General features: G+C 34.9%; 43 protein-coding genes and 1 long non-coding RNA gene across 94 annotated transcripts; 22 read left to right on the top strand and 22 right to left on the bottom strand.

Annotated features, from left to right (window-relative positions):
* Positions 1-1,554: 1,554 nt before the first annotated feature.
* LOC108225383 (FT-interacting protein 1) lies at positions 1,555-4,956 on the top strand. The gene is made up of 2 exons (XM_017400230.2): positions 1,555-1,873; positions 2,139-4,956. Exon 2 carries the CDS (start codon positions 2,204-2,206, stop codon positions 4,571-4,573), a length of 2,370 nt encoding a protein of 789 aa, XP_017255719.1. The 5' UTR covers positions 1,555-1,873; positions 2,139-2,203; the 3' UTR covers positions 4,574-4,956.
* Positions 4,957-9,970: 5,014 nt separating this feature from the next.
* LOC108226797 (large ribosomal subunit protein eL6z) lies at positions 9,971-11,901 on the bottom strand. Its single transcript, XM_017401791.2, has 4 exons — positions 11,517-11,901; positions 11,287-11,393; positions 10,410-10,591; positions 9,971-10,332 (listed from the first exon to the last, which is right to left on the bottom strand). The coding sequence occupies exons 1-4, from the start codon at positions 11,753-11,755 to the stop codon at positions 10,177-10,179; spliced, it is 684 nt and encodes a 227-aa protein (XP_017257280.1). The 5' UTR covers positions 11,756-11,901; the 3' UTR covers positions 9,971-10,176.
* A 3,683-nt stretch (positions 11,902-15,584) lies between these two features.
* On the bottom strand, positions 15,585-18,582 carry LOC108226623 (bZIP transcription factor TGA10). Its single transcript, XM_017401612.2, has 7 exons — positions 18,494-18,582; positions 18,316-18,375; positions 18,084-18,164; positions 17,885-17,957; positions 17,461-17,732; positions 16,579-16,818; positions 15,585-15,979 (listed from the first exon to the last, which is right to left on the bottom strand). The coding sequence occupies exons 3-7, from the start codon at positions 18,132-18,134 to the stop codon at positions 15,830-15,832; spliced, it is 786 nt and encodes a 261-aa protein (XP_017257101.2). The 5' UTR covers positions 18,135-18,164; positions 18,316-18,375; positions 18,494-18,582; the 3' UTR covers positions 15,585-15,829.
* A 122-nt stretch (positions 18,583-18,704) lies between these two features.
* LOC135147302 (bZIP transcription factor TGA10-like) lies at positions 18,705-20,923 on the bottom strand. Its single transcript, XM_064080268.1, has 4 exons — positions 20,348-20,923; positions 20,102-20,211; positions 19,163-19,257; positions 18,705-18,985 (listed from the first exon to the last, which is right to left on the bottom strand). Exons 1-4 carry the CDS (start codon positions 20,563-20,565, stop codon positions 18,827-18,829), a joined length of 582 nt encoding a protein of 193 aa, XP_063936338.1. The 5' UTR covers positions 20,566-20,923; the 3' UTR covers positions 18,705-18,826.
* Positions 20,924-25,518: 4,595 nt separating this feature from the next.
* LOC108227666 (FT-interacting protein 3) lies at positions 25,519-28,894 on the bottom strand. The gene is made up of 2 exons (XM_017402941.2): positions 28,723-28,894; positions 25,519-28,196 (listed from the first exon to the last, which is right to left on the bottom strand). Exon 2 carries the CDS (start codon positions 28,039-28,041, stop codon positions 25,711-25,713), a length of 2,331 nt encoding a protein of 776 aa, XP_017258430.1. The 5' UTR covers positions 28,042-28,196; positions 28,723-28,894; the 3' UTR covers positions 25,519-25,710.
* A 2,188-nt stretch (positions 28,895-31,082) lies between these two features.
* LOC108225572 (FT-interacting protein 3) lies at positions 31,083-40,663 on the bottom strand. Of its 10 annotated transcripts, none has more exons than XM_017400467.2 (19): positions 40,387-40,663; positions 39,972-40,127; positions 39,224-39,356; positions 39,068-39,139; positions 38,912-38,977; positions 38,761-38,832; positions 38,609-38,680; positions 37,985-38,056; positions 37,823-37,888; positions 37,671-37,736; positions 37,270-37,586; positions 36,906-37,174; positions 36,549-36,814; positions 36,194-36,341; positions 35,779-35,918; positions 35,540-35,696; positions 34,291-35,154; positions 33,962-34,064; positions 33,722-33,827 (listed from the first exon to the last, which is right to left on the bottom strand). In XM_017400467.2, the coding sequence occupies exons 2-17, from the start codon at positions 40,060-40,062 to the stop codon at positions 34,963-34,965; spliced, it is 2,199 nt and encodes a 732-aa protein (XP_017255956.1). In that variant the 5' UTR covers positions 40,063-40,127; positions 40,387-40,663; the 3' UTR covers positions 33,722-33,827; positions 33,962-34,064; positions 34,291-34,962. The 10 variants fall into 10 exon arrangements, with proteins under 10 accessions (XP_017259131.1, XP_017259130.1, XP_017259135.1 ...); XM_017400469.2 differs by having other exon boundaries at positions 36,906-37,153; XM_017403642.2 differs by lacking the exons at positions 35,540-35,696; positions 35,779-35,918; positions 36,194-36,341; ... (11 more) ...; positions 39,972-40,127; positions 40,387-40,663 and having other exon boundaries at positions 31,083-33,867; positions 34,291-34,512.
* A 1,230-nt stretch (positions 40,664-41,893) lies between these two features.
* Positions 41,894-46,204, bottom strand: LOC108228126 (squamosa promoter-binding-like protein 9). Of its 2 annotated transcripts, XM_017403614.2 has the most exons (4): positions 46,096-46,204; positions 45,705-46,028; positions 42,813-42,946; positions 41,894-42,686 (listed from the first exon to the last, which is right to left on the bottom strand). In XM_017403614.2, exons 2-4 carry the CDS (start codon positions 45,980-45,982, stop codon positions 42,094-42,096), a joined length of 1,005 nt encoding a protein of 334 aa, XP_017259103.1. In that variant the 5' UTR covers positions 45,983-46,028; positions 46,096-46,204; the 3' UTR covers positions 41,894-42,093. The 2 variants fall into 2 exon arrangements, with proteins under 2 accessions (XP_017259103.1, XP_017259102.1); XM_017403613.2 differs by having other exon boundaries at positions 45,705-46,201.
* Positions 46,205-56,165: 9,961 nt separating this feature from the next.
* Positions 56,166-57,671, bottom strand: LOC108225004 (uncharacterized). The gene is made up of 3 exons (XM_017399795.2): positions 57,459-57,671; positions 56,893-56,929; positions 56,166-56,776 (listed from the first exon to the last, which is right to left on the bottom strand). Exon 3 carries the CDS (start codon positions 56,726-56,728, stop codon positions 56,318-56,320), a length of 411 nt encoding a protein of 136 aa, XP_017255284.1. The 5' UTR covers positions 56,729-56,776; positions 56,893-56,929; positions 57,459-57,671; the 3' UTR covers positions 56,166-56,317.
* Positions 57,672-60,619: 2,948 nt separating this feature from the next.
* Positions 60,620-62,029, bottom strand: LOC108226381 (uncharacterized). Its single transcript, XM_017401322.2, has 5 exons — positions 61,877-62,029; positions 61,689-61,728; positions 61,327-61,381; positions 61,146-61,215; positions 60,620-61,044 (listed from the first exon to the last, which is right to left on the bottom strand). Exons 2-5 carry the CDS (start codon positions 61,705-61,707, stop codon positions 60,751-60,753), a joined length of 438 nt encoding a protein of 145 aa, XP_017256811.1. The 5' UTR covers positions 61,708-61,728; positions 61,877-62,029; the 3' UTR covers positions 60,620-60,750.
* Positions 62,030-63,667: 1,638 nt separating this feature from the next.
* Positions 63,668-66,015, bottom strand: LOC108225284 (myb family transcription factor PHL5). Its single transcript, XM_017400117.2, has 7 exons — positions 65,100-66,015; positions 64,838-65,015; positions 64,665-64,741; positions 64,525-64,564; positions 64,339-64,393; positions 64,138-64,207; positions 63,668-64,002 (listed from the first exon to the last, which is right to left on the bottom strand). Exons 1-7 carry the CDS (start codon positions 65,667-65,669, stop codon positions 63,814-63,816), a joined length of 1,179 nt encoding a protein of 392 aa, XP_017255606.1. The 5' UTR covers positions 65,670-66,015; the 3' UTR covers positions 63,668-63,813.
* Positions 66,016-75,301: 9,286 nt separating this feature from the next.
* LOC108226511 (uncharacterized) lies at positions 75,302-76,255 on the top strand. Its single transcript, XM_017401474.2, has one exon. It carries the CDS (start codon positions 75,445-75,447, stop codon positions 76,036-76,038), a length of 594 nt encoding a protein of 197 aa, XP_017256963.1. The 5' UTR covers positions 75,302-75,444; the 3' UTR covers positions 76,039-76,255.
* Positions 76,256-78,056: 1,801 nt separating this feature from the next.
* Positions 78,057-79,420, bottom strand: LOC108224659 (uncharacterized). Its single transcript, XM_017399344.2, has one exon. The coding sequence runs from the start codon at positions 79,188-79,190 to the stop codon at positions 78,228-78,230; it is 963 nt and encodes a 320-aa protein (XP_017254833.1). The 5' UTR covers positions 79,191-79,420; the 3' UTR covers positions 78,057-78,227.
* A 1,464-nt stretch (positions 79,421-80,884) lies between these two features.
* Positions 80,885-84,368, top strand: LOC108225363 (non-structural maintenance of chromosomes element 4 homolog A). Its single transcript, XM_017400208.2, has 7 exons — positions 80,885-81,207; positions 81,302-81,382; positions 81,575-81,800; positions 81,892-81,982; positions 82,740-82,953; positions 83,060-83,151; positions 83,874-84,368. The coding sequence occupies exons 1-7, from the start codon at positions 81,063-81,065 to the stop codon at positions 84,126-84,128; spliced, it is 1,104 nt and encodes a 367-aa protein (XP_017255697.1). The 5' UTR covers positions 80,885-81,062; the 3' UTR covers positions 84,129-84,368.
* Positions 84,369-85,232: 864 nt separating this feature from the next.
* Positions 85,233-89,992, bottom strand: LOC108224380 (enoyl-[acyl-carrier-protein] reductase [NADH], chloroplastic-like). Its single transcript, XM_017398969.1, has 13 exons — positions 89,788-89,992; positions 88,744-89,049; positions 88,320-88,429; positions 88,173-88,228; positions 87,999-88,083; positions 87,868-87,915; positions 87,041-87,115; positions 86,862-86,973; positions 86,647-86,698; positions 86,499-86,550; positions 86,344-86,401; positions 85,854-85,952; positions 85,233-85,656 (listed from the first exon to the last, which is right to left on the bottom strand). The coding sequence occupies exons 2-13, from the start codon at positions 89,018-89,020 to the stop codon at positions 85,499-85,501; spliced, it is 1,182 nt and encodes a 393-aa protein (XP_017254458.1). The 5' UTR covers positions 89,021-89,049; positions 89,788-89,992; the 3' UTR covers positions 85,233-85,498.
* A 446-nt stretch (positions 89,993-90,438) lies between these two features.
* On the bottom strand, positions 90,439-91,189 carry LOC108227087 (11 kDa late embryogenesis abundant protein-like). Its single transcript, XM_017402082.2, has 2 exons — positions 90,982-91,189; positions 90,439-90,874 (listed from the first exon to the last, which is right to left on the bottom strand). Exons 1-2 carry the CDS (start codon positions 91,087-91,089, stop codon positions 90,695-90,697), a joined length of 288 nt encoding a protein of 95 aa, XP_017257571.1. The 5' UTR covers positions 91,090-91,189; the 3' UTR covers positions 90,439-90,694.
* Positions 91,190-91,362: 173 nt separating this feature from the next.
* LOC108226908 (18 kDa seed maturation protein-like) lies at positions 91,363-93,770 on the bottom strand. Its single transcript, XM_017401903.2, has 2 exons — positions 93,604-93,770; positions 91,363-92,009 (listed from the first exon to the last, which is right to left on the bottom strand). Exons 1-2 carry the CDS (start codon positions 93,712-93,714, stop codon positions 91,497-91,499), a joined length of 624 nt encoding a protein of 207 aa, XP_017257392.1. The 5' UTR covers positions 93,715-93,770; the 3' UTR covers positions 91,363-91,496.
* Positions 93,771-99,443: 5,673 nt separating this feature from the next.
* On the top strand, positions 99,444-103,432 carry LOC108227781 (delta(12)-fatty-acid desaturase FAD2). Of its 2 annotated transcripts, XM_064079043.1 has the most exons (3): positions 99,495-99,602; positions 101,689-101,824; positions 102,100-103,432. In XM_064079043.1, the coding sequence occupies exon 3, from the start codon at positions 102,111-102,113 to the stop codon at positions 103,260-103,262; it is 1,152 nt and encodes a 383-aa protein (XP_063935113.1). In that variant the 5' UTR covers positions 99,495-99,602; positions 101,689-101,824; positions 102,100-102,110; the 3' UTR covers positions 103,263-103,432. The 2 variants fall into 2 exon arrangements, with proteins under 2 accessions (XP_017258611.1, XP_063935113.1); XM_017403122.2 differs by lacking the exon at positions 101,689-101,824 and having other exon boundaries at positions 99,444-99,602.
* Positions 103,433-104,166: 734 nt separating this feature from the next.
* LOC108226925 (probable protein phosphatase 2C 25) lies at positions 104,167-106,899 on the top strand. The gene is made up of 4 exons (XM_017401918.2): positions 104,167-104,983; positions 105,440-105,804; positions 106,140-106,376; positions 106,468-106,899. The coding sequence occupies exons 1-4, from the start codon at positions 104,590-104,592 to the stop codon at positions 106,726-106,728; spliced, it is 1,257 nt and encodes a 418-aa protein (XP_017257407.1). The 5' UTR covers positions 104,167-104,589; the 3' UTR covers positions 106,729-106,899.
* A 251-nt stretch (positions 106,900-107,150) lies between these two features.
* On the bottom strand, positions 107,151-109,283 carry LOC108225140 (actin). 2 transcript variants are annotated; one of them, XM_064078975.1, is made up of 5 exons: positions 109,161-109,283; positions 108,780-108,851; positions 108,286-108,675; positions 107,583-108,196; positions 107,151-107,453 (listed from the first exon to the last, which is right to left on the bottom strand). In XM_064078975.1, exons 2-5 carry the CDS (start codon positions 108,841-108,843, stop codon positions 107,388-107,390), a joined length of 1,134 nt encoding a protein of 377 aa, XP_063935045.1. In that variant the 5' UTR covers positions 108,844-108,851; positions 109,161-109,283; the 3' UTR covers positions 107,151-107,387. The 2 variants fall into 2 exon arrangements, with proteins under 2 accessions (XP_063935045.1, XP_063935044.1); XM_064078974.1 differs by having other exon boundaries at positions 108,780-108,856; positions 109,161-109,266.
* Positions 109,284-109,994: 711 nt separating this feature from the next.
* Positions 109,995-114,100, top strand: LOC108224652 (nudix hydrolase 23, chloroplastic). The gene is made up of 7 exons (XM_017399336.2): positions 109,995-110,390; positions 111,028-111,159; positions 111,313-111,389; positions 111,814-111,949; positions 112,030-112,170; positions 112,289-112,347; positions 113,860-114,100. The coding sequence occupies exons 1-7, from the start codon at positions 110,100-110,102 to the stop codon at positions 113,918-113,920; spliced, it is 897 nt and encodes a 298-aa protein (XP_017254825.1). The 5' UTR covers positions 109,995-110,099; the 3' UTR covers positions 113,921-114,100.
* Positions 114,101-122,513: 8,413 nt separating this feature from the next.
* LOC108226492 (homeobox-leucine zipper protein HOX11) lies at positions 122,514-124,075 on the top strand. Its single transcript, XM_017401457.2, has 4 exons — positions 122,514-122,993; positions 123,096-123,358; positions 123,439-123,518; positions 123,622-124,075. The coding sequence occupies exons 1-4, from the start codon at positions 122,720-122,722 to the stop codon at positions 123,896-123,898; spliced, it is 894 nt and encodes a 297-aa protein (XP_017256946.1). The 5' UTR covers positions 122,514-122,719; the 3' UTR covers positions 123,899-124,075.
* Positions 124,076-127,455: 3,380 nt separating this feature from the next.
* LOC108225002 (protein trichome birefringence) lies at positions 127,456-130,485 on the bottom strand. 2 transcript variants are annotated; one of them, XM_017399793.2, is made up of 5 exons: positions 129,418-130,485; positions 128,966-129,158; positions 128,656-128,849; positions 128,370-128,528; positions 127,456-128,104 (listed from the first exon to the last, which is right to left on the bottom strand). In XM_017399793.2, exons 1-5 carry the CDS (start codon positions 130,299-130,301, stop codon positions 127,753-127,755), a joined length of 1,782 nt encoding a protein of 593 aa, XP_017255282.1. In that variant the 5' UTR covers positions 130,302-130,485; the 3' UTR covers positions 127,456-127,752. The 2 variants fall into 2 exon arrangements, with proteins under 2 accessions (XP_017255282.1, XP_017255281.1); XM_017399792.2 differs by having other exon boundaries at positions 127,552-128,104; positions 128,966-129,161; positions 129,418-130,442.
* A 1,689-nt stretch (positions 130,486-132,174) lies between these two features.
* LOC108225109 (thioredoxin-like 3-1, chloroplastic) lies at positions 132,175-134,248 on the top strand. 2 transcript variants are annotated; one of them, XM_017399924.2, is made up of 5 exons: positions 132,183-132,587; positions 132,734-132,808; positions 133,629-133,695; positions 133,801-133,818; positions 133,915-134,248. In XM_017399924.2, exons 1-5 carry the CDS (start codon positions 132,283-132,285, stop codon positions 134,011-134,013), a joined length of 564 nt encoding a protein of 187 aa, XP_017255413.1. In that variant the 5' UTR covers positions 132,183-132,282; the 3' UTR covers positions 134,014-134,248. The 2 variants fall into 2 exon arrangements, with proteins under 2 accessions (XP_017255414.1, XP_017255413.1); XM_017399925.2 differs by lacking the exon at positions 133,801-133,818 and having other exon boundaries at positions 132,175-132,587.
* Positions 134,249-138,129: 3,881 nt separating this feature from the next.
* LOC108226379 (uncharacterized) lies at positions 138,130-140,964 on the bottom strand. Of its 12 annotated transcripts, none has more exons than XR_010284147.1 (5): positions 140,582-140,964; positions 140,340-140,444; positions 140,015-140,239; positions 139,278-139,716; positions 138,130-138,629 (listed from the first exon to the last, which is right to left on the bottom strand). XR_010284147.1 is itself a non-coding variant. In XM_064078966.1 (4 exons), exons 1-4 carry the CDS (start codon positions 140,301-140,303, stop codon positions 138,618-138,620), a joined length of 411 nt encoding a protein of 136 aa, XP_063935036.1. In that variant the 5' UTR covers positions 140,304-140,559; the 3' UTR covers positions 138,130-138,617. The 12 variants fall into 12 exon arrangements, 1 of the variants encoding a protein (XP_063935036.1); XR_010284138.1 differs by having other exon boundaries at positions 139,278-139,493; positions 139,671-139,732; positions 140,015-140,444; positions 140,582-140,963; XR_010284139.1 differs by lacking the exon at positions 140,340-140,444 and having other exon boundaries at positions 139,278-139,493; positions 139,671-139,732; positions 140,015-140,339; positions 140,582-140,963.
* Positions 140,965-141,866: 902 nt separating this feature from the next.
* Positions 141,867-142,715, top strand: LOC108226378 (uncharacterized). Its single transcript, XM_064080233.1, has one exon. The coding sequence runs from the start codon at positions 141,867-141,869 to the stop codon at positions 142,713-142,715; it is 849 nt and encodes a 282-aa protein (XP_063936303.1).
* A 2,462-nt stretch (positions 142,716-145,177) lies between these two features.
* On the bottom strand, positions 145,178-151,880 carry LOC108203579 (uncharacterized). Of its 2 annotated transcripts, none has more exons than XR_010284760.1 (12): positions 151,719-151,880; positions 151,529-151,624; positions 150,089-150,485; positions 149,899-149,994; positions 148,459-148,855; positions 148,269-148,364; positions 146,961-147,224; positions 146,503-146,715; positions 146,331-146,415; positions 146,140-146,245; positions 145,455-145,613; positions 145,178-145,255 (listed from the first exon to the last, which is right to left on the bottom strand). It is a non-coding gene; the product is annotated as an uncharacterized LOC108203579 (long non-coding RNA). The 2 variants fall into 2 exon arrangements; XR_010284759.1 differs by having other exon boundaries at positions 146,140-146,234.
* A 5,900-nt stretch (positions 151,881-157,780) lies between these two features.
* Positions 157,781-162,837, top strand: LOC108224800 (E3 ubiquitin-protein ligase SINAT2). 6 transcript variants are annotated; one of them, XM_017399522.2, is made up of 4 exons: positions 157,781-157,944; positions 159,191-159,500; positions 160,857-161,243; positions 162,211-162,837. In XM_017399522.2, exons 2-4 carry the CDS (start codon positions 159,285-159,287, stop codon positions 162,529-162,531), a joined length of 924 nt encoding a protein of 307 aa, XP_017255011.1. In that variant the 5' UTR covers positions 157,781-157,944; positions 159,191-159,284; the 3' UTR covers positions 162,532-162,837. The 6 variants fall into 6 exon arrangements, with proteins under 6 accessions (XP_017255011.1, XP_017255014.1, XP_017255012.1 ...); XM_017399525.2 differs by lacking the exon at positions 157,781-157,944 and adding an exon at positions 157,968-157,986; XM_017399523.2 differs by lacking the exon at positions 157,781-157,944 and adding an exon at positions 157,972-158,109.
* Positions 162,838-163,988: 1,151 nt separating this feature from the next.
* On the top strand, positions 163,989-166,848 carry LOC108226697 (probable protein kinase At2g41970). Its single transcript, XM_017401693.2, has 8 exons — positions 163,989-164,135; positions 164,411-164,630; positions 164,801-165,057; positions 165,151-165,277; positions 165,355-165,628; positions 165,918-166,050; positions 166,145-166,231; positions 166,449-166,848. Exons 2-8 carry the CDS (start codon positions 164,531-164,533, stop codon positions 166,572-166,574), a joined length of 1,104 nt encoding a protein of 367 aa, XP_017257182.1. The 5' UTR covers positions 163,989-164,135; positions 164,411-164,530; the 3' UTR covers positions 166,575-166,848.
* Positions 166,849-167,768: 920 nt separating this feature from the next.
* On the top strand, positions 167,769-175,448 carry LOC108225071 (F-box protein At3g58530). The gene is made up of 13 exons (XM_017399881.2): positions 167,769-168,054; positions 168,152-168,211; positions 168,728-168,811; positions 169,037-169,167; positions 169,258-169,333; positions 170,016-170,086; positions 170,465-170,551; positions 173,566-173,638; positions 173,729-173,796; positions 173,878-173,946; positions 174,408-174,513; positions 174,780-174,882; positions 175,001-175,448. The coding sequence occupies exons 1-12, from the start codon at positions 167,863-167,865 to the stop codon at positions 174,843-174,845; spliced, it is 1,083 nt and encodes a 360-aa protein (XP_017255370.1). The 5' UTR covers positions 167,769-167,862; the 3' UTR covers positions 174,846-174,882; positions 175,001-175,448.
* A 1,293-nt stretch (positions 175,449-176,741) lies between these two features.
* LOC108227916 (carbon catabolite repressor protein 4 homolog 1) lies at positions 176,742-185,135 on the bottom strand. Its single transcript, XM_017403309.2, has 12 exons — positions 184,515-185,135; positions 180,481-181,201; positions 180,109-180,195; positions 179,947-180,030; positions 179,778-179,864; positions 179,613-179,699; positions 178,889-178,942; positions 178,721-178,812; positions 178,492-178,606; positions 178,200-178,347; positions 177,800-177,958; positions 176,742-177,145 (listed from the first exon to the last, which is right to left on the bottom strand). Exons 1-11 carry the CDS (start codon positions 184,670-184,672, stop codon positions 177,813-177,815), a joined length of 1,779 nt encoding a protein of 592 aa, XP_017258798.1. The 5' UTR covers positions 184,673-185,135; the 3' UTR covers positions 176,742-177,145; positions 177,800-177,812.
* A 1,278-nt stretch (positions 185,136-186,413) lies between these two features.
* Positions 186,414-187,887, bottom strand: LOC108225031 (large ribosomal subunit protein eL21z/eL21y). Its single transcript, XM_017399831.2, has 2 exons — positions 187,556-187,887; positions 186,414-186,828 (listed from the first exon to the last, which is right to left on the bottom strand). Exons 1-2 carry the CDS (start codon positions 187,790-187,792, stop codon positions 186,571-186,573), a joined length of 495 nt encoding a protein of 164 aa, XP_017255320.1. The 5' UTR covers positions 187,793-187,887; the 3' UTR covers positions 186,414-186,570.
* An 802-nt stretch (positions 187,888-188,689) lies between these two features.
* On the top strand, positions 188,690-190,123 carry LOC108226377 (uncharacterized). The gene has a single exon (XM_017401320.1). The coding sequence runs from the start codon at positions 188,690-188,692 to the stop codon at positions 190,121-190,123; it is 1,434 nt and encodes a 477-aa protein (XP_017256809.1).
* Positions 190,124-190,934: 811 nt separating this feature from the next.
* Positions 190,935-191,710, top strand: LOC108192954 (dirigent protein 21-like). Its single transcript, XM_017359503.2, has one exon. The coding sequence runs from the start codon at positions 191,086-191,088 to the stop codon at positions 191,650-191,652; it is 567 nt and encodes a 188-aa protein (XP_017214992.1). The 5' UTR covers positions 190,935-191,085; the 3' UTR covers positions 191,653-191,710.
* An 895-nt stretch (positions 191,711-192,605) lies between these two features.
* LOC108192955 (uncharacterized) lies at positions 192,606-200,118 on the top strand. 4 transcript variants are annotated; one of them, XR_010284456.1, is made up of 8 exons: positions 192,606-192,938; positions 193,135-193,185; positions 194,421-194,472; positions 194,552-194,610; positions 194,761-194,806; positions 195,669-195,829; positions 198,852-198,884; positions 199,896-200,118. XR_010284456.1 is itself a non-coding variant. In XM_017359505.2 (7 exons), the coding sequence occupies exons 1-6, from the start codon at positions 192,813-192,815 to the stop codon at positions 195,809-195,811; spliced, it is 477 nt and encodes a 158-aa protein (XP_017214994.1). In that variant the 5' UTR covers positions 192,606-192,812; the 3' UTR covers positions 195,812-195,829; positions 199,896-200,118. The 4 variants fall into 4 exon arrangements, 2 of the variants coding, with proteins under 2 accessions (XP_017214994.1, XP_063935471.1); XR_001801078.2 differs by lacking the exon at positions 199,896-200,118 and adding an exon at positions 198,990-199,408 and having other exon boundaries at positions 192,607-192,938; XM_017359505.2 differs by lacking the exon at positions 198,852-198,884.
* A 3,961-nt stretch (positions 200,119-204,079) lies between these two features.
* On the bottom strand, positions 204,080-204,784 carry LOC108226671 (zinc finger protein GIS). Its single transcript, XM_017401664.2, has one exon. It carries the CDS (start codon positions 204,782-204,784, stop codon positions 204,080-204,082), a length of 705 nt encoding a protein of 234 aa, XP_017257153.1.
* Positions 204,785-207,366: 2,582 nt separating this feature from the next.
* LOC108226376 (uncharacterized) lies at positions 207,367-208,371 on the top strand. Its single transcript, XM_017401319.2, has one exon. The coding sequence runs from the start codon at positions 207,367-207,369 to the stop codon at positions 208,369-208,371; it is 1,005 nt and encodes a 334-aa protein (XP_017256808.2).
* Positions 208,372-213,594: 5,223 nt separating this feature from the next.
* LOC108227409 (kinesin-like protein KIN-7K, chloroplastic) lies at positions 213,595-228,666 on the top strand. Of its 3 annotated transcripts, XM_064079512.1 has the most exons (25): positions 213,596-213,789; positions 213,828-213,906; positions 213,994-214,245; positions 214,525-214,622; positions 215,390-215,479; positions 216,430-216,482; positions 216,720-216,785; positions 216,871-216,924; positions 217,631-217,690; positions 218,524-218,602; positions 219,372-219,439; positions 220,739-220,801; positions 221,014-221,118; positions 221,720-221,824; positions 221,993-222,100; positions 222,187-222,333; positions 223,273-223,455; positions 223,571-223,729; positions 224,661-224,882; positions 225,948-226,088; positions 226,169-226,294; positions 226,380-226,442; positions 226,824-226,871; positions 226,956-227,159; positions 227,815-228,666. In XM_064079512.1, the coding sequence occupies exons 3-25, from the start codon at positions 214,007-214,009 to the stop codon at positions 228,382-228,384; spliced, it is 3,051 nt and encodes a 1,016-aa protein (XP_063935582.1). In that variant the 5' UTR covers positions 213,596-213,789; positions 213,828-213,906; positions 213,994-214,006; the 3' UTR covers positions 228,385-228,666. The 3 variants fall into 3 exon arrangements, with proteins under 3 accessions (XP_063935583.1, XP_063935582.1, XP_017258020.1); XM_017402531.2 differs by having other exon boundaries at positions 213,596-213,906; XM_064079513.1 differs by lacking the exon at positions 215,390-215,479 and having other exon boundaries at positions 213,595-213,906.
* Positions 228,667-229,045: 379 nt separating this feature from the next.
* On the bottom strand, positions 229,046-230,779 carry LOC108224311 (uncharacterized). Its single transcript, XM_017398862.2, has 2 exons — positions 230,092-230,779; positions 229,046-229,395 (listed from the first exon to the last, which is right to left on the bottom strand). The coding sequence occupies exon 1, from the start codon at positions 230,690-230,692 to the stop codon at positions 230,111-230,113; it is 582 nt and encodes a 193-aa protein (XP_017254351.1). The 5' UTR covers positions 230,693-230,779; the 3' UTR covers positions 229,046-229,395; positions 230,092-230,110.
* Positions 230,780-230,851: 72 nt separating this feature from the next.
* LOC108224310 (uncharacterized) lies at positions 230,852-235,368 on the top strand. Its single transcript, XM_017398861.2, has 8 exons — positions 230,852-231,239; positions 231,391-231,681; positions 231,978-232,210; positions 232,385-232,493; positions 232,586-232,954; positions 233,072-233,203; positions 233,316-233,444; positions 233,524-235,368. Exons 1-8 carry the CDS (start codon positions 231,171-231,173, stop codon positions 235,078-235,080), a joined length of 2,889 nt encoding a protein of 962 aa, XP_017254350.1. The 5' UTR covers positions 230,852-231,170; the 3' UTR covers positions 235,081-235,368.
* Positions 235,369-235,994: 626 nt separating this feature from the next.
* On the top strand, positions 235,995-247,390 carry LOC108227935 (uncharacterized). Of its 5 annotated transcripts, XM_017403336.2 has the most exons (11): positions 235,996-237,192; positions 237,279-237,389; positions 242,204-242,248; positions 242,332-242,437; positions 243,156-243,431; positions 243,515-243,747; positions 244,012-244,120; positions 244,267-244,629; positions 244,735-244,866; positions 245,409-245,537; positions 245,611-247,390. In XM_017403336.2, the coding sequence occupies exons 4-11, from the start codon at positions 242,360-242,362 to the stop codon at positions 247,063-247,065; spliced, it is 2,775 nt and encodes a 924-aa protein (XP_017258825.1). In that variant the 5' UTR covers positions 235,996-237,192; positions 237,279-237,389; positions 242,204-242,248; positions 242,332-242,359; the 3' UTR covers positions 247,066-247,390. The 5 variants fall into 5 exon arrangements, with proteins under 5 accessions (XP_063935450.1, XP_063935449.1, XP_017258824.1 ...); XM_064079380.1 differs by lacking the exons at positions 242,204-242,248; positions 242,332-242,437 and having other exon boundaries at positions 235,995-236,838; positions 237,069-237,192; XM_064079379.1 differs by lacking the exons at positions 242,204-242,248; positions 242,332-242,437 and having other exon boundaries at positions 235,995-236,897; positions 237,069-237,192.
* Positions 247,391-248,213: 823 nt separating this feature from the next.
* On the top strand, positions 248,214-257,881 carry LOC108227949 (uncharacterized). 9 transcript variants are annotated; one of them, XM_064079680.1, is made up of 13 exons: positions 248,214-248,856; positions 249,032-249,156; positions 249,397-249,454; positions 249,541-249,825; positions 249,956-250,060; positions 252,785-252,910; positions 253,582-254,049; positions 254,133-254,368; positions 254,636-254,744; positions 254,879-255,247; positions 255,353-255,484; positions 255,950-256,078; positions 256,161-257,881. In XM_064079680.1, exons 6-13 carry the CDS (start codon positions 252,833-252,835, stop codon positions 257,664-257,666), a joined length of 3,027 nt encoding a protein of 1,008 aa, XP_063935750.1. In that variant the 5' UTR covers positions 248,214-248,856; positions 249,032-249,156; positions 249,397-249,454; positions 249,541-249,825; positions 249,956-250,060; positions 252,785-252,832; the 3' UTR covers positions 257,667-257,881. The 9 variants fall into 9 exon arrangements, with proteins under 9 accessions (XP_063935750.1, XP_063935752.1, XP_063935751.1 ...); XM_064079682.1 differs by lacking the exon at positions 249,397-249,454 and having other exon boundaries at positions 249,586-249,667; XM_064079681.1 differs by lacking the exon at positions 249,397-249,454 and having other exon boundaries at positions 249,586-249,825.
* Positions 257,882-260,104: 2,223 nt separating this feature from the next.
* Positions 260,105-260,596, top strand: LOC108226375 (AT-hook motif nuclear-localized protein 27). Its single transcript, XM_017401317.1, has one exon. It carries the CDS (start codon positions 260,105-260,107, stop codon positions 260,594-260,596), a length of 492 nt encoding a protein of 163 aa, XP_017256806.1.
* A 624-nt stretch (positions 260,597-261,220) lies between these two features.
* On the top strand, positions 261,221-266,165 carry LOC108228181 (protein WHAT'S THIS FACTOR 9, mitochondrial). Of its 3 annotated transcripts, none has more exons than XM_064079794.1 (3): positions 261,221-262,779; positions 265,441-265,689; positions 265,917-266,165. In XM_064079794.1, exon 1 carries the CDS (start codon positions 261,428-261,430, stop codon positions 262,718-262,720), a length of 1,293 nt encoding a protein of 430 aa, XP_063935864.1. In that variant the 5' UTR covers positions 261,221-261,427; the 3' UTR covers positions 262,721-262,779; positions 265,441-265,689; positions 265,917-266,165. The 3 variants fall into 3 exon arrangements, with proteins under 3 accessions (XP_063935864.1, XP_017259184.1, XP_017259185.1); XM_017403695.2 differs by having other exon boundaries at positions 265,909-266,165; XM_017403696.2 differs by having other exon boundaries at positions 265,441-265,825; positions 265,909-266,165.
* LOC108226374 (exopolygalacturonase-like) lies at positions 264,952-266,626 on the bottom strand. Its single transcript, XM_017401316.2, has 4 exons — positions 266,489-266,626; positions 265,924-266,220; positions 265,278-265,790; positions 264,952-265,200 (listed from the first exon to the last, which is right to left on the bottom strand). Exons 1-4 carry the CDS (start codon positions 266,624-266,626, stop codon positions 264,952-264,954), a joined length of 1,197 nt encoding a protein of 398 aa, XP_017256805.2.
* Positions 266,627-266,861: the final 235 nt, after the last annotated feature.

Genomic DNA, 266,861 nt, shown 5'->3' with positions numbered 1-266,861 from the left:
TATACACACACACAAAATTAATAATAATTATTGTATTAAAAAATTTATAATCTATCATCATAATATCATATAATAACCTCCTTAACGTTATAAAGTTGTATGATACTCCCTCCGTCCCTATTTATCTGTCCACTTTGGAAGTAAAAATTTGTCCCTATTTATCTGTCCATTTATACTTTCAAAACTAATTTAATGATAGTTTTTCAAATATATCTCCATAATTTCAATTTTCAAGACTTGACTTATTTAAAACTTGGTTGAATTCATGTTTTCAAGACATAAAGTAGGGGTATTCCACCATTTTCAAGATATTAATTAGGGGTATTTAATGAAAAAGTTTATACAATCAAGTTTTCTTTGGTATGTGTTTTTTTTTCAAAATGGACAGATAAAAAGGGACGGAGGGAGTAGAAAGGATTTGGGTTGACGATATAATTAATGAAATGAAATACTGCCTAAGATTTAATTTGATGAAATGAAATAATTTGTTTTACCACACGCCGCTGTCTTGCCATTTTGGCAAGGGATATTTTAAGTTTAAGAGAGGAGAGGATATTACTTGGCACTGAAAATCCTTATGTTGTATTTGGTTATTCCGGAAGGAATGGAATGAAAAATGAACTATATCATGGGCAATTGTTAACAAATTTCATTCCTTCCTCCATTCTCTCCTACCCCCAATTTTTTCTTAAATCTCATCATAGCAATTTTGCTCTCACTTACATTTATTCCAAAACTTTCCTCCTACAGTTCATTCCATTCCATTTCATTTTCCCCAACCAAACACGAACATTATTCTCTTACTACATTTGTTGCAGCCGCCCATGTTTCATCCCTTCTTCTCCACAATCATCACTTGTGCACTCACAGATTATATTGCAAGGAGTCTCCCTCGTGTGAATACCACTGTATCATACCAAACATTTTCACTTGTATTTCCTAGTCTCGACTCACTTGTAGACCAAATCCGACCCATGAAAAGAATGATCATTTGTAAATGTATTAATCATGCAAAAGCTTCACTCATGTTTTTATCATCAGCCTCTTTATTCATTGCTCCACAATTATTATGTGATCTAGTGTTTGTGATTTAAGAACAGGATATTCGATGCATTACTAGGCGAGATGTTTGGATAAAATAACCATCTACAGTAACAACAGGGGAACAAATTACACTAGCAGCTTAAACAAGAAGATGAAGAAAAATATTCAGGAACAATGGCATATCTTTATCAAAGTAAGTGGAGCTTTAAAGGCAAGCCAAAGCTAAGTACAGCTACCAAATTCTCGCCTCTCTTTATTTAGATATATTATCACTTGCTTGGATTCCCTGATTCATCACTAAAACTAAGTTACTCATTGCCACTAAAACCGCAGATTTGAACTACTACGACTACTACTCCACGGTGATAACCAGAAAAGATGACAGAATCTTTAAAGGCAAAACAAGCCATGCAGAATATCACATCCGAGTCCAAAACAACAACTTGTCATCTTAATGGAGGCATCAAACATCTTTTTTCCTATAAACATATGCATACTTTTGACTTACATAGAGCACAAAGATGAATTTTATACTAACGCGTTTGAAGAAAGCAGATACCTTTATACTTCTCCAACAGCACACTATTAGGTTGATTGCCGATTTGCTATAATGCAGCACACAATCTAGTATGCCCTGGACTAGCAAAAAAAAAAAAAGCATTGCTCACAGCAAGAAATACTGCATAATACATTAGTCAACTTCTCGAAGATTTGATCACTTGAGGCAATTCAAGATAGTAGAAAACAGTGCTAAAAGTCTAAGGCTCAGTTCCATGAAATGAACATAAAGCGCAGCAACTAGTCATCAGAAGCTTCTTTATTTCAAAAGGTATAACTGAAACTCTTGATTTCATACTTCCTAAAAAGAGAATTTTCATATATTCTCGTAACTTCCAAAAATTGTTATCCATATCATTCAGCCCCTATAATAGTTTCGAACCTGTTCTCAACTAGATTGGATACATCTTATGTTTGTCTCATCATTTTTACCATCTTAAAAGTCTTGCTCAAGTTATAAAGTATGTTTCTTTGGAGTTTCACCTCCATGCTACTGCATTAGTCTCTGTCGTCTGTTTATTAGAGTTCTCCTCTAGGAGCAGCAGGTACTATATAGTTGATAACACAATTACAGCTTCATCTCAATCCTGTAATTGATAAAATGGGCTCACAAGCAAATCCGAACCAAGATGACTACAAGGTCAAGGACACGAAACCTAAGCTAGGGGAACAATGGCCACATGGAGGGGTGCGTGGTGGAGGAGGTTGGATAAGCAGCGAGAGAATCACAAGCACTTATGATCTCGTCGAGCAGATGTACTATGTTTATGTCCGTGTTGTAAAAGCTAGAGATCTTCCTCCTAATCAAGTCACGGGGAGCTCGGACCCGTATGTTGAGGTGAAGCTAGGAAACTACAAAGGAAAAACTCAACATTTGGAAAAGAGAGCCAACCCTGAGTGGAAACAAGTATTTGCATTCTCAAGAGACAAGATTCAAGCTTCAGTGGTTGAAGTTTTTGTGAGAGACAAAGAGATGGTGGCTAGAGATGATTATCTAGGAAGAGTTGTGTTTAATATGCATGAAGTGCCTACAAGGGTTCCTCCAGACAGCCCCTTGGCACCTCAGTGGTATAGACTAGAGGATCGTCGAGGTGAGAGCAAGATAAGAGGGGAAATCATGCTAGCCGTTTGGATGGGAACGCAAGCTGATGAAGCCTTCCCAGACGCATGGCATTCGGATGCTGCTACAGCTCGAGGAGATGGCGTTTTTAGCGCTCGCTCAAAGGTGTATGTTTCTCCCAAACTCTGGTATCTGAGAGTCAATGTAATTGAAGCTCATGATGTAGAATCAGCAGACAAAAGCCAACTCCCTCAGGTATTTGTCAAGGCTCAAGTTGGGAATCAGATACTCAAGACCAGCATGTGTCCAACAAAAACAACCAATCCTTTCTGGAATGAGGACTTGATCTTCGTGGCCGCGGAGCCTTTTGAAGAAAAATTGGTGCTCACAGTTGAAAACAAGACACCTTCAAGAGAGGAAACTGTGGGAAGGATACAATTGGCGCTCAACGTTTTTGAGAAAAGATTAGATCACCGGCCTATTCACTCTCGCTGGTTTAACTTGGAGAAGTTTGGTTTCGGAGCCCTGGAAGGTGACAGGAGAATGGAACTCAAATTTTCAACCAGAATTCACCTCAGAGTATGTCTTGAAGGTGCATATCATGTACTGGATGAATCATCCATGTACATCAGCGATCAAAGGCCTACTGATCGCCAACTATGGAAGCAGCCTATAGGTATCCTTGAGGTGGGTATTTTAAGTGCACAGGGACTTCTTCCAATGAAGACAGTGGACGGCAGAGGAGCCACGGATGCTTACTGTGTGGCAAAGTATGGTCAGAAATGGGTAAGAACCAGAACTATAGTCAATAGCTCTGCTCCGAAATGGAACGAACAGTACACATGGGAGGTTTACGACCCATGCACTGTCATCACTCTAGGTGCATTTGACAATTGCCACTTGGGAGGAAATGACAGTGGCCCCGGAAAGGACTCGAGAATCGGAAAGGTAAGAATCCGATTATCCACCCTTGACACTGACCGGATATATGCACATTCTTACCCCCTTTTAGTCCTTCAACCATCCGGGGTGAAGAAGATGGGGGAACTGCAATTAGCCTTTCGGTTCACTTGCTTGTCTATGGCAAATATGATGTATCTTTATTGGCATCCTTTGTTGCCAAAAATGCATTACCTGCATCCTTTTACTGTGAGCCAGTTGGATTTCTTAAGATTTCAGGCAATGAACATTGTAGCCGCCAGGCTTGGTCGATCTGAGCCTCCACTCCGGAAAGAAGTTGTAGAATACATGCTTGATATAGATTCTCACATGTGGAGCATGAGAAGAAGCAAGGCCAACTTCTTCAGGATTGTTTCACTGTTTTCTGGAGCAATATCTATGAGCAAATGGGTGAGAGAAGTTTGTCACTGGAAAAACCCCATCACTTCGATTCTAGTCCATGTCCTGTTTTTCATACTAATTTGCTTCCCAGAGCTGATCCTTCCGACAATATTTCTTTACATGTTTCTCATCGGAATATGGAACTTCTGGTTGAGGCCAAGACATCCACCCCATATGGATATTAAACTTTCTTGGGCAGAAGCAGTTCATCCAGATGAACTGGATGAAGAGTTTGACACTTTCCCCACATCCAAGGCTCAAGATGTGACGAGGATGCGATACGACAGACTACGCAGCGTGGCAGGGAGAATACAGACAGTGATAGGCGACATGGCAACGCAGGGTGAAAGGTTTCAGGCTCTGCTGAGCTGGAGGGATCCAAGAGCGACGTGCCTCTTCATACTTTTCTGCCTGATTGCTGCCGTTGTTCTTTATGTCACTCCTTTCAGAATAGTCATTTTAGGGGCAGGCTTGTTTCTGCTGAGACACCCCAGACTGAGGAGTAAACAGCCTTCAATTCCCAGCAATTTCTTCAGGAGATTGCCAGCTCGAGCGGACAGCATGCTTTGACAATAAAATGATGCCAGAGGATCTTATACTCTTCATGCCAGCTTAAAATTAAGACCCAGTGTGCTAACTGTTTTACATGCATGTATTAGAATCTGTTTTGGAAGATATTCTTGGAATCTTATATTTGTTCCCTCTTGGAGGAAAAACACTTTGATATGTTTGGTTTAAGTTTGTCTCAGAAAATGGTATTTTCAGCAGTTCAATTTTGAAATTGAAATGTAAACAACAGGAATGGACATTCCAAAAAAAACAAAGTGTAAAGAATTGATCGGGACACAAGGAATATATCAATTTAAAATTTATATTATATTATTTATTAACAGGCAGTCGACCTATAGAATAGAACAGGAATCTTGAGGCTATATTCAAACAATGGTCTGAAGGAACAGACTTGTAAGTTGTAACATAACTCAATGCATTTGTCTCAAGAATCCCCTAGGAGGATTTTTTGGGTGTTTATTCGGATTCATTGCTCAACTTATCCGAGGAAAGGGAAGTCCTCGAGTGATCAGCTTTGATTCATCTTAAGACCTCAATGACAAGCAGAAGAAATGACGACATTCACCGGTACAGTTACAGTATAAATTGCCTTCATATCCTAGCTTACTCTCAATGTCAATACTAATGGCTGCTGCAGGCTTCACGTCATCACGCAATTTAATTTGACCCTCGAGACTGACGGACCTCAACTTAATTGGGGGTTAAAAAAGAATAAGAAGGTTCAGTGAGACAGATGAAAGACAAGCAAATCAGCTCATATCTTAGAAGAAATCGCTTGGAAAAGTCTTGCATAACACTTCAGGTGACTGCAACAACCACATGCTTGTAGTGTGCATGACCCCTGTATTCTGCCTAAAGGGTTTTTATGATAATATAAAAGGAAATAAGGGCCAAGGGGTCCTCGCCTCGCTCAAGAGCATGTCCAACGGCGTTGACTATAATCGTTGGCTAAATTGAACCAGTAAGACATTATGTAAAATTTGCCGAACTTGTAAAATATTGTACTTCAATGGTATTCGCTATATTGGTTGGCTATAATTTTAAAATAAAATGTTATTAATATTTTAGTTTGTTAAAATAGAATATATCAGTTTAATATGGTAATAAATGATGTGCAATCATATAACAGATTTCTTACAGACATGTAGAGGTTCGACAAATATAACCATCTACGGGAGGTTGGCTAAAATTATAAACAATAGGTTCACGTGGTTGGAGTATGATTTTTTCAACACGTTAGCTAAATTTTTTATATTTACTTATGAATCTTTTTTCGGTTTACACCCATTATCTCAAGTTTTAGATCGAACTAATCCATTGACACAAATAGTTCATGGGAGAAAATTGAGTTATTTGGGCCCTGGAGGATTGACAGGGCGAACTGCTAGTTTTCGAATACGAGATATCCATCCTAGTCATTATGGGCGTATTTGCCCAATTGACACGTCTGAAGGAATAAATGTCGGACTTATTGGATCTTTAGCAATTCATGCGAAGATTGGTCGTGGAGGATCTCTAGAGAGTCCATTTTATGAGATTTCTCAGAGATCAAAAGAGGCACGGATGCTTTATTTATCACCAGGTAAAGATGAATACTATATGGTAGCGGCGGGAAATTGTTGGGCCTCCAGCCCAAGAAGGCAAAGCCCACAAAGAAGGAAGGTTCTAGAACTAATAGGATATTATATATAGGAGTCTTAGATCTCATAATGAGGGGGTTGGAAATTGAGAGAAAAGAACCTTCCTTGTAATATCTCAACATTTGGCGCTAGAAGGAGGGGATCTCGCCTTTCCAACCACAAATTTGATCTCCATGAGCATGGCTACCACCGGAAACAAGGACGAGCAACACGACTCGGCGCCGAAAAAGGCTCCGAGAGATGTGCCGCCTGTTCCCGAGAAGCAACCACCACCGGCTCATTACTTTTCTTCAATATCATCTCCTACTGCAGATTGAATCGTCAATCAAACTCAGAAAATCTCAATCGCCACCAGCGACTCTCTCTCCTGATGATCTCTGAATCAGCCTCACTCAGCTCAAATCGCTCTCTCCATTCTCCAACTCACTAAAGCTCCGCATATGGAAACTCAGTTGAACGACGAGCACGCAAAGCTCCGCCAAGTATCCGTCGATCTCCTGTTTCTCGCCGCCGATGTTACCGGAATTCCTTCTCCGGCATCCAAGTCATCTTCATTCTTCTACAAAACTAGCGTGATTTGGCATAACATACGAGTTCCTATAAGAAATTTGCGTACTCTGATTCCTTGGGAAGAAGGAAGAAAAGAATGTGTCCAAGTTTGGTAAAGTCCCCATAAGAAAAGCTAGATCTGAAAGATGAATTGATATGAAGTGACGGCAGAACCGTTGAACCGTCACGGTAGAACCGTTGAACTGAAAACATAACAGAGCTCGTGAAGTTCGCCAGCTTGCCAGCTCGCCAGATGCGCCAGCATCAGCGTCTTTTAATCCAACTTCTAGAACTTTCCTAAAGCTTCAAGAGGTTTAACAATCTGTCTTCAATTTGGTGAAAACGCCGACAAAGTGATATGTGAACCCATATCAAAAGCACAATATCGAGACAACCCTCGTATTTCAGAGCTTTCGGCCTTCATACTAGAACGACAGTTAAAAGCTCTGATGGAAACGCCCCAAGGGAAGAAGGTGTTGTCCTGCGACGCTCAGCTCCATTTAGAGAGGTTGAGGGCCGCTAGGATGGCTAAAAATCAAACAAAATCAAACCATAGTTGCTGATCTGTGCGCCACCATGTTTGTTGATGTGCGTGCCACCACAATGGATGATATACGCACCACCATGGTGGATGATATATGCGCCTCCAAGTAAGAGATCTGACGCCGTCAAGTTTGATAGAGACTCCATAAGAAAAGCTAGATCTGAAAGAGGGACATACATGAAGTGAAGGCTGCTTGAAGTGAAACCACGGTAGAAGCAGTACTTCAATACTCTCAGGCTGCAAAAGAAATATTAAATTGATGATATGATGAATAAGATAAGGAGCTGCAATTGAGTTTGAGCAGAGAGATGATGTTCTCAGATCTGATCGGAAAAGGAGGCGCTGAACTATTGAACCAATGAAGTATTGAATTCATCCGAAATAAGTACCAGACTCAAAGAAGCAGTTCATCAACGTCCTCAAATTTTGCTCATGAAGCGTCCTTAAAAGTCAGAGCCTAAAATGTTGTTAAATCCAGCTTGAGAAGCGTCCCGTCTGTGAAGCATGCTACCTGTGAAGCGTGCTACCTGTGAAGCGTCTCTCTGTGAAGCGTCCCCGCTTGTGAAGCATCCTAAAATCCAGCTCCTAGAATTTTCTTAAAGTAAGTGCTGAGCTGTGGAATCAGTGAAGTGGTGAAGTCCTTTGAAAAAAAAAGAAAAAAAGTACCAAATACAACCTTCAAGAAGTTCAACAATCTGACTCCACACTCCATCGGCTCCTGAAGCATACAGAAACTGAATTCCATCTGGATCCAAAGGAAACAAACATATATCCCGATGGGACTACAAAAATCACGAATTCATAATTCGGCTCTTTGCTCCACAAACTCTTTGATCGTCCAATTTTTGAAACATTATTAATTGCTCTTCGAGCGTCCAACTTTTGAAGCATTATTAATTGCTCTTTGAGCGTCCAATTTTTGAAACATTATCAATTGCTCTTTGAGCGTCCAAATTTTTAAAGCGCTCCTCTGTGAGACGCCATGCCTGTGAGGCGTCTCGATTGTGAGGCGTCCCGCTTGTAAGGCATCCTGCTTGCGAAGCGTCCTTAAATACAACTCTCGAAGCATTACTAATTGCTCTTTGAGCGTCCAATTTTTGAAGCATCATTAATGGCTCTTTGAGCGTCCAATTACAATTCTTCAACACAAATTACAATTCTTCAATACAAATTACGAATTACGATTCTTCAATACAACTTACAATTCTTCAATACAAATTACAAATTACAATTCTTCAATACAAATTACAAATTACGATTCTTCAATACAACTTACAATTCTTCAATACAAATTACAAATTACAAATTACAAATTCTTAAATGTCACGTTTTTGACGTATCCTTCAATACAAATTACAACTCTTGAAGCGTCCAACTCTTGGACTCTAAGAGCTCTCTTAGATGATGATATTACAGTGGATAAACACTTCACCAAGTCACACTGTGGAGACCTCAATAGAAATCAAGAAAAAATAAATTCCAGAAAGAGTTATCTTCGCCGCCGCTTCAGTTCGAGGCTTCATCACATCTTTAGACTCTTTGTGAAGATGACATGAGTACTCTTCTCCATCATGGCGATGACATTTCCAATCTCTGTCAGCAACAGCTAAAACGTTACTCTTTTTATATTGGAATGCATATCTAAAGATCTGCATACATCTAAAATGGTTCAATGATCAGCCTCATCGCTTCAGCGGCTCTAGTTCATTATTGCAACAGCTTCCTTGACGTCAAATGGCCTCTTCGCTTCAGCGCCTCTGCCTCCTTCAACGGCTCCTCAAACGTCCGAAGCCCTAGTCGTCAATGACTTCCAAGGTTATGAAGCTCCTTGCCTCATAGGAGGATTCCTATTGGTTGCGACTTTTAAAGCTACCAATCTACTTCCAACTCTCAAGTTCTCGAAAGCTTGCAACGTGTCACCGGGTGGCTCTGACTTCCTAGTTGTTCAGATCTCCCGTGAAATTTATCTAAACAATTATTAAGCAGAGTTTCAGGAAAATGGTTCAACAGCTCCACACGGGCCTTAGGTATCACGCCCCAAGGCTTCATCTGCCCAAAGACATCGCCTCCAAAGATAAGCCCGACAATCCACATCTAAAGATCTGGTACTATGTTGGAGGGGGACTAATGTTGGGCCTCCAGCCCAAGAAGGCAAAGCCCACAAAGAAGGAAGGTTCTGGAACTAATAGGATATTATATATAGGAGTCTTAGATCTCATAACGAGGGGGTTGGAAATTGAGAGAAAAGAACCTTCCTTGTAATATCTCAACAGAAATCCTTTGGCTTTGGAGATGCTCTAAGTAACTTAAAATGGTACACAGGTTAAAACTTATTAACCCCGACCACACCCTCCCCCCTAAACGCCCGTCCTCTCCTTTTTTGCCCCGCGGTTTCTTTACATTGTTTTTACATCTCATTTCTTTACATTTTTTTATTCCTCATTTTTTTACAGTTTTTTCATTACTACACATTTATTTTAAACATTTAAATTCAAATTTTTTGAAATAGTTTTAGATTATAAAAAAGAATTATATAAAATAGTTTGATAACTTGTTTTTAAAATTATTTTTATCCTAAATAAAAATTTATTCAGAAGAACAAAATACTAAAATATTTTGTAAAACTGAGCCTTCAAGCCTCCATCCCACTCAGGGAGTAACTACTAGACGGAACACACAGCCCATTGGCCATTGCAATAAAATAGAGCAATATCATCCAACATTCTTACAGGTATCTTGGTAGCCAACAACTCAAAAAAGCAGAACCTCAATTTAAATTTCATTAGAGAGCAAATACTTGATGAGAACAATAGGCATACACTTAGAAGACGTGAATACAGTATTCACGTCCCTCCTAAAAGTTGGAACAGTTAGAAGACAAGTTCATTGGGTTTCATTCCTGACATAAGTGAAAACCTCGCACTCAGGTAGGTCTTCAAATCAGGGACGCACTCAATGGACTTCAACAAAATAGCATCCACCGCTTGCTGATCGTCCTTCTTTCCTTGTGGAAGGGACTTCTTATCCTACAAATTACAAAGAGGATAATATAATAAGTAACATCATAAGAAATTTAGTAATCGGGCAAATATGTTAGACTTACATCTTTCTCAGCTTCAAAAAACTCTCCCTCCCCTTTCTTCTTCTTCTTTTCCACCTCCTTGGCGAAGTATTTGTCATCAAACTTTTCAACATTAACGCCATCTATGTTGACTTTAGTTGAAGTAGCAATCACATATGCCTGATTCACACGCCTCAGAGGGACACCATTTATTTTAAAAGGACCTTTTGCAAGAGAATAAATACATGTAAACTGCTATAATAAATTTACAAATCAATAAATGATGTAAGATAGTTCTAGGAAATAAACCCAATAATACCACAGAGATCTACAACCTATATTCACGAGTTCTAGAAAATAAACATAAAAAGGGTATTTGGTTGATGGTTAATGAGACCGCTTAACGGGAATCGCAATCTCAAACGGTCAAACCCATGTGTTGGTGTTTGGATTAGCCAATTCATAGTATGGAATGGGAACCCCATACCCACTTGGTGGGTAAATCAAACCTACCACACCCCTTGGGATACCCTTCATTCCCATTCTCAATTCCCATTCTCATCTACTATCCAAACACCCCCAGAGTATGAACAAAACATGCGCGATGGAAGGTGAGGACTTAGTGAATCTTGTTGCACAAATAAATTCACAAATCAAATGGGCTGTATAAATTTACAATGAAGTCGAATTTAGGATGATAAAATCAGTAGTAGTAATGCAATCACATGAGCATGGATGACTGATATGTCAGTTTGTGTTATTACAAAGTTGATATTGAAGAGATTGCAAAACGCGTCCTGATTGAAAGAGCTAAGGATTATACAAATACATAAACAAAGCGATTTCATAAAACCCAAAAATATAGCAATGTAGAAAGATTGAATTTTAAAAAGGCATAAAAATGGGGAGATAGTGATACCGGTAACGAGAAGAAGGCCGGAAGGCAGCTGCTTAAGAAATACAACTCTCTTGCCCTTGAACCTCCCAGTCAATATAATCAACACAGTCCTGGGTGTAATACTCGCCCTAGAAACACGATCACAATTACAATGACAATGATAATGACATTTACAAACAACACACAATTCAATTATATACTACTTGTACTACACTACACTCCTAGAAGAAATCAAAGAAGAAAATGGGGACCTGAGCTTGGTGGGCCTGGGCTTGCGCTTATTAAACAAGGGCTTCTTGACATCATCAGCTGGGTAGAACTTGGGCGGCTTGACAGCCGGAGGCTCTGATTTGGGCTGAACGTCATGTCTGGGGAAAACGCCGCCGTTTTTGGCCTTAATGGCCCAGAGACCACGCTTGTGGTACATTTGTGACCTGGAGTACTTTCCAACGCCGCGAATCAAATCTGGGTTACGGCTAGTTTTGGCCATCTTCACTCACTCGCTCTCCTCTTTGTCGATCTGTATACGTAAAAACCCTAATTCCGCCGCTTCTTTATTCCTTTTTGTGGGCTGGGCTTCTCTTTTCACCTACGATTCCCAATTCGCTCTGGACCACCGCAATTCCAACGTCAGTTCGACTAAAATTTTAATAAATTATACTCCCCTCTGTCCCTTTTTGTCGTCAAAAATAAATTCTTACGATATTCACCTGCATGGTATATTTGATGTCAATTTTACGGATCATCCTCTTAATATTTGTTATATTTGGCCAAACTCTTCGTAATAGCTATATTAGGCCAATCTCTATAAATTTGTATCAACATTTCATATTTTCTATTTTCATTTTAAATAATATACTCTATTTATAACTATGTAAAATATAAATAGACTTAAATTTAGAAAAATCATTCAAGTTTGCTTGTTTGTACACAGCAACCTGTGAACAAATAAACTTGATAAGATTACCATCCAAGTACTGAAATTATACAATACAGCCATTTGCAAAGATAATTATTCGGGTTTGTTAGAGAGTGATTCACACTCTCTGGATTTTGGAGGTGAATGTTGCAAATGCAAGCTCGAAATAATGCTGAACAATACACCCATCAAGGTTTGTAGCTGAGTCATTTCAGCTTCAACGTTTACAAACACAAAGCACACACTCGTGATTTCCTCACATCTCTTTTCATTGTACAATGTCGGAGGCTCTGGGGTTATCATTTATGTTTGAAATACAGCCATTTTATTATCAAAATCGGTAATGCTTTCAAGAATAATTCTAATATAGTATTCAGCTTTTCAAAAACAAATTTCAGAAGTATATATTATATTAAAAGTGCAGAAATTCAAAAATATATATTATATTAAAAATTCAGAATATATTGTAATTTTAACATATCTAATATATTAATAAATTTATTTATACATCATGTGAATTATTAAAATTAAAATTATAATTTCAGAAAATATTTGTAACTTGACGAGGGTTCAAATAAATTTATAATTTGTAATTATTATATTTGCTTAAAAATTGTCACTAATAAATAGTCAAGTAATCATAAAGAGAGTATGGATCTTAAAATAATTTTATGATGCTTTTTTGAGATTAAAACAAATTGATTAATTATTTATTATTAAACAACTAATTATAAAGCTGATCTGTACGAACACGAGTACATGTTTATGCTTTTGTGTTTCTTCTGATTACAGCCCACTGCTTTATTCAATTTCTGAATATTATATTATCAAGTTCATTCAGGTGATACATTTTCATTCAACCGCAAGTGGAGCACAAACATTACCGGTTTGGTCCAAATCCTCGTCCAGTGATCAATATATACATAAACATAAACTATGATGATTGAACCGTACTTTTCTGAATTATAGTGCTTAATGTGTATTTTGTGTCAAACTTCAATGGTAACAGAAAATTTAAGCCATATAAATAATATAATATTTTTAGAATAATGCCAATAAATAGGTATTTCATAAAACAAAATATCTTACAAATTTAACAAAATTTATATAATATTTTACATGTCCAATTCAGCCAATAATTTTTTTCAAAAACCGTCCAAGATGCTTAGCTGTTACAGCAGAATATAACTGCTATATATCACAAATATCAAACGACAAGTATTTCTTGTTTGGTTCAACCCAAGCCATATTCGCATAGGTGCTCTTGTATGATAATATCGTAGTGTAAGTGATAATATATTTTTTTTGTCCACGTATACATAGCTGTATTTTTATTTTTATTTTGACAAATATACATAGCTGTATTAGAATATATTTTATTGCAAAGACTTTTTATTAAAAAAGACATGTAAAATATTTTTATATATTTTGTTAATAAATCTTTAATACCTGAATATAGAAATCCTCGTATTGATATCTAAAAGCACCTTAAATAAGACAAATAAAATCACAAATAATATGAAGTTTATAAAATAAACTAGAACATACAAAATAATCTAATAGCAAGAAATAATATTATAAAGTATATAGTACAAGTCTATCATAATGTATAATAAAAATAAGACTCAATTTGATATCAAATTATCTCAATTCATTTAACTGAACAAAATTACTATGGTTTTCGATGAACTAAACGCCCAAAACTCTTATTCGCTGAACTGAATTTTTTAAGGGGAAAAATCTCAAATTGGTCACTGAAGTGAGCGTGTAGTATCAAAAATTTTATCAAACTTAACGGGGTCTCACTCGTACCACTCTAGTAATGGATAATGACAAGAACGTTAGTTTGACTAGTTGACCTGACGGAAAGCTGACGTGGCAAACAGAGCAGCTGACCGAATGGCTGAGTGGCGTTACGTGGCTTGTGACTCAGATTGCAACAGTCACAGGAAATAAAAGATAACAAAGAAACAAATAACATAAACTATTTAAACAATAAAACAAGTCACAAAGGCGAATTGTTGGTAGCAGAAGTAGACAAATTCTCAGCAACTTCCATAGAATCTATTTCTCCGATTGTAATGGTGGACAAAGATGCCTGCCTCCAGTCCTGAAGATGAAACGCCATCCATAGAGAAAACTTTACCTCATGTAACTAGTGATGGCAAAAATATTGGCGCTCTGAAAAAAATATTGCTGAAAAACAAGTCAAACACAAGTGCTAATTCCGTCCCTGAGGTAACCGAAGGTGATGCAAAAGAGATGACTAAGAAGCTATCTGCAGCTGCACCTTGTATAATCCATCTACTGATCCAATTTTTGGTTTAGTTGCAATATATTTTGGTACTGAATATTTTAGAATTACAAAACAACATAATAATTTTATTAAGATAAAAAATATCATTTTAAAATAAAAATATCATTTAAAAAATTTATATAAAATAGTGAGAAAGATAAAAAAAATGTGTACCATGATAGGATCTAATAATATTTTATTTTTTTATTTGACATCATCATTTTTTATGGAAAATTATTAATTTTAAAATTTTATTTCTCTAAAAAAAATATGTAACAAAAATTCCAATTCACAAAATTTGGTCACAAATAATTAATTTTATTATTTAGACAAAATATTTAAAATTGTGCGTCAAATAAAAAAAAGTAGTTACTTAATAAATTTGAAAAGTGAATAAATAATATCAAAACTTTGTTTCAAATATATAATCAGAATATTTTATTATTACTAATGAAATATAAATTTTATAAAAAAATATATGAAATTTATGATTTTTTCAGTTTTTTAGAGTAATAAACTGGCAGTCTCCTGTTACCTATCCGGAAAAATCTCCTTCGATAACTATTGAAATTGCGGCAGATAACAGTAAACAATCCATTGCACCATCAATTCATGTTTGGTTTTTATTAGTTTAATTTATTTTATTTTTATCTTCCTTTTTTTCCCGTCACCACAATCTAAGTCACAAGCCACTCCGTCTGTGTGTTAGCCACGTCATCTTTCCATCCGGTGTGTTAGCCACGTCATCTTTCCATCCGGTCAATCAGTCAAACTAACGGACATATCATTATCCGCTATTAAAGTGGTACGAATGAGACCCCGTTAAATTTGATATAACTTTTGATACTACAGGCTCGTGACCAATTTGAGATTTTTCCCATTTTTTAAATCCACCGAATGCTCAGCCCTAAACTGATTACTCCCTCCTAATAATCCTCAGTTATGAAGTCATATTATTATTTTTCTATCGTCTTTCTGGTCCGACCCAACATGCACGTATATAAGCAACAGCAAATGATTATATGCATACAAGCAAATAGCAATAGCCAATCCAGATGATTATCTACTTAATATGTTCTCTACTAGAAATCACAATACACAATATCACTCTCAAACTTAGCGACTTTGTTCATACATAGAAATTCATGCTTAACCACTTGCGATCTAGGTAGGTTCATGTACATAACCCATAAATCTTATACTACTACATCACAACACAACATGTAGCCAACGATGATTAAACAAGCTGCTGCTAACATAGGAGAGACAACACAACAGAAAACAACACAACATACAGCCAACGATGATTAAACAAGCTGCTAATGCAGGAGATGGCACTATCTTCTTCATTAATCATGACGAGGGCGAGCCACCCAAAGGGAACTGAGGGTGCGGAGACGATGGAAATATTCCGCAATTGCCAATACACTCTTTGCTGATTGACGAGTCGTCAGGAGTTGATGCAAGCGATGAAATGTCTGGTGCCTCAAACTATCCGCCTGCAGCCAGTAATTCACCAAATTAATTTACAACTAATTTACGTTGCTTTGAATTCATAATTACAAAAACCCAGTTAGCGACTGATATTTATAAGTGGTAAACTGATCGATCACAAGTAGGAATCAGGAAGTTTGAGCAGACTCAAAAACTTTCTAGGAATCAGGAAGTTTAAGCAGAGAATCAAAAACTGTCTGAAACTAACTGCATTTTTGGAAACTCATGCATCCAGTAAACTGTGTCTGAAATTTGTAGAGTGTTTTCTGTTTGAGGTCAAAAGGGCAAGTTACAAATAGGTGCTGCCTCGAGTTCCAACAGTTTGTACGTTTTTAGTCAAACGGTTACAGCAATCACATCATTCAAATATGGGCAGAATAATATACTTAAAATTATTTGTGGGCCAAAAAATTATCAGCTAAATGTTTGTGACTTGTATATCCAAACGTACGTGCATATATATAATATTAAAAAGATGACCATTTGCTATAATTCTTCCCTCTCCCTGAAGGTATATATGTATATAAACATTAGACAAGGACAAGGATGTGTGTGTAGTTGGTGCAAGCGGGAATGTTAGAAATGAAGAGAGATATGTACGTACCTGTCTCACGAAACCTTCAAGAGTGGAGAGCTTTGCCATGGCCACACTCATCTGTTCCATGTAGTTTGCCATATTTGCAGGAGAAGTGAGAGAATCAGAAACAATCACATTCGATAGGGATTGATTCAGAGAATCAAGACCTTGTGACAGTGCTTCCTCAGCCTCCAGTGTGGATTGCTGTAATCCATATAAAGCCATCAGCTGTTGTTCCGACAAGGGCTCAATTTGGCTTGGAATCATCTGCAGCATCACATTCCCAGATTACATATATTACTCTCAGATTAAAAAAAAGAAGAAGATATATCATGTTTAAATCAAAAGGAAAAACAAGTTGAATTTTTTTTTTTTTTGCAACTTTCTTGTTCACCAACTAAATAAAGCTATCATGTCTTCAAATTGTAAATTTAATTCGAATAAAAACACGTCATATATTCTCCATACACCATGTTCACCAACTAAATGCATTAATCACATATATAATCGACTATTTCTAGTAGTGTCGATATGTTTCCCTACCTCTCAAGAAACTAGATTATGCGCTGAATATATTAATTTGGTTAAACATTTAAATCGAAAGAAAAGAGAAAATTATAATTACTTGTTAACGATTAATTACAAAAACATACTACCATTAATTCAGGAATGATTTATAATCTCACTATCCTTTATACATTTTATAAATATGATAACTTTACCGGAGAGCGAATGAATGGGTCCACAAATCATCCTTAAAATGGTGGTAGTGAGTTTTTGTAGTGAATAAGGATGTATGCCAAGATTTATTCTTAGCGATAAAATAGATAGATAGGCCAAGATGCACATATACATGCACGTGTTTAGTGTGTATGTATATATGTATATGCATATAAATGGAGAGATTACCTTAATGATTTCAGAGGGGCGGAAGCCACCAATCCACATAAAGCAACGCTCAGCAGGAGTTTTCCAAGTACCAGAGAGAAGATGAAAAACATCAGTTTTTGCAAGCATGCTTTTGAGATTAATGACCTCATTAAAATGAGACAAGCAATTCTCAACAAAAAGCCTCAGCTCATCCTCTCCTATATGCTGTTGCACTGCTGCTCGCAACTCGCACATCATCCGCTGGTGTTCCTCAAGCCATCTCGCGTACTCCACATCAAATATCACTGCATCTAAGACTATTCTCATAATTACTTTAATCTAAATATATTATTTAAAGATAGCAATTCATATATTTTTTACACTGATTTATAGCTATATGTTTGTAGTGTGTTTATATATAAATTTACTCAAAAGTTATAAATCAAATTGATTAAGTGACCACCTGAATTGAGGTTTCCCATTCCAACAGGAAGTCCATGTTCTGCTGCAAGAGAACTTCCAGCAGTTGCATATCCCTGATATCATTATTTAATTGATAAATACACAAAACCAAGTATTGTCCCATAAATAGAAAAGTAAAGAGCTTACTACTAGCTAGTACTAAGTATTAACAATAACTGCATGAAGGAAAATCAACTGACTTGAGCTCTAGCTGTTTTTTGTATCTGCTGCTCCAATTGAGTAAGCTTCATCCTGCTGTTCTCTAGCTGCTGAATATAAGCCTGTCGAGTATTTTTTTTTAAAAAAAACTTGTTAGTAATTAAATATAGTAATGAGCTTGTCCAAAATAGTAATGTAAATTCATAGCTGATAGATAGGTCTTCAACTTAAAGTGAATAATTACTTGCATATAAATCTAAGTATTTAACTAACCTTTTTCCTAAGCCTGCTTTTCCTAGCTGCTTCTCGATTCTGAGCAAGTCTCCTTAGTGTCTGCTCACCAAAGTACCAATCAAACAACTCTTTCATCCATTCAAAAATCATAATCCATAATATTCAAAAAAATTCTAATTTAAAGGTTGTATTAAAAATTAATTGAAGCAGGGATCACCTTAGCATCAGGTGTTTTAGGCCGGTCATTCTCTGGATTGGCACCCCCCCGGCTTGAGTTTCCCTCACGCTGCAACAATTAACCGAAAAAAATATCAATAGCGATAAAAAGATATAAAAATTGCTAAATATATAGTTAAGCTATGTGTCTGTGTATATAAAAGATAGTAAATTATATATGTTACACATAAGCTTTATATTTTCTGCGGACGTATGTGGTGTACATGTCTGTGGGTGTTTTGAATGTGCCTGTTGTATGCGATCAGTACGTCTAGTATATATACACACTCTTACCTTGACACCTTTAGGTGGTTGAGGGTCAGCAGAAGGGACATTAACAACTAGTATATATACACACTCTTACCTTGACACCTTTAGGTGGTTGAGGGTCAGCAGAAGGGACATTAACAACAGTAGCTTTTTGCTCAGAGGTCTCAGATAATGGTCTCTTAGACCCAACAATTGCTGGGTTAACCAAGCTTATCGCACTTACCTGCAAAAGATATATATATATATAAATCCATTATTGAATGTAATCTTGCTTTGATCATTACTTTTTACAAACTTTGGCATTTAAATAAAAAAGTGATGGAGCATTGGAACATATATCGTAACAGTTAGTTAGTTGCTGACATATATATATAAAAGGAGCTTGATTAATCTATGATACCTTTGTTGATGATGAAGGTTCCACATGCATAGGCTGAGATGGGAATATGTTGAGTGTTGGAGGCCTCACCCCGATATTAGCTGCTGCTGCTGCTGCTGCATATAAAACCACATCAGTTAACCAATACAACTATTTTAGAATCTTTTGAGAATTATATGATTAGGTGTAGACTTTTTCAAAGTGATCAAGTGTAGGTGTAAATTTGGGGCATGCATCTGTATCTCTTTTGTTAAAAAAAAAATTAAGAGAAAGAGGGAAAGTTAGAAAAACAAAGACAAGAGCCTCCAAAACAATAGATACATACACATATGCTCCGTATATTGTATATAGATATGTGTGTGAAAGTGCTAGCATTTAATTTATGCAGGGACTTATTTTAAATAGGTACACCGGTTTAGGCATTTAGACTTCATTCAAGTGGTTAACCGGAAGAATAATCTGCCAAATAATCAGATGAATATTAACAAAACAAACTGATTAATTTTTTCTATTGTTGTCACATTAATTGAAAAGATAGTTTTTTCCTGCGATTTTCCCCTGAAAAGTGCATACTGGTTAGATTTTCACAAAACGTAGGTGCTCAATCTGCCTAAGCGCCTAGGTTGCTTTTAGATCATAGCGGTTGCAGAGAAGCCATAAAAAGTCCAGGAAAAATACATGAGTGATTACAGTTTGTTGGCTAGGTTTGCTGGCAAGGCCTCAAAAAAATTCTCAGTTTTTTGTGTTGGTCAAAAAAAAGTGTGGTCTAACAAAGTACACAAATAGCTCTCTTATGCTTTTTAAAACAGCGCTGTCCCGAGAAAATAAAACAATATCAAATCAAAATCCCACAACACTACTTGAGTTCGAAATGATTTAATTAGGGACTAGGAAATGATTTGATTGTGTGTGTGGTGGGGGTTTGAATAATCATAATTAAGAAAAAAACCCCAAACTCACTGTTCTGTTCTTGGAGTGAGACAGATGAGTTAGGGTTTTGTCCATCAAGGTAAAGAAAGAGTGCTTGATCGAATTCACCAAGATCATATGGTCCTGCTCCATCTTTATCCCTGCTTAGGCACACCGAAACATAAAAGTTGAAATTAAATATTAAAAAAAGACAAAGAAACTTAAATATATGGGCCATAGTTATAAAGACAGCTAAATAGATAATAGATAAATAGACAGGGCACTAATTAAAGTTACATGAAACTGGATGAAGGATTAAGGGTTGAGGATGATGAGTTAGGTTGAATCATGACACCGGAAGGGATCTGATGATGAAACTGATGACGATCTGAAACTTGGTTTTTGCTTGAACTAGACATGAAAGGAGAAGCTTCATTAGATGCAGAAAGAAGCTTGCTTTCTTGCTCCGAAGTAGCTATATTGGACTGAAGAAGGCTTCTTGGCAAAGTACCCATTCTTTTAGAGGAGAAATGAGAGTAACAAGTAATATGACAGATTGTAGAGATAAGTACAGGGGTTATATATATGTGGGTGTATATATACTAATGGCTCTGAAACGGATGCATGCTAGCAGGCAGCAGTTCACATATATTTTGATATCTATCTACAATCTACACAAATAACAATAATAACTCATATTTGAAATTGAGTACTACCATGCAGCATTAGTTAATTATAAATGGATAGATGAATCTAGACAGAGTCGGTTGCAGAACTGAACAAAGATTTTAGGTGAGAGGATAGAAATAAAAAGAAAGAGAAGAGGAGAGTATTGAATGCTAAAGAAGCAAAAGACAATTTTTCAGAAAGAAAGTTTTCTTTCTTTTCATTTTCAAATTTTTCTCTCCACTATTCGCTACCGGACGAGTTTTTCAATACCAAAATTTCAAGAATTGCGGTGCCCTCTTTAAATTTACCTTCTATTCTTTTTTTCTGGCCTTATCTCTTTTTCAATCTAAAAATAGACTGTAATCCGCAAAAACAACTCAAGACCGGGAAGTATTACTGCCCAACGTAAGTCTACGGAAATTGCACTGCGGCTGCCTTGTTCTGGGTCTTTGCTTTTGAATGACAAAAATGCCCATAGATATAATTCTTAATTCTTAGCCAAGCCCGTGGAATAAATAAACATATATGTATCTACAAATATATTTTAGAAAATGTTTATGGATTCACTATGGTATTATTGTACAATTGGTTTTTCCGACCGGCACCGTCACATTATTTGCTTTTATCTGTGGTAACATCGTAATTTGGTTTTTCACATATAATATCCTTATGTTAAGTAAAACGTTATATAATTGCTTTCAAACGTTGAACCATATTGTATATTTGAAATCTTTTAACTTAAGATAGACTCTTCAATCAAAATGTGGGAGATATTAATGGTCAAAGTTCGGTCGGGACTTTGAATATATATCACTCATTTATCTATTTCATACTTCCCCTGTCCCAACCCTTTCTTTACATTTTCCAATCTGAGATATCTCATCCAATTCTTTACATCTCAAAACTTACCAAATATAGGAAACTTCTATAATATAAAAATCAACTACTCTTATTATTTTTCTCCACTATACTTTATACATTAAATATCAACCGGTCCCACCAATACCTTCACTTTTCTAACTTTTTCATACTAAATTACTTATTTTCTTAACCTCTATACCCAATCCAAATGTAAACATTTGGGACGGAGTATGTTTTTCTCCACTAACTCACTTTATAGATTAAATATCAACCGGTCCCACCACTATCTTCACGTTTCTAATTTTTTCATATTAAGTTACATATTTTCTTAACCTTCATGCTCAACCCAAATGTAAACATTTAAGTGGGAGGGAGTATACTTTTTCACAAAGATTACAAATATAATTTTTTTATAATCCAAAATCATTTTCATTACGTTTTACTTAACAAAACGGTATTAAGGGTACTATATGTGAATATCAAATATACAAGGTTACCCATATAGAAGCAATAAAAGCCAATTATAAAATGGTACTATAGAGAATATCCCAAATATTTAATATATAATTGAACTGCGTAATCTTTTTGCAATAAAGATATTCCAGAGGGTCGAGGATCTGTGTGTTAGGGAAGTAAGCAATTAGGTTTATGACCAAACCTATTTAGACATTAGTGAGCTCTAATTCATAAAAGAAATCGACCATTCAAGTATACCAAATTGAAATTGTGTTGGAATGACGAGCAACATATTGGTTCGACTAAAGATCTTTTGAAAAAATTGAACAAAGAAAAAAGGGGAATGTACACTTGCTTGAAACAAAGGCGGTCCAATATCACTTCACTAACTTAATATTTTACAAGTACACTTTTAAATAAAGATTATTTAAATATCACATTTCATTATTATAAATATTTCATTCTTAAGTCTCTTGGTACATTTTTCTTTACATCAGAGCTCTACATTATATATATCAAATACTATTACATTTTATTCATTTATATAAAGTGTGAGCAAGCTTTATGTTATAACTATTTATTTTTGTTTAAATGCTTCCACGATTTGACACGTAGGTTGTTAATCGCAACTACGTGGCACTTCTATAAGAATCGAATTCTTGGATGTTCAGTTTCATAATATTGACACGTATAGTGGTGATGTGGGCTAGTTGAAAGATATATCTACTTTGGTGATATATATCTTCATATCTATCCGTTATCGACAATCGAGTAGTAAATTTAACTAAAGTTACAAGTTACAAAATTTATTGTTGATAATATTAAATTTTCCTTGGATTTACAATTTTACTTAAACTTTATTAACAATCCCAAATATTCTGATTAAACTCTTTTCATCATTATTAGCTTATATCACGTGCGATACACGAGTGACTTTATAATTTTAACATTTGCAATTTAATAATATAGTACATATTTCAATATTTATATTTCATTTCGTTTTAGAGGTGACTTTTAAAATAGATCTAAGTAAGTAGGTTTATAGATGTTTTTGGATATATATAATTCTAATAAGCGCGTTAAAAATGTTTTTAATAGTCAGGCTCGCTAAAATAGATTTTAATATAAATAGGCCCAAGAGATGTGTTTAAATTATAATGTTCAAATGTGATTTTATTAGAATATCTTGTTTACCCAATATGTCCAAATATTTCCTCGTTCAGGCAACGGAAGGTCAGAATATACAAAAATACTACACATTAGAATTGAAAGTCATTATGTCCATGGTATTACTTACTGAGTTAAAATAAGGCACCACAACACCTTGATCACTACTCCTCTCCAACAAATAGATTTGATATTTAATAGGCCCAATAAAATGTATATGACTATTTAATTAAGATCTGTATTCAATCCTGATATAATAATATCTTTTTGTATTTTTATAAATTTTGGGTACTCAATTAAAATTTGAAGTTGTCCTTGTAATGTACATGGGTACTTAACTGGGATTTTAATTTATCCTGGGATCTAGGTATACAGCCACATAAAAAAACAGTCGAACTTTTGGTTAAGAATTAAAAAAAGCACTCTCATGGTATTTATGTGCAACTTAAAACAAAAACATTTTAAAGTTAGGATAACATCCGCAATAATTCGATGTTAATAGAACATAATTAAAACACGAAAGAAAGTGAGAAATACAAACAAGCAACACGATAATCCCTGAATGCTAAGTGCACACAAAAACTTAAGCAAAAAGACAAAATATGAAAGTAACTAGTACTCCCTCCGTCTCTAAATACTTTTCCTGTTTTGACCGGACACGTTTGCCAACACACATTTTTAATCGTTAATATCTTTAATTTCGTATTAGTATTAAATATAAAAATTTCACTGTATTAAAGTACTCGTAAATACGAATCCAACAAGATCACTCATGACTATATTTAGTCTTATAGATTAGACGTAAATTAATAATTTGTCTCATGTTATGAACAGTCCCAACATTTGAAACAGGAAAAGTTTAACGAGACGGAGGGAGTAATACAAGAACGGAGTCGTACTATGAATTCGATTACACAGCCTATAAGGTTCACGGACTCTGGGAGGCCCAAAGAAGGCCCAAGCACTGGAAGCCCATGATATTTGATACCGTTGTCATCACAATTTATGTAATAGTGAATGAGGTAGAGAATTTAGGCTAGAACTAACATTGGGAATTATATATATGAAAATTGTATGAAGTAGTATTAATTTGGGTTTATATTTCGTTTGTAGCAAACTTATCGGTGGTTAAATTCAGCCTTATGTTGTGTCTATTGTGAGTGGTGTGGAATCTACAACAAAATATCCGACTTGTGCATTATTATTTTAAACCCTATAGGCATCGCAATTATTTCAATCACAATCTACTACAAAATCCTCTACCAAATAAGAATTCTACTCACATTAGGATTCTTCATTTACTTACGAATTTGATATAAAAATGGTGGCGTTATCAATGGGTTTTAGAAGATTCCGAGAAATGATCAACTCTAGAATAGATCCTTAACCTTAAAAAATCCTCGCACAAACTTTTCACACACATATATAGGCTAACATTCACATACAAACTACTTTTATTGTGAGAATAACTTCACATAGAGACCAGCTGGCAGCCGAATGCCAAATGGATATCATAAAAATTAAACGAGCTAGTGTGATTAACAATAATATTTAAAAAAAATATCAATAAATTATCAAGTTACCCAATCATACATTAACATATTTTAATCAAAACACGTAAGATCAAATATATTAAAGTGACACAATTCACGAATTTTACACATGTACAAAATATCATTTAAACGCTCTCAATTGAAAACAAGATGCGAATAAACTTGAATATAAAGCATTCTTCGAAAAGGTCGAAGATTCTGTGTAGCTCACTACTTTTCATCCTGTAATTTAATAACTTCAACTCTAGATTCCAAAATTTATAAGTAAATCTTGCCGTTCTCTCTCCGAAACTAATCGCAGTATGATTAATAGTAACGGTTGAATGTGCTGAATTTTAATAAAACAGATAGATTCCAACTCAGTAAGTGTGTTGTTCTAGCCAAGTATATATGGAAACGAAATTCATTTGCGAGAGCAAGTACTTAGAACTTTGAGATGCTACAAATATTTGAACATAATCTACGTGAAAACTACTCTACAAGTAGCAGCTTACCTTTCGAAAACCAATATCAAAAAAGTCATTTTCAAAACTCATCTGTTCGAGCATCAACCAACTCCTCATTTGTTCGAGCATCAACCAGTCAACAACAATTCATGTTCCATTTCTTCTGCGAAATGTGCTCATGGAATCGAAGATTCAAATCACATTTCAACGGTTACAGAAAAAGAAACATGTGACATTAAAATAGGACATCTGCAGTTTCAAGTTTCAACAAAACATAATAATCTAATTGACTGCTGAGATAAAGAAAACAGACCAATTAAAAAACAAAAAAACTCCAATAACAAACCAAAATGATGTGCTTGATGCAGAGTTGGGCTTTTAAACTGAATTCTTAAGAAACACATATAATGAATCTTAAACCAACAACTACTAGTTTCACAGCACTATCTTACACAACATAGAGAACAGAATAGCTAGAATACCAAACGAAGCCACAGTTACTGGCTGCTCATAGCATACAGTCGGTCCTTGCTGGCAATCTCCGGAAGAAATTGAGGGGGACAGAAGGAAGCTTGTGACGGAACCTGGGATGCCTTAGCACATAGAATCCTGCAATAAGGGCCACAACTTGGAAAGGAGTGACATAGAGAACAATTGCCGCAACCAAGCAGAAAATTACAAAAAGTGCAGTAGCTCTGGGATCTCTCCAGCTTAACAAAGACTGCAGCCTCTCCCCTTGAGTTGCCAAGTCACCGACCACAGTCTGTATTCTTCCAGCAATACTTCTCAACCGATCATATCTCATCCTAACAATGTCAGCAGGGCGTGAAGTTGGAAAGGTATCAAATTCCTCATCCAGTTCATCAGGATGTGCATTATCAGCACAAGAGAGGCGAGTGTCCATGTGAGGAGGATGTCTTGGCCTCCATCTGTAGTACCAAACTCCAATTAAGAAGAGGTAGAGGAAAATGGTTGGTAGTATTAGTTCTGGATATAATACCAAAATCAAGAATAAAATGTGTATCAGAACAGTGGTTATGGGATTCTTCCAGTTGCAAATCTGATCAAACCATTTGCCAACAGCAATCAGTCCACCGAAAACTCCCATAATTCTAAAGAAGTTAGCTTTACTTCTTCTCATACTCCACATGTGAGATCCAACATCAAGCATATACTCCACTACCTCTTTTCTAAGAGGTGGCTCAGCACGACTAAGCCTCATGGAGACAATCTGAGTGGCCTGGTGCCTCAAACTATCGAGCTGACTCACAGTTAATGGATTGACATAATGCATCTTGGGCAATAGTGGTTGCGAGTACATGTTCATCATATTTAGCAAAGAAGAGCATGTAAACCTCACAGCCAAATGAATTTCACCCATTTTCTTTACACCAGTTGGATGCAAAACCAAAAGCGGATATGAATGTGTGTAAACCCTGTCTGTTTCAAGAGTAGAAAGGCGAATTCTGACCTTTCCAATCCGCGAATCCCTTGCTCCACCAGCCTTATCCCCGCCATGAAGATGACAATTATCAAACACTCCAACAGTTATAACGGTACAAGGATCAAAAACTTCCCAGGTATACTGTTCATTCCACTTGGGGGCAGCACTATCTATGATCGTCCGTGTTCGGACCCACTTCTGCCCGTACTTGGCAACACAGTAAGCATCTGTTGTTGCCCTTCCATCTTTTGTCTTCATCGGTGATAAACCCTGAGCATTCAGGATACCCACCTCAAGAACCCCAATGCTGGACTTCCACAACTGCTTTGCAGTCGGTCTAAGATCACTACTGTAATGTGTGGATTCATCCAATACATGATAACCGCCTTCCAGACAGATTCTCATATGAATCCGACTTGAGAATTTAATCTCCTTCTTCTTATCTCCCTCAGTAATAATGACATGCTTCTCAAGTGTGTACCACTTAGTATGCAAGGGTTTATGGTCTAACCTCCTGTCCACGTACTGCAAGGGAATAGCACACCGTCCTAGAACCTCATCCTTGTTTGGAGCAACTCTGTCTTCCACGCTCAAAATTAAGGGCTCTTCAAATGGTTCTGCAGCCACAAACATCAAGTCTTCATTCCACATTGGATTGATCGATTTGCTCATAGAACTTCTTGTTCTTAGAGTTTGAATTCCTAGTTGAGCCTTGACAAAAACATCCGGAAACCTCGTCTTATCGGTGGGAATCAAATCCTGTGCTTCAATCACATTGACCCTTAGATACCAAAGCTTGGGTGAGAGATACACCTTTGAGCGAATGCTTGAAAGACTGTCAGCACCACTAACAGTTGCTGCATCTGAATGCCATGCTTCGGGAAATGCTTCGTCGGCTTGGGTACCCCACCACACGGCCAACATGAGCTCTCCCTTAAGTTTATTCCCATTCCTATCTTCCAGCCTATACCACTGTGCAGCGAGAGGACTATCAGGTGGAACCCGTTTGGGAACCTCATTGAGGTCAAACAGAACCCTACCCATGAAATCATCCTTCAACACATCCTTGTCTTTCACAGTTACTTCCAGTACAGAGGCCTGAATTCGATCCTTGGAGAAGGCAAAGATCTGCAACCACTCCGGATTTGATTTTTTCTCAAAATGGCGTGTGGTGCCCTTGTAGTTTCCCAGCTTAACCTCCACGTACGGGTCACAGCTACCAGTAAGATCCTTGGCAGGCAAATCTTTAGCTTTTACAACTCTAACATATAGGTACTGCATTTGCTCCACAAGGTCATACGTACTTGTGAGCTTATCACCAGTAGCCTTCCCACCACCAAGGTGGGGTTTGGTCTCCTTGAGCGAGAAGTCTTCATGGGGAGGTCTCTGCATCATTTCACTTGCTTAATCTTCCAAATGTTTAAAACCGCAAAGAGTGAGACAACAGTCCAAGTGGCAGCACTGGTAAAGAAAGCAGCTTTGCTCCAGAAATTAATATTTCCCAATAACTCAACCCCAAATGTAAGCTCCCTTTACGTTGAAGTCGCTACCTAAACACACGAAACTCGAAAAGAATTACCTACTAAACAAAGAAGCAAGAAAACCTCAAACCAAATACAAAAAACCCAGATCTCATTTAGATACAACACGAAAATAGCAAAATAAACCAGGACCACACGAATCGATTACTTCCCCTTTTTGAAACCATTGGATCTGTATACTTGAACATCTATGCCAAAAACTCAGCATTGTACATCCAAAATGTCTAAGCGAGATGAGAGCTTTAACAAGAACACTTAAACACAACACTTGACATAATTGATTTTTTTTTAATTTTTTTTAATTTTGTGCCTAGTGCTTTAATTAAGAATTACAACAGCAACAGAAAAAAGCAAGTAAATATGTAGGCGGAGCAAAATCAAACACATAAGTCTCGCTATAAAAATAAACATATGAATCTATGAAGATGTAAATCAGAATGCACTAGCAAGATTCAAAACAGAACAGAATAAAGCTCTTTAAACACACACACACACACACAGAGAGAGAGAGAGAGAGAGAGAGGAGTGTATATACCTCAAGAGCATAGTGGAGAATCCATTGAGAGTGATGAGATGGAAGCAGAGATTACAGATTCTGATAGAAAACTAAACCTAGAGAGAGTTTTAGAGAGAGAGAGAGATGTAGAAATGAGAGAGAAAGAGATGCAAGAGCGCACCGAACCTTTGTCTATCTACAAGACAAAACACACTCTCTATTATTATTTTATTACTCTTGTTTTTTCACAGGTGTACAGATAGAGATGGCATTTCTACCCGACCCGATGGATACCCGACTCGTTCCGATCCGATTGGGTCTACCCGAACCCGATTTTTTTGGATTTGGATCCGGATCTGGATCTTATTTTTGGACCCGAAAAAATTTGGATCTGGATCTGGATCTCAGGTATTCCGACCCGAGACCCGACCCGAAACCCGATTTAAACCCGATCCGAACCCGAAACCCGATAAAAACCCGATACAAAATATTTTATATATATATATATATATATATGTTGAATGTAAAGTATATATATTGAAATATTATGAATTATTAGGTATGAATATTAACATTTCACTTAATTTTATATTTGCAATATAGAATTTATATTTATTTCATCAATATTTTATTTTACTTAATTATTGTGCATTAAAAAATCTATATACAATAAAAATAATAAAATATAAATGATAGGTTGAATGATTGTATACAATTGAGTTAACATGTTTCACGTGTTTATTGTAATAAATGAAGCCTGTAATTCCCTTTTTTATATTTCTAAAGTTAAAAAAAATAATCCATAATCACATTTTTTATAGATATATAATTTTTAATTTGTATTTCATTTTTTTTTAAAATACCCGAATTAGACCCGAACCCGAACCGAAACCCGAAAAAACCCGACGGATCGGATCTGGATCTTCATTTTTCGGACCCGGACCCGAATCCGACCCGACCCGAAATATAATGGATCGGGTCTGGATCTCAAGAAACCCGACCCGATCCGACCCGTTGCCATACCTATGTACAGATATTCTTTTGCTTTTCCTCTGGGCCCCACTTCTTTTTTTCTTTATTACTTAAACGGCTATACAGGAAATCTCAATTTTTTCGCAATCGAGCAAATATTGGTAACTCGTAATTTATCAAAATTAAAAGGTTAATAAATCATTTCAAATATAATTATAAAATTATTATTTATGGAGGTTCTGCTGTAGATATCCAACTAAATTTTATTATAGACTTTGAAAATCTAAAGATAGATTTTTATACTCAACTAGATTTGCCATAAATATACATGATTATGAGAAATTTCACAAAATCTAGGAAACTATCGTCTTTGCCCAGTTTTACATGGACTTTATGTTGAAATGAAAATCTTTGTTTTTCCGAACGAAAAGAAAAAGTTCACTAATCTAATATATGAAGTAATGCACCCTTGTAGTATTTAGTTACAGGTGATAATATTTTTCCTGGGGCATAAAATATGAAGAGCAGAATTCATGTCCAATTTAAATCTCTATGATCTCAATCTGTAGGTTTTAATCTCTAATTTGAAACACGGGAATATTCTTTAATACTCACATGGCAACTCAAATTAGAGTGTAAATGTGATGATTTAACAGGGAATGTCTGTCTGTGTTGGATCTAGGTTGTTTGTATACTCTTTAACAAATCTAAACTCTTGCTAAAATATTTTTTGTGTAATAAAATTCTAATAGAAAAGTCGTAGTATTATATATTTACAAAAGAATATCCCACCTACCATTATTTCTTTAATTTACCATCATTTATTATTTTATTTTAGGAATAGGAGTTTGCTTCCGCAGGCCACAGCAATGTGCGAAGCTGCTGCATACTGATAAAGTGATTTCTCCGGGAGCAGCATGAAACTAGCATGCTCCCAGGGAAAAAGAAGCTGAAAAAATTAGCATGCAATTCGCTATCAATAACTCAAACACCCTTGTCTCGAATCCTCGACCGACCACTTCAAGAACTTCCGTTGATCCTCGACCTCCTGCCCTCAACTCTTGCACCACTGGACTACAATCCTGGCATATACCCTCCAACAATTCAACCTACCAGATGTTCAACACTCCTTAACAACCAGTAGCAACTAATAACAACCAACCACTGCATTACGCAGAAGAATAGAAGATGATAGTCTCACAAACAACACAAACTCTATTCCGAAGCTGGTCACAGCTTTCACTGCAATTGCCTCCCAACCGGGGCAATAAAATAACAGGATGAGAACTAAAGTACAATGTTGGATGGAATCACCAATTTTACAGGCATATTTCTTAAACAAAATGATCCAATAAATATTAACTGATTGTACAACTAATTATACCAACAGTATAATTCCCGGACATGCAATATTTAATTCACATATGTATAAGAACCAACTAGTTATATATTATCAACGATAACGATGTCCAAAAGAGATTAACAAGAAAATACAAATCTACAAGGAAATTTAACATGTGCATACTCCTGTCATACATTTTCAACAAATAAACATGCAAGAGAAGTTATTAAACCACAAATCAGCAACTTCTAGCTTCATAAGAGATATACACCTTATACAACGAAACCACTCAATGCTTGGTGGAAGACGAATTTAAGTTTCTCATATCTTCTTGGGGACCAAAAGAGCACAACCGATGCAACAAAATCGAAGGCAATAGCAAAATAGGGTAATTGTGCTTATAACATGCAGTCCGTTCTTGCTGGCAATCTTCTAAAGAAATTGATCGGTACAGAAGGCAGTTTGTAACGAAACCTTGGATGTCTTAAAACATAAAATCCTGTAAGAAGGGCCACAACCTGGAAAGGAGTAACATAGAGAACAATAGCAGCAACCAAACAAAAGATTACAAACAGTGCTGTAGCTCTAGGATCTCTCCAGCTTAGCAAAGATTGCAGCCTCTCCCCCTGAGTCGCCAAGTCACCAACCACAGTCTGGATCCTCCCAGCAATGCTTCTCAAACGATCATATCTCATCCTAACAATATCGGCAGGACGTGAAGTAGGAAAAGTATCAAATTCCTCATCCAGTTCATCAGGATGTGCATTATCAGCACAAGAGAGGCGGGTGTCCATGTGAGGAGGATGTCTTGGCCTCCATCTGTAGTACCAAACTCCAATCAAGAAGAGGTAGAGGAAAATGGTTGGTAGTATTAGTTCTGGATATAGTACCAGTATCAAGAACAAGATGTGTATCAGAACAGTTGTAATAGGGTTCTTCCAGTGGCAAATCTGATCAAACCATTTGCCAACAGCAATCAGTCCCCCGAAAACTGCCATAATTCTAAAGAAATTGGCTTTACTTCTTCTCATACTCCACATGTGAGATCCAACATCAAGCATATACTCCACCACCTCTTTTCTCAGAGGTGGCTCAGCACGACTAAGCCTCATGGACACAATCTGAGTGGCCTGGTGCCTCAAGCTATCAAGCTGACTAACAGTGAGTGGATTAACGTAATGCATCTTGGGCAACAATGGTTGCGAGTACATATTCATCATGTTCAGCAAAGAGGAGCATGTAAATCTCACAGCCAGATGAATTTCGCCCATTTTCTTAACACCAGTTGGATGCAAAACCAAAAGCGGATACGAATGTGTGTAAACCCTATCTGTTTCAAGAGTAGAGAGGCGAATCCTGACCTTTCCAATCCGTGAATCCCTTGCTCCAGTAGCTTTATCCCCGCCATGAAGATGACAGTTATCAAACACTCCAATAGTTACAACAGTGCACGGATCAAAAACTTCCCAGGTATATTGTTCATTCCACTTGGGGGCAGCACTATCTATAATTGTCCGTGTTCGAACCCACTTCTGCCCATACTTGGCAACACAGTAAGCGTCTGTTGTCGCCCTTCCATCTTTTGTCTTCATCAGTAACAAACCCTGAGCATTCAAAATTCCCACCTCTAGAACCCCGATGCTAGACTTCCACAACTGTTTCGCAGTCGGTCTCAGATCACTGCTGTAATGTGTGGATTCATCTAACACATGATAACCGCCTTCCAGACAGATTCTCATATGAATTCGACTTGAGAATTTAACCTCCTTCTTTTTATCTCCCTCGGTAATAATGACATGCTTCTCAAGTGTGTACCACTTAGTATGCAGGGGTTTATGATCCAATCTCCTGTCCACGTACTGCAAGGGAATAGCACACCGACCCAAAACTTCATCTTTGTTTGGGGCGACTCTGTCTTCTACACTCAAAATTAAGGGCTCTTCAAATGGTTCTGCAGCCACAAACATCAAGTCCTCATTCCACATTGGATTAATTGATTTGCTCATAGAGCTTCTTGTTCTTAAAGCTTGATTTCCTAGTTGAGCCTTAACAAAAACATCTGGAAACCTCGTCTTATCGGTGGGAATCAAATCCTGAGCTTCAATCACATTGACCCTGAGATACCAAAGCTTGGGTGAGAGATACACCTTCGAACGAATGCTCGAAAGGCTGTCCGCACCACCAACAGTTGCCGCATCGGAATGCCATGCTTCTGGAAACGCTTCATCAGCTTGGGTACCCCACCAAACAGCCAACATGAGCTCTCCCTTAAGTTTGTTCCCGTTCCTATCTTCCAGTCTATACCACTGTGCAGCCAGAGGACTATCAGGAGGAACTCTCTTCGGGACCTCGTTGAGGTCAAACAAAACCCTGCCCATGAAATCATCCTTCACAACGTCCTTGTCTTTCACAGTGGCTTCCAGCACAGAAGCCTGAATCCGATCCTTGGAAAAGGCAAAGATCTGCAACCATTCAGGATTTGATTTCTTCTCAAAATGACGAGTTGTACCCTTATAGTTTCCTAGCTTAACTTCAACATACGGGTCACAACTACCCGTAAGATCCTTGGCAGGTAAATCTCTTGCCTTAACAACCCTGACATAAAGGTACTGCATTTGCTCGACAAGGTCATATGTACTTGTGAGCTTATCACCAGTGGCCTTTCCACCACCAAGGTGTGGTTTGGTCTCCTTGAGGGAGAAGTCTTCATGTTGAGGTCTTTGCATCATCTCTCTGTTTGATTATTTCAACAATTCTAAAACACAAATTGCAGAGATTGAAAAGTAAATCAAAACAGTAGTTCCACCAGCAGGTTCCTTACAAATCCAAACTGGTCAAGAAAAAAACCAAACTTTATCAAAACCAGCTACCTAGCATAAAGAAATGTACAATAATTTAGGGGGGAAATGAAGTACAGAAATAAAATTTAAGAAAAAGAGGGTGTTGGTGTAGTAAATAAAAAACCTTCAGATCTGAGGGACACTGAGCACAGTATATTGCTTGAATCAACAAACTACAGTGTATGTGTAAAGCAAGAATGGTGAAAATGTCAGTTCCACTTTTATCCCTGAATTTAAAGACACAAGCACAAGAAGACAGTACAGTGCATTTTAAACAGAGGAGGAGGAAGTAAAGCTAATTAATTAATAAATACTCAGTATGCAATGCTAGAAACCCTAAATTTGTGAATGAAATGAAAAGGCTTATATAATGCAGTAAGATTCATACACAGAACGAGAGTATTTGACATAAATTCACTTAAAGAGAGAGAAATAGAGTAAAGATGAACATACCAGAGAGAAAAGTAGAGGATGATTGAAGGGGGAGGTGATAAGGATGAAGAAGAAAGGGATTGTAACAAATGTAGTTGTGCTTTTTGCTTTTTAGGATCTAAGAGAGAGAGGGAAAAAGACTGAAAATGACGGGCGTATGCGAGGATTCCAGAGAGAGAGAGGGAGAGATATATAATGATGAAAATCTGTATTATAATTTAGAATACACCCGCCGCACCATTACAACCGGAACCTTGTGTATTACATCCAGAACCGGACCCTTGTCTTTGGCTCCAACGGGGAAACCGGGTCAACACGTGCGACACCACTTTGGTGAGACCCTCCCACGTGCTTCTCTCTACAGTTACAAATAAAAACAGACGGATAGTGATTATATCTATTTATCCACACGACAAGAGAGTGCAAAAATTTTATTCATTCATCCAGGTTGCAATTATAATTGTGGAGGCATATTTAGGTTTGGTATTGCATGAGCAATGAGTTTTTTATACAACCTTTTTTACGAGTCCATGACAGACCATCTGAAACATTCTACACTTTCAACAACATGAGCTCTAGAGCTGCTGTACAAGATGTTTGTGTTGTATGTATGATTAAGCAGAGTTTTCTTCTAGTAATGATCGACGACTAGCTATTACAAAATTGGGCCACCAACGAGGTTGCAGACTTTGTTCAGATTGACAGATAGCTCAGTGTTGGGGAGGCAAAGAAGCGCGAGTTGCTTGAGCGGAATGACCTGTCCAGAGGATCAGCTTCAGTGCCATCAGCTGCTGCAGTATGGCCTCTTACTACGCGATGCTCTTGTAGTATGCACATCAGACCTTCCTGAATCTCGGTCATTGGGGGGCGGAACTCCTTCTGAGCCTAATTCATTTATTCCACTCATATTAGCTAGCACAGACATATATGAAAACCTAATCTTTTTAAAACACAGATTCAAGATGTGCGCTCAAAAGTATATGTCAGGAATATAAAGAAATTAAATCAACTTTGGTAATTTTATGCTTTTGTGTTTTATCTTTTTTCTTATAATCACTACAGCCCCCTTCAAAAATGTTTCTACATACAAAAGGAAGAACTAAACTTTTGATACAGGCAATAGCGTGCATGAGCCAGTGAAAAATATCAAGGAATAAGAAAGTTTTTGGACAAGATATTTTATTTATACGCTAGAATTATGGCTTCACTTGAAGATGAACCTAGATTATACTTTCCACTGAAGGTTTAATTGTATTAAATGTAGAGATACCTGAATGCAAAGCGAGATGATGTCAGCAAAACGAGACAGTGCCTTAGCTGGAATAGTCCTTCTAATGGCCGGGTCAACCATCTCTTCCAAAGATTCATTGTCATGCAGCTGCGATGAAGCCCAGCTCACCAGTGATTGCTCTCCTCTTGGTTTTGAACTGCTTGAATACAAAAACATTACGAGGATACATGACAAAAACGAAGGACAAGGGTTCACAAAGAATTAGAATGTGTCTGAACCTGTCGAAGGGCCTCCTTCCAGTGAAAAGCTCTAGAAGCAATACTCCAAAAGCGTATACGTCGCCCTTCATGTTACCAATGCCAGATTGGATGTGTTCTGGTGCAATGTAACCAGTATCACCAATAGCCATCTCGGAAGCCTGATTCATTACCAAGCAATAGCGTCAGATATTGTTTACTAATTTGAAACACTATTAGCTAGCATAACTATGTTCCTATATTGTCACTGCCTATTCACATGCTTCCAATTGACTGGAGTTTCTGAAAGTAGGACGAGGAAATTAAACTGGTATCATGCATGCACTTATCTGTTTATTTTGCCCTTCAAAATTAGAATGTTTTTTGAAATAATTTATCAGCCAAAATATAAAATTCTTTATAACTGCAAAAAAAAGATGATATTCAAGTAGCATACCTTAATTTTGATCTTGTTGCTTGTTAGGGGCTTTAAAACAGCTAGTCCAGTATCACAGATATGGGGCATAAGATCCTCATCAAGTAAAATATTAGCAGCCTTTAAGTTGCTGTGGGCAATTGGAGGCATGCATGTCGAATGCAAATAGCTGGAAACATGATATAAAAATGAGGAAATCAAGAACTGAAACAGGAAGTTTGTCATTTAATCAGAGAGAAAACAGTATGAGCATATAGAGATAGTCATAAATTATGATTTCCTTCATTTGCAGCATTCTCAGTGCATTCCTTTTTCAAAATATCAATTTGGACACTTAGACATTTAACTAGTTTAATCAAGATGAAAGATTACTTACTTCAAAGCACGAGCTACTCCAAGAGCAACTCGAAGACGAAGGCCCCAAGACAGAGGCATGTAGGAGTCACAATGCAAAGCATCATCCAAAGACAAATTTCTGACATGCTCATATACAAGAATATGTTGTTTATGCTCTACACAGTAGCCGACAAGTTTTACAATGTTTGGGTGCCTTAAACGGGCTACATTCCATATCACATCAAGAAATTTTTCTTCCTCATGCAGGGCCAGTGCTACTGTATTGATATTCTTCACAGCAAAAATCTTGCAGAAGATGGAAAGTTAAACAACTTCTGTAATTTGTTAGAGAATATAATTTTTAGTAACATAAAAGGTTTAGTTTAGAAATAAGTACTTGTCCACCGGGAAACTCTGCTTTGTATACAGAACCCAAAGATCCTTCTCCAAGAAGGTTAGCTTCACTGAAGGAGTCAGTTGCTGCTTGCAGCTCAGCCACACTATAGATCTTTGTACCTACTGGGACTCTGCTCTTCCTAGAGAAACTTCTTCGAGATGTTCTTACAGTTCTGGCTCGCAGAGGTGGTAGGTACTTTAGATCAATCAGAGGTGGAGAACTAATAGCTGATAGTTCTGAGCTTTCCTCTGGAGCAGTGGAAGAGAACTCTTAAAACAGCATAAATAATTACTCAGATTAGTAATATGCTGCTGGAGCCCTTTAAAACACGAAAAACGACATGAAGAAGAAATATCAATTTCACCTCTGGCTGTACTGACTGGAAGAGACTGCCACGAGCCAGGACTGCTCTCCAGGCGTCTCAGGCTTCTTCCCCTTTGCTGAATGCGGGCCACAGCAAAAAAAGCTGCACATGCTGCCAAAAGAGTAACTCCACAAACTATAGAAGCTATTCCACCAGGACCGAATCCTTTCTTTTTGTGCTTGTGTTCATGATGAGATGGATGACTCTCAACAGCACTCGACTCTGTAGATGGTGGACTAGTGATATTGGGTGTGGTGTCCAAGGGAAAAAACCAGGGTGGATAATTTTCTCCTCTGTGGAATCTGTTTCCCCCAATCCTATAAATTCGATGAAACATACAAATCATTGACAAGTACACTTGTAAAAGAAATAAAAAAAAAACTAGGGATCCTGCTTCTTACCATAGGTTCTCAATGTTTTCAAACGTCTCTGGAATGACACCGCTAAAGTGGTTATCTTGGATATCCCTGGTGACATATATGGTGAGTTCACAGAACAGAATTATGAAACTAATTCAATAATAGGTGTGAAAACTTTCGTAGATAAAGCATACAGATCCGAGAGCGGGAGGTTAGACAGAAAGATAACAGATCCAGTAAATCCATTGCTTTCTAAGAACCTGCAGACCAGCCACAGCAATTTGTAAACCTCTAAAACAGTAAAAGACTGCCATTATAATTTGTAATATGAATTGATTAAAATGAGGACAACTCACAGTCTTGTTAGATTTTTCAAATCTCCAAATGAACTGGGTAGATCTCCGGTGAAATTATTGTATGACAAATCCCTGTGACATGAGATTGAAAATTATAAAATGATCACCAACAATATAATTTGAATACATGTCATTATGATGTTCCAGCAAAGACAGCAATGTTTTCACTTTCCACTACAGTTACAGCCTACAATATACATAGTTCTTATATTCCCCTTGTACAAAATCTTGGGATCCATATGGCTTTATCTTTTTTTTATATAAATAGTTAAGTAAATATAAAAAGATTTTTGATCGTTCTATAGCCCTTTACACATATTCCATAATTAACATAAGGATCAATGATTCAAACTACATTCGTCTATCTGGTATATTAAAATAAGAATAATCACCAGTAGATAATAAGGACTGGAAATATTTCCAATTTTTGAAGAAGCAATAGAAGTACTTGGTATACATATGTATTTTATGTCATTTATATATACAATTCTTCTACAGGTGGGAGTAGTTCGGCAGCAACTGAGCTGCCATTAAATTGTCATGCAAACTATATGTTGCATATTTAGACTAGTATATTAGGAGTACTTTTCGAATGAAAATTATAAGAGGGTGAAGAAATCCTACATTTCTTTGAGGTTTGTGAGTCCTGTGAAAACGTTTCCAACTGGTCCAGATAATGAGTTGTGGCTTAGGTTCCTGTCGAAAAATATAAGCTTGAGTTTACCATATTCTATCCGAGTGAGCCAATTTAAGCCATTTTCAGACAATAAACTTACAGATGCCGAAGATGCTTCATGTTTGTCAAGGAGTACGGCATGTTCTGGCTGAAATTGTTGTCGGCCAAGTTTCTGAAATATAGTAGGAGAGGAAACTTATAATGCTGAAGGAATGTAAATGCATAACATGATCATTAAGGAGATGTCTTACAAATGTGTGACATTAGCAGGTAAGTTGTACGGAATTTCACCCTGAATGTAATTTGAGCTGATATCCCTGATACAAATATCATATAAACCGGAAAAACTATGTCTTCAATATCAGCGCTTCAATTTTATTCAAGTTATGTTTTCCAGAACAACTTACAGCTGCTTCAAGTTACGGAGATCGGAGAGTTGGAACCCTAGGTTACCACCAAGCTGAAGCCCAGGAATTATACTGCACGTCAGTGATAATAAGTAATTTCTTTATGATTTATTAAAGTTAACAGAGCAGAACATAAATGAGGATGTGTGTCATTACAGGTGAATAACTGATGAGCCATTGCAGGTAACTCCTGTCCATGATTCTGCACATGGATCCCCACCATCTGTCTTCCATCCCTTGAGCTGTGACGGAATATTCAGGGTTCTGTACAGGTCTTGAAGAGCTTTGGCTACATAAATTAAGCCAGAAAACCATTAAGTCTTACTGAATGCTGGTAATCTTTTGGTCTAGCACTTCTAAACCCAAAACTGCAGAATGCAATGACAAATGAAGTTTTTATCTACTTGACACCGTATAACCACCCCTAACCTCAAATTTGGGCAATCCGTACTAGATCAAGAACATGAACATTGATGTATTATCAAGCCAAATTTTAATGTTCACTTTCAAAACGATGAAATCAGACATGATACAGATTTCATGATTACTCGTAATATAAAAATCAGTGTAAAATTGAATTAGCCTATTCTAAATTCCTTTAACAATCGTTATTCATCATTAATCCTAATTAATCATTGCAATTTTGGCCTACTTATCATATGATAACTATGATCAACAAAAGAGTATTCATTTACCCACAATCTCAACAAAGTGAATTAAGAACTACGCTCGTAAAATGAGTATCACCAAACATAAAACGACAACAATTTGGCGTAACATTCAGAACCACCACGTTTACTTCCACCGAAATCCCCATAATCATTATTAATCAACCAAGACAGCATAGCATATAATATCAAAGAGAGATTCATTGTAAAACGTAAAGAAACATAAAAAAACGTACAATCGAGAACATCAGTCTCAGCCGAAGCTTGCAAACCTAGGGCAAAGAAGACGAGAAGAGTAAAATACAGCAACAAACTCCTGGCAGACATATTTTTTCGCAACAGGATCGATCAATCAAGTGCTTAAACTATATCATGCGATGACGCAGTCTCGGCTGTAGCGAAATCAGGCAAAGTGAAAACAGAGAAAAGAATCAATGCAATGACAATGTATAAACCGTAAAAGAGTACAAGTAGTAGAGGATAGTAAAAGTAGAAAGCAAGAAAAGGATTAATACAGAGGAGGCGTCAATCTTGAAGAAAAAGGAAGCAAATACAGTATAAAATCAGAGAAACTTGTTAACTAGAGATACATATGCATATAGTAGTACAAACAAGATAGAAACAAAGAGATATACAAGAATGTGTACGTACAGGCAGAGTGTGTTGGTCAAGAAACATCTGAAGGTGCGACAACTAGCTAGGCCCTAGGGGTTTTCAGAGAGAGAGAGAGAGGGATTGAGAGGGAGAGAGAGAGAGAGAGAGAGAGAGAGAGAGAGAGAGAGAGAGAGAGAGAGATGGCGGAGAATGAACGGGGTGAGTGTTTGTCTTATTTGCCACGTAGGCGTAAACGGTTATGTAGTTGCAAAGCGTGTGAGCGTGGAAAGAATCTGCACCCCCGTCCGACGCGGACTGTGGAATTGGAATCACTTCTCTTCCAAAGTTAAAGTAGTGTAAAAAAGGCAAGAAAATTTATATGACTTTTTATTAAACTATTTTTTTAAGTCAAAAAAAAATTAAATCAATCGGCTAGCACTGGAAATTAATTTGTATAAGATATATTATAAATGATCAACTAATATTTACGATATGATATTTTTTATATAATCAAAAATGCTCGAATACTCCTTTTTTCCACAAGATTGAGATTAAAGGAGCAAGAGAACCGAGACGTCATTGGCTACAATATGATACTCCCTCCGTCTCCCAGAATAGTATATATTGGGGGACGGGGACGCGGTACGGACTTTAATACTCCTAAAAAGTGTGGTTGTCCAATTTATTTTTAAAATTTTCTTTTTCTGAATTAAAGTTTGGATGTTAAATTTTTATTCATAAAAAAAATCTCAAAAATAAGTTACGAAACTATATTTTATAAGAGCATTGAAATGCGTGTCGAACAGTAAAAAAAAACATATAGAATTAAATGGGATCGAGGGAGTATACTTTTATTTAAGATGGGCTTTCGCCTCGTCCAGCCCTGTTGGACCCCAGTTTAATCTCGGTTCCGTTTAAACAGAGGAAAACAAAAAATTATAAAAATTTCGAGGATCGGGGATTAGTGTCTCCCGTCCCGATCTCTAACCCTGACTATATATATAAAAATAATAATATATTATGCTAAATAAATTATTAAAAATAGATATCATTTTTATAATAATGTTAAAATTAATTAACAAGTGAATCATTAAAGTCATAATATATATAAAACAAGTGCCTCTAAATATGAGTTCAAGCACTAAAAATACTATTTAGAGAGTTTTACACATTATTGGTAAAATGTTTATTATGACTCTAATGATTTAAGTGATAGCCCGTTAAAATCGGTGAATAAAATAATACATGATCTTCACTTCAGCGATATTTTGATATTTAACCCTTTGTTTATATTAAAAAGTAAAATTTCTAAATATTGGCGAGATTCCCCGTTTTCATTCAGGACAAGGATTGAGGAAGAAGGAAATCTCGTTCAAGATTTGGGACGGGTTCGGGGATCGGGACGAGAGTAACACTCCCGATCATCCCTGACTTTTATCGAGAGTTGAAATGAAAAACAATTTGCAAAAATATAAAGATTATAATTATGCAATCTAAACTCGACTCCTCATGAGATTGATGATTAATAATCTGTGGAAACAACTTAATTCTGACAATGTGCTCCTCAGAAACAAGTAGTGACCACTGCATACTTCACATTAATACAGCTTATCCATTTCAGTTAAACAACATAGAATGAACGCAGATAATTCGGGTTCATTGTTCATGAAACAAGATAAAGGAACAGTTGCTTGCAGTTCATAGTTTAACAAACACAACATATATAGATGAGGAGCCATAACCAGATGAGATGATGGGTGTACTCTACAGTGACCAGTGCATATGCTGCACAGAGTCGTCGTATCCCATTGGGTGCTGAATGTCCATGCATTGTTTTCCACTCTGCTGGGTCATCTGCAGATCACCAGTGAACTGACTGGTACCGGGATTTGGAATTTGACCAAGACCGAGCTCAGGATGCATGTCATAGGAAACGCTTCCAGATTCGTCGTTGCCCTTGAAACCCCAAGAGTTGCTGGAGAACTGACTCATATTTAGACCATGAGTCGCTGCTGGTTGAACCACATGTGAACCATAAGTATCCATTTGGTAATTTGTTCCGAGACTCAAAGATCGGTTTATTGAGCCGCGGGAATTGTTTGACAGAAGAGAGAGAGCACAGCTGGAGTCTGAAGAGACTCCATCAAAACATCCTCCAGGTGGAATAGCATGACCGGGGTAGGTGATGTTCTTATTCGAACGTTGAAGCTCAGGAGAAGGGTTTTCTGGGTTGTTTCGCCATGGGATTGGTGGAAAATTTCCAGAACCAGGGTCCTGACTGCCGGATTCAACCTTCCCGGCGTGCCTTGGATATGCAGAGAAGTCCATAAGAAAACTTCCACCACCAGTGTCATTTCCTGTGATGTTTAGTGTCAAACATAAGAACTTTGTTGGCAGTAGATTTTAAGCAAAACAAACAAAATCTGACAAAAATTAACAACAATACAAGAAAATCTGCCATGAATAATTCAAGAATGTCTCACCAAAGATGGATGAACTTCCATATCGTGCAGACAACAGGGATGTCACTTGTGGTTTCCTCCGACGCTCATTGTGGCCAGCCAGACGTCTACGACAGCTACGTTTTTCTTGGTCGAATTCAGGCAAATGATGGAACCTAGGAAAATAGTGCCCAAAATAAGTTAATTTCCGGCAGAAATGATGACCATCGCAAATCATCATACCATCAAAGTGGCACAAAGTCACCACAGTAAGGTACAGGAAAGAAATTTATTGATGTTAGAATCCCGGAGTTTATTGGCACCCAGGAACTGAAGTGTTATCTTTTCTAACTACACATAGCTGGTAGCACAAGGTCACAGGCTTCCTATGTTATTACCTGGTACAAGTGATATCAGCAGAGCTACAAAGTCATGCGCTATTCAAATCCAACAAAGAACAACTTGCAATGCCTTACATTATACAAATTCTAGTACCTCCAGTAAATAAAAGTGCTGCTACAGGCAAGTTGACCAAGCCCAGCCGACAACCAACTATAAACATTTCTATATTTTCTCGTGTAAGTAATAATTAAACATCCATCAACTAGTAATTAAGGCATTGAAAATCTTAAATGCAAAGCATGTTTCCAGAGCTTTCTTCTTCTTCTTCTTCTTCTTCTTCTTCTTCTTCTTACATCTATTGCATGGTTGCAGCTGCATATCCGCATTTCAAGCAAGTCAGGTTTCTGAGTGAATAGCTTCATTCTTCACTGAACCAAATTTCAATCTCACATACAGCCAACTCTCTGTGTACCACAAAGAAGAAATCTGAGAGCTTCATGTCATACCCTGCCAGCTTAATAGTGGACAAGCACTAGCTAAGTGAAGGCACTAAAAAACCCTAGGGTTCTGGACACCCAAACTATCAATAATCTCCCAGGACCAACAGAAGTGTGCACAGCGTTTTTGTATAGGAACATTTGCGAGAAAAACAGATTTGTCATTTGTCCAAGACACTTTAAAATATGGTGTAAACAATGTAGAGATTTCTAGAAGGCACTTCAACGTTGGAGAGACAATCAGAGTACTTGTGACTTGAAATTTTCATGCCTGCTGACATTACAAAGTCCTACAATCACCCACAATAATTCAAGCATTCCTCTGAGGATAAGGAAAAGGTAATGAATGGGGGAAGGATTTCACTGTGTCATGGGGTGGTTTGCAGGATTCAAACAGGTATTGGTAACCAAAGAAAGTGAGCAATGATAGCAGAACAAGGTTAGCTCTAGTGCTCTACCATGGTCAACGATTTTGAAGGGTCATTTGAGATTGTGAAGATAATCATAGTAAAGAAGACAAAGACCAGTAGCAGCAACAGAAACTTGAAAGAATACTATCGGATAAGTAAAGTCTTCTTATTTACAACTAATTAATACTTCCCACCCAACTGATGAGGGTTATTACAAGATGTTTTTTTCCTCCTTGAAGACATCAAGGCATGGCAAACAAATGAGAAGAGCTCCCAAGCAAAAAATTTATGGGCAATCCCCTATGAAAGAAAGTAGAAGAAGCAGGTCACTAATTTTATCTCTTGGACTGGGATCTTTGGTAAGAACTCGATTCTCCCTCATGACGGCTAGTTTATCTAAATGAGATGACAATCAAATAAACAAAAAGGGGAGTGGAAACCATGTGTACTTGAGACAATGTAAGCAAAACAATATGATGCATATAATGCATCAAAAGTCAAAACCTTCACTTTAGGATTTGAACCTCTATTATCGCATGACAGCATGAGGTATCAAACAAAATGTTAAGAGTTGTCATCTATCCTTATCCTTATTTAGTGGTATATAGTATTATCTCACTAATTCCATTACATTATAGATAGTCAGATTATAAACCTAGAATATATAATTAAAAGACATGTAAGCTGATGGCATCCACAACACCACATATAGCTATCTTCGAATACTAAAAATGAAACACAAATAATTTAACGAGAAAATCTATCAAAAGAGAGTAAAACTATGAATGTAACACAAGAATGAATAAGCCCTTTACTTTGCCAGCTCCCACCTTAAGAGCATATCCAACCCAACAAATAGTGTGACACCAAATTCGGTGTCAAATGTTCGTTCAATGTAATTTTAACACTATTTTAGAGTTTTCAAAATACCAAGTACGCTCATATGTTTCTTAACAAAACAAATTTGTTCCATTTATATCATATTATATAACAACAAAAACTTTTGAAAAGTTCATATTGAATATATCTAGTTATAGACAGAAGATTATTTTTGGTGTAATAAACAGTGCAAGTGCGTTAGAGTAGTTTTTGTGAATGGTGTAATTTTTAAACCAAAATTTGCATATTTCTCACAGGCATTGCAACTTAGCATTCAATAAAAGTTTCCAACACGAAATTGAATAACACATCAATTTAATGAAAAAATCTCTAGCTTGAGAGTAAAGGCAGAAATCGACTAATTCATGTAATACAAGAATGGAGTTGCTCCCTGCACAATATAAATACAATCACCTCAATACCCTATTGATGCAAAACTGTAATGGGTGCACAAGCATCTACAGTGGCGCATACTTCCCACCCAAAGTTAATCAGTGGAAACAACACTAAAAAGGCATATAATTAAAATATTGTAATCTTGATCTAAATGGTAGTTAGAAACTTATAGTATTTGTTAAACTGAAAACCCACCTCAAAATACAAATCTAGTAGTAACAGTTATCAACCAAAAGAGGATAGATTGCATTTATAAATAAAAAGCACTAAACAAAGCATTAAACAATAAATAGAAAATGAGTGCACGAGGCTTTTTAACATATAAAAAGACCTAGCAAGTGTACGACAGATAGATTAAACATTTAAAAAAAAAAAGAAAAAAGAAGGGCATAAAGAAGATGAAGAATGACCTGCTGCACTGCTGGCAGAATCTCTGGTGAAGACCAGAAACAAGCACCTTGGGTGATTTGGAGTGCTTGGCACAGACTTTGTGCCTGGAATAGTAGCTCTTGGCATCACTCAGATCTACATTACACCCTTCAACTTGGCACCTCGAGACCTGGGCAGCTCCTGCTCCAGCACCGCCGCCGCCTCTGCCTTTCTTGGCCGGAGAGCCGCCGGCAGAAGAAGACCCATCACCCACATCATCAAAATAGATTTCAAAGCCATTGGGAGATGCAGAAGCCATGGAAGCCTGGAGTGGCTAGCTACTACTATGTTGTTGTTATAAGTTGCTGAAGAAGAAAAAAATAGTATCAAATCATGTTAAGACTGATTCAGAGAAGCAGAGGAGTGACTTACTGTTACTGACACTACTATGCTATGTATAATACAGTACTAGTATCTGTCTGCACACACTTTTAGTGTTTGGGTCGTAGCCCTCCCCACCTCAACTATTATTTTATTGGACTCTACTGTTATTATCATATGAAAAGTTAAAGTTTCATTGATATGCTTATTCCCCCTCTCTCTCGGTGCATAATTGTATACAGAAAATTTGTACATAATGATATGGCAAGTGATGTGGTGGATTTTAATTGAGATGGTTGGTGTAAATGCAGGAGGGTCATCCAATTAAAATCTGTCACATGTTATTATGTACATGTTTTTTAACCCAATTATGTGCACCAAACATTTTTCATGTATTTTTATGAGCTTACCTCCACGGTTTTTAATTATTAGTCTTTTTAATAATTTTTACAATAAAAGGAGAAAAGAAGTTTCTTATCTTCTTAAGAATCGCTAACTCTTTTTCTAAATTCTATTTTATAAATACACACTTTATATTTAGATTTAACCGCTCATTTACTTGCCGGTCTGGTCTTTGAATATGATCCTTATTTTGCAGATAATAATGACTTACCGTTTAATATGATTTAGAGGGGTGTATTCGATTGGGATTTTAATAGATTGTTTTTAGTTTATGGATTTTAATAAATTGTGTCTGATTTTGATTTCGTGCGGATTCTTGATAAAATGTCATAGAGTTGATAGGATTTAAGCACAATGCTTCAAAATCCCATTGATTTTGATGGGATTTCAAAAAACTTAAAATACATTGAAAAATGCCACAAAATCCATCATTTTATAAAATGCAAAAAAATCCATCAGCATTTGAATATCATTAGATTTTAATGGATTTTAAACAATCCAAATTGAATACTATCGCATTTTATTGCATAATTTAAAATCTCAATTGAATACCACCAGATTTTGTAGCATAATTTGAAATCCCAATTGAATACCTCAAGATTTTGATAGATTTCAAACAATCTTAATCGAATACTCTCGGATTTCATGAATGCAAAAAAAATGCTTTAAAATCTCAATCCAATAAACCCCTCTTAATGTGATTTAGGGATCAATTGTTGAATACTTATTTATGGTGGACTTCAATTTTTTAATGATCAGTTAATTTGAATTTCTAAATGAATTTTGTTATATTTTTAATTTATTTGAACGACTAGCTTATAGCATGATTCACTTTTAAATATATTCTTTTATTAAATAAATGATTTTAGTATGTATTTTATTTCAAAAAAAAATTAATTTGATTGTTAAAATTTTAAATTCATCATATAAATTTATAACCAAAACTTAAATCATATAATGGAATTTTTTTTAAAATATTGTATTAAAATTTTCTCGTCAAATTGAGTTGAAACTTAACGACTTATTCAAACAACAACATATACATATATTATGTTACGTTGGTCGCTGGCCAGAACCATGGTTACAGAATCCTAAATTTCAAATGATTTTTTAAGATCTAAATCTAAATATATATTTTTTCATGTGTGTTCAATAATAATTTAAAAATATAATATATAGATATTAACATTTTTTTATGTGAAATTCTGCTGCAGAACCCTAAATAATACTAGAAATATGGTAAGGTTCTGCGAGTTCTATCTTTAAAACATGACCCTATGTTATTATATTTATAATAAAAAATGGCATGCTAGATAATTAATATTATTTTAAAAAGTAAATTTTAGCTACCTGATATTTAAAAACAAATTATAATTTTTGTCATCCATGTACTTACATCAGGTTGATTTTATTTATTTTAATTTTTAATAATATTAATAATATAATACATATTTTAAATATTCAATTAGGAAATACAAATGTTAATTTTTTAATAAATGGACTCCTTAACATTCATTTTAAAATATGTATTCTTAAATGTCATAATTTTCAATATTTCAAATCTATAAAATAATTAAATCTAAGTAAATAAAATAAGTTAAGAAATTAAATATATTAGTGTTATTAAATTAAGGGAAAGTTAATCCATGATTGAGCGGAGAAAATTAGCATGTGCTTACTTTTATGAAATTCAAATAAACCCATTTGCGTATTTTGACTTATTAATGACTTATTACGAGTTTCTTAAAATATTATGAAAAAATAAATCATCGCAAGAAATATCTCAAACTAACTTATGACTTAAATCAGTTTATATTTTATTTCTAACTCTAAACCGACCTATAATTTATTACATAAATAGATATTTATTAAAATAAAATAAAAAATAAATTAAAATTTTGAATTTTATATCCAGTCAAGCTCTATGTTAAATCTCCAAAATTTCTTGTTCCATTTACATGCTCAACACTCTCTTAGTTTCTTCTCCAAATCGGCCATATATCTAACAATTATTTATTATTATACTATATACTATGAGTTGGCTTGAAACTTTTAATTAATTGGGATTAAATTTTTTATTAGGTATATAAATTTTGAAACTGGGAAGATTATAGGAAATAAATTGGAGAAGAAAGTTATAAGAAGATTTAACGAGATTTTGTCTTTAATATTTTAGTTATATCTTTAGTTCTATAAATCGCGCTTATAAGATCTTACAACTCACACAAAAACTAAGAATTTAAACTTTTTTTCTGGTAATTTCCGGACAAAAATGTCTCCTTTGTTTCCAATTTCGTTTTTAGTTTTGTAGCTGAAAAGAAGCGGAGAACTTTTTTTGATGTTCGACGCTCCGGTGCGTAGTAGTATTGATTTGTTGGATGCAGCTGTTGAGTAGTACTACTCCTACTAGCTGGTAAGATTGTGTGTCACATCAGTTAGATCTCTAATTTTCTTCGGCTGCCACCTCCAATCCTCCACTCATTTTATTATAGCATAATACAGGAGCAGGAGTGTGTGTTTAATGTCACGGGTTGGCTTTTGAGGAACTAGCCGGTTCAAAAATCAGCATGTTTCACCGAACTTATGACTTAATATTTACGGCTTTTGTGTGCATGGCACATGTTAAACACTCAAAAACATGAATTTGGAGAGTTTTGAATTTTGATTGGCTTACACTCATCATTGATGGATCCTCCAGACAAACCCTAATATTTAATATTCTGATAAAACTTAATATTTAATATTCTGATAAGTTGAGAGTTTAAAATATTTATTTGACTAATTTTAATTTATTGATGACTTATGAGTTATTAAAAATATAATAATAATAATAAAAGTAATTTATGAGTACCTTAGGCCAACTCCAACCATACATCCAAATTTGGATCACCAAATGATTCAAATTTAGGGCGGGATCCAAATTCTATTCCAACCATGTGATCCAAATATAGATCCAAATTTGTCCATCTTTATAATATTCATATACTTTGATTTTAAATATTTTAAAAAATAATTAACTAATTTCATCATTAATTATAATAATATAATTAACAAATAGACAAATATAAGATATTATTAAATAATTTGAAAAAGTTAAAACGGTACATAAAAATAAATTTAAAATATTAAAATATTACATTAAAATATTAATTCTCAGAATTAGTATATTTTTCCCACAAATGCTCAATTAGTGCATTTCGAAGTTCAAGATGAACAATATTTGTCTTTGATTTTTCTGCAGCGATTGATAAATTGTTGAAATTTTATGTATTTTGAAATTTTATTTATTTTGAAATTTTAATATGTAATTAATCTTTGTTTTATTTATATTCTAATCTTAATTAATCTATCATTAATAACATTAACAAAATCATCAAATAATAAAAGTAATAATATTTTAATGTTAAAAAGATTTGGATCAATGAATAGTATTGATCCAAATTTGGACAAGTGAATATCCAAATTTGAATCATTTTTTAGTCAACAGTTGGAGTGGTTTGGGGCTGCCCCAAATTTGGATTTTTGAATCACGGCTGGAGATGCCCTTATACCTTATTAGTAATTTTATAAGAAAAAGTTTCAAAATATTAAGTCCCATAAAAAAATGCCTCAGATCAACTTTCGACTATAAATTAGCTTCTGACTTTAAGCCGACGTCTGACTTATTTGTATGGTGATTTTCTATTTTAATAAAATCGGTTTATCCAAAAAAATACAGATACTCCCTCCGTCCCTAAATACTTTTCCCATTTGTACTTATCACGTTTGCCAATACACAGTTTTGATCATTAATATCTTTAATTTTATATTTGTATTAAATATAAAACCTTCACCGTATTAAAGTACACATAAATATGAATCCAACAAGATCACTCATGACTATATTTTATCTTATAGATTAGACGTAAATTAGTAATTTATCTCATGTTATGAACAGTGCCGACATTACAAACGGGAAACGTTTTTTGGGAGGGAGGGATTATTTATCTAACTTAACATTGGATACAGAACAGGCTCTGTATCAGCTTCGTATGCATCGTCATTATTGTTTACAGTGCTATGGTTTGTCAGGTATCTCCTACTATAACTGTCATGTCAGTCACACGTTTTTACTTCTTTTTTTGAAATTTTACCTCTCGGTTAAATTAAGAAAACTTTGTTTTGGATTATATATCCCAGCAAGTTTTTTATATTACACTAAAGATTATATAAAGTATAGTCTTATATTATATTTTGGGAAATTCTCAATGGTACACTCTTGGTTTTGGTTTTTCCAAATGGTAAGCAAAATAGTTTTGGCTTCCGGTTGGTACACTTAGACTATTGTACCATTCTATATCATACTCCTTCCGTCACGTCCCGTTAAGCAAACGTTTACTAATCCTGTAAACAGTATAAACATGATACTAAATTCAAAAAAGTCAACAAAAGACATAAAAAATAATCCAAAACATCCATCCACACCCCCTCTACGCAACCCCCTTCAAACCTTGCCTCACACACTCCTTCCACAATCGTTCAAGATCTTCTAGCTGTGCCGGAATCACACCCATCGCCGATACATCCCTATCCGCTGCCATCCACGTCTACCAAGTTCCGTAGCCATTGTAGCGTCCCCTCGCAAACCCCACTCTCCTCCTTTGCTTGATTTTGAGACAAGCCCGACGGCTTCACTATTAACGGCCCCAGCCAAAACAAATCCGCCATACGACCCATTTTTCCGTCACAACGATCCCGACCTTTCACCTACAAATCAATCCCCCATCAACCCCCGTTGCTACTCTGTAACAACCCTCTCCGTCTCTACCTTCCTCTGTCATTAGCGGCGCCGCCGCACCGATTCATCCATAACCACATAGCGACAGCCACAACACACAAACATATATACATACGATTCTCTATGAATCAAGTTTGAACTGAATAATAAGAAATTGTAACCCTAGTTTTAGATGTCTCTTTCCCAACATTGATAACCGTTGCTGTTGTCAAAAAAATAGATATATGTGTATTTTTATTATTATTATTATTTTATTTTATGATTAGTAAACGTTTGCTTAACAGGACTTGACGGGATGAGTATGGTATAAAATAGTATAATAGTTTAAATGTACCAACCGGAAGCCAAAACTATTTTGCGTACCATTTGGAAAAGCCAAAACCAAAAGTGTACCATTGAGAATTTCTCTTATATTTTTTCAAAAAAAATATATTCCAAATAAAAAATTTTCGTTTAAATATTGTTTTCAAAAAATTAAATTAAAATACATTTAAACTGTGAAAATAAACAATATGTGACTGGGAGTAATAAAATTACTTTACTGGTATATTATGCACTTCTCTAAGAACTAGGAGTTCCAAATTCTAGTTTACATTAATTTTTTCTAACACCATTTACAATACCTATGACCATTTTCGTATTTGGTAAAAATATGTTGAAATGGGTCATGAATAGTGTTTTATAATGGTTTAATTTGTCCGATTACTAAGAAAAATGGTATTCATAAGATACCTGGGACGAACATTTTAAAGAAATGGCAGGATATTATCTTTTATGAAAAATCCTTCACTCCGCGAAATTTATCTTATAAGATATTCATATATATTTTTTCAATGATAAATTTGTAAATATGTATTTAGTTTTTTTCACGAAAAGTACCCTTGTTATTATTGTATTTCTTTTGGCTCTAGACAACAGGTCCATCAATCTATTTTTATAATATTAATTAAAAATATTAAATTACTCATTTTATTTTAGCGTATTAAAAACAAAATATATTTTTATTATTTACTAATAATTTAACACCCTTATCGATGTTCAATTTATAATATTTTTTAAAATAATGAATTAGCAGGAGAAATGTGAAGATATAGCAAATCAAGTTTAAAATTCAAACATTTAAATTTTGATGCAAAATGAAATTGTAACAAAAAAGTTCAGCTGAACCAGTGCTTAATAAATACGTACCACGACCGTAACTAAAGAATTGAATTCATACGAGCAGAGTCAGAAGCGATAAGTGATTAACTCAACAAGTTTAAATAAAAGATGCCAAACTATTCAGCAGAATCGGTTCAGTTGATTAAAAAAAGGACGGGCTATTACGTAAAAAAAACACAGTGAGAGCCCACGAGAGCGTGCATGCTCAACTCATCACCGGATTCCACTTATATCCAATAACCAAACATGCTTGTTCCTTCCTTCTACTCTCTTGCTTGTTTTGTTCGGAACAAACTCCAGATAAAAATGCATAATTTTTGTACTTGCCAAAAAGAATTGCAAACAAATAAGAATATGAGAAATACTACCACTCATTATCCATGCTTTTGTTAGAAAATGATAATTTCAAGACTCATTTTATATGGGTTCTTGATGTAATTACCTTAATCTAATTGTTGGAGGTTGTTCTTGTAATGAGGACTTAAACTTTCATGTTTGGATCTAAGACATTTTCTTAGTGTAATCCATAAATAAATTGAGTTGAAGTTAGTAGCTTAAAAGTGGTAAAATATGTTATGTGGGTTAGTCCCACATTGATATTGGAAAGTGAGGTTGGTGGCTTTATATAGTACATGTGCAAGTGTAGTGTTCAACTACTAAGGCATGTGGGTGTGCAAGGTTGTAGTGAGCGCCTCGCGCGCACACACGCGCCGCCGCCACCGCCCCGCCACGCCTCGGGTCGGGTCGGGTCGTGTCGTGTCGTGTCGAAAGGCGAATGTCTCGGCGTCTCATATTATTTTAATATGAATGTACGTGAGTCTGAGTGGTGAATGTACTGATATATATTCAATTAAAATAAAATGATTTAAGTCAGAATATTTATTGTAATTAATGTCATATCTTCAGTTACGTTTTATTTTGTATTATATACAGAATCAAAACGTTTTGTGAGATATATGGATGACAAAAAGATAAAAACCCTAGTTGCTACTCTTCTCTATTTTCTCTCTGCAAAAATACATACAGAACAGATTGCATAGGTTTTCTGGGCGAACTGAGGTCAGGTCGCTGTTGATCAATTGCGTGTCTGTGAACGAGTTGATCTGAGCTGTTTTATCCTGGAGGCGATATTGCTGCAACCCAACACAGCGTAAGTGGGGCAATTATCGTTTCAAGAACAGTCTAGGCTTTTCAAGGGTTAGGCGACTCAGCTGTTATTCTGATTTTGATCAGTATTTGATAAAGCTTCGCAAGCTAGATGATTTCTGTCTTTTCTTGTCGATTTAAGGTACGGATTATATTTCTGTTTTGCCTTCGTGTATTGTTTCGTTATTTGGTACCTTGCCTGTTCTTGTTAATTTCTGATATATAACTGCCTCGTTATTGCGCTAATAGTTTAATATTTCCAACAGCTTTTGCATTAACTTCAAAAGCTCAAGCTAAGCAAGTAGTACTCCTATCCAGTATCCACCCATAAAAAAAAACAAACCCAAAGGAATGATTGAGATATCTTTCAACCCCTTCTATGTTACATTTTCGGCAATTTTATACACGTTACTAAAGCCTCACATCAAAATTTAAGAAATTTCATTTTCTTATAATCGAGTCCAATTTAATCAACGCGGACTCTAACAATTTTTAACTGGCATCTTTAAATTTGTTATTTTTTCTGTTTGGTTTCATGCACACAAGTAATCGCCATTTAAACTCCTTATGTATATGGAAAAATGAAAAGCATTGTCGGTCTTATCTCATTTTTAAGTACTTATTTCTAAAATGAAGTAAATATTTATGAAGTTTTTATTATGTAATAAATGTGAATCACTTTTTTAATATTTATTTTCAAATAGAAGTATATAAATATAATTTTTTTACCAAAATTTTATTTTATCGAAATAAGTGCTTAATTTCAAAAAAAACTCTTTAACCAAACGGTAAAAAACAAATTGACATGTCTCCATGCCACATGTATCTATTCATATTGACATTATAGAAGGCATATTAGAAAAAATATTTTAGTTGATGGAATACTATCTGTGAGTTGAGGGGTGATAGCATCAACTCTATTCTAGTTTAGGCAAAATGCATTATTTTATAAAACCACTTAAAACGGATAAAAAACCTGGATACAGTTTGAATAAACAAATTACATGTTCGCCAGCTACAACTCAAGTATGACCTGCGAATCTTCAATGCTTAGAATACAAACAAATGTTTTTTAAGTTTTGCCACACCACGCCTGTCCCAGGGCCATGTTTTTTGTGCTTCTTACGGTTTTTACTAGTACATTTTCGATGTTTTTCCGAATGGAATAAATCCAAATTTTCGATGTCTCCCTCGTAAATCAAACAAACAGTGATGTATGTATATGAGATGTCAGATGAGTATCTGCATATTTAGCTGAATAAACACCGAGCCGGTCATAGTTAGTTTTGGGATCCCCTTTATAGATAAATCAAACCCGAACATGTTAAAACTCAGTTAAAAGCTTGTCACTTAAGAACTCCGTAGCTAAGCAGTTGCTTCCCAAAAACAAAACGTAGTAGTTTATAAGCAATATTTTCGAACAAAATACGCCGGCCTAAATAGTAGTCGGTAGAAAGACTAATTTTTATAAATCCGAACAGCAAATGAGTTGATATATCAGGTATGGTGCCTTGATATATTTTTCTCATACCTATTTGTCCGCAAGTTATAAATCATTCAAGATGCACAGCTATTAGTTATAGTGTTACAGATACTTGCATCTATACATTGAACTCTATCATATATATGTAATCTGCCAAAAGAGAGCTATAAACTTGCCCCCTTAATCTCCTAGAACTGATATATTGAATTTCAACAAGAAACTTACAGCAGAACAAACAGTTTTTGATTCATTTATAAGTGCGTGTTCATAAAAGACACTGATGGCTTATATGTATACATATAATAAAATGAATCAAAAAAAACTTTTGTTCGAGGGCCTAACATTTGTATTAGCATATTGTCTCAGTTTGGTTGAGATGTGTCTTTGCATAAATTGTTTCTGCAATGTGTAATTCAGTGACTATACAACCGATCTTAAGCCATCTTCACTATTGACTACATTACCCCTGTTTCCATGGTTGCCTAACTTTCAGTATTGGTTGCAGATATTAGGAATGTATATTAGCACTCTTGAGGTCACACTTTAGACTCTAAATTTACCCAAGTATATAACTAATTCTTCCAGAGATTACTTGCACCTTCACTACTAGATTAAATGTTTCAGTATGTGCAATAGCAAAAATAACTCGGGCAAATATCCTCCCACTCCATGTCCTGAAATATGGTCTTCATTTTCTACTTTTTCTACACAACAGTTTCTGGCTTCAAACAAATTGACAACACACTAGAGAAAATTCTTGCACCTCAAAACAATTTAAATTAAGTGTCTAAAAATATTATATATAAAACATGTTTAACAATTTTTAGTAATAAAAGGAATTAAGCAAAACTTGAAATCCATCTTCTGTCTTTATGGAAGGCTAGTGCTTTCAGATGGTCTATAACGCATTTCATAGGAAGGTAAATGCACTTGGTCTATCTTTGTAAGCTTTCACTATTTCACATAAATTTTACTCGCATCATAGAATCCCCTACCCAGCCAAGTACTAGATGCTAGCTGTCCTTGTTACATCTTCTAAAATATTCAAAGTATAAATTAGGAATACAAGAGAGCCAAATGAAGGAGGTGCAACTTATGCTACTACAAAAAAACATGATGTTCAAATGAAAGCTCAAACAAAAGAGTGAGAAATGCTGGGTAATCCAAATTGCATAACTGAATCATCTTTTTAAACAAAACTGATAGCAGTTGCACATTGGCAACAATTAAAAACATATGAGAAAGGGAACATAATATTTTGAAAACGACAAAAGCCTTTGTTTACCAAATGACTAACCCAGACTTTATCTGCACTCGACACCTACTTCAGCAGCCCTCTGTGGTTTGTTTTTCCGCCTGCTACCATTTTGCCTGAACCCTACAGGCTTTACAGGATCATTACCGCTGATTTTAATATCAACACCACTTTCGGCTTCCACCGTTCCATTATTTCCATTGATCTCTGAAGCTCTACCTCTCTTTCTACCACTCTCCAAGCCAGTTTGTGTGTTAGTATTCTTGTCAGAGAGAACTCCATTCACGTTCTCACCATCATCAAAATTCTCAGCCTCTTCTTTATCCCGAGTTTCACTCTTCACTATCTTCAGTGGCCTTCCCCTTCTCTTAGCCGGTATCTTTTCTTCCTCACCACTACCATGATCGTCACGAGTTGCTACCATAGTCTGTTTCTTAGCTTTCCCTCTGTTTCTGCCCATAGTACAACAACGAAAAGAGAAAGAACAAAACCACCAAACCAAACTGATCTGCAACAAATAACATACATATAAACGAGGTCCCTAGCCCAATGTTCCATTAATAAATTTACATAAGAATCAAGAAATGAAGCAAAAGCAATGTGAATAAAATTAATTTACCATACCAATAGCAATTGTGTAATACCGCGAATGAAGCAAAAACTGCATGAAACAATTCACTTGGCCTATCAAACACTCTAGAAAGAACGAACAACGACTAATGACAAGTCTCCATATAGTAGATGCAAAATCAAATCTTTATAAAAGGAGGAGCAAGAACCTTACTTTTCAAAGAGGGATATCCCAAACAATTTGTCAATACTAATCAGTATAGAGCACAAAATCAAATCTTTAAATTACTACACTAATCCACAACACTGAAATAATTAAATCATATAACAGTTCATTCAATTCAATCAAATCTACACACCAATAACCATAAACATAGAAAACCAAAATCAAGCATTAGCATCAAACATTCAAACTATCCCCTTTAAGAACAAGCAAACAAAATAAACACATAACAAAAATTAAATCCACACCCACAAAATACCCACCAGCCAATCATAAATTCAAAGGACCAGACTAAACAAAAAGAATCAAGAAAACATAAATCTAGATTTGATTTTTATCATGAAAATGGATAAATAAGATAAGGGGTTGCATTAAAAATGAAAAAAGATTGACATACCCAATGAAGCTAGTCAAACAGGCACCATAGAAACACACTAGTTCAAGTAGAGTGTGTGTATGTGTGTAAGTAAGAGGAGTGAATAGAAGTGTTAAGTGAAAGAGCAGAGACAGAACTGAAACTATGAAGTGGTGAAAAGAAAAAGGATCCAACACTTGAGTTGTATCCAATCTATTTATTTCATGTTTGATATGGATGGATGTGTGTTTGCTGGGGATAATTACACTCTATATGATATCATTAATTATTATTAGTATATTTATTAATGTGCTTAAATTAAGGTGGATGAGAAAAATGTTACACCTATGTTTAAAAATGCAAAAATTACAGCAGGTCCACTTTACCAATTGCAGAAACGTGAAATTCACTATTTTCGGTTTTGACGCGGTTCAATTCATTGTTTCAATCCCAGATTAATTTTATTTTTGTCAGGCAATTCCAAATTACACTTTTATTTTAATATACATTCCTTCATTTTAAATGAGATTAATTTACTGATTTTTACCCATGTTTCAAACATATTGATCACATTTCTTCAAAAATATTATATTATTCACATAAATTATAGTTCAGCCGTATATTTTTAAAATTTTACTTATTATTAATAAATTATAATTCATATAACTATTTGTTCAAAATTAATCAACTCTTTTAATTTGAGACGCGATGAAAATCTTTTAAATAAATATTTTTTAAATTAATAAAAACTCCTTATTCTAAGTCGGGGTAGGTATTAAATCTAACACCTCCTGTTATGATAATTAATTATATTTTAGAAAAATTTATTATTAAGTATCGATCTCACTTTCATATAAAATAATATATTTATCATCTATATTATTTATACTTTGTGAATATGAGAAATAATTCTCAGTACCTATATTTTTTTCCTTACCGGATAATTTCCTTACCATACTATCATTTGAGTTATTTTTTTAATTTATTTGTGATATTTTCAAATCATATTTATAACAAAATTTCATGCATTCAAAAAATATGTTATTTTGATTTTAAAATTGGTACTGTACATAAATGTTGTCATATGATTTAAAAAAGTTTTTATAGTTCTTTTTGTTGAATTTTCTCTTGCACAGTAACCTCCACAAATTAATAATTTTTTTCGATTTTAATATATCATTCTGAGAGGTGATTAATTAGAGATTTATCATTAACCTGTGTTTTATGATATGAAATGGAGCAATTTTATATAATATTTTGTACATATTAATCTATATATGAATAATTTATATAAATTAAGAGGAAGATTATAATTAGTATATAAGTCATTATAAAGTTGATAGAGAATTGCTAAAATTTACAGAAATTAATTATTTTAAGTAGGAGTAGAAGATGATAGTGAGCGCTACTTCATAACCTGTCCAGGATACCAGATTGGATTTTCTCATCTCGAATATATATTCGTTCGAACTATTTTTTGATTATAACGGTCCAAATTTAGTCTGAAGTCATCTTTTTATTTTAATAATTTGACCAAAATTTTGATCCAAATCCTTTTAACTATTTTATATTATATTAAACTTCATAAATTCATTAAATTAGAAAAACATTAAATTTAAATAATTTTTTTTTTAATATTTTACTTAATTAACTAAAATAAAAATTATGAAGATTCAATATTACTCCGAATTAATATATTATTCCTACAAATGCTAAATTACTGCATCTTATGAGATAGTGTAGTATGGGTTTTAGTTTTCGATATCATCTAAGAAATTATTGAAATCGAGCATTTTATGTTTTCAAAGTTTTGTTTATATTATATTTTTGTGTAAGTTGTATTTGTAGTTAAGTTCCATCAAGTGTAATCTTTATTCTATATTAATATATTATAAATTTGAATTTAATATTTTTCGAGAGTTTAACCTTATTATATTCCACAATTAATATATATATATATATATAATTATATAAATAAGTAAAAAGATATTAAATATAATTAATAAGTATTTAGTAATTATATTAACACATAATTAATTAATTAATTAATCAAACAAAAAAATAAAAAGAGTTAATTTTTATTATTAAAAAGATCTAGGAGGGCGAACAGTGGCTGCCTGAATTTTGACGACAAAATTCACAGACCTAAATTTGGACTTTCTAAAAAAATTATGCCAAAACCACCCCAAATTCGGACGAATATGCCCTCAGAGTTATTTCCATATGTACTTGTAACTTAAGTTTTTGTTGTTGTCGGTACTCCATATGGACAGCGGTGAAACACCCGACACTGCACACACACGTGTGTATATACTGAAAAACAACTTAACATGCTGACAAAATTAAAAATGTCTGTTTGATAAAATAATAAGATCTTAATTCCATTTGAGATGCTAGTATAGTTAATAGTATGGAATTGTGGATAGACATGTATTAAGGTTGAAGTAAGCCCATGTTATTGGGCAACAATAATGCGTGACATATTACAATCTAGAACTTATAAGAGCATCTCCAATGGGGGTGCCAAGAGAGGTGCTAAAATGTCATGTGGCATGACATGGCATAACAATCTTTTTGGCTACCCATTGGAGTGATAGGGGTGCCAAGCAAAGTTGCCAATTTTTGGCACCCTTTGGCACCCTCCCAAAATGGGAAAAATTCATTTATTGTCATGAAAGCCTATAATATTCTATCTAATTTTAGATAAACAAAATTATAGTATTTTTGACAACTTCAAGTGCCAACCATTGGAGTGAATATTGATAAGAGGGGTGCCAAAAATAACTTAAAAGAAAGAGAAAATAAAATATTGATATTTTTGATGAATAAGCATGTTTAGCAACTTTGGTTGGCACCTCACATTGGAGATGCTCTAATGTTCTACTAATATTAGTACATTTTAACGTATCTTCTAAAAACTTGCAAACTTTGAACAAGTGATGGTATTAGATCAGCTTTGCATGATTGTCGTCATGTACAATTTGTTCTCTCTGACTCTATTACACAAATATTTGGAGCTATGTGTAATCCTCAACCTTTGTTATCAATGGTGATTCACTGCGACAGGAATGATTCTGGTCACAAACTTGGCATTAAGCCTACTAGATAAGAACGCTGATGGATTCCAGGGGCAGGAGGAGTATTGGAGTAAGCCGATGATTTGTATGGCTGAATCGTCTAGTTCTTTAAATTAAATAGCCAGATGATTCCGCGCTAAAATTTTAACGCAACAAGCAAAAATATGCATGTATGCTCAATTCCGAAAGGAAGCTGCAGATTTTCATTACTTTACATTAAAATATCAATCATGAACGATATGCTTATAGCACAATAGCTAAAACCAGCAGGAAATCATGATCCAACTAGTTAAAATCAGCAAGAAATATAAGCTCCAAGTGTTCATCTTCTCCACTTTGTTATTAATGGCTTCCAATGTCCTCATTTCACCTTCAAGCATGTCAATCCTTCGTGTAAGCCCAGGAATGATGATCCTCGCGCGTGTACAAAGAGGGGCATCTACCCACCGAAAATAGTCACATTCAAAATCAGGGCAATGAGCAAATCTACGACCACCATTTGTATCAGTCCACGACGTGTGAACAACAGCGTACTTGTTACAGTTGCAATGCTAAGCCATTTGAACAAGAAAGATAGATATTAGGGTTGATACATAAGAGCTGCTGGTAAGGGGCCTAATCTTTATCGAAACTACACATGCTCAATATCTACCTGTAATTGTGCCTGGAGACGCCTGTCGGTGTCTAGCAGCATATGATGGGCTTCTTCCAAGCACTTACAACTGCATTATGGATATTTACCTAGGCAAGTTAATCGAATACACTTCCAAAGAACAATCATATCATGTTAATTTGGTTCCTACTCTTATCAAGTAAAACATCGAAAGCTTTACCTCTCAGTTGCAAACTGTTCTACATCACTCTCGCCAGTCTGTTTATCAGGTTTTCCTAAAGCAGGATGCCGACATGCATTAGAAACACATTAACCAACCTTCGAGTACTACAAAATTTAAATTCAGCGCCCTCTTTCACCTATAAGCAAAAGCAGACCTCAACTTGGGTACTCCTATTGTTTTTAGTTGAATTTAAGTCAAGCTATGCTATAATGAGTGTTCATGAAAGATCAATTAGATAAAGTAACATACACAAAATACGAACAGCTTTGCTGAAATCAAATGTGTTATTAATTAGATCGTTTTCTGATGATAAGATAAGAAATTTTTAAAAAAAGGGATACTGTGTAGTATAAGTTTACCTTCTGCAGAGTCCAGCATGGGGATTGCAATCTAATGTTCCTGTAAAATATAGCAACAATAATAACATCAGTCATTTAAAATGTGGAGGTGACAAAGATCATATAAGGCTAAAACGACTCATTTCTCTGAATAAGGTTCGAGTATAAGTGGAGAACAAAGACCACAAACTAACTATGAATCTACCTACCATCTCAGGTTGAAAAATGAAGAAGCGGATTTAAAGTGTACTATCTGTTAGGCATAAATCCTCCCTACTTGATTATGTAAAATTGATGATTGTCAAAAACCTCAAATCACCCAAATAAAGAATTAAATTTACAATAAAGAATAGTAGCCAATCTGATCAGGTTAAACAAATATATGGTGTAGAATACTAGGACCACAAGCATAGGAAAAACCGATGATAAATTGACTGGTCCTGTTAGGCAAGAATCCCAAAGTTTCCTATTGTCCTTTAATAAAGTTGAATCATAACACCATATTTTAAATAATATTGTTCGTCTCTTTTAATTTTAGTCTGGGTCGTCTGATCATTTTATTTGTTATGATAAAGCAGATCAAGCAAATTATACTCAGCTTGAAAAAATGTTTGAACTATGGAGTAGTAAAATACCAGCCTGAAAAGATGAACCGTTTCCATCCTATCCAAGGTATGCAGACTTATTGAGTGCTAAGCAAAATTGAGTACACTACAAGGAGGGCTTCTCTTCTAGAAAACATTATTGCTTTGGTTCCTGCTCTGACTTATTCATTCTGTGCCAGTAAAATCTACAAAAATAGGTTTTGAAGGATAAGAAAAAGCAGAAAAAATGATCATCTTGCCAACTTGACTTTAAGCCTAGAGACATTATATTTTTTAGGTGAACCAAACTAAAACTAAGTATCTTTCATTAATATTAGAATCATATCTGAATCAAGTCTTAACGTCTAAAGTTCATTTTCAACCCTGAACTGTTCTTGAAACCTCAATCAGATATAATATTTGAATAGTAATATATTGAGGTGATTGCTTCTGTCCTTTTATAAATCTGAATCTCAATACCAATATTTTACTTGACTTTGTTTGACAGCTTTACTTATTGTTTTTAGTTTGTGTCCTTCAATCATTTTCTCCATACCAAGAGATTTTATGATAAAACAGAAGCTACACTCCATTAAGTAAATTATAAAATAGATCATATTTATAATATAATGTTTATTTAGGGGCTGATCCTCTCATATACCTCCAACCAAAGAGTGCAAACATTCTAATCAATGTTACAGAAATAGATAGATAGAAGACAGGTAGAATATATCCAAGAGAGGCAAGCCCTCGAAGACCTCCTCGTGGTGGGGTTATCGCCAGAAGAATATGATTTTACACTCAAAAAAGAGTAGAACCACTCCCGTACATCATACACGCGACAAAATGAATACAAACATGTGCATTTCTATTGCTCTGTGGTGGCAGAGTTTGCGTGGAGTTGAGGGTGGGAACAGACCTCCCTTCTAGAATTCGATAATTCTACATTCGGTCAGGAGTTGGTTCTTGGTGCAGATACATGAAATTCTATTTTTTCTGATTGTTCTTATTCCAAGTTTTTTTACTCTCATTTCCCCTAAAAAGTTATTATAATGCACTTATTCATCGCCCTGATATCAATATCTTTCTCCCCACTATATGCACACACATACATTTCAGAACATTATCTGTAACAAGACAAAGTCAGGTCCGCAGGATCCTATTGTTCAAATCATTTTGAACTTTCTTTTGCCATGTTTATATTACAAATTTCTATCGTCTGATACAGCACTACTCCTCTAGTCCTTGTTCTTCCATGTTTTTGAAGAAAATAAAAGGTTAAATGAGCATTTCTTCAACTAGTTTAGTTTCAAGTCCAAAGACAATATTTGTAGACCTCACATCAGCATCTAACAATTTTTGAAGATTTTAATGTGTAGGAATGGACTTATTTTTTTGCTAAATACTTTAACTCTATTTTTACAGAAGACAAAGTAAATATATTTGTTTTAAACTATAAAGAAGTTTTTTCTCCAATCCGAATTCAAATTAACAGAAATGAGCTCATTTTTTCAGAATACCAGTAAACTTAAAATGCAGCATGAAGCAAAATTATTGTGTGTTTAATCAATCTCCACGGGGCACTGCAGATTTCCATCAATTTTCGTAATCAATGGCTCGTCACGTGGTGATGTTTCAGTTGATGACTTCTGAGATTCAATAACACCTGTGGTTTTTTGTTGTTGCAGATCAAACATTTCTTTCAGCTGTTTACCTTGTTCTTCTATTCTCAATTGCAGATGTCTTTGGATCTATTTGACAACAAAAATGCATATTCATATCAGCCAAGTCTTTATTCGACAGAGATGGGAAGTTACTTGCAATATTCCATTTAATATTTATCCTTAATAGAATTTTACTCAGAAGTGCTTTCGTTAAATTTCTACCTCTAATTGCTCATGAAGACGCTTTTGAACATCTAGTTGCATTTGTAGCGCTTCCTTCAAATACATGCCACTGCATTGCAAATAGTGATTGATGTAAAAATTGACTGAAATGAAATCAATTGCGAACCACAGAGCTCTTAAACTCAAATTCAGAGGAAAATTTCCTATTTGACAATTAAGTAAAGAATCAAAAGCTTTTACGTCTTAGTTCCTATCTGTTCTGTGTCACTCATGCCTGTCTGTTTCTCAGATTTTCCTGCAACAAATAAACAAAATTAATCTGTGGAGCTTGACCACCTAAAGTTCGTCTTACCTCTCGTGTGCTGTTAAACTGTTCATCGTAGATATTTTCAAGATGCTAGAAATAAACTAAGTCGTTAAGATCACCTTCTGCAGAATCTGGCATATACTTAGCAATTCGATATTTCTGCAAAAGAACATTAGTCATGGTCACCGAAATATATCAGACATGGACATAGGTGACCTAAAACATGGCTTAACAACAAAGTTATAAAGATAGTTAGAACCTGCAGATGACTTTTTACATGATAGATGGTTAATACATCAGACTCCATCAACCTTAGTATTGCCTTTGGTGTTGCCTCTGATAATATATATATATAAACAAGCAGCCAATAAGCATCATACCTTTTTCCATAAATTGATTAAAATGACTCTGTTAGCTTAAAAAAATTCATACTTTCAGATCCACCAAGACGATTTACGCACTCAACAAACCGATCATGGAGATCTTGACTCCACCTTATGCGCGTTTTACATGATATTGTAGCTGAACCAGAAGGAACCACAGCATTACCATTAGCTCCTGTAGATTGCCCCATATTTGTAAGTTGATATCCATATGAATTGTTTGAGAGCTGTAAAATGATCGGTAACCTTAATCTTAGTTATTCAGATAAGAAAGAACCAGTAATAAGCACATACAACAAAAAAGTACTTACAGAAATACTACTATCTCCGTCACAAGTAAGAGATGCTTGCCTCTTATCTGGAGGATCATAGTTATCTTCAAACAACTTCCGCTTAAGCTGCATAATCCGGTCTCTCTCCGAATAAGATTTCTCAGAAACAGTATTGTGATATTGATCATCAGGGCAAGAGACTGGTTTTGCAGTTGACTCAGAAGATGCAAAGCCTGTCTTGACTTGCTCTACTGATGATTGATCGACATACAAATTTTCACCAACAGATTGCTGAAAACGGGGTATTTGATCATCAAAATTCTTTGGAATTTCAGGGCCTAAATCAGGATTATTATCTTGATAATCATAATAAGGCAACCCCATGTATCTTTCAGTAGCAAAGAAGGCAGAACCTGGAGAACCAATATGACTAATTATGGTGCTTGCTACATTAGCATGATCATCTATATTCTGTGACCCTCCTACGAAAATTCCAGTCTGAACACCATTCAGTTGCGAAAAATGTTTTGCATGATCGAAATGAAAACCATCTACCAGCCCGTGATTTTGTTGGATCCTTTCCTGAAAACAAACCTTCTGGAACTTCATTTTCCAAAAGATCAAATGAGTTGCTATCGGTTATCTGCTCCCTCGGCTAACAATAGCCTAGCTGAACAAACATTTATAGAATTTCTTCGATATTTACTTGACCACAATCTACGAAAACACAATCAGCACAGAAAATTGAAGATGCAGATAAGAAGGATAAAACTGCAGAGCACTGTTGGACAATAGTGACTAGTGCATTCTTGATTCTTTGTGATATATAATAGCACAATATGCTACAGAACTCAATATATAATACCCAAGAATATGTCAATATTTTGCACTGCAGAGAGGCATTCATTTGATTCCTTTGTATGGATATGAATGAACAGCTCAGCTTTTGACAATTACATAGCCTGATAACCCAGTGTAAAAACAAATTTGTCCATGATAATTACTATTGCTTAATTTAAATATTCATTTGCATTATAATAGTGCATGACCAACCAAATGGTGCCACCAGGATCTCCAATGAGAACAGAACTTGAATAATAAAGAAACCAGAAGAATTTAATAACAAAAAAGGAATATGGGCAGCTATAATGGGATTCCTAGTGTTCTGCTTTTCTTGTCTTTTTTCTTTTTGATTCCTAATTTGTTCTTTTCTTTTTTCTTATAATTCTTCTGTTGTGTTTAACATTAGTTTTTTTTCAGAATATGAGCCGGATTATATTGAGTAAAATAAAGTGGCATATATTCACAAATCCAACCCATTTAGAACTATTCTCATTAATTGATTGGAGGAACCATAGGGGGCCTAGATTACAAACAACTCCGATTGAACTTCAAAAATCAAAATCAATAGGATTTTGTGATAAAATTTTAGTAGGAAGTTTAATCTAAGTCCTCACAGACTTTCAAAAGTTAATATTATATATATTTGTCCGACTATTTCAAAATGCCGGTTCTGATTGATTGGTGATGCGGTGAAAGTCATTTCTATTTGATCACTGGAATTTTAGTTTCTGTGCCTTCAAAATATATTTCAAAGTTTCTTTGTTACGATTCCAAAACGTGGAAAAAGAACCCAAATGGTAGCAGCCATAGTTGACATATACCAGTACATACAATTTGCGGATCATGTGAGCAAACATGTAAAATTCTACTCCTGTGCTAATTAAAAATGAATCATCAAAGGAAATGTACCTATGTTGGCGCCCTCGACATCATCCCATATAGTGAGCGAGAGAGACATTTGGCTTCAGTGACAAACAATGATGAGTTCAAAAAACCAATATCACGGAAATGGGGAAATCAGTAGACGATCAAGGACAAATATAATATGCTTTACTTAATCTAAAACTTTTCTAGTCTAAGAAATAGCACGTATTTTGTATGGAAATACGTATTGAGTTCAGAAGAGTGATCACAGTTATTCTGTTAACAAGTATAGAATAATTATTTTGTATATGTTTTCCTAATTTTTAATGTTAATTAAAAAAGTGTTCTAACAACTATTTCCGCTGATAAAATTTGTTCTTGGTGCTTAAAATTGTGATACCCGCATAGTCACATGTACACGTGTGTTGGAAAACGGGTGTGGATCATGCTTACAGGTACATGTGATCTCATCTGATATTCCTCCTTTCTGTTGAACTTGTCTTCGGATGCTCACAACTGCTATTTCTTAGATACCTAAAAATATCAAAAAAATATATTAGTAGTTGAATTATTGGGATAAATGATAAAAGAACAACTATGGGGTGATAAAAATATGAAATAGTTGCAAAATTTAGTTATCATCGTCGTACGCGGAGAAAAGAGTATCGGCTAGACCACTCCAATACAACTGGCGACATGGTTGCTCATCGCGTGCAATATTTTAGAATGTGTGTAGGTATGAATGGGATTGGTGATGATAATAATAATAATAATGCAATGTGGACGTAGCTGGACAATCTGCCCCTTGAGACCTTCCAAAGAACATATTAGTTTAATTTTTAAAGGTCGTGCCTATGAAGATATCGAAATGAAGTGATTTTCTGATATCTTAGGATGTAAGTAATGAGAATGAGGAGGATGCTGAATCTTCCGGAACTTGGCTGCTCAAACATTCTTCTGGGACTAAAAAGCTTATGCGCTACATGTTAAAACTGGGACTGGGATTCTGGTTTTCGGGTTCAGTCATATCCAATAATCCATATACTGGGACAATTAAAGGTGAAGTATATATGATCAGAGTAAAAAATATTGTTGTGTGTACAAGGTATATATAGTTGGTACAGGATAACATTTACAAGCTGATACAAAACTAATCTATTCCTGCATATCAGGTAGTTCAGTTATTTGATACTTATCGTAGTTAACTTGGGTAAGTTACTGGATACACTAGGTTGAGTTCTGTTACTGGAGATGCTTAGCTGTTAGGATCTGTTACGCCCCCGCAAGATGGAGGAGCCGTCGGCAACTCCCAGCTTGGAACGGATATGGAGAAAACTTTGACGAGATAGAGGTTTGGTTAGCACATCAGCCCACTGATCCTTGGTGTGAACATGACAAACCTTGAGCATGCCAGCATCTACCATTTCTCGAACAAAATGAAAATCTAAGGATATGTGTTTCATTCTAGAGTGGAAAACTGGGTTAGAGCTGAGATATTGCGCCCCCGTGTTATCACAGTAGATTATTGGCGTCGAAGAAACAGGGAGTTGAAGTTCATGTAACAGATTCTTGATCCAAGACACTTCAGCAGCTGTATTTGCTACAGCCTTATATTCCGCTTCTGATGAAGAGCGTGAAACAGACTTCGGTTTAGAACATCTCCAAGAAATAGGATTAGATCCTAAGTAAATAATGTATCAGTGGTAGAGCATCCAGTGTCACGGTCACCACCCCAATCTGAATCACTAAATGCAGATATATCAAATCTTGAATTTTTTTGCAAGAATAAGCCATGATAGATTGTCCCTTTGAGATACCGTAAGACCCGTTTGAGAGCAGTCCAGTGTTGCTCAGATGGAGCATGCATATACTGGGATAACTTATTAACAGCGTAACTTATGTCTGGACGGGAGATACACAAATATTGAAGTGCGCCAACAAGTTGCCGATAAGGTGTGGGATTAATTTTCCGACTGCCATCATTGAGACTGAGGGAAGTTGTCGAACACATAGGTGTAGTAGTGTCTTTCGCACCATCCATCTTGTATTTTGAGAGAAGATCAGAAACGTGTTTCGCTTGAGACAAGAAAAGACCAGATGTGGTATGAATGACCTCCACGCCAAGAAAATGATTTAAGTCGCCAAGATCTTTGAGGGCGAAAGTTTTGTCGAGCTCCTCGACAAATTCATTAAGAAGTGATGAACAATTCCCTGTAAGCACTATGTCATCGACGTAAACCAAGAATATCAGAATCTTGCCAGCTTTATTGTAAATGAAAAGTGAGGTATCTGCAAGAGAATTTTTGAAGCCAAAGTGAATTAAGAACTTCTTGAGTGCTCTGTACCAGTCACGTGGTGCTTGCCGCAAGCCATAAATGGTCTTGCGTAGCCGACAAATGTAATCTGGATGAGAAGGGTGAGTGAAGCCAGGTGGTTGAAGCATGTAAACTTCTTCTTCTAGAGTACCATTTAGAAAGGCGTTGTTAATATCCAACTGTCTCAATGGCCACCCTCGGGTCAGTGCAAGGCTTAAGACTATCCGAATTGTAACTGGCTTTGTAACTGGACTAAAAGTCTCTGAAAAATCAACACCAGGACGTTGTTGAAATCCTTTTGCAACAAGGCGAGCTTTATATTTATTGATGGAACCGTCAGGGTTCCGTTTGACACGAAAAATCCACCTGCAAGATATGACATGTTGAGATGTTCTAGGAACCAAGTCCCAAGTACCATTCCGAAGAAGAGCATCAAATTCTGACGCCATTGCATTGCGCCATTTAGGATCCTTAAGGGCTTGAGTGGCAGAAGAAGGTTCAATGGACGGTGGCATCGGATGGGTGGTGGTGTGGTTAACCAAAGAGCTGTTGTAGTACTTCGGATTGCGACGTCGTTGTCGAGGAGGGAGTGAAGTGAGAGACGGGGTTCCATTGTTGTGGGTGGTGGAGGTGTTTAAAGGTGATGAGGTGGGTGTCTGAGCATGGTCAATGTGATTTTGGTCATTATCGGGCACAGGTGAAGGGTGCGGGCGAGTAGTATCCGGGGAGAGAGGGGGTGATGAAGTATCTGACTGGTTGGTAGTGGTGTGAGTGGGCAAAGAGGGAGGATAAGGGGTGGAGGGACTAAACATATGTGGATATAAGTTATAATCAGAATTGAATGTGGAATTACAGGGCATACCTGGCCTTGAATCTGCACTTACGGACGGTTGAGGGGGAGATGTCTTTGAAGCCTTGAACGGGAACTGATCCTCTATAAAACGCACATGTCTAGAAATATATATACGATTTGTAGACACATCTAGACACTTATATGCTGACTGTGAACTGGAGTAACCCAGGAAAACACAAGGAATGGAGGATGAATTTAATTTGGCTGTAGTATAAGGCTTAATCCATGGATAGCAGAGGCATCCGAAAACTTTGAGCCTGTGATAATTTGCCTTATCTTTGAATAGGAGTTCATAAGGTGTATCAAGGTTCAAAATTTTGGACGGCAGCCTGTTAATTAAATATATAGCAGTAGCAAATGCATAAGACCAGTACTTTAAGGGAAGTGACGCATGATGTAGTAAAGTGAGACCTGTTTCAACAATGTGGCCATGCCTACGTTCGGCCAGACCATTATGTTCAGGAGTGTGGGGCGGGGTTGTGAAATGAGATATTCCAAATGACAAAAATAGTGATTTTAAAGCAACGTACTCACCACCATTGTCAGAGTACACAGAAACAATTGGGAGTTGAAAGAACTTTTCTACAATTGTTTTAAATTGCCCAAAAACATGCTTCACATCGGATTTTTGTTTAAGTGGATAAAACCAAATATAACGAGTAAAGTGATCCACAAAAATGACATAGTATCGAAAGCCATCAACAGAGGTAGTCGTTGGACCCCAAACATCATAGTATAGTAATTCCAAAGGTTTTGAACTTTTCATAGATGAACAACCAAAAGGCAATTTGTGACTCTTATTACATGAGCAGGAATTACAATTAAAATGAAAATTTGCTGGAAAATTCTGAACTAATTTGTTGGAATTCAGAGCAAACTGAAGAACTTTAATAGCTGGATGTCCTAACCGATGATGCCATGACTCGATTTTTGAATGCTGCTGAGTAAGATTTATTTGTGCTAGTGTGCTAGGATGTGGTGCGTAGTATAGATCATTTTTGTTCTCCCCTCGAAGTAGAACCGTCCCCGTAGTGAGATCCTTGACCAGAAACTGAAAAGGAAAGAATTCCACGGAAACTTGGTTATTTTGACAAAATTTAGCAACAGAGATCAGTTTCTGATTTAAAGATGGAACACAAAGGACATTAGATAATGTAAAGGCTTTCCCAGAGGAGGGCAATTCTGATGTGCCAGTGTGTGTAATATGCAAACCTGTGCCATTTCCAAGCAGTATTTCCTCAGGTCCGCCATAGTCAGAGTAAGTGGTAAATGCGCTGGGATCATTTGTGACGTGATGAGAGGCTCCAGTGTCGAACATCCACTGTTGAGGCTGTGCATTGGTAATTGAGGTGACATTCGCTGTTGGTGTTGATCCTGGACCGGTTGTAGTCATTGCAGGTGGAGTGATGTCATTGTCTTTCAGAAATCGTGCTAATTGTCGACACACCTTTGTGGTATGACCGGGTCTTTGACAGAATTGGCAATAGTTGTTGGATCGCGGACCCCTGTTTTGGGGCTGATTTGGCCACTGAGCACGTGTAGGAGTAGAGTTTAGCATCTGTGAAGGATACCGACCAAATGTTGAGTTTTGAAAAGTGCCACGACCTTTGTTATGTGACTGTCCCATGTTGCGGTATGTCTGAGTTGGCTTGTGCGTGTAGTTTGCTGTGGCAACTACAGGCTCCGGTGTCTTTGACTTGAGTGCACGCTCATGATCTATTAGTTGTTCATGTAGTTCGTCGAAAGTCATCGGAGAGTCTCGCACCTTTATTGCAGCCCGAATATCCTTATATTCATCTCCAAGACCTGCCAGGGTGAGAAGAATTAAATCATCTTCGCATACAGGATGACCTACAATGGCCAAATCATCGGCTGTGCTTCGAATGTCTTCAAGATATTCACCCATTGAACGCGTGTTGCAGGGGTTATTCATAAGACGACTTTTAAGAGACATAATACGAGAGCGAGATCTATTTGCATAGAGAGTCACCAACCGATTCCACATATCTGTTGCCGAAGTGGCAGTTGAGATAAGAGGTTGAATGTTTTCATGACAACTTCCTAACATAGCACTGAGAATGATTTTGTCTTGCCTATTCCAAATGACGAAAGCTGGATTTGGCTTTGAATCTTTTAGTTGATCAGGGATGATGATGTTTCCATCAATATAACTGAGTAATCCCAAACCAGTGAGAGTTGAATAAACTTGTGTTTTCCAAACTGGAAAGTTTGATTGTGTAAGTTTCGTAGGAAAATGCGTTGGTGCATTAACCTGAATGATTTCTGTTTCAGAGGTGATGGTAAGTTTAGATGGAGACATGATTCAAGACGATTAAGGATCGATTGCCGTGAAGCAGAAGACAGGCTCTGATACCATAAAAGATCTACGAGTTTGGTGAAGTTTATGATGTATTAAATGATAATATTGTTGTGTGTACAAGGTATATATAGTTGGTACAGGATAACATTTACAAGCTGATACAAAACTAATCTATTCCTGCATATCAGGTAGTTCAGTTATTTGATACTTATCGTAGTTAACTTGGGTAAGTTACTGGATACACTAGGTTGAGTTCTGTTACTGGAGATGCTTAGCTGTTAGGATCTGTTACAGAGTTGTAGGCATAGTATCAGACCTTCACTTATCTCGCGCTTGGCTGAATTAACTTGACATATATGCAAATGCAATGAAGTACCGTATAATCAGGACACATTTAAAAGGTTTTACTTTGATCCGTTCCTCAATCCTGTGTTATCCTGACTCAATTAAAAGTGTCCAACATGAATACGTTCCCGCGTGCCGGACTCGGCAATATTTTGAAAATATTATATATTTTTGGCCTAAAATAAATGTCGGAGTGTGTAATACCCATGTCCGAGTGTCGGGGTAACATAACCCTTGTTCCATTCTGCAATCGACTGATTTCTACAAAAAAATAATAAAAAAATGTACTAACTAGTTAAGCATCATCTTGCATTAACTGCGACATGATTTGATGAAATTTTGTGGGGTTTGTGAGGATGTCATCCTAGTTTCCTTCACGGTACCTTAATGTGTTTATGCCTATGTCACCGAAAATTGAGTGATTACGCAGCTTCCTTTTCTAAGTAATAATATTAAGTGAGCGTACAAGTTCATTATTCATGTTTGAGTCTCAGACTCGGCAAGTTATGTATGCTGCATCTCGCATTACTTAATGCAGATGAGCCTGTGAATCTTGAATCTGACAGATTCTCAGGGAATTCACATCTTGTTTTGTCATCACTTTCCTAAACCTACAGATATCCGTCTCATCTATCATAAGCATGTACGCACCCATTGTTTACAGTTGGCGACAATCGAGCATTATGTCTTTCATAATTCCAACTAAGATCATTATTTATTTCTGTGACATTCTTTCTTGCCGTTACATTACACATTAAAAGACAACGCATTTACCATGAACAGGCTTCGCTTAAAAAAATAAAATAAAAATTGGAAGGTGAACACAGTGTGTTATTGCTATATGTCAGATCTTCGAATAAAAATACAAATTTCGTCTGTAATTGGTAAAGTTTGTTGCGAAATTTAGAAAATGTATTGAGTGTGGAGTCTGATTGCGTACTACATCTAAATTAGCTCGTTACTCAAGTGTGTTCAAGACTCCAATCTAGTACTAGGCAACTGCAATAAGCTTCATTCTTTTTTCTCTACACATAAAGAGCTAGAGAAGCAGCCCAAGTAGCCTAGAAATTCAAAATTTTCGAAAACCTAGAAAAGCTGAAATGTTTACATAGGACTTTTGGTGATGGTGACAAATGATTAGAGGGAATATGAAAAAGAAAAGTGTGATGAATATATTCCTAATCTTTTACTATCTCATCTTCAATGTATCTTTTCATACCAACTAGAATTTCACTATATTAATTTTCACTCATCGTTAATCACTCACATTATCTTGATTTCGTGCACTCGATGTTCACATAAGCAAGATATACAGAGTAAGTCCTTTTAATGCGGAACTCTCGATTCTCATTATTGTTGGAACTTAAAATTACTTGTTAATAAACATTATGATTGTCCCGTAAAAAAATACGTGTCAAAAAATCCATGTACGATTCTCAATTCTCACCACGGCCAGAACTTAAAACTACTCGTGTCCAATTAAACATGTGCGACGGCCACGGCAAACGGGCAAAGGGAAAGAAAACAGCAACCATGCGAGTCCAAGAAGAAGAAAACAAATAAGATAATGACCTGAAAATCATGAAGTGGATTAAAAATGGGGGAATGACAAGTGATGTCATTGACACATTGATGTTTTCTAGGCAAAAAAGAAAATGTGGGGTTTTATGTCTTTGAATTATTAACGTGTCATCTTAAATAAATATCATTGGGGTTATCATCTGGGCGAGGAATCGGCCATGTTTAACTCTTGTAAATGGGCAGATGAGATTGGATTCTAATAGTAAGTAAGTAATAAATCCCCCGTGAGATTTGGGCAGCAGTCGCCTACGAAGCAACATTAGTTTTCTGCCTCAGTCTGTCATGGACCACATTGTCTCCACCAACGCTTTTTTCCTATTTCGAGTTTTTCGAGATTGTCACACTTTCAAAATAAACTTGATCAAATTTCAAATAAACATAAGAATTCGAGGTTGGGCGTGTTTATCTGTAGATCCCGTTTTTATCGGTTGGTTGGAATGAAACAGGAGCTAATCGAATAAGGTGGTTTCGGATTGAGATAGGTCCGATACCACTCAAACACGTGATTGAACAAAATTTAGAGACGCGGGCAAGAACGAGGTTGATTGTAACTTAAGTCTTTATCTGCAAATATTCTTATGCATGCAAGTTTGTTTTGTTTTTGTTCACTCGTATTTTGTATCTGCGGGCATATTAGACATTTCACACGTGGCGGGACTAGACATCAAAAATATCTCAGGCTCAAAATATAAGCAATAATTTTTCACTGAATATTCGAGATCAACCGGCTCAAATTTGAAATTCTGCTGATTTTCAAGGACAAAATATGGTCTAAACTTAAAAAAGTAAATCGTACTGACTTTCAAGAACTAAAATTAAATAAACTCATCCAAAATTCCGGTTAATCCGGGACTTCAGCTTGAGTTACACTTCCTCCATTCAGCCAATTTACAGCTCATTTAAAAAACTGAAATTTGATAATAAAAAATTGGGAAAATAAATAGGTGTAAGAGGTGAACACAATTTCTTAAAGTCCTTACTTTAAATCTGTAATTAGATAAAAGTGACAATTGAATACTTTAGTATAATATCTATGGGGCCTGATATTACCCATTTGAAGTGGTCCTGTATTAATCAAACAAGTCATGTGTAAATCCCTGGTGATTTAAACCCTCGAAAAACAAAGCAGGTCTTCCAACTTGATTTATAATCTGCAAAGTTGTTTACACTTTATTCAACTTACCTAACCTCCATTAACAATCTGGTTGAACATGAGTCTTTATAAATCCATTTGAACTATACACATTTTACCTCTCACAAGAAATGGCTAGCCCTCATCATCTAAAACTAAAACCAGCCCACTCCTTCCATGTAAAATCTCCATCTTTTTCTACTAGCACCACCATAAACTCCACAAAGTTGAAAACTCTAGCTCAGACATTCATATTATCACACATTTGCAGAATCGTTCGGGGTCTGACCAAAGCCAAAGCCATCCTCATTAGGGTTCTCAAAGATATTCAACTGCTACGCCTGACAGAGTTTACCGCGAAAAAGCACAAGAACAGGAACAAAATATTTTTTGGTTCGTTTAGAATGCATTACAACTGGTGCTCTTCTCATGTGTTGCCAGTGGCATCACCACAAGAGAACGAGTTACCTATGAGCCACTCCTATTATGATGCTACGTGGAACTCTATCATCTCGCCAGGATGTGACGAAATGGAAGAGTCTCAGCTTTCAGGGTACCTCCATTGGCTTGAAAAGAAAGTTAACGAGGAGTCAAAAAAGAGTGATGATATGAATGAGATTGATAAGCTTGCTGATATGTTCATCGCAAATTGCCATGAGAAGTTTAAGTTGGAGAAGCAAGAATCGTACAGGATGTTTCAAGAAATGATGGCTAGAAGTGTGTGAGGAGGAGTGAGGACCTTTCTCTAATCTTTTAATTCTTTTATGTTCTTGTTACAATAGTGGGTTGGGGATAGTGGGTGTTAAAGAGGTGTTATTTGTTTCTACTTTACGATCATCTGGTACAGAGAATTGTACATCATGTGAGCTGTTGAGTTTGTGCATTTCCTCTGTTGCGCATATGTATGGTTACATTTGATAAAATTATGGGTGACTCTTCATAGCTTCTCTTCTTCTGCTGAGTCTTGATTTTTCAGTTAGTTGTACGTGCAGATCAGCAGATGTGTGTGTGTTAATTACTTTTTAGGATGCATGCATAGTGTTGTTGTTCTTCCTTGATCTGAGCAAATATGTTCTAGACTCTCTATATATTTGAATCAAGATGGTCCCTCCTCCAACCGCATAAGGTTGGACTGAGTAAGATGACAGCTTCCTTCTTTTTCGGATAGTTAAGTATCTTTGGAATTTTCTCCTCAGCTCTCTCTCTCTTACTAACTACTTGCTAGTACGGCTTCAGTTCAAAGCTTGTTTGCAGCATAGGCCCCAATAGTTACTTCTTTCGGCTAGCCAAGTTGCCAAAATATATATAATGTGGTTGTTTATTAAACCTTTCTATAAATTTATATCTTTTATACACAACTCCACAAAATCCAAGAAATTAGATGGGTAAATTATCAACCTGGAATTAAAAAAAAATATAAGAGAGAGACTGTGCACTCAACACTCACATATGGCAGAAGATCGATACATTCCTAACAATTGTACATATATGCAATCTCTATATGGATTAACCAGAAACACATAGTAGCATTAGTAGCAGTAGCAGTAGCAATAGTACTGACTGACTATGACTGATTTCAGTGCGAAACAAGACTTACATTCTACTCTACTTCATCTCCTATACCATGATTAAAGAATCGAGTTTATCATAAGATTTACCTCTCTAATCATTAACGAACACTGTTTATGAGTTGAAATTTAGATGCACGTAGTTCTCAGTTTCAACTGTAATCACAGTAATAATCATGTAGCAATCGACAACACTGGATTTTTCTCCTTACTTTATCTTTAGTTATTTGAAATGAGTACATTTTACTCTTTGAATTCTGGTGTCGTGTAACAATACAGCAGACACATCTGTGCCCACAACATAGACTAAATTCAAAATGATCTGTGCACTTTAACAACTGCGCATTACCAAGAGATTCACTTTTGGATCTTTGCTTTAATTATTACAATGGCATTACATGAATTCACGCCAACTAAAATCACAATGTATGGTTGAGGCCTAAGTGTTAAGTTTAAATCAACTTTTACAAGAAAGAAACAGATAATTCCTTTACAGCCTAATTAACCGATAACTTGTAAAAAAGATTTCACCAAGCCTAAAATGAATAAATTCTAGTTCTTTCATATGTTGGCTTGCATAACAGTAACGTATTAGTAGAAACCATGTTTAGTAGGCTGATTAATACCAGCTTCCATTAATTAATTGACTTATTAATTTTGTAGTATTAAAATGGATTATTCTCATTAATTATTAATTTCATATAACTTGTCAATCTGCTTACTGATCGATTGCAAGTGGCATAGCTTTTTTTTTTTTTAATCAGGGTTTTGGATGATAGTGTTAAGGGTTTACACGCAACTTTGAATATCAGCTAACATGTAGCAGACAGTTTCAGAACAACTTCGAATATCAGCAAACATGTAGCAGATAGTTTCAGAAATACCTCAAATTGTAGTTAGACATGTAGGTGCATGACTGATGGAAGAGCTTCCCGCCTTCACTACGTAATTTCTTGTATCCATTTTTTTATATAGCTTCAGCAGAGAAGGAACTTGCTGCTATGAGTATCTTGTATATCTTCATCCCGGGCACCAAGCTTTTCACATCTAATATCATTGCAGAAAAGGTTTTGAATTTGAATTCTGATTAGCACATGTAAGATTCAAAGCAAAACCCAAATTTGATCTAAACTCAATACATCTGGCCTCCAAAACTGTAAAAAGAAATCAGATACTTGTTCAAAATTTAGTACATTTTTATTTCATAACAAAGCAATTTAACTACATCATGTAAAAGAATAGAGAGGTTCTACTCATTGCTTCCACAAATTCTACATACAAACGCCAAAAGACACAAACTCTGATCTCCAAACACACAACATTAACTACTCCTTGCCAAATATCAATTATGACTTGTTACTAATCTCAAAATCAGTAAATTCTGGCGATTTTCGATCAGCTCTGCTAGAGAATTTGACCTCTTTTCTATCCTTGATGATTTCCGAGCTCAAGTCTTCCATTGCCCTTCTCATCTTCCCATTCTCCACCTGAATTGCCTCAAGCTGACGCCTCACATCCAAATACGCCTCTGCCACATTATCACTCCCAGTCCCCTCCTTCAATTGATCACATTCTCCCTTATCCTTCACCACCGCCACGTGCTCAATACTGATCTTATTCATCACCAACACCGGAAATCTCTTAAGCGAAATCTCAGCCGTCCGCTCACTCTTCATCAACAACGTTTTCGCCTCCACATCTTCCACCTGCGGCAACCTCACTCCCCACCGGAAGTTTACCTCCGCGTAGCTCCGCACCGGCACACTCGTCCTCGCCGTCACCTCCGTTCCAGACAAGTATCCTTTCACCACGCCAGCATTAACACTAAACTTCTCACCAGAAAACAAATCATTCTTCAGAAAATCACCGTTACTCACCGCCGGCGCCTCAGCCACTTTCTCCTCGTCGGGAACCGCGCCGTTGACTTTCATCCTCGCCACAAAATCCGACGACTGAGACTTCTTCAACATAAAATCGCCGATCCGCGGCTTAAAATTCACAAAAAATCTAGGGTTCCGCTTACCGATAAAATCGAACTCAGCGCTCATCGTAACAGAACTCGAAACCGGAGATCCGAAATGTCCGATACCGGATTTAAACACCAGAGAAAACGGATTAAACGAGTCATTAGGACGATAGGCGAGCTTGAGAGAAGGACCAGAGTCGAAGAAAGTTGAAAGATTGAGAGACAGCTCTTTGGAATCGCCAGCGACGACGCCGGATTGAAAAGGAAACCCTAGAATACTCAAAGGCACTTTAGCTCTAATCAGCGGCTTTTGCTCGTCGCGGAACTTAATTGATGCCTTCATTTTTGAATTTTGATATCTTTTGGAGAAAAAAGGGTTTTCTTTTTGTTAATTGCAGGGGAGAAGAGGGGTTTTGAAGAGGGGAAGTTGGGCGTTTGCGTTTGAATTTGAATCGGGGGATTTCAAGATTTTTCTGTTTCAATTATTTGCGGCGGAAAAGGAGGGATCGATTTCAATTACTGTGTCTTGTTTTTAATACATTCATTTCGAAGGGTTTCTCTGCGAAAAAGAAATAATATGACTTTTGCAAAATTATTCAGACTATTATTTAAAACTTTTTTAAGATTATTATTTCAAAAATATAGTTTCAAACATCTCTACAGAATTGTGAATAAGAAATCTGCACGATATTAAAAAATATCTCATCCCATGTGATATTAAGCAGATAGTCGTATAAAATGATCATCTTCTTCGATATTAAGCGATGTAGTCGTGCGTAATGATCATCTTAACTATTGGATGATTGCAAGTGTCCTGGTCAAAACAAATTGATGATTTTGAGATGTATATGTAACATTTTTGAGGAGGTATGCTACCAATTGCTCAGCTAGGTGCCTTCAAAAATATGCACAGGTTATTTGATTAACTTCCTCGTTACTACGAAGACCAACTTAAATTTAATAATGATGACTATCTTTTCATCAATCATGAAAAAAAGTACTCGCTAATAAAAAATAAGTTATCAAAATATATTGAGAATTTGACATATACTGATTTTTTGAATTTTATTTGGAATATACAACCTTGTTTAAAATTTTGCAGATTTACCATCTTTTTAAACATAAAAACAATTAAATTACAAAAATACCATCTTCATATTCTCGTTCCTTTTTTTAGCTCTCTCCTATCTTTCCCCCCTCTTATTGCCTGAATCATATATACAAGATCAAAACATAATAACCGTTTATTATAAGCACATGCTTCATCACCATCATCTTCATGTACACAGTCTCCAAATCACATTACAGTTAGGATTTCTAAAAGAGTCGAGCCGTCTTCGATCTCCTGTAATGAGGTGATTAACATACGCGTGCTCTTTTCACCCGTCGAAAGAGCCGAGGGAGATGTTTGCGTGGATGGTGAGGTGTGAGGGGAGACCTAATAGGTATACTTTTCCGTTTGTGTTTAAGACCTGTGAGTAGGTTAGGGGAGTGCCAAGTTGGCGGGGTTGTTTTTGAAATATTAATGTTGACCCGGTACGGGTATTTATTGCCGCACTTTGCAACTCATTAAGCAATTAGATGCAATTTTCAATAAAACACGGTTGGATGTCATCCCAAGTTATGGTTTCGAGCCTGACCCTGAGAATTTTCTTAAAACATATACGCATTTGTAAGGCAATTAGTCATATTTGTCAAAAAAAAATTGTTACTTTCAATATTTTTTTCAAAATTACATTTGTTTTTTTTTTAACAAATTCAAAATTACATTTGTGATTGCTAGCAGTTGCATAAGCAATCTCCGTATTCCTGCAAATATTTTTTGAAGCATAATAATTTAATATTTTATTTTAAAACGTGATAATATTTTTATAAAAATTATTTTAGACTTGATTATTTATGAAAAAAATCTAAATACATATTATAAAAAGCACGAGGACGTGTTTTAATGACACATGTGATTGTGAGCGGGATAATAACGGTACGAAAAGAGAAAAGAGGTAATAAAGCGCGGAGCAGTTTTGGAAATTAGAATTTAGAGGCTCCAATTCTGAAATTTCAGAAGCGGGGGATTAAAAATCAGGGCTGTTTCCGTTTTTAAACCCAAACGTTTGAGTTTTCCCTCTTCTCTAAACTCCCCCCAATCCCTCCAATTCTAGGGTTTTGGCCTCTTCATCTATTGTCCTACTCTTTCAATTAATCAATTAAAATCAAGATGTCTCGGTTAGCGAAAGGCCAAGCAAGTAGCAGTCTTAACAACAATGATGACAGCAGTGGCGGAGCCGATAATTCCGGCGAAGACGGTGTTAAGCGCAGAGTTCTTCGATCTCGCTATCTCGCTGTAAAGAATCTCATCAGTGGTATTCAATCTATTCTCTCCGTCTCCTATGAAATCACATGTGTTTGTGTTGTGTATGTCTTTTTTTAATCGTAATTGTTCTGTTGGTGTTACAGACGAGAGAGATGATATCTCCAGAGTCGATTCTGATACGTTTAATTCAATCATTAATAAAGTCGAGTCTTTGCATCAGCTAGGTACCTCTCTCTCTCTCTCTCTCTCTCCACCCTCACTCTCTCTCCCCTGTTATTTATAATTTTATTAATGTTCTGTTTATTTATCTGATTTTAGTCTGTGTTTCTATGATTTGCCTTGTTTTTTTTGTTGCAAAATATTATTTATTTCTAATGCATTTTAATTATGATTTGCCTTCTGAATTATGTTCTCAGTCCAAAGACCTCGAGAACAGGTGGCAGATGCTGAAGCTCTACTAGATATTACTAGCACATTGATGAGCTCTGTGAAGGCACACTGCAATGACGGTATCACTCCTTTTGAATATGTCGCCTGCCTCATTAGAGATTTTGGCGGTCAGGGCGGTGACTCTATTGATTGGAAGAAAATTGGCTTAGAAGTGGCTCATGCTTTTAAAAGGGCTCCTGGAAGCTGCACAATGTTAGTGGATCTAAAAAGAAAATATTTTTCTTAAATTATATTTCTCACTGTATCAATTGTAATTATTGAGTTGATTGCTTCCTTTTTTTAGGCTTGGACCCATGAATGTCGAAGTTAAGCAGCGTGCAGTTGCTACTCGCAAAAGGCATGCGAGACCAACAGAAAAGTCTCGTCCTGAAGAGGTTGGACATAACATGTTTCTCTTTTCTTTCAACACATTTTTTTTGAAATGAGGCCTAATCTAGGAGTTACTAAAAACTGAAATGCAGTTTTAAATTGACATTTTAAAATATGAGAGCAACTGTGTAAGTACGAGTACAGATTACACTGTCTTGGGCTAACCAGGTATAAAGCCAGGTTACATGAGCTGAGTCTGAGGTTTTAGCAAATAAATTTACAGAAAAGTACCAGTTATACAGTGAATTGCTGTCATATGTCCTTTTTGCATTGAACATTCAACACAATTGAGGGTAATAAACTGCCAAATGCCTTAAAACTAATCCCTTACAATGTGTTCCAGAAAACTTTTTGAAAGAAAAGAAAATAAAGAGAAATATTTAGGTTCTCTAAGTTGTTCACGAGTGAATTTTTTTTTCCCAGAAGGATAGGAAAATAAAATAAAGATTTGAGAAGAAATTCCCTCTATACTTTTCCTAAAAATATCCCCCCTCCCCCCCTCTCTGGAAAGATTTGAAAATAAAATATCTAATTTTCTGTTCATTTTTTTTCCTAAACTCGGGAAAACAACATTAGTATTTCGATTATATATATGAGGAGGTTGCCTCAGTAGATAACTATTTCACAAAAATTGGTTACAGAAGTGTAAGTTGACATCACTTCTAGTTCTACTCATAGTATCTAGTGTTTTGTTTATAATATTAGCACATTTGAAATTGCCTTGTATTAAATATCTAGTAAAATTTGTATATTATTTTGTAGCTTGAGGAATCTGCAGAAGAAAAAACCGAAACTGATAAGAATATGGCAACGATGTTCAATATATTGAGGAAGAATAGGAGGGTAAGGCTTGAAAGGGTAGTGTTGAACCGAGACTCATTTGCAGAAACAGTTGAGAATATATTTGCCCTCTCATTTCTTGCGAAAGATGGCCGGGCTGAGATAACAATCGACGAAGAGGGAAATCATCTAGTTTGTAAGATCCTTTGCAACCAATTATATATCTGGTTATAGATAGTTTTTGAAAATCATTAGCTGTGATTGTTGTGTATATTAACATGATTGGTTATTGCTTTTCTCAGCACCCAAGAATGCGCCTGCTGCGAATGCTGTTGCTTCTGGTGAGGTGTCCTACAGTCACTTCATCTTCAGATTTGACTACAAGGATTGGAAGGTACTTGAGAATGCGGACATGGTTTTTTTTCTTTCTTTTTGTTGTTTATGATTGTTGTGTAGAGTGTATTGGTTTTGGTTATGTTTGGCATTGGTCTAGGACTCTGGGTTGATGGATTGCCTGTGATGCATATGCAGAATAGATGAGGAGAAAGCATAGAGAGTAAAAAAGAATGTTTATTCATTGAACTAAGCAATTGTAAAACAACATGGCTTTAATTGTAATTTCTTTTAGCAAGTCCACCACTGCAATTTTGATTGTAGCATTCTATAGAATCAAAATAAATACTTGGTAATCTTGTAATTGCTTACTAGAATTATATTTAGTTCACTGATTAATAGTAGGTAATGCAATCAACTTCAATATTAGGCTCTTTTTCCTTGTAATTGTATGAACTTAGTGTTGTGCATATGATTAATCATCGTTTCTAAATAGAAAATGTTGAATATGTACCGTTGACCTTTTGGTTTGGCACTTGTAGATTCCTTATTGGCTTCCCCAAATGTGATGTGCATATGCAGAATGTCTGGCTATATGTGGGCTGAGTTATAATTAGGCCTGACCTATGGACACGTATTTATTGAACTTGGACATGTTTTGCAAGCATCTTTTTTATACTAATACCAATCATTAGTAATGAAATGTCCTATGCTGATTTAATTTCCATATCTTGTTAAATGATTCGCCTTTATCTTTTACTAAATGTGTTTGATTAATCTTAGTTCATGATGAATTCTATCGAGGCTGGAGAGGAGCTTATGCCACACAGAAATGAAGCTAACATGTCAAGAAGGGATTCAGAACCAAATTCTTCTCCAGAACAGCCTAGAGGAGATTTACCTACAACACCAATCAGGAAATATTCCAGGAATCGTGGTCGTGTTTTGCAGGAATCTATTGTAGAAGATTCTCCTGAAAGTGATGATTCAGCAGCCAGAGCTGCTGCTATACGCAAAAAAAGGAGGAAAGTCGGATGAAACTGCTGTAAAATTAGATTTTCTACCCAGTTGCATGACTTCAGTAGATTTATCTCTTATTTATGTTGATGTTATACAAAGCCAAATGGATTATTGGCTGAGTGTACTATGTATATATAGCTGCACTTGCACATTCTGCCTGATAGTGCAGCTAGATTAGATCCGGAGTAAATGTTTTTTTTCCTGGACTTCAATTGCTTATTTCTACAGATGACTGGAAATAGGTTTCTGTTTGATGCATTGATGCAGCTAACATGCTTTTTTGAAGTTTCAGAAATTGTCCCCTGGTAGATTACGTTTCTAAGATGTACTGTTATGGTTTTCTGGTGTTTAGTTGATCCCATGAAAATGAAGGGAGGAAAAGGGGAAGGGGTTGAATATTAGAAATTACTTGAGAGTAGAACTTAAAAGTGTTCACGGTGACAGAACAGTACCCCTCAGAGATAAATGACAGTTTGATCATTAAACATAGGATCCTTCCGACTCCATATCATCTTTATTTCCTCATTTACTCTGGTTTTAAATAATTTTGATATTTAATAAACGCGTATCTTTCCATGTTGATTTCGAGTTTGATGTTTCCCCACTTCTCATAATATTCGGCACCATGTTTCTTGGTGATCATAATTCTCGTTTCGTGCCGGTTCCGAATGGTCATCAAATTAGTAACCGCACCAAATCATGTTGTATGGGTGTGTGGTCCGCGAGGAACTACATATCTATTTACCAAAAATACTCTTATGTTTTATTCAGGTCCTATATGATACCATTGACTCATCCGTGTCGTAAAAAACACCAGATAAATCTAAGCAGTCAAGATTGTAACCATTTTCCTGACGGATGAAGGATTTTTAATATAAAAAACACATATTTTGCCTAAACCGCCAAATTTATTTTTTCTCTTGCCCAACTCCGCTCAATCCCATTTCTTACTGTCTATTCTGAGACTTCCCGCCTAATCCCGATCTGTTACCACTTACCAGTTACCACCTAGGCGGGTAGCCAATTTTACAAACACTGCTTATTAGTAACAAATATTCAAGAAAAACCGAGCAGGATTGGGTAAAAGATTGCTGTTTCCAGCAATCGGAGCTAAGCAGGACATCAGCACAGAAAAACCATAGATTGGTCCAATAAGAATGCATTGCCACCATAATAAACTGATAGAAGGCGACTACATCTAGTAAATCTTAAAACTCGAAGGCTAGTAATCCGATAGCTTAAGCAAATGTCAAAGCTAAACAGTCATATCATAACAACTTTCTCTAAAACCTTATAGAAGATGGGATGGCATGCATTATTGTCTATAAACTCAGAATCTGTAAATTGAAGACAAGAAGACACTGTTACAGGACTGGCAGCCATTATCTTCAGTGCTCTTTGTATGTCGGGATGTCAAGATCTTTGAATACTGGGCTGTCAACTCCAACTCCCATTGCGTTCAAACCGTTGTCAACATACACAACAGCTCCAGTTATGGCCGAAGCCAGCGGTGATGCCAGAAAAGCAGCCGCATTCCCCACTTCCTCTGTTGCATTTAAGAGTTTAAGCAATTAAGGGTTGGCATATATGTAAGCATACGAGGTTTTAGGATTAGAAATATATGCACGTAAACATAAAGGCTGCAATATGTTCTACATTAATTCAATGCAAATTCAGCATTATAGACTAGAAAATGACCAGGTAAGAACAACATTCTAAACTGTAAGCAACTTGATTATTCACCTGCGGATAGTTCTTTTTGCAAGGGCGCATTCTCTGTGGAGTAATCGATCATCATATCGATGAAACCAATTGCTTTAGCAGCACGGCTTCTCAATGGGCCTGAAACATAATTTTTAACCATCAAATCAACAATGCCAGAACGTAAACGAGGTGTGCTCAACATAAATGCCTTGTAGGGAGAAAATTATTTTAGTTGATTTGCTTTTTAAATATAAAATTGTTTGGTACAACTAGGGAATCACTTGCAGGAACTTTATATAGAAAAAATTTACCAATGTGTTAGGTTCAATAATTCATTGTATGCATAAGCACTGATCCACTATCTGTTGTAGGCATACCTAGTCTATCATAAATCATGTAGGAGTCTAGAAGAAAATAAATTCAGGGGAAACTAAGTGTTCCTTTTAAAAAGATGTACAGAGGACATCATTTTCAGCAACTCTTATTATGTGTTCTGCAAAATATATTAGGTCAGGTCCTCAAGTTGTACCTGCGGAGATTGTGTTGACTCTGATTTTATGCTTCCTTCCAGCTTCGAAGGCCAGAACCTTAGGACATTTTAGATTGAACAAATCCATCATGAATGTCATAGAGTATATTTTCCCACTGTAGGGCAAAAGAGAAATATAGTACAAAATAACTCACTCTTGTGTCACTCTCCAGAGCAGACTTTGCCGAACTCATGCCTCCGCCATACCTATATGCAGAAAAAAGGTATAATTAAGAAATGTCACACTCGGACGTTGTATATTGATCATGATATGTACTTGAAAAAATCAGCAAAGACATTTACCCAGGTATGATCCTTTCAGAGGCAATGTAGGTTAGGGAAATCGAAGCACCACCTATAATTCATAAGACAGTTTCTATTTTAGCCAAAAAAAGTTTAGAGGTGAAGTTAAAACAATTTCTTACGTTTTATTTATAACTGAGATGATAAAGCCAGAAAACAATTAGCAAAAAGAAAAAAAAATCAAAGAAGATGCTTGGATAAGAAAAGTACTGCACCTGGATTCATTATTGGGACAAAATGTTTGAGTAAAGAAACAAAGGAATAGCTAGAAGCCGAGATGGCAGCAAGATATCCATATCTCGATGTCTCGAGGAGTGGTTTGGTGACCTACATGGCATGCATTTAGTACTCTTGGCATGTTGATGGTCACAAGTCAGCATACAAATATACATACCTCTGGTCCATTAGCAAGTGAGTGAACCAGTATGTCTATGGTACCAAAATCTTCCTTGACAGATTCAGCAACTTCCTGCATGATATGTAATACAACAATTACCACGCACGCTAACTTTGCAGGAACACATTTGCAAAATTGAAAGGGCTTGACACATTTTATGAAGTGGCTAAGCTTTAAGGATATACTGAAGCTCCTTATTCTTCCCAAGCTAATTACAGCACATAGGACAAAGTTTTATAATCCATGAAAACAGAGTAAAATGAATTCTGTGACAAGTTTGATATGAGACAATTCCCCACAAATCCAAGTAACCCCAAACCTCGAGTTGAGACAAAAGATAGCCAAAAGTCGTCAAAGTAGAAATAAAAAATTAGGGATGACTTGCAAGCCTCCAAACGCATACTTTAACTTCTGAAGTACAGGGTCAAGCATCTATGAGATTAAATACAAGAATCGGAGCACAAAAGCTGAATGCTGAAACTTGGCAAACATTTATGATCTATGTTTACATATACAGCTCAAGATCTTATGCAGAGTGGGGGATAGAGGGAATAAAATTAACTCTTGTTTAGTCATATGCTTCAGTCAGTGCAGTCCTCTCAATTGAGCTAAGGGTATTTGCATTTAAATTAACAATTAGGTAGTATAAAGATCGATTACAAGCATCGGCATAACAACTATGTTGGCATAATATTTCTACTTTGAATTTGTGACATTTTATTAGTGAATCAATTACACAACTACACAGAAAATAATTGTATACAACATTTTCATTCCAAAAGAATCAACTCTGAAAAATAATTACTAAGATCATAAGTCAATACCTTGACTGTCCACTTTGACGACCCTGCATAACGTTTGTTTGCCTTCACCTGAAATATAGCACTTATAAGAATTATACTTGCAACAAATTAAGCACTGGCTAGGTAAATTATATTGAAAAAAATTTACTGACATCTTCCGGAACATCCTCAGGGCTGTCAAAAACTGCATCTAATGGGTACACTTTAGTGATCTCCATGAGTGAACCATCAGGCAACCTAAAGCAGCAGTAATACCCATTAAGGCATTTACACATTTTCAGAATTTCTAGATTTATGAGGACATATGAAGGCAATATTATCCTTACACCCGCGATTCATCGAACTTCCCGCGCCTTAGACTTGACTCAAATATGTTTAGTGCCTGATTGAGTATAATATATACTAATTAGTACTTGACATGTTGAAGACAACTTAAATTTTTAAAAGCACACATTTAGGATTTAGATACGTACAGGAACCCATGTACCAATAAGAATTTCAGCACCTGCAGCAGCAAGGGATTTCGCAATTGCCCATCCATATCCATTATCATCCGCTATACCGGCTATAAAAGCCCTTTTTCCTGACAGAAAGCAGCACTTTATGTAAGCAATGACAACAACTAAGGCAATGTTTTTCCGTAGAATACAAACATACTTAAAATTATGATAAACCGAAGCTCAAGTCCTCAACTTTAATACATCAACATATATCAGTCAAAGTATGTCTTGAGAAAATGGCCAAATGGAAGGGTTAGCTTATACATAAATGACCACAAACCATTGCAGCATACATGCTTTATGGCTCTGAAGGAAATCCAAAAAATGTGAACAGATAAATTGCGAATCCAAGATGTTCATATGAATTTAAAATAAAAATTCAAGTTAGATGTGTAACCTCTCAAATCAACTGGCAATCCTGGGAGGGGCTTCAAATCACTTGCTTCAGACATTGCTTTGGTGACCAACCTCTCAGATTTTACTGGAGTATGAGTTAGGTTGTAAGACAAGGATCTTGCTGATGATATATAACAGGAGCTCTTAAGACTAGTCCATGATGCTCCTTTAACTTCTGTACTGAAATTCCCAATGCTTGGCTGAGAAACTTTACCAGAGGCAGTAAAGCAAAGTTGACCTTTTGCCAATTGCATGGTAGGAGCTGTGATTGAGGCCATTTCCACAGAAGATGAGTAGATGAAAAGATCTGCAAGGGAAATAAAAAAATCACTATTACAATTACAAAATTATAAGGTACAAGTTTGCAATATTAAAGGTCCAGAAATTGAAAAGTTCTTGTCAGGGAGGAGGAAGAGAAGAAGAGAACCATGGTGCATAACAGATTAACAGCATTTGTAACTACAAGTACAGTAATTAGTCGAGTTTATAGTGTATTAGTAGTATAAAATGACAGTGACATCAAAGTTTGACATTATAATGATGACGACACAGGCAAAAAATTATACCCTCCTGGCTGAGCAAAGGAAATTAAAACTTTAGTACTAAACAATTAGCTTGAAAATGAAAATTTTTATAGGTAAAAGCATTTTGTAAAATCGAAAAATGCCCTGCATTTCACGAGAAGTAGGTAATTCGAATAGATAAAAACCTTTCACTGCAGGGCAATCAAGTAAACGGAGTAACAAAACAAAACCATCAATCTCAAGAAAATAAACCCGAAAACAGTAGCTACATATGTGACAGAGAAGATTAAAACTTTCACACACCATCTACCTCCAAATGAAAGAATTACAGCAAATAAAGCATCAATTCAATCAAATGTGCATCAAGATCAATCCACACTCATTAACACAAAATCAAGTAAATCAACAACGGAAAACCCCAAAACAACACAAACCCACATCAATTACATCAAATCGTAACCACATTATGCAAAAAATCATGAACAACTGAGCTAAAATTAAGTAGGAAGATGTGATTTTACCAGAATGATGCCTAAGAAAGACCAGAACTTTCCTCGACTTTATCGCAAGCGAAGGAGCAGATTATAGAGAGTAAGAATGTGAGTTTGTATGCATATATAGATATATGTAATTATATGTGATGTTTCGATGAAATCGAGGCTGGGTTTTGCTGGGTGTTGTTCACCTGTTGGGCAAGGCTTTGGAAATGACGAAATTGGTTGAGGGGTTTTGGTTGTTTCTTGAATTTACCATTTTGTCCCTCCACTTCAGTTTGTGGGCCAGGAAAGAAAAAATTATTGGATTGCCCATTATACTATTATGGCCCAAGATGGGCCCAAATCGTTCTCTAAAGAATTCTGATGTTTTCATTTTTTGTTATACTGCTTTAAATTACCATAGATCCGGTGACCTGGACTATTCAGCTCTGCAGAGCCTGGAAACATTGTCAAAAATTTTTTTGTCTAAGATCTTCGATTTTATACAAAATAGATGATCAAGTGTTTTTGACTACGGCTATCAATGAGTATAGTACAATAAATTTTAAGTTGAATCTTTAGAGGTAATTATGTACATAATCGAAATCCAGTCGTAACTATAAATGAGAAAAAATTGTTTTTAGACTTTCCAAATCATTATACATAAATTTCAAGAACAGGGGAAGACTTGTTCTTAGGCCCTTGGAACTAAAATTCGAAATTATTAATACATGAATTTCAAGAACATATAGAGATTAGGATTCCAAAAGCATACTTCAGGTTTGGGACGAATTCCAGTCGTGAACTCACGAGTCACAGGCCGTCTAGTCTGGTTGTAGTGTGCAAGAAAGAAAATGGAAGAAAACTATTCACTTTGATTGTATTTCAACACAAATTACACAATTGGGAAAGGAAGAGGAAAAAGGAAAGTATAGAATGCCACATTGGTCTGTCAGATAGCTCCTCCATCCGTTTCTTGCTTGTGTTGCGCAGCCTCCTTGACCGCGTTTTTGTTTGCTGCGTTATATTCCTGGGCTTCTTGCTTGTGCTCTTCAGCCTCCCTTTTCTTCTCATGTTTCATCTCTGTTGCCAGACTCTTCTCCCCAGGACTATTAGCCCTTGCCTTTTCAGCCTGTCAAATTACTAACTTTGTTAAACCATATCTAATAAACACCAAACATTTTCACTATAGCACAAGTGCATGTTGAATCGTTTAAAAACTACGTAAATCGCAAGCACCTTTTCTTGAACGGTGGCTTTGGCCTTCTCCTTTCCAGATACCGCGCTGGCAGCAACATTGGCCGCCGTTTCCTTGGCAGAAGCCGCTACATTCTTTGCACTCTGCATCGTCAGATAAGTACAAGCTCTCTATGATCGGCTACCTGTAAAGATCAAACCACTTACAACGCCGGATAATAAGAACCAAACCGGAAATGTCCTTGCAAGAAATAGTGTTGATCAGAATTATAAAGCATGGGAACGTACGTCTGAAATTCTTCGTATTCCCAGCTCGCAAAACAAGGTTAGCCTCTGCTATCTGTTCTACAGATTTGGCATATGCATGAAATATAAACCACTATTTTCAAAATGAGAATAACAAACGCATTTTTTATGAAAACTAACAATTACACAAATATTATTTCATAAAATATTCACCTCACACATAGAAAAACATGTATACTAGTTCACACAACACAAGTTATTAGGCTACACTAAAAATAGTGAAAATAGTACTGCATTTCATTCCATCATTTCTAATCTGCAGACATATATGTGCCCGGCCTGGTATTATTTTCGGGCTGAGCCATCTCCGTCAGAGTCGGATTGATAGGATGAACCTGTGAAGGCATTGCAGTATTGGTGAGATTGGAAACTATAGCCGGGCTGGGTTGAACCACTTGTGCAGGAAACTCGGTTTGGTTTGGAATGTGATCAACTGATCCGGGGTGGTAAGATGCAGGCAGCTCACTACGGTTCGGATTGACAGGACTTAGCGATCCCTCAACAACGTGGCTAGTAGCCGCGACAGGGCCCCCAAGATCAGCATTACTAGACAGTATGGCTGCCGGCTTGGTGTGTGAACTAATAGTGTCGAACCCACTACCATCGGTGAAGTTTGGACTGACAGCTCCAGGGGGAGCAGAAGCTGCCGCAGCATTCTGAGCATATGCTTTATGTTTCCGGTGCTCAGCTAAATCCAATTTCTCATCCTTACGAAGAGTAGCCATGTCTTTTTCCACTTCATCCTTTGATGACATTCTCTCTACCTGTAATATCTCATTCAATCAAAAAATATATAGTATAATAGTTACCAAAACATGTTTCATTTTTAGAAAGAAAAGTAAGTTCGAATGGCAAATCAAACAAAGAGCCTGCTCGGTGAATGGTAAGTTGTCCGCGGACTATATTTTGCTCCCACAAGTTGAGTAGAAACACAATTTTCACAGAGAGTCCCAGGCCCCAATAGTTGCGGGCTGGGACTTGCAATAGTACCGACTTCATACTAGGTAGCTCCAAAAAATTAAGCACGAGGATTTTGTGATTAAAACATTTAATTGAGCAGAGTCAATTGAGTGACAGAGGTGCCCGCTCTTCCTCCCGAATAGAAAGCCTTGACAAAGAGAAGTGTAAAATTTAAAATTGTTGTCATCGAAAAGTTCCAAGAAAATATACTCGCCCGTATTAATATAGAGTTCAAGTGGTGAAACATCAAATCATAATGAAGATCAATGAGATTAAAGAGCTAAGTTGTGTCAAATTTGCAACACATATATTTGGTGTGTTGGGGGCGGGGAACTTATAAGTTGAAAATGACATAGAATTTTCACTTATCAGTTTATAACTTATAACTTAAAAGGTAAATGAAAACGAGTCTAAAATTGACTTGCAGGGTTCAAGTGGTACCGACATGAAATCATAATCAAGATTCATGAGATTAAATAGAAGAGTATCGAGAACGCTGCGGATATGATGATACAGCATAAATTCAAAGTAGGTGATAACTAATTACATCCTGTTGAAATTGCAACGGATATATCTGGAGTTTTCGGGGATACACAAGGATCTTATAAGTTGAAAGTTACATGCAATTTCCAATCTTCAATTTGTAACTTACCTCTATAAGCAAGGTTATTAAAATTGAAAATTTGTTCTGACACGTGCTTGAAATCCCAGCACTCAACTTAAACTACTTCTTTTTTTCTTTCAAAAAAAATGAAACATTGTTATTTGTTAGTAATCGATTGAGTAGGGAGTTAAAATGAACTTTATAAACTTTGATCTAAGCTGCTGCATATGAGAGGTGCTTGCTTATAAGGGGTCGTTTGGTTCAGCTGATTCTGGTATCAGGTATGGGTTTTGTTCATTTCAAACCCATACCTTGTGTTTGGTTGTCTATTTTTATAATCTGATACCCATACCTCAAACCCACCTGGAATCAGATTTGATACCTTAGGGGGGGAGGTGGGTATGAGGTATCAAATGAAAATTTTATTAATTCATTTTTATTTATAAATTTAAATACAATCTCAAAACACATAAATTAAATATGATATTTTTTTAATCTGAAATAAGTTATACTTATTTTTATTTACTATTAATTAGTAATATTAGTTATTACTAATTATTTATTTTCATTCCAGTACATAAATTATTTATTTTCATTCCAGTATTAAACCAAACACAAGATATCAAGAATGATTCCTCAACCCCATACCAGCTTAACCCGATTCCTGATTCCAAACCCATACCGTCTCGTGAACCAAACGACCCCTAAGAAAAATCAAACGATATCATTATTTATTACACGGAAAATAAACTAGGAAGAAGCGAGAGATGAAAAAGAGAGAGAGACGTAGGGACCTTCTCTTCAACAACGGCCTTCGTTTTGTCGAGGCCCGATTTGGCAGACGCCGCCACGTTTGCTGCCGCTTCCATCACTGACGCCACCGCACCCTTTCCACCTCCCTCCATCTTTATACTCCACTTTATATATATATGTGTATTTTTTTTTCAAAGTGTATGAAATTTTTGTAATCTGCAAATGTATTTGTAAGCTTCAAGCACAACTTGATTATCTGCTATGCATGGAGCCCAGGGGATGCATGTTATGCCACGTGGGATGTTCCAGACTACGTGGCACGCTCTCGTACCCGAACATCTGTGCTTCGGACACGTTGCTATTAAGCCAGCACACATGTCATGCCAAAACTTCTCTGTGACTCCCTTTCATTTTTGCTACTTGAAATCTTGTTATATAACATTTTTTAAATTTGTTTTATAAACAAAATTTTCATATTTCAGTTTTTATTAAAAAATATTAAATATTACTCTCTTCGTCCCTCCATTTCTTATCGAATGGGTTGGGCACGGAGGTTGAAAAAGATGTAGTATAAAATAGCGGAAAAGAGGAAGAAAGGTGGGTAAAGTGGTGGGATGCATTTATTTTTAATGTATAAAAACAACATAGTGGTGTGAAAGTTGTGCGAAAAGGAAAGAAAAGTGGAGAAGTGGCGGGACCCATTGACTATTTTTGGTAAGTTTTGAAATATAAATAATTAGATGGGACAAAAAAAAATGTAAAAAAATTAAAGGAACCGAGACAATATGTTTTATAGAAATTTTATAAAAAAAATTAAAGGGGGCGTTTGGTTGATAGTTAATGAGCCCGGTTAACGGGAATCGGAACCTAATACCCATACATTGTGTTTGTATTAGTAAAATTTTTGCTTGGAATGGGAACCTCATTCCCTCTTGAAGGGTAAATCAATACCTCCACACCCCTTGGGTTACCATTTCCCATACCCTCCATTCTCATACCCCTCATTCCCATTCTCATTCCCCATTCCCACCAATCATCCAAACACCCCCAAAATGTGTGCAAAACATAAACAATCGGTTAGTTAAACTTGAATAGCAAATAATTGACGAAAGGCTAATTTTTGTTAATTAATAATTTTTCTGTATACCCGGAGCTTGTTTAAAATGACCGTGTCCAAAATCTAAAATGATGGTGACTTTTATTTATATATTTTTAAAATTAATTTTTAATCAGGTAGTATCAATTTGTCTATAAAAATTGTAATTATAAATACATTTTTTATATTTTAAAATAATTTTATAATATTAATATTTTATAGATTCTCAATTTATTGAAAAAAAATTGATTATCATTTTTTAGTTTTTAAGTATTAAATAATTGATTGCATTTCAACTTAATTAAAATTTGATATATTTATTGTAGATAACGAATCGAGAAATCTTACGTGAAAGTAATACTGATAATCAAAATTAACAGACTGCCGTGTAATTCAGCCATGAGCCATGTGAGCTGAATGCCCTACTTACCAAACGGCCGAAACTAACGATAAGAGTATTTCTGAAATGCATATACAAGAGATTTTATTATTATTATTTAACTTATAACTAATAAATATATGATATGTGTTATTTTATATATTTTTCAATTTAACATCTTTAATGTTATATGTATATTTATATTTTATATATTATATTATATTCAACAGATTTAGTAATAACAGATTCAAATATAATTGCGGCTGGCCCGCTATCGGGGCTTCTTGCGTTGGAATTCTCAAACAACTTATTTTTTTGTTTTTATTTTTCTCATAATACTCTTTCTATAAAGATTTTTATTTTTCGAGATTGTATTATTTGTTTGATAAAGAAAATTTTTATTTTTCGAAATTGTATTATTTGTTTGATAAAATTTGTACGAATGAGTTTTGTTTATTCTCTCAGAAATCCTTGTAAAAACATGGTATGTTTTTATATGTTATGGTGTGATTTAATTTCCACGATCCTAAATTTGTTGTATTTTCAAGTATTTGATTTAGTGATGAAAGTTTACATGAGATTATAATTATAATTGTCAACATAGGGTGAGGTTCAAATTAGAACCCGTTTTAAATTAGAACTCAGAACTCATATAGAATCATTAGATTATCGTTAAATCGATGGTTATGATCAAATGCTGCATTTAATATTAGTTATTTAATATCTTTTTTTACATGATTATAGGTAATTAATGAATGCATTGAATGCTAAAATTATATGTATTAAAATTTAATTATTACCTTCTAATCAAATTGCTTTGTTATATTAGTTGATAACATACTTCCTATATTCTACAACAGTGTCGGTATAATTATTTAATCATATTACTGTATAATATTTACGTGCTATAACAGTATTTATATTTTTCTACAAAAATATTGCATTATAAAATAATTTTTTACTATATTAATATGTGTTCCGCAGCAGTATGACGTAATAATTTGTATTTTTCTATAAAAATATTGCATTATAAAATTATTTTCTATCATATTAATATATGTTACGTAGTAATTTGCATTTTACTACAAATGTATTGCATTATAAAATCATTTTTTATTATATTAATATATGTTCCGCAGCAGTATATGCATAATTTGTATTTTCCTATAATTTGTAAAATCATTTTTAATTTTTAATTACATTAATATATGTTCCGCAGCAGTATGACGTATTTTCCTACAAAAATATTGTATTATAAAATCATTTTTAATTATATTAATATATGTTCCGCGGCAGTATGACGTAGTAATTTGTATTGAAGATCTTTAACAAATATTCTGCAGCAGCACAAGCCTATAAGCTATATGATTGAATTATATAATTTTGAAAATTTACATTAATCATGAAATTAAATATTATCATTTAATGAAGGTTCTAAGGTTCTAAAATTAAGAGGTTCTATGTGGAACCTGACCCTGTCAACATATATGCATATATATATATATCAACTTAAACAAATTACGTCATTGTGTCTGCATTAATAATATGATTTATTTTATGTTTATTCAACTCTAAGCATCTTTTAGATACAGTATAGTTTTTTTTTTCCTTTGAAAATGAGATACAGTATAGTTTTTATTGTTGAGCTATTTTTTTTTTCCTGAAAAAAAAAAAAGCATAGTCACATGCAAGAAACACCATTTAATCCGGCTCATTCATTGCTTTCATCAATAGATCTCTTTTCAATCCTTAACCATCAAAAATCGATTAAATAGCTCATGTATGGCCCATTACCATTAATTGGTGTATATGATAATACGAACATCTTCGCATCCTCTAGGCCCTCTACCCATATTAGGTCCATCCTGCAATCTCGCTATCAGCTGTATATGAGATGCTGTAAATTATTACAACCTCTTGAGTCTTGACTGTGATGTGTTGATAATTCAGTAATTAAAAATTATCGGTTGAGCTACCAATATAGGGATTAATCCCAATGAATATCAGATTTATTTTAATATTTAGTTATTATTATATTAATTATTTAATAACTAATATATTTACTATATTCATAAACTCTATAATTATTCATATTTAAATTAACATAATATTTTAATTTTAATAATTTATCATATATACTTCGATTGAGAAATATATATAAGAATTAATTGGACTTCAAAAATCGAATCGGTGGCCAACCTTGTAAGAGATTAATCGGTTAAATTGGGGATTTTTGCGGTATAACAAATTGAAATTTTTCCTTCAAACATTTGGCAAATTTTAGAATAGTTGTTTTGAATCACGAATGAAGCCCGCGGAACTCAGAGTCAAAATGATGATGTTATCAAATTTCTGAGATCAGCCGCATTCAAGATTTTTTTTATTAACTTTTTTAAATAAACAAAATTAATATCAAAATTAATTTTTTTTATTGTTGTTATAGTTTCGTCAGGTTTAAAGTCTCTGGGTGGTTTTAAGTTGTTCTAATTTTAATTTTAGTATAAAAAAGAAATTTTAGTTAAAAATTTGAAAATATGTACTCATATTAGAAGTCGGTGAATAATTTATTTTATATATGCATATTAAAATTATGTATTCGCTCAAATAAATTAATTTTTCAAATTCATTATTATTATAAATTTTATAAATCATAAATTATTTATAGAATATAATTAGCCAAATAAATAATTTAAACTAAACATTATCTATATTAAAGCATTACATTAATCATCATAACTCATAAATGATCGTCTTACTTTTTATTCATAACATGCAGCATGCCACCAAGTTGAACTATTTTTGGGAAAGTGGTGGGCCTTAACTTACTTTTTGTCTGTCATCTGAATTTATTTCCCATGAGCATCGGTTGTGTTTTATGCACCCTGGGCATCTGATTAAAATACGGATGGCAAATGTTATATTCAGAATAAATTTTTAATATTCATAATAAACAAGTATGAAAAGATAAAATTGATCCCGTGCATACATAATGCAGGTTCGATTTTATGTAAGACAAATATTCAGAATAAATTTTTAATATTCATAATAAACAAGTATGAAAAGATAAAATTGATCTCGTGCATACATAATGCAGGTTCGAGCTTATGTAAGATAATCAAGACGAAGGTTCAGGACACTGCTATTCTAGGACATCAAAAAATCAATGCATATATAATATATAATGATAAATATAGTATTTTATATATTTACATATATTTAAACTAATTATATTGTTAATGTTAAAATTATATATTTTGATTATTTCATTATGTATTCATTTTGAATATATACAAATGTTTCCGGGACATCATTTTCAAAAATTCGACTAGTACATGTCCAGGACAGGACTTGATATGGGCTTGATGATGTGCATCTTTATTTATTTAAGACTCAACTGCATAATCTTCTTTACTTAATCGAAAAACTGGGCGTGGATTATATGTAAAACTAACTAATGATAAATTAATGTCACTTTTTTTTTTAAGAAAAAGCGATAATTCAATAAATAATGGCCATACGGCATCTACAGGAATGATTGAGTTGAACAAATATAGAAAAAATTAACATGCTTGTCTTCATACCTAAGATGAGACAAATAAGCGATGTTGAAATTGACGATGGTACATGTGTAGATCCTTGCTCTGTGTTCACCATCTTTTCCAAAAACTCCGTTTGAGCTATCGACCACAAATGCAATTCCCGAAAGGCTTTATCGATGAATCCAAACCACTCTCACAAAAGGAGAGAAAAATCACACACTCTCACCAGGGAGAGAAATCAAGCTATAATCAAAACAAACTAAAACAATTAGATCTGCACCACGACACTCAGGAGATAATCGATCCACTCATAAATCCAAAAAAGCTTCTGGAAGCGAATAAGAATGAAAATCGAAAGTTTCGATGATATAGATCTAAGAAAACTTTCTCCGAAGATGGAGATTTATTGAGAAACTCAATGAAAAAGCAAGAACAATCAAAAATTAGCAATCAAACGAAAAGATTTGGGGCTTTCCACCGGAAACCGATGGAAGCCCCGTCGGAGATGAAAAGAGGAGGCGACTAGAGAGAAGAGAGAAAAAGAAATTTCTCTGTAATTGAGTCTCCTATTCTTAAATTAATGTCACTTGATACGCAATTTGTTGCGGATACGACGAATATACCACAAGTGGAGAAAAACTCAACGAATACGCAATATATTTCCGATTTCTTATCCTTGAAAATGCGAAAAATAAACAATAAAAATAAATAAATTCCGGACTAGATGATTACACATGAACACTAAACAGAGGTACAGTGCAATCTCAAGTCTCAATCAAGTTAGGTGGAGTTTGCGAAAAAAAGAAAGATAGGCGGAGGCCCCACCGCGACACATACATACATACACGCCCATGTTCATGTATACATGTGACTAAGCTAGTAGCAATAGACTATAAGAATAGGGGATAGACGGAGAGAGAGAGATTGAGAGAGAGATTTAGGGGAGAGATTTATCTTTCTTTCTTATAAAACGCCCCTCCCTCGGTGAGCCGCCGCCCTCATCTGCTCATCTCCTTTCATTCCCAGGTACTTGATTATCTCCATTTAATTTTTTAATAAATATTCGTTAATGCATATTCATGTTTTGCTGATTCTTGTCGGGGATTTTGTTATAGATTATAATGTTTTCATTTCTCCTTCATCTTTTTGTTGTTAATGTGATTTTGTGAGCATGGGTTTTTGTAGATTTTACTTTTTATATTCTCCATTTTCGGGTTTGTATAAAGTGTATGCAAGCTTTAAACTTTATTAGAGATGTGTTTTAAATTGGTAAAGATGAAGATGAGATCTTTGCTTTCGGCGCATCTCTGGGCTTCACCTGTATATTGCATAATGGTTTCATCTGGATCTCAAGTCTCAACTCAGCTTATATTGCACTTTGTTGTTGCTAACATGCATCAATATAAGCTTTTATTTACCTGTTCTTTATTTTTTTAATATTATTCTGTCTGTATATTTTGGTAAATGTACCCACATGCATCAAGTCCATGTTCATTATCTACTGTATTCATGCCTTGTTCTTGAATTAGTTCTACCTCATGATGAGCATATGTGTGTATCTGCAGTCAATTATGCTTCCTTCTATAGTGAGATCAACCTAATCAGTTTCCTTTTATTCGGTTATTTGGAGATATTTCCTTGGATTTTCTCAAGATCTATACCATGTCTGTGGTCCTAAAAACTACACTAGAAAAATGTTCACATCAAGAACAACCCATCCAGTGGGTCTTTTTGTTATATTTATCTTTTTTGGATGTAGTATACTTGTTATATATGTGATAAGTTATAATTAGCTGAAATATGTTATTTATGTGGTTGTTTAGCACACAGGCTCCTGTTGTAATGTTGTTTTGCTTTTTTTAGTCCATGGTCATGTGAGAGAAGAGAAGGTTAGTACAAAATTTGATTTGGACAGTATTAGCATTATTAATCTTTCTTCCCACTTCTGACAAAAAAAATAAAAAATATTCTTTCTTTCTGCTGGTTGTGTAGCATGTCACATGGGAATCTTTTTTCAATATGGGATTCTTTGTACTTGGCATCTCTGCACTGCCACTCTAGTGTTCTGAGAATACCATAGGAAATACTACTTCTTCTGGCTATCTGAATTATTGCTATATTCCAGATCCCAGTTTCTGAGCTTTTTGATTATCTACAACTTTATCTTTTCCAAGTATATTAAATTCATTTTTCTCCCCTAATCTATCAAACATACATGACCAAATACCAGCCAGAAAAATGAACCATTATTCTCCTGGGTCTAGTTATTAGATGAAGTTTGATGCAGGAGGCAGGACATCCGAGTATAAACCCAAGGAGCGTTAAACAGTATTGTAGGCTTTGAAGGCTAACATTAGTGGACTGCAGGATAAGTTATTTATTTTAATGCATCAAATCATCCAGGTTACTATTCCTACATAGATGAAGTTAAGATTAGATTAAGGTCGGTGACAGAATTAGGTTCTTAAGACTTCAACTTGTATCGGAAAGATTATTCCTGTGTTGTATTGGTATTTAATTGCTTGATGGATGAGTCAGAACTGACTCAAAATAATCCTTTTTAGATAATTAAACGCATAATCGCATATTCTTGGAATAGTCTTTTCTAGAAAATTATTACATAAACAAAAGAAACAAGGACAGTAAACGGCGATATGTCCAATCCATCGTGATTAACTAATTAACTTTTCTTTGTCGTTGTTAAACATTTTTGTATATACTTGTATCCACTTGTTTCGGGTGGTTGTTGCACAAAGGAGACCAATTATCAAGATTTTTTAAAATGCCTTTACTAAGATATTTGCTGAAGTTCTCTCTGTTGAATTATTATTTAAGTTCATGAAGTGTATTATTTATTTGTCATACTTTTCTTGTTTAAACAATCGGCTTCTTATGTTGAAATTTTGGCTTTTGTGTCGTCACTTATTTCAGCCTAACACACTTGTTTATTTATGAAATTCATTTTACTAATATCAAACTCTCAAGTTTTTGTTTTTATTGAGATGACTCTGGCCCAGTCGTTGTATGAGCATGCCTGACCAGTCACACATTAGATATAAACGCTTAATTTGGATCAGTTTTCTTTTTCTTACTCTTCTGCTGGTCCTAATAGGGGAATCTTCTTCTTGAGATGCAATAGTATTTAAGCTGTTCCGCTCAGATAATAAGGTCAATACCCGGCCAAAGTCCTAATTGTGATAATCATCTGGTTAACACCGCAAACTCTGGGAATGAATTCTGGATAAAAGGTGGATAGCAGTAATTTGTCATCATTTTATTGCAGTTACTAAGATTGTTAATAACTTTTTAATATTCGTTGCCAGAAATACGTTTCGGCCATTATTTGAAATTTTAATCATACAGTGTCATAGTATAACTTCATTAAGTAGCTACATGTAAAACAGTTGCACATGGCCCGCAGAGCACATGAACTAGATTTTTAATCAACTGCTCGCGTGTCTACTTCCATTGAGTTTCACCATTTGAGCAAAGTGATTATGCTCACTTTTATGATATTCTGCAGGACATCTGAATATGGGTGCAGGTGGTCGGATGCCAGTTGATCCTAAGGTTAAAAAGTCACAAGAGGAAGTTCTTGAACGAGTTCCAGTCGCAAAACCTCCATTTACTGTTGGAGACATCAAAAAGGCCATTCCACCACATTGTTTTCAGCGATCTGTCATCCGTTCTTTCTCTTATGTTGTTTACGACCTGACTATTGCCTCCATCCTTTACTACATTGCCACCAATTACATACACCTCCTCCCCCATCCTTTCTCTTATGTGGCCTGGGCAATCTATGGTTTCGTTCAAGGCTGTTTCTTAACTGGAGTTTGGGTCATAGCCCATGAATGTGGCCATCACGCCTTCAGCAATTATCAATGGCTTGATGACACTGTTGGCCTTATCCTCCATTCATCTCTCCTTGTTCCATACTTTTCCTGGAAGTATAGTCATCGTCGCCACCACTCTAATACTGGTTCGCTTGAGAAGGATGAGGTCTTCGTTCCTAAGCACAAGGCTGAACTCAGATCTTTTGCCAAGTACCTTAATAATCCACCTGGTAGAGTCCTCACACTTCTAGTAACACTTACTCTAGGTTGGCCGTTGTACCTCTTGTTTAATGTTTCAGGAAGACATTATGAAAGGTTTGCATGCCACTATGATCCTCAGAGCCCCATTTACTCGGACCGTGAACGTGCCCAAATCCTTGTTTCTGATGCTGGCGTACTTGCTGTGACTTTTGGTTTATACCGACTGGCTGCAGCAAAAGGTCTTGCTTGGGTACTTTGTGTTTATGGAGCTCCTTTACTTGTCGTCAATGGCTTTCTTGTTCTTATAACGTTTTTGCAGCACACTCACCCTGCATTGCCACATTACAACAAAACCGAGTGGGATTGGTTAAGGGGTGCTTTGGCAACAGTTGATAGAGACTACGGAATCCTAAACAAGATCATGCATAACATTACCGACACCCACGTGGCTCACCATTTGTTCTCGACAATGCCACATTATCATGCGATGGAGGCCACAAAGGTAATCAGGCCAATACTCGGAGACTATTATAGGCTCGATGAGACTCCGGTCTTCAAGGCTATGTGGAGGGAAGCAAAGGAATGCATGTACGTCGAGCCTGATGAGAGCGGCAAGAATAAAGGTGTCTTCTGGTACAACAATAAACTTTAAATTGATTTAGAAGAAAATGCCAAGAAGGGAAAGTTTTAAGTATCAGTAGATCAATGTCTTTTCCCATATCATGGTGACTTAGCTTGTTTCTGTTGCTCTGTACTGTGAACCTCTTGATTTAAGATAATTGTTATGAATTATTGCATGAATTGTGAACTCAGTTTTTATCATTATCTTTTCTTATATTGCTTTACGATTGTATTTGATTTTTTGTTTTGGTTTTATTTTTTAGTTGATATCCAACAAGAATTTTTACATTTTACTAAGATATTCAACGAACTTCGTAAAGTTGATTTTACTAATATATTCAAGTCATCTTTGAAATGTAAAAATATTGCTCCAACATCAGATCCTTGTTTGGCATAATATCAATTGATAAGTATAGATTATTAGATCACAGAAAAATAAATACAAATCGTTACAACTTAAATTTTATTGTTTGATAAACTTGAAACTATAAATTAATAAAATATATGTATGTATAATATTTAAATAAAAAAGTAAATTATATATCAATATTTTATATCAAATTAGATTTTGCAAATAAAATATGTTCCATTATAGAATACATTCCTTATTTTTTATATACATTAAACACACTAGAGATAAATTTTATAAAAATCAAATAGAAAATAAAAATAAAATAAATTTTGTAATAAAATAAATTTTATAATATAATATATTATATTATATTCAACAATATAATTATATATTTTAAAAGTATCTCTATATCATACATATCATTGAATAAATTTATATTTCAAATATTGATGTATTGAACGGTTCGTAAGCGGGTAATAACAAACATTCGATGGAAGAAACATTAAGGCAGTGTGTGACTTGGCAAAAAAGAAGACAGCATTTGTACTCGCATTTATCTCCCGCTTCAGCTTAAACTGTAACTAACTCTGAGAAACCCCGCCATTATTCCTAACGGCTTTCTTTCAAGAAAACACAGGCAGAGGGAGAGATTCAGAGAGAGAGAGTGAGTGAGGGAGAGATTCAGAGAGAGAGACTGCTATATATATTGTTGGGGGCCATAGCCTCTGCTTATAAATACTTTGATCTCTCACTTTTCAATTCATCAGCCCCTTCTTAAATCAAGAACCCTCATTCTTGACTTCCCACCTTCTTCTCTCATTCATCTCTCTTTCATTAACATTATCCCCCATTCCTCTCTGTGATCATCTTTCAAGAATTTCTTGGAATTTAATTATCTGCTCACACTGATCATATCCATTTCTAGGCTTCTTTTCTTGCTCGTTTTCAAGAAAAATTTGGAGGGGTTTCAGACTTTTAGTGTTCTTGAAAAGGCAGTTGATGCAGGATGCCTTTCTCGTTGGGAAAAGTTGTAAAAACAGGTTGGAGATCGGTAAAGAAGCGATTGTCACGAAAGAACAGGGATTCGAGTAGAAGGACTAGGGGAAACGAGGGAAGTAGTCAATGCACGTCGAGTAGTAGGAGTAGCCATAAACGCGACGGGGATGATGATGAGGATGATGACCCTAATGCTCCTCCAGACCCTCTTATGTGGAGCAAAGATCTTGAAAAGCACTTTTATGGCGACTTCTCGTTTGCAATGGTACAAGGTAATGGGGAGATGGAGGATTTTGGTCAGGTTGAGACCGGAGCTAATGCCACTTTTGTTGGAGTTTATGATGGTCATGGTGGCACTATGGTTTCCCACTACGTTCGTGATCAACTGTTTCAAAATCTCATCAGTAAGACCCTTCTTCCCCTCTTCAAGAATTCTATGTTATTCTTGTCTAGTTTACAATTCTAGCATTGTCTTGTTCAATGCAGCAGGGGTCAATCAGATTTTACATTTATCCATGTTATCATTTATGAATCTGTTTGTTCTTGATGGACTTGTTTGTGTATGTCTGCCTTCTGTTGTTTTCTACATTTTGCTTAGTAATGTTATCTGCTCTTCTATTGCTAACTAATTTTAACTTCATCTAGCTTGATTAGTAGGGATCTTGCCTTTATTTACGGTTCTTTTTCTCATTAGGGAATTACTAATTCTCATGAGGATTTTATGAATATTAAAGGGAATGTTGCTATTTTTCTTGCTTTGTTTACTGGCTAAAAGTAATGTAAAGAAAATCAGAATTCTAACTATGCTTATGGACTATGGTTCTACTTTACTCATCTGAACTTTATATGTCACAATTCAGATTCTGTTCAGGAGAATCGGACAATGTCAGAAGCCAACCTCTACAATGCATTCGCAGCCACTGAAGAAGGATTTCTCTCTATTGTAAATGCGTCATTTGAAAATGAACCCATGATAGCAGCCGTTGGATCCTGTTGTTTGGTTGGACTTATATGGAATGAGAGACTATATGTTGCTAATCTTGGTGATTCTAGAGCTGTTAAGGGCTATCTTACGAGATCTAATAGAATTTCTGCAGAACAGTTGACAAGTGATCATAATGCTAGGAGGAAGGCGATTAGAAGAGAATTGAGGTCGAGTCACCCTGGTGATCGCAGCATCGTTATTAAGAAACAAGGGATGTGGCGCGTAAAAGGACTCATTCAGGTATTTTCTTGAACACTTTAGAATCAGCAGATTGAAGAAATATATACAACCTGATGTACTGGTATGATCCGATAGTCTAATTATGTAATTCAAGCCTTCAAGGTTCCTTTATGATAAAAACTGTCCGACAAAAATAGGAACTGTTTCATATAGATTGATCTAATCCCTGTATTCTGCAGAGGTATATAATGTCTCCCGCTAAAAATCTATGAAAAATTTCATCATCCTACGTATTTATGTATCCGTGGTCCTCGTTTTGGCTGATTGAGCACAACTTCCCTTGACCTTATTGTCTAAACAAATTTTGACCCTTTTTTGTCTAACTGCCATTTCAGGTATCTAGGGCATTTGGTGATGCGTACTTGAAGAAACCTGAATATGCACTTGATGCAAGATTTGTGCGTTTCCACCTTCGTGAACCTATTAAACAGCCAGTGCTAAGAGCGGATCCATCTGTGTACACGAGAAATTTGAGACCTTCTGACAGATTTCTGATATTTGCATCTGATGGACTTTGGGAACATGTGTCAAATCAACGTGCAGTAGAGATTGTCCACAAGAATCCCAGAGCAGTAAGTCCTGTTTTCTCATAGCATCTTCTGTTATTTGTGGTTCATCTTCTTGGTTTTTAATTTCTCTTCTGTGCTTGTGTATCAAATGCAGGGTATTGCCAGAAGACTTCTGAGAGCAGCTTTAAACGAAGCAGCTAAGAAAGGTAAGACGAGATATGATGACCTAAAGAAACTTGCAAAGGGGGTCAGGCGTAGGTATCATGATGATATCACCGTAGTTGTGATCTTTATTGATAATGAATGGCTGGAGCAGAAGGCTGATGTACCTCCGATGTCTGTACTAGGGGGCATTGACCACATGGGAGAATCAATGTTCAACATACTGGGAGGCGCTATTTTACCAAATGCTTAGAGATCTGTTAACTGAAATTACTTCACTGAGCTGAACTGTTCTACTATTCTTCTTAGGAGCACTGGCCACCATGGCCAGCGAATGTTCATTCTGGAAACTTCTGATAGTCGTGAGACTCATTTAAATCTTGTTATTTTGAAACTGTGGTATGAATATCAATATATGTCAATTCTCAGCATTATTACTTAACTGCTGGAGTCCATAGTTCCTGATATCTGATATAGTTTATGGTTGTCATTTGTATTTTCAAAGCATTACTTGTGATGTTTGCCTACTTATTCAATACATGCACACGATTACACATTTCCCTCCAATGAATTCATATCGCAATTCTTCTCTGAGGACTTTGCAGATATACTATGCAACCAACAGCATATCGCGCAAATGTAATTAAAATGTAAAAAATCAAGAGACAATGGATGGAGACCAATGAAAACATTAAAAATGAACAATCTTCTACAAAATATTATTAAAGGAAACTTTGAATCTTAGTATGATCCAGCCTCCAACATTAGATAAATAGACAGAGTTTACCAACAAAACATACAAAACTGAAAAACATAGAAACAAGATAGTGCTGTAAAAGTATTATCAAAAGCTTTCCGACATCACAAAACAGATATAGCTCCGCAACCATCACTTCTTTCAGGTCTGAGTACTTAAAAGCATTTCCTGTGAACAATTGATGGCCCAGATTCGTCGTACTCTGCCTTTGCAATCCACATCTGCAGTTCAAATTATCCCAATATTGTTATAAGAATATTGGTCTCAAGCATTGACGATGGCAACTGGAAACTAAGAAAGACAAGTTTTGATGTGCTAATATGCATAAATGCAAAGGTTGACGATCTTACCTGCTGAAATGTGCTGAGGGATGCCAAGATAGAGCCTCCAATCCACACACTGTACTTCCTCTCCGGAGGTGCCACCACCTTAATTTTCATGCTACTTGGTGCCAAAGCTGTGATTTCTTTGCTCATTCTGTCAGCAATGCCTGGGAACATGGTGGTTCCACCACTGAGAACTATGTTTCCATAAAGCTCCTTCCTAATATCCACGTCGCACTTCATGATAGAGTTGTATGCAGTTTCGTGAATTCCAGCAGCTTCCATTCCAATCATTGATGGCTGGAAGAGGACTTCTGGACAGCGGAATCGCTCAGCACCAATGGTGATGACTTGTCCATCAGGAAGTTCGTAGCTCTTCTCTACAGCAGAGCTGGTTTTTGAAGTTTCCAGCTCTTGTTCATAGTCAAGAGCAATGTAGGCCAGCTTCTCTTTCATGTCCCTCACAATTTCACGCTCTGCTGTGGTGGTGAAAGAGTAACCACGCTCTGTGAGTATCTTCATGAGAGCATCCGTGAGGTCACGCCCTGCCAGATCAAGACGCAGGATGGCATGTGGAAGGGAATATCCTTCATAAATAGGCACTGTATGGCTGACACCATCACCAGAGTCCAGCACGATACCTATTGGTTTGGAAATCAGAATTTATTAATTAGGCATAGTAGGAACATAGCAAATGCTAGACATTGTAACAAACGAGAAGAATTCTTACCAGTCGTACGGCCACTGGCATAGAGAGAAAGAACGGCTTGAATAGAAACATACATTGCAGGCGTGTTGAATGTCTCAAACATGATCTGAGTCATCTTTTCACGATTGGCCTTGGGATTGAGAGGAGCTTCTGTAAGAAGAACTGGATGCTCCTCTGGAGCCACACGGAGCTCATTGTAGAAGGTGTGATGCCAAATCTTCTCCATATCATCCCAATTGTTAACAATCCCATGCTCAATGGGGTATTTGAGAGTCAAAATACCTCTCTTGGACTGAGCCTCATCTCCAACATAGGCATCTTTCTGTCCCATACCCACCATCACACCCGTGTGTCGTGGGCGCCCCACGATGCTAGGGAACACAGCTCTCGGAGCATCATCTCCTGCAAATCCTGCCTGATAACGTCGAAAAGCAATGCATTAGCTGCCATTTCCTCTCATCACAAGATTTGTAAAAATATACTCTCATATATGGATACTAGTTAGTGTCCAAGACTTGCCTTGACCATTCCAGTTCCATTATCACATACGAGAGGTTGAATATCCTCGGCTTCTGCCATTTCCTAATCTGTGCTGCAGATAAAATCATTAATCAAGATTGATCAAAGCATAAACAGAAAACATGTAACTATAGAGAGCTTCTCTTGTTTATTTTTTGCAAACCCCTGCATGCCTAAGCTCGAAAAATCAAACATTTCTCACAGTTTCAAGAAACGAATCTCGAAACAAAAATCATTATCTCATTTTCTTATTTCCGTACAAACAAATACTAAATCCATAACATTACACATTTTAAAAATGGCGAGGCAAGAGTTTATCATCTGTTGTCACGGATTCGAAGCAATCCGAAAGAAGAAGTTGTTTGATGACAACTTACCGGAGTGAAATGTAGAGAAGGGGAATGTGAAAAATGAAGAATGAATGAGAAGAAATGTAGTCTTATAATTAAAGGATGGAAATGAGGAATGAAATTGTTGTTTCTCCGACGGACTCGGCCCTCTCACATACCGAAAGCCACTCTCTGCAGCTATAAATAAATATATGTTATTTTTACTCCTATTATTTCTCACACTTACGACCGTTTCTTATGGATCGTCTATTGCTTCTACCGTCTTCCCTTCTCCAAATGTAGTATGAATCTGTGAAGAATGTTTCAAAACCATACAACTACATAGTACAGTAATAAGCTTTTCTAGTTAAAAAAACGATTTAAAAAGTGATATTTTTTTTTCAAATTTTAAGTTTTCTTGTAACTTTTTTTGAAAAATTAAAATTTTAATAAAATTTTAAAGTGATATTATTTTTGTTTAATATATCATGAATTGTAGTTTATTCACAATATAACCTTTTAAAAAAATTGAAATTTCAGTTCTTTTAGCATTTTAGATTAGGTCTATATAGAATTTCGATGGGAGGAAAAAATAAAATTTGAGTTTACGATCTATTAGACTCCATTGGATTTTGGAATAAACTTATTACAGTTTTTGACACGCATTTTAAAATTTTTATAATATTTAATTTTCTAATTAACTTTTTAATTTTTATAATAAAAATATACACTAATTTATAAAATTATGTTTATAAAAAATTTAAAATACGTATTCAAATCTTCTTAGATTTTAATAATTAGATTGAAGATTTAATTGGTCGACTAGTGAAAGTGCACCAAAAACAAAACTATTTTCAATTTCACCTCCGTTGTTTATGTTTTGTTGCTCAGCGGACCGTAACACAATCGCAAAAGATATGAATGAGATCAAACTGAAACATATCTCAACACCCAGGCAGGATATTTGAAGAAAAGGGTCAACTAGAAATGCAGAAAGCTATACACATCTTATCATCCTCATCAACTGCCTTCATACTCCCGCGATTCAAATGTAATAACAACATCAACGGCGGCGCAGCCATCTCTTTCATCTCCTTCTCTTCCTCTTCGTCCATTACATCAACAGCAAGGTCAATTACGACGTCGTCTTTGCTTCTCCGCCCTTGTGGTCTAAAGCGTCGCCGCCGATTCAGACCGTTTCGCGCTTTCGTAACTCGCTCCGAGTCAAACCCAGAGGCCTCTTCTTCTCCTTCTACATCTGTTGCCTTCCAGTCCACTGTAAGTCTTTTTTCTCCTCTCTCGATTCAGTAATAATCGATAAAGCAATAACCTAATTTTTTTTCCGTCTTAATAAAATAATATAATAAACTTTCCGCTTTTATTCTAAAGAATTTTAACTGTAAATATATTTTTATTGACACAGAATTCCGTGTGTTGTTGAACCTGTATTGTTATTTTGTCAAAGTTATCTTCTTTTTTAGCTTTAGTTATTTTTGTGTATATGCTTTTCGATGTTCGAAGCATTGTGATAATTTCATTTTGATGGAGCAGTAGGTTCAACTAATGATTTTTAGTGGATTAGGATGTGTTAAAACGAGGTTGTTTCCTACATGCCGCCATGTCACTAAGTATTTCATGGGAATTTGGGATGTAAGATGGTGATCTAGGGTGATAGTGCTTAGTTTTAGTATGAAAATTGGCTTGGAGAAAATTAAAACAGTTGCATCTTTTGTCACTTTAAAGTGAGTGAGTAGGCCTCCAAGTCGATTCATAAATGTTGACATAATAGTTTGCGATGGTTTTAGAACAAACCGACAATTGGAATGAAATGGTTGTTTTTCAAAGCTCATACCTTAATATGAACAATTTACCTTCTTTTTTCTGCTGAACACTGTAATTTGGATTTGTTTGACAGGGAATCACTCGAAAGATCAACTTCTGTCAGTGGTGTGGTGGTTCAACAAAACACGAGATACCTGATGGAGAGGAGAAGACAAGAGCTATTTGCACACTCTGTGGAAAGATTGCCTACGAGAACCCAAAAATGGTACGCTCATTTTGTGGCAGGACCTCTTTTACCTAGTTACCAGTTTTTTCAAATCACTTTTAAAACCATTAAAGGATTAATTAAAATATAAACAGACTCTTTGCCTTGTGTCCTTAATGTGGTTCATGATGTTTTTGTGATTGGTGATTACAGGTGGTGGGTTGCCTTATTGAACACGAGAACAAGGTTTTACTTTGCAAGAGAAACATTCAACCATCTCATGGTCGTTGGTATGCATATAAATTGTATATCTCTATTACTCCCTCCATCCCAAATTAGATGGCCCCGTTGACTTTGGGCACACAGTTTAAGGTTCATTGACCGTATAGCTACATGATTTATTTTTAAAATTTTATTTTTGCAAATAAATATTTAAATATGAAATTTTTTATTTACAAAAGAAAAAATAAAAAAATATATTTCAGAAGTAGACGGTCAATGCACCTATAGTTACGTGCCCAAAGTCAACGGGGTCATCTAATTTGGGATGGAGGTAGTAAAAAGCAATCCCCCCCCCCCCCTCCTTTGTCTCCTTTTATCTTGCACAATCAATCATTTGTAAGATAAAATATGTAAATGTAACTAAAATATAGAAGTGATGTGTTTATATTCTTTCAAGCACCTTGAATTCAGATATGTTTTTAAATATGACAGGACGCTTCCAGCTGGTTACATGGAGATGGGAGAGTCTGCTACCGAAGGGGCAGTCAGGGAAACCTTTGAAGAGGCTGGTGCAGAAGTCCAAGTTCTCTCTCCATTTGCTCATTTGGACATCCCTCGTATAGGCCAAGTGAGGTGAAACAAAATTTAAATTGATTAATCACCCTTCTTCAAAGATGTTTATGTATTTATGTTTCTTCCTTCTGACAGACATATATAATTTTCTTGGCGAAATTGAAGACTCCACACTTTTCGCCTGGTCCAGAATCATCAGAGTGCCGACTTTTTGCACTTGATGACATACCATTTGATTCTTTGGCTTTTTCATCAATGGTGGTTACCTTAAATTTGGTATGAATTTTGTTAGTTATTAAGTGCATTTCCTCTCCACCTAATCTTCTTCATTTTGACAACATATATCTGGTATGTTACTCCCTTTCACTCATCAGCCAGTATCCTATTGCTGCAGTACATTGAAGACTTGAAGATTGGGAGACCCAAGTTTCACTACGGCATTATCAATAAAAGGTACTCTTTTAGTTCATTTATCTGTTTTCTATTATATACTTTATTTCTTTTCTTTGTTATCTTCTTCTGTTCATTCAGTTCATGTGAAGGGTTAATTTTAGTTATTATTAAGCATTTTAGATTGAAAATTATTATATTTCTACTCTGATAATTATGGTTTGCATCTTAAGGTATTATTAAAATGTAGTCGTTTTAGCAGGGTTCTTGTCATTAGGTTAGGAGATACTTGAAGGAAGTGTTTGGCTCCTTTTTATGACATTACCCCACTGGCACAAGCCTCACAACTAAACTGGTGTTTCATCTGCTAGCACCAAATTAATGTTGGAGAAGATATATCTGGGTTCACATTGTGGGTGAAAGATATTTTTCTGTTCTCACTAGGGGAGCACTTATATCATTTTTCGAGGTATTGGTTTACAGGTTAGGAAAGAGCTGGTATTGTACTTATATTTAAAGAAACACAAGGATCTATGATTTTTCCTTTTTTAGTGGTCGTGGGGAATGAATTTTCCCCTGCCGCTGACTTCTCATCTAAAGCTAAACAAAAGAACACGGTTGTGTTTAAGCCCACAATATCGTAAACTCTTGTAATAGATATACTACTAAAACTATTTAAGTCCTGAAAATGAGTATCTGTTGGCATTTCTCAGACCTATGAATCTGACTTGAACTGGAGATCAAAGTAGGGTTGCCCTATGACCTTAAATTGCAATTCGTAAGACTACAGCGCTACGGAAAGTTAAGTAGTTATCTAGAGTGGAGCTAATGCAGAGCAGCACGGTGTAGCTAAGGGCTGAGGTTCTAAAGTAGTTATTGAATATGGGGGTTCTTGTTCCTGCTTGAGTGCGTAGATCGGGATAAATGTTTCTAAGAGCTCTGCTGTTGCTTACTGGTCTAGCTGGCTCCGAAAATGTATCAGGCCTCAAGTGATTCGCTGAAGTGATGAGACCATAAAAAGCTCGAGGTGGTGAACAAGACATCTCCATTTTTGTTTTTGAGATGAGGCCAGTTTATTGGACTGATAGATAAGAGAACTAAGCTAGCCCCAAGCTTAGGCTCTCTACATAGGATGTAGACTACATCAGATACATGTTTCACTTTTTCTTGCAGCCTCAGCTTCTTTGCCAATTGGAGGAGTGTGAGAGCTTAGCCTGCACACTCCATGCTTTTCAGTTTCCATTATGTTTTCTGCATTAATTCGTTTTTACCGGAGTTCTTATGTGAGCAATGCCATCTTGAAAACTTTATGACCCTTTCTTTTATCGTGTCGCCTTCTAGTGAGAGAATATGATTCTGTATACTTCAAGTTGCATGTAAAGACCCTTCAGCCCACTCCCTCGGTAAATGAGCATTAAGAAAAATAAACAAAAGTTAATGGTGTTTGTTTAGTTAATAATATATTCATATAGGGGTTGTGAGACTTGGGGCACTAGTTGACATTGTCACACACTTCATTTATACACAAAGAAATTGTTGATCTTGAATTTTTATGTTTTGGGAATGTTTTGGCAGGCCTGGCACTAGCCCGTCTGCAATTCAAGCCTACACTCTTGATGGTCATATTCAGTCTTGACAAGGAGAGACCTGTAGAATCTGTGGTCAAATGAAGTGTGGAGAGTGAGAAGAACGTCTGTAAACAGTTATCAGTCCTCTGGTCCTGGTGAAACAAAAATGCTGTTTTGCTACAATTGAACTTTTCTTGGATAATAAAGAACTCATCATAATACCTAATTATACTTTTCAGTTTGATCCATTATTAGTCTGCATTGAATCTGCAGAATGCCAAGACAAAGTTAACGCAAGTTTTTATAGGCGTGTGGTCTGTGCTTTGTGCATACCCCGCGCGAGGGGGAGCCTTATGTTTTTTTTGTTTTTTTTTTTGGCTAAGCAAGGGTCGAGCAATATTTGTTGATAAATAAACTTGAAATATGTCTGATGGTCTCTGTTTAACTTTGTCATTGTCTCGTCCGAGGCAAAATGAGTGTGTGTGCAACAAAAGAAATCTTTTTAAGATAATATGTGATCATTGATCGGGTAAAAACCCTAATTTAGCACTTAGGGTTTTCAAGAAAATTGATAATCGGTCTATTAACATCACGAGCTGCGTCATTGCCCCCAAGAGCAAAGATGTAATCTGTACATCGGAATTCTGCTTCACTTTTTTGCTGTTGAATTGATGAAAAACAAAACTTAGATAAAAATTTATACCGAAACCTTTTTAGTACAACACAACGAAGGAAATGGGTCGTCCCTTGTGAGATTATTATCAGGTAAAAAGATAGGTTGCATGATGAAAAAGAAAAGTGTGTTGTGTGGCCTGTAGGTTCGTTAGCAGAAGATGCTTAAGCAATTCGAGAAACTTATTAGTTGGCTCATCAACATGTGCTCATACTGCCCTACTTTTTGTCCGGAGATGAATGATTTCACTGGTGTTGATAAGTGTAATCATGACAAGACAAATTTGCTACAAAGACACCTTGTATTTTAAGCAATATACAGCTCCAAAATGAGTTGATTTTGTTATATATGCCCAAGCTGATTAAGGAGCCGACATGGACTATAGATATTTTGTTTTACGACTCATTTTTGAAAGGAGCAGTAGTCCTGATTAATATTTTCGAAAACTCAATTATCTGAGAATCCCGACTCCTGACTCCCTCGGAATTGTGAAAATGGCAGTGATTACAACAATTAGAGGCACGACAGTGATCATTGCTTGTGTTCGCTACCTGTCAAACTCCATGCCCCATCATCCTCAATCATTTTCCATTCTTGCATCCAATATTCAACTAATTACACCAAATAATCCGTAGCATAAAACAACAGTCTAGCATCTCGTACTGTACAGTAGTCGTCTGGTATACAATTCAATTCAACACCTTTTTTTCTCCATGCCAACAAGACTCTGGCTAATTTAGTAAATAAAACTTGGAATCCTACACTTTGATTAAAATTTTGTAAGAAAATCATATTTAACCCGACTCACGAGAAAATTAATAATATATGTGATTAACCTCACCTGTTTTCTGGCCATGACCTGAAATTGCTGCGTTAATGAGTTGTCACCAAAAACCTATCACTCTGCTGCACAGGTATAACTATCTGATCAATTATACTACTGTATAATTTAGAATTTAGATTACAAATTAAGGGTGATGATGAAACAACAGTGAGCACAATAATTGTCAAGATTTATAATAACTAGCTTCTTAACCCGTGCAAAGCACGGGCTGTTTTAAATTATTTTTTTGATATAGGTTCATCTCTTTTAAATTGAGAGATAATAATAATAATTAAGCCTGAAATACGACTAACCGCTCTAACCGCTCTCTTATTCTTCTCTCCCAATCTTCAAGATTCCGTTCATCTTTTCTTTCGACTTTGTGCGGCACATGTAATCACATGTTTTGGAAATTTGTGGAGTTTAGTCGCATTCACTATGCCATATACATTGCACACTTTTTTCTTTGTGAATGAGTCACTTGTTTTGAATCTTGCAAATTGATGTTGTTTTATGAGGGAGTTTCGAATGTTTAAACAATTCCTAACTGATTTGCTCTCCCGCTCGAGGGCGCTTTCACGGCATTGTCATTTGAGAATTGTTGTGGTGTGTCTGCTATCAAATGGTTACGGTGTAGCGGTTGTCAAAGCGACGCAATCGCCAAGGTTGTCTGAGGGAGTTTCAATGAAGTCATTCCGGTGGAATGCAGTGCGATCAAAGTAGTGAGAGTCCATGGAGTTGTTCTTGGTATATTAGTGAAAATGGGTTTAGAGAGGTCTTCATCGGTGTTGATGTGCAAATCATAAGTAATGGTTCTTGATTTCTCCGTTTGTTTTCTTCAATGGACTTCACTACTTAAACCGAGAAATTTTTAGGTAAGTCCCATGTGAAGAAGGCCATAGGCTAAGGTATTATAGTTATATTGTATCACACATAATTTTATTTATTATGCACTAAGTCGGGGGTCTCACGGAAACAACCTCTCTACTTTAAGGTAGAGGCATGGTCTGCGTATATTTTATCCTCTTCAGACCCTGCTCTAAGCGGGATATAATGAGCACGTTTGGTTTGGTTTGGTTCTTTTAAATTGAGATTATTTATATTATAAAAGTAATTCATATTGTATATTTATTTATATTTTAAGTCATATTATATTGATATCCATATGTACACATATTCTCACTATGATATTTATTAATATATAAATACAAAAAATATACACAGTTTAAAATTTTATTATATAATTAAATTACCACCCACCTAAAATTATTGAAAATTTGATAAAAGCAATGAGATTTTTGCTGAATCAGAGCCCTTGTCATATAGTTATATATTATATTTATACTTATTCTAATATATATATATATATATAAATTTTTTTAATCATAATAATTAAATATTCTAAAAACCGGTTGGTTGACTGATTAATCGATAATCAGAAGGATTTTTAATCCGATTTAGTAAAATTCGGTTAAATCGATGATTATTTGGTCAAAACTTGATCAATTCGATGAAAATGAGGTTGAATATTAAATTTTACAAAATTTGTGGGGTAAATTTAAAAATGATTATATATATATATATTATTATATATATAATATTAAATTATTTTCAAATAATGATCATGCTAATATTTATACTGAGTAAGGGTAGATTAGTCTCTTTGAATTAAATTACTCATTATTGTTGTGTTAGATATATAATAGAATTTGACAAAATTCGGTTAAAATCGATGGCTAATTGGACAAAAATTGGATTAATTGGTTGAAAATCAGGTCGAATATTGCCCGCAAGGGTTGGTTCAGCTGGTTAAAGAGGGGACTTGTATCCTCTTGGTCACAGGTTCGACTCCCGAAGGGAGTTCGACTCCCGAAGGGAGCGATATTTGTGATTATGCCTCTTGGGCCAGAGCATGTCGCTTAAGTGCGGTTTACCTGAGCTCCCAAAGGGTAGCGGCTGCGGGTTCCTACGTTAAAAAAAAAAATAAATCAGGTCGAATATTAGAATTTACAAAATTATTTATTTATTATTAAACGAATTTACAAAATTATTTATTTATTATTAAACGAATTTACAAAATTATTTATTTATTATTAAAACATAAATACAAATATATAATACATATATATATTGCAGGCTATTACGAGCTCGTGGGTTTACCCAGTGCGCACCCAAAGGGTAGCGGCTGCGGGTTCCTACGTAAAAAAAAAAGAAGAAGAAATCAGGTCGAATATTAGAATTTACAAAATTATTTATTTATTATTAAAACATAAATATAAATATATAATACATATATATATTGGAGTTTTAAATATGAAGTAATTATTATTAAAACATAAATACAAATATATAATGCATACGCCCTCCGTCCCACCAGGACTGTTTGCACGCATTTTGAGGCTCTTATAAAGTATAGTTCAATAATGTTTTTTTTTAATTTTTTTTTTGAATAAAAGTTTAAACGTCAAAACTTTTTTTAGGATTTTTAAAAAATATATATATATGATGTAAGTATACTTTATAAGAGTCTTAAAATGCGTGCCAAAAAGTAACGTAAAGAACCTGTTGGGACGGATGGAGTATATATTTTGGAGTTTTAAATATGAAATAATTTAATGTATATTAATGGTTAGACATTAATGTCTAATAAATACATTGGTGTTAAAAGTCAATAATGACCTTTATATAAAAAAAATATGTATTTTGAGCAAGGGGTAGTATAGTCACTTTGAATAAAATTACTCAAGGTTGTTGTATTATATATATAATAGATTATGCATGATGAAAATCTGCAATATAAATGGGAAGTTTTGTCCCTGCATTCAGGGACATCAAAGATTAAGAAAGTGAGAGGCATGTGATCATACTTGTTATCATATGTGCATCATATACATACCTACAAATTTCTTTATTATTAAGCGTAGCACTTAAGTTTTCTAAATTATTATTTCCATCATTCCACTACGCCTGTCTTGTCGAGAGGTATCATTAAATTGAATAATTGTTAATTAACTCAAAATGATGTTGTAGGTGTTAAATTCTTGGATGAAGATGGCATAATCAATAGTTTTGCTTGATTCTAAGAAAAGAATTTAATTTCATTTGTTAATGTTATTTTTATAATTAATAAAAAATGAAACTTCTATGGAGATATATATTCACAGAGAAGCACGACATATATGAGATCAGAGATCATCACGTTTCTTCGAGAAACAGAATATACTTCCGTCGCTCGTCTTTTCAAATCATCATTATTTGTAGTAGTAATTATTTGGTGCCTTACTTTGAATTATTTGTTCGATATACAGTGCTACGCTTCCTATAAGTTTGTTTACCAACCTTTTTCTTTTTTTGCTAAACAAGTTTGTTTATATTTATAATTTTTTGATTTCATAAATTCAGATGACATCTTCAAATAATTCAACTTCCAAGTTGACAAATCTAACGATTATTTATCAATTTCTCTGCTTGACTCGTTAATGGTTATGCATTTAATTAGTTAAGTATCAATTTGTATTTTTTTAATTTTTGAGATCCCAATCTTTTCTTTATAATTAATTCCAAACGTTCATATCAATCACAATTCACAATTCATATGAAAGAACTAATGCTTGTGTAGTTATAATGATCGTTTATCATATTTTTACTCGCATGTATTGGTCACGTGAATTCTGCTCTTCCGTTCATGATACACAATTATACATCCGTATACTCAAAACTTTCTTGTATATTAGTAATATTGCAACTACATTGATAATCATTTGTTGTTTTTCAAAAAAATATTAAATTTCAAAATATTATTCATTTTCCTATACTCAATCCCAGTTTCCTGCCAGGATCATAATGTGTTTGGTTAAATTTAAAATTATTATTTATAAAATAATAAGTTGAAATTAAGTTAATACATATTTGAATAATTTATATTATATATAATTTATGATTTTATTAAAAATACAATTGATAATTTTGTGATAGGTTATATATTTAATTAGTGAGATAGATTATTATTATTATTTAAAATCATAAAATGGTTACTTCCTAACTCATTATTTAAATATATATTTTTAGTTTAAAATTCAAACAAACAAGTTCTCAAGCAACAAAGTTGTGGGCGGCCCTGGTTTGATGTTTTTCTTGTTGCATAATTCAATTCAAAGCTTTCAATAATTATTGTGTTTAGCTTGGATTATTTAACAGAGTAATCATGTCAGAAGTCCAACTTGATAATTAGGTGAACAGATCAAGATAACAATGAACACTCTCCGGATCTGAATTCGAAGTTGTAATAATTCGATTGACGAAAATTTAAAACTTTATTGTTCTGTTCATTATCCATGCTTGGCGTATGAAGATCCTATATCAAGCAAACATTCTCATCTCCAAAATCATCCCCCTTTTACCGAGTTACATTTATCTGCACAAAAATATGGGGAATTGAGGGGGAGCTGTGGAAAACTCGACGGACCTTTAAAAGTTACAAATAAAATTATAATTATCAAGAAATTACTTTCACAAATTTAAAAACTTCTCTGTGAGTGTATTGAAATAAAGTCCAATATTCACAAATTTTATTAAATTGTGGGATTAAGGGCATCATTAATTATAAGTCCAATTGTGAGACCGAAAAAGTAATTGTAGAATAATTGAAGCCTATAATTGAAGCTTCAAAGGCATGATGATTGAAGCCTGCATGAGTCGAATAATGGGCATGATCCCAAAAGCATGACAATCCTGACCTTATCATCATCATCATCATCTCAAATTTTGTTTAATCGAATCCATACAATCATACATGGTTGTTCATTAAGATGCCACCTCCATGCGCACGGGTCCGCCCCAGAACACCTTAATTCCCTACATATCCTTGTATCTGTTTTTTTAAATGATTTATTCTCTTTTCTCTACATCACCACTTCACTCCATAATCATCCACTGCATATATTATACTCACATTTATACTATTATTACAGACAAATAAGCAATGCTTTCTGCATCCTGTTTCTGCACAGACACACACTTCTACCTACTACAAATCTAAATTCCTATTTCAATATTTTTTACTATTCATTTTTCATGCAACCGGTATCACATACTGCCTCCATCCTCACCTCTCCCTTATTTTCAGCTTTTTGCTTGGCTTAATATGTATTCTAAGGTTTTTAGCTTAGCTTAATACTCCCTTTGTTTTTTTATATTACGCTTTGATTTTTGGCACACACTTTTAAATGTTTTGATTGGGTAGTTAAAAACATTATTTTTGAAATTTTCTTTTTCTGAATAAAAATTTATTCAGAAAAAGAAAATTTAAAAAATAATGTTTTTAACTACCCGGTCAAAACACTTAAAAGTGCGAATACAATATAATTTCATAACTTATTTGTATCATATCTCTATTATAATAATTCGACTCATTTCATATCTTGTCACACAGGTATACTGCGAAAAGCGGGAGTAAAAGGTGGCCACATTGTCTGCTTAAACCAAAACACCCTGGTCTTGTGTGTGCGCACGCGCACAAGACAATGTGGAGTCGTAATTGGGGATTGTGGTTTGGTCAAACTCTATGCTGCTGCTGCTGCTGCTGCTGCTACACTTTTGAGACCTTTGTCTAAGCTATGATGCTAGCAGCAGAAGCAGCTACTACTAGTAAGGCAGTGGTTATTTGAAAGTTTCAGTGGCTGCGTATAAATTGGTTGGTGAGTCAATTTTATATTGGTCAGACGAGGGAGCCTCCTATTCCACCTCGCTCGTGTATTTCAAAGCTTCACTTTCAACAACATGAGGTAGTCGCTCAGACCACCGTACCCAACGAATCTAGTAGCTTGGATGCCCCTGTATTTTACCCACTACAATCAGTATTAATAGTTTTTCGTGTTAATTTTAAATAGAAACTAGGGGTGAGCAAAAAAAACCGAAAAACCGAAACCGAGCCGAAAAACCGAAAAACCAAACCGAAAAAAACCGTAACCGACAAAAACCGAAAAAAACCGTAACCGAACCGAACCGACATAACGGTTTGGTTACGGTTACGGTTTTACCCCTAAAACCGAACCGAAAAACCGAACCGTTTATATAATATATAAAAAAATATAATATTTATTATATATTATTATATATAACATATTATATATATGTGTGTGACACAATATATTATTTATATAGTTTAATAAGAGAAATTGATATTATAAGTATATAAATATTTTTCTAAAATTAAATGTAGTATTAAATTTGTATATACTAGTTTCCAATCAAATAAAAACCGGAAAAAACCGAAACCGACCGACGGTTAACCGAACCGAAAAAAACCGTTTCAAACGGTTCGGTTACGGTTTCTACCTAAAAACCGAACCGAACCGAAATACACGGTTCGGTAACGGTTTTAGATAGAAACCGAACCGAACCGACCCGTGCACACCCCTAATAGAAACATAGAATTAATCCTGTTTAATAATCGGATTGACTTCTTAAATTCCTATAACTGATTTTATTTAATTGTAAATAAAAACATAGAATTAATCCTGGTTGGGCAAACTTAAAAAAATGATTTCTCGCTTAAGGTAGAAAATTTAATTAATATTGATAAATAAATAAGTCAATAAAATGTTTACAAAATAAGTACTCGAATCTAACATTCTCAACAGCTTCTTAATTAGCATGATCCTCAATATTTCAAGTAGATTTCATTCTGACCCCTGCGTGGATATGTAGAGAATCTAGAGATACTACTGCACGAACCCTCGAACATATCTGCATTTGACAATCTGGAGACAGTAGACAAGTAGTTACACTGGACTGTTACCTGATACTCCCTCCTAATTTCCCATCCCAGTGAATTATAGAATAAAATTAGTAAATAAAATTTAATAACTTTTTATATATAATATTTTATAAATAATTTTATTTTTATTAAAGTAATAATATTTTAATTTTTATTCTGATATAAAATGAATTTAAAAATAAATTATTAAATTATATTTTATAAAAGTAAAAAAAGGACTGCACTTTTAAAGTTGTTTATGCATCCAATTAACATGTTGGCACTGGTGCAGATAAAATAGGTGGTGGTCAGTATAATTGTGTAGAGTGGTGTATGAGGCAGCGGCAGTCACAGTTTGAAGCATGGGACATTAATATGAATTCACGTGCCTTTGTCAACCTCTCGTTGTCGGTCAATCTTTACTACCCCCAGCCCTTGTTTCATTATTGTTAATCATCTTCCCTTAATTAAACAAGCATGACTTTCTAGCATCTTGTGTCTACAATCTACATTTACACACCAACTACTACCTTGTTTCTTTCTTCCTCCTATTAAACCCCCCTCTCCCCCTCTTCAACTCCTCCTCAGCTCCCAAAACCATATCAAATCTCTCGATGGAGTTGGGCTTAAGCTTAGGAGAAACACAGAAGCAGCCATTCAGATTATTTGGAAAATCAAATGAAACGGTGAAGAAATTAGATGATGGTCTAGGGTTTTGCATGGGATTAGCTCTATCTGTCAGCGATGAGATGACGAGCAAACGAGTTGACAGATTAACTACTGATGATCATAGTCCATCAGTTGAGCTTCACCTTGTCCCTTTTTCTACTCATCATAAACCTTCTCATCAACTCCCTTTTCCATGGCTGTCCCATAACCAAATTAACTGTAAGCTCATCATTTTCCTACTCCCCAAATGAATACAAATATTTTCAACTACTCGATGAATATATATTGTCATGATATTAATTTTGTCTAATAATCATGCAGTGACATCTGAAAGAATAAACGCGGAGGGCGGCGGGACAGACTCGTCATCTCCGGACAGCTCATCATTTCATATGTACAGAAACAGAAGACATAACCATAAGAGAGAAGACGGTCATGTCGAAACAGAAAGAGATTCGAATTCTAGAGGTGGAAGTGATGATGAAGACAACGGACTCATTTTGTCTAGGAAGAAACTTCGGCTTACCAAAGACCAATCTGCTTTTCTTGAAGACAGCTTTAAGGAACATCATACCCTCAATCCAGTAAGTCAATACAGTACCATTCAATTCTTTTATTAAAACAGAATCATGTAAAATATACTAATCTGTTGTGCTGAATGCAGAAGCAAAAGCAAGCTCTGGCAAAACAACTCAATCTCCGCCCACGCCAAGTCGAAGTCTGGTTCCAGAACAGAAGAGCGAGGTGTGTACAATCTGTCTTTCTTGCCAGATTCCTGGTTTGTTAGCGTCAAATAATAAATTCCATCGGTGACAAATTATTAATTACAATTGATTACCGAGTGCAGAACAAAGCTGAAGCAAACAGAGGTGGATTGCGAGTATTTAAAGAGATGTTGCGAGACACTGACAGAAGAGAACAGGAGGTTACAGAAAGAGCTTCAAGAATTAAGAGCTCTTAAATCTTCCAAGCCTTTCTACATGCAGCTTCCAGCCACCACGCTCACTATGTGCCCCTCTTGTGAGCGCGTGGCTTCCACGACCACCGTCACAGCCACGGCTACTAAACCTAGACTGCATCCATTTTTACAAGATCAAGGCCATGCCCTCCACGCTTCTTCATGAGAGATTAATCACTGATGATTACGTAAATACAGCATGGTTCATCGATCGTTCATGGTTATTCTTTTTTCCGATTATGGCTGTTAGTCATTAGTCATAGTTTGGTTCTAATCAGAAGATAGATTTATTGAGGACAGATTTTGACTTCTAAATTTCATTATGTCATGGCTCATTCATGTTCTTTTGGAACCGCGGTTAGGAAACAGTCAAAATTTCGTTACTCATTTTCTACTAAAAGTTACTCCCCGTCTCAATTTATAGGTCCATTTTGGAATAAACACCAATATTAAGAAAAAAGTTGGTTAGATGGAATCTTATCTCATGTATATTAATTAGTGCATTGATAAGTGAGAATATTGTTGAATTTCAAAAAAATCACAATAAATATAGGGATTTAGTGCATTGAGAAATGAGAATAATGTTGAGTTTCAAAAAAATCACAATTAATATGTAGATAAATTTGTATTGAAAGAAGAGAGGGACAAGTATTTTGGGACAATTTTTTTTCCCAAACTGGACCTATAAATTGAGACGGAGGGAGTACAGTAGAATTTAAGAAAATTATTAAATTTATTTGTTGGATATTCTTTGATATTTATGATTTATTGGGTACTATAATAAATATTAATATCATGAAAAAAATTATAGAATACCTTTTAAGTGATTTTTTATATTTCTCTAAAATCAAATTTCAAAAATAAAAATTCACTAAAAAATATTAGAATTTTTAACTTATCAAATTCTACTTTTTATGTCGAAAAATTAAACTTATAAATATGTTACATAATGTTATGAATAAAATATTCAAGCCCATAAATTTTTATAGCCAAAACACAGCCAACCTTCCCACCAGAGATATTTTTAATTTGGTCTATGTTGGGAATCGACGTCCAGCCCGTTTGGTCGTGTTTATTTTTCCCGTTAGAGACTTGTTCCAATTCCAAAAGGACTCTTCTGAATTTGAGCCTGTCCTTTTTACTCCCGTTTACACCAAAACCCAACAACCATGGACTTCTCCGTTAGCTATTGCTTTGACGATCACCCAAAAGCCCATTAACATAAGACCCGGTAGGGGTGATCTCCGGTAGTGTTTAAATTTAAGTTTATTTATCGGCAGAGTAAAATAAGAATTGTAATAATAAGTTTGTAAATTTTGGTTTAAAAAAAAAAAAAGTTTGTAAATTTTAGATTTATCTTCTACTTGTATACTCCCTTTGTTTTGAAATTTAGGTCGCTTGACTTTATGGCACACAATTCTAAGTCTTTTGACCGCTTAATTAAAATTGTTATTTTTAAAATTTTCTTTTCTCAAATTATAATATTAATCATATATTTTTATTCAAAAAAAAATTAAAAATAATAATTTTAACTATACGATCAAAGGATTTAGAATTGCGTGCTAAATAATCAAACGACCTATATTTCAAAATAGAGGGAGTATTTGGACGATCGATTATTCCAGTACAAAAATTGAGTTGGTAGATTGATAAATTTTATACATAGAAACTGATGAATTCCTGAAGACGTAGAGATTGAAAGCAACTGGAGCAGGCCATTAAAGTGAAACATATGAGTTCTCATCTACTCGAAGAGCCCACCCCGAGAAATGGACTTGCTGAGATAACATGTACAGTTCGCATTTAATTTGTTCCAGAATCCGGCCTACTCACTAATCCTCTCTTGTTTTCCAGGGCACGACTTTATTGCAAGTAGTATAATGAATTAAATCATATGAAAAACTAAAATAGTAACGGAATTTGGAAATATGGGAAGTAGGAATAACTACAAAAACTAGACATTCCTGCTTCTATCTCAGATTAGATGAGATAGTTAACTTTGTCCACTAGATGCATTGACCGTCTACTTTCAAAATTTATTTTTCTGTTTTTTCGTTTGTAAATGAAAATTTCATATTTTAATTTTTATTTGAAAAACTAAAATTTAAAAAAAAAAACATGTAGCTATGTGGTCAATGAACTTTAAATTGTGTGCCTAAAGTGAGGTCATCTAATTTGGGATGGAGGGAACTCTCCTGTTCTTTTTACGAGTTATTTTTTAAAAAACACTCATGTTTTTTTTTTCAAAAAAAAAAAACTCATGTTAAAAAATTGTTATTATTTGTCTTTAATAATTACGGTGACTTAAATTGTGTTGCATGCATATTAGCCAAGCATAAGAAATTGTAGTTCAAGTATATTCTTTGAAAAATTATACAAAAATTATTTTGAGAAGAAAGACAAATAGTTTGGGTTATATTTTCCTCTTTCACATTTCTCCCTTTTCGAAAAGAAATTATCCCCAAATACTTGTTCCTTTATTTTTTTCAAATTAAGTTTTTGAACATTTTTTCCTAAATTAACTTCAACTACAATTTCTAATGCTTGTTTAATATCCATATACACACAAATTCAATTTATTTTTTTTTTTGACAAATATGGCTTATAGCCTTACAAATGAGTATCTGTTCTACTAAACTCTCGAGGTGAGCCAGGGTCGAACCCAGGACCTGGGACGACTCCCTTAACACAAATTCAATTTAATTCAATAATAACATAATTATCCGGGGTAGATAAGAAACAAATGCAACTAACAACTTTTTAAATTACCTAATTTTTCAAAAACACGGGGAAGGAGGGAGTAAATAGGGACATGGAGTTAATTATAGTAGTCCGAAATACTCCCTCCGTCCCTATTTATCTGTCCACTTTGGAAGTAAAAATTTGTCCCTATTTATCTGTCCATTTATACTTTCAAAACTAATTTAATGATAGTTTTTCAAATATATCTCCATAATTTCAATTTTCAAGACTTGACTTATTTAAAACTTGGTTGAATTCATGTTTTCAAGACATAAAGTAGTGGTATTCCACCATTTTCAAGATATTAATTAGAGGTGTTTAATGAAAAAGTTCATACAATCAATTATTCCTTGGTATGTGGGTTTTTTTACAAAATGGACAGATAAAAAGGGACGGAGGGAGTAACTCCTAATATAATTGCTAAATTTAAAATGCTTGTCACATAGAATAAATGTTTAAATATAATAATGAAGCAATACACAAATGGACTGGGGGCACATGATGAGTGTCATACAACTTTATAGTCCGCTGCAATGCTCTTGTGGAAGAAGACTCCACAACACAAGAGGGCAAATTAATTAAGGTATTACGATCCATAACATTCGGCCTGTCACACCTAAAAAGTCGTATATTTGGAGAATGCTGAGCTATTTTAACACATTCTTTAAATAAAGAAAAAGTGAAAAGGGAGATGGTCAAATTATTGAGATTCTCATTGCTTCCAACTTACTCCAATCTCTCATGTCTTGCACTTACCATGTTGCATCTTGCAGCATATATGCATGAAACGGGTGTCCTTGCTATAGATAAACAAGATTTGTGTACAAGATAATTAAAATTTCTAAGTTTCAGAATCAACAAAATATACTTGATTTCGACTAAGACCTGGACACGGCTATAATTTAGTTCACTCGTAACCTCTAATTGATACAAAATTCAGGATTTTACATTTCAATAATTTCAACAAAAGGAGCACAATGATCAGACAAAAGTAGCATCACATGAGCACAATAATTTCAATAATTGTTTACATTTCATCACTTACATAGTGTATGGTTGAAGATTTACACTGTACACTAAACAAAGAACAACCTTCATTTGCTGTCATTTCTCTGTAATAAGGAAAAAAAATACACCCTTCAATCTGATCTTCTTCAGGATGCCTGTTTGTGCTAATTCTCTTTAAAACGACGAAGAAAATGTACGCGTATTTTAACTTGTAAGTTACTTATCAAGGACTCCACACGGGGGCAATGTTATGTGTTGTAATATTTTTACCTACGGCGTTTTCCGTTGTTGCTTCTGGTATTGTTTTACCAACAGTTCTGCATATAAAAGCTCATTCCATAAATCTGGTACGCCCGGGAGGCACCAGTGGCTGCAGTCTTGGATTGCCAAATTTTGTCGGTTGTTCTTGGACGACATTTGTTGCTTCCTATACACTGACGGATGACCATCTTTTCTATAATCAGTCAATCTTGTAATGTTCAAGTACGAAACTGGAGTTTTCATTTTTTGCAGTACTTGCTCAAGGACTTTCATCATTGGCGGATACTCTGTGAGATATTGGTCATTCTTTATCGGCTCTGATTCATTATCACACTGTCCCCCTGAATTCCATTGCCCCCCGCTGCAGCAACAAGACATTCGATCACAGTTATTTAAGTCGAAAAATAATGCCATTACATTGCACATGGGATCATATGTGATGAAATTAATGTAAACACTTGTGTTAAACAATGATTTTGTGGGGAATGATTATTTTTTACCATTTTCTTGTTCTCAATCTTTTACAAAATTATATTAATTGAAACATGACACTGCAGCAAACCGGCAATGGCCCTAGTTTTTTCAGCTCTCATTTTCTATGATAATAATAGAAGTTATGTAGTTACCTGAAATGAGAGGCAGAGTAGCCTCTGAAGAAAACTAGCGATTTATCCGGATTTACATTAGCATCCACCCATCTCGACCATGTGGTCAAAGCTTTTCGGAACGCCTCCATAACATTTAGTTCACGATGAACACGTGTTCCTTCTTGGTAGTAGTCTTTCCTGCGACATTCATATCCTTACTTAATTTTGCAGTTGAAGCTCAACATTTGAACTTATTGCAGTAATTACTAATCAGAATAATACTGAATACTAACACATCTTTGTATAAGAATAGGTCTAGGATTACCCTTGGGAAGTTTTTGGATGCGTCCACCAATGTCCAGTGTTAAAGATAATAATGTCTGCAGTTTTATATCTGACTGCTGGTATCCACATTCTGTCAATCCGAAGTGTTTCATGCGCTGATCCGTTTTTTTCTCGCAGTTGCCATTCTTGAACTAAGAACGGAGATACAAAGAACTCTACGGTGAAGTCATAATCCTGGCAATAACATATAATATTTTTCACTAAAACTCAGTCACAAAGCTCACTTAGCTGTAGTATTGGAAATAACTCAAGAAATTATCAAGAGAAGGTCAATCTACCAAATAACTGACCTTGAATACAAAGGAAAAATGAGGATCAGATCGGAATTGACGCTTGCCAGATGCTTCATAAACTTTGCTTGGATCTTTTACGAAGTTTTTCAGGATACATATCAAAGACTCCCACATGTTTCTGTTGAGTGAATCGCCGACAAAAACCAATCGTTTTCCTCTCAGCAATTCCAACATATTTCTTCCATCTAACCTACTAACACATGATAATTCATCAGCATTCATGTCTCGTAAATCTATAAATGCTTTTTTAAGAAACTGATCAGCATCTTTACGTTTAACATACTCATTACAAATACTAATTCTCTAATGAGTTCTATTTTAAGATTATTGAGTAAAAAAATTTGTACCACACTCCTATACAGATACCTTAAAACAGAACACGGCATATCGAGTTTTGACAGCAAAATGACAAATTTACAAATTAAAGTAATATTGTTTCAGTCACAAACCTTGGTAATGTGCAACCCTTTGGCTTCCATTTGTACTGCTGATATTCTTGATCAGGCCTACTATTACGAAAACAATTGAATTGTTCATCAATTAGTGAACAAGAACCAGGTTTATACAATGGATATGAATCGTCTTTCACCCACTCTCCATCAAAAAGATCACAATTCATCAGCTCCTCCATCATCTTATCAGTTTTCGATTTCTCCGAATCACCAGAAAGAACCTCTTTTCTTTCTTTCTCTAATAAAGAAGTACTTAAATTGGTGACCACCCCTTTTTCTTCAGTTCTTTCATCTCCATGCCCTGTAAGTTCCTCTGCTGAACTCACATTTTTATTCAACTCTCCTGAGCTTTGCTCCGAGATTGCAGCTCTATCAACCAAGCCTTTCTTAAGGGTCTGATTTTTCACCTCTTCCTCAGATTGTGGAACCTCAATTGTGGTTATATTTGGCTTAAAGATTCCAGCTTTATGAAGCAACCCTTCATTTTGAGTCCCATTTTTAACTTCTGAAGGCTCAATAGTAACATTTTGTGTAAAGTTTCCAACTTTTCCATCAAGTTCAAAATTCAGATTCTGGGTTTTCACAATTAATGGTTCTTGCTCAAGAACAGTAGAATTATGGACAAGTATTTGTGAAGTATTTGCAGAAAAAGTACTTACATTTTGATATGAAGATGTGAGGCCATTAAAGATGTTCTTGAACCAAATTGTAGAAGAAGAGTAAGAATTTGCAGGGTTGGGATTAAAGGCCAAGAAAAGAGTGAAAAGAATGAAAGAAAAAGTGAAAACATAAGTTAAAAACACAGATTTTTTGGTTCTTGAAAAATAAAATAGAGATTTGAGCTCATTTCTTGGTGAATATAGCTTTGCTGTATCTGCCATTTGAAATTATGAACAGCTTCTGCAGATCCCTCAAGCTTCAGTGTTAGCAACTCCTCAAAGGCCTTCTCTACAAAAGAGAGAACAGAGAGCAGTATTTGTTTGTGTGTATTTTACATAGAAATAGAATTGCATTATACAAAATTTAAAAGATGACAGTTTTAGTGAATACTAGTGGAAGATGCTTGTCAGCATGGGATGGCTGGAGATGGTAATAACGGTTGGTTGTTTTCCTTTTTAACATAAATATTTAAATTATTATTTTGGGACCAAACCCAATATGTTAGACTGAAATAGGTTGTTTGAAACAGTATCCTATACATATATTTTCAAATATAATACTCCCTCCGTTTCAAATTAGATGTCCACTTTAAAAAAAATCACACAGTTTAAGAAAAATGATTGTTTACAAATTAATTGCATTAAATGATCAAAATATATGGAGTGAGATTGATCTAGCAAATATAAATAAGAGATATGTGGAGTAGAATTGACTTTGGAAATATGATTTTGCATTGAAAGTTGAAGTGGACAACTAATTTGAAACAAAATTATTCTTGAAAGTGGACATGTAAATTGAAATGGGGGAGTAATATAAAATAATATTTGGATTCTGAATCTAACATGTGACATGGAAATAAAACTAGTTGAACCGGTATCTTGTCTCGAACGATAAAGAGTGATTTTAGCTGATATGAACAAAAATATAATTTAAACTAATCTAACATACTAGATGGAAATAAAATTATTTTTTAATATAACGATGTGAAATAATAATTGGACTTCAAATCTAACATGTTAAACCGAAATAAAATTGCATGAACTTCTCTGAAGCAAGTGATTTTAACTAATATGAAAAAAAATATTATTTGAAGACCAAATCTAATATTAATATATTAGACGGAAATAAAATTCTCTGAACAAATATTTTTTGCCTCCAAAAAGAAAGGGATAATACTAGCTAATACGAGTGAACACCGACTAAAAAAAGAGTAAAATAACTCCCAAGTCCTAAAGATCACTCTCTCCTGAGACCAGAACCGCACAGAAGGGGTACCACTTATCAGTGGAAATTTAACTTATTTTTTAAAGGAGCTCAGTTTTATTGACAACCAGTAGTGGCAGAAAACCAACCATAATTCTTTTATTTAATTTATAAAATGAATACTACTACTTATACCACACGCATCCACGTGTATGTTACACAAATTGTGTGGCAACACTTAGCTTCACCAGCTACAACCAGCACATACTTTGTAACCTTTACTCTTGTGACTAATCTTGGGAACTTTACTCTGCAGTTTATTCTTTTAACTTTATATTAAAATTAGGAGCTGATCGGCTCGAAAAACACGCGGCTTGCAGATATATCTCGTACTTGAATGGAGTGGGGAGTTGGGTGGGGAATGCTTGCATTATTCCCATTTAATTCTTCCAACCATGCAATGTGTCAACAAGCTTCTTCCACCGACATACTGTACAACCTCAGCTCCTATAATTTTTACAGAACATTAGTAGATTAAAGAGAAAAAAACAATATTATTCAGAAATATGCAGACCCACAGATCTTTGTGTGACCATGATTCATGTTCCTCTGTCCTAAAGATCAGCTAGACAAAAACTTATCCTCTTATGCGTGGTAGCTATATGTTTGAGTCTTGGGCCTGGACATTATGATCCACTGGATCTGTTAACAATCAGCCCACTTGTCTTCTGGACTCTTAATGAGATCTGGGCTGCAACTTGGCCTTGTTAGTCTCCAAAATGCTCCTTTTGTATTACTATTATTTTTGGATGAATTTCCAACTCAGCTTCTGGATAAGCTCCCACTCCCTATCTCTTCACTTTCTAATTTCTATACAGCAAACCAAGAAAGATTTAATAAGATAAAATATATATAAAAATTTGTTTACTTGATAAAAGTTCATTTCCACATAAATATCTATCTCCTCCTGTCACTTCTTGAAGAACAAAGAAGCTGGAAATGTCAATATTAGCACCAAATTCTCACATTCTATACCGAGAAACCTACAGTCCTAAAGACCAGAACCAACAGCTCTGGAGTGCTGGGAGTTTCTTGAATACTTCAAAGTCTTTAAGGTTTGGTTTTGATCAAAGAAAAGACAGTGACTGCAAGAAAATTGCAAACAGAGATTGCAGAGCCAATTCTTTTTTTCCAGACTTGTCAAGGCCTCAGTCTGTAGAAATGGAGCCCGTTACTGATTCTGATCACTTGGACCAAATCTTGGACAAGGCCACTGATCATTGTCAGCCCATTGTCATTGACTGGTATGAACTTTCTCACTCTCACTGTATTTGTAAGTTTGTTTTGTTGATAATAAGATTTTGCTGATGTTGAAGAATTTGTTGGATTGATTTTTTGGATTTGGTGGTGGATAGAGATTGACGTGGTGTTCAATTTGGTTCTTACATAGGATGGCTACTTGGTGTAGAAAATGCATTTATATAAAGCCTAAACTCGAAAAATTGGCTGCAGAGTTTGATACTAAGTAAGTTTATCCTTCGATCTCCATGCAGAGAGTCTCTATAATTATTGTGTGGATGTTTGCTTTAATTGTTTACACTTTAGGTATTCATTTGCATGAATGATTCATGAAGATACATATGTATCATGTTAAAGTATAAGATCCATAAAGGGGCCTCCTCTAACACCTTAAGGTTTTAGAGGGAATGGTTCTCAACATGGTATCAGAGCTCAGGTTTGCGGGAGGTCTCGGGTTCGAGCCCCTGCCACCCCCCAATATTCTCACAATTTAAAATGGACATGAAGGCAATTTATACCCCAAAGATGGGCGCCCATGATCCACTCTTCAACCCAAATAATGGGATTTCGAGTGAGGGGGAGTGTTAAAGTATAAGATCCATAAAGGGGCCTCCTCTAACACCTTAAGGTTTTAGAGGGAATGGTTCTCAACATATCAAAGGGGCAGAACCGGAGTGGTCAGCCTAGGCTATAGCCCTGTATGGCATTCAGAAATTTATAGAGAATTTGGTTTATAAGTCACGAGTTTTAGTGTAAAAATCAGATGGAAAATGATTATGAGCCCTTGCTAACTTAAAAAAATTAAGGGTCTGTTGTTTCGGCCCCGGCTGTTTTGAAATCCTTGTTTCGCCACTGGGTATTAGACTATAAGCTAATTGCACTTTTAATAGCTAGCACATCAAACTTACCAATATAAACTCGAGTTCTGTTGCCCGATGGGGGATCATTGCTAATCTTGGCATACATAAGCTAATAACTTCAAGACATGTATCTGTTAATGTATGAGTATGATATGTTGATATTTTTTTTTTTGTTTGTTGGGGCAGATTAAAATTCTACTTTGTGGATGTCAACAAAGTCCCTCAATCTCTTGTAAAGCGTGGCAACGTTTCAGTAAGTATTCCCTCCGTACTTCCTTTCCTAAAAAATTCACTTACAAATTGTAGTAGTCAATTTCTTTCTAATACTGAGTTAATTTTTTTGTGACTCTTCTCTCAGAAAATGCCAACAATTCAGGTGAGTTAGACCACAGCTGACATCTTGAAACAAGTAAAGTTTTTGAGATAGAGATCGAGTTATAGGTCTAATATGTAACAAAACTATTTGTTGCAGATATGGAAGGATGGAGAGATGAAAGAGGAAGTCATAGGAGGGCATAAAGCTTGGCTTGTTCTTGAAGAAGTCCGAGAAATGATCAAAAAGTATGTATGATGTTCTTTCTTTCCTCATCATCCCCATCAAAATATGTAATCAATGTATATTTGAAAAGCAAATATTCATATATTTGTATAGCGGCCTCTGCTGGCCTCCTATATCGAGTCAATTCGTTCTTTCTTACCTTCAAATCCCTATAAGGCTGTTTTTAGACACAAGATTACTATATATACATTTTTTGGTAGTAGGACAGGACAGCTTAATATTTTGGTGAACATATGGTTAACACTGAGTATCGTTGCCTGCAATCTCATCGTTATCATATTAGAGGTAATTCAAACAGCTAGCTCACATAATCAAGTTCGTCACAGTAACTTAGGCATTATGGCGGTGTTCTTTTCCTCCGGAAAACTGTATCTTTCCAGAATGCAAGATAAATCTATCATTAGTATATGTACAACTTGGTAGTCCTGCTTGATTTCGGAAAGAATGTCTTGTTCCTCATCGGATTTAAGAACGCATCACCATAATCTGCAGTTCTACACCTAATCTGTGTATACAGTCGCCACTATAAAAAAACGATTCTAATTATGTCTCCCATGACTTTCGAAATCACCGACCTTGAGTCCGGTAAGGCTTCAAATTGTCTAATTATGTCTAACTATTTAATACTATGGTCTCAAATTTTCGAGTATCTTTTTTTTAATCAGGTGGATGATGATATCAAAAAGTAGTTGAGATTAGGATTTGGTTAAGCGGCAAGACCATCCAAATAGGTTCTATTTTCAGATTATCGGTCAATTATACCAAGTACGCATACAAAATACTAATCGGATTATGTTTCCCTTTGGAAAACTGCGATTATAAATTCACAAAGTTCTCAGACAAGAAGTAAACCCAACTGCAATCATGCATATCCCAGTACATCTTTCTCGATTTTCTTCCATGGCTAGAAAACCGATTTCTCGACGTGCATCTTCTTCATCAAAAGCTCGCAATAGAATTGCAATGCCAACTTCGGCTCTTAATGCACTCAGATCAGTGGAAAGTATCCAATGCCCTGATACAATCAAGCGTATACGAGTACATCTTTCTCGATTCTGGTCCATGGCATCTTCTTCATCAACAGCTGGTAATAAATCAAAACCTGGCTTCACCTATCAATGTTATCCATTCTTCTGCATAAACAAGTATATAGTCCCTGCTGCCGCTCTTGATGGACTCCTATCGATTTCTCGATCCTCTTTGATGGCTAAGAAATCTAGAAAATCGATTTCTCGAATATTTTCTATGGGCAGAAAATATTCTGGAAAGTCAATCTCTAAATTTCTCTTTATGGCCAGAAAATCAAGATCTCGACGTGCATCAAGATCTGGTGATGATGCATCAAAGCCTGGCTTCACCTATCGATGTTATCCATTCTCCCAGAAAAACAAGTATCAATGTAAAGATGGTAACAAAATCATAATGCCTGCTTCGGCTCTTGATGGACTCCTATCGATGAAGAAAATCAAATACCCCATGACTTTTACGATCACAAACCCTTTCCTAGGAAAAGTTTCACACTGCGGGGTTCTGGAGTTCAGTGGAGACTGGAGAGGAGAGTCATGTGTATCTTCCTAACTGGATGATGAGTCATTTGACATTACAACCTGGCCAGCTTGTAAACATCGACTATGCAGGTCGCTACATCCTTAAAGATACAACCACATAGTACTGAATTGATTATGAATCTTTCGGATCCAAAAGAGGTCATGGAAAGAATTTTGAAGGACTTTGCATGTGTAACTATTGGAGAAACTATTAGGGTGAATCATGAAACTCAGAGTTATTTTATTGATATTGTTCAAGTGAAGCCAAAGGATGCTGTATCTGTATTAATTGAGAGGGACTGTGAACTAGAGTTTGAGAAACCACTGGATTTTAAAGAGGCTGAAATAATCAAGCCAGGGGATGAACCTGGAGACGCGGCAGACTTGGAAAATGATGCAGTTTTCAGAACTTTTATCGGTGTTTCTAGGAGGTTGGATGGACAAGTATCTGCAGCAAACTGCTCAGCAGCTAAGATGAAGGTGAAAACAGAGTAAATTTGAAGAAAGAGAAGCCAAAAGACAACATTGAAGAGAAAAAGTTTCAGCCATTCAGTGGAATGAAGTACCCATGATTATCGTGAGTTAATTATCAAGTTGGTCACTGAAGTAGACTTAATGTATCAAGTTGGTCACCGAACTCAAAACAATATCAAGATGGTCACTGAAGTGGCCATAAATATCAAACAAGTACTTTTAAATATGAATTTAAGCAGTAAAAATATTATTTATAAAGTTTTATACATTATTTTTGAATGTTACCAAAACCAAGTAAAAGGTTATGACTTCTAGTATTTAAAATAATATATTTTATATTTTATCAAGTTTATTTATTATTTATATTATAGTATATAGTTATTTTCTTTGTTTTAATTAAAAATAAATAATAAATAAACTTGATAAAATCTAAATATATTATCATAAATATTAGAATTCATAACCTTTTACTTGGTTTTGGTTACATTTAAAAATAATGTATAAAACTTTATAAATAATATTTTTACTGCTTGAATTCATATTTTAAGATACTTGTTTGATATTTATGGCCACTTCAGTGACCATCTTGATACCGTTTTGAGTTCAGTGACCAACTTGATACATTAGGCCCACTTCAGTGACCAACTAGATAATTAACCCTTATCGTGCTGATGATGTAATTATTTTCTACTCGTTTTTTAATATTTGACGCTTTGATTTTTGGCACGTAAAGTGCTTTGACCGAGTAGTTAAAATTATTATTTTTTAAATTTTCTTTTTCTGAATAAAAATATATGATCAAAATTCTATTCACAAAAAAAATCAATCAAAATAATACCGTAATTTTTACTATCCAGTCAACTCACCTAAAGAAGTGTGCCAAAAGTCAAAACGTCAAATATTAAAAAACGGAAGGAGTATTAAACTGAACTAGCTTTTTGCCCGTGCTTCGCACACGGAAATTGTTGATGTTCCATTGAATTTTTATAATTTCAACCGGTTTTCAATGGTGACAAAAAAATATATCACTAACGAATATTATAATTAGAAATTAATTCTCATATTAACCTGTAAATAATTAATTTTTAAACAGATATTACAATTAGAAACTACTTCGCGTAACAACCTGTAAATAATTAATTTCTAAACATCAAAAGCATATTACTCAAAGTATCGTGATCTTCACATATCCATGCATTTAGGATAGAACAATGTACAACAAACAATGAAAATAATTTCCGAAACAAACTTTATCGAAAATCCTTAAATTATTGCCCGTGCTTCGCACACAGAAATTTAATGTGAAAAATTCTAAATTTATCCTAAATTATTCTATAAAAAGAAAATTGTAATTTCCAGAAGTTTATGTTTATGCATAAATTTTAAAGTTATTTTCAGTACTGATATCATACAAAATAACAAAATCATTTTAAAGATTAATTATTAGTTTCTCTTTAAGTATGTCTTTTTTTATTATTAAGAAAATATATTTATATCATAAATCATGCTAATGGAGTGCACTATAATTCTTTTAAAAAATATATATGTGTGGCACTATATAAAAAAAATGTATATGAGAAAATATATGACACTATTTTATTATTGTTTTTACTTTCAAGGTCTCATCGAGTATTCTAAAGTTCTTCTCTTGAATTGTAATTCAAACTTTGTCGAGACAAAAAAAACTCATGTAATATTGTCCGTGTTTCGTGCACGGAGTTGATCATTTTATTTAATTTTTCATAAGAGCTGTGCATTGCATGGTTTTGAAACAAAAAAGCCTTATCATCAATGTGTATTTTTGACCATGGGCACGAAAACAATTAAAAAATATAAAATTAAATAAATAAAGAAACTTGTGCTCCGTAAAAATAAATTAAAAAAAAAGAGCAAACAATTAAAGTAGTCTTAACAAAGTATAAAAAATGTTATTTCTGAGATAACCAACAACTTATAAATCGTGCAAGATTCTTCATCTTATCTGTGTATTATCAATTATACAAAGTGAAAATAAACTAATTTACTAATTTTTTTTATTGAAGATTAAAATTCTTTTAATGCATGAAATATTACAATCGGATAAACAATATAAAATACATGCAAAAAATAGAAAAAAATCATTTATAAACTCTCTTTCCTCTACTTTTGGGCAAGATACATATATTACACTAACTCGCAACCAAGCAAGTAGACACCTCCACAATGTACCCTGTTAATTTAATTGACCTTACCAGTTGCCTTTGACATTGGTAGGGGAGCATGGATACAAAACGCTAAAATCTAGATTCTATATGAGCCTATGTAGGGGTTAGAAGCATAATTTTAAAGAGTACTACATGGTTTTTCTTCCCTGTTCCTCTTCACCAGTCGTTTATCTTCTTTGTTCCTCTTCGGCAAGTGCCACTTTCTCCTTAGCATGTTGGCTAACCTCTGCAGCAGCCTTGGCAATTGAATTACATGTGACAGTCACCCATAAAGCCCCTATGGATACATACTCGTTACTGAATACAGCAGATTTGGCAACTGCCGAATTAACTTGCTGGGAGACTTGATAGTTTTGATCCACTTTTTGAACTTTGTCGGAAGTTCCAACAATTAATGCTTTACCTAGAGCATAACCTGGGTTAAGTAGCTTTGTGCCATGTAAACTTTAAATGTGTCAAGCTGCAAGTCCACAGGAATTACTATACCAAAAATTACAGTAAATCTATAGATAGTGACAATTTGTTTGTGTAGGCTAGTGCATTTTCTATCGGGCGCGTTCAATTTACAGCTAGTCCATTGAAACTGTTATAATGTGAACAAAGTTACCTTAAAGGATTATTATTGTTTACCCATTTCAATACGATTCCCTAAGAAAAATGCATCTTAAAAAAGGTTTTGATAAATAAGAAGAGAAACCAATGTTACAACAAAAGTTAGTTCAACATATTTATGGCACCCAATGGGCTAGTCCTATGCAATGGCTACTCTACATCAAAACTGTTTTCAGAGTCGAACATGGCATCTAATGAATTAGTCTTATGCAATGACTGCTTGGTTCTAGCTCTAAAAAATTTACCAGTTACCTTATACACTGGCATAGCAAGTACCTTAGAAACAATATTAACTTCAACTTTGTGAAATCAAAATTAATTTGATCAAATAGAATGAAAGTATTGAGTTTCAAAAACCCATCACAAAATGGGAAAACATAATTAAAAAAATACATAATCCCAGATATCTGAAGTGATTTTAATGAGAATAGAACTATACCTTTCTTTGATGAAGAAGAAGAGTGTGAGCCGACAGCAGTTATATTTCGGCCAGATCATGTCAAAAATTAGGAACACAAAATTGATAACATAAAAACATAAATCAATTTCATATAACATACACAATGTTAATACATGTTAGCAAACTGAAAGTATATGAAACTCTCACCAGAATGTTCCAAAGGTGGTGTTGTTTGACCAAAGTTTCGGTTGATGCCTGACATTGCAGGCAATTAGTCTATATTATAGTTTCATCAAACATTGTTTCAGAGGAAATTTCTGTATCATATATTCCAGAGTCAATATATAAAAGTATGTTCTTGATTCCTTTCTATCTAGCATAAATTATAATTGTTATACGAATGAAAGAGGGCCCAAGCACAAGGCAGATTACCTTTCCAGATGCTTTTTCAAATGCAGCACCCATTTCTAGCACAGATCTGCCACAACCAGTCCCTAAATTTTAGGCAATACAACTTGATAACAATAACAATATAACATGAAGCCTGAAATTATACTATATAAGAGGATGCGTGCTTATTACTGTTAAGTGGAGGTCTTGCTTAAAAAGCATAAGTTTAAGAGTAATAATAGCAGTAAATGCATGTAATCTACAAAATGATGCAATCACCTATGTTATCTACTGAAAAAAGCTTTCTAAGTGCAGCAACATGAGAATCTTCTGTCTGTATATTAGATCAATAAATCAAGCAATGTCAAATAAAATTCAAAACTTACCTATGTTAGACACCCATAAACCAAGAGTCGTAACGATATTGAAAGACCTCAATAGTTGTTGATCTCTGTCAGACACCTCTTTTTTGCTAGGATCAATCCTAGACGCTGGAAGAGTGAAGGTTTTTGACGAACGTTTCTTGCGAGAATCAGAGATCGAGGAGAGCAATATACAGAGAACTACAAAATTCAACTTTCTTGCAGTTGGTGTACTGTCTACAAAATCCCCTACACCATCATGATTATATGCAGGTGAAGATAAATTAAACCACGTGAGAGAAGAACGCTTCATGGTACATTATTTAGATGCATCAGCATATTGAGAAACCTGGAGAAGAATGATTGAGATAAGGTAAACGACGACCAGATATTGATTGACTATTAAAAACACAACTATTCCCGGAAGACTTGAAAGCCGTAGATATATCATGACCTGCAACGAAACACAGAAACAGACTACACTACTACAGAATGGCAAGCAAAGGGACAAAAATAAAATTCCTCAATCAAGAACAAAACTAACAGAACTGAGAAAGAAATTCAAAATTGTTAAGTGAAGGTTGTGCAAACCTGGTAATTCGATCTCAAATTTTGAATTGTGAGTTTATTCCACCAGAAGAAAAGGAAAGTATGTATACTCCCCATGATTTCCGCCAGCAGTTACCCCAACTCCTCGTAATTAGCGTGAAAGAAACCGTAGAGAACTGGGCAAAACCCAGTAGAGAAACACCAATCCGATGATAAGCACCTGCACCTCTCGTACAAATAGTATAGGAGAAGTCCGGGTCAGATCCGATGGGTAATTGAAGATCCACAAAAAGAGAAAAATACTAAAATGCCCAAGAACGCAGTGTACTCCTAATAAAATGGAGGGATAATTTCAGTAAAAAGTAAAACCTAATGCTAGCACAAATTTAGAATATGTTGATCAGAATATTTTCGTTGTTTTCATATAATTCAATGCATTGATTTCTTATTATATGGGGAAGAAGATGGATGATAAAATTTATGAAAAAACTTTATCTGGGCAATAAAATAACGGTTTTTCTATGGTGTGCCCAAGGGCACACACTAAGCACTAAATTTTATGAGTTTGGTGCATTCTTATTGGTCATGTAATCATAAATATGGATGGCCCCCTGCATTTACACCAAACTCCACCAATCAAAATCCACTAAACTCATCAAATTTAGTGCTTAATGTGTGCCCTTGGCACACACTAGAAAGACCCATAAAATAAATTCCTGCAATGGCTAAGCAATGAAAGGATGACCTGTACCTGTCTCCAGCTGGCGAGTCATAGGATTACTTTTATAATTTTATTCATCGCAAAATATCACATTAGTCGTGTAGGCTTGAAAACAAATTTTCAACTTACTTTCAATAGTAAAAAAATAAGATTAATTCATTGAACAAAAGTCGCTGAAATATTTATTATGGTTAGCACATGTATTCGAATAATTTAATTTGCCATTTCAAATTTGTTGATATTAATATTCGTATATTATTATATTTTTGTATTTATACTTATTTTTTTAAAATTTTATTATTTTATATAAATTTAACTTTTGTTGAATATTACTCTTTCACTCTAACTTTAACAGAAGAAAATAAGTACATATTTCACTTAGGTTTAATTATTCTTCTTTTTACCTGAAATATTCGTTTACACAAGATATTTATTTATGTTACTTGAAATATTTTTTTAGTTTCCTGTCGCCTGTCGGTTAATACTTAAGAAAGCAGAAGACTAATAGGAGTAGGTTTTCATAAACACAGTATTATAAATTCCCGAACTTGGCACGCATAAATCATCATAATCAAACCCTAAGAAAATCACAAACAACTTTTTCCAATGGCTGGAAATTCAAAATCCCATGCGGTCAACAAACCAGGCTTCACCTTGTTCTGCCATCCACTCTCCCACATCAACAAGCCACACTGCGAAATTGGCAACAAAATCATAATGCCTGCTTCAGCTCTTGACGTTCTCCTTTCGAGAAAAGTCAAGTACCCTTTGACTTTCATGATCACCAATCCTTTCTTGGAGAAAGTCTCGCACTGTGGAGTTCTCGAGTTTAGTGCAGAGGAGGGCAGTGTGTTTCTTCCCGATTGGATGATGAGAAATTTGAGTTTGGAACAAGGCCAGCTCGTGGAAATTGAGTACACGGGTCTTTCGAAGGGGAGGTTCTTGAAGGTGCAGCCTCATAGCAGTGAGTTTGTGAAGAATCTTGAGAATCCCAAGGAAGTGATGGAGAGGCTCTTGAGGGACTTTGCATGTCTTACTATTGGAGATACGATTATGGTGAATCATGAAAATCAGGAGTATTATATTGACATTGTAGAAGCGATGCCTAAGGATGCTGTGTCGTTGTTTGAGACGGATTGTGAGCTAGAGTTTGAGAAGCCGCTGGATTATCATGAAGAGCCTCAAGTGATCGAGACGAGGGATGAGCAAGCTGATCAAGATGTTATGGAAGCGGAGAAGGATGTTGTTTTTAGGCCTTTTAGCGGCGTTTCTAGGCGATTAGATGGCAAAGTGACAGCAGCAGCTCCTGATTCGAAGAAACATGTTGGAACATCTGTGGTTTGTGGTTTGGATGGAGAGTGCTCTGCAGCTAAGAAGAAGCCGGAGACCAAGGAAGACAAGGAAGAGAAAAAATTTCAGGCTTTCACAGGAAAGAAGTACTCATTATTATCTTGACTAGTATGTTTGCCCGCTCCGCATGGCGTTGAAAAATAATGTTTTTGAAAAAAATATGTTTGAATAAATTTGTATTTGATTATAGTTGAGGTTTTTTGATTTTGGATGAAAATTATTTTAATTTTTTTCTATTTTTTGTTCTTATCTAAAATAAATTCTAAACTGAAAAACATCCGATAATATAGCTAATCTCATTAGTCCAATATTTGGTACGATTAAAGGTGGCAATCGTTTCGTTTCGTATACTTTCGTTTGGTGTACTCGAAAGTGAAACTCGTATCCGCCCGTTATTGGTTTCGTGTACCTAATTTGAAACCCGTACACGATCCGAAACGTTTTGTGTTTTTTTCGTATATTTTTCATGTAGATTGTATATAAATACATTAATATAATTTTAATTAAAAATAGTTTTAATATAAATTTCCTTGTATAATTTTACACAATTATATATATAATATATTATAACATATAACAAATATATAATCATGTACAAATTTTTCATTTACTTTCGTGTATTTCGTGTACCCAAAATGAAAATCTATATTCGACACGAAATCTATCGTGTATTTTCATGTTCGTGTACTTTCGTGTATAAAAAATGAGAACCCATAATAATTTTTTTCGTTTCGTGTTAGCGTGTTAGTGTCCCAAATATATATAACTATAAATATAATTTATAGAAATAAAATTGTACAAAATATAGTATAGAAATTTAAATTGTGTTTTAAAAATAGGAAGGCAAGACCCAAATATTAGTTGTTTTCAAAATTTGAAAGTAGCCATCAATATTTGATACTTTATGATGTCAATTGACTTCAACTCCAACCTAAACAGAATTTATTTGACATTGAATTAGCAAAAATAATTTATATATATATATACATATATATATATATATATATATATGTAGACATAAATTATTTTATATAGATCCATTAAGTTTAAAAGTAAAATTATAATTTGTATGAGTGAAGATAAATTTTGGCCTAAATTAAAATTAAGGTGCTAAAAAATTTAGAATTTTTAACTTCTTACATTCTGATTTATAAGTCGAAAATCGACTTATAATTTAGTTACCCAAACTTTATCAATTAATTGCTTTCGACTTATAAGTCCATAAAGATTATAAGCTAAAAATGATTATCAACAATTTTGATTTTTAAATTTTCAAATAATAGTATATAATAAGTGATGCAGGATATTTGTACTCCTAGACATAATTATCAGTTTTTTCTTTCTTTTTGTTAAGTAAAAACAACACATCTTACTAAAGCAACATCATCACTGTGTTTTGAGAGCAGCCTCCCTACTGAATAAAGGAAACCAAGTTAGACAACACCTAAAATCTGACCACCTTTCCTACCGAACATGCAGAAAATTTGTCAGCAATAAGCCTTAGGTGATCACTTTTTCTATTTCTGCAAAAATAAAAAAAAAAGACTATTGAATCAACATATTAGCAGCAAGGTAAAACCATAAACTACACTAAAGTACACATAAAGAAGTGTAAAGTATATTCCTGAAATCAAGTCTTGGCTGTTATATAATCACAGTGCTCAAAAAAATATGCAAGGCTCTTGCAACAGATTATTTGCAATAATAGCGCAACCAAATCCATCTAAGAAAATTATTATGTCTCACAGTTTAACAATTCTGGTGCAATACTTAATATTTGAAACCTAATTAACTAAATGAAATAAAAAAAAAAATTCTCAAGGGTTTACATGTTCTTGGATGAATTGCTCCAATATAGTTATTTCTCCCGTCCCCCCAGAAACTTCGGCAATAGTCACCTTGTTACTACAGTGAGAAAATGCAGATGTGTATCCAGGGATACCAAGTGTGAACTCGTCAGAGACGTCAAGCTTTGGACAACGCATTTCGAGATGCTCAAAGTTTGTCACTGACTCACTGTTAAAAAACCAAGAGCAAAAAACTAAGAAATCACACAATTTGATTGAAACTTAATATATGTCAGCACAAAATGGAAGATAAATTTTATATCATTTTGTAGCCACTTCATATAATCAACTGCATGCAAAGTCAAGTATTCAGACCAGATATTTAACTGATAGATACACCAAGAGAGGTCATTGCGAAATTTTAAGACATAAGTTTTAATTCATTTCTACACTTGCATAGCGCTTACTACTAAGCAAACAGTAGAAGAAACGCTAAAAAGGATAGTGTAGAATGTATTTTTCTACATGTATATTCATACCCAACAGTATGAAAAATATATTTTTCTCAAGTGCAAAGCAACTCCATTAAAAATATATTTTTAATGGATTAAAAACATGTATATTAGTCGAATTATAATTACATCTGCAAGACGAAGCAACACTAAATTATCACCCAAAAAAATGAGAAAGGCCAAGATTAAAAATATAAAAGATTACTAAATCTGAAATTTAAATTATATTTCATACATGAGAGAAAGAGAGAGTACAATTTACCTTGCTGAGACTTAGAATTTGAATTATAAATTGAAATTGGATTGGGATGCATTTGGGAAAAAGTAACAGCTTCTCGAAAAAGCTCTGCAACAATAGTACAATACTCAGCAACAGTAGTCTCAAAATAAATTACAACTAACAAAAATTATAGCAGCAGCTCTTGCAAGTTGCATCCAGACCAAAATCAACTTCTATAGGCAATTACCTAAAGAATTGCCAGTAGAATTGCCAAAAACGAATCAGATATTGGAAACTATATACATACTTTGAGGAGATCAAAAACCTTCTCGCAAATGTACTTTTCCCGGATGCTTGCCCCTCGCTGCTGCAACTTGTCTGGATGTGCATGGAGAGTGGCTTTTCAGTAAGCTTTCTTTACAGCATCAGACATTATAATATTTGTCAGGGATATTGGTTGCCAATCACTACCAGGACCAAGGATCTGCAGACAGAAGTTCAGAAAATCAAATGCTGGCTGCGATTAGTTAGTTTGTTAATCTTGAACTATGTTAACCAATGCCGAGTCATCTTTTGTCCAGGAACTTCATGACTAACTGATTAGATATTCTATTAAGGGATGCAGAACAGTATAACACTGAAAGATCAGGAACCGGTGTAATCATGAGGAGCTTTTATAGGATAAAATTATTTAATTCAGAAGGAATCTAATCCTCACTGACTGCAATGCAATTCTTTTAATATTAAAGTCAAAAGCTTGAAATAATATGCCCGCTCTAGTTAAGAGCTTCATATTTAGCTCTCTGAATTATCCACAAAAAGAAGAGTATATCTAAATTGGGAGCAAGGACGATTTTCCGTCAATTAGTTAAGGAGCATGCAATCCGGAAGTGTCAGCCTGACTGTGACCTCTATTTCTAAAGATGAAAGAGTGTAAACTCAAAACAAAAACTTCTTAGCAAAGCATAATGTATATTGTGCAGCAATAATAAGCAAGGCCTTATACATACATATTGCAGGGTTGAGAGCAATGCACGCAAGTTCCCCTCCTTCCCAGTGGACCATCTTTTGATTTCGGCATCAAGGGATTCTGCTAGTGCAATAACTGGAAATCAACTAAAAAAGTTTAATAAATTATTATTAGGGCAGATAAAATTTAACTAAATGCAAGTGCAAAGAAATCAACTAAAAAAGTTTGTACATTTTTCCCAGCTTCCTCTTTTTGTGCAAGAAGATCACTCCCTTTGTTTAGCATCCCTGCACTTAAATAGTCCGGTGAAACATATCTACAGAAATAAGCAGCAGTGAGCACGATGCAAAGAACAAACTTTCGCACTTGAGCATTTTATTGAGAACATAAGAGATGAACATACCCAAATGTACACATCACTTGTGTAGTTACATGGCTTATTTCAGATCCTAACAAATTGGCAAGTCCAAAATCCGATGTGGAACAACTTTGGGTGTTAGCTCTACATCACATTTATAACTCGTCAAACAGAAATGAAATAAGTCTGCAAGTTTATATCCTACATTTGAATTGCTCTACACCTATTTAATTGTCTTCTGAATCATCAATCACCAGTCTGAAATAGTGTCAGTAAGCACACTCAAACTCTCATTAAAGAACATATAATTATCATAATAAAATAATACTCATTCTCAAATCTATCTACATGAATCAATCTCTGAAAAACGAACATCTGAGAGGAAGAACATTATTTATATTGCTATGTTAAAAATCATAGGATTTCTATTGCTCTAATATGTGAACTAAATTTCATCTGAACCTATTTGATGCAGTAGTGTCCTGTTCTCCTTCAATTCTTACCAATATGTTGAAGATATATGCATGATCCATCAATTCTTAACAGCTCGAATAAGCCACCAACCCATCACACCTTGTGGCTTCCCCACAGGATCACGCAAACGTCACAATTCGCTTCTGATAGATTTCTATGTGACACTGCATGCATAGCTCATGTTAGAAAGACTGAATTTTTACCTAAAAAATTTCTTTCCGTTGCGAAATCAAAGGCATCCGAATGCTGCCCTGCCCCGTCAAGCCGATTGATTATCCGTTGCTTATGACTATCTGCAGGTGATGTTAAGTGAAGATGAGTAACAATATAAAAGGAATATTTGGGACTAAAACTGTGCAAATATTAGCATTCAATATCAATTCAGTCCAGTATGTGTTATTCTGTCCAGTATTAATTCAGTTCAATTTCAAACACAGTCCCAGACCAGGTTCAAGAGTCTCCTTTTTAGAACTTAAAGAGTTGAAACTCTAACTCGCATAATTAAAATACTCCAAAACATGAAACTCAAATGTAAATCAGTTAAGATATTATAACAAATTCATAACCATTTCAACAATATCGTCAGTTTGTCATGTATAGAACAAAACCATCAAAAAGGTGTAACTTAATTTTTGTAGCATGTCCCAGTCTCTCTAATGATAAACAACCTAATACTTTACCATATATGTGTGTGTGTCTTTTTCCGGTACTTAAGTCCTCAATATAATTAAGTAACAAAATACGTTAGTAAGCAAAACATGCTGAAAAGCATGGTCTTAATTATATATTTTGTAAAAAGAGAAGATTGTGTTTTGACAAACTGACAGTATTATACGTTGAAATAGCTTCCAGATGCAATTTAAGCTTAATTAAAACTCTTCGTCTTCTATCACCTTTAGTATTTATCTTTCGAACTTGTATCATCAATAGTGTTATGTTTATAACTTAGGGTTTGACACACAAACAAAACTCACCAGCAAATATATTAAATTGAATGCATCATCATATATTAGATAATTACCCGATATATAATGAGTAAAGCGTCACAAAATCTATGTGTACAAAAGCAACATATCTCTATATAACTCAGAATCTGAAATTTAGAAAAAACAGTTAAAATTTCTCTCAGAACTTATATCAAATAGTTGTACTGCACAAATAAAACACAATAATCCATCTCCAAAACAAACTGGCCATATCAAACAACATCCATCTCAAGCTGTGAAACTGAAAAAGAAAAAAAAAAAGCAAAAAATATATATTCGAACAAATACTAACAAATATGCATCAACTGTAACTAAAGTAAATCAAGAAACAGAGAGGGGTAGACCGATTACCAACTGTGGCGAGAGAGATTTAATCGGAGAATTGATTTACCAGCTGCACTTCAAATCATAAATCAATACTCCTCAAAATATCCTTGAATCAAGCTTCTGCAAGAACAATCAATCATCAATGGCAATATATTATAATATGAGAGAGACGAATATATGAGAGTAAGAAGGAGAGATACAGATAGATACACACAGAGGAATTCAAATTTGAATAAAATCAAGAACCAAATGTCAGAGAAGATGATTAGTGTGATATGAAAGGGCGAAATGGCGGAGGGAGATGAAGCTCAGGCGCGAGAGTTTAGACCAAATGTTTTCAAATTTGAAAACCCTAGTTATCTTGGAGAAGCCCAGAAAGAAGAATGTGTGGCTGAGATTTGAACACCTGTTTATACCGTATAAATATTCCGTATATAATGGCAATACTTTGAAGATACATAAAATGTTGAGGGACAAAGTAGTAAAAACATACTGAAATATGTAGTAGGATTTATAATTTAAATAGAAATTTCTTTCCGTTGCGAAATCAAAGGCATCCGAATGCTGCCCTGCCCCGTCAAGCCGATTGATTATCCGTTGCTTATGACTATCTGCAGGTGATGTTAAGTGAAGATGAGTAACAATATAAAAGGAATATTTGGGACTAAAACTGTGCAAATATTAGCATTCAATATCAATTCAGTCCAGTATGTGTTATTCTGTCCAGTATTAATTCAGTTCAATTTCAAACACAGTCCCAGACCAGGTTCAAGAGTCTCCTTTTTAGAACTTAAAGAGTTGAAACTCTAACTCGCATAATTAAAATACTCCAAAACATGAAACTCAAATGTAAATCAGTTAAGATATTATAACAAATTCATAACCATTTCAACAATATCGTCAGTTTGTCATGTATAGAACAAAACCATCAAAAAGGTGTAACTTAATTTTTGTAGCATGTCCCAGTCTCTCTAATGATAAACAACCTAATACTTTACCATATATGTGTGTGTGTCTTTTTCCGGTACTTAAGTCCTCAATATAATTAAGTAACAAAATACGTTAGTAAGCAAAACATGCTGAAAAGCATGGTCTTAATTATATATTTTGTAAAAAGAGAAGATTGTGTTTTGACAAACTGACAGTATTATACGTTGAAATAGCTTCCAGATGCAATTTAAGCTTAATTAAAACTCTTCGTCTTCTATCACCTTTAGTATTTATCTTTCGAACTTGTATCATCAATAGTGTTATGTTTATAACTTAGGGTTTGACACACAAACAAAACTCACCAGCAAATATATTAAATTGAATGCATCATCATATATTAGATAATTACCCGATATATAATGAGTAAAGCGTCACAAAATCTATGTGTACAAAAGCAACATATCTCTATATAACTCAGAATCTGAAATTTAGAAAAAACAGTTAAAATTTCTCTCAGAACTTATATCAAATAGTTGTACTGCACAAATAAAACACAATAATCCATCTCCAAAACAAACTGGCCATATCAAACAACATCCATCTCAAGCTGTGAAACTGAAAAAGAAAAAAAAAAGCAAAAAATATATATTCGAACAAATACTAACAAATATGCATCAACTGTAACTAAAGTAAATCAAGAAACAGAGAGGGGTAGACCGATTACCAACTGCGGCGAGAGAGATTTAATCGGAGAATTGATTTACCAGCTGCACTTCAAATCATAAATCAATACTCCTCAAAATATCCTTGAATCAAGCTTCTGCAAGAACAATCAATCATCAATGGCAATATATTATAATATGAGAGAGACGAATATATGAGAGTAAGAAGGAGAGATACAGATAGATACACACAGAGGAATTCAAATTTGAATAAAATCAAGAACCAAATGTCAGAGAAGATGATTAGTGTGATATGAAAGGGCGAAATGGCGGAGGGAGATGAAGCTCAGGCGCGAGAGTTTAGACCAAATGTTTTCAAATTTGAAAACCCTAGTTATCTTGGAGAAGCCCAGAAAGAAGAATGTGTGGCTGAGATTTGAACACCTGTTTATACCGTATAAATATTCCGTATATAATGGCAATACTTTGAAGATACATAAAATGTTGAGGGACAAAGTAGTAAAAACATACTGAAATATGTAGTAGGATTTATAATTTAAATAGAAATTTCTTTCCGTTGCGAAATCAAAGGCATCCGAATGCTGCCCTGCCCCGTCAAGCCGATTGATTATCCGTTGCTTATGACTATCTGCAGGTGATGTTAAGTGAAGATGAGTAACAATATAAAAGGAATATTTGGGACTAAAACTGTGCAAATATTAGCATTCAATATCAATTCAGTCCAGTATGTGTTATTCTGTCCAGTATTAATTCAGTTCAATTTCAAACACAGTCCCAGACCAGGTTCAAGAGTCTCCTTTTTAGAACTTAAAGAGTTGAAACTCTAACTCGCATAATTAAAATACTCCAAAACATGAAACTCAAATGTAAATCAGTTAAGATATTATAACAAATTCATAACCATTTCAACAATATCGTCAGTTTGTCATGTATAGAACAAAACCATCAAAAAGGTGTAACTTAATTTTTGTAGCATGTCCCAGTCTCTCTAATGATAAACAACCTAATACTTTACCATATATGTGTGTGTGTCTTTTTCCGGTACTTAAGTCCTCAATATAATTAAGTAACAAAATACGTTAGTAAGCAAAACATGCTGAAAAGCATGGTCTTAATTATATATTTTGTAAAAAGAGAAGATTGTGTTTTGACAAACTGACAGTATTATACGTTGAAATAGCTTCCAGATGCAATTTAAGCTTAATTAAAACTCTTCGTCTTCTATCACCTTTAGTATTTATCTTTCGAACTTGTATCATCAATAGTGTTATGTTTATAACTTAGGGTTTGACACACAAACAAAACTCACCAGCAAATATATTAAATTGAATGCATCATCATATATTAGATAATTACCCGATATATAATGAGTAAAGCGTCACAAAATCTATGTGTACAAAAGCAACATATCTCTATATAACTCAGAATCTGAAATTTAGAAAAAACAGTTAAAATTTCTCTCAGAACTTATATCAAATAGTTGTACTGCACAAATAAAACACAATAATCCATCTCCAAAACAAACTGGCCATATCAAACAACATCCATCTCAAGCTGTGAAACTGAAAAAGAAAAAAAAAAGCAAAAAATATATATTCGAACAAATACTAACAAATATGCATCAACTGTAACTAAAGTAAATCAAGAAACAGAGAGGGGTAGACCGATTACCAACTGCGGCGAGAGAGATTTAATCGGAGAATTGATTTACCAGCTGCACTTCAAATCATAAATCAATACTCCTCAAAATATCCTTGAATCAAGCTTCTGCAAGAACAATCAATCATCAATGGCAATATATTATAATATGAGAGAGACGAATATATGAGAGTAAGAAGGAGAGATACAGATAGATACACACAGAGGAATTCAAATTTGAATAAAATCAAGAACCAAATGTCAGAGAAGATGATTAGTGTGATATGAAAGGGCGAAATGGCGGAGGGAGATGAAGCTCAGGCGCGAGAGTTTAGACCAAATGTTTTCAAATTTGAAAACCCTAGTTATCTTGGAGAAGCCCAGAAAGAAGAATGTGTGGCTGAGATTTGAACACCTGTTTATACCGTATAAATATTCCGTATATAATGGCAATACTTTGAAGATACATAAAATGTTGAGGGACAAAGTAGTAAAAACATACTGAAATATGTAGTAGGATTTATAATTTAAATAGATGATGAAACTGAATCAGACCTTTATTTGTTTCGTATGTTTTATTATATTTCAATGCATATTGTTTTCTTATTACACTAAGAAAGAAGAGTGGTGTTCGAATACTTGGTTTGAACTTTTAACTACAACATGCAAATACTAAGAATGTGTTATGGTAATGTTTGGGCTTTGCTCTATAAATTGCACTTATAAGCGGAACGATTTGAACATTCTCTTGATCTCCATGTATGCTTACAAGGCTACAACTACAAATAAGAGGAAGATAATAAAAAACTAGCCATTCGAATCCTCAATATCCCGTAAAGAGGAGGGAAAAAAAAGGTTCCTGCACAGGGCCACCAGGCAAAGCAATGTGAAGGAGATGATAAAACTGTATATTGAGAAAATGTCTTCTGTACAAACTTGATTACACTGTATATATATATATATAGAGAAGCTACCTATGCATAATACCAACACAACTCCGTATCTATGTAACTAACTTGCCAGCTGTATTGCCAGCTTGTATCTATGCTCAACTTGCATTGCCAGTGTTGGGCCTGCTAAGCGAACCTAACTCCACAAGAGTACGATATTGTCCGCTTTGGGTCTAGCCCGCACGGTTTTGTTTTTTTGGGCACCTCCCAAAAGGCCTCGTTCTATTGGAGTTGTTCTGGTTGCTTATATTATAGCTTTCTTCCCTTCCCACAACCGATGTGGGACAACTCCTAACAATCTCCCCCTTCACACATCGGGCTCGACACCTGTCGAATTCTGCCTCCTAACGTGTGATCGGGCTCCCCTAGGCCCAAACTGGAAGGCCCACCTGCCTTTATCCTTAAACCCATTCTGGGTAGCCCATCTGCCTTTTCCTAGGCCCGTTCTGGAGCCCACTTTAGATTGTTACGGACCGTTCCAACCTCGCTCTGATACCACTTGTTGGGCCAGCTAAGCGAACCTAACTCTACAATAGTACGATATTGTCCGCTTTGGGCCTAACCCGCACGGCTTTGTTTTTGGACACCTCCCAAAAGGCCTCGTATTATTGGAGTTGTTCTGCCTCCTTATATTCTAGCTTTCTGCCCCTCCCACAACCGATGTGGGACAACTCCTAACAATCTCCCCCTTCACACATCGGGCTCGACACCTGTCGAATTCTACCTCCTGTTGTGTGATCGGGCTCCCCTAGGCCCAAACTGGAAGACCCACCTGCCTTTATCCTTAAACTCATTCTGGGTAGCCCATCTGCCTTTTCCTAGGCCCGTTCTGGAGCCCACTTTAGATTGTTACGGACCGTTCCAACCTCGCTCTGATACCACTTTGTTGGGCCTGCTAAGCGAGCCTAACTCCACAAGAGTACGATATTGTCCGCTTTGGGCTTAGGGGAGCCCGATCACACGTTAGGAGGCAGAATTCGACAGGTGTCGAGCCCGATGTGTGAAGGGGGAGATTGTTAGGAGTTGTCCCACATCGGTTGTGGGAGGGGCCGAAAGCTAGAATATAAGCCGCTAGAACAACTCCAATAGAACGAGACCTTTTGGGAGGTGCCAAAAAAACAAAACCGTGCGGGCTAGGCCCAAAGCGGACAATATCATACTCTTGTGGAGTTAGGCTCGCTTAGCAGGCCCAACAGCCAGCTGTATTGCCAGCTGTATTGCTAACTGTATTCTCTCTTCTTGAATGATGTCAGCAGAAGGTATATTTCTAATTTCTAATACAATGAAAGGATGATCTATTGTGGGCTTATGATCTTAAAGTCGGTACCTTATTTTTAGCTGGACCGGCCCATAGTTTTTACTTTTATTCATTGCTACATTTTCTCATCTAGACTCGCCACAATCTTCATGATTGGAGATTTACGATAAAAGAGCGGTCCTAGGTTGTAAAATAAATTCGCCATAGTTTGATATTCGCCCAAACTATTTGAATCCCATAATTTCGAGTGCGAATATGAATATAGAATTATTTGTTTCAAATAATATCAGAATCTAAAATTAAATATATATGATATTTAAATATTATATAATTTATATAATATTATATAATGTGTATATTTACTTTTGCATTCAAAAAATAATATATTTATTCAAATTTTATATAATTGTAAAAATGTAATAAACATATATTATAAATCATTGAGTTTAATATTTTAAAGATAACAAATTTATATTGAAAGATAAATAAAAACTTTAACTCTTAACTCAACTTTAAAAAAATAATTCTACTATTTTTTCTTTGAATTTTTTATATAAAAATAAAAAAATCTGGTTAAAAATCAGATTCGATCCGGATATTATCCGTGACATATTATTCTTTGGAAAATTTCACATTCGGATATGAATATGAATGTAGATACGAATTTCCTGATTCAAATCCGGATATAGATAAAAACAAATCCTCATCCGAATAATTCATCTGACAATCCTAGTAAGCAGTATCGGCTCCAAAAATTCTGACGGCAAAATAATAAAATTTTAAATTTTATAATTAATCATGATTGGAAGTTAAATGACATGCTAGATTTTAACTAAAAATATTGGTTTATAAATTAAAATTTGCATTTACTATGAAATCTCCGTGATGGAATAAATGACGAAAGAACGAGACAAGTGCATGCATTGACAAACAAAAGTCCAGCCGTCTGCAGCAAGATACTCCCCCCGAATGAAGATTTCTGGAACCTGTCGACTGACTTTGACTCTTAAATTAAACTACTCATGTACTGTACTTCCTCTGTCCCATTTTAACTCTTAAAATACGTGTAAAAAAGTTAAAAGCAGTTAAAATGGGACGGAGGGAGTAGTAAGTTATTTGTTCGAAGATAAACAGCCAATTCAGAATCAAGCAAACAAATCCTCCACCAAATAATCAGAGATAGACGTAAATATTACTATAATTAATTGATCTCTGATAATATTTGAGGACACTAATTTACATTGATCCCTTACATGACCTACTTACATTTTAGTAATTTAATAATACCTATGCTTCATATGAACAAAATTGTAATGGAATTGAATACTTTTTTTAATACATAAACACCGTCACACATTTTTTCATAACAATATCCAATTGTTAGGAAGCGAAATCAAGACAACATCATCAGATATAAAAAAAACTATTCGGACCATTTTAAAACAAAAAAATAAAATTGATCTCGTTTTGCAATATTGCTGAGAGAAAGGTGTAATCTATTATATTACAACCGATTCTATAATTATTATTTGAAAGAATCATTTAAGATCATATTTTCTCACCTCACGTTTTAGTCGTAGCATATATGTTGTAAATTTTAATAAATCTATTATTCATATACTTGCATTTATTTATGAGATGCACTCCAATTATAATTTTACTAAATCACCTGACAAATTTCGTAAAACATTCGAATCACATATTCAGCGAGAAACTTCCAATTGTTGAAACATGCCTAAATATTTCAATTAGAATTTAGCTCAAGTTGTCGTGTAAACAAGTCACCTCTTAGTTCTGATCACATTTGAACTCCACAGAATTCAAAATAAAAAACAGATCTAACCCGAATCCAATTCAAACTTTCGAATCGGACATGGCTCCGTGTCCATGATAGCCTTCAAACGTGGGAGGCGGACCAATGCCCATCCAATAGCTTTAAAGCATCATATCTCACAATTGAATATAAAATTATCCCAATTCAATCATTTAATTGTTAGAATTTATAGTTTTGATATAATGTTAAAATTAGCTTTAAACTATTAAAATTATAATGTTTTCCTTTAATAAATTTATTTGATTACCTGTCGTCACTAGCCAATTTTGATTTCCGAGTCATGTTAAAATCAAGATATTTGATCGGATAATATGAAAAATAAGATTAACAAGAATGAAAAATAAGATGAAATTTGAATATAAGATTCTCATTCCAATAACTAATTCAAATATAAGAAAAGTCATATGAATACTACGAAAGAGTCTTTCAATATATCTAACGAAGAAATAACGAATCAATAATAGTTAAAGTTGAAAAATAATAATGAATATATTAATATTCAAAATTATTTTATAAATAATAAATTACTATATATAAATTTAATTAATTAAATATTTTTTATGATTAAATTAAAATAACTCTGAATGGTAGCACAAGCGCACTTCACAGAAATTAACTCATTCAAACAGTTTTACAGACATCGGGAATCGGACCTAATCGGTTGAGCTACCGATTCAAGGATTAATCGGAAATCGGGGATTAATCGGAAGGATAAATCGGGTTTATTTTAATATTAAAATATTATTTAATATTTAGTTATTATTATATTAGCTATTTGGTAACTGATATATTTACTATATTCATAAACTCTATAATTATTCATATTTAAAGTAGAGCTATTAACCAAAAAACCCAATCAACTTATCATTTTTTTGCCAAAAAACCTTTGAACTTTTATTTTCACTAACAACCCCAATAAACTTTATTAAATTATATAAAAATATAAACCATGGTTAAATTTAAGTATGTTTCCCTTATTTGCATTTCTTTATACATGTATGTGCCACATGTTATCTATTCATTAATAAATATAAATTTTTTCTTTAATATTTTATAATATTATAATTTTATAAACCCACGCTACAAGGAAGATCTAAGTGTTTTCATCGTTTGTACCAAATAATATATTATTTTGACCGTTTTATAATTTATTTAAACTTAATTTATATTAATTATTCTACTTAAGTGTCTAACTTCTACGAGTCATATGTATATATATTCTACTTAAGGATAATTGGTGGATTATGATTTTATAGTATGATATTTTTATAATTTTGATTTAAAAATAATATGAAAATAAGTGAAGATGTACTTGTCACATATCAGATTTTTCACCCCTTTGTTTTTTCTTCTATTATTTGAATTGTTATATTTTGTCTGCAGACAGCAACAACAGTTTTTTGCTAAAAAACAGGTGTAAAACTGTTTGTTAAATCTAAAAGCAGCTTTTAGCTGAAAAATTGCTTTTAGAAAAAACAAATCCTCACATGCTTTTGAAAAAAGCTGTTTTCAGCTTTTGCAGGAAGCTGTTATAAATTTCACTATCAAAATTCACCAAAAAAAAATTCTTTTTTTATATTAGAACTCAAAATAAGCAAATATCAAAAAAAATTAGCAAATAATTATCAGATTTATATAACAGCACTTTTTTACCCGCACTTTTTCTGACAGCACATCAATTTTTAACAGCACTCCCAAACAGATGCTTAATCATCATGATTATTTGTTAAAATTCACGGACACGAAAGTTTGTATCAAAATCATAAGCTATATTTATTTTAGATCTTGTAGTTAAATCTTCACAAAAATAATTTTTTTTAGTTTTTTGATTAATTTTAGTCATGTTGCCACATAAGATGTGTTAATCATGATTAGTCTATGTAAAAGATAAGTAACTCCGATTAAATTTTTTCATGAATTTAGTAAAGTTTATTGGGGTTGCTAGTGAAAAGAAAAGTTTAAAGGTTTTTTGGCAAAAATATAAAAAGTTGATTGGGTTTTTTGGTTAATAGCTCTTTAAAGTAATACAGTATTTTAATTTTAATAATTTATCACATATACTTCGATTATGAAATATATGTAAGGATTAATCGGATTTCAAAAATTGGATCGGTGGCCAATCTTGCAGAGGATTAATCGGAGATTTATCGGTTAAATCGGGGATTTTTAGAACACTGCATTCAAACATTAACAAATCAGATAAAGATTCCAATTTTGATTAAACCATACCGCTTAATACTGATCGGATCAAAATTTCGGATCAAAATTTTGTACAGTTCCAAGGGCACCCTTTACATATTTATCAATTTCACATCATCTCATCTGTGCACAACTGACAACACAATGAGAAACTAATGGGCGAAAAGAAAGGGGTAGAGACAAATCTTGGTGCATGCCCATCTCACCAGTAAGTAATATTATTGTTCTTGTCTTGCTCCTATTTTTCCGGGTAATACGCTTTTTTGCCGGAGCTCTCGTACACACGTTTTTCCCTTTTGTTTTTTCCTCTATATTTCTCTCTAGTCTCTATGCTGTTTTTATGTTTTTTTTTTCTTTGGATTTATTCAACAAGGTACTAGACAATGCTGTTGATTTTTTCATCTGGGCTATTTGTTGTTTTGCATTTTGATTACTAGGGTTATTGTTTTTTGGGAATCTTGTGCCGGTAAAAAGTCATTTTCTTTGTTGTTAATTCTGATTCTTGTGAAATTATGTGAAAAGGGGATCTTTTATATGTTGACATATTGCTTGCCCTGGACTTGGATTGGTTGGTTTTTGTGTTTTTGACATGAAAGGTTAGGTTTTTAATGTTGACATTTTGCTATATTTGGTAATTTCTGTGTTCTTGAAATGAAAGGTTGGGTCTTTAATGTTGACATTTTGCAATTTTGGTAATTTTGGAAGATGGGGTGTTTGATTTTATATGTGTTTTGTTGCTGGAAAAATTGAAAGTGGTGGTTTGATTTGTGATATGAAGCATGTTTGAAGTTTGATCTTTGCAATGTTGTTTTCATCTGATTGGGTACTTGGGGTTTTCGGTTCAAGGTGGTTACTCCATCCTGTTATTTTGTAAAAATCGGGTGGTTAGATTGCAGATATGGGGTGATTTGCTCTCACAGAGTCACATGTCAATTCTTGACATCTTGGCTTTGCATTAGGAAAGTTATGATATCTATGCAAGACTTACGACTTGCAGATTGAAACGTGTATTTATAGTATATGTCATTTTCAAAGGATGTGGAAATGAATTGGAAGTGATGACTGGCATTAATTGTCAAAGAGATGGAAAAATTTAGATTGATTTTGGGTTTTTTTATATTATTATTTGTGATAACTAGATGATTAATACATATACTAGAATTGGAAATTATCCCTTAGGTGCATTCTTTATCGATGTTGGTACTAGAACCTATTAAGTACTTGAGTCCTGGTGTCCAGAGATTTGCCAAGTTCAACTATACTAACTAATGGTTTCATAGAAGCTAAGAAAATAATAGTATTTTACACTCGTATTGATATTAGCAAGAGACCTTTTTTGTTTCTCATTATGATTGTACGTAATAGAAGAGTAGTACAATAAGCATCTGTGGTAGTCATGTTTCACATGTTTCTCATTGATCAACTTACATAATCTGGTCCTGAATTGTTTGCAGACCATAGAGAGCCAACATAATCCGCACAGTATTATAGCCTGTAGGTGGAATTGAACAGTAGCCGCTGATCAGCAATATCTTCCAGCAAGTATATATGGCTCCAGGTGGTGGTGTTTGCAAAGAAGTTGTTGACTCCCACAACAAGTATGTGAAGTATGATGTTGTAACAGCAAAGGCAGAGAAAAGTAATACTCCTGCGAAGACTGGCATTGGATTGGGTGATAAGCATGGAATGCCTTCAACCAATGGCGTGCACGAGCTGCTTGAATGTGCTGTCTGTACGAGTTTAATGTATCCTCCCATATATCAGGTCTGTGACACTTCTATGCTCAGACATGTAGGTGTAAAAGTCTAACTTTCCTTCTTTGGTGCTGCATGTAATTGTTAATTTTCTTGCATCATATTTATGAGCCTTACGTAGCTTGTTACCCATATTTGGAGATGGAATTGCTTTAACATTTGAATTTTATTCATGTTATGCTTTTTTTTTTGTACGTGGATATAAATATGTTATAACATTTAACTGCAGCATGTACTTTGCTTTTTACTAATTTTTGAATCATGAAATTGTTTTCTTATCCATAGCCAATCGATGGTGGCAAGTACAAAGTAAAAGTTGGGAGCTAGATGTTTGTTAGCACTAGTTGTTAGGAGGAAAAGAGGGAAATCTATGCATTAATTTTAGGTGCAACGGAGAAGTAATACATATGTCTAAAGATAAAATAAATAGATATGGTTTGTAGCTACCTTCTGAGACATCATATTTTATTTGTCAATAAATTCCTAATACCTAACAAATTTTCTTGTTGTAATCTGGTGAACCACGTTGTTTGGATATATAGAACTTCCAAAATCAGAATGACTGTAAAGATCACGTAAAATAATGATAAGATGTCTATGAATTCACGTTTTCAATTTTGGCATCTTTACACATCATTTTGTTTATCAATTTCGATCTGAGAGGATTTTTCCCCCCTTTATTCTTGTGGCAATCATCTATTTATTGATTTTTTTAAGCGGAAACACGAATAAGCTTTGTCACAGCTAACTCCCTTTTCAGACAATAAAATTTCTAAATAAGCACATGCTTCATAATCTAATTGGACTAGTCTTTAAATGATCATTTTAGTGAGCATACCATTTATACCTGTGGCTGTCTTCTATTGTACAGTAGACACTTTTAACAAATAAATATCTTCTTAAAGTGGGTAATAGTTTATATTGACAACTCAAGCCATCATAATTAGATTAATGTATAGAACTTTACAATATATTTTGGGAGATATCAGTCTATATCTCCTCTAAGAAAGTACAGGCTAGATTCAGTTTACTGGTGTTGGCTGTGATGAAATTTGGTGCTGTGCAAGAGTTGGTACAAGAAGCTCCAACAGAGCAAGGGCTGGTTCTTTTTGGAAAACTAGTTTCTTTTGACCCTGTAGGCCGGAAGCCGTATTTGAGGATTGATTGATTTCTTAGTCATCTGTTGTCTTTTCCTTGAATTGATATTATGTGTCAGGAGAAGATTACATCTGCATATTTGCATCTTGCTATCCATTCTCCCCATCATTTTTATTCTTTTCGAGTGGAGATAATTCACTCTGTTATAACACGTCAGTTCCGCAGTTTTGACTTGACATCCCTTTTCTTTTTCTTTAATTTGTTTTAGTGCCCAAATGGCCACACACTATGCTCAGACTGCAAAATCAGAGTGCACAATTGTTGTCCAACTTGCCGCCTTGAACTTGGAAATATTAGGTGTTTGGCTTTGGAGAAAGTAGCTGAATCATTGGAGCTCCCCTGCAGATACCGAAGTCTTGGTTGTGATGATATTTTTCCGTACTACAGCAAACTCAAGCATGAACAACACTGTCGATTTCGTCCTTACAGTTGTCCTTATGCTGGATCTGAGTGCTCTATCTCCAGTGACATTCCGACCCTTGTTACCCATCTCAAAGATGATCACAATGTTGACATGCATGATGGATGTACATTCAATCATCGCTATGTTAAAGCAAATCCTCACGAAGTGGAAAATGCTACCTGGATGCTAACTGTAAGTTGTTTTTACATGAAATTATGATCATTTGGTTAATATATGTTTCTATATTAAACCACACATTTCTTTTGTGATGTGTTGTTGTATTGCTGTCCACTACTAATCTACCACTATTACATGATTCTATACTTGAGGTATACAACAACAGTAGTTAGCAATGTAGACACCACTGTGAATCAAGTATCGAAAAATTCAGAAGTTTTAGTTTTCTGCTCATTTGTAGTCCATGCATTGATTATCATGGTCAAGTTATTATTTTAGTTTTAATGGGAAGCATCTAGGGACTAGGCTCTGTAGTTACATATAAAACAAATTGGAATTGCTCAATCACACATAAATCCAAATACTCATGCACACAATTTTTTCACTTAGTTTGAACCCTCAACCTCTAGTGTGCGTAGTATCAGCAGAATTGCAAGACTACAAGGCACTGGGTATCTATGGGTTTTATAGACTTGACTAAATTATATGTACTGTGCATCAGGACTTCAACTCATTAAAAACATTAGGTAGTTTCTGAACTGAACTCTAGCAAACACATTAAGCTTAAATAAGATCACGAGTTTGTTTACATAAATTAGTTGAAGTTGAATAGTATATGTTGAGCTTCAGGTAGTGATAGTCCAATATATTAAACTTGACCAATTTGAGCTAAACAAAACTAGTTTATTAAATAGTAGAGATTGAAAAACCCATCTAAGCTTTATTTTGAGGGTTTTTTTTCTGGCATTACTAAACTCATCGGCTTAATAAAGTCAAAATTAAGTGTAGATTGTAGCTTTAAATATTATAAGTAACCTAGTAACATACGTATGTATGTGTTTGTCTGTGTGAGATGTAAATTACCCAATATTTTAGTACAATCTTTCACTTTGAATTGCTTTAACAATAACTAGTTGTTGAAAGTCTATATATGACTAATACACTCTTATACCTGACCTTGACTTTTTTGTATCCAATACAGGTCTTCAATTGCTATGGAAGACAGTTTTGCTTGCATTTTGAAGCTTTCCAGCTAGGTATGGCACCTGTTTACATATCTTTCTTGAGATTTATGGGAGAAGATAGCGAGGCCAAAAAGTTTAGCTATTCTCTGGAAGTTGGTGGGTATGGGCGGAAGTTAACATGGCAAGGGGTTCCGAGGAGTATTCGTGACAGTCATCGAAAAGTTCGTGACAGCCTTGATGGTCTCATCATTCCGAGAAATTTAGCACTCTTTTTTTCTGGTGGGGACAGGGAAGAGCTTAAGTTAAGGGTCACCGGGCGCATATGGAAAGAGCAGTAAAAGTCTTCTATTTGTATAGTTTCTGTCCTTGTGGCTCCCCAAGACATGCTGAAACGCCTTATTAGGGTCATGCTTTTTGTGCATACATGGTGCATGTGACTCGGGTCTAGGATTAAAACGCCCATATCCTCCGGGCTCTTATTCAAATTCAGTCGATTAATGTTCTTGTCATTGAGCTTTGATGATCTAGAGAAAGTTACAACTGGAACTGTGGAAGCCAATGTAGGTTACATCGAATATTTATATTAATGTTTTTGGTTGAGAAAAACATCATTTCTCTAGTGAAAATTCCTGTGTTTCTATTTATTTATTTTTTAGACAAAAAAAAAGAGGATTGAAAAATGATATGTATAGTAATTTTTCCAAGCAGATTCACATGGGTAAATAGATAGAGTGTCACTATTTTTAGGACCAAGGGAGCATGTTAAAAACATTGAAAGGACCAATTTTATCCCTCATGAGTTCAAAGAATTTTATTGAGTTAAGATTTTTTTTAAAAAAATTCATTCTTGTCCGTTCAGATTTAAAAAAAATGTAAATAGAATATTGAAATATTTAGTTAGAATCTTAAATTATCCTAAAATTTTTGATGATATTCATAAGAATTTAAAATTGTGTTTGGTATTCAACTGACATTATTTAAAACTCATTAAAATGTAATGATATTCAAAAATTATTGATTTTCTTTTTAATTTTAGTGAATAATGAATTTTGCGAGTTTTTCATGATATTTTATGTTTTTAGAAATCCGTTCAAAATTCATTTTTAAATTTTAAATGTGATGAAGTAGCGGAAAGGCATAGAAATAAGGATACAATTTCAAAAAAATTGCATAGACAAGATATATGGACTTGTCATATTCTAGTTCAAGTCGCTGGACTACGTCCCGCATAGTTTCTGACAGTTAAGAGCAACTCCAATGCAATGCTATACTTGGTTCTATTGCTATATTATAGCATCAAAAGTAAAAAAACTCAACTCCAAAGGGGTGCTATATTTGGATGCATCCATGCATAGATGCATCCTTGGTTCTATATTTGAAACCAAGGATGGATCCATCCATGTTGCCACATCATCAATAGCTAGAAATTGGAAACTAGTTAATGAGTTAGGTAAAAGTTAATGAGTTGGTTCTATATAAAAGTTAGGTAAAAGTTAATAATTTAGTTAAATTTGAAAGTAGTTATAGAACTTAGCATTGGAGTGCAAGTTCTATTTTAACACCAAAAAACACTTTTTGATGCTATATTATATCAATAGCAATAGATATATAGCATCTAGCATTGGACTTGCTCTAAGAGGATAAAAAATTGTAACATAAAATGAATCTACTTTACAGACCGTTGGATAGGCATATGAAAAATGATAGACATCTTCATGAGTGGTTAAAACAAGGTCCCAACCGTATTTCCCGCTAATGAATTGCTTAACCTTAATAGTTAATCCCCCCAAAAAACACAAAAGCGCAGACACGGGAAGAGAGAAAGACAAAATCCCTGTTCTTCCTCTTCCTTCCTTCAAATTTCCGCATTCATATATCTCTCCATTTTCATTTTCTGTATCATATTCCGGATATATTTGAATTACTAATTTCGTATTAGCTGGTATGTTCTTACTTGATCTTTTCGATGTTAATTCTTTGCATGCAATAATATGTTTTCTTCTTGAATATCACTCCCTGCTGAATTTTTCGATATTTAGCTAGCTTGATCATTCCATACATGTTTTTAAAATTTTAGTTGTCCGGGTAAATTTTCTTGACAATCATTGTTTAACTATTTGCTTATTATTCAATCAGATGGAATTATAATGATTGTAAATTGCTTAATGGAGAGTTGAAGTTTGTTTTGTAATCAGGCTTTTATACGATATATTATAGGTTGATTTATTGATGCTGAAGAAAGATATTTGAAGGATTTAAATAAAAGCACCGCAGCATATGATTTTCAAATAAGAAACTCTGAGGTTTCTGCTTGAGGACGTTCCCGTGATTTGAAGCATGTTCTGCTGTGGAGATGCAGAAGAGGAGAGCGGTGGTCCACCTTCTAATCAATATACCGCGCCTCCTAGAGGAGGACCTCCTAGAGGGGGGACAGGAGGTAAAATTTACCGTTACCCTTTGTTTAATTGGTATTCAGATATAGATTTTGCTTTATGTTCAAGGCCGCATTCATCAGCAACTATTACAACTATGATTTGGTCTTTACTATGGTCTATGAGTTTTCACTTTCTATTTGATAGTACTTATTGATGTCTAATTATTCTTTAGGCAGTAATAGAGGAGAACCAAGAGGTTCTGGGATGGTAAGAGGTGGAGGTGCAAACAAAGTTTTACCTATTGAAACACCAGCTTTGTCGCTAGATGAGTTGAATAAGATAACTGGTAACTTTGGCACAAAATCTTTGATCGGAGAAGGTTCCTATGGACGTGTTTTCTATGCAAAGTTGAACAATGGAACAAGTGCTGCAATTAAGAAGCTTGATACTGGTTCTTCCCAAGAGACAGACTCTGATTTTACAGCGCAGGTGAATGCAATACCATTTTTATTGTGTAATACTGGATGTAGTTGGTATTGTCATGTCATTTAACTTTTGTTAATATGATATGGCCTTGTACAGCTTTCCATGGTATCGAGACTCAAGAATGATCATTTCACAGAGTTGATTGGTTATTGCTTAGAGAACAATAATAAAATTGTGGCATATCAGTATGCCACTATGGGATCCCTACATGATGTATTACATGGTACGACAAGATTTCACTGTAGTATATATATTAGATTTATAACGAGTGGTTCACTGTTTTTAATTACACTGATACAGGGAGGAAGGGTGTACAAGGAGCTGAACCGGGTCCTGTTCTTAGTTGGAGCCAAAGAGTTAAAATTGCTTATGGTGCAGCGAGAGGCCTTGAGTTTCTACATGAAAAGGTTCAGCCTCCAATTGTACATCGTGATGTCAGATCCAGCAACGTCCTTCTGTTTGATGATTTTGTAGCTAAGATTGCCGATTTCAGTTTAACAAGTCAGTCATCTGACACAGCTGCTCGACTGCATTCAACTAGAGTCTTGGGAACATTCGGCTATCATGCTCCAGAGTATGAACTATTTCTCCGTCTTCACTTTATCTAGTGATATACTTTTAATTGGTCTTTAAAAATTAAAACAACATTAGTTTCGAATTAATTGACTATCTAGTTTGTTATTTGGTAATATCATTGTACCCTGCAGTCATTTCTTAAAAAATAGCCATGTAAGGACAATTATGAGCTCTGCAAACAAAGCTTGCACTTGTTACACAAGCTACTCAGTCTCTGTTGAGTTTAGAGTCTTGTATTTCATAAACAGAATATATTTTGATTTTCTTGTCCTTGTGATCTGGTTCAGGTATGCCATGACAGGGCAGATAACCCAGAAAAGTGATGTTTACAGTTTCGGGGTGGTTCTTCTCGAGCTTTTAACAGGAAGGAAGCCAGTTGATCACACAATGCCCAAGGGACAGCAGAGTCTTGTTACTTGGGTGCATATATATTTTTTTTAGGCTAACAATTTTACTATCTTCCTTCTCTAAATATTTTCAGGTAGTAATAACAAGAAGTCATTTTCATTTGTAGGCAACTCCGAGACTGAGTGAAGATAAAGTAAGGCAGTGTGTGGATCCCAAGCTGGAAAACGATTTTCCACCAAAGGCAATTGCTAAGGTTCTTTTACACACCCTTCTTCAGGCATTGTTATAGTTGATTCAGTATGATATCCGCAGTTGACTGAAAAAAGCGAAGTTTGATCCGCTTGTATAGTTCTCAGATGACGGGATCATAAAAATTGAATAAACTGTGCGCTTATGACTTCCTGTTCTTGAAAAAAAAATCTGCGGTATAGCATATCTTTATTATAACTCATATTTGTGATTTGTTTCAGATGGGAGCAGTTGCAGCACTTTGTGTTCAATATGAAGCTGATTTTCGACCAAACATGACAATTGTTGTTAAGGCTCTACAACCACTTCTGAACTCGAAACCAGCAGGCCAAGAGTCTAATGCATAGAAATGTACACTACCAATGAACTGTGTAACTTACAAAAATGTTGCAATGTGAAATCAACATCTGAGAACCACAATGGTAAACAAAGTCCGGTGAAGTTACACGACTGCCTCCCCATGATAATTTCATTCTGAATACGTAGCAACGTCATATGTTAGCGTTAAAGATAGCTTGAGATCTCTCAGAAAATCATCGAAAAATGTACACTATTTTCAACTGTATTGTAATTTGTACAATATTGTAAGAAAATGCATTATCCATTGTTATTTTTCTTGCATGATTCATTCAACATACCCATAACTTGCAGTCTACAGAATGACTGCAATTCAATCAGATTGCAAATATAAACCGATTTTGCCATAAATGATCAGGGCATAAGATATAAGATCATTGGTACACTGATAAGAACAAAGTATATGTTTTGCTATGGAAAGATATACGGAAAATGTTAAATATTATGAAAAATTCTTGGATTTTTTTTTTTAAACTTAAACTCGATCAACTCAATATTGGAGAAATTTTTTGAAATAAATATAGTATTACTCAAATCATACAAATCTAGTTTACTTCGTTAACTTTATAATTACCAAAAGAACTAAAACTTGTTTAAGACCCTTGGCAAAAAAAAAAAAAAAAAAGACTTGTTTAAGACCAAGTTACCCTATTTAATCTCTCAATAAATTAATCCCAGATATTTTGAAATTTCTAGTTGCTTTGTTCAAAACTAAAATTACGTAACCAAAATCGTCGTCCACATTGCTGTCATTTTTTATAATAATTTACTAATTATTACTCCCTCCGTCCCTCCCATTTCTTATCAAATGGGTTGGGCACGGAGGTTAAGAAATATGTATAAAATAGTGGAAAAGAGTAAGAAAAGTGGGTGAAGTGATGGGACCATTGATTTTTAATGTATAAAAAGAAGATAGTGGAGTAAAAGTAGTGTGAAAAGGAAAGAAAAGTGGAAAAGTGGTGGAACCCATTAACTATTTTTGGTAAGTTTTGAAATGTAAAGAATTGAATGGGAGTTGGGACAGCCCAAAGAGGAAAGTGTAAAGAAATGGAAGGAACGGAAGGAGTATTTGTTCTAATGAATTTTGAATCGAAGAAACCCGGGTACACAGGATGAGTCGCAATTCAAGGCCCGGTTAACTTGATCACTGGACATTATATTATTCCTGGGCCAAAAGCCCGAATATAAAACAGAACGGGTTAACCCAAAAATTCTTTCTTGAAACCCAAAACTCTCAACGAAGTTGCACACTCATCAAGCTCTGAATCAACGGCAACAATGGCGTCGGAGATGATTGAAAGCAACACAGTAATAGAGGAAGAGGAGGAATGGAGGAGAGACACAATATTACCGGAAGTAATGAAGATCGTGTGTTCCAGATCCATGCTTCCTCATAAAGACCTAATCTCTTTATTACTTGTTTCTCCCTCACTTCGCCGTTCTCTCAACTCCTATTCCTCTCTCTGGCCTGTACGTATCCCCTCTCGCTTTCTTTTTTCTTGAGGATTCGACATTTTTAATTATTTCGTCGCGAATTTATTTTCGTGAATTGATTCTTATTTTTTAGGTAATTGATCTTCGCGAGTACAGTAATGCTGGAGATCGTCTTCTAGCTGCTCTTTCACTGGTTTGCCTTCGCTGCTCTTCTGTGAATACGTTGAGTTGCTTAGATTAAACATCACTTTTTCGCATAAGCTTAGAAGCAGCTCAGACAATGTCGCTATCCTTCCGTGAATATGTTGAATTCTTGGCTTAAACCTCACTTTTTAGCATAAGCTTAGAAGCAGCTCACATTTTACTGGTTTAAAGATTGCGCTAAGCTTATCCCCAGTTTACTGGTTTTTGAGCGCATTTAATGAAGTTCACGTTTTCTTTCTATTCAAATAATAGTGTTCTCTGGCTATCTAATCTGCTAATACAAGACTGTACATTCTCATATGATTACAAGTTCTATTTATGTTGTTAAAATCAGAATTGCGATATTATGATATATGTATGTGTGTATGTAGTTAAATGAAATTTATATATAATGCAATAGTAAACTTTTGCATATTGACTAGGAATAAACTGAATTAGGATGGCTCATGGGTTGTATATTGTGTATATGTGCCTGTTTAATGTTTTCTCTATGTGTGTGCTACAGGCTAGATATCAAAATGTTAATCAAATAAGCCTTGAATTTGCACAAGGTGTTGAAGATAAACATATGGAGCTCCTTAAGAAAAAGGTAATTTGCATATTGATCAAGGAACCTGTTAAACATGTGAAAGTGGGTGTAATGAAGTAACCCTAGAATAATTATTTCATTATAGCCAAAGAATTTGTACTAGACATTTTTGTAGTCTACACTTTCTTCACCCCTGGTCCCCCAAGTATGATCTAATGATATTTGTATGACGTGAGCTAGTGAGTTTAGGTAATCGATTAATTTACTCTCTTTTTCATTTTACAGTTCAACAGTTCTGTACAAAATTTGGAGCATTTGAATTTAAATGGCTGCCAGAAAATCACTGATAAGGGAGTTGAAGCAATAACCGATGCTTGTCCTAAATTGAAAAGTTTCTCCATCTATTGGAATGTAAGGTAATAAATTTTTTATGTTTATTTGGTTTTTGTGTTTATACAGTGGACCTAGTTAGACTATAAGCTGGTTATTTGTGATACATTCTTCAGGGTCTCTGATCTTAGTATGACCTATTTGGTGAAGAACTGCAAGAACATAGTTGATTTGAACTTGAGTGGCTGCAAGGTATATATGATCTCTAACTGAAAAGGAATTCCAGTTACATGCCAGGATCTCTTTCTTTCGACTATAGCTTCTTTTATTACCCACCTTTTCTGATATTTATTCAGACTTTGGAGAGTTTAGACTTTATTTATGCTGTTTAGCAATGTGTAAGCTTTTCTGATATGTAATCTGTCTTAAGAGAGTTATGCTTTATTTATAGCAATGTGTAGACACTGATGGATGACAAGAATCAAAAAAGAAGGTTCAACAGTAGGATGCTATTAGAGTTTAAATCAAAAGGGAGTTGAAATCAAAAGGAGATCATATTCAAGTTCTGTAAATAGATAGGTAGTAGACCACTTGTTTTATAGTTTATACACTTCTTTTTAGCATGATATAATATATGTTTTCTTTATATTATTTCTCCTAATATTTGAATCCTTATATTTGATAAATTTTAAGTTCCATCTCCAAGTTTCTTATCCCTTTTTTTTGGTTGAGTATCTGTGAATTGCCTTTTTTCTCACAAAATGTGTAAATGGAAACATCTCTTTCTTATTGTGATCTTAATATATGAACTAAGTCACTAACTAAATTTATCTATACATCTGATTTCTTTTGATTGCTGTACAATATCACTTTCACTTATTCAGATGTTGAATTATTTGTACTGATAGAGAAGTTTACTGCTTGGGTGTTACAGAATATCTCAGATAAAAGTTTGGAGTTGATTGCCAGCAATTATCAGCTTTTGGAGTCCTTAAATCTTACTAGGCAAGTATCCATGTTATTTGGAATTGCAAAATTGGTGAAATAGTAATTATTCTTAGTTGAATCATGATCGACATTAATTTATACTGATTGGTCTAGTAACTTCCTTAACCCGCTAGTTGTTGCATCTTTCCTTTTTGTATCTTGTTCTGTATATTATTTCATTTAGCAAGTGCACAAACTTTGAAATTAGTTTGGATACCTTGAAAATATCAATTTTCTATAGATATAATGATGAATATTAAAGATATAGCTTAGTATAGGGACAAATATGGCATTTTCCATTACATTTAGCCTAGGCTTGTGCATAAAAAAAATATATGCAGTGTTAAACTTTTTGAATCCTCATCTCACCTGATCATTTTGTGGGTAATATATTAGGTGCGTCAAGCTAACAGATGGGGGTTTGCAACAGATATTATGCAAATGTTGTGCTCTGCGGACTCTAAATCTTTATGCCGATTCAAGGTAAATTCTAGAAATCTACATGTTTTTTTTCTTGAAGTAAAAAGGGAACTGTTTGGAATATGTTCGACCATATCTAGTGTCACTGTACTGGCTCGAAAGATATTCGCCAGACCTGGTCACCCCCCCCCCCCCCCGTCCAAGCGTGTGTATTTTAATTTAATTTTAAGGTTTGTTTTACTCAAAGTCTAGGCTGTAGCAAATTATATAATCTCAAGGCCAGTTGTCATTGACGTGGGGAAAATTACTATAGGATTTAGAATTGCGGGGATAAGTTGATAAACACTTGGCAAATAAAATATGGAAGTTATAGTTTGGAGGTCAAAACATAGGCTTAAATCCACCCGACCATTCAGGTATGACCCCATGGACACTCTCACCATTAAAACCTTTTAACCATAGTGGAGTTCACTTGCCGATCAAAGGGAGTAATTGGGTATAAAGGCATATTACTTTCAAGTATTTATATCTAACTTCTTATCATAGTTTTTTAAGCAATACAAGTTAAATACTTTTTTTTTTTGGAATTTTATAATAAAAGAGCATTAAACTAAAGTAATATCCAAGCTTAAAATAAATTAAAAAAAATAACAAATATAATTGCCAAATTTTGCATCAAAAATTAGCATATAAAACGATGCCCTGCTTGGGAAATTTCCCTAATATGAAGAAAACCTGGCTGCATTAGGATTTTGGGGACAATAGCAGGGATGATTCTCATGAAAGAAAAATAGAAGACAATGTCTGTTTTTTAATAATCAATCAAAATCCGCCCTATCATAAACAAGATAGCTGATCGTTTATACATTATACTTGATTCTAAAAGTAAAAGATATACATTATACATTTATACTTGATAATAATTAATACATATATTCTTCAGTTTTCTATTTATTGGGCCTCCAAAGCCTGTGGCATTGCTCCCAAATTGTTACTTTAGGCTCTCTATAGTTTATAGACTGTCCTGCATTATAGTTCCTTTTTCATATGCAAATGAAGTGCAAGATAATCTACAATTTGAAATCCATTAAATAATTTAAGCAGTAGTTGCCAATTAGAATACCCACAAATCAGATTTGACTTTCGAGGACGCAGCAGAAAGAATATTCTTTTACTAAATTATCTACAAATTACCTGAAAAACAACAGCATTTCAGTACAGAACGAAATCATACACATGAAACTCCTAATTTCAGTTCTCAAACAAAACACGAAAAATCACCGGTAACTAAATCGAAAACTGAAGTAAAAGCTACAAACTAAAAACCCCATAAGTAAAAATTTAAATTCCAGTACCTTTTTGGTGAAATTGATCTCAGAATCCAGGTAGATTCAAAGAAGATTGAGCTTTAGATTTTCCAACAGAAGGGATTACCATGATATTTGTAAATTATTGGATCGAGAAGAAAGAAGCCTGAAAGAAAGACCCACTAAAAAAAATATGCACCAGCTGATATTACTAAGTGAGTTCTTGCGCAAGAAATTAAGGTGTTTTGGGTGAGAGAGTTGAGAAATAATGAGTGTTGGTGACTTGCAGATGAAAGAGAGAGGTATGAATGGGTAAATGGGTTGTGTTTGTTTGATATATTAAGCTATGCATAACAATCTCTTTTACCGGAAATTGTAATGCATTTAATTATGTTCACTGGATTTTTGGCGGGGATGTAAAATTGTCATACTAATATAGTTAAAATCGATAAAAAATTTCTTTTGTGGTCATTGTGTAATTCAGTATAAACCTAGATGGTTGGAGTAGATATAAGCCCAAAACACATTGCTGTTATGTACTAAATAAATTAGGAGCATGTTTGTCTAGGCTTATATCCTAGCTTTTGCCATTTTCGACTTTAAGATGAAAAATGTTTGTTTGTGTAGTAAGTCAAGAATTGGCTTAAAGTTAGAAATAAACCGGAAACTGACTTAAAGCCGGAAGTTAGGAGGATGTACTTTTTCGATCAACTTAATTTATTTTTATGATTCTTTTAATAAAAATTAATTTCAACCTAGGTTGAAGATTAATGTTATTTAATTTATTAAAAAGTAGAAATAATTTGTCAAATAAGTTGTAAACACTTCTTTGCACAATTTACAATTTGGCCTTTTATCCCGAAGACAGGTTTCTGCTTATAGAGAAAGTAGTTCTGGTTTTAACTTTTACCAGACGTGGCTTTTAAGCAGACAAGCTGGTAAAGCTGTTTCTTGGCCTGTGACAATAATGTCGAACAGAGCCTTAGTCAAGCTGAGCCTTATGATTGCTGTTCTCTTTAGTAAAAGGGTTCTTATCTTTTTCTGAGACTGGCCAGCGAATCTCAGCACCACAGCCATGCCCTGCGTGACGTGTGTGCGCACTAGATTCTTAATATTCTTCCATAAATTGGCAAAAGCTGCTAGGAAAAACACTATTTTGGTCATTTATAGAGTTTGTTATCAGTTTAGCTCTGTAGGACTCTATATATTTAACCAGATGCTGGTTGGAAGTATTTTATGGGCCTGTTTCGTTCACGGTTAATGAGTCCGATTAACAGAATCGGAACCTTTATGCCATGTGTAAGTGTTTGGATTAGGAATTTAGTTGCTTGGATTCGGACCTCATTCCCATTAGATGGGCAAATCATTCCTTAACTACACCTTAGGGATTTCATATCATTTCCATTTGCATTCCCGTTCCCGTTTCCGTTTTACATTCCCATTATGAAGTATTGATTAGCATCTTAGAGTTAAATTACTTAATGAAAAATTCTATATGCAGAAATGCCATATATATTGTACAGAAGATAATTGAGTTAGTTGGTAAACGAGTCTGCTCCCACACATTTCACTCTATTCTATGTGCAACCTATTCTGATCAATAAACCGAGTCATATTGAATATTTTGTAGTTTTCTCCTCCGCTTGTCTTCATCAACTTAAAGCCTTGAACTATTAATCACAGATCAAAAACACTCTATTGCCGTACACCTCATTTGTTATTTTAATGTTTAAAATCTGATATATATGGGCCTGCAATTATGTTTTTCAGCTTTACAGATGTAGCTTACAAGAAGTTCAGTCTTTTGGTTGGTCTCAGATTCTTGGATCTCTGTGGTGCCCAGGTATTATCTAATAACTGTAAATGGTTCAATGTAAATGTTTTACACTTTCTTTAGTAAGACCATTGATATTGAAATGTGTCTGATTGCCAGAATCTCTCCGATGAAGGACTCTCTTGTGTAGCTAAATGCAAGAATCTAGTGTCTCTCAACTTGACATGGTAAAAAATATAAGCCTGCATCTCGATATATTATGAAAAGAACTTATTATAATAGTTTGTATCTATTTTCTTATTCGTTAGGTGTGTGCGTCTGACTGATGCGGGGGTTATTTCTGTTGCACAAGGATGTACCTCTCTTGAATTTCTCAGGTGAATAAATCCTGGTTTATTATATTATTGCCTCAAGTGATATACTGTTATGTAAAACATCATTTCTCTTGAATGATACACCAAAGAAAGCAGATCACTGTTTGCAACCTCAGTAATAGTTTTAATCCTTTTGTTGTAAGAATGATCCATTGTAGTTTAATTTTCACATTAAAAATGAAAAACAGTACCTTCAAATTAATATGATCAAGTCACATGTTAGAGTTATTTGAGCCGAGCAGATCTCGTATATGTAATGGCCTAGTGCTTACTTCATCTAGGACAACTCGGTAACTGGACTGTTACATGAATTATTATGTTTAATATTCTGTATTTTTAGTTATACTTTAAAAATCTACCCATTTCCAAATAATTGTGACATTCTGTATTTTTATTTTGCTTTAAAAATGTACCCCTTTCCATATTGATGTAAGCTTCAACTATTGTTACTTCAAATGATGCAGCTTGTTTGGAATTGTTGGAGTCACTGATAAGTGCCTGGAGGCCCTATCAACGTCCTGCTCAAACACAATCACGACCCTCGATGTGAATGGCTGTGTTGGCATCAAGGTAATTAGTAATTACCCCTTGTATCCACGTGTCAATAGGCACACACCTGACAACAACCCAATTTGAAATGGTTTTAGTTTAGGTTTCTGTGGCTATTGGCCTTGGTCTAAAAGTCCCATTAATTGCAAATATCGCTATTCTTTAAAGTGTTAGATGTGATAGGATCTTGAGTTTGTGGACCCGGTCTGTTATTTTCTTTAAGGAAGCATACCAGTTCTTTCAACTATTTATCTGTTCCTCTAAATTTTGAATATTATGGCATGTAGAGACGGAGCCGCGAGGAACTGCTACAATTGTTCCCGCGTCTAATATGCTTCAAAGTACACAGCTAAGTTTATGGGCAGAAGGTTGCAGAATATCTTGCTGATAGTAAGTGCAAAAATCATCAATCACTGTTGTCGAATCATTTTTCTAATAATATGAGTGCACTGACAAACATTTTGATAATGCCTTTGATTTTGGTTGAACCTATGGATGTCCTATGCAGATTTGACAGCATATTGTTGCTTCCTCATTGAGGGAAGCCACCTTCACAGCAGCTAACTCACAAAGGATATACTCGAAGAATTTTCGCGCACAAATATGGTCTCTTGACTCTTCCGCTCGCAGTTTGCCATGTTTTTATGATGCATACTACAGCATCGCTGACCTAAGAGAAGTAGTGAGGGTCAAATATTTTATTGGACGACTATACTGATTTGTTGTACACTTCTTCCATAATACTGGGGATGTATTTGTTAGACTGCTTTTTTGATCAAGCTGAGGACCTATGGATTCTAACATAGTGATCTTTAGGCAAAAGTATACAAATGGCAGAAGGGTGGAAGTAATACTGGAGTAGAATTATACTTTATCTCCAATGGAGGGTTTTGTATGGTTGGAGATGCTCCAACTTGAAATCTACTGGAAATCCAAGTACCCAAATTTTTCCATGAGGTTGAGGTTTTACATTCCAACGCGACTGTCCAAATCATAAACCTAACTATTTGTATAAACATAACTATATGTTGTTGATATCTCGCTTCTGGCAAAACAAATGATTTACATGTAATTTCACCTTCTTCAAGTGAAATTTGAGTTGCAAAATTTGAGAGCCATTCATAACTATAAACTTCCAGATTTATCTGGCAATCATATGCAAATAATGCAACTGTTCTAAATTTCAGATAATGGTAATTTCAAGCCATCTGAACAAGTTTTCATCTTAGCACTATTAATTGGTACTGATCTTAGTATGCATTTAATGGTAAAGTAGAGGATCGACAAATTGAATTAGAACTTCTCTTGGTATATGCCTTTACCGGTAAATAGAGAATCAACCATGAATGATTATATTTGAAGTTATTTCTGGCGTGTTCAACATCTTTGAGAAAAAGACGACTTTCCTCGGATAGAATGAAACTTAGATTCATAAAAGAGGAGAGATCAGTCATTCATATAGCAAACAAGAACGAGATTTCCCATTTATTTGCCGAAAAGTTGACACTTGTTTCTTCTATACTCTAGAGTTTGGACCTTAACTCTCGTAATTTATTGTTTCTTTCACGCAATGAGCCACCAACTTATCATACAAAACACTTGAGTTATCAATCTTTACTACTACTAAGTACAAAGTACAAAGGGTTCTTTTTGCCGTTTCATGTTGACCAAATGACCATCACTATAGAACTATTTAAGCATGCCAGGTTTTCAAACTTGAAGGCTAGTTCGAATCTTAGAGCTCATTTAGTGGCAAAAAAACACCAGATGATAAGATATGCGCTGATTTTATGAGACACGGTCCATGAGGACCCAGAGGCTGATATGGTCAACATGCTTGGGTCACAAACCAACCTCATCCATTACCCACAAATCAGATGACTTGTACACATTCTCAATTCCCCTCATTTCAATTATATTCATTCTACTTCCCCACTAATCAAAATTTCAAACTCACCACATCAGAAGAATTATTGTAGTTAGGAAACAATCCTCCCGACACACACTTCAGTCCTATATATACACATTCCCATATGTGTGTGTGTGTGTGTGCGCTCGCTTTTTATTGTATCAGAATCCATCTGTCAATAATTGGTGGCTGGGATATTTAAATTCGGCCACCCGTTTGCAATGTACTCCAACTACCAAATACAAAAAACAAATAGTACACGCGGATGATTATAATGTTATTTCGCAGATATTTTCCTAACAAATGTAATCACACACAAAAAAAATAAAAAAAAATAACATATCAGAACTCCATTTCCATTTAAAACAAACCCATCATCTAAAGACATGATACACTACCACTATAAGCCTTTGGTTGTTCAATAGCTAAGATTTGGTATTGTACAATGACCCAGAAAAAAAAAACAAATCTAATGACTGCAAAGAAAGAAAGACCTTTTTGTGGTGGAAAACTAGACCACGCTAGTGTGAAGAATATACTTGCACCATAGGTATTGCTGATATTATATTCCTATTTTAAGTAAAAAGTGAACGCCATTGAACAAGAAAAACTAGTCTCTTTCTATCAGACAAGGGAAGCATAATACAAAGTAGATCATAATCTACCATTCTTACATTGACTATCTTTATCGATTGGTTCTCTATGCTTGTACAATCTGACTGTGGTTCCATATGAACATCTGACCTGCAGAACATACTAATTGTTAACAAGATAATACAGACCATGGCATTTACATATCCGCCACAAATAAAGTATTTAAACTACAGAAATAACAGCAGAATACCCATGTTTTTGAAAAACTGGCATGTCCTGACATGGCATACAACAATAATAATGACTCTATGAGAACGTCTTAGTTTAGGGATGTACATCGGACCATGGCATTTACATATCTGCAACAAATAAAGTATTTAAACTATAGAAATAACAGCAGAAGACGCATGTTTTTGAAAAACTGGTATGTCCTGACATCACATACAACAATAACAACTCTACAAGAACGTCTTAGTTTTGGGATGTACATTCTCATCCATGAACATTGAATTTGGACTAAAGAGACGTCTTAAATCCTAAAATCACATGCATCTTTTGCATTGATCTCCACCATCAAACCTTGGATCTTACAACATCTCAACACCATATAAGGCATAACCATGAATTGTATATGCAAAAAAAATGTTTCTAGAAATTACAAGACAAGTGATATAATTATAGAGTACGATGCAAAGATTTTCGGGTGTTATAGTTTACACCCATCTAATTTACAGCAGGAAAGTGGGAACCTGACAGCAATAAACTAAAAGCGTCAACGGTTTTCAGAGTCTAGAAGAAACTTGCCTAATCTTCGTCGTCATCGTCTAGTCCGAGGCTTGCAGCGGAATTCAGCTAGAAGTGCTATGTGATCTGAGGACCACTCTGGAGAAGGAAGTGCTGTGTCTTTTCTCAAGCTATCCTCATCCAGAAGCTCTAATAAAGATTCCACGGTTAAAGAGTCCGCTGAAACAACACAACAATCATCATTAATATTTCATGTGTATTAGACTTTGGTTTAATGAAAATCTAGCATCATCTTCGTGTAAAACGAGATCTAAGCATGAATTTTTGTGATCTAAAGAAAATTGGGGGAGTAAGCGCGAGGTACTAAGCTTTAGAATAAAAATCTAAGACGAAGCGAAAGAGGATGTGACTACTGAATCAATAAATTTTAAAAAAAAACATATAAGAATAGCAAATATACCCGAGTAAAATATGTAATCAAGGGTACCAATAAAATCCCTGGTGCAGTTTGTAAATAAAGGTTCATTCGTATTAGGATCCATTCTCCTCCTCTGTTGCTCAAAACCAAGACCTGCCCCAATTCTCGCAAAGGAAGAATATGCACTAACCTGTAAACAGTGGGACATTTACGCATGGACTTCAATATTAAAGGCCACCTTATTCAGATAATACCTCCATTATGTTATTTATAGGTATAATAAATGCAATCAACAATTTGTAAAAGCATCAAATTATGAAAGTTATGTTGTTACCAATGGCAACTGATGTGTCAGCTTGGTGGCAGGGCGCAGGATATTCAGAGGATCTACTGCCAACTCTGGATGCATAGGATCAACTTTACCCAATGCAAGAAGTGCATGAGGAGCACTGGAATGAAGCATATATATCAGCTCAGTACATTACTAATATAATATTTTAACTTCTACATACGATATGATCTGGACTATTTAGCAGCTTGTTATCTAGGAAAAAAACCCACACCTTCCGGGTACTGAATTAAAATCCCCACACACCAACATGGGGATGTCAGCACTAGCAGCTATCTTTTCCAGTCCTTTCAGGAGAGTGTGGACCTGCACATCAATGTTGAGTCCTATAAACAGAGAGATAAATTACTCAAGTGAAGTAGATAAGGAGTGTGAATAAAACCTGCCAAATCTTGACATCCTTCAAGTCTTGGTGAATATTCACATGTGTGTTGGCCTGTGATTAAAGAAGTTAAAATGACATATACAAAAGAGTAATGTGATTACTTGAATTCCATCATACACTAATATATCAAATATAGAAATAGAATCACACAGTTAAAAACTACTCGAAATTAAAGAGGGATTTAGTGGTCATTACAGGCAAAAGGTGGTACAGATGCACCGTATAATTAAATGCTATAGGCCTATGGTGTTATAAAAATCTCTGCATGCTCTGCAGATGAATGCCAGATTCTACCACAATCAATTGGAAACAATGTTGCTCATAATTTGGCAATATCTTTCTACCTCTTAACTCTTTCAGACAGTAAAAACGGGTGCGTGCATAAATATAGAGCCCTTACTAACTGTTCAAAATCATAATTTGGTCATGCCAGTTTTAGCTTATATATTCTTAAATTAACATCAATCGTTATAATGTTTGAGAGGACATATACTAGTGAAACAGTCCACATGTACTCATAAACTAAAAAACAATATCAGCTTTGAAAAGTAAATATATTTGTTGACTTACTTATTGCCTAACTTAATAAAAAGCAGCCTCAGTTTTTAAGAGACACCAAGTATACTGGTCTTCTCTACAAGACTACAAACTTACAGATATTTTAAAACACAATGTGATGAAAAGGGAAAAAAAATTAAAGCAAGAGCAAAAAATTTCTTACCACACATACAAGTTGCCGCTTTCCAGGATTATCAATCCCCTGATTTCCAAACTTTGCTTCTAGAACCACAATCAGTGCGACATTATCCTAAAAAGGGAAATTTCATACAGTCAATATCAATTTTCAATACGCGTCTACTTTTTAACTCTACCTTAACCATCTTACCTTAACCAATCGATTTAAGGCAGTTTTCCTTTGAGCAGTTGGAACCACCGCATCAGTTAAAGATTGTGCAGCTTTATTAAACTCAACCTGTAAGAAGGCATAGATTTTATCATCAAAGAACTACTACACACCAAAACATACACTGATAAACATAAACACACATCCTCACCTCATATTTTTTGACATGTGCAAAACGATCTCTACGGAAAAAAGTAGCACAGCCATCGATGGCATTGACATTACCTGTGAACACCTGCAAAAAAGAGCAACGACATGATAAGTAAAAATAATTTGTGAAGACTAGCATAATAACACTAGCAGGTTAGCAAACCTCAGCAGTTTTCTTTTTAAAGAGAGCTTGATACCCATGTTTATCCAGCTCAGGGGAAAAAAATTCCTCAAAATGGTCGCTTTGCACCTTCAAGGAAGAATACAAAAACATATTTCCATCAAAACCCAACTGTATCTATCATGATGTAAGTTGACCCGCAGAAGAGCTTACCATGACATAAAACACAGTTGCATGAAACTACACAAAATCAAATTCTTCATAAAATCTACACTGGAAAACTTGATAGCAGAAGTACTAACGTGCTATAAAATTATGAAATGCGGTATGACTCAAAACACACTTACGAGAGCTAGATTGCTATGCAAACCAACAAATCCGATATATTATTATACAATTTTTTTGCTGATTTACCTCTTGAAGACAGACAATATCTGCACGATATCCGACTATTTCTCGCAATAAATTCTGCCTGCGGTAAGGCCAAGACAGAGCCCAGGTGGGGCAGTAATTGTAAACTTCGTTTGTAGCATAAATGTCAGATAGGATGTTGTAAGACAGCACGGTGAAATTTCCCACAGATGCTGTACGACCATCTAAATCAAGATGCCCCGTCACATCAACTCCACTGACGGAAATTAAGCGACGTGGACTAGGCGATGGAGCTGGGATGACACGAGAAGTTAATATTGTATTGACATGTCCCACAGGTGCTTTTGTTTCAGCGTCTACCACAACACATTCAAACTTAAGGACATTGCCTATGTCATCAGCAGTAGGAGTATAAGTTTTTGCACGGCCAACTTCGAACCAAGTTTCACCACCACTTCTTTGTGCAACAGCAGCAGGATATAATGGTGCTGCACCACTGGTCAGATTAGAATTAGATTGTGAACTAGCTAGTCCGCGGCCAAATATTTCTTCCTCCTCATTTCCATTTTCATTTAAAGCACTAGCAGCACGCTCATGCAGTACACGATGGTGTTGCCATGCATCAGAAAAACACTTGGGAGAGCAATGATAGCTTTTGGCAACTGGAATTTTGGCCTTCACACATCCTAAGCACTGCAATGTGGCTTGCTCAGATGGGTGTACACTACAAATAGCAACTTTCTTGTCACTTTGTATGCGATACCTGCAAACCAAACCAATTTAGCAAGAGTGGGTGGACTCATAACCAAAGATCACATTCATACATGTATGATTAAACATATGATTCACAGTAAATAAGGCCTTTAAGTACGTATATAATGCTGAAACATAGATTATATTAGCTCGTTATACTGACATGAATAAGACAAACCATGCAAGAATATATTAGATAACATGAACATGAGATAAATTCAATAACGAAACATGATGTGGAAGTTGGGAAAATTAGTGAGCCTACAGACAATAGAAAAACTGGTTGTGTCCAAGATGAGTTCATACAGCTGAGCATAATCCTTATCTAGAAAACAGGATTTTCCATCGTGCAACATATTCTTTGCATGCAGCATGCAGAAATTATTTCATATAAACTTTCCTGATAAATATACTCCCCAATTGTAACATGTTTATTACAAGCATCGTAAAGCTTCAAGTCTATAAAAATACAACGTCTTCTTTAATACAGGGTGCTAATGATGCTCACAGTATTACCTTTGATTAAATCCCAAAAAACCAAGAGTTATTATATCCTTCATGAAAGATACGAAACTCTTGTGTCAATAAGATTGTTTCTTATAGAGTTAAATCAATTATAAATACACTTCCATTTACAAAAGTATAATGATAGCAACAGGTTTGAGATGTTAAGTATTGCAGACACTTGGATTTAATACTTAATAGTATATACTTAGGACCACAACAGTAAAAAACAGAGGCGTGTTAAGGTTTGTGCTGTGCTATAGTTACAAACACAAAGGCACATATAACAAAAGAACCTCGGAACAACCCTTAAACAAACTTATTCTAGATGGATGTATAAGATCACAAATGTGCCATTTATGTCATTTACTAAAAAATAAAATAAGCGAAAAACAATAAATCAAGACACTCTCGTAGTTTGAACCAAAAAATATAAAAAAATTCTTAACCAACCTTTGACATTCTAAATTACACATCATTCGGTCTTTCCACTTGAATATTATGCAAGAACTTATAATCAGCTTGATTTCAACAACAATCAATATATATATATATATATATATATATATATATATATATCAAATGAGAACCCCAAATAATATGAGATATTAGATCTAATCTCAACCCTCCATTTTATATAAAACCTTTTAATCACGTACGTCCATTCATATGTCCCATCCTAACTTTATATTCTTCATTCACAACCCCAGGTTCTCACCTTCACTGCTACACTCTTGCACCGACACCTTCACATCGAACCACCTTCTCCACTTCAGATCTCCTCTTCCACCGATTTCTACCTCTTCATAGTTTCTTTCTTCTTCACCTCTCTCCACTATATTTGCCGATTTCAATCTTCCCCTGCCATCTCCGATCGATTTCGATCTTTCTTTTGTCTCTGCTTCGATCTTCTACTTGCAAAGCTTCTGATTTTGCGGTGATTAAGATGTTTACAATCGCCAACAGTCGAATGTTATATACTCTCCTTGGCAGAACAAGTCGCAGCACGAGTCTATTAGTTCTGGTTAATCAAATTGGGGTCGCTCATGTGTTTGTCAAAATGCATCAATTAGTTTTTGTTTATTGATGTTGGTGGTGGTGGTATCAGTGTGGCGGTGGTGGTATAGGTTTAATACATTGACTTGTAGGTGGCTATGAAAGTGAAATGATGTGGTGATTTTTGTTTTTACGGTGGTGATTTTTGTTTTCAGGCGTTGATTTTGCTTTGTAGTTGGTGATTTTTCAGATTCGGGGGTCTGTAGATGGTGGTGGTAGTCTGTAGTAGGTGATGATGTGGTGATTTTTGTTTTCTGACAGTGATTTTCATTTTTTCAGTGGTGATTTTTAGTTTTCCGGTGGTGATTTTCGGTTTGCCGGTGGTGATTTTACGGTGATCGCCGGAAGTGGTAGTGGCCGGAAATGGTGGTCCGTGGTGGTTGGAGGTGGCAGGAGGTGGAATTAGTATGAAGATGTGGTGATAAAATATTTAAATATTAAAAATTAATATATGGTGAGATATTGATATAGGGTATAAAATGTGTGGCTGAGATTAGATCTCATATCTCACAACAAGAGTGGTTCTCATTTGAGTATGACCCTATATATATATATATATTATATATATATATAGAGTCATGCTCTAGTGAGAACCACTCTTTTAGTGAGATATGAGATCTAATCATAACCATTCATTTTATACCTTACATCAATCTCTCACCACACATTAATTTTAATATTTAAATATTTTATCACCACCTACCACCTCACCCCACCGCTGACCATTATTTCCGGCCACCACTACCTCCGGCGACCACCAGGAAATCACCACCGGCAAACATAAAATCACCACCGTCAAACCGAAAATCATCACTGGAAAACCAAAAATCACCACCGGAAAAATAAAAATCACCATCAGAAAATGAAAATCACTACACCCAGCCGGTATTCATGCTCACTAGATCCGATCACCAGCTCCGTTCATCAACTCCGACCACCAACATTATAAAAACAAATCACCAGATCTAAAAATAAAGCATTACAACAAAATAAAATCACCACCACCGTATCATCACCACCACCATCTAACCATCACTGCCATCTACACATGTGTGGCTTTTCCTTTAGCACCAAACTATCAGCACTTAACTACCACCACTAATCTGATTACTATACACCACTATATAGTTAAACAATCGTCGTTCTGAAACGCCGCGAGAGATCGTAAAGCCCTCTCGCCGACTTAACCTCCATCGTCGACGCATCTTTGCTCACTTTGAGAATGTGGTACAGACTCGGAGGCCTTGTGATCGACAACACCGAATGCTCTAGTTTGACGACGGTGTGAAGCGATTGGAGGATGAGAGATAAAGGAGCGGGGAAGAAGGACGTAGGGGGCTGGGCTGTGGGCAAGGATGATGGCGGCTGGGGAAAGTGATGGCGGCCGGAGGTGGTGTTGGGAGACAACCCCAGTTGACGACCAAGAGAGAGAGAGCAGTAGGCTGTTTGTGTGTATGGGTGGGTTATAATTGTGAGGTTCTGATTTAATTTGGGGGGGAAAATGTGTAGCTGATATTAGATCTCATATCTCATATTAATTGGGGTTCTCATTTGAGCACTTGCCTATATATATATATATATATATCACGACTTTTAGGAAAATTTCACCGACATAAATACACTTTCAAGAACACGTTAAATTCATCCAATCAACATAAAAGACACCGATCAGAATTGATAAATTGCATAACAATACAAGAAACTAACTAACATAACAAGAACAATCAAAATCAATAAATTACATATCACGACAAGAAACTAACCACTTATATCTCAAGAAATGACCGTCAAGAGGCGAAGACTCGTTAATATCATCAGTAGTAGCAGACTTATCGGGACGACGCAAAAGCACGTAGGGAGTAAGCTCACAACCTACGATCGGAATGTCGGACGGAAGGTGCACTCTAAGCACAGTCAACATAATTTGCACTCATTAACTACAAAATCCCCAAATTTCACAAACCCTAACCCTAATTGTACAACAACTAATTTCTTCGAAGTCAAATTGAGTGATATAGATTGTCGGACACGCGGCAGATCCGCCATCACCTAATCTCTACACTCGCCAGCCTTGGTTGCCCGCACCTAAACCCTCGCAATTGTGAATTTTATGAGATGATCTGGAGCCCAATTAAGTAGAATTGGGAAAGAAAATTGGAATGAAAACAGAGCATAGGGGGGTTAATTGATTAGAGAGAGAGAGAGAGATGAATTTGAATATGAAATTGAATTGGGATTAGCGTTTTAGGGTTTTACGAAAAAGAGGAGATGGATCAAATCAACCCAGTCCAGTTTATAGTTTATGATTCTTTGCTCGACACGCCTCGTCTCATGACAATTTTCATGTATTTATTTATTCATTTAGAATTTCGGACGATAACGTTACTATTTCTTGTACCTTTTGACGGTAAGATAAATATAGAAACGTTGGGAAAAAAAATTGCTTGCTTATTGTTGATAATGATAATGAAAATTTGATTAAACTATCATCTCAAACAACTACAATGAAAATATAAAGTATATTTTCTTTCTCTAATCTTCTCTCGGTCTATTTGATTTCTTAAAAAAGTATATTATCAAAATAAAATTTTGTATCAAACAAAAGAGTGAATATAAACTAATTTATTTATTCATGTTATCCGGTCCATCGACTTACACGAACATTTATAATATCAAAAATAAATCAAAATGTATCTAGAATATACTTCATTATTAAAATTAGGCCCTTAAAATTAGAATCACAAAATTGCTTGATTCTTCAAAAAGTAAAATTATATAGTTGTGTGTATTTATTCTAAAGTTATTGATTGTTCTCTTGATTTAGAATTTACAACTATATATCTTCTTTCATTCAATTTTAGTCACCTGTAGTGTTTTTTTTTTGTGTTATATATTTGTTATTTGTGAGTATTTGTTTTAATAATTATCGGATGAGTCAAGGTCAGACTCAAGACCCGACAAAAGATAAGTTCTTGATGACTTGAGCTATTCGAGCGTGCTTTTATATATGTGATATATTATTAAGTGACGAGTTTGTAGTAAATACAATGATAATTAATAATAAAATTTGGATACGGGCGGGTCAAGTTCATAACAAAATCAATAATACACGTTGCTCATTAGTTAATAGTATTCTCTCCGTTCCTTTCACATACCCATTTTGATTTTTAAAAAGTCAAATTGACTAATTTTTAACTGAATACTATAAATTAACTATTCATAATTTTTTAAATCTGAAAGTTGCATATTAAAATAGACTAAATATACTTTTATTATTTTACAATTATATAATATATGTAAATAGATAAAATGAATATGTAAAAAAAGACAGAGGAGGCCAACTTGATGGCACAGTGGGTGTTTGAGTAAAGCCCCATTTTTGGAGTTTATAAAGTAGAAACATTTATTCTTACTGTTTGCGTAAAAAGTCGGAAAACACTTATAAATAGCTAAAAATCCTACTTTTTGTTTCATAACTTCAACCTTTTTCCCAAACACTTTAACACTTAATTTTAAGTTCACCCATAGTCTTTCTCGGATGGAGGATTAAGATGAAGGGTTGAAAATTTTGAGTAATCGAATTATTCTCATCACTGCTTTATGCGTGCAAAAATATTATAAGAATGATGGATACTAGTAAACTACTATAACATGAGTTGCACTGATCAAAAGTTATCATCAATTTTAACACAAATGTCAAAATATGCCTTCAACAGCATTGTGCAACAATACTACTAAGTTTACATAAACAAATCTCGGACTTTTCGGTATCAGGCTATGAGGCAAATTAATAGTTTGCCACCACAAGAACAAGTTATCTTAATACCCTCCTTTAAGATCATTAACCACATCATAAGGAATAGGTGTAACAGTCTCCAATGTTGCCCCTTCTACCATGAAACCAGGTTTTGGCCCCTGAGGCTGCCTCTTGGTACTGATGACTTCACCTCTGGCCTTGGCCTCGGCCTTCAACTGATCATTCTTCTTTTTCCGAAGTTTCACTTCTTCTGTGCAGCGTGAAGGCATGACATGCTCAATTCGCACATGGATCCTCTTCCTGATGATCCTATTACCTACCTGCATTTTTTCCATCACCAGTAGTTTTGAGTTCGTTATTAAATTATCAATCCAGAAAAGTAATCACAAGCAAAGCAAAAGCCATTTAGGTTTTAATTTTATCGATAGTTGATACACAGTCTTTGCTACAGACAACAAAGTCATTTAAAATGCAAAGTCTTGACATGTTGAACAAAACCAACTAAATTGGGAACTTAACATCATGTTTAGCTCAATACAAATCAAACATGCTGTATGCATATCACTATTTTTCATCAACTTCATGGAAATGTAATACCAGACAATCCAAATTTACTATTGAAGTCATCCACTTTACACAATTCGCCGTTTACATTACATGCTAACATAAATATCACTAGAATCTAACAACAAAAAAGTCTGAAACAAGGACTTCTTCGACAACATTTTCTCTTAATCAACCATCCTAAACAAACACAAATCCGTGACTAAAACTCTTCACAACAAATTGCATAAATACATTCACGAAATCACCTCATCCTGTTCTTAAATTACTCTAATCGGTCAAAATTATCATCAATAACAATAATTTCAAATAATAACCAAATTCACTCTAACAACTAATACACACAGGCACACAGCTTGTGCTGAATTAAGTTTACTCCACAAACAAATGAACTAACATTCCACAAAGCCTATCAATCTCACAATTTCGATACATCGCATCAAAAAAAATAAACACGCAATAACAAAATAAAAGAAAATTGACCTGCTTGTTGATTTCAACGCCGATAGCGCGTTTAGTGACGTTCCAGACCTGACCGGTACGGCCGTGGTAGAACTTATGAGGCATACCTTTGTGAATCGCGCCGTTAACTTTGATATCGACATAATCTCCGATATGATAGGTCCTCAGATACGTTGAGAGATGAATCGTACCTTTCTTTCTGAACGCTCGCGAGAATGAATCTCGCGTTCGCGATCGCAATCCATGGCCAGCCGGCATTTTGAATCAATACAATTGTGATAAAAGAGGCACCAAGAAACCCTAATTAGATTTGTTTTTGAGTTATTGTAGTAGTGTTTGGGCTTTCGTTTGTCGAGTCATTGGGCTTGGGCTGATCTTTTCGAGATTTGAGATTAATAGTAATATATCTACAAATCTCACTATATAATAAATTTTATTTGTGACAACAACATTATTCCTCTTTAAATTTATTTTAAACAACTGTGTATAACTGTTAAAAAAAAAAACTGTGTATAAATTCTGAGTACGCATAATTTACCTTATTACGAATTTCAATCATCTATAATTATACTAGATTTAAGAATTTGTCATAAATAAATTAAAATCATGCCACAAAAACTATGCACCAACCACAACCAGCATTCGTTTTTCAAATCTATCCAAAAATACGTTGAATAATTTTTAGAAGGTGATGCCCTGATTCCAAAATTGAGTTTGAATAGAGTTACTTCTCACACACGTTTATTTTATTAGCTATTAGCTATTCGAATATATTTCGATATTTCGATATTTTTAACTCCATGCTATAGCATCTTCGACAATTTTCGCTGCTTCAGTAAGTTCTCTCTTTACTTGCATGAGTTTCTTCTTCATTCAATTTTCGACATGTCCTAACGTGCCTTACATATCATTTGTTATTTGTTATCGGTTCGACTGAAGTTCGATATTTAATTGTGATGTGATTAGTAGGTCAAGCTACGATACAAAGAATTGTTTGTAATTCGAATGTTTTTTACTCATGTATCTTCCATTATGTACTCCTGCTGATTTCATCGTCTTTATTGTTCCTCTAATTCAAAGTTTTGAAATATATGGTTTTTTATTTTATTAATCTAGATTTTCTATAAATTAATTTGTTATGTGTTCCATTTTTACATGGTACCAGTGGCAGATTTATCGCCGTTTCCAGCTTTGTGGAAAGCTGTGAAGAAGAATGATCAAGTTTCCGATAAGAAAGTTACTAGAGTATGTTCAGATTCTGATAAGAAAGTGCTTGGAGTGTGTTCATTTGAAGTAGCAAGTTTGATGTCTAGGATGATTCAACTCTGGAATTTTCTGAATAAAAATGTCGAAAAATCTCAGGATTTCATAGACTCAGTGGGCATAGAAAATCTGTTGAAGGACAACAATGGCATATCAGACTTGGTATATGGTGAGGTCATTTATATTTTCTGCGAAGTGGCTCGGATTATAGTCAGGCTTGCAAAGAGATGCAGTGATGCGCGGTTGAAAAATTTGGAGCATGAAATTGAAGGCCAGCTGCTGAAAATGAAGAATAGCTGGATAATACTATTGCCGTGTAAGAAGATGGATGAAACTATCAAGGAAATGGGAAATCTTGTCACTGATAATCAAAATTTGTACGCGCTAATGCAAGAACTCGTGAAGCTTGAAGAAAAATTAGAGGGGAAAAATAGCGTCCAGCGCCTTTTTCAGTTAGAAACAAAGATTGAGGAGACGCAGGTTAAGGTAAGTCATTTAAAGAGATCTTTGTGGAATGCGTATTATGATGACATTGTTCTTCTTTTGAGCAAGTGTTTGTTCACTATATTCGTTCGAATTGAGTCACTTTTCAATGTTGTTCATGTGCCCGGTGATGATGAAAACATGAATTTAGTCAGAGGCCAGACTACTGAGAAATTGCCAATAAACAGACTCGCCAAATTATGGTCATCTGCTAGAGGGAATAGAAAGACTAGCCCTCTTGAAAATCTTGCCCGATGCATGGTTGATCATTCTGTCACTCGGGAAAGCAATGGGCCAGGGAACAAAACTTTATCAATATTCAAAACCAGAATGCAAAGTCCTTCCTCTGGTACTCTTGGCGATGCTGAACTAGAAAAAAGATATGCAAATGCTATACTAGAAATTGACACACTCGTGATGTTGCCTATTTTGATAAGTGATGCTAAACTACGTGAATTGAAGAAAATGCTGCCAAGAAAAATAAGTTTCGTAGTCAAGGAAAGACTGAAACTGGTCCAAAATGAAACCAGTCTTTCAGTTTCAATAGACATGATTTCAGAGATACTAAATTGGCTGACTCCGCTTGCTCATAACACGATAACTAGATGGATGTCTGAGCAAAAATATGCTCATCAGAACATAAATACTTGTGGAGAGAAATTGTTGCTGCAAGTAGAAACACTTTGTTTTGCAGATAAGGAAAAAGCTGATGCAGTGGTTAGTGAGCTTCTTATTGGTTTAACACATATAAATTTAGCTCAGAAACAGCTCAGTGATTATAGTTCAGAAATAGTGCATGTAATAAATGATCCGATGAACAGTAGTTCATGTTTAAGAAGCTGAGTGCCGACTGACTGTTCTTTATGGGAGGCTGTTATTCATATTATTCATAATTTTTTGACAAGATAATTAAATATGTAATCAATTTATTCTTCAACTTATTTTTCTTCTTGTTAGAGAGCTGCGTGCATTATTTATGTGGAGACACCAAATTTGGTGTCACACTACCCATTTGGTGTAAGTTTTACACCATTTTAGTGTTGCATTGGAGTTGGTTTTATACTCTAAGTTACACTATAATAGCGTTATAGTGTTTGGAGTTGCTCTAAGTGTGTAATAGATTGCACATTCCTTCTACTGATCTGCTGATGTTGTTTAGTGATTGATATTATTTGTGAAATTTTATCTAAACTTATCAATGAAATCCACTGCAAATTGTATCTATTCTGGATTTTTTTTCAGCTTAATAAGGGTTCCTGTTCAAATTAGTAGAATGAGAAGATGGTTAGACTAAACGAGAAGCTGGCTGATCTTGGAACACTATCGAGTATCTGTGACATATCCAAGGGTAGATTTCTTCTGGTCTTCTTTGGTTTAAGATAAAACTTAAAGAATGGGAAAATATCTAGCTAGCAAGGCAGCTAGAATTTTGAACTTGCCAGTTTCCGGACTTTCCAATGCTTGCTTGGTTAACTTCTCGAAGTATACAAAACATAAATCTTTCTCATGAGTTCCACAGTTTTATGCTGAACAGCATTTTAATTGTGCAGGGTCTTGCCAAAACATGTTTGTGTTACCCCTCCATGCCTAAACTAATATTAATTTAGGTATTAATATAAACAACTTAGTTTAATTGTGTACTTGTCCGCTTATAGTCTAATCGCTAAAGAGAAATGTAGGCAGAGATGCGATATGAATATTTATAACATCCATAGACAGTGGAAACCTCTACTGTTAGTATCTGAAAGTATATATATGACCATCTCCTCCAAGTTTCTTGACAACTTCATTTCTGCAAAGTCTATATGGCCAAGTTGTTCAATTTCATCATCATTCTCGCTTGTTCCCTTCTACTAATCACTGCAAACTGCAAGAAGTTTTCAAGAAAGCCAAAGAATCACCCAAAATATAATTTCAGAAGACAAAAGCTTAGCCACCTTCACTTCTACTTTCATGACAGAGTAACAGGCAAAGATCCCACTGCTTTCGAAGTGGCTTCCGCCTCTGTGACAAAGAAATCAGCAACTTACTTTGGTTCAGTCGCGGTGATGGATGATCCTCTGACGGTTGGACCCAACCCAAGGTCGAAAGAAGTTGGAAGAGCACAAGGAATCTACTCAGCTGCCTCTAGAAATGAAATAGGTCTTCTGATGGTTATGAACTATGTATTTACACAAGGCAAGTTCAATGGAAGTACTATTAGTGTACTAGGCCGAAACGCTGTGCTTTCAGCCATTAGGGAAATGCCGATTGTTGGAGGGAGTGGAGTATTCCGCTTTGCTCATGGCTATGCTCAAGCCAAAACTCACACTTTTGATTTGAAAACTGGAGATGCTGTTGTTGAATACAATGTTTATGTGTTCCACTACTAAGTAACTCATAAATGTATGTTAAATAATAAGTCTTTGCGACATCAAATTTGCTTGTAAACTGTTACTCCCTCCGTCCCTCTGGGATCTATACGTTTCTTTTGGACACAGAGATTAAGAAAAGTGTATAAAGTAATGTAAAGTAATGAGAAAGAGAAAGGAAAGTAAGTAAAGTGGTGGGACCCATTAATATTTAAGTGATAGATTTGAAAAAGTAGATGAAAGTAGTGGGTGGGTGAGATTTTTATATTATAAAACTTTACCATTTTGGGAAAGTTTTGAAATGTATAGAATTGAATGGGACATCCCGAAAAAGAAAGTATATAGAAATCAGAGGGACGGAGGGGGTAAGTCATTCAGTGAACCATAGTACTCCTAGTCACATCAGAGATTCCTGTTTGGTGTTCTATCAGTCTATATCATCACTAACATGTGAAAACTGTTTTTAGTTATTATTAAAATATAATTATGTCTGCTCATACTTTTTAGACGCTCGATTTTGGTCACCTCCCAATCTAACCTGAGGATCCATATTGTGAACCCTCATCCTCTTCTCAACCTGCAACTCAACTTCTAATTTGAAGGTTCAAATTATCATGTCCCAGCTCGACAAATTAGTTGAAATGGTCAAGGATCTTTTTTTGTTAAAGTAAATTACATAAATCTAGATATATTCACACACACACGGAGTCACATACTTTCAAGTTTCACCTAGACCTGAATTCTCAAACTACAATAAACAAACGAATATTTGTTAGCTTAAATGCCTTGCAAACTGCTTAATAATGAAGACATAACTAAAAGATGTATTATTATTATTTTGAATATACCAAACAGTTAATCAATATGATTAACCTTCTCTGCAAATTCGAAAAGCAGATTTATTTTCTGCAAATTCTGGTTTGTTCAGTGAAAGTGAGTTCCTGCTAGGTTCAGTAGTTGATGCTACCATGAAGAGTTTTTTTTAGGTTTTTTTATAGGGGGTCTGCTGATGAGACTTGTTTTATGTTTGTAAAATTTAACAACATGCCGTGTCTATATATCAAAATCTAAAACGTAAGGTTATTAACGCAAAGTTTCTAAACATGAGGGGCACTTTATCATATTATTAGATTAGATACCAGTACCCAAACCGTTTGGGGGGTTTTGGAACAAATACGAGGATGGGAACTCGAGAAGTGTACGAGGAGAGACTGAGAAGAGGAAATCTAGAGCATGATCCCACCATCAATCCTGGTCTTGGCAACCCCCGTTGCCCCCGTTGTCTCTCTCTCGTGAATCCTCATTCAGTCCGTCTCTCTCTCTCTCCCCCCCCCTCCCTTCCTCTCTCTCCCCCTCCCCCCTCCCCCTCCCCCTCCCCCTCCCTCCCTCTCTCCCTCCCCCTCCCTCTCCCTCTCTCCCCCCTCCCCCCTCCCCCCTCTTCTATATAAGTAGGTTAGGTGTTTGTTGTATTGCTTACTAAAAACTTGATATGTTTTGAAACAGGAAAACGAGGAGTGGACTATCACCCCAGTTCTACATGATGCCACTGCTGTGGTAAGCTGCCAAACTTATTGTAATTTTCATAGACTCTCTGTCTCTGTGCTTTTATATGATTTGTATCATTATCATTTTAAACTTAATATGTATGCTTTTAAACTTTTTTTTGAAACAATAAACTTAATATATTATATGCTGTTATATATTATGTTTGGCATACACAATATTAAAGAATGAGAAATTTAAAGTTTTCGGTGAATTAAGAAGATTTTAAACTTAGCATATGGTTTTAGTTTCTCGCCCTTGATCCTAGACTACAAACTCACATGTAGTGAATTATATGTATGTATACCTTATCTTTATAGAAGCAAATTTTGCTTGTATGTTGGGTAAGATTCCGAGGAGAAACAGATGTTGTGTTTGGTTGGGAAGAATGGGATGGAATAAAAATAATTTAAGGTAGGACGGAAGATTTGAAAAATAATTGAGTGAGTACAAAATTTTTATGATGTGGTTTGGGAAGAAATTTCTATGATGTTAAAATGGGGGTTTGAACTTTAGTTTATATTGTTTGGAATGGAATGGAAGAAGTAATGGAACTGAATATTTACCTCCAATATAGTTTTAACCTCATTTCATTCCAACCAAACATGACATAGGAAACATGGTGGTTCTCACCTAAATGTTACCCTTTGTGCTTTATTAAATTTTATTTGTATATTAGTGGATTTTATATATATATATATATATATATATGAATATTTTATTATATTCTTTGATGTGAAGATTTTATGGTGAATTTGTGTATATGTTTGGTATTTCTTGCCTATATATTTTTTAAGTTCCAGAGTTTTGTAGAGTTTGGACTCTCAAATGGTTTGTAGCTGAGCAAAACTCTCTGTGTGTGACTGAATGCATCTCATCCTTTGAACCTTTTAACATAAAGAAATAGAAAGAAAAGCGGTCTCTATCTTATTAGATGCTGTCCTGATATCTTTTTGATAGCTATATGTTAGGTGAAGATATATTTGTCGCAAAGGGAGACAGATTCCCAGCATCATCTTTAAATGGCTAAATAATGCTAAGTTCAATAATTCTTTTCTTGATAATGCTATATTTGTTAGACTATTTAAATTATCATCTCTTAAAATTTCAAAATTTTGAATATACTATATGACATGCAAACAGTATCAACTTTATAACCTGGTCATTCACAATTCTGCAAGGATAAATATTTTTGGTTAGATGCCTGTAACTGGTGTTAACTTCAATTTATGCAATCATTTGAACAGGCTGGCTGTGGAATTGGTGGAATGCTTAGTGCAATTCATGGTTTCAACACAGGCATGTTTTGTGTTTCTTCTTCATTCCAGGAACTTCTTGGTCATTTCCCTATGTAATGTGTGACGTGGATTGGTTTCAGGAATTCCATTTGTTCAGAAACATGTCAAGGGACCAAAGTGGCTTCCTTTTATTATAGGGGTATATAACTATCATTCCTATGTTACTATCCACCAATCCTCTTCATTCCCTTAATAAATTCCCCATCACGTTTTCTGTTTCTGTGGAGAATAATTTTCTTTCTGCAATTTCCTTGCTAACTTTAGTTCAACACTCATGTTTTTTAAACAGGTTCCTCCACTTCTGATTTGCTCTGCTGCTAGTGCTGTCTTTGGAGGTAGAAATTGTTTCTTAACATAAGCCTACGAGATGTTTTCAGTCACACCATGTGCTTGTCGTGTATCAATATATTATTGTATATATATATGCAGTGATTCAAATGAGAACATTTCGTTTGTGAGAACAGTGAGAACAATTGTTCTGCACTTATAGATCAGTTGTTTTGGAGATTTTTCATATATGATTATATTTTATCCAATTTTGAAGAATGTGGACTCCAAGACTCCACTAAAAATGTGGACTCCATATAACTCTACTCTCTCTCTATATATACTGGTAGATGTGCCCACGGTGCAGGGTATTGTATTTTTAAAAATAAATTTTAATTATAAATTATTGGTTATCTGATTATATTGCTCTATATCTATTATAGTTGTTTATCTTGCTGTTAATGTTAATAGATGGGTTAAGCTTTGAATTTATCTTGCACGTAATGTGATGAAATCTTTAATTCATCAACGTATATCTCCTCTGCAGTTTGGTATTTTATTCATTCGATAGGTGGTATAGAATTGATAAGACATGTATATCTTTACTGTTAGAGGTTCTGACAATTTGATAAACATTATATGTGAATATCATGTCATCTTATTGCAAGTCTTGTGAGTTGTGACAATGGAAACAAAAATTGTACTAAACTGCATGCTACAGAACTACTCTTTGGTTGAACTAAGACCAAGACTCTATCAATAAGATTCATCCCACATAGGAATGCTACTTGAACCCAGTAGTTAAATATTTTTAGTTGCTAGAATCAACTTATAAATTAACATGGATTCTCAGTGTAATAGTATCCATAAATGTTCTACATTTATAATAATACAACCTTGACTACATTTTATCTATTCATGAAATTGTAGGCTATGCCCTTCCCAAATTCACGCAACTCACTGTGACATCATATTATGCTGCATCAAGTGCATCACATTATGGCATCTCGTTGTTAACTAGACGCATTGAAGAGGCCAACACATCCCATTCACCGCCAAAAAGGATTAAATAACAAGCTGCAGAATTGCAGGTGCACAAATCGGAATGACATTCTCATTTCTTACAACTTTGTAATCAAGCCTAAGTACTTTTCCTGTAGTGTGTGTTGTGTGTGAGTCTTATAGGCTCAAGTATGTATTCAGAGTTGTTTTTTATAATTATTATTAATTTTTAAATGGCGGAGCAAGCTATATTACCAGAAGTTTTATGAAGTATGCCAGGTACGCGGCAATCAACAAGTTCTAAATATACATGTGTGTCATATGTTTTTTCGTATAATCGTACATTCACCACGTTTTTCCCATTGCATCACAATTCCTTGTTCTTGCGGACATTGTTACCTTGTAACCTTCTAATACTAGACTAAGATTTGAGGTTCAATTAAACTAACAATATCTAATAAAAAGATGTTCTTAGTACGATGTTGCCTTGCCACATAGGATTGCCTTGCCACATAGGATTTACCTAATATTATAGCGTAACGTCTGGAAACTAAGAGGCTGGCGTGGACAACACTAAGAAAGGTCTGACATAGTGCATGGAACCTATTTCAAGTTATCAAGTAAAAACACAATAGTCATGAGTTCATAATATCTGTAAGATTCATTACAATATTAAAATACTAAAGACAATACAAAACTAAAATCCAAAAAGAATTATAAAAATCATTAAATAAAGTTAAAAGATCTTACAATATAATCTGAATCAAAAGAAAATTATAAAATTAGTAGTTAATAAAAATTAGAAATTTAACCGAAAGATCTAACTATTTACTAATGAATATAAAAGACTCCTTCAATTTTCTTTCCCTTCTTCTATACCTTTTTAATAAACACTTTGGTACAGTGTAGAAGGACACCGATCATAAATTTTGACTCGAAATCCTTTCGGAAAAATGAAACTTGTATTTAATACTTTTACATCTGTTTGCTTAATGATGAAAACCCCAATTTCTTTGAAGTCAAACCCAAGCATTTTTAGTTCTAATCCAATGTAACAAAAGTTGTTCAATTTAGAATATTGTTACACCAAGCTACAACATGAATCCTAGAGTTTAGTAAAGCTTACGAACTGGCCTTGCCCTTTCCAAATTTCACAAACTAGTCCTTAGCTTCTCTGAAATTATGACCTAGATCCTTTAATTTGGGAAATTTCAAATTAGTCACTTTAGTTTAAAGTTATTAAAGAGTCCTTGTAGATTATTAATTTCCTAATTTCCGCCATAGCCCTTGAACCTTCTGAATTTTTATAGTTCTGGCTAACAAAATAATATTGAACACTGTTGAGATGAATGCAATAGTTAAACCCCATATTAAGAAAAGGGGAGGAAATGAATGCACGATTCAAATATTCATTTCATGAGTTAAAAGAGCATATAACTGCTATGATTTAGGGAACAGCAAATTAGTATTAATCAATTATTTGTTCTCTTGGATAATAAACAGCCGCCTAAATTTTAGGGAAATATCGGGCTTCAAGTTAGAGTAAACTCAAAGGTTCTTAAATATAATGGAGAGATACCTGTGGAGATATATTTCTCGATTGGATATATAGTTTATAGAGTTTTCTCCAGGTGGCATACTATGAGTGATACAAGAAAACCTATTTTGTTGTGCCTAACCTACGATGTACAATTTGTTTTTATTTCTCGATATGATACATAGTTTAAAGATTTTCTTAAGTAGCAGAACATGAGTGATGCAAGAAAAACCTATTTTGTCGAGCCTAACCTATTATGTACAACTCGTATGTATTTCTCAATTGGATACATATGTTAGGACTTAGGAGTTGTCCCACATCGGTTGTGGGAGGGGCAGAAAGCTAGAATATAAGCAGCTAGAACAACTCCAATAGTACGAGGCCTTTTGTGAGGTTCCCAAAAACAAAGTCGTGCGGGCTCGACCCAAAGCGGACAATATCGTACTATTGTGGAGTTAGGCTCACTTAGCTGGCCCAACAAGTGGTATCAGAGTCAGGTTAGAACGGTTCAGGACAATCTCCGACGGGCTACCCAGAATGGGCTTAAGGATGAGGCAGATGAGCTACCCAGAATGGGCTTAAGGACAATCAATTAATAATTAACATCTTTCAACTTTAATAATCATTAAGAATATTGTTCAACTTATGAGTTATATTGTACCTTTTGATTACAACAATTATGTTGTACAACATAATCTACAGGTTGTCGGATATTTACAAATATTGTAGAACAAAAAAAATTTGAAATTAAAATGGCCATCATCAATCATGTCTTTGAATTAGAGTTACCAGTATTTATATGAAATTGCAAAAGATAATTCTAGTTTAGAAATAAATTCCCCATTGAACCAACATTTGACGCTGATGACATGATAGTATTCAGTTTACTTGAGAGTGATTTAAGTAATGACATATTAGCACAGTTGTATGTTGTATAATGAATTATTAGAAATATACCCCTTAATAATAATAATTAGGAAAAAGAACGATGCAAAATTCATTGAAAGAGAGTTAAAAGCAAGCTGTGACTGTCTTATACTAGGTGGTACCTGGAATAGTTGACATGACAAAACTTGTAAAGCATATCAGGCTTTACCTTACTGGTTTTCATGTAGCTGGCTAGGCTTTGACACTTTGTTTATCAGTAGGCTTATCTGATGGTTGTTTGTCTTTCTAATTTAAGTGAGGTATAATGTTATACTAAGTTGTATTTTCTATATTAAAGTTAATATAATGTTAAGGGTGTAATTTATTATGCTAGCTACTTTGTGAAAGATATTTTATGTAATGAATACCCAGCTGACAGTCCAGAAAGAGTTCTTTCATAACAAGTTGCCTACCTATTTGATAGGGTAGTTGTAAATGAACTAAGCTAGTGTCAGGTCACTTATAGAGTGTACCAACTTTCTAAGCTTGCTACTTATGGGGTTTGGTTGCATTCATTTCCTCATTACATGTTTGTCTAAAATCTTAAAGTTGAATATTTTTTATTGGTAGTTAATTATTGACATAAATAAATGATGTTCCCTAAAATGCAAAATTCTCAAAACCTGAAACATTATTGTTCCTGACAGGTTATCTGCTGCATACATTAAGAAAAAAAGATAGTAAGTTCACTTCTTTCTTTTCTTTAAAGGAACTTGTTTCTATGTATCATATCCTTGGACCAGATTGCCCGAGCTATAATTTAAAAGATTGATAAATATTTGCAGAGTCTATGGCCTACTGGTGGCCTCAAATTTGTCTCAAGGATTCACTATACATAACACTGCCATTTAATAATTGAATGCTACGACATGAGTTTCAAACCAAAGCTTCAGGTTCTCCAAAACTAATTATTATTTGGATCGGATCTACTTCATTTACTTAAGGGAAGTAAACTTGCTCAGCTCATATTACAAACCTTACATTGAATTATTCCAATGGTTAGTTTGGGAATGAACTAAGTAATACTCTGTCTGGTTGATTATCTATTACTACTGCATAGCTTGCTCAAGCAGCAGTGTAGTTGACAAATTTTTATTCTTTTATCTATTGTAATGCCAAAGGAGAATATGTAATGAGGCAAAATTTCTACTGCAGAATATAGATGCAGTTCCATTATAAGTTATACATGGTACCTTAGTAACTATTTGGGGTTCCATAGTTTATGGCTTATTTGGTCTATCAACTACTTGGCCAGATACTGACCCAGTTAGGAGCTTTTAAGTCAAAATTGTCGGTTATATTAGTTCAGAGCTGGGACTTCAAAATCGAGAAGGAAAGTCGGGGACAGATACAAAGCCCTATTTGGTTTTGGTGTTTTCTTGGCATTTAAATCTGTACAACTGCTCTTGGGCTTCATTGGGTACTTCTGTGAAGGAGATTAGAATTAAAAGTGTCTCAATACAGCATATTATTACTAATCTGAATAGGCAGTAATGTATTTACAATGCTGATTCTCTTAAATGCTTTAAAGAAATCATGCAAGAACATTTCAAGTCCTACCCAGAAATCTTAAGATATGGTAAAGATAAGAGTGTGCACTAGGATCATGTATTCATGTGCCTTAGTAACAAAGTTGGTTTATATTTTAATTCAACAGGTCACTTATTTTATGATGATTTGATTGATGTCAGTTGGTTCGGATATCTAGCCACTGTTCTTTGACTTTTCTATTGGAATAAATGGATCGAGCTGCCGAGAAGAGGAAGATGATTGAGAAAAGGTCAGTACGACTGTATGAGAATAACTCTCACACCTTGTAAAGGACCGGCAGTATTTTCTGTTAAGACCAGGCGATTTTGGAAAATATATCATCCAATATTATATTGATATCATAAATTCAATCAGTTTTGCTTCGGCGTTGAGAGTTTTTTCATCTCTATTATTTCAGGCGCTTTACCTTGTAGGATAAACTGATATAATCTTCTTATATATGTACTTATCTGTACCCCTCTTAGAAAAGTTTAGTAGTATCTGTACCCCTCTTAGAAAAGTTTAGTAGTGTTAAATAATGGGGCCGTTTGGGCAAGCTTAAAAGAAGTGACTTCTTACTTAAACTAGAGAAGTGGAGTAGAAGTGAGAAGTAAATAAGTGAATAAAGTGTTTGGAAAAGAAGCAGAAGCTGTGAGAGAGAAGCTAGGATTCTCAGCTTCTTAAAAGTGCTTCTGCTTCTTTACACAAACGGGTAAAAAAAAGCAGAAGCCAGAAACAGCTTCTGCTTCTGGTAAACAAACAGGGCCAATATGTGTATGATCTTATTTTTGACTCTGAGAACTACCAACATTAGAGGATTTTTTTAATGTTAATTAAACCCCGTTTATCTGTTCTTGGACCGGCACTGCATTTGTGTAATCTTAGTAAAAACACTGCAATTTTACATTAGGGTTATTTTTATTTATAATAGATCTCTTTGCAGTCATTCTAAGGTGTGAAAGTGAAAAAATATTCTCACATGAACACCATGTATGATCAGTAGTTAGTACATGAATTGTTGGTTGGTTGGTTGATATTATAAATATAGAATGTACTATCAACTATGGCAGGGAACGATGAATCATATGAAATGAGGCGAGAATGAAGATGTAATATATAGTTGTGCAGTGGGAAGCTACAGGAAGAAATTGACGAATGCACTCCGAATAATAGAAGGTAGCTAAAAGGGACTTGAGATTTATTTGTTGCCGAAGAGGAACACGATTGAAATTCCGGATGCAATTTACACGTTATGTAGATCAAACTGCTCCCCTAGTCCTCGTTAAATAGCAAAATCATCCCGCTTGATTGGGTTCGTTCAAATTTTTCGTTCAAAAATTATAATATATGTACCAATACAGCGACAACTTTAGGGATCATAGCCACCTCTGAAGTCTGAACCTTATGTAGGCAAGAAAAGGTCCCAGATGTCACATAACCACAAGTAATGTCCAAAATAATAGAGTTACGAGAAATGATCTCAAAATATCATTTATTAGCGTTAGTTAATTTAACGTTTTTTATTTTTGAAAGAAAACGCTATATTGAGTTGCGTTTTGATCCGAAAAATCTTACAAAACCTAACACCATCTTCACCAAATCTGTGGCATCCAAAATCCTAAGTCCAGCATACAAAATATTATAAAATAACTTATATGAAGTATGCGGAACATATTACGGGATATACAGGTCTTCAGTTCTCGGTTTCCTTTAAGATTTGGTTACAGACATATTCTGACATTTAAGTTGGAATTATTAATCAGCCCGACGGAGTTTTTCAAAGAAAGCTTGGCCCCTCATGAATATTGGATACTTCAGAAGTAGAGCGGCCAAACGGGCGGGCCGGGGCGGTTCGGGCCGGTTCAGGCGGTTTTCGGACCGTCGCCGGTGAAACCGTAACCGGCACGCCAAGATTGGCGGTCCGGGCCGGGCCGGGCCGGGCTCCAGAAAACTAAAACCATAACCGTATAACACGGTTTACACGGGTTATACGGGTTATACGGTTCGGGCGGTTCAGGCGGTTCGCGGTTCGAATTCTAACGGTTACTAAGTTTAACCCAACAAATTTTTATAAATTAAATTTTACTTTTTTAAAAGTTTCAATTTCATTTTAAAATATAAACTTTTATGTTTTCATATAAAACAAAAAATAAAATATAAATATCGAGTGTATTAAAATAGAAACTTTTTACTAAAATATAAATTTTTTATTTCGTTTAAAATATAAACTTCTATATTTTTCTAATATAATATAATGGAAATGGAGAATCTCAATATTAATTTAATTAAAAATTTTAAAATAATATTTATGATCGTTAACATTTAGTTTAAAATTAAAAAATAAAATATATAATATCGAGTGTATTAAAATATATACTTTTAAAAATCGAGTGTATTAAAAGACGGATAAAGCGAAAGGAACCGTGAACCGCGGTTCACGGTTCGGTCACGGTTCCAGTGTAGTGTTGCACTGTTGCCTGTTGTCTTCTTGTTGTTGTGTCAAGTGGACTGGCAGAGTGGTAGTGGAAGTAGCGATCATTTCATACGGCCACGGGACAAGTTTTGAATTGGAAAGCGAAACACGGGCCGGTTCCGCGGTTCAAGCGGTTCCAGCGGTCTGGTTCCGCCCAGCTAAATATTTTTTTATCACAAAATTAAAAATATCTTATTTAATAGTATGTAATATAATAAATAATTATTATATCTAAATCAATTTTAATATAACAAAAGTGAAAAATTTCTTATTTTATAGTATATAATATAACATAAAATTATTATATCAAAATCAGTTTAATATAACTTATAAGTTCGTAACTCGTAAGTGGTGATGATTTATAAGATTTTAAAATATAAGTTAGTAGAGTGTTTAATAATTTAATTATAAAATGACATTTTTAAATAAAATTTAATTTACGTAAATATAAACTTAATATTTAAAATTTAAATCAGGCTAATTTATTTAAATATAAATTAGATACAGATTGCGGTGTAGACTTCCACGGTTAAACCGCGGTTTTGCGGTTCGCGGTTCAAACCGCGGTTAAGCGGTTCCAGCCTGTGCGGTTCAAGCGGGTTAAAGCGGTTTCGGGCCGGTTACGGTTCGGTTCCTCGATTCTAAACCCGTGTTCGGCCCGTACTCAGTTTCGGTTCATGCGGTTTTCGAACCGGCCCGTGTTTATACGGTTTCGGGCGGTTAAAAACACGGTTCGGGGCGTGCCGGTTCGAACGGTTCGGCCCGTTTGGCCGGCTCTACAGAAGTAAGAGTATTCCCACATGCATACATAATTCTATGGTACAAAGTAGAAAAGTGAATCTGGTTATACTTTAACCACACAACTACCATGTATGTCTTCATAAGTTCCTTTCAAGTCCCACTAGATTTACCGACACATCTCTTTCTGGTGGTTTGTTTTGACATTTGAAGCCATGGAACCATTAAATATCTTTCCAATAATGTTATGCATCCTATTCAAAACTCGATTTTCCGAGACTTGTTCGTTCCTACTCCATTCATATGTTGTTCGTACACAACTTAGTTATCAACACCTCAATCTCCTGATAAAATTTGCATCTGAGATGAAAAACATGTTAATTATGTATAGCTAGCTAGGTAATCCCCTTTTAACCTTGAATCTATTTAGGGTTAAACCCTAGGATATAATGACGCTGGATACGACCTTTTGATGATTCGGGAGTTTTGTGCACTAGATATGACTTTTTTCTTCTGTTGGACGCGGTGGATAATACATTATAAGAGTTAATGTCATTACCAATATATAATCTGACATTTGATTTGTTCGTTTTATAAGTTGTCGATACCTAATATTAGCTTATGATTAATTCCGTTCGATATGAGGTTTCGTAATATTGGATATCTGTTGCGAGAATACAATGCTAAGCTAAATGTCCTAGGATTAATTCGAAAAGAAAATTATATAGTTGGCTAATTGTGCATGTTTTCTGTGTAAGGTGATATCATAGTGTCAAGTGAAATGCAGCAATCTGTATAAACTAGTTTTTGTTGTGATATTTACTTCTCACATGAATGAGTAAGCTAGCATAATTTGAAATTTACCTCTAAAAGGACAAGTAAGAGGCATTTCTTCTACATGCAACTGCAAAACTAACATTTTTGTTTATGTACTGGCGTCCTGCAGAATTCGATTTAAGCTCTGGAGTAAAGTATGTATATATGTCTGTGTGTTGTATAATATCGGCACTGTTTCTGAGTTCTGATATCACGGTAAATAACATATTGAATCAACTCATGTTATTTCACATCTGGGCGAGTAATTGTAAAGATATATATAATCGAGATTATTTCACAGTTGAAAGTATGACATTTTTATAGATGAAGGTCTAAACTCACATGATCCTTCATTTTACTAGATTGATAAACATACCGGTTTTGTGAGCTAGAGCTTTCGTTTCTTGATGGCTGCAGGCGATCAATATTTGAATAGAGAAGCGATGAATTTGTCGTCAGATATTGATCATGATTATTCAGTCTGGGAACATTGTTTGTGGACGGGTTTCGCCACAATGACAAAGGACTGCCGTGGATTGGTGGTGTCTGCGCGTGATTATAGGCGCCATAACTGCCGTAAAACCTGTTATAAACTGAACTGTTGCTGTTCCAAGGATACTGGTTATAAGTACTGACTTGGGAATTATCTGAACCCGAAGCGAAGCGATGATAGTTGATGCCGAAAGAATGCGTCTGTGGATATATGTCGTAGCCCATAGCAGCCCTCTTGGCGTTTTGGCGCTCTCTTTTGTGAGCGTTTTGATGCCCCCCTAAGGCCTGAGAAGTTGGGAAGTTTCTGAAACAATAGTGGCACTCAAATTTTCGACCACTTTCGCCATTTTCAGATTCCTTGATTACTTTCTCAGCATTTGTTTCGACAGAGTCCAAATCTGGATCGCCACCGAATTCCTTGCCGAAGAGCCTGATACCCTTTTCTTTAAGCAGTTTAGGGCGGGTGAAGGGCAACTGAGAGAACGATTCTACGCTCATGAAGTCACGCGTCTCCTTGTCATTCTTCTCCATGAAAGAAAAACAGATAAGTGGGAGCTAGCTAGCTAGGAGGCTCTTGTGCAGCAAACTACCCTGAAGAACGCTAAAAAGGAGAAAAGCGAGGAGAAGCTGCTGAGAGATATTGAATTATTACTTGGGTGTGGGGAAGGGGAGAGAGCTTTGTACTCTTGTGGGAAGTACTAGCTAGATTGGTCGGGTTCATCGAGGTTAATCATTTGCATACACGTACCACAAGAAAAACGTACTAAATATTTTATCTTTAACAAAGTTTAAATTCTCAACATCTTATAATGAGAGTCCACGTTATAGTATAGGTTCAAACCCTCGACATGAGCGACATATCATTGGATCATATTATGTATGGGCTTTCACAGGAAATGAATGCATCAATCTTGTGCATTTGGGACAAAATCAGCGCATAAACTTTAAACTTAACTTTAATAATTGTTAATTATGGCCTTTGTCCTTTGCGAAAAACAACGAAATGTGCATGTTATGTGGATTATAGTCAGCTTGTATGTACAGATCGGTGATGAGCTGAGTGTACGTGTCACCTACAGCTATTTATAGAGAGAAAGAGAGAGGTGCAAGTAGTCCGTATGATTAGTAGTTGGCTGTTTTAATCGGCTGCAGACAATTTCCTGCAACATTGTGGTCCTCCCAGATTTAATTTTTGAACTGCAAATCCACATAATCTCTCTCTCTCTCTCTCCCTCTCCCTCTCCCTCTCCCTCTCCCTCTCCCCTCTCTCGCTCTCTCAATAACTATACATATGGAGACACTGACATTATTATTTTTTGCGTGTACATAATTTTATAGCCCCGTCGGTTTCTTAGCTGATGATGATAGTGCTTTTCTGTGACTGCGCAAACCCATTCTTTCTTCTGTGACAATTTTACATGGCTGCTCATTAATCCAACTCAACGGAGAACGGACAAATGGAGACAATACGCATGCATCTATCAATATTTAATGATATATAATATTCTTATTACACCATGATCCTAAAAATCGAGAATTGAATTAGCCAGTGAAGATGCTAATCGGAATTAATGAGATGATCAAAAATTATCGGAGACAAAAATCGGATGTTTTAATAATATTTGATGTATTAGTTTATGTAATATATTATTTAAATTTTTATAATAATCCATCAAATTTTAAATATCGGGAAAAAACATATTGTACGCTACGAGATTAATTGACCAGATCGAATTAATGATTGCATCAAAATTTAACTTCATATTATCACACTGGTGAACACCGCCAAACCACCAAGAGACAGAAAACCGGATAAACCCAAACAAAATTAATAGAGTACTTGTTTTTTCTTTAATCTACAAAAGCCCAAACCTCATGAGTCACAAACTTCTGTTAAAATGACAAGTATATATCATTATTGGGACAGAGACTGTACAGACTCGCAGAGTCCATAGCAGGGCAGGGTTAGCTTAGAATATTTTGGGCTTGTTGCAATTATGTTGTGAATTTTAGTGGGCAAACGCATCTCTTATAGATTGGGCCTTTATAAGAGCAAAATACTGTAACAAAGCAACGGAAGCCTAAGTTTGTGAAAATCTGTTTTTAATAGTGTAGAAATGATCATCACATTCTTGTAAGTCAATCAGTTGATTTGTTTGTTTGGGGAGGGTTGTGATTTTTTGGGATGTTAGTATTTTGGGACCGTCTATGTTAGCTTGAAAAAAGTGATATTTTATTTAAAATAAAGAAGTGAAGTAAAAATGATAAGTAAATTAATAATTATAAGTTGTTAAAGTGTTAGGTAAAGAGGTAGAAGTTGTAAAGAGAAACTTCCAACTGCTTTCTCGTTGTTATAAATAGTGATTGACATGTGGTCAATGTTCTAATAGTTGAGCTATGGCATAGACATGAAGAATTACTGCATTGCATTTATTACTTGTTACTTTTCCTTTGCTATAAATAGGATGCAAGCTGAATGAAGAAAAGGCACCGAGCAATACAAATCCATCAGCTCTTGAATTCTCTCTGCTCTCTTTCTGCTCTAATTATTATTATAGCATCAGCTCTCTAAATATAAAAGCTAGTATATTACAACACGTTATCAGCACGAAGCCCTGCCGGAACTGAGAAGGTATAATTTTATTTAAATGTACATATATATAAGTAGACGTGGTTATACCCTCTACTAATAATTTATATATAACCGGAGTAGACGTGGTTACACCCTCTACTAATATTTTAACTACATATGGCCGGAGCACCGCCTATTTACGGTACCATATAATTTTGGGTAATACCGAAATATAGTGGGAACCTTAATTTATAAATTGTCTGCCTATCAGATAATAATTGTTTTGTGCCTAACTAACTTATGCAGGATTTTCCACTTAAATATATTATTGGTTGGAGATAACCTGTATACGCAGACGTCCGTATGGCGGGTGAAAATCCATTCGTCATTTTATATATAGATCTATTCATAATATCGATGATAATAATGATGTACACATTTATTATTGCTTACTTGTTAATGCACCAGATTCAGTAGGATTTTATATGATATTTACATTGATAGTTTAAGTTAATAATTTTGCAGTTAAATTCAGATTATAATGACAAATCTTACAAACTTGTCGTTCATTGCGTTGGACATTTCTGGGGAGAATTATTTATCGTGGGTACAAGATGTAAAGTTGCACTTGGGTTCAAAGAAATTAAGCAACACAATAAAGGCAGAAAACACATCCACGGTCGAAGAAAACTTTACCTCTATTATTTTTCTCCGACACCACATGCATGAAGATTTAAAATCTGAGTACCTAGAAGTCGAGGATCCCTTTATTTTATGGGAAAATCTAAAGGATAGGTTTGATCATCAGAAACTAGTTTATCTACCTGCAGCTGAAAATGATTGGGCTAATCTAAGGCTTCAAGATTTTAAGAGTGTTCGGGCATATAGCTCTGCCCTATTCAAGATAAGTTCTAGGCTCATGATGTGTGGTGAGGTTGTTACTGAGAAAAGAAAGATCGATAAAACATTATCTACTTTTCATCCCAATAATATCAACTTAGCCGAGATGTACAGGGAGCGCAAGTTTGCTAAGTTTGGGGATCTCCTTTCAACCCTCCTTGTTGCCGAGCAGAATCATGAATTGGTGATTAAGAATCATCAATCCCGTCCAACGGGATCTGCCCCTTTACCAGAAGTAAATAACACGACATTCCAGCAGAATGTACGTGGAAAAGGGCATAGAGGTGGACGAGGCCATGGTCGCTACCGTGGACGAGGCCGTGGTCGTGGGCATTTTCGTCCTTATAATAGCTCTGGTCACCAGAAGTGGCAACCTGAAACACAGAGCAAAAGAAAGGCACCACAAGGAGGGAAAACTGACAATTTATGTCACAAGTGTGGAATGGAGGGGCATTGGTCACGTAATTGTTATATCCCACAACATCTTGTTGATTTATATCAGTCGTCTAAAAGATCGAAAGGAAAAATGGTGGAAACAAATTTCGCCAACAACTTAGATGATTCTCTTATAATATCAACCGGGGGAATAAGCGTTAATGGTCCTAATGAGTATAACGAAACTCCCATGTGGGAGGCTGAGGATTAGTTTCATAAAATTATTAGCAACCGGAGGAATGAGCATTAATGGTCCGAATTACTATAGTTACTAGTGTGTACTGTGTGCTTTATTTGATCTATGTAATGTGTTATGTTCTTATCAAATAAATTATGTTTTTTAATTACATACAGAATGGCAACTGAAGATATATGCATTGCTGATTGTGGTACAACTCATACGATTCTACAGAATCGAAAATACTTTACCCATATAATCAAATCTGAAGCTCAAGTTGGAACGATTTCTAGCGTATCTAATATAATCGAAGGTTTTGGTAAAGCTAGTTTCGTCTTACCTAATGGTACACACCTACATATTCCAAATGCATTATTTTCTAGTAAGTCCACTAGAAATCTTCTTAGTTTTAAGGATATCAGACTTAACGGATTTCACATTGAAACCACTTCTGAGGCTGGTAAAGAATATCTCCTTATTACTTCTGCTAATTCTAGCAACAAGAAAATCTTAGAAAAGTTTCACTCACTTTCCTCAGGATTATATATGATGAAAATCAGAACCATTGAGTCACACAATGTCATTGCTTCCAAACTCATTGATCCAAATCCATTTACCCTTTGGCATGAAAGATTAGGTCATCCTGGAGTCTCTATGATGCGTCGTATTATAGAAAATTCTACTGGACATCCTCTTAGAGATCTTAAAGTTCTTTCTAAAAATGACCTTCCATGTTCAGCATGTTCTTTAGGAAAACTGATTACTCGACCATCTCCTACTAAAGTTAAGCTTGAAAGTCCAAGTTTTCTAGAAAGGATCCAAGGCGACATATGTGGACCTATCCACCCATCATCTGGTCCATTTAGGTACTTCATGGTACTAATAGATGCCTCAACTAGATGGTCTCATGTTTGTCTTCTCTCAACTCGTAATGATGCTTTTGCAAAATTACTTGCCCAAATAATCAAGTTGCGAGCTCAATTCCCAGACCATTGTATCAAGTCAATTCGTTTAGATAATGCTGGCGAATTCACATCTGCAACCTTTGTCGACTATTGCATGTCTGTAGGAATTTCAGTTGAGCACCCAGTTCCTCATGTACATACACAAAATGGGTTAGCTGAGTCCTTTATCAAAAGACTTCAACTTATTGCAAGACCGTTGTTATTGAAAGCCAAATTACCTACATCTATTTGGGGTCATGAAATACTTCATGCTGCTAATCTTATTAGGATTAGACCAACTGCCTATAACCAACATTCTCCACTACAGCTGGTACTTGGTCAAATTCCTAATATTTCTCACTTCAAAATCTTTGGAAGTGCTGTATATGTACCTATTGCTCCACCACAGAGATCGAAGATGGGAGCTCAAAGAAGAATAGGTATCTACGTTGGTTTTGATTCGACATCAATAATTAGATATCTTGAACCACTAACTGGAGACTTATTTACTGCACGATATGCGGATTGTCATTTTGACGAGTCTTTGTTTCCTCCCTTAGGGGGAGATAAACATGTGAATAAAATTAATCCTGACATAACATGGAATGCATCAGGATTACATTTTCTAGATCCACGTACCGGTCAATGCGAACTTGAAGTTAAAAGAATTATTCATATGCAAAATATCGCAAACCAAATGCCTGACGCATTTAACGATTCTAGAAATGTAATAAAATCTCATATACCTGCAGTAAACACTCCAGCTAGAATAGATATACCAATTCAGAAACCAAGTACAAAAGAATTGGTTACAGAATCAAAGCCACGCCTGAAGCGTGGTAGACCGGTCGGTGCAAAAGATGTTGCACCAAGAAAAAGAAAAACAAAGAAAATTGCCCCTGGAGTGGCACATGCTCCAGAAGAAGCAAATACCCCTGAAGTGGTATTATCTCCTGAAGAGATTCCCGTACCTGAAGATTCGGGATTAAACAATCATGAAATTTCAATAAATTATGTGCATGATATGAAATTATGGGATCGAAGTAAAGCCATAATCGATGATGTATTTGTGTATTCTGCGGCATTGGATGTCGACATAAATTCTGATCCTGAACCACAAAGTGTGGATGAATGCCGTCGAAGAAAAGACTGGCTAAAATGGAAAGACGCAATTCAAACAGAATTAAATTCATTGCGTAAAAGAGAAGTATTTGGACCTGTTGTCCAAACACCTATCGGTGTGAACCCTGTTGGGAATAAATGGGTATTCATAAGAAAACGAAATGAAAAGAATGAAATTGTGAGATATAAAGCCCGACTTGTAGCACAAGGGTTTTCTCAAAGGCCTGGCATTGATTATCATGAGACATACTCGCCAGTAATGGATGGAATTACTTTTCGTTTTATATTAGGTATGGCATTTAAAGAAAAATTGGAAACACGTCTTATGGACGTTGTTACTGCATACCTATATGGATCACTTGATAGTGATATTTTTATGAAAATCCCTGAAGGATTAAAAATGGATGAGTTCAAGAAACCTCGTCATATATACTCCATTAAACTTCAACGATCATTGTATGGATTGAAACAATCTGGTCGTATGTGGTATAACAGACTTAGTCATTATTTACAAAAGAATGGGTATATTAGTAATCAAATTTGTCCATGTGTTTTTATCAAAAAATCACAATCTGGTTTTGTGATTATTGCTGTATATGTGGATGATTTAAACCTTGTAGGTTCAGCTACAGAGGTTGATGAAGCTGTCATATATCTGAAGACAGAGTTTGAAATGAAAGATCTTGGGAAGACAAAGTATTGTCTTGGTATACAAGTCGAGCACTTGTCATCGGGAATTTTCCTCCACCAATCTACATATACAGAAAAGGTTTTGAGCAGATTTTACATGGATAAATCTCATCCGTTGACTACTCCAATGGTGGTTAGATCTTTAGAACCAGATAAAGATCCATTTCGACCACGAGAAGATGATGAAGAGGTTCTTGGTCCTGAAATCCCATATTTGGGAGCAATTGGTGCACTTATGTATCTTGCGAATAATACAAGGCCAGATATTGCCTTTGCTGTGAATCTATTGGCTAGATTTAGCTCTGCTCCGATGGCCAGACATTGGAATGAGATCAAGCATATATTTCGTTATCTTCGTGGAACAATTGATTTTGGGTTATTCTTCCCGGAAAACTCGACATCTCAATTGATTGGATATGCGGACGCTGGATATCTGTCAGATCCACATTTTGGCAAATCACAAACTGGATATGTATTCACATATTGCGGTACAGCCATTTCCTGGAAATCCACGAAGCAAACTACAGTGGCAACCTCAACAAATCATTCAGAACTAATTGCAATACACGAAGCCAGTAGAGAATGTGTTTGGTTGCGATCTATTATCAAGAATATTCAAGAATCGTGTGGATTACCAGATATCACGAGAAGCCCTACTGTTATGTTTGAGGATAACACTGCATGTATTGATCAATTGAAAGAAGGATATATCAAAGGAGACAGGACGAAGCACATTTCACCGAAATTTTTCTACACTCATGAACTTCAAAAGAATGGTGAAATTGATGTACAACAAATTCAATCATGTGACAACCTTGCAGACTTGTTCACAAAATCCTTACCGAATTCAACATTTGCAAAGTTGCGACGTAACATTGGAATGCGTCGACTCAAGGATATGTTGCAGCAAAACTTCAGTGGTTGATGTTTTCATCCAAGGGGAGATTGTACTCTTTTTCCTTCGTTAAAGTTTTTATCCCACTGGGTTTTTCTTTGACAAGGTTTTAATGAGGCAATCTATGATCCGCACCACCATGACAATCAAAGGGGAGTGTTATAAATAGTGATTGACATGTGGTCAATGTTCTAATAGTTGAGCTATGGCATAGACATGAAGAATTACTGCATTGCATTTATTACTTGTTACTTTTCCTTTGCTATAAATAGGATGCAAGCTGAATGAAGAAAAGGCACCGAGCAATACAAATCCATCAGCTCTTGAATTCTCTCTGCTCTCTTTCTGCTCTAATTATTATTATAGCATCAGCTCTCTAAATATAAAAGCTAGTATATTACAACACTCGTGATTTTTTAAAAGCATTTTTTACACAAATCCGTCAAGAAAAGCAGAGGCAATTTCTTGCTTCTTCTTCCCTCCGCCAAACAGGAGCTTTGTGTTTTGATATTTTCATGTGCTTTGTTATGAGTTTTAGTTTTTCTAAAAAGATCTATATTATATTTTGGATGACCATATCAGATATGACACGGTGGTGAATAGAGCATGAGTTCACTTTTCATGACAAAAAATTGTTTATATTTTGGGGATAGTTGTTGCTTCAATATCAATTTATGTAATCAATGGTTCTTAACATTTTAAGCTACAAATGATACTCGTGTGAAGGTGAATTGCGATTCCATTGTGTTCACAACTGATGTAGGTTGGATTGCTTGAGAATTAATTATAATACTTTTTAAATTAAAGAATTTAATACATCAACTGAGTTAGTCAATAATTAATTGTAATACTTTTTAAATTAAAGAATTTAATTACTCTGTGTGTTAAGCAATCCGACACAAACGTTTATTTATTTAGATTATTTTTTGTTTTACAATTAGGTTGTAACGGGAAGTTCATGGGTTTGTCCCGACAGTATATCAGTATTTTAATAATTTTTTTGGTTTTTGTAAAAAAATATTTACTTCATAAATATACATATATATTATATTTTTGGAAATATAATTTATAATATAAGTATTACATATATAATTATATACATATATATATTTGAGAATATAAATAATATATTATTAAATTTATATCTAATAAGTAATAAGTGATAATTACTAATAGCAAATAAATAATTAGTATGATCATGAGTACAGAAATTAACTTTGCGTGAAATATGTTTAAGTGGTGCGCATTTTATATGATCCTTGAAGACTTTATGAGCACAATTTTTTTTTCTTCAAGCATGTAATTATCACATAAATTTTAATTATAGAATTCCAAACAAAAACCAAGAAAAAAAACCAAGCAATAATCCATATACTGACAAATAACCGCGTTAATTCTTGTGAATATTAAGACACGCGGTAATTAAACGCGGTAAATCATCGTGGCAGACAGACACGCGGTAATTAAACACGGTAAATCCTAGTAACAGAGAGACACGCGCTAAATAAACATCGTTAATTCTTGTGCCAGCCAAACACGCGCGAAATAAACGCGTTCAGGTCCTTCTCCTATTTAACCCCACAGACTCTGCAATTTCTCGGTCACTCTAAAAAAGAACAATGAAAGTTAGCTTAGTAAAAAGGGCATCCCTTCCAAGTCAAGCATGAGGACAAAGGCCACTCTCTCCTTCACCTAATTAATTAGTAATATCTCTCCTTAATCGGAAATCTCTCTCCTTTTCTCTCCATCACACTCATCCATATCTATCTATCAAACTCTGCCTTTTTTACTCTCTCTCTCTCTCTCTCTCTCTCTCTCTCTCTCTCTCTCTCTCTCTCCCGCACAGACATTTGTGCGATTATTTATCTCTAATGTGTTCTGTGTTCACAATGTTGTGCTGATTGTAATTTACCTAAGGTAATGTCGAAATCGATGTTAAACAATGTGTACTCTTTTGAATCAAGTGTGTGTACATGCGATTAATGTGTGCAGATTGTTTTTCAGGTTGCGAAGCGCAATGGCGTACAGACAAGGAGTGAAATCGAAGAAATTGAACTCGAGAGCTGCGAATTCGCCCTCTTCTTCGACGACGTCGTCTTCGAAGCAGTTTCTGGAGACTTCTGTGGAAGGATTGAGCTCTCCTGCTTCTTCGACTTCGAGAAGTAAGCCGCATTTCTATTACTCTGAGACAACGCCTATAGATGTGCAGAGATCTAAGGAAAATGTGACTGTAACTGTTCGATTTCGGCCTCTCAGGTACTTTAATTGTTTAGTTTATTGTAACGGGTTTTCTATGGTGTGCCCATGGGCACACGATAGACACTAAATTCTATGAGCTTGGTGCATTTTTATTGGCCATCTAAGCATAAATAAAGATGCCCCCCCTGCATTTACACCAAACCCACCAATTAAAATCCACCAATCTAATCAAATTTAGTGTATAATGTGTGCCCATGGGCACACACTAGAAAGACTCTTGTTGTAATTATTGTTGCCTGTGGTATTATTTTATATAATAATTTTAATGTAATTCAGCCAGAGAGAAATTAAGCTAGGGGAGGAGATTGCCTGGTATGCGGATGGGGAAACTATTGTGCGGAGCGAGAATAATTCCTCAATTGCATATGCATACGGTAAAAGATTATCATTTATCCAACTCATTTAAAATGTAACATTGTGGTTTTATATTATAATCTTTCATGTGTTTGCCACAATTGTGTACTCAGCTGTCCTTTTGTTATCTGGCAACTGGACCAGAATCAATTATTTAAATCTAGAATATGGGTTATCATTACTTTAATGGAAGACATATTTCTAGACTTTTATTCCTTTTTTTGGTGGTAGACATTAGACAAGTAGTACTGTCCCTACCATCTTAAGTTTAGTTTTAGTCTTACTAGAATTGTCATCTTAAATAGTCTTAATAAAACTGTTGTTTTATTTGTCAAATGGGCGCTTGATCTTGGCCAGCATGTGTGTCTCTAAGACCACCTTCACTCGCAAAATAATCTAAATATTTTGTTGATAAAAGAAAATCCAGTTAAGTTTTTCTTACAAGTTCATGTATCATCATTCATAGATTCCTATCAGGTTTCTAGCCTTGCTTGAGCCGATGATGAGAAACATTATATTCTCTGGCTACGTGGGAAGATGGATCTGTTCTGGAACTTTATAAATGTTGGATTTAACCTTGCGCAATTTAATTATTGTCATTTCCAAAAATGAATGTTGTAGCTAAGCTGAATGTTTAATTCCTCCACCGTTCTTGTGGATATGTTTCCTAATACCTTCTTGCTTGCTGCCAATGCTTTCCTTTATTGTCAAACACTAATCTGACATCCATTGCTATAATGTAACAAGCACAATATAATTTATGTTTTTTTGTTTACAAATGCCTCAGACAAGGTATTTGGTCCAACGACTACAACACGCCAAGTGTATGATGTTGCAGCTCAACATGTCATTAACGGTGCCATGGAAGGCATTAACGGTAATTGTCAAAAAACTTATTTACTAATTGTCTGTATTTTCTTCAATCTGAGTAATGTTCTTTTGATCTTTCTGGAATCTTGAAGTACACATAAATTGACTAGTACAACATCTATATGTCTGATAAAGAAAATTAAGGATGGAAATTTTTTGTTGTTGCAAAACAAAAATTGCAGATTCCTTTGGCTGAGGCAGAACTTAACTTGCAGAAAAATAATATACTTATAGATATAAAACCAACCTGCACACTGTGAGGGCTCTTATCAGTATATTTATAGAGCATATTATATGGAGACTCTCAAGTCACTGTTGTGATCATATAATTTAGCAATTCTATTATTCTAGAAACATTTGTGACAGGATCTTACATACTGCTGAAATTGTTATATCACTTAGCAAATAGCAACAAATCGAACCTTGATGCTCTGCAACCATCATAGATTGCTCTTTGTACTAGAATTGAGCTGACCTGAATGCTGATTTCTGAAAGGACAATTGCATACATTAACTAACTTAACTTATACATTTAATGACATCGTGTTAAGACAATCTCTTTAATTTAAATATATTTGATTATTTAATATTATCACATTATTTTTCTTACAATATCCGTATAGATCATCAAATTATACTTATCTGCCCCATATGCCATATCCATTATTCTTGGTAACTAAAGTTATAGGATTGTAGTAGCCCCATTTGTACACGAGCATAAGTTGTCTAAAATTCAACATTGTGTGTATCTGTGTGGTAGGGCCCCATCTTATGAAAGTAATGCCGAATTTTTTAGAGAAACCCAGTCAATTTGCTTAAAGCTTTCTATAACTTATGTAGGTATAAATTCATGAGTTTCCATGTATATGTTTATGATACCAATAATATGATATTTTACTATGTTAGGATTTATATTTAATAATCTTTGTCCCTAGATAATTACAATTTTTTTCTCAGGCACTATCTTTGCATATGGTGTGACAAGTAGTGGGAAGACGCACACTATGCATGTAAGTAACATTTCAATGTTTAAGATTACATTATTTTTATTTTAGTAGCTTCTCCTCTTGGTCATGTTTACAGTCTATACTATATTTTACATTGATTATCATTAGTCTGAGTCCCACATCCTACAACATTGAATACATTCATAACTAATTTTGTCTGAAAGCATTTAACTAGGACAGTGGTTGCTCTTAGGTGTTGAATAATTTATTGCTTGTGTATGCTAATTGTTCTCATTACAGGGTGATCAGAGGTCACCAGGAATAATACCATTGGCTGTCAAGGACACTTTCAGTATCATCCAGGAGGTGATATATATGATCTAACTACTTTTTCCAGCTAGATTAAGTTTTTTTTATTCAATTATGAGTTGTAACGTGTTAAATACTGCAGACACCAAGTCGTGAATATCTGCTTCGAGTCTCATATCTTGAAATCTATAATGAGGTGAGATTCTGGTCTGTGTTATTTTTTCTGGAAGTGATCCTCAGTAATGTCTGTGCATGCACTTCCTTAACTTTTCATATTCAGTATTGCTAATAGTTTCATTTTGTTTTTAACTGAAAAAACTTTTGCACTGAACAAGAACTTCCTTTTCATTCTCTGTTAAATTTTACCTTGTCTTTTTATCACGCGTCACTACTATTATGTGTTTCTATTTTTTTTGAAGTTCTGTAATAAACGTGATTAACTCAAAGTTACTTTAGAAAAAATCTAGAATTGAGCTTTTGTAATTTATTGTGTATAATTCTTCATGCTATGAACATCTCCAGCAACATCCTGGTGGGTTCCCTATATAATATCCAATTCTTAGTAAGTTAGGACATCATATTGAATGACAACTCCAACAATTGTGCCTATTTGTATTCCCTATTACATAGTATTAAATTCAAAATCTATTAGGATTTATCAATTTTGGTTTTGTTTTCTGGTTTATTCTTTCTTATTCTGGAAGTTCCTTTGACTACTGATAAGCTAAGAAATATATTTTTTTTTTTATGTCATAGTGATATTCAAGTGTTAATTGTTAGGTCCTGGTATTTGTGTATACTGTTCCATTTTGTATATCTTTTATAACTTTGGTGATCCTGTTTGTGATTAACTAGGTTGTCCTTTTGTATAATTAATATCCCCTGCACTTTGCTCGTTTCAGGTTGTTAATGACTTGCTAAATCCTGCTGGACAGAACTTAAAAATAAGAGAAGATGCACAGGTACACCAAATACATCTTTTTTAAACACACACACACACACACACTGATTTCCTACATTTTTGTAATGGCTGCCTTCAGTAAATCTGGTAGAATGTGTGGACTACATTAAAGATTAGGTTATGTGGTGATAATCCTTATGCTCCTTTACTAATCCAGTTAAGGCCTCCGCATAACACCTTAAAGTGTTAGCAGTGGTAGTAACTTAACATGTAGGGGGAGATATCGGTCTTCCTACCCCTATTGTTTGCATTTATTTGCCTCGTTTGTCCACTTTTTTGCTGTCTGTTCTGTTTGTACTTTGTCCAATCACACAATTGAGCGGGAGTGTAGAATATAGTACATGTTCAATTAAGGCTGACTCCTAAAACCCTAAATTTTTATGAGAACTGGTAACTTAACACTAATCATTATCTATATATTTTAGGGTTCATGATCCTGGACATTTACTATTTATTGTTTTAATGCATTTTTTCCTCCCGCCCCCAGTCCAAGTCTCTATTTTTTAGTGTATAACGTTTTAAATTAAATGCACACCTGTAATACTGGGATTTCTAATTTTAGCAAGGAGCGCACACAAGATTATCTTAAATTATCTTGTAACTTGTAGGCTTGTTGAAATACTATCACAGTGGCTCTTTAATGCTAACTCGTGATTCATGTGATCATATCAAATTTTCTTGTAAAAGCTAAAAGTGACTTAAGCATATCAAGATAGACCAAAATGTTAGAAACCTATCCATGATCTTTAGTCGGTTTTTGAATAATTGACTGGTATAATGACAATATAGTGTCCAGAAATATAGTTATCTTGATACAACACCTTGATTTTTCAGGGAACATTTGTTGAAGGAGTGAAGGAGGAAGTTGTATTATCTCCAGCTCATGCCCTTTCTCTCATTGCTGCTGGAGAAGGTAATGCTGTGATATCTTGTTAAGATTGCCATTTTTCCTGGCCAAGTGTAAGTTCTGTGCAAAAGAAAACTGTAGTATTACTAAATATACGCCGTCCTGTGTGTTTTTAAAGTAGCATATTGGGCATTGGTGGTCCTCTTTTACGTATTCTCCTTTTTTCAGGGCTGTTGGAGTTTTTTATAAAGGCACCACTTTCCGGAGTCCTCTGGTTGCATGTGTTAAAGTTTTCAAATGCTTTGAAGGAGTCTAAATTAAAAACTGTAACAAAATCTAGCCTTGTTCGTATCACACACATGTGCATTATACATTAATGAACCTTTGATCAGTTACTCCATATAGTTCCACTAGTTCACTTGACTTAAATGAGGTGCTGCATAGGCTGCTGCCCAGATTCTTGCTGCCATGGGGTCGACCTTTAAACAAAGTAACCAGTGTGAAACAAAAAAGGGGTATCACATTGGGCAGCAGAAAGGAATACCTTGCATCATTTGTAGTATACCTGCAGTTTGACATTAATTTCCTCTGTCCATTAATCTCTATGTCTCACGGTCCTTATGAACCAAAGTAAAATTGAATCTAAAAGTTCCTGCTATAAAACAGGCTAATCCCTGTGCACTATACTTTCTGCTCTTCCATAACAACTTACATGCGCTCATGCACCATTCATAGGTTTCTACTTTAGATTTTGTATTTGTAAACTTCTTGCTTCTGTCACTAAGAATGCCCATACCATTTTTGTACCTAATATTTTTCCTCTTTATGGTAGCAGAGCATAGACATGTTGGTTCCACGAATTTCAATTTGCTCAGCAGCAGGAGTCATACAATATTCACACTGGTAGTAATACTATGCAGCTGAAACAATTATTGGGGGTTTCTCTTTCTTCAGACTTTAAGACATAGTCAATTAACTCTGTAATAGGTGTATCCTGACTTCTTATTCACATGACAACCTTTGTTAAAGAAATGTAGTGATATACTATCGGGTACTCATTAATTTGATTTTTATATCTTCTATGTTAATTTTTGGCAGTTGCTTTATTGTTATATTGTGTGAATTAATCGCTGGTTAGTCGTTGAAAAGTAAACTAGCTTGAGTGCTAGCTAAATCAGTTTTTTCCATAACATAGACCTGCAATGTTCTCTGGCTCCCATGCCCTAATATGAGATTTCTACTCGGGTCTATCTTTCAAATTCCAATGAAGGATATGGGTCTCAGGATAATCTTGCTGACCATCTGGTTTAGGCGACCTTGCACTTCTATTGTCCTGAATTTTGGTGGATTATTTTAGACTAACTAATTGAACTAAGACCCAAGATGTCTTCACAGAAGATACTTTGTCCCCTGTATTGGGACTAGGAGAGCTTTTGAAGGTCCCTTATCGACATTACCAACATCATTTTTTTCCCTGTTTATATTACCTATGCTGATATGCATTGTGAAACTCTTGAATGCAGCATGTTTGTGTAAATTTCTCTAGCACACACTTGACATTCCACCATAAATGCCATTCTTTTTACTTGCTCTTATTTCTCCAAACCAGTTGATCTGATTGTTGTTGTGCACAGTGTTAGTACTTGGTAGATTCAATTTTGGGTGAACATTTTACTAGTTTTAAAAGTACAAGCTATATATACATGTATAGTAGGTCGTAATGATTTGAATGGAACCTAAGTCCACAAAGGTTGCTTTAAAATTAGCTATATGATTTTCTTATAATATGAAAAAGAAAAAGCCATAAGAGAAGATTGCCCTCCTAGTAAGAAGAGGAGATATGAGACAAGAAAGACCCACTTGAAAGAATCTTCAGCATCTTTCTGTTGAGATTCATGACAACTTGAAAATAACTCAAATGAAAAGAAAGGTTGTAAATAATCTAACAGAAGGAAATTTGGAAATGTCATGTGCTGGAATCCTGCATCTTGAGGTACTGCAACTATAGAATTATATGCTTGGCGATTGACACTGAAACAAAGCTATTACTAAAACCTTGTTTTTTTAATTTCTTGGTCATTTTCCTAGTGGCAGCTTTCCTGATATAAGTGCTACTAACATTTGTCTTCATCATGTACTTGCCTCGACCTTTGTTTTAGAATATATGTTCTAATTTACTTTTTTGTTATACCTTTTTTACAGACAATAGAGAGTAGTCCATGTGGTGAACACAGAGAAGGCGAATCTGTTAATTTGTCACAGCTGGTATATTTTTTGGATAACTCTAAGCTTAATTATCTTTCTTTCCACTAGCGTTTTATGGATTTAAATTGTTGTCTGGGTTGCTTTGATCAATTTCTTGTTATGCTTCAGCTTTGGTCAATATTTATGTATTTAGCTGTGATCAAAATTATTATTCTTGTAATTGCTCTATATTTTTAGGATTTTTTTTTGCCTGTAACATTCTACCCTTGCAGAATCTTATCGATCTGGCAGGTTCAGAGAGTTCCAAGGCTGAAACAACTGGTGTTCGTCGTAAAGAAGGATCTTATATTAATAAAAGCCTTCTGACTCTTGGAACTGTGAGGCCTCTTCTATTGCTGTTATTTTGTCAGTGAAATATTTTACTATATGTATATCTACTTATCTTCTATTGATGCACCAGAGATTAGGCAAACTTATGAAAAGAATATGTGAGCTACTAATTGATTAAACAAAAACTACAAATTTTGCTCTTATTATTGTTGTTCTATAGAAGATTTCAAGAACTTCATAGTCTTTCTTTTTCCTTTCTATATGCTGATAATGATAAATTATTATTAGCAAGTTTTTGATCTCTGGTCACATACTTACATGGACAAGACATCTGTTGAGAATACTAGAATACCTCATTCTTCCGTATTTCTATCAAAACATTCGGTGATTCCGAGTACGCGGTTAGAGTACTTAAGGCGTAAGAAATTATCATGTTTGCCGTGATTTTAATTTGAAGAAATTATCATGTTTGCCGTGATTTTAATTTGTTTTGTTGAATATTTTCATGTTCTTTCCCCTTCAAATGTTCTATGAGTGATCTAGCAGGATGTATGTTTGCACTTAACATATTGTATTCCTTTCCTTAGAAATGAGCTTATGAGTATTTGGGTGTTGGATACTAGAATGTTAATACTATGTTGTATACAGGTGATTTCAAAATTAGGAGAGGGAAAGGCTTCACATGTACCATACAGAGATTCAAAGTTGACTAGACTTCTTCAGTCTTCATTAAGTGGTCATGGCAGAGTTTCAGTACGTTTTAATATATCGGATACACTTAAGATTTCTCAGTGTATGATTTGTGATGTGCTATGTAAAGTTATGAGTACATGCATGTGAACACTACTTTTGCCTTCTCTTCAAGTGACTGTTGAAAAGGCTGGGATGATATAAGTTCTACGTATGTTTTTTAATTTTCAGCTCATATGCACTGTTACTCCCTCTTCAAGCAATTCGGAAGAGACACACAACACATTGAAATTTGCCCACCGTGCAAAACATATTGAAATTCAAGCAGCACAAAACAAGGTATACTGCATTTGTTGAGGTTATCTGTGTCTTTCATATGGTCTTGGTTTACATTTTTGTAAAACTTTAAGCTTATGAACCTGCAGATAATTGATGAAAAATCACTTATCAAGAAGTATCAACATGAGATTCGTACCCTAAAAGAAGAACTGGAACAACTAAAGAGAGGTATAGTTACGATTCCTCAACTGAAGCGCACAGAAGGAGATGACATTGTAATCCTTAAACAAAAGGTACCTTTAGTAACCGGACTCACCCTGTTTTGTGATATTACTTGAACTACCCATTCCATATTCTACTTCCTTTTGTCCCGTTATCTCCTCAGGACTTGCATCATTGTATATTGTGTCTTTTGTAAGAATCAAAGTTTTTCAACTTTGCCACTTGTTCTGATTATCAATTTTTGGAAAGTTGTAGACTTGTAGGCATTCTCTGAGGGGAGGAATGTAACTCAACTTTGGGTAACTCGTGTATGAATGAAATATGTAAATAAGATTGTTATCAGTATCAAATCTACCGGTTTTGACTGAATTCAGTACATTCCCAGTTAAATAGTTGGTAGAGAACCCCATCAATATTGTATAATCCTTTATACTTACTGACTGCCAATTACACTACAATATGATGACTTGCAAGGTGCAAGTGCATATGCACCCCCCACCCCCCCAACAAGAAAATAACTTTTAGAATATCCCGGTTTCTTGTGCTAGGCTATTCAGTCCTTCTGCATTGTTGCTCGTTTAGATGTGGATCTTTTCCCAGTTATTTGGTTAAGTCCAAGTTTAGTTCCTAAGAATGTATAATTTAACTAGTGACATTTTTATCGATACATCATACATGTAGTTAGATGTAGTAATGTAAAACCTACACACTTATCAATTAATTATAAATTTTTGCCAAGTTTATCTAGTCTTCTACGTACCCGAGTCATCATTCTATTTCTGTATTGTTGCTTTCAAAGTCATTAACATGTTGGTTATTCATCTTTTTCTTTTTACGAGCCCAATCATTGAAACCAAGTAAAGACGGTCATAAAAGTCTAAATACTTTTCCTGATAGAATAGAGTCCAACTTATACATACACATAAGTAATTATATGATATTGTTATACATCGTACATTTATGAAGTGAGTTTCTCTAACTTTATAACCCAATCCTGTTAATTTATATAGTTAGAAGATGATCAAGTCAAGTTACAATCGAGATTGGAACAAGAAGAAGATGCCAAAGCTGCTTTGTTAAGCAGAATACAGAGGTTAACAAAGTTAATCTTGGTCTCTACAAAAACCTCACAGGCTTCTAGATTTTCTCACCGGCCTGGTCCGAGAAGACGGCATTCTTTTGGAGAAGAAGAGGTAGTTGTTTATCTTGAACTGAACAATGACTCCTTGAAAAATTTGTAGTTATATAGTCATAAAAGTACGCAACCTGACCATTTCTATTATAAATTCTTAACGTAACAATCTGCAGCTTGCATATCTTCCACTTAGAAGGCGGGATTTGAATTTAGATGACCAAAACATTGATACATATACTTCCGTTGATGGAAATTTTGAAACTGCAGACGAGACACCGAAGGAGGAGAAGAAGACCCGAAAGAATGGATTGTTAAACTGGTTAAAACCACGGGCAAGTTAAAAATTATCCCTTGCATTTTGCTATATACTTGTACATTGATATTGTGACTATTTTCTTTGCTGCACTTGACAATGAATTGACTAGTCAACCTAGTTCCTGTATCTGTAATATATATACTACCACACATGAAATGCAAATTTCATGCTTGCTTAATTGAATTTATAAGTTCACCGTGATGAAAATCAACCCAAAATTCAATAGGTTTTAGCTACTACAACAAATTCTGTCCTGTTTTTGTATCTATATTGAGTTGCTTCCCACTCTGTAACAGTTCAGAATTTTCTTCAACTTGTTCTGGTTGGTTAATTATATATATATATATATATATATATATATATATATATATATATATATATATATATATATATATATATATATATATATATATATAGTGAAGTTCAAATTAGAACTAATATTAAAATTAGAACTTAGGACCACACACATCCATTAGATGAATATGAATTTAATGGTCATGATCTTCCTAGCTATATAAATATATATTACAAATTAATGCTATTTAAGATACCTTATCTTATATGTAAATCATCATTACAAATCATAATAATCATTAACTACTACCTACTCGTTATAATAATCAGTCTATATATATTTTTGTTGTTAAAATGATCAAATATAAATTAAGAATGTGCATTGATTGAAGACACATATATTTTAATATGTACCATATTAAAACACATTCATATATTTAATTTCACACATTCAAATTACTTTCATTTAATGCCTATTAATATGGTTCTAAGGTTCTAAGTTTAAGCGGTTCTATCTGGAACGTGACCCATATATAGTGAAGTTCAAATTAGAACTAATATTAAAATTAGAACTAATATATATATATATATGTACGTATGTATGTATGTATGTATTGCTTAATAAGAGTCCTCAAGATGATAATCTTTTGCAGAAACGAGATAATGGCTCGAGAACTTTTATGAGCACTAGTGAGAAATCAAGTGGGACAAAGTCTATGAGCACGCCGTCAACCCCTAAAGCGGAAAGTGGTAATCTTCTCATGGAATCTCGGCTTTCGCAGAAAGCAGAAAATACTCCATCTTCTGATCTTCTATCGGATGCTAGGCATGGAAGAGAAACTCCTGAAGAATCTTTACAACATGAAACCCCTCTGGTATGGAATCTGAACTTTTTTTCATGCTAAAGTTGTGTGGAACACATTGATTTACTTCACCATTTAAAAAGTATACGGGGTTCTTACTTTTCTTTCTACATCTAGTTACAGAAACTTCACAAAATTTTTTAATCATGTCTGCAGCTTTAAATTAAACCATAGCCAGACCAGTTTCCATATAATTAACCTACTGAATAAATTTAATAATAAAAAATTCATAATCTCTATTACGATGGGGAGAGGAGGTTGGTTTGATTTCAATTTGAAGCACTTGTTAGTATTATAAAGGTTGGTTATATTTCATACCGCATCTTTTTATTCCCAACTGTTAGTGTTTGTTTTTGGGATGTTTAAGTGTAACTTGTCATATTTTTGTTAATCAAGAAAATGAACCAGGTTTGCTTACTTCGAATACCAGGTTTTAAATCCATTTCACACAAGATGATACCCAATATATTTATTTCTTTTTACCCATAACTCATTCAGGTACATGCAAAATAAACAATGTCTATAGCTAAATAAACTTATTCAATTATATTGTGTAAGACAGGGTTGACATTATGGTTTAATTAATGGTCTAGTACTACAGCAAGGGATCTTATTGACATTTGCTAGAGTGTGTCTGTGCGTGTATCTATGTATCAAAGATATTATTATCCAACCTTGTGAAATTATTATTAATTGAAGATAGCCAAGGCATCCACATGTGAACGAACATCACATCCCTCATCCCTGTACAGTGAGGTGTCTTCTACTAATATGAAATTATAATTTCTTTTGCATTCAAGTTGATTAACAATCTAGTTTCCCTGCTTAGATTTTGCTAATGCTTTTATGAATTTAGGATAGAAGCATGGATGATGCAATATCCATGCATAATTTTAATTCTCAAGTCTAGATGAGATTTATTTTACTAAGTAGAACCAACTACCTCAATATTTCCATTTTATTTTTTGCGTATTTTAGTGTATCATGGGTGAGTTGACTTGCAACATGTTTTTGAATTTGAAATGTCGAGTAAGGTCGATATATGTTTTGAAGTGTTTATCTCTTTGTTGATGGTAGACTAGCATACATACATTGGACCAAATAGATCTTCTGAGGGAGCAACAAAAGATATTGTCTGGTGAGGTAGCTTTTCATTCAAGTGTGCTGAAGAGGTTGTCAGATGAGGCCCTGAGATATCCTAAGAAAGAATATATTCAAGTAAAGTTTTCTTTGAAAGGTTGTTTAATTGCTAGTATCATGTCTGAATTCAATCTTATGAAACTTTCTACTCAATGAAGGAGGAGATGGCAAAGTTGCAGGGTGAAATCAGAAAGAAAAATGAACAAATAGCTCTCCTAGAACAGCAAATTGCTGGTTCTGTTATATCTTCTATGGACAATCTGGATCAGCTGGAACTGTCAGAGGTATGAGGGCCTTCTATTATTCCATTTTTATTTCCACCAAGTTTTTTGAATAACCTTTCATTCCAAATGTCGTTTTATGTGGCAGTCTGTAGCTGACCATGTAGCTGACCTGGTGACACGATTAAATGAGAAATCCTTTGAACTCGAGGTGATGTATATTTAAATAATTATATACATATAGCTTTTCACATTTGAAAGAGTTCTGTGGTCATTAAATTAATAATTATGTTTTGTGTGGATTTCGTTTTGTGAAGGTATTATAACAAGACCGAGTTAATATAATAATTGATTCATCCAATATTTATTATTCCCTATATTATATTATAGAGATATCTGTAGTGTGCAGAATTTCTACAAATAACATAGATGCTTCATCAATGCCCTAAAAATTATAAAGAGTTGAAGTTGAATAAATGAATATTTCAGGACAGAACTGGAGTCATTGTTTAAATTTCTTTATTAATCATGCATTGATATTTTTTTTGTCTATGTCGTGTATTGAGAAACTAGTGTATCATTTATTTTCCAGGTTAAAGTTGCGGACAATAGAGTAATTCAAGAGCAGCTCAGCCAAAAGGTATCGCATTCTTCTAATATTCTTTGTAAAATTGTTATTGGTCTTTATTCAAGGCCTACTGACCAATGCTCAACTTTCTGCCAGATTGATGAATGTGAAAAATTGCAACAAACAGTTTTGTCTTTGCAAGGACAGCTATCAGAGGCACGGGAGCTAAAAAATCTCAGCCAAATGATTGATAATTCGATACGGTTCCCTGAAACAGAAAAAGTTAACATGGAAAATTCCTTAATGAACAAGACTGCAGTGTCGAAAGATGTATATGAAGGGTCATTTCTGAAAGCCCAGGTTTACATATCTACCCCTGTATCAATCTACTTTTGTTAGTGTATTATCTCATAAATACTTCTTCATTCCCTAATGTGATAGAAGTTGTGCTAGAAAAAATATTTTATTAAAGTGGAATTCTTATGACGGGATGTGTTACTCATGAATCATTTGACATGTCTTGAACCAGACTCAAACTTGCCACTCTGCTTACAGACTGAAGTTTACCTTGTTCAAACTGATCTTACATGATATACTTTAGTTTTGTATTAATATCTTCTTCTGCTTTCTAGTACTATCACTTGAGTATGTGATTTTTTTTGGTTTGGCAAGTAATAGTGTGAAAATTCCAGTCATAAATGAGAGTACGAGACAGTCTTTATATTAGAATAAAATATTCTTTTCTGTTACTATCTATTACTGCAAAAAAATTATGCAAAAGGTTCAGATTTAGTAACTCAAAGATATTGTACTATAAAGCGAGAGCAGTAGGTTTTTTTGTGGGGCCACAAGCAAGTCATAACTCCATAATAGTATCATATTATCCGCTTTCAACTGAGCGTGCATGGTTTATTTATTTTTATTATTTCAGTCTCTTTGCATTGACATTGAGCTTGACATCAATGCATGTTACTCCATACAATTTCTGACTCATTCGTACTTCTACCTTGATTAGATGGAGATCGGAGAACTCACAGTGAAAGTGACTGAGCTAACTGAATCAAGAGAGAAGCTAGAAATACAGAATCAGCAACTTGCAGAAGAAAGTTCTTATGCAAAAGGGTTAGCCTCCGCTGCAGCAGTCGAGCTGAAGGCTCTGTCGGAAGAAGTTGCAAAGCTCATGAACCATAATGAGAGACTAACTGCAGAGCTGGCAGCACAGAAGAATTCCCAGACGCAACGCAAAACTTTTGCAGCCAATAGAAATGGTAGAAGGGATGTCAATATCAAACGACATGACCAAGGCATAGTAAACCCAGAAGTCAAGAGAGAATTGGCTTTATTGCGTGAAAGAGAGCATTCATATGAAGCTGCTTTAGCAGAAAAGGATCAAAGAGAGGCTGAGCTTCAACGAAGAGTTGAAGAATCCAAACAGAAAGAGGCTTATCTTGAGAATGAGCTTGCAAACATGTGGGTCCTTGTAGCAAAGCTGAAGAAATCACAAGGACCTGTAAATGCTTCCGAGTTAACTAGAGAAAGCTCTATAGTTGAGGATGATTATAAAATTTGGAATGGCACAAAATAAACAAAGAACTTCCTGTGATGTGTAAATATAACACAGAAAAATTGTGCTTGTTTTGTTTTTAGGGTGCGTACTTTCCAGATGTCGGCAAGGATATCCAATAGTGTACAGGTAATTTTGTTGTCCATTTTATTCCAGGGTTCATCCTTTAGGGTTAGTCCTTTAGTTCACTATGTAATTAGTTGTGCATCTCACTCAGGAGGCATGGTTTTGGTTTTGATGTTTGTAAGATTAGGCAACAATGCTTTTAGCCCTCATTTAATATATATGGTTACAGGCTGAGAAGTCATGTATTGTCCAAGTGTACTTCATACATCAGTGCAGGTTTGCTAACCTTAGACATAACATATTCGTAGACCGTAGTACTCTGCTGATATTGGACTAATGATCAGTCTAACTCTTGAGTATCTATCTTTTTGTTTGATTCATAAGCTGTGTTTGATATATTTGCTCCACGGTTTGAAGCAACTAAAACTTAAAAGTGGTTGGACTTTGATCTTCAAACATCCTGCTAATCTACTTTATTCTGAATTGTAACTTCATTTTTTGTTAATTGTTTGCAACTTCTTTTATTAAAAAAAAGAAGTTTTTGATTTTTTTTAAACATGTGCTAGTCAGTTGCAAACAATGAATGCCCTTTCATTTCTTAATGGGTCTCTTCAACTATGAAACAAGAAACAACTCCCATAAGTATATTTGTTACAATCCTGAAGCCTCATACCGGTAAATGGTAAAAAAATAAATACTTTGTCTACATCAACTTCTTTATCTATATCACTAGCATGTGAAAGATATACCTGAACACCATTTTTCTAAATGACCCTAGTCATGAAGATACTCCTTCACTATTCCTCTGTGAAATATCCGACAACAGCTATCTTAACTGCAAGTTCATAAGCTTTGCAGTCCCCCAACAAAATATTCTTCAGCAAATTAGCCATCTTCATTAATATTCTCTTGACATCACTATCCCTAACAATGTAACCATCATCCTAAGAATTCATGTTCGGTTCTCTGCCAGACAGCAAAAATGTAAGAGGTTCTTAAAGAAAGAAGAGAGGCAGTAAACTAATATGGTCAAAGGAGATATCAACATTGAATGATATGATTTCAAATATGAGCCCTATGCATACTACTCAGACCAAATATAATAGAATGAGTAAATCAAAAAGTTATTTTCTACCCATCAACGCTTCAACTTTAAGTATTATGAGCAAACTTATACAGCTGATACTCATATTTCACAAGAACTATAAATCATAATGAGAATACTTGTTTTGCAACAATAACAACAATAACAATAATACGTGTTAGCCAACGAAAAAAGGGGAAATAAATATGAATCCTTTGCACCACAAACAGATTATTCGCCGTTTTAAGTAAATTTCACAGCAAGATAAACCTCGTCTGCTAAGACCAGAACTTTTGACTAGACATCATCCTAGATGAAAGATTGCATCAACCACAAAAGCTATACTTGTACCGTTTCTATTTTCGAGTCAATCAGACAAGCAAGAAGATACCATTAAAAAAGAAAGGAAACTGCTAGAAGCAAAACTAATCAAATTTAAAGCGAAGCTCATTTTAAGCCCGACAGTGGACATTTTATTGTAATCATCCAAAGCCTATAATCCAATCAACAAAAATTACAAAATCATAACAAAACCCTAAAACCGCGTGACAAATAACAACCAAATTCAACAGACTCACTTCATCATCATCATCATCATCAGTTAGTCTTGGGATCCGGCATTGGAAACAATCCAGCGCCAGCAGCCCCACGTGGCGGCGAAAACCCCAAAAACTTCTGCAAATTCGTCCGAATACTGATCGAACACAAGAAATACAAAAACGCCATCGAACAATCCGTGAAATCCTCCCCTTGCAGCCCTCTATGGCTCATCTTCTGCACCAATTTGATCGGCACAAACGGCAATTTCGCAACCGCCTTGCCCTCAAACAAATTATTCAAGAACCCAAATACCACGAACAACACGAGCGCCACCACGGCGCCCGACTTGAACTTGAAGAGCGACAAGTCGCGGCTCGACTCCTTGAGGCTCGTCTCCACGCGGTCGATCTTCTTGGTCTTCGATTTTTTCGCCGAGATTTTCGGGGCGGTGGGATCGGTCTTCATAGTCTCGAGCTTCTTGGAGGCCTTGTCGATGGTGGATTTGAGTGATTTGTAGGAGCTAGTGCGGTAGATTAGGAGCCAGGAGATCGCTTCGCAGACGATTGCCGTGCAGATTGAGATTCCTACTACTGTTAAGCTGTCTGAGTATTTGAATTGTGTGAATACATTCGAAGCCATAATCTCTCCCTCTCCTCAATCTCTCTCGATCTCTGAAGATATGTGATTAAAGTCAATTCTGGTTTACTTTCTGTGTTGTTGATTAGTGCAAGTAGTGGGCGGAGTGGAGACCCTGCAGTAACAGTTGATTTGTAATTGGGCTTTCCGAGTTGTGTTCGGACCCTGGGGACCAACGTTGGGCCTAAATGGGCTTCTGAAAACTGTCGGAATAAATATAACCAAACCCCTGCCCTGCCCTTAAAGTAGATTCCGTGAAAACCCCGACTTAGTTGTCATAATAACGTCATGTAAATCTAGCTTAATGAAACCATAGTGTCAACATAATCACAACATGTACTCTTTACTCTCAACTTCAACTGTCTATTTCCCCATTGATTTCTCTATCTTCACTTTCACAATATTCCTCAGTTTTGTTTCCTTTATTTTCGAGTTTTATTCCTTATTTCTTTGCTGGTTAATTAGTAGTTGAATTTAAAGGATGCCAGAATTAACACAGACCAATGATGAATTCTGGTCGAAAGATGTTAGCTATGATCAGCTCCAGAAGGTACACTTTTTTTCCATTTAAATGACCGTTTCTTTTCCAAACTCGAGGTGTTAGGTTACGTGCTTAGCATGATCATATTATATTTTCGTAATAGTCATGTCAAAATGTTGCTCTCTACTGATAGCAGATGCATTTTATGTTTTTAATGTAGTTCTGGGCCGATATGTCAGAACAAGGTCGTCAGGAGCTTCTGAGAGTCGATAAGCAAGCCCTGTTCGAGAAGGCTCGTAATAACATGTTTTGTTCTAGATGTCATGGCTTTTTGCTCGAAGAGTTTTCACAGATTGTTATGTACCAGAACAGGAAGACTGATGGTTCTCAAGGTGATGATGATCAAGATCCTTCCATCCACCCGTGGGGATGTCTTGCGACAACTAGAGATGGGGCACTTACGCTTTTGGATGGCTACTTGTTTTCGACCTCTCTAAAGGGGATTCAGAATGTAACCTCCCTTTATGCTTGTTAATTTTAATAGTAAATTTCAGGATGGCGGCTAAACTTTATACTAATTTATATTTTTCTGGTGGATCTTCCTGATTATCATGATCGTGAGAATGGCGCCTTTTAATAAGTACGCCAAAAACATGTGAATACATGTCAAAACGATTATGATGATCAGAAAGATAGGCCAAAAAATGAAAATCGCTGTATAGTTTAGCCACCATTTTAAATGACTCTTCATTTAATCATCTTTCTTTGTTTTGCCTGTGGTAATTTATTAAAACGCCTTTGCATCAGGTGTTTGACAATGCTCGTAAACGAGAAAGGGAGCGCAAATTGAATAATCCTAATGCTTGCGGTGTGGGAGGTCGTAGGTGGAAAGGACCTGGAACAAGGGAAGCTTGTGCAGTGCATAATGCGCGGATTCCTCTTGAAAGAATGGTTGGTTTTTGGTCAAGCCTGGGAAAAGAGTCTCGCCAATCTCTTCTGAAGATGAAAGAAGAGGATTTTATTGAACGATTAGTTCACAGGTTCGGACCCCAATTAAATTTGAGTAAAGCATACAGTCTTAATTTATTAAAATTGCCATTTTTCACCTTTAAACTCATTAATAAGATGATTGCGCCAGTTTTTGTATGAGTCCGTGTATTTTTGACTTGTATACATCCAAAATAGAGGGAATCTAAATTGTGCTGATGTGCCAGGTTTGACAGGAAGAAATTTTGTAAAGATTGCAGAAAGAATGTTGTTCGCGAGTTTAAGGAATTAAAGGAACTGATGCGCATAAGAAAAGAACCTGGATTCCAGTGTGAGGTGTGTTCCAATTTGGCAAATATGTGTTACTAATGCAGTTACATGTCAGAGCCTTGTTAATTTCTGTAATATCGTTTTCTTGTTCTGATTAGATATCCGGTGACACAGTCCAAGTTGATTGGAGCCACACATTTATAGACTCTCATAGAACATACCATCACTTTGAATGGGCAATTGGAAGTGAAAAAGGAAAATCTGACATTTCCAATTTCCAAAATGTTGGATTAAGTGGAATCGTTCAAGTAAACGGCTTGGATCTTAGGGGCTTGGATGCATGCTATGTCACCTTAAGAGCATGGAAAACAGATGGAGACTGTACTGAATTTTCTGTTAAAGCCCATACACTGAAGGGGCAACAATGTATTCATCGCAGGCTTCTGGTTGGTGATGGGCTTGTGGCGATTACAGAAGGAGAAAGTATAAGAGACTTTTTTAAGCATGCTGAAGAGGTTATGAAAGAGGTAACTAGGTTCTACAGGGCTAGTTATACCTCTGTTTTTGGTGTTATAAATTATAATTGATTAATTTTTACCTATTCGATCTGTAAAGCATAATTATAATTACAATGTTATCTACAGGATGCCGATTTAGTGGATGATGATGGAAATAGGCTTGATGGAGAATGCTCGCGGATCCAAAAACATGCGAAGACTCCTGAGCTTGCACGGGAATTTCTTCTGGATGCTGCTACAGTTATTTTCAAGGAGCAAGTATGTTCAGTTTGCTGGGAGTGTTGCTATAATTTGTGTTTGTTCTATTATTGTTAGATAGATATTTTTCCGCAAAGTATGTTGTTTGCTGGATTAACATATTTCCATGCAGGTAGAGAAGGCTTTTAGGGAAAGGACAGCGCGTCAAAATGCCCACAGCGTTTTTGTTTCTTTTGCCTTAAAATATCTTGAAGACAGTGCTCATGTTGCTTGCAAGGAAATACTGACACTGGAAAAGCAGGTACAATTATACTCATGTTTTTATAGATTAGTCTTAAATATCTGAAAAATCAGTTGTTCTAATTAATTTATGTTAATAGATGAAACTACTAGAAGAAGAAGTGATGGAAAAAAATGAAGAAGAAGAACGGAAGGAAAGGAGGAGAATTAAAGAAAGAGAAAAAAAGCTCCGAAGAAAAGAGAGAACAAGGGAAACTGAAAGACACAGAGACGATTGTTCTCCTACTGATCAGCAAATCGCACTCGAAGTTAGCATAGCAGAATCAACAATGGATAATGACAAGCCTGATGCCATTAAAAAAGGGAAAGTTATGTTATCAAGGAATGAGCAACGAACAATTGGGCACGCCAGCAAAAATATGCACAACTCATCTGATATCAGTACTGATGAAAACCTTACCACCAGTTCAGATAAGAATGGTTCATCTGGATCTGATCACTTAGAGTACTCTGTAAGGAAACTAAAAAAGCGTTATAAACAGGATAAAAACAACAAATGTTCTATTCATAGGCAACCTGGAGTTGTTTCCGGAAGTGGGATCATGGTTAAGAAATCTGAGCAGAGTTATCTGGATAATCATTTTGGTAGTTCTTCAATGACTACCACTGGATTGAATAAGCATTCTAGAAGTAGTGCTGCAAAGTCAATTATCAGAGACGGTCGCTCTAAGCTTCACGAAAGGGTACATTGCTCCAATATGATGAGTGACAGTGGTGAGTTGCCAGCACATAGCTGCTATCAGCATAGTGATTACAGAGGCAAGGTAGAGTCATGCTGTATGACGACTCCAGCCGGTCAGAAGTATGTTTGTAAGCCACATCCTGCTTCTTTAGATATGTCCAAACTATCTAATTTTGGAAATAAGCTCACTCTAGGAGATTACATTACTGATAGTTGTGGCAGACTAAACCTTTTTGTCGCAGAGAATGTTCCCTCCAGCAGATCTTCTACTTCGAGTAGTGATGCTATGGAACCCTATAAAAATCTTGAATCCTCTGGTGCCTTATGTTATGAAGTAGGTGGTCAGAAGACTGTTATCATCAAAGGCCGAGGTGATGTTGAAGAAGAATTAGCAATGGGAAATAACGGCCCCAGCGGATTCCATCTTGATAAAGAAACTTGTCAGCACTCTGAGGAACTAATGGAATCTCAAATTCAAATGTGTAGTTATTTAACTGAGACCAAGGAGCCTTCCAGTAACAGCATATCCAGTTCTGACAGCCGCTCATTATGCCTTAACGAGGGAGACTGCGATGGGTCATCTCCAAATCCCCAGATTATTGAACCCTTGTCAACTTTAAATTCAGATGATACCAGTCAACAATCCGAAGAAAGAGATATTCCAAAGAAACAAGATCCTTTTGAAACAAAACCAAATGCACCAGTCAAGAAAAACTTAAACTCCGACATATCACAAGCTAACGATAAGGATTTCTCCCTTTTCCATTTTGGTGGTCCATTTGCTCTTGCCGCTGCCTACAAATCAGATCCTCTGCTAGAAGATGCTGTTGGAGGTCTTTCTTTAACCAAGTGTATCCATCAGAGTAAAGGCGATCGCACATGCAGTAGAAAAGAGTTCATCAGAGAGTACAGTTTATTCGCGTCTTGCAAGGGAATCACATTTTCAATCTTCTGATTCAGGAATGAGTTGAGGGTTCCATAAGGCCTCTGATACTCCAGTCCCAAAGAGGTTCTCTACGTGCCATATGGTATTTCTAATACACCATATGCTTCCTCCCAAAGGAAAATCTATCTTGATTATATTCATTCGTTTCATTATCTTGAGTCGAAAAACTGAGCTTGATTGAGAATTATAATTATTTGAATCTTTTGGTTAATATTTTGTATTAATAAATGGATTAGTTGGGAGCATCAAGCACAAATGCTGATCACTTGTCAAGTCACTTGAAAAGTCATTTTGCATTCTTTTTGCTGGATCTTTAAACTTTTTGCACTGCTCTTAATCTTTGTGTCAAGTGTGCTCTGGTTTCAGCCGGAAACAGATGACACATGCGTTTCAAGATAATTTTTTAAAATGCTAAACTTTTGCTAAACTTTAAATGACATGATTCATACAAATTGAATACTCACACCAAAAATGTAAAAATTTGTGCTCACTTGTTCCAAACTGAATTGACCACATAAATTTAATTTTTATTTAAATAAATAAAATTTTCAGCACTAAATATCAATTAACAAAAGAATTAAAACTAGATGTAAGCAGTATAATATACCTGAAATTTTATATTTTTAATTAAATTATTGTTATTAGAGAAAACTAGAAAATAATAATTCTAAATGTATAGTATATGATTTTACAGTTAAAATAATAAATTTTAAACGTTATTATATTCAACCCAAATTTATGAAATATCATTATATAAACAAAATTCTACTTAAAAATAAAAAATTTATACGAGATTATGCATCTTCTGCATGAAAAATGTTATAAAATATATTATATAACAAAATATTTAAATATAAATATATAACTTAACGGTCAAAAGCATAATTATCCCTGCCATAAACTATAATCCCAAGAATAAAATATAGAAGCAAACAACTAGGTTTCGAAGTGACATTACCTTTACCTTTACCTCTACGTCTACCTCTGTAATCAACAGATCAAGTCCATCTCTCACCCAAAACTAGGTTTCAAGTAATCAAGATTATGTCAGTTTGTTTGTTAATTACATCTCTGAAAGGGGCATCTCTTTCACATGTTCATGACCTAGGATTAGCTCATCTGTTTGTCAATGGATCATCATGGGCAGTATCTGTTGTTTTACAGGTTTAAAATACACACATGGTGTCTAAGTTATTGGCTTCGTGGGTCAAGTGTTTGAGTGTATGCCTGACCCGAATGTCGTGCCATGTAAAGCGGTTACTACCAGGTCTTTTGCAGTACAGAGACGTGAATGCTGGTACATATGATGAGGCTGAGGAATTTTATGCCGCGCCTTGCTCCGATTCTCGGGGTTTACGAAATCGCCTGTTTCTTTGCAGGAAGCTAGTAAGAATAGTGTTTGTTAAGATTCATTGGGCTAATACAGGAATTAGGTCAGTTCTGTGGAGTGGCTATGCCAAAATGTCAAATGACAAGGCGCGGTGGAGTTGAAAAGTAATTCATAAGATGTATCTTCTCGTGGGGAGTAGAAACAGAATAATCTTCAATTAGATATGATGCTACAACAAGGGCTTGAGTTTTGCGAAGTAAAGGAAGTTAAGGGGAAAGTCGAGTAAGAACTTTTACCTATATACAGTCGAGGGTCATCAGAACAAGTAATGTGTTAAAAGATAGCAAATTCGGGTCAAGTGGTTCAGATTTTGAACCATCTCAAATTAAGTTATAAATGCATGTATGGGGATTGAAATAAGGATCACCAATGCAAGTGTATGTTCCATCAAAGCGTACTCCAAGGTCTTATATAATTGTCAAAATTCGAGAAACAGGCAAGTCTACTGCCTTGTTTCCTTGTATAATAGTGATAGTCTATATTTTCTCAAATATGCAAAGCATTTTTTATTTCGGCTTTCAATAAATAATCTCCAAATATTATATATGTGTATATATATGGTTCCTAGTGAATAATCTTATAAAAAGATCTCAACTATATTTTGTAGGGAATTCCATCGAATGATCTCGTGCGTATCATAGTTGTGCAGAGCTTGGAGTATTATCCTCTGTGCAGTTCCCAGGAAAGAAAATTATTTCAATTGCTTGTGAAGCTAGATGTTATTTGACTTGGTATGTCTAAGCTCCTTTGATCCTTTTTCATAATTAGTACTTGGTATGTTATTTTATCCTCTGTGTATTTTATTTTATGTGACCAGTTAAGAATGAGAAAAGTGAAGCATCGATGTCGAAGGAAAATAAAAATAGAGGTTGCAAATGAAGAAGAACATCTATTTTGCTGCAATCACTTAGTGGAATTTGGAAATAAGGTAAAAGTAATATAATTTTGTAGTGACTTGGTATTATATCGTTATTCAGTCGATAAATTAGCAGAAACGTGATGATGATGAGATTTGGGGCGTTATAATTATTTCCTCTTATACTAACAACAATTTATGTCATCCATTAATAACAATAATTAAGTTTTAAGCATTTAAGTAAATTAGTACTCCCTCCGTCTCTAAAAACGTTTCCCGTTTGAAATGTCGGCACTGTTTATGACACGAGATAAATTAGTAATTTACGTCTAATCTATAAGATAAAATACAGTCATGAGTGATCTTGTTGGATTCGTATTTATGAGTACTTTAATACGGTGAAGGTTTTATATTAAATAGTAATAAAAAATCAAAGATATTAATGATCAAAAATATGTATTGGCAAACGTAATAAAGACAAATGAGATAAGTATTTAGGGACGGAGGGAGTATTATGAAATTTTGTTAGGGATATGAACTAATAAAGAGTTAGTCCACTTATTATACCCTCCTTAAAAGTGGAAGTCACATAAACTCTTATATACCATCTGATTTCTTGATTACAATTAAGAAACTCTTATACCAACCAACTGATTTCTTTATTACAATTATGATGGAAGAAAGTATTAAATGTGAACTAGCACAACATAGGTAAATGTAGATATGCATAACCATGATATAAAAGAACTAACACCGTATTTTCAGCATGTTCAATTTTTTTTTATCTCGTGATGTTGTTAAGGTTCATGAATTCTGCAGTTTTGATTGCACACATGTTTCAAAGTATATGATTTAAAATCAAACGAGATTTTATGGTGTAATGTATTATCTTTTGGACTCCTATATTTGTAACTTCAATTTTCATCACCCCTGCCGATAGGTTTATGTATATTTTTATTTAGTGTGATAAGAAAAATTAATATAATATATTACAATGTTATACAAATTTATTTATTGTGTTTATTGTATGTGTATTATGTTTTATAGTATCATGAAAATGAATCAATTTGATAGTAACAATTGCTCATCATGATTGTTTTTTAATGAGCGAATTTTGTTCATTTATTAAATCCATTGATACTCTGATGTTACGTTAAAAAATGGTGATGCAACTCTACACATACTTATCCTATCGGGTCGGTTTTCAAGGTGTGCAAAGTTATCATCGACTCGTGGTTTTTTATTCGCCAAGGGCCCCATAATTGTATGCACAAGATAAAAACAATCATTTCGTATGTGTATTAGATATTATTAATTTGAAAGTAGAATTAAATCCCAATTTTAATTTTGTAATTGATTAATTATTCTTATTGTAAATACTTACAGAAAAGTAACATAGGTAAATAATACGAATAAAAAAGATATAACAAAAAGAATATTATAGAACTTGCTAATAAATTCTAAAATAAATAAAATTAATTATAAGAAGGGCTATTTCTGAAAGGAACATTTTTTGTCCGTTTTTTGGATGTGTAAATTAAAATTCTAAGAATTTTGTGTATATAGAAATTATAAATTCTTGGGAAAAAGTAAATCTAAAGAGACTCATGTTTCTAAGAGTAGTATTTTCATTTCGTATGTATAGTTTTAAATTGTTACGATTTCAAATCCAATACCAAAAACCAAAGTTGAAGGGCCCCGATATTTATATGTGAACGGGGCCTCACACAACATGAGCGGGGCCGGCTATCATCTATCCCCATAAATATTCTATGGAATTCCAATATACACACTAATATGTCATTGTGATAGATTGCTTCGACCCAATTTGCTCCAACTCTGTGATGTTTTCGTAAGAATCCTCCCCATATCGTATCTAGACTATCTAGACCGCCGTGTGAGTGGTGATTGGTGGGTATATATCCATATTAATTTAACACTTTGATCAAATCAAAGAGACTAGGTTATTTCTTTGTTTTCATAATATATTTATTTTGAAAGTTGCCAATTAATATTTGTAGCATATTTTTATTTCCAACTCATTCATTTCGACTCCAATAAAACATTCAGTAAATTTGTTATGCCCGAACTAGGAATAAGTCTGGAATTTAAACTTAATTTACCGTTCGAATCGATTTGTTATTTACTTGATTATTATTTAATTTCAAATAGAATAAAAAAATATATTAGAGTCTATATTGTGTTTTTGTGAAGATGTCATAGTTTTATCTAGATAGATTTAAGTTAGTGAAAATAAAATTTTGATTACAAGTTAAGAGATGTATTTAAAGACAAGTTATATATATAAACATAGTTTGTATGTATGTGCTAAATGCGAAATGGAATGTGTTAACATGGATATTACCACATGCAATAATTGCTTATATCTATTTGTACACATGATCTATCTTCTTGTGTGAATCATGATTAGAATGATTGCATCTAGGTTGATGGTGATGGCTACTTTTAAAGAAAAAAGAAAGATAAGAAAATGTAACACACACCTGTTTATCTTTTTGATAATTAAAGAGTTAATTGCACTTCGCACCCTTGCATTTGGGCCCGAAAACACTTTAGTATACACACTTTTGGAAATTGCATTTCGCAACCCATTGGTATTTTGTACGCTGCATTTTGCACCCTTTCCGTCAATCCCTATTAAATATCCATGTTTAATGTTACGTAAGCAGGGGTAAAATGGTAATATCGTATTTTAACCATCTTCTTCTCCAATTAAGAGTATACATGCCCTAAAAATATGTGTATTAGCCTTAATTTACTCTACACCTCTAACCCTCCATTGCCGTTGAGTGACACCCACATCAAAAAACTCATCCAACCTCGATACCGACACATACACACCAGGGCGACTTGAAATTGGGAGGGAGAGAATGAAATTCCACCTATTCCCCTTGATCCATGTTCACCTATTTCATCCATTGTTCAACCCCCAACCATAACCTTCCTCTCTACACCTTCTTTCCCCATCTCGACACAACTATCGCGCTGCCGCCATTCAGTCCGCACCCAATCAATCATCACAGTTATACCAATAACATATATACCCACACGCATATATACATATAAACATATACTTAGCAATCGATTAACTGCTCGAATCACGTATTTCGATTTGGATGAAATTGAAAAATCTAAATCAAGCCTTCAAGAATGGAGGTTTGAGCGCGGTATAGTAATTTTAGATTTGGGTAGGGGTTATTAGAGTCTAATTAACCCACAATTAGTGGGTTTGTTTTTTAAATTTCTTTAATGCCTCAATTGCCTTCAAATTTTTAACAGAACCGTTAATTTTTTACGGAAGGGGTGCAGAGTGAAGCGCATAAAATACCAATGGATTGCCAGATGCAATTTCCAGAAGTTTGCGTACTAAAGTGTTTTTGGGCCCAAGTGTAGGGGTGAAAAATGCAATTAACCTATAATTAAAATATATGTATAATACTCCCTCTGTCCCATCCATTTCCTTCTAGTTTACTTTTTAGAATGTCTTTCTCAGTTTTTTACATTTCAAAACCTTCTAAAATTATTAACTTTTATAATATAAGAAGTAATCTCACCCACTATTTTCATCCACATTTCTCAATTAAGTACTAAGGTTGTGTTCACTTGGATGGAAAGGAATGAGAAGAGAATGAGATGGAAAATTATAAAGAAGTTTTATGGAGAAAGAAGAGATTATGAGAAAATAGTGACTAAACATGAGTGAGTCTAAATTTTCTATGATGAAGATTGTAGGGAAATATGATGTGAAGTGGAATGAGCATATGGGTTAGATTTCTAGTTCAAATAGTTGGAAGGAGTGATTGAAGCAATGAAAACTAAAAAGACCTTTTCTCTAATCACCCCCAATTTAGAGTACAAATTTCATTCCATTCCTTTGAAGTGAACGTAGCCTAAGGTCCCGCCACTTTACCTACTTTTCTCACTATATCACACTGCTTTGTACATTTTTCTTAATCTCCGTGCCCAACCCCAATTTGAAGAATGTGAAGAATTGGGTTGGACGGAGGGATATATCACACTATTTTATACATTTTTCTTAACCTACTTTCCCAACCCCAATGTGAAGGATTGGGTTGGACGGAGGGAGTATAACATTAAATATAAATGATTATTAAATTGTAATATACTGAATAATTTATTATGATTTTTACAATAAAGGAATTGATATAAACAAAGTTGATCGTAATATACATAAAGATAATATTTCAGTATACAACACTTGATTAGATAGATTATTCGCAAAAAGAAAAAAGAAATAAATAAATAAAAAATTTCAGAAGAAAAAGAATAGAGGATCATTCCCCCTAAAAAGTTGAAAAAAGAACTGAATAAATAATTCCCTAAAGGGAAACAATAAGTAATCGATTCCTAAAAAAAGAAAAAGAGTAATAATTGAATGATTTATTCTATCAAATAAAAAGAAAAATGAAAAGGGAGATGTATAAGTTATTCCTTCAAACAAATATTAAGAACTAAATAAAATCGTTCTCTTAAAAAAAGAGAAAAAAACTTGGATTGATCCTTAGATAAAAAAAAAGAATTGAATATATCATTCTCTTGGAAAAAGAAGAAAAAGAATTGATGACGTGTCCCTTTCCAACACCATATCTGTGATACCCCACACGTCCAATTGGTCCAAACACATGCTCACTATTCTGTAATACGGACACATGGATCCCATCTAGACGTCCAAGTGTCCATAGGAATGGCCTAGATTTTGAGGTACTGCCCCAATACCTTAATCCTTGGCCTATAATTAGCTCATGAAATGAGGGATTAGGGTAATTACAAAACACCCACCTAGACATATACATTATTAAACCGTTATTGCTAAACCACCACCCCCTGCTGCCATTATTTTGTAGGAACTCATTCAGAAGCTACACCTCAATACCAGTGGAGAGGAGAAGGTGGGATAGGCTTTTTCAGTGATTATCTAAATCATTAGTACCTGTGTTTGGTTTGTTAATCAGTGGGTGAATTGTGAATACAGGGATTAGTGAAACAATTGACCTTTGAAGATGAAAGAATTAGCACAGAAAAATGAGTCAGTTGAATGTTGGTTGACATCAGATGTTAGTGATGATCAGCTCCAGAAGGTATAGCCTATGCAGTTATTGTGTGTGTGTGTGTGGTTTGTATATATATTCAATTAAGTTTTTGTAGCATGATTTCATTCTGAATTGTACTTTATTGTCAGTGTACAACTGCTGATGCCCTTACCATTTCTCTCTGAGTAATTTTTTAATTAAATATTTATGAGTTTTATTTGGTCATTAGTACTCTTGAATGGTGATGTCTTTATGGGTGTGGTTCAGTTTGGTTAATGGCCTGTTTGGTGGTATTCTATTAGCAACTGTAAGTTAATTACTGAGTGCTATGATTTTCACAGTATAATGTACAATTAACTTCCTAATTTATGGAGAGAATAATAACAAAGTGGAGAATCATATTTCCGTTCTGCATTTGCTTTCATTTTGCATTTAAGATAGTATCACTGGACTCCCTAAAGGAAGCTGCATTGTTTTCGTTGGATGTAGGTTCTATTCATACACTTAGTATAATAATTTAAAAAAAATGTTTCATTTAAGACATTTCTATATTAAAAAACAATATGGTTACATAATGAATTTGTTTTCTGCTTGTAATTGAATATTCTTTATCTGTGACTAGAAATGTCATCTATTATAGAAAGTACCAATTATTTATTGAATTGTAAAGATTGAAGAAGACAGGTTGAAGTCGGAGTATTCAGTCAATGTTATATTGTGTGTTGTGACTACTGTCAAATGTATTGATTCTTTTCTCTTGATGTAGTTCTGGAACGGGTTGTCTCAACATGCTCGTCAGGAGCTTTTGAGAGTTGATAGACAAACCTTCTTGGAGCAACTTCGTAAAAACATGTTCTGTTCTAGATGTCATGGTTTTTTGGTTCAAGAGTTTGCCCAGATTGCAATGTACAGGCAGTATGATAATGTTGGCCATCAAGATCCTTATGTTGACCCTTGGGGATGTCTCACCACAACAAGCGATGGTACTCTTACCCTTTTGGATAGATGCTTGTTGTCGACCTATCTAGAGGGAATCCAAAAAGTAATCACCCTCTATATATGTCAATCAATCATATTCTATTGTTTCTTCTGTTTGGTAACTTATTACAGCCATCTTTGTATCAGGTTTTTCACTTTTCCCGTAGAAGTGAAAGGGAGCGTGAGTTGCGTTCCCCCAATTCCTGTGGTGTGGGCGGACGTAGATGGAAAGGACCCGCAAGAAGGGAGGCCTGTGCAGCGCATACCATCCCGCTCTCTCTTGATCAATTGGTCGAGTTTTGGTCGGTTCAAGTAGAAGAAACTCGGCAGTCTCTTTTTAGGATGAAAGAAGAGGATTTTGTTGGACATCTATTAGTCAGGTTTGGCTCTGGCATAAATTAAAAATAGCATATAATCTACGTATATAAAAAATACATGTTTACTTCTCGCATTTAGGTCTTCTCCATTTGGCTCATTAATAAGGCAGCTGCGTTAAATTTTGTGCATATTCGTGCATTGATCTAAAACCGTGTTCAGACTTGTATAAATTCAAAACAAGAGGAATCTAATGCAAAACCCAAGTGGAAAACGTACTTAATATTTTTAGATTTCCTCCTATCTTCTAAATTATTCTGATGTAACAGGTTGGACAACAATAGATTTTGTAGAGAATGCAGACAGAATGTTCATCGGGAGTTCAAAAAAATAAAGGAACTGACAAGCCTACGAAAAGAATCTGGCATACAGTTTGAGGTGTGTTTCGAAGCTTATGGTATTAACTCACTTGTGTTAATTGTAGCCTCACCGTCATATCTAGAATTTAGCAGCAGTTAAATCCTTCTTTTTTTAAGCTGTCGAGGTGTGATGCAATTTCATTAAAAAAAATAAAATTCTTTCAGATATCCCATGACACTGTTCAAGCTGATTGGAGCAATGCATTCATAGACACTGAAGAGTGTTACCATCACTTTGAATGGGGAATTGGTACTGCAGAAGGAAAATCTGACATTTTGGATTTCAAAGATGTTGGATTAACAAAAAACGTTCAAGAGAAAGGCTTAGATATCAGTGGTTTGGATGCATGCTATCTCACTATAAGGGCATGGAAAATTGATGGAGACTTTACAGAATTATCTATTAAATCTCATACATTGAAGGGGCACCAGTATTGCACGCTTGAGGTTGGTGATGGTTTTGTCACAGTTGCACTAGGAGAAAGCTTACAGAACTTTTTTAAACACGCTAATGAGGTTGTGAAAGAGGTAACTAGGGTGTACGAGGCCTGTTATATCTCTGATTTTGGTATAAAAATTAATTTAGTTTCCATATTCTCTGCGGCATGATTTAAAATACCATTTTATTTACAGGATTATAATTTGTTGGATGAGAATAGAAATAGGCTGGATGGAGGATGTTCACGGCCCCAAGGACATCCCAAGAGTCCTGAAGCTGCACGGAAATTCCTTCTAGATGCTGCTACAATTTTTTTTACAGAACGAGTATGTTTGGTTTGCTGGGAATTTTGCAATAGTTTTTGTTATCATGTTGTTATGAGAAAGATTCGGGTTTCTTTATATAACAAATATTGCATTTCTATCTATCTATATTAGCTGGGAACAGCCGGCCCACAAATTATAGTGGTGAACTAATGATAGTGTAAAGGTCAAAACTTAAAAGGGAAGACTGGTAGGCATGTTTACCTTAATATTTGAAACTTTTACGACTATGTGTCTGTTAATTAGGTATGTTTGCAGAAATACCGTCTTCTAAAGTTCACTTGTTTTTCTCCAAATAAAGACAAGGCAAGCCGTGCAGGGCTATTGAACTATTCACAGTCTTTTTCTTTTTTTACTGAATTACTGTTTACAGTCTTATATATGTTTCTCATAGTAATATATAGACGTTAAATATTTGTTAATTAAACTTTCCGTGTTAGCAAGCATGTGTAAGGGCTCATTTTGTGTGGGTTTTCATCTTTATGTTGCAACATGATGTGTCATGTATAGGTGTTCGAATAATGCAGTGACAAGCTTTTATGCAGGTTCAGAAGGCTTTTCAAGAAACGATAGCGCGTTGGAATGCCCACAGCATTTTTGTTTCTCTTGCACTAAAAATGCTTGAAGAACGTGCTCAAGTTGCTTGCAAGGAAAGGACGAGACTAGAAAATCAGGTACTAACGTCGTAGCACGTGGTCTGGAATATTTTGAGAAATCAATAGTGTCCTAATTCATTTATGTTAATAGATAAAACTTCTTGAAGAAGAAGAGAAGGAAAAGGAGGTAGAGCGAAAAACAAGGAAGGGAAACAAAGAACGAGGAAAAAAGCTTCGAAGAAAAGAGAGAAAGGAGAATGAAAAGAATGGAGAAAATTGTTCTCCAACTAAGCAACAGTTAGCACCTGTGGTTAACATTAAAGAATCAACAATAGTTGCTGTGGAGCCTGATGCCGTCGAAACAGGTAAAGTCATGTCATCCAGGCCTGTATCCCCACATATCCAGAATGAGCATGAAAAAGATGGGTACATGAGAAGGAATATGCGAAACTCATCTGATGTCAGTCCTGATGAGAACTTTGCCAGTAGTAACGATAAAAATGGTTCATCTGGATCTGATCAATTAAAATATTCTGGAAGGAAACTGAATGACCGCTATCAACAGGATGCATCCTCGAAATGCTCTCCTAATAAGCAATTTGCAGTTGTTCCTGGCAGTGGGATTATGATTAACAAACTTGATGATCGTTTTGATACTTCTTCAAGGACTATTATTCAACAGAATAAGCATTCTAAAAGTACAAAATCAGTTAGTAGAGCTGGGCATATCTCCAAATCATCTTTCTTCAGGAATAAGTTCAGTCTAGGAGATTACATGCATGATTCACCTCAAACTGAGGAAGTTGGGGAACCCAAGAAGTTGCAGATGAAGCATATTGGAACTTATTCTCAATCTGCTGATACAGCGAGATCGTGTAATTTGAGTGGTGATGCTATGAAACCCTCTGAACCTCTTGACACTCCTGGTGTACGTGGTCAGGTGGCTGTATGCATCGAAGACGAAGATGATGTTAAGAAAGAATCTAAATCATCTAAATTGGGAATGGGAAATAACAGCCACAATGGATTCCATCTCAACAAAGAAACCTGTCAGTACTCGACTGAAGTGGTGGATGTGTGTAGTTATTCAACTAGGGCCAGAAACCCTTCTGTTAGCAACACATCCGGTTCTAACAGCTGGTCATCATGCCTCAGCGAGGGCAACAGTGGGCCATCTTCAAACACCCAGGTTACTGAGCCATTATCAAATTCGGAGTCAAAAGGTTCTTGTCAACAATCAGTCAGAGGAGAATCCTCACAGCGCCAACAGATTTGGGTTTGTAAATCTGAACCTGTGATGGATAAAAAACAAAGGGCAAATGAAGGCGAGCCTATCAGAAGCTGCTGGTTAGACAAGAAAAGAATTCACACCCCAGGAAAAGTATCACAAGAAAATGACAATTCAAACCCTCATTTCTCACAAGCTGAAGATAAGGGTTCTTCATTCTTCCATTTTGGTGGTCCACTGACTCTTGCTGATGCATATCGATCAGATTCTCTACCATCAGAGGATGCCATCGGAGGTCGCAATAAGGGAGTTTCCTTTAAAGAGTACAAACTTTTTGCTTCTAACAAGGGGATTACATTTTCTATCTTGGGCCTCTGATTCTTCAGCCTGGTTTCATTTCTGTCGAAGCAGTGAGTTTGATTGGTTTCAGAGATGAGGGTTCTATACGGCCTCCCATACTTCAGTCCGGAAGAGGTCTCTAAGCGGAAAGTCCATCAGCCTCTGATGCATCATTATATTGATTCGTTTCATTGTCTTCCTTGTGTCGAAAAAGTGAGCCTGAAAATTTTAGTTTTATCAAACTTTTTCCTCCTCTGTAATGTCATTTCTTCGTAGAACAAATTAATTTGTAACTGTGAATGCTGCTTCCGGATGATCAGACCCTTAATCAGTTGTCAACAGGGAACCATAGTTCTTTCGTCAAGGGCCAGGATAATTCTTTGAAGAAAAATTACGCAGCGATGAATTTAATGGATCAACTACACAAAACTAACAAAAAAAAAAGGAAGAAGTCTAAAGTGGTGATTTTTTCATAAAATCTATAACTGAAATTGTGCTAAATATCTTAGTTATTTCTCTTTTGATGGAGATAAACATACGATTATTAAGATAGGAAAGGTATATATTTCCTATTCAAAATTATATGAACAGATGTATATTCGTTTGAGTTCAAAATTACAATTTTATTTATGTATAATTAAAAGATATATATATATATATATATATATATATATATATTAAAATATTAATGTATCAAACTATCTATATTAGGATACTTGATTAGTTTCGCTTTCTTCTTGATCTTTAAACCTTGAATCTGTCCTACTGTATTATACGGTCATTTTAGGGTTTTCATTTTTCTGGTTGTAAGAAAGCGAGGAAAATTTATTATCAAAATTTAATTGTAAGGACCATCTTCCTTCTTTATTTTCACCGGAAGCTACACATGTATTTTTAAATGACATTTTCTTTTTATAAATTGAATACCCAATTGAAAATGTCAATTTCAGTCCACTACATCTGAAATTTTATGGTTTTCAGTTAGAAATTGAAAATACAAGCTCTTTTTTAATATCTGACATCTTTTACTTTCAACCTACTTTGAAATACGTGTAATAAAATTATTTTTTTAATAATATTTTGCTATTAAAATTTCAATTATATTATATTTTTATTAGTTTTTCTAAAATGAAATATTTTTTATTAGTTGATTAATTTATAAAAAACGGACCGAGCAGAAGTAACCGATCACCGATGCAAGTAGGTTTGAAAGTGACACAACCTCTGCAAATCTTGATTATGTCCTCTCTCTCACACAGAACTAGGTTTCAAGTAAACAAGATTATGTTATCTCTGAAAGACTGAAAGGGGTACCTCTTTCTCATGTTCAAGACCTAACATGATTAACTCATCTGTCTGTCATTTATTAGGATAATCATGCACACTGTTTGTTGCTATAAAGCTCCTCAACACACACATGGTGTTTTTGGGTTATTAGCCCCGTGGGTCAAGTGTTTGAGTATATGCCCGACCCGAATAATTGTCGGGTCATTTTGCGGCGCGGTGACATGAATGCTGCGTAGACATGATGATGCTTGGAGGGATTTGATTTCGTGCCTTGTTCCGCTTTTCGGGTTTATGAAGGCGCCTGAATCTTTGCAGGATACTAATAAGGATAGTGTTGTTTAAGATTCATTGGTATAATAATGGAATCAAGTCAGCTATTTGGAGAGGCTATGCCAACATGTCATGACGAGGTTCAGATTTTGGACACTCAAATTAAGTTATTAATGCAAGGATGGTGATTGAAATAAGGATTATCATTGCAAGGGGATGTTGCATTCAAGCGTACTCCAAGGTCTTATTCATTTGCGCTAATTCGGATAATAGGCAAGTGTACCACCTTGTTTCCTTGTATTAATGGTGATAGTCTCTTATTCTCAAATATGCAGATGGTTACTGCATTTTTTATTTCGGCTTTCAATAAATAATCTCCAAATATTTATACATATTTCGGTAATCCTTAGTGAAGAATCTAATAAAAGAGCTCAACTATATTTTGAAGGGAATCACATCGAATGATCTTGTGCGTATCATAGTTGTGCAGAGCTTGGAGTATTTATCCTTTGTGCAGTTCTCGGGAAAGAAATTTATTTCCATTTCTTGTGAAGCTAGATGTTATTTTTCTTGGTATGTCTAAGCTCCTCCGATCCTTTTTCATTATTAGTACTTTGTATCTGTGCAAGTTTACTTTTGTCCTCTTTCTTTTCTCTCAGTGACACTCTAGTTTCTTGAGGTACTAATATTGATCTCTCTTTTCTTCCACGTCAACTTTTCTTCAATGTGAACTTCGTGCTCTGTATATATGTTCTTCAAGTACACAAGTTAATGCTCTTTAACAAAAACAAATTATATTTCCAATATTTATAGATTTTTGGTAACATGGCAACTCCAGTTGGGCGTGTTGGGCCTATCTTATTTTTATAATGTAAGTTACTTATTTTCAAAAAAAGTACGTACGTGTGTACTATTTCTCTTAAAATAAGTACTTATATTGGAGAATACGTGGTGAAGGAGACTACAAACAAGATGGGTAGCACTTTTTTCTTTTTAACGTAGGAACTCGCAGCCGCTACCCTTCGGGTGCGCACTGGGTAAACCCACGAGCTCACGCAATAGCCTGCAAACTACGTGAACCAAGGTAAACCGCACTTAAGCGACAGGCTCTGATCCAGGAGGCATAATCACAAACTCTCCTCCCTTTGGGAGTCGAACCTGTGACCAAGGGGGTACAAGTCCCCTCTTTAACCAGCTGAACCAATCCTTGCGGGCCAAGATGGGTAGTACTTTTGTGGCTAGGTATATGGAGTTTTGAGAATTTCACTTTAAATCAGATTGAAATCTATAAAATATATATTTCAACGTGATAGCATTTTCATTCTTGCTGAGTTTAATATGCTTACTTGTGTATTTGTTCTTACTTGACTAGTTAAGAATGAGAAAAGTGAAGCATCAATGTCGAAGGAAAATAGAGGTTACAAATGAAGATGAGCATCTATTTTGTGGCAATCGCTTAGTGGAATTTGCAAATAAGGTAAAAGGAATATAATTTTGTAGTGACTTGGTATATCGTTATTTAGTCGATGAATTAGCAGAAAAATGACGATGATGAGATTTGGGGACGTTACATTATTTCCTCCTATACTAACAACAATTATGTCATCAATCAATTAATAACAATAATAAGGTTTTAAGTATTTAAGGAAAATAATTTTGAGTAAATTATGTATTATGCAATTGGGCTGGGGATCACAACTGATAAAGAGTTAGTCAACTTATTTTACCCTTCATGAAAGTGAAAGTCACATCAACTCTTATACCATTTGATTTCTTGATTACAATTAGGAAAGTCTTATACCAACTGATTTCTTGATTACGATTAGGATGGAAGAAAGTATTAAATGTAAACTAGCACAACATAAGGCAAATGTATTTATGCATAACTATGCATACAAAATAACTATGCATACAAAATAACTAACACCATGTTTTCCACACGTTCAAATTTTTATCTCGTGACCTTAAGGATCATGGATTTTGCAGTTTTGATTGCACACATGTTTCAAAGTATATGATTTACAATTAAACGAGATTTTATGGTGTAATGCATTATCTTTTGGACTTAGAGTATCTCCAACCATGAAAAGCCCTTAGCTAAAAACTTAGTTGGCATACCAAAATTAAAAATATAGCCAATCTCTTCAAAAAATCACACTCCAACCACCCCTTGTTTATGATTATAGCCAACCTCCTATAGATGACTATATTTGTCGATCCACTACAGACCTGTAAAAAATCAGTAGGAAGATTACACATCACTTATTACCATATTAAAGTGATATATTCTAATTATAACAATCTAAAATATGAATAACATGCTATTTTTTAAATTATAGCCAACCAAAATAGCCAATACCATCGAAACACAATGTCTTACAGGCTCAACAAATTTTACATAATATCCTACATGTCCAATTTAGCCAACCATTATAGCCAACCACATTTGAGATGCTCTCATATATGTCTAACTTGAATTTTCATCACCCATGCAGATAGGTTTATGTATATTTTTATATAGCGTGATAAGAAAAATCAATATATCATTATGTTATACAACTTCATTCAATTGAGTATAATTGTATGTGTGGTATGTTTTATAATGTCATGAAAATGATTTAATTTGACCTTAAAAATTGCTTATCACGATTATTTTTTAATGAGCCAATTTTCTTCATTTAAAATTAAATCCATTTGTACTCTGAACTTACGTTAAAAATCGGTGTTGCAACTCTACACATACTATCTTCTATCTCCATAAATATTCTATAAAACTCCATACATATCATATCTAGTAAACGCCATGTGAGTGGTGATTGGAGGGTATGTCCATATTAGTTTTTACACTTTGATGAAATCAGAAAGACTAGGTTGTATCTCTGTTTTCATAATATATTTTATTTTTAAAGTTGCTATTTAATATGTGTAGCGTATTTCTAGCTCCAACTCATTCATGTTGACCGGAATAAAACAATTAGTAAATGTATTATACCGAACTAAGAATAATTCAGGAATGTAAACTTATAAATTAAGGGTCAAAATCAGTTCGTTATTTATCTAAATAGATTTAACTTGGTGAAAATAAAGTTTTGACTACAAGTAAAAAGATGTATATAAAGACGAGTTACATATATATAAATTGTTGGAATGTCTACCCTAAATGCGAAATGAAATGTGTTAAAATGGATATGACTACACATGCAATAATTGTTTGCACAAAACTTTATGCATCGTCTATACAGAAATCTATGCATATATGTATTTGTACACATGATCTATCCTCATTTGTGATTCATGATTAGAATGATTGAACATGATTGGAATTAATATAAAGAAAATTAATTAATTAAACGCAAAGATAATATTTTAGTATACAACACTTGATCTGATAAATCATTCGTTCACAAAATGAAAAAAGAAAGAATTAAATAAATTTTTCTAGAAAAAGAATTGAAACGGATTATTCCCCCTGAAAAGCTGACAATGGAATCAAATAATTAATACTTTAGAGAAAAAAATGAATAATCGATTCCACCAAAAAAAAAAGAGGAAAGAATAATAATTGAGTGAACTATTCCATTGAAATAAAGACGAAAAAAGGAGAAATGAATACGTTATTTCTTCAAATAAAATAAAAGAACTAAATAAATTATTCCCTCAAAAACAAAGAGAAAAAAACTTGGATTGTATAGATCAATCCATAGAGGAAAAAAAATGAATATATCATTCCCTCGAAAAAAAGAAAAAGAATTAATGCCGCGTCCCTTTGCAACACCATATCAGCGATACCCCACACTTCCAATTGGTCCGAACACATGCTCACCATTTGGTGATACAGACACATGGGTCCCATCTAGATGTCGAAGTGTCCAAATAAGGAATGGCCCATGTCCAATTGGTCCAAACACATGCTCACCATTCTGTAATACAGACACATGGGTCCCATCTAGACGTCGAAGTGTCCAAATAAGGAATAGCCCAATTTTGAGGTATCGCCCCAATACCTTAATCCTTGACCTATAATTCTCTAAGAAATGAGGGATTAGGGTAAATACAATACCACCACCACCTGCTGCCATTATTTTTGTAGGAACTCATTCAGCAGCTACACTTCAATTCCAGTGGAGAGAATGAGAAGGTGGACTAGGCTTTGTTGGTGATTATCTAAATCATTAGTAACTGTGTTTTGTTTGTTAATCAGTGGGTGAATTGCGAATTCAAGGATTATTGAAACAATTGACTTTTGAAGATGAGAGAATTGATACAGAAAAATGAGTCAGTTGAATCTTGGTTGACATCAGATTTTAGCAAAGATCAGCTCCAGAAGGTACACAATATTCAATTTGGTTTTAGTAGCATGATTGCTTTCTGAATTGTACTTTATTGGCAGTGTACAACTTCTGATGTCCTTATCATTTGGTGTTCAGTAATTTTTTTAATTATATATCTATGAATTATATTTGGTCTTTAATACGCTTGAATGGTGGTGTCTTCATGGCGCGGTTCAGTCTGGTTTATGGTTTTTGTGATAGTATTTTATCGTCAACCCTAAGTTAATACCGAGTGCTATGATATTCATGGAATAGTGTACAACTAATTTCCTACTTTATGGAGTAAGAATAATTACAAAGTGGAGAATCGTACTTTGTTTTGCATATAAGAGAGTATCACTGGACTCCTTAAAGGAGGCTGCATTGTTTTCGTTGAATGTAGGTTCTATTCGCGCATTTGTTATAATTTAAGTAACAAACAAACATGTTCCATTTAATACATTACCAGATTAAGAACAAGATGGTTACGGGATGGATTTGCCTCGTTCTTCTTTCTTTGAATAATTGAATATTTTTTTATTTGTAATTAGAAATGTTGTATAGAAAGCTTATTTATTAACTTGTCAGGATTGAAGATGATACATTGGAGTCTGGGTATTCAGTCAATTTATATTGATGTGTTGTTGTGTCCACTGTCAAATGTATTGATTATTTTCTGTTGATGTAGTTTTGGACCGGGTTGTCTCAACATGCTCGTCAGGAGCTTTTGAGAGTAGATAAACAAACCTTCTTGGATCAAGTTCATAAAAACATGTTCTGTTCTAGATGCCATGGCTTTTTGGTTGAAAAGTTTTCCCAGATTGCAAACAGGAAGTCTGAAAATGTTGGGAACTCTGATGTGGCTGGTTGCCAATGTGCTCATCAAGATTCATGTGCTGATAAACAAACCTTCTTGGATCAAGTTCATAAAAACATGTTCTGTTCTAGATGCCATGGCTTTTTGGGTGAAAAGTTTTCCCAGATTGCAATGTACAGGAAGTCTGAAAATGTTGGTAACTCTGATGTGGCTGGTTGCCAATGTGCTCATGAAGATCCATATGCTGACCGATGGGGATGCCTCACCATAACAAGAGATGGTGCACTTACCCTTTTGGATAGCTACTGGTTGTCGACGTCATTAAAAGGAATCAAAGATGTAATCACCCTCTATGTCCGTTAATCCATCATCATCTATTGTTTCTTCTGTTTGGTAATTTATTACAGCCATCTTTTTATCAGGTTTTTGACTATTCCCGTAAAAGAGAAAGGGAGCGCAAGTTGATTTTCCCTTATCATTCCTGTGGTGTGGGTGGACGTTGGTGGAAAGGACCAGCAACAAGGGAAGCCTGTGCAGTGCATACCGTCCGGACCTCTCTTGATCAATTAATTGTGTTTTGGTCATACCAAAAAGAAGAAGCTCGACAGTCTCTTTTTAGGATGAAGGAAGAGGATTTTGTTGAACATCTATTATTCAGGTTTGGCCCAGGCATAAACTAAATAAAGCATCTGATCTCCCTATATTAAAAATCAACTTTTACTTCTTGCATTTAGGTCTTCTCCATTTGGCTCATTATTAAGGCGGCTGCGTTAATTTTTGTGGGTGTCAGTGCATTGATCTAAAATCTGTAGTTAGACTTGTATACTTACAAAACAAGAGGAACCGAATACAAAACTCAAATGCAAAGTACCTAATCATAAATTATAGATTTCCTCCTATCATCTAAATTTTGCTGATGTGCCAGGTTGGACAACAATAAGTTTTGTAGAGAATGCAAAAAGAATGTTCATCGGGAGTTCAAGAAAATAAAGGAACTGACAAGCTTACGAAAAGAATCTAGCATTCAATTTGAGGTGTGTTTCAATGTTTATGGTATTAACTTGCTTATCTTAATTGTAGCCTCACCGTGCTATCTAGAATTTATCAGCAGTCAGATCCTTTACTTTTCTGCTGTTGCAGTGTGATGTTTTTTTTAAATTTATTTTAGATATCCCATGACACTGTTAAAGCTGATTGGAGCCGTGAATTCATAGACACCGAAGGGTGTTACCATCACTTTGAATGGGGAATTGGTACTGAGGAAGGAAAATCCGACATTTTGGTGTTCAAAAATGTTGGATTAACTAAAACAGCTCAAGTAAAAGGGTTAGATCTCAGTGGTTTGGATGCATGCTATATCACTGTAAGGGCATGGAAAATAGATGAAGACTGTACAGAATTATCTATTAAAGCTCATACATTAGAGGGGCGAGAGTCTGTTTATTGCCAATTAGTGGTTGGTGATGGTTTTGTCACTGTTACGGAAGGAGAAAGCATACGAAAGTTTTTTAAACGCGCTGATGAGGTTGTGAAAGAGGTAACTAGGGTGTACAAGGCCTGTTATATCTCTAGTTTTTGTATTAAATTTAATTTAGCTTCCATATTCTCTGTGGCGTGATTTAAAATGCCATTTTATTTACAGGATAATAATTTGGTGGACGAAAATGGAAATAGGCTGGATGGAGGATGTTCACGTCCCCAAGGACATCCCAAGAGTCCTGAAGCTGCACGGAAATTTCTTCTAGATGCTGCTACAGTTTTTTTCACGGAACAAGTATGTTCGGTTTGCATGGAATTTTGCAATAGTTTTTGTTTGTCATATTGTTATTAGATAGATTTGGATTTCTTTGGTAACAAATATTGCATTTCTATTTAACTATTCTAGCTGGGAACAGCCAGCCCACAAATAAACGTAGTGGTGAACTGGTGCTAGGGTAGAGGTCAAAACCTAAAAGGGAAAATGGGTAGGTGTATCTACCTTAATATTTGAAACAGTTACTACGTGTCTCTGTTAATTATGTAATATTTGTAGAAATACCGCCTTCCAAAATTCCCTCGTCTTATATATATTTCTCAAATTGATATATAGACGTTAAAGTATTTGTTTATTAAACTTTCCGTGTTAGGAAACATGTTTAAATGCATCTGTGTAAGGGCACAATTTGTGTGGGTTTTCAGTTTTATGTTGCAACTTGATGTGTCATGTATAGGTGTTCTGAAGTGACGAATTTCTGTGCAGGTTAAAAAGGCTTTCCAGGAATCGCTGGCGCGTGAGAATGCCCATAGTGTTTTCATTTCCCTTGCACTAAAAATGCTTGAAGAATGTGTTCATGTTGCTTTCAAGGAAAGGAATACATTGGAAAATCAGGTACTAACGTCCTAGCATGGTATAACCGCAGTCTCGAATATTTCGAAAAATCAATGTTGTCCTAATCAATTTATCTCAATAGGTAAAACTTCTTGAAGAAGAAGAGAAGGAAGGCGAGCGAAAATCAAGGAGAAAAAATAAAGAAAGAGAAAAGAAGCTTCGAAGAAAAGAGAGAAAGGAGAATGAAAAGAACAGAGAAAGTTTTGCTCTAACCAAGCAACAGTTAGCACCTGTGGTTAATATTGAAGAATCAACAATAGTCGCTGTGGAGCCTGATGCCGTCGAAACAGGTAAAATTATGTCATCCAGACCTGTATCCCCACATATCCAGAATGAGCATGGAAAAGATGTGTACATGAGAAAGAATATGTGTAACTCATCTGATGTCAGTTCTGAGAAGTTTGCCAGAAGTAACGATAAGAGCGGTTCATCTGCTTCCGATCAATTAAAGTATTATGGATGGAAACTGAATAATCACTGTCAACAGGATGCAACTTCAAAGTGCTCTACTAATAAGCAATCTGCAGTTGTTCCCGGCAATGGGGTTATGTTTAACAAATCTGATTATCATTATGATCGTTTTGATACTTCTTCAAGGACTACCAGTGAACAGAATAAGCATTCTAAAAGTACAAAATCAGTTATTAGAGCTGGGGATATGTCCAAACCATCTTCCTTTGGAAATAAGTTCACTCTAGGAGATTACATGCATAATAGTCGTGGTAGACCGCAACTTAATTTTGTTGCAGAGAATATTCCTACCAGCAGAGATTCACCTCGAATTGAGGAAGTCGGGGAAACCACAAAGTTGCAGACGAAGCATATCCGAACTTGCTCTGAATCTGCTGCTGATAGTACATTGAGTGCTGATGCTATGAAACCCTGTAAACCTCTTGACAATTTAGGTGCAGGTGGTCAGGTGGCTGTACGCATCAAAGACAAAGATGATGTGAAGAGAGAATCTAGATCATCTAAACCAGGAATGGGAAATAAGGGCCACAGTGGATTCTATGTCAAAAAAGAAACCTCTCAGTACTCAACTGGAGCGGTGGATGTGTGTAGTTTTTCAGCTAGGACCAGAAACCCTTCTATAAAAAACAAATTCGGTTCTAACAGTTGCTCATCATGCCTTAGCGAGAGCAACAACAGCGGGCCATCTTCAAACACCCTGCTTAGGAAGCCATTATCAACTTCAGAGTCACAGCACTCCAGTGAACAATCAGTCAGAGGAGAAGTCTCGCAGCACCAACAGGGTTCGGTTCGTAAATCTAAAATTGTGATGGATCAAAAACAGATAGCAGGTGGAGGTGAGTCTATCAGAAGCTGCTGGTTGGACAAGAAAAAAAATCACACCCCAGCAAAAGTATCACAAGAAGATGGCATTGCAAACCCTGATTTCTCAGAAGCAGAAAACAAGGGTTTTTCATTCTTCCATTTCAGGGGTCCAGTGGCTCTTGCTGATCCATATAGATCAGATTCTCTACCATCAGAGGATGTTGTTGGAGATCGCAATAAGGGAGTTTCCTTTGAAGAATACAAACTGTTTGCTTCTACTAGGGGGGTAACATTTTCTATCTTGGGCTGCTGATACTTCAGTCTGGTTTCTTTCGCGTCTAAGCGATGAAAGTTTGATTTGTATTGCCAGATACAATAAGCTCCCTATTAGGGAAAACTCTGTCAATCTATCATCCTGCTCGATTGCTTTTTGGATTTCTTTGTCTATCTTCCTTGTATGTGCAGACTAAGTTTTGAATGTGAACTTTTCTTTTGCATTCTATATGAAGTAATTTCTTTTTCCATTTATACTGCTTCCTTGTATTTCATAACTAAATGAAGTCCAAACTCGATAGGTGGCGCAATTTTGCCTGCTTTGTTCAATCATGTTAAACTACACAATGAGCATTGTCGTTAAGAGCCAAATGATGATCAAACAATTTCAGGTCTTATTTGTGTGAATTGCAGGCCAGGTATTAGATCCCTAGTATGCCTTTCTGAATATGATACCATGTCCCTTTCACTCATTTTGTCTGGTATTAGAAATCTATATTTTATTCCATCAAAGTAAACTAATAGTTACAAAGATATATATATTTTTTATATAAATTATCCTAACTAATACATAATTTATCATATTAATCAAATGCAGACACTAGTCCTGCGACAAACAAAATAAAAAGTTGAGTACAAAATGAATGAGACGTTAAACAACGGCTCCTGGTATAATATAATATAGAATAACAGCTCAACAAAGTGTTGACAGCTAAAATCTACATGACTAAGCCGTGGAAGTATTATAACAAGAGTACCCAGGTTGCAAAGAATCACAGTCATGATAATCACTTACTCAATTTCATTTCATGAAACAAACGCAGTCTTGTACTAATCCATGTCTATAGGTCAAAATTTTAAGTTTAATCAAATGTATTTTATAATATCATTGAACAGACGAGATATATCGTCGATGATTTATTAAAGGCACATGTGACAAGACCTTAAAAATAGAAAAGCCCAAGTATTTAGGCCCATATACACAGATATGCTGGTCTACCGTCATTTTAATTTCCATTTTGTGAAATTTGGTATAAGGTTTATAAAGGCTTAAAATTAGTATGACCCATTAGATCCATATCCATATATATAATTTCAGGGGCCGTTTGGGTAAATTTAAAAAAAGTGATTTTTTGCTTAAATAAAGAAGTTCATCAAAACTAAGAATTAAATAAGTTAATAAAGTGTTTGAAAAGGAAATATAAATTGTGAGAGAGAAGTTAAAAATATTTTTACTTATTTAAACGGGGAAGAAAAATAGAAGCCAAAACCAGAAGCTCCTCCTGTGAAACAGACACACACTTATTATGAAGGGAAAGGTTGAGCAGGAATGAGAAGTAATTTGGGTTAAATATAATTAGAATTTAAGACGTCATTAAAGATTTTTGAAAAAATAAGACGATATCTACTTTTGGAGTTGTATTATATTGTAGAGATATCTAAGATTTTTAAAAAAGCATTAAATTTTGGGAAATCTACAAAACTACCTACCTTTTCTTTTATTGTTTTCAAAAATACTACCTTCCAGAATTATTTTTAAAAATACTTTTTCATAAAAATTTTTTTTCAAAAATACGGTTTGCGACTTTTGCAACCTCATTTGCAACTATATATAGTTTTCAGTTGCATTTAGTTGCAACTGAGGTTGCAAATGAAGTTGCAACCGCAGTTGCAAAAGTTAACTTCATTTGCAACCTCATTTGCAACTATATATATATATATATATATATATATATATATATATATATATATATATATATATATATATATATATATATATATATATATGTCGAAACAGAGGTCGAAAATGGCAACTGAAAACTAGAAGTTGCAACTTACAGTTTTCAGTTGAACTAGTTGCAATTGCAGTTGCAACAGTTGCAACTTTCTATTTTTATTTGCAACTTTTGCAACCTCATTTGCAACTTTTGCAAACTCATTTGCAACTTTTGCAACCTCATTTGCAACTTTTACGGCTGCGCCGCCCAAGGTTGCAAATGAGGTTGCAAACCGTATTTTTGAATTTTTTTTTATGAAAATAAAAAACAATGAAAAAGATGGTAGTATTTTTAATAAAATAATTTTACAGATGGGTATTTTTAAAAAGATCCCTTAAATCTTTGATAGTAGCTGGTAAGGTTTAAACCAATAGAAAACAAATATCTCAACCTAAATTTATTACCGTTAATATCTTTAGATTTCGAAAAATAAAAAAAAGGTACACATATGATGTTATCTTTTTAAGTTTTCGAATCTAATTCTATATTTCTATCCAAGATTCGATATTCATATAATAAATTTAAAATCTCTTAATCTCAAGGAAATCTTCTGAAATTCAATGCCGCAAATTGAATGCTTTTTGCAAATGATATCCGACTTCAACTATAAAAAGGGGCTCCAATCCCAGTATCCCACAACTCTATAGCCTTCAAACAATAACAAACTCACTTCTCTCCATTCTCAAACACTAAACTATCTATGGCAAGCGCGGCTGGTGGCAGTAACTCTCCTCCCCCTTCAGGAAGCAAGCCACGTGGACGGCCCCCTGGTGCGAAAAACAAGGCTCCCCAAAACATGCCTCTGCAAAACACGGCTCCGCAAGTAACATCTCGAGTTCTTGAAATCCCGCCCGGTATGGACGTTGTTGCATGGGTGAATCAGTTCGCGCAGGCGAATAACGTGTCTGTGAATGTGCTCACTGGCTCCGGAATGATTTCACGGGTGGCTTATGGACACCCGTCGTCGCCGAATCCGATAATAGTTTCGGAGCCGCTCAACTTGGTTTATATTGCTGGGCTGGTGAATCCTGCAGAGCCAGGTTTTCTCTCCTTCACGGCTACAATGAGTCGGTTTAATGGAAGTGTCATTGGGGTGAGGCCTTTCCAGTTGGTTGCCATGCACTCTGTGGTTTTGACTACGCTTGTTTCTCAAAACATGCAGGTCATTACCACAGATTCACCGATTCTTTAATATTAAGAATTCTCGAGGCTTGAACCTCTGTTAATTTTTTTATTTTCATTAATAAAAAGAATAAAATTAAAGGTGCGAGAACTTTGTTTTAAAGTTCTAGTACTCTGAATTTTATTCGATTTGTTTTTTTCAATATAATGTTATTTCAATGACAAACAGTTTCAATGGATTATTGAGATTTATCAATTTAATTCTATACAAAACAACTCTAATGATAAACAAGTTTAAAATTGACATAATTGAGTTTACGAAACATATAAGTATATTATTGTATTGTCAGATATAATAAGGAATAAACTCCAAATTAGATGAATTAGTTGATTTTGGGCAAGTAACTCAAGGTGAATTAACCGTCTAATTCTGAAATTTATTTTTTCACTACTTTACTACTTATATCCACGTAAGCCTGTTTGTTAATAAAAGTTTAAATTATTTGTCTTTAAATTTAATAAGTTCAAGTGATACTTCTTTTTAATCTTTTTAATAACGGGCTATTAGCCTACGACGCTTGCATAAGCCCATACTGAGCTCAAATATACATAATGGGCTCAAAACGAATACAAAGATTTAGGCTCATATATGCTATATGGGCTTATTTCAACCATGTATAAAGAAGAACGCGAGTCACCAAAGAGAAATGACACGTCATCACTCACTGATCAGCATTCTTCGTTCAGGGTTCTAGTTTCTGCCTTTCTGGTAAAACCCTCTCTCCCTCCTCTCTCTCTCTCTCTCTCTCTCTCCTGCCTCTCCCCCCATCTCTCTCCTGCTTCTCCCTCCCTTCAACTGTCTCTCCCCCTGCCTCTCTCTCTCACACACACGCACACACAAATGAGGTGGGGAAGCAAGCAATTGTTTTCATTTCTTAAATTTAACCAAATACAAACACCAACCCAGAATCAGCAATCAAGAACCCTAGTTAAAGTCAGACTCAAATGGGTAAAAAACAAATCTCTAGACCACATTATTGACATTCACACTGATATCAAAGCTGCTTCACTTCTCAAAGATGCAATCTTTCGTTCTTCTACTGGTTACTTGACTTCAAAATCAATTGCTGATTGGCAAAAACTGTTTGGTTTAACTGTCCCTACTCTTCGATTTATTCGTCGATATCCTACTCTTTTCCAAGAATTTCCTCACCCTAAATACCCCTCTTTGCCTTGCTTTAAGCTCACCAACATTGCCCTTAATTTACATAATCAAGAACAGTTAGTGTATCAGAATTGTGAAAGTGAGATTGTGGAGAGGTTGTGTAGAGTTCTTATGATGACTCGAGACAAGATGGTGTCTTTTCAGTCACTTTACAATTTGAAATGGGATTTGGGTTTGCCTGATGATTTTGACAGGAATTTGATTAGAAAGTATCCGGATTGTTTTCGGGCTGTTAAAGGGTCGAATGGGTTGGCTTGTTTGAAGCTGTTGAAATGGGATGATGAGTTTGCTGTTTCAGCCTTGCAAATGGGGAATGAAGATGTTGATTTGAGTGTTTCAGATAATGGGGAGACTGGGTTGAGGAAGTTTAAGAGGGGGCAAAATGGGTTGGCGTTTCCTATGAGTTTTCCGAGGGGTTATGGTGGGCAAAAGAAAGTGAAGGCGTGGATGGATGATTTTCAGAAGTTACCATACATTTCACCTTATGAGGATTGTAGGGGAATTGATCCGAATAGTGATCTTATGGAGAAGAGAGTGGTTGGCGTGTTACATGAATTTTTGAGCTTGACTGTTTACAAGAAAACAAAGAGGAATTACTTGAGAAGCCTAAGGGAGGAATTGATTCTTCCCCATAAGTTCACTAGAATTTTCACTAGGTATCCGGGGATATTTTATTTGTCGTTGAAATGCAAGACCACAACAATAGCATTGAGGGAAGGGTACCGTCGTGGTAAATTAGTGGACCCCAACCCACTCAGTAAGTTAAGGGATAAATTTTATTATGTAATGAGAACTGGGTTGATATATCGGAATAAAGGTGTGGACATGTTACCGCAGCTTGATAGTTTGGTTGCTGATGATGGAGCCGTTGTCAACGATCGGGATGAATCTGAGGAAGAAGAGGATGAAGAAGTGTGCTATACAGATGGAAGTTCAGAGATGGAGGCTGCGTCTTCGGAAGAAGATTAGCTGTTTTTTAACCAAAATTGCTTTGCTGAAAAGAAAAGGGCAGATATCATCAGTCAGAGGTAAGAACACATAGTTTGTCAGCTTGAGAACAATATAATAGGGTATTAAAGTTTGATCTTAACATTGGACATAAATGGGTTTTTCATATTGACTTCAGGAGCATATTACTATTTCTTTCTCTGGATATATAGTTTCACATTTTGTACTGTAATTTGTGTATAAATGATATTTTGAAACTCAAGAAGCAAGCGGGTGTCTTTTTTTCTGTTGTGACTGGATAAATTGCCTTGCTATGACACTATGTATCATCCGCATCAAAGTTATCAAATTATTTGATTGAAGAAACTCAGATTTTTCTGCTAATACTGATTTTTTTTTTTCCTTTTTGGTTGTAAAATCAGATGTACTTAATCTTGGTCCTATGTTTTATTCAAGGAAACTTATCTTATGGGGAACTGATGCCTTATAGATATGGATATGGACCATCGTCTTAGCAAAGTTTTTCAAATAACCGTGCATTTAAATATTAATCAGGCTTAGCCATCACTTGGTATATGATTTTTTGACAGAATTTTGGAAATAAAGATTTAGCAATGAACCACTGGGGGTTGGGGGGGGGGGGGGGGGGGGGGGGCTCTCAATCTATTTATATGCCAGTATCCAGAGGAATCTCTCGTCGAAGAGAGAAAGCACACTCAAGTATAATCCAGGCTGCATGTTAATTAAGTTAACAGGTTCCCTAAAACCTCAAGGTGTTCGGAGGACTTAGGACTTACCAAGATCATATATTAAATTAATTAATTGACTCTAATACATCACATTTTCTAGATTTATCATCCCGGGATCCTACATTTCATCTGCTTAGTTTCCCCAATCCTGTGATCAGAAAATGTGTGTGTGTGTGTGTGCGTGTGCAAACCCATTAAGAATTGTGATATACATTTTGCTAAGTCTAGTACTCTAGTGAATTCTATTTGTAATAGTCAGTAAAATATCCACGTTTGTATTGTCATGAACTAGGTAATTGAGTCATCTCTTGTTCTTGATAATCTATCTAAAATTTTATGCAAATGATAGCTACTCTTTTTTGTGAAGTGCTCAAGAGTGTTTTAATTAAAAATGAAAAATATAATTGAAATACGTAAATGTAATACAAGAATGGAAATCCCTTTTTTTTTTTTTTTTGGCAATTTGAGCAGAGAGCGTCATTTGTAGTGAGTGATTATAAGAGTTTTGGAGAGAGAAGGCAACTTCATTGAAATGAAGGTCCTTAGATAAGCTGATTTAGTTTTCATTATGTTCTTGAAAAACATATAGTTCATATCTGGCATGAAGAATGACCGAGTTCATTTTTTATTGACAGATTTAGTAATAAACGTTATCAAACATTATAAATGCTTAACACATGGCAAACGTTATTATTTTAACACACAATTGTGTATTGGAGTTGCAGACTAAAGCTAGAGGTTGACCATTGCATACTACACCCAACTGTACTTCGCATGTCGCGTGCTATTATTTTTCTGACTATTCGTGCAAATGCTGGCAAGGCTTATGCTTTGTCTGAATCTGAGGCAATTGCTATAAATATTCGTGAACTTGTGTTATATTTTAAGTCAGTTGTGGTGTACGAGGTAGAACTAATGTTCTTTCCTTAGTAGGCGTTAAAACAAGTGCAGTAATTGTTTGCCTGGTTCTTGGAGAATAGGTTAACTCAAGTTGTAAATTCATATACTTGGACCTACGATATATTTTTTCGAAACAGTTGTAGAATCACACAATTTCCCCTAGCCCAAGCTTGGGTCTGCCCCTGCTAGCAGTAGCTATTACCCTTCTTTACCTAGTTGTTTAAGGGGTAGTGCCTTCTCCCTGATGACAGGGTTCAAGCGAGTTCAGTTATAAAAGAAACAGGGCTTTTTCTCAACTATAACGATGTGGCAAGATAACAATTGATTTAGGCTTAAACAAATAGACAGCATGACGCCAGAGTTTTCGAATTCACCTGTAATTCTGATCAATGTTTATGTACTATTTCTAGCTATGTTTCAGAGTAGATTTAGAAAACATACACCATTGACAGTTACAAAAGTTTCAAGAAAGTGGCAAGATTAGTATCAAATAAGGGTTATTAGTCATATCATATGTAGAGTTTAATTAAAGAGTTTGAAGACAGCTACACATTCAAATATTCAACATATTTCCTATTAGGGTGGGTTTCTCACCATATGCAACTATGCATCATAGTAGAGATAATTCTCCTGACAAGGGGCAGGATTTTGTGTGCCAATATAAGATACAGAGGCATTTGAACATGAAGAAGTTGCATTTCCTCCATCTGCTAAACTCAAGTTGATGTTGTTTAGCTCAATCCCACGACAAGGTTTACTGCTGCTGCAATTTAAATTTACTGCAATTTTTGATCTTGATGTTCCTTCAACCCTTATGAACTTCACATCTTTTACTTGAACATGCGAACTCCCCTGAAAGCTATCAAACGTTTAGTGTGTAATCATTAAAAAACGCGATATACTTATATATAGTCTGTGAGATGACATACAATGCATTCATGCCCCCCGCCACAATATTGTTGATCGATAATAATAGGATTGTTTGCATTATCCATAACAATGTCTTGAAAAGTGACATCAGAAACATATATTTGAAAGGTTGAATTCCATGTTTTGATTCTCACACCATTTTGTGTTGACCTCATTGTGCAGTTTCGTACGTTAACGCCCTCCACATTTTGTTCTGAGGGATACTTGCCAATGCTCCCAACGCTGATGCCGTGGCCAGGACCACATATAACTCCAGTGATATTGATGTTCCTCGTTCCAGCCCCCATGGATATGCAATCATCTCCAGTGCTGATACTGGAATTGAGAATATTAACGTAGTTGATGTTTCCGGTGTGAATTCCGTCAGTGTTTGGGCTATCAGCTGGTGATGTTATTGTAATGCTCTTGATGGTAATGTTCTCACAATTTTCAATTTTCATGTGGAAACCTTTGCTGTTGAGTAATGTTATGTTGTGAACTAGTGATTGCTTGATCCTCGTCAACATCAGTGACTGTAAATTCAGAAGACATGCATATTGTTCAGCAAGTATCATTCTAACTATTAACTATATTAAAACAGAGTTCTTGTACTTCAAGCGATTTTAATAACGAGTTCTTTGAATTTCTCAGAAATACAGAACTTACTGGAGTAAGTGGTAAGCATGATACAGCATTACTGCAAGGGTTGAAGGGCCAAGCCGAAGCTCCTTGGCCGTCGAGTGTGCCATTTCCTCGGATAGTCAAGCCATCCACATTGTCGAAATTTATCCAATAATTTGTATTAGATCGACCCTGGTGAGCCTGTATTACTGCATTTATCATAAAGCTCACTTGACCATTGCATGGCCCTGTAAACTGGATGGTATTTAACAGATACGTTCCATTCACCATTGACACTGCGCCTCCTGATTGGCAGGCTTGCTTCCATGCATTTCTAAAAGCCTTTTAACCAAAAGAAGAAAAACACAGAATATATGTGAAGTTTTGTAGTACTAGTGCACAAATTTGAAAAGTATAACCCAATACATTTTTTGGAAATTATATAAATATTTCAGAAATAAGCAAAGGAAACTACTTGATATTCGTTAATTTTAGTAAATCCTTACCGCCCAAGCACAAGAGATTTTCATATTTTGTAATTTATTTATCATTTTAAGGAATCAGTAGATGTTATATGACAAGTCAAATAAATATCATAAATTAAACTTACATTGGTGTTATCAGTTTTACCATCCCCGACTGCACCAAAATCATCTACATTGCAAAATTTCTGGCTATTAACTTGGTTGATGCATGAAACCATAAACACTAACACCAGAACTTTAGAGGATAAGAAACTTAAACACATGATTCTACATGTAATGTTTTCACTGTGTAACAGAAACTTTAACAGAAACTTTGCTCTGTTGTATATGCAAGATCATGTATTTAACCACGTATTTATATTTGAAGTAACTTAAGTACTACAGTAATTAATTGTCCGTCATTCACTGCATTTATAATAAATATTTCTAATAGCAAAGCAATTGAATGTTATAAATATTTTATAAATATTTTCACATTGTTAATATTCTTTATATTTT

The sequence above is a fragment of the Daucus carota genome, chromosome 6 (assembly GCF_001625215.2).
Source record: "Daucus carota subsp. sativus chromosome 6, DH1 v3.0, whole genome shotgun sequence".
In the NCBI taxonomy this organism is placed as follows: Eukaryota; Viridiplantae; Streptophyta; class Magnoliopsida; order Apiales; family Apiaceae; genus Daucus; species Daucus carota.
The sequence above is the reverse complement of the archived record's forward strand: the minus strand, read 5'-3'. Positions and strand labels throughout refer to the sequence as shown.

Excerpts from the sequence above, each read along its gene's own strand:
- LOC108225383 (XM_017400230.2), top strand. The coding sequence starts at position 2,204 with ATGGGCTCACAAGCAAATCCGAACCAAGATGACTACAAGGTCAAGGAC.
- LOC108226797 (XM_017401791.2), bottom strand. The coding sequence starts at position 11,755 with ATGGCCAAAACTAGCCGTAACCCAGATTTGATTCGCGGCGTTGGAAAG. Across the intron at positions 11,394-11,516 it reads CCCAGGCCCACCAAGCTCAG|GGCGAGTATTACACCCAGGA; the intron begins GTCCCCATTTTC and ends TCGTGTTTCTAG. Across the intron at positions 10,333-10,409 it reads TTTTTGAAGCTGAGAAAGAT|GATAAGAAGTCCCTTCCACA; the intron begins GTAAGTCTAACA and ends TGTAATTTGTAG.
- LOC108226623 (XM_017401612.2), bottom strand. The coding sequence starts at position 18,134 with ATGAAGCTTACTCAATTGGAGCAGCAGATACAAAAAACAGCTAGAGCT. Across the intron at positions 17,733-17,884 it reads AATGGGAAACCTCAATTCAG|ATGCAGTGATATTTGATGTG; the intron begins GTGGTCACTTAA and ends GAATAGTCTTAG. Across the intron at positions 15,980-16,578 it reads TTGAAGGTTTCGTGAGACAG|GCGGATAGTTTGAGGCACCA; the intron begins GTACGTACATAT and ends TACTGGCTGCAG.
- LOC135147302 (XM_064080268.1), bottom strand. The coding sequence starts at position 20,565 with ATGGGTACTTTGCCAAGAAGCCTTCTTCAGTCCAATATAGCTACTTCG. Across the intron at positions 20,212-20,347 it reads AATCCTTCATCCAGTTTCAT|GGATAAAGATGGAGCAGGAC; the intron begins GTAACTTTAATT and ends GTGCCTAAGCAG. Across the intron at positions 19,258-20,101 it reads CTCACTCCAAGAACAGAACA|CAGCAGCAGCAGCAGCTAAT; the intron begins GTGAGTTTGGGG and ends TTTTATATGCAG.
- LOC108227666 (XM_017402941.2), bottom strand. The coding sequence starts at position 28,041 with ATGATGCAGAGACCTCCCCATGAAGACTTCTCGCTCAAGGAGACCAAA.
- LOC108225572 (XM_017403642.2), bottom strand. The coding sequence starts at position 33,726 with ATGATGCAAAGACCTCAACATGAAGACTTCTCCCTCAAGGAGACCAAA.
- LOC108228126 (XM_017403614.2), bottom strand. The coding sequence starts at position 45,982 with ATGGCTTCTGCATCTCCCAATGGCTTTGAAATCTATTTTGATGATGTG. Across the intron at positions 42,947-45,704 it reads TTCTGCCAGCAGTGCAGCAG|GTTCCATCATTTGCCTGAAT; the intron begins GTCATTCTTCAT and ends CTATTTTCCTAG. Across the intron at positions 42,687-42,812 it reads TGGAAGTTCATCCATCTTTG|GAAATGACACTGGTGGTGGA; the intron begins GTGAGACATTCT and ends TAAACATCACAG.
- LOC108225004 (XM_017399795.2), bottom strand. The coding sequence starts at position 56,728 with ATGGGCAGAAACAGAGGGAAAGCTAAGAAACAGACTATGGTAGCAACT.
- LOC108226381 (XM_017401322.2), bottom strand. Across the intron at positions 61,216-61,326 it reads GAACAGTTTGCAACTGAGAG|TTGTAAGTGCTTGGAAGAAG; the intron begins GTAAAGCTTTCG and ends TCCATAATGCAG. Across the intron at positions 61,045-61,145 it reads GTCTCCAGGCACAATTACAG|CATTGCAACTGTAACAAGTA; the intron begins GTAGATATTGAG and ends CAAATGGCTTAG.
- LOC108225284 (XM_017400117.2), bottom strand. The coding sequence starts at position 65,669 with ATGAAGTTCCAGAAGGTTTGTTTTCAGGAAAGGATCCAACAAAATCAC. Across the intron at positions 65,016-65,099 it reads ACGGAGATAGTAGTATTTCT|CTCTCAAACAATTCATATGG; the intron begins GTAAGTACTTTT and ends ATCATTTTACAG. Across the intron at positions 64,394-64,524 it reads TATGCCAGATTCTGCAGAAG|GAAAATCTGAGAAACAGACA; the intron begins GTGATCTTAACG and ends TATTTGTTGCAG.
- LOC108226511 (XM_017401474.2), top strand. The coding sequence starts at position 75,445 with ATGGCTAGCCCTCATCATCTAAAACTAAAACCAGCCCACTCCTTCCAT.
- LOC108224659 (XM_017399344.2), bottom strand. The coding sequence starts at position 79,190 with ATGAAGGCATCAATTAAGTTCCGCGACGAGCAAAAGCCGCTGATTAGA.
- LOC108225363 (XM_017400208.2), top strand. The coding sequence starts at position 81,063 with ATGTCTCGGTTAGCGAAAGGCCAAGCAAGTAGCAGTCTTAACAACAAT. Across the intron at positions 82,954-83,059 it reads AGAGGGAAATCATCTAGTTT|CACCCAAGAATGCGCCTGCT; the intron begins GTAAGATCCTTT and ends TGCTTTTCTCAG. Across the intron at positions 83,152-83,873 it reads TTGACTACAAGGATTGGAAG|TTCATGATGAATTCTATCGA; the intron begins GTACTTGAGAAT and ends GATTAATCTTAG.
- LOC108224380 (XM_017398969.1), bottom strand. The coding sequence starts at position 89,020 with ATGGCCTCAATCACAGCTCCTACCATGCAATTGGCAAAAGGTCAACTT. Across the intron at positions 88,084-88,172 it reads AAGTTCGATGAATCGCGGGT|GTTGCCTGATGGTTCACTCA; the intron begins GTAAGGATAATA and ends CTGCTGCTTTAG. Across the intron at positions 86,699-86,861 it reads TGTCCCAATAATGAATCCAG|GTGGTGCTTCGATTTCCCTA; the intron begins GTGCAGTACTTT and ends TATGAATTATAG.
- LOC108227087 (XM_017402082.2), bottom strand. The coding sequence starts at position 91,089 with ATGCAGAGTGCAAAGAATGTAGCGGCTTCTGCCAAGGAAACGGCGGCC. Across the intron at positions 90,875-90,981 it reads AAGCCACCGTTCAAGAAAAG|GCTGAAAAGGCAAGGGCTAA; the intron begins GTGCTTGCGATT and ends GTAATTTGACAG.
- LOC108226908 (XM_017401903.2), bottom strand. The coding sequence starts at position 93,714 with ATGGAGGGAGGTGGAAAGGGTGCGGTGGCGTCAGTGATGGAAGCGGCA. Across the intron at positions 92,010-93,603 it reads AGGCCGTTGTTGAAGAGAAG|GTAGAGAGAATGTCATCAAA; the intron begins GTCCCTACGTCT and ends GAGATATTACAG.
- LOC108227781 (XM_017403122.2), top strand. The coding sequence starts at position 102,111 with ATGGGTGCAGGTGGTCGGATGCCAGTTGATCCTAAGGTTAAAAAGTCA.
- LOC108226925 (XM_017401918.2), top strand. The coding sequence starts at position 104,590 with ATGCCTTTCTCGTTGGGAAAAGTTGTAAAAACAGGTTGGAGATCGGTA. Across the intron at positions 104,984-105,439 it reads ACTGTTTCAAAATCTCATCA|ATTCTGTTCAGGAGAATCGG; the intron begins GTAAGACCCTTC and ends GTCACAATTCAG. Across the intron at positions 106,377-106,467 it reads TCCACAAGAATCCCAGAGCA|GGTATTGCCAGAAGACTTCT; the intron begins GTAAGTCCTGTT and ends TATCAAATGCAG.
- LOC108225140 (XM_064078975.1), bottom strand. The coding sequence starts at position 108,843 with ATGGCAGAAGCCGAGGATATTCAACCTCTCGTATGTGATAATGGAACT. Across the intron at positions 108,197-108,285 it reads TGCCAGTGGCCGTACGACTG|GTATCGTGCTGGACTCTGGT; the intron begins GTAAGAATTCTT and ends CCAAACCAATAG. Across the intron at positions 107,454-107,582 it reads CCCTCAGCACATTTCAGCAG|ATGTGGATTGCAAAGGCAGA; the intron begins GTAAGATCGTCA and ends TTTGAACTGCAG.
- LOC108224652 (XM_017399336.2), top strand. The coding sequence starts at position 110,100 with ATGCAGAAAGCTATACACATCTTATCATCCTCATCAACTGCCTTCATA. Across the intron at positions 111,950-112,029 it reads ACATCCCTCGTATAGGCCAA|ACATATATAATTTTCTTGGC; the intron begins GTGAGGTGAAAC and ends TCCTTCTGACAG. Across the intron at positions 112,171-112,288 it reads TGGTGGTTACCTTAAATTTG|TACATTGAAGACTTGAAGAT; the intron begins GTATGAATTTTG and ends CTATTGCTGCAG.
- LOC108226492 (XM_017401457.2), top strand. The coding sequence starts at position 122,720 with ATGGAGTTGGGCTTAAGCTTAGGAGAAACACAGAAGCAGCCATTCAGA. Across the intron at positions 122,994-123,095 it reads GTCCCATAACCAAATTAACT|TGACATCTGAAAGAATAAAC; the intron begins GTAAGCTCATCA and ends ATAATCATGCAG. Across the intron at positions 123,359-123,438 it reads AACATCATACCCTCAATCCA|AAGCAAAAGCAAGCTCTGGC; the intron begins GTAAGTCAATAC and ends TGCTGAATGCAG.
- LOC108225002 (XM_017399792.2), bottom strand. The coding sequence starts at position 130,301 with ATGGCAGATACAGCAAAGCTATATTCACCAAGAAATGAGCTCAAATCT. Across the intron at positions 129,162-129,417 it reads AAGGGTTGCACATTACCAAG|TAGGTTAGATGGAAGAAATA; the intron begins GTTTGTGACTGA and ends ATCATGTGTTAG. Across the intron at positions 128,105-128,369 it reads TACTCTGCCTCTCATTTCAG|CGGGGGGCAATGGAATTCAG; the intron begins GTAACTACATAA and ends TTGTTGCTGCAG.
- LOC108225109 (XM_017399924.2), top strand. The coding sequence starts at position 132,283 with ATGTCAATATTAGCACCAAATTCTCACATTCTATACCGAGAAACCTAC. Across the intron at positions 132,588-132,733 it reads CAGCCCATTGTCATTGACTG|GATGGCTACTTGGTGTAGAA; the intron begins GTATGAACTTTC and ends GTTCTTACATAG. Across the intron at positions 132,809-133,628 it reads GCTGCAGAGTTTGATACTAA|ATTAAAATTCTACTTTGTGG; the intron begins GTAAGTTTATCC and ends TTGTTGGGGCAG.
- LOC108226379 (XM_064078966.1), bottom strand. The coding sequence starts at position 140,303 with ATGAAGCGTTCTTCTCTCACGTGGTTTAATTTATCTTCACCTGCATAT. Across the intron at positions 139,733-140,014 it reads TTTATGGGTGTCTAACATAG|GGACTGGTTGTGGCAGATCT; the intron begins GTAAGTTTTGAA and ends CCTAAAATTTAG. Across the intron at positions 139,494-139,670 it reads TTGAAAAAGCATCTGGAAAG|GCATCAACCGAAACTTTGGT; the intron begins GTAATCTGCCTT and ends CTGCAATGTCAG.
- LOC108226378 (XM_064080233.1), top strand. The coding sequence starts at position 141,867 with ATGGCTGGAAATTCAAAATCCCATGCGGTCAACAAACCAGGCTTCACC.
- LOC108224800 (XM_017399522.2), top strand. The coding sequence starts at position 159,285 with ATGGCTCCAGGTGGTGGTGTTTGCAAAGAAGTTGTTGACTCCCACAAC. Across the intron at positions 159,501-160,856 it reads TGTATCCTCCCATATATCAG|TGCCCAAATGGCCACACACT; the intron begins GTCTGTGACACT and ends AATTTGTTTTAG. Across the intron at positions 161,244-162,210 it reads ATGCTACCTGGATGCTAACT|GTCTTCAATTGCTATGGAAG; the intron begins GTAAGTTGTTTT and ends TATCCAATACAG.
- LOC108226697 (XM_017401693.2), top strand. The coding sequence starts at position 164,531 with ATGTTCTGCTGTGGAGATGCAGAAGAGGAGAGCGGTGGTCCACCTTCT. Across the intron at positions 165,629-165,917 it reads TTCGGCTATCATGCTCCAGA|GTATGCCATGACAGGGCAGA; the intron begins GTATGAACTATT and ends GATCTGGTTCAG. Across the intron at positions 166,232-166,448 it reads CACCAAAGGCAATTGCTAAG|ATGGGAGCAGTTGCAGCACT; the intron begins GTTCTTTTACAC and ends GATTTGTTTCAG.
- LOC108225071 (XM_017399881.2), top strand. The coding sequence starts at position 167,863 with ATGGCGTCGGAGATGATTGAAAGCAACACAGTAATAGAGGAAGAGGAG. Across the intron at positions 173,639-173,728 it reads TGGATCTCTGTGGTGCCCAG|AATCTCTCCGATGAAGGACT; the intron begins GTATTATCTAAT and ends TCTGATTGCCAG. Across the intron at positions 173,947-174,407 it reads ACCTCTCTTGAATTTCTCAG|CTTGTTTGGAATTGTTGGAG; the intron begins GTGAATAAATCC and ends CAAATGATGCAG.
- LOC108227916 (XM_017403309.2), bottom strand. The coding sequence starts at position 184,672 with ATGTTGACTGTGCTTAGAGTGCACCTTCCGTCCGACATTCCGATCGTA. Across the intron at positions 180,031-180,108 it reads TTAAAAAGAAAACTGCTGAG|GTGTTCACAGGTAATGTCAA; the intron begins GTTTGCTAACCT and ends TCTTTTTTGCAG. Across the intron at positions 178,348-178,491 it reads TGACACATCAGTTGCCATTG|GTTAGTGCATATTCTTCCTT; the intron begins GTAACAACATAA and ends CACTGTTTACAG.
- LOC108225031 (XM_017399831.2), bottom strand. The coding sequence starts at position 187,792 with ATGCCGGCTGGCCATGGATTGCGATCGCGAACGCGAGATTCATTCTCG. Across the intron at positions 186,829-187,555 it reads GCGTTGAAATCAACAAGCAG|GTAGGTAATAGGATCATCAG; the intron begins GTCAATTTTCTT and ends GAAAAAATGCAG.
- LOC108226377 (XM_017401320.1), top strand. The coding sequence starts at position 188,690 with ATGGTACCAGTGGCAGATTTATCGCCGTTTCCAGCTTTGTGGAAAGCT.
- LOC108192954 (XM_017359503.2), top strand. The coding sequence starts at position 191,086 with ATGGCCAAGTTGTTCAATTTCATCATCATTCTCGCTTGTTCCCTTCTA.
- LOC108192955 (XM_017359505.2), top strand. The coding sequence starts at position 192,813 with ATGGGAACTCGAGAAGTGTACGAGGAGAGACTGAGAAGAGGAAATCTA. Across the intron at positions 194,473-194,551 it reads AATTCATGGTTTCAACACAG|GAATTCCATTTGTTCAGAAA; the intron begins GCATGTTTTGTG and ends GATTGGTTTCAG. Across the intron at positions 194,611-194,760 it reads GGCTTCCTTTTATTATAGGG|GTTCCTCCACTTCTGATTTG; the intron begins GTATATAACTAT and ends TTTTTTAAACAG.
- LOC108226671 (XM_017401664.2), bottom strand. The coding sequence starts at position 204,784 with ATGGAGAAGAATGACAAGGAGACGCGTGACTTCATGAGCGTAGAATCG.
- LOC108226376 (XM_017401319.2), top strand. The coding sequence starts at position 207,367 with ATGACAAATCTTACAAACTTGTCGTTCATTGCGTTGGACATTTCTGGG.
- LOC108227409 (XM_064079512.1), top strand. The coding sequence starts at position 214,007 with ATGGCGTACAGACAAGGAGTGAAATCGAAGAAATTGAACTCGAGAGCT. Across the intron at positions 215,480-216,429 it reads TGCCATGGAAGGCATTAACG|GCACTATCTTTGCATATGGT; the intron begins GTAATTGTCAAA and ends TTTTTTTCTCAG. Across the intron at positions 226,089-226,168 it reads CTAAGAAAGAATATATTCAA|GAGGAGATGGCAAAGTTGCA; the intron begins GTAAAGTTTTCT and ends TACTCAATGAAG.
- LOC108224311 (XM_017398862.2), bottom strand. The coding sequence starts at position 230,692 with ATGGCTTCGAATGTATTCACACAATTCAAATACTCAGACAGCTTAACA.
- LOC108224310 (XM_017398861.2), top strand. The coding sequence starts at position 231,171 with ATGCCAGAATTAACACAGACCAATGATGAATTCTGGTCGAAAGATGTT. Across the intron at positions 232,494-232,585 it reads AACCTGGATTCCAGTGTGAG|ATATCCGGTGACACAGTCCA; the intron begins GTGTGTTCCAAT and ends TGTTCTGATTAG. Across the intron at positions 233,204-233,315 it reads CAGTTATTTTCAAGGAGCAA|GTAGAGAAGGCTTTTAGGGA; the intron begins GTATGTTCAGTT and ends ATTTCCATGCAG.
- LOC108227935 (XM_064079380.1), top strand. Across the intron at positions 244,121-244,266 it reads AATCTGGCATACAGTTTGAG|ATATCCCATGACACTGTTCA; the intron begins GTGTGTTTCGAA and ends AAATTCTTTCAG. Across the intron at positions 244,630-244,734 it reads CTAATGAGGTTGTGAAAGAG|GATTATAATTTGTTGGATGA; the intron begins GTAACTAGGGTG and ends TTTTATTTACAG.
- LOC108227949 (XM_064079683.1), top strand. The coding sequence starts at position 252,833 with ATGAGAGAATTGATACAGAAAAATGAGTCAGTTGAATCTTGGTTGACA. Across the intron at positions 252,911-253,581 it reads GCAAAGATCAGCTCCAGAAG|TTTTGGACCGGGTTGTCTCA; the intron begins GTACACAATATT and ends CTGTTGATGTAG. Across the intron at positions 254,369-254,635 it reads GTTGAACATCTATTATTCAG|GTTGGACAACAATAAGTTTT; the intron begins GTTTGGCCCAGG and ends CTGATGTGCCAG.
- LOC108226375 (XM_017401317.1), top strand. The coding sequence starts at position 260,105 with ATGGCAAGCGCGGCTGGTGGCAGTAACTCTCCTCCCCCTTCAGGAAGC.
- LOC108228181 (XM_064079794.1), top strand. The coding sequence starts at position 261,428 with ATGAGGTGGGGAAGCAAGCAATTGTTTTCATTTCTTAAATTTAACCAA.
- LOC108226374 (XM_017401316.2), bottom strand. The coding sequence starts at position 266,626 with ATGTGTTTAAGTTTCTTATCCTCTAAAGTTCTGGTGTTAGTGTTTATG. Across the intron at positions 265,791-265,923 it reads CATGCTTACCACTTACTCCA|TCACTGATGTTGACGAGGAT; the intron begins GTAAGTTCTGTA and ends CTGAATTTACAG. Across the intron at positions 265,201-265,277 it reads GCGGGGGGCATGAATGCATT|GGGAGTTCGCATGTTCAAGT; the intron begins GTATGTCATCTC and ends GATAGCTTTCAG.